Below are 288,358 nucleotides of genomic sequence, written 5' to 3'. Positions count from 1 at the left end.
GCACAGAAACTCAAAGAGCAGTGGCAGCCAGTGGCCGACGTTGCAGAATGCAAGTTATTCCCAGTCAGGGACTGTGTTCTGTAGATCTTTGCATCCCTAGCACCTAGGCTAGAGTAAGTACTTGATCCCTGAATATCAAAACTGATAAAGATCTTAAATTATTCCCATAAAGTGATTCAGGTTCTGAGAAAAATATCATTCGTAATCCATTTAACAGTGATTTAGGGTAGGGTTTCAATTTTTGTGTGTGTGTGTTTTTGGCTAGGCAATGGGGTTAAGTGACTTGCCCAGGGTCACACAGCTAGTAAGTGTTATGTGTCTGAGGCCAGATTTGAACTCAGGTGATTTTTTTTTTCTTTTTACTATATGCTTTTTGAGGGTAGTGGAATACAATAATATATAGTAAGTGGTTATTGGAAACATCTTGTCCTAAGCAAAAGATACATGATCTCAACCATGCTATTATTTGTTTTAGTTTTTAAATAAATGCCTTTTGTTTTTCACATAAGTTATTTCCTAATGTAGCTCTCCATATCCCTCTACCTTGTAATAAATCACCAGTACTATCAGGGGAAAAAAGCTTTTGCAGCTATAGGTAGGAGATGTATTCTTAACCAAAGAAGGGACAGAGGCAATTTCAAAAGATAAAATATGAAATTTTATGACACTAAATTGAAAGGTAACTGTACAAACAAAATGAAGGCATATAGGCTAAGAAGGAAAGTAATTAAATGGGAAGAAATCTTTGTACCAGATTTCTTAGGGAAGGGTTTGATACCCAAGATATACAGACAGCTGAAAGACATATATAATCCTAAAAGCCAATAGGGCCAGGGTGAAGAGAAGGGTAGAAAAAAAAAAAGAAATTATATGATACATTTGTTGTATATTTGGAGGGAATAGCAAGTCATACGTGGTAGATTTGCAGTTTCATGTGCAATCTTCTTTTTCTGATTGTACTGTATTATGGAAATGCTTATTTTGTTCCATGAATTGAAAATTTTTTTAAAAACCCAATCAATCAATAGTACTCACATGATAGGAAAAAAACTCTTAAAAAAATTGTAAACTATCAACCACCACATGAAAGAATGCTCAAATCATTAATATTAAGAGAAATGCAAATCAAAACAACCCTGAGGTTTCACCTTGTACCCTAAAAATTGGCAAAGATAATAAAAGATGGGAATAGTCAATGCTGGAGGGATTGTGGGAAAATAGACATAACAGTACCTAGTTAGCACAGTATACTAGTTTTGGAAGGCAACTTGGAATTATGCAAACAAGGCGACTAAAATGTTTATATCTTTCAACCAAAAGATTGCACTGCTAAGTTTATATGCCAAAGAGGTCATTGATTAAAAAAAAAGTCTCCATATATATATCAATATATTTATAATAGCATTTTTTGTGGTAGTAAAGAACTGGAAACAAAGTAGATCCCCAGTGCTTGGGGAATGGCTAAATAAACTGTAGTATGTAAAGGTAACAGAAGATTATTTTTATGCTATTAAGAAAAGACAAATAAAATGAATAGAGAGAAGCATGCAAAGAATTACATAAACTGGTATAGAGTGAAATAAACAGAAGTAAGAAAACAATATACACAACTTCATCAATGTAAATGGGAAGAACAAAAACTTCTAAACGCTGAAAGTAAATTGTTCAAAATTATAATCATCATCATAATAGCTAGTATTACATATTGCTTTAAAATTTGCAAAGCACTCTATAAAATTTATATCATTTTACCTCACAATAACCTTGGGAGATATCCGTCATTATTATCGCCATTTTGCAGATGAGGAAACTGAGGCAAACAGAGGTTAAGTAACTTGTGAATGGTCATACAGCTAATAAGTATCTGAGACTGGATTTGAATTCAGGTATTCCTGATTCCAGGTCTAGTGCCCTTTCCATTGTACCACCAAGCTGCCTAAAAAAAAAATTACAAAGAACATACATGGCTTCAAAGAAAAGAGATGAGAAAACACCTCCTCTAATTCCTTTGCAGACATGGGAGGTACACAGGTATGGAGCATTGCATATATTTTCAGATTTTTTTTTTGATACAATGATTATTGCTAATTTTTTTCTCTTCTTCCTCTTTTTCTTTTAAAAAAATCTTTTTTTGGGGACAGCTAGGTGGCGCAGTGGATAGAGCACCGGCCTGAAGTCAGGAGGACCTGAGTTCAAATCCAGTCTCAGACAAAACACTTGCCATGTACTAGCTGTGTGACCCTGGGCAAGTCACTTAACTTTAATTGCCTTAAAAAAATTTTTTTTAAAGTTTTTAAAATGGGATGCTTCTCTGAGGAGAAATATGGGGAGAAAAACTGGAGGAAATTTAAGGGATAAAAATAAAAAACCAAAAATATCAATTAAAAATCTTTAAAGATAGAAAGTCAAAAGCTATGATAGGCTTCAATTTTCACAGCTACCTTCTCTCTCAAACCTTCTGATACATTTTCTACCTATAGTTAGTGAAAAAGTTTCATGGGCAATATGAACAGCCTGTCAAGTCACCACCAGCAGCAGAGAGGCAAGACCATTTGCATATCCCAGCAAAAATATAAAGCAATTCTCAAGTCAGTTTATAAGAAAGGACTTGGGAAATAATAAGTCATGAATTTCAGACATTACACAATGGCTCAAAGTGCAAAAAAGTCACAAGGCAATAGAAACTTTCCCCAATTTCATTGTATCTGAGCCATGTAGGGTTGAAAAGGGAAATGAAAATGTAATCTTGTGTTTTATGAATCGTTTAATATAGCCAAATATCTTCAAGTGTTTTGCTCTCCACATTGAAAAATAAATATTTTGGAGATAGCACAAATAAATAGGACACACACAAATGTGCTAATGAAATAAACACTTACGAAAGAGACAATTTGCCACCTGTCTTTTTATGGAGAGGGATTGTTGTTTTGGTGTCAGAGTCCAAGCCTTCAGTTCATAGCATTACTCCATAAATTTGAAGCCTTATCCCATATATACTGCCTACTTTCCGAAAGACCTAAGGTCCTGTTTGAGATTACAGTAGTCACTGTATTGACTGTCTCACTGACAAACTAGGAGTACAAAGGGATTTACCACCCCAAATATATAACTGAGATAACAGTTCCAGATATTGTCAAACAACTTATTTTGTTTTTCCCATAAGCTCACAATACTACCTTAGCCATGTACTGTATCCCATTTGATCCTCACTGCAATTCCATAAGGCAGACAGGCTAATATTATTCTCATTTCACAGGGAAGGAAATGAATTTTATAATGATATTAATAACTAACATTTATATAGCCCTACGGTTTGCTGAGTGTTTTACACATATTATCTCATTTTATTCTCACAACAACCATGGGATGTAGGTATTGCTATTATCCTCATTTTACAGAGGATTTTAGAGGAGTTAAATGACTTGTCAAGGGTCACCTAGCTAGTACTTATCAGAGGCAGGATTTGAACTTAGGTCTTCCTGACTCCAAGTCCAGTGCTCTATCCATTGCATCAACTAGCTGCCTAATTATGATAACCTGTGTTTCTATGACACTTTAAAGATTTAAAGCACTTTATAAACATTGTCTCTCTTGAGTCTCACAACAACCCTGAAAGATAAATAATAAAGGTAATATTATCCTCATCTTATAGATAAAGAAACTGAGGCCCAGAGGCTCATCCAATTCAATAATTCATCTCTAACAGTCATGCCAAGGGGAGTTTTGTAGTGGAGTTGGAACAAGTTAATTACCTTCCATGATGTTGTTCTCTAATGTTGAGAATGTAGACATGTATGTGTGCATGTAAAACTGATATACCTTAAAAGTTTGCAAAGTGATTTATATATGTTTGAGTAAAATAAAATGTTAAAAATCACAATGCATAAAAAGTTAAAAGCACCCTCTAAATGTAGGAGACAATGATTGTCCACATCTTAGAAGGCAGCTACAAGAAGTTTATTCATTCCTTATATGTCTCTTATCTGGATGACTGCAGCAGGCTCCTAATGCTTCCCTGCTTCCAGACTCTTCCTCTTCCTTACCCATACTACACACAGCAGCCAAACTCAAACACAGACTGAATCATGTTAAGCCCTAATCTAACCGATCTAATCAAAAAGCTTCAGTGGCTTCTTACTGCCCCTGGGATAAGCTACAGAATCCTCAGCCTGGCATTTATAGATCTATACAGTGTGACTCACACCTATTTTCCCAGCTTTATTTTATGCTATTCCCCTTCACAGAGTAGGCACTTCAGGTTTGCTGAATTGAATTGAGGAGGACAAACCAAGTCTATTCACAGACAGAAAATGGTCAAGAAACCGCTTAACAGTGGCTACCATGAAAAGCTAGAAGAGCAAGTCAAAAAGGGCACACTGGAGTTTATTTTTTCCAGTTTAGACTTACAGATGACTCCACACCCTGCCACACGTACGATATCATATAGCCCATCAGTTCACCATCCTGGCGCGTAAGTGGAGGTTTTTCCCATCTTACTTCTAAATTATTACTGGATGTATTCAGAAATACTGTAACATTCAGAGGTGATGCTGATGGAGCTGTAAAAGAAACAAAGAAACAAAAACTAAAGCATTAAAAAGAAATTTGGTTACTGATTGCCAATCAATAAGCATTTAAGCACTTATCATGTGCCAAACATTATATTAAATCCTCAAGAGGCCTGAGAGGACAACTAGCATAATTCCCTCATTTAACAGATGAGGAAAAAGAGGCCCAGAGAGGTCAATGCAAATAGTAAGTATCAGAGGCAAAACCTGAATGGAAGTTCTCCGACTCCAAAGTCAATGTGCTTCCACTGCACCATAGAAAGAAAAAAGTGACAGTCTCTGATCTTACATCCTATTAAGGGGAACAACATTTACATGTAAACTACAGCTCTGAGAGTTGCTACTAGAGACTGCATATGATTACTGTACTTTTAGGAGGAAATAGATCTTGGAAGAGAGACAGTTTAACTATCCTGTCTACAGAAAGACTTGTTTGATGACCAAAAGGACTAAGAAAACTTCTTTTCTGAAAAACTAAGTTTATTGTAAACCAAAAAAAAGTTTGAAGAGACATTTTGTGAGAAAAGGAGTTTAACTCATTTCATGAAGAAGGCATCCTGAATAGAATCTTCCAAAGACACTGACTGCTATCCTGAGTGAAGTGAATGGTGGTATTATGTTTCCAGAGTTGAAGAGAAATCAACAGTTGTAATTAGTGATTAGAGGTAACTCTGGATATAATCTTTGTCACCATAATATAATGTTGAAATATTTAACTATTTTCTGTATTACTTGTTACATTGTTAACAAATTGTATAGCCAGCAAGGCTGACTTAGCCTATAAGAAAAGGGAGAGAAAGAGGGGGGATAAGGAGAGAGAAGGAGAGAGGAGGCTCACTGCTGATTAATGAGAGATTTTGCATGTCTGTTAATTTATGAGAAAATATTAGAACATATCCTTTGATTATCTTAGAACTCGGGTAGAAAATTAATAAAGTTATTAACAAGTCAAGTAGCAAGCAAGTTGAAGGAAGGGGAGGATGATGTGGTTGTCAACTTGTACAATACACTGCACAGCTCACTTGGTTGGATATGTAGTCTATAAAAGGGGATCATTGTCTCTTAAAACTTGCTACACGTACTATGGGCAAATCACTTAACACCAACTGCCTCACCAAAAATCAAAAACAAAAACTTGCTACATGCACATGTAGATAGATACTATGTACACACAGACGAGTGTGTATGTGTGGGGGGGTTACAAAAACAATATTAAGTTAATTTTTTTTTTTGGTGGAGAGGAGTGAGGAAGTACCAGTAGTTTAGGGACAGTACTCCAGCCTTGAAGGGGACTAAGGATTCTGAGAAGTTAGGGTAAGAAGAGACTACATTCCAGGTATGGGAGAGAGTCTGTACAAAGGCAAAGTGTTGGAGGATTGAATGTCACACACGAACAACAAGGTGGTCAGTTTGGTGGGGCCGTGACATTTAATAAGATCAGAAAAGTAAATTGGAGCCAGATGTTAAAAGGCTTTAAATGCCAAACAGTTTATATTTGACCCTAGGGACAACAGGATCAAATATTGGAGCCTCTTGACTTGAGAAGTAATATAGTCAGGCCTGTGCTTTAGTATGACCTTGGCAGTCATGTGGAGTATGGACTGGAAGGGGAGAAGAGATTCTGGAATAAGGGAGACCAAGCAGGAAATCAGTATCTCAGTTATCAAGATATATGGACTCAAATGACAAAAAAAAATTAATACCAAATATTTCTTTTTAAATTAACCTTTACTAAATTAGCCCATACAAAGTTTTAAATCCTGCTTTATTTCTAATTAAAAGGTCCTTCACAATGGGAGTTACTGAGAGAACAGAAATGTTGAACATAAGCAAAATGTGGCATATTATCAATGATAACTGGAATGTGAGAACTAGCAGAAAAGAAATAATCAAGAACAGGTTTGACTAGAACAGGAAGTCAATGTTCATGTAATAAGGGTTAGGGGTAGCACAGATGGATGGATGGCTCAAGTGGTAGGTTATGGAAAAGCTTCTTGTTTAGGTACAACTTGTACTTTCCAACTCTGAGATGCCTTGACTGTTAATTAAGTCGCAGGCCTAATGGAATGGAAATCTTGCATTGATATCCCCAAAATATTATTTTAAAAAATCCACAAGAAAGTCTTCAGCATATTGGTTGATCCTAAATAGAAAATTTATAGAAAGACATGGATAGACAAGAATAATAATAAATAACATTTATATAATGCTTTAAGATTTGCAGAGCACTTTATATGTTAAATCATTTTTTTCTTCACAACAACCCTGAGAGTTAGATGCTATTATTATCCCCATTTTACAGAGAAGAAAATGGAGGTTGAGAGAGGTTAAGTGATTTGCCCAGGGTCATACAGCTAGTTAATGACCAAGGCAAGATTTGAACTCAGGTCTTTTGAGCATTCTATCCACTGTCACCTACCTGCCTCTATACAATATGAAAAGTCATGGATAGGTTATGATCTGCAGTAGCAGAAGTACCCATCAATGTGAGATCATATCACATTATCAAAGTGGGGCCGCATAAGGAAATCTACCCATGTGCTATTCAGAAACCTAGATCAACCTAAGATGATTATAAGTCCCTACTCCAGGAAAAAATTCAACCTGGACAAAGAATGAATACTTGTGGATGGATTTCTTATGGGGCTATTAATAATGGTTCCTCAATACACATTCATCCAGAGATGCAGATGATAAAATATCGCATTCCTTGTCAGAGGCCTAACGTCTTTTGATGTATTTTGGTAACTGTGAGGAGTCCTTCTAAGGTACCATATTAGGTGGTGCTGCTAGCTTCAACAATGAATAACAAATGGGACTCCACTAGAAAACAAGACTGAGTCAGTTTTAGGGAAATATATCTCTTAAATGTATCCAACACTCCCCTGTCTTACAAATAAGAAAACTGAGGCCCAGGGAAATTAAGTGACCTGACCAAAGGCACATAGGTAATAAGTAGCAAATCCAGGATCCAAAAACAGAATCTTTTGAGTAAAGAGTCCAACACTCTGTCACACCATGCTCTTTCCTAACACACACACACACACACACACACACACACACACACACACACACAGAGAAAGAGAGAGAGAGAGAAAGAGAGAGAGAGAGAGACTGTAACTAAGGCTAATTATAAAGGAGTTTGAAATTATCTCAAGAAGAAAATAATGCAATTTCAGACATAGCAAACACACCCAAGGGCTAGAAGCTCATGGTAACAGAAAAGAAAAGAGAGGATGTCACCTTAAGTTGAAATGAAAACTAGAGTTAGGGATGTCTCACTGAAACCTCGAAGGGTGAGAAGTGAAATCTTGTCAAAAGTATGACAAGTAAATTTCTAGCTAGAGAGTCAGTGATCAAAGATAACTGCTTGGTGGAGACACAATTTAACAAAACATATCTTTAACTGATTTGAAATAGAAGTGAATCTGGTTACTAGATTAATAGCATCATACAGTTTTAATCTAGTAATTATTTGGGGGTGGGTCTGGACCTATGATTTCATTAGTTTGGGGAACTCCCAGTGTGGACATTTCCTCTACAAATAAAGAAAAATAGCTCATCTGTAACTTATAGTCTTTGAGACTTGCCTAGAGTTCTGAGAGGTTAAATGATTTGTCTGTGATCACACAGCTAGTATGTGTAAGAGTAAGGGTTCTTCACCTTTTTTGTGTCATAAAATGCTTTAGCATTCTAGTGTAGCTAAGGACCCTTCTCAGAATAATATATCTACAGGCATAAAATAAAGTACACAGGATTACAAAAGAAATCAATTATATTGAAATACAGTTAGGGGAAGCTAAAAGGTATAGTGGATAAATCACTGGCCCTGGAGTCAGAAGGACCTGAGTTCAAATCTGGCCTCGGATACTTACTAGCTGTGTGACTAGCAAGTCACTTAACCCCAACTACCTTAAAAAAAAATAGTTGTCAAAAAAAATTTTTTTTTTCCAAAACAACTTCACAGACCCCATGTTAAGACCCTCTTGTAGAAGAGAACTTGAACCTAGGTTTTTTGGATACCAAGGGCAGCATTGTATCACTATTCCATCTTTATCACTTAGTAACTCTCTATTCTCTTCTACTTCAGATCTGTTCTTCTAATTAATCAAGATTCTCCCTGAGTCAAAGGTACATGGTGGGGGTAAGCAAGTTTCATCATGTGGCCAATAAAGAATTATTTGGAGCAGAGATATAAAAGTTATCATTAGAGATTTGTCATTAGAGGGGAAAAAAGATGGCTGGTCATAAAGCAAGAGTGAGTGGAAACCAAAGAATAGCCCATCGGTATCTCACAAGAGATCTAGAGGAAGCTCCTATGACAGCGGACAGGATTCCTCTGGCAGATTTCCACGAGTCTCATAGCATGGTCAGGTATGGGATGGGCACGATCTCCACAAGTGGACCTGATGTTATCACACACATCAAAATCTTACAACATTCTTTTTAGTGTAGCTCACATTTTTTATACTAGTTAGGGCTCTTGGTTTAGAAATAGTTTGACCTTTATTTTAAAATTATAAATATTCTCTTTCTAACATATTGTCTATAAGCCTGGTTCATAAGGATTCTTAAATGTCTAACCAGGGGTGGGGAACCTGCAGCCTCGAGGCCACCTGTGGCCCTCTAGGTCCTCAAGTGTGGCCCTTTGACTGAATCCAAACTTCACAGAACAAATCCCCTTAATAAAAGGATTTGTTCTGTAAAATTTGGACTCGGTCAAAAGGTGGCACCCAAAGACCTAGAAGGCCACATGTAGCCTCAAGGCCACAGGTTCCCCGCTCCCGGTCTAAGCTGTTCCCTCATAGATATACTTAAACACTGGGCACCTGTAAGCACCTCATATCAGCAAAACCCTTAAGCTAAAGGTAAACATTTTCAGTTGAAACCTTTAAAGCACTAATGAAGAATTACCTCAGAACATTAGGAGGAAAAATGATTATCAACCATTACAATGTGTTTTATACTTGAAGAAGATTGTTTTGATGTGTGGAGTGAGGATTCCAATCTAACACATTTCTGTACTGGAAATAACCGATTGTTATGTTCTTATATTCAAAATGTACTAAAAAAAATACCAATGAAAAACTCAAGGTTTTCATAAACTGATTCTGGGAAATTGGTTACAGAACATTATAAGGAGAGAGAGAAAGAGATTGAGTTGGAAGAACTTGCTCGTGCAGGACAGCATGGTATAGTGGAGAGGGACTGGCCTAGGAACCAGGATGACCTGGGCTCAAGCCCTGCCTGTGACATATACTGAGTGACCATGGGCCAGACACTGAACCTTTTGGTTCCTTGGGAACTTTTGGAGATTATAGATTATAGATGAATGGTCACTTGGTGAGGAACTGAGAATTCTCCATAGCAATGAAATAACAACAGATCAGGACCTCTTCCCATCAACAAAATAAACCACTTGCTACGTGATTTTGGTACAAATAACAACTTCAGTTTCCTCAGGTATGAAATTCAGGATTTGGATTAGATATTCTCCAAAGGCTCTTCAAGTCCCAACTCCTACTGTCAATCCTCTACCCTAAAACTTTCAATGGCTCTCTAGAGCATCTGGGATAAAAGGCAAACTCTTTATCCTGGCATTTAATACCCTTCATAATTTGGCTCCTATCTAGCTTTCTGACCGTATTTCATGTCCCATTCCGCACTCAGACACTCTTTGTTCCAGCCAAAGCAATTCCATCCAGCCACCTTCCAACTCTATACATTCATGCCAAGAGTCCACGGCAATCTGCCATGTGGGTAGAGGTGGATCTTAGAGACCAGAGCTAAATAGAACATGGCCCACAGATCAGGAATCAGGATAGGACGTATGGCAACTTCTTGAAAAGAATCTCAAATATATATACTCCATTCTTGAAAAGGAGGCATGGACAACGGCCAGTATCTCCTGGTTGCATTGTGTAACCAGATTCCTGACTTATCCTCATTTGGCTTCCTGTTTAGTTGTTATTATTTTGTGTGTTTGTGGTCACTTTCCTACAGTATTTTCCAAAACATAAATAGTTTTAAAAGTTCATGCTTGGATTTGAGAACAATTCCAGGGATGGTTTGCCCAATAACCTACTGCTGAGTTCAAAACAACATTCTTACAAGATTCTTCCATGATTCAGTCAATTCAACAAACATTTGTAAAGAGCCTATTCGATGTAACAATAATTTTTAAGAGTGTGGTATAAGAGCAGATTCTTTACATTGACCCTTAAGGTACCCTAAATCTTTCTTGGACTAATCTGTAGTTGTGAAGCCCCAACGTGACAGACCAATAACATTTCTTTATGAGCTTCTACCAATTCCACTATCTTATGCAATTTATTGAAAAATAGAAGATGGTTTTCACCACCATATCAACATATTCCATAGGCTACAGCAATTGAGGGAAAGGAGGAAATATTACTCCAAAGTGAACAAATTCCCCATCACCAAAAGATGACATTTCTGGATGACACCAAATCCCAATACTATTTAAACTCTCCCTAATTTGTGAGAATAAATTCTAGAAATATGCAACAATGACAAAAGACCCAAATACTATGAGATTAGAAGCCTCCCGACATGTTCTTTTTCAACAACAATTATATAGCCTTTGCATGCTTTCACAAGTTTAAATCATCATTTAAAAAACCTACCAGATTCACAACTAAAATAAACATCTGATGCCACCTTTTATGAGACACCTTTTCTGATTCCCACCAGTTGTTAGTACTTTAAACTGGGCACCCTGGACCTCTATTCTTACTCTGCACTATTCCCAATCTAATGTTCCCAGAAAAGTTCATAATCACTTCTGCTAGAACTCAAACTCTCTCCCAAAGTTTTGGGTTAACTTAGGGATGGAGGGGATGCACTCCTACTACCCACCATTTTATCTTGCCCTCCTACTAATATGCTTCTCATTTACACAGAATCGATAATGATGACATTATTTCCTCTTAAACATAAAACATTTGTTTAATGACATGATAAAATCAAGAATAATCATAATAACTCTTAAAGCAGAAATAATTTAACATCATAGTTACTAAGTGGGAAATAAAAGAAGTAAAAGTGAAAACATTATTGGGTCATGCTCTCCCACCAACACATGTAGTGTCTATGGGGAAGAATGGGCACAAACTTACAGAGACCTAGCAAAGAGGCCCATGCACGGGGAAACCTATATGCCTAGGGCAAGTCATAAGTCTGGACTTTAGACCTTAATGCCATTGGTCATTTTAAAAATAGTTGGCATGACATGAAGCTGATTCTCTGCTAGCTGGTTCTCTTCTGGTCTCACCACTTCTTGTCTTGTACTAATGAAGCAGTGTCAAGCTCCTTTTACTCAAAGCCACTATAAACAAGGCGCTGAGAAAAAGGGTTATGCTCTTTCAGTGACAAAGCAATTCCCTTATGCTGGAGAAATGCTAAATGCATCAGATCTGCAAATAGCAGGCAACTTTAAGGCATAGATCAGTTGGCGCTGCATAACTGAGGAAAGTTTCTTTCAACATAGGGAGTCTCCCACCCTGATGAAATCACAAGATCAGACCAAGAGAAAAAAAAGGTCCACGGCCACACATTACAAACTCTCTTCCCAGCTAGCTGTTTTAAAAATGCATGCTACTCTTCATGATGGGGTTGAAGTGAGATAATGTGGCAGTCAGCATAAATCCATCCCCATTCACAGAAAATCAAATCAAAAGTGCATGCCTGACCCAGGGTGCATCAATAATGAAATCTTTGTACAAGGATTACAACTTACACACAGAAGATACTATTGTGCAAAAAGCCCCAAACCCTAATGCCCTAGTGAATATAGGAGGTAAGTATCCTCCATCCTGTCTCCACACCTCCAAAAGTAAAGACTAAAGCAAAGGTTTACTTTCAGATTTAATTGCTATCAATGCTGTTCTGTATAACTGTCAGGTAGGCTATTTTCTTTGTGTCTATTGTTAATTACCTCCTTCAGTTGTACTGGCCAGAATCCAAGAGCTCACTTGAGACCAGCCTACTTCATTCATGCAGGAAACACCAATGCTATAATTAGCCAAAGCTTGCAGCTGCTGAATTTGATACAGATGAGGTGACGCAGAGGTGTTAAAGATCATGACTGATGCATTAGTCAATGGACTGACTTCCTTGACCTAAATGGAAAACAAAAATTTGAACTAACATTAGCAAGTTATCTGGAATTTTATCTTTGATGAGCTATGTTAATAGAGTTGGCACATATTTCCCTTCCTCTTTTCTGTAATGAGGGACCTGTTTTCCTTTAGGGCACACAGCTTAACTCTACAAATGTGAGTCACTCATATTGGCTGAATTGACCTGACACATAGAAGGGAAATGCTTTCCATGTGCTCTGACAGTGGTTGATTACAGGGAAAGGAAGGCAGCTTAAATGACAGTTGTGATACATGGAAAAATGAGTAGGTTATTTTCCTCCCCCTTCTAATTCATGCTTTTATTATTTTACTACTCTTCTATGTTGACAGACATGATCCTCACATTCAATAGGGCCTGGTGTCGTTTTTCATTTGTTTGTTTTACACAATACCCCTGTACTGAACTTTTGACAGAATACAAACAAGACCTGCACAGGATGGGCAGGCATTGATGGGTTGAAATTTGCATTGATGGAGGGAATCTATGAGAATACAGATCTATGAGTACTTAAGGGAGTATTTTCTGTAAGTAATACAGTCCCATTATGTGCAAAGATGTTGTTACTTGTTGGCAGACCATGAAGGATAATGAACTGGTAAAAGAATGAATGAGAACAAAAAATGAGAGGGAAAGAAAAATGTTGATGAAGAAGAGGCAATACCACCCATTGCGGATAAAAAGTTAGCTGGCCTTCGAGTAAGGAAGATCTGTGTTCAAGTCCTTCCTTTGACACATATTGGTTATGTGACTGGGCAAGTCACTCTATAAGGATTGTAATTTATACAACAGTTGAAGATCTGTATTGGTAGAGGAGATTCTCTAAGGGAGATAGGAAAGGGATTATTGTCCTTGCTTCACAGGTGAGGAAACTGAAGTTAAGAAAGGTCAAACAATATGCTCAAGGTCACTTGCTTAGAAAATGGCTGAGCCCAAGCATTTTAACTCTCAGGCTGGTGCTCTTTCCAAGTCATACTAATTACCAGTAAAATGAGAGCATGGATTTTTTTTTAGATTGGGGCAGCTATGAGTGTCATAGGACTGAAGTCAAAGAGGTATAGGGAGGTTTTATACATATATGTAAATTAATAAAAATATTAATACATAAATTAGTCCATGTATAATTATTATACATAATATATAATTAATCATATATGTAAATTAATAAGATTATATATATATACATAAGCACATTTGACTCAGCAATATTCCTACTAAAGAGATCAATTAAAGAAGAAAAGGGACTTATATGTAAAATATATTATTGGAGCTCTTTTTGTAATAGCTGAAAGTTGGAAACTAAAGGGCTGTCTTATTGGGGAATGGCTAAAGAAATTATGAAATTATATAAATGTAATAGAATAATATACCATAAGAAATGATGAAATGGACAGTTTCAGAGGAAACTGGGAAGACCCATATAAAGTGAAGCAGAAAGAACTAAACAGAATCAGTAAAATAATTTGTGCATTGTGGTTGTTTGATTATTCAGTCATGTCTGACTCTTCGTGACCCCATGGACCATACTGTCCATGGGGTTTTCTTGGCAAAGATACAAGAGTAGTTTCTTCTTCAGTGCAATAAGGCAAGCAGAGGCTAAGTGATGTGTCCAGGGTCACACAGCTAGTAAGCATCTGAGGCCAGATTTGAACTAAAGTCTTCCTGACTCTAGGCCCAGTGCTCTATCCACCGAGCCACTTAGCTGCCTCTTAATTTGTACATTAACAACATTATAAAGAAAAAAATTCTGAAAAACTTAAAAATTCTTATCATTGCAATATGCAACCAGGATTCCAGAGGACTGATGATGATGCATTCTACCTACCTACTGAGAGAGATGATGGGCCCAAAATGCAGAATAAAAGATACATTTTTGGACACAGCCAATGTAGGAATTAGTTTTCTTGACTATGCATATGTTACAAGGGCTTTGTTTTTATTTTTATTTTCCACTGGGGGTGTAGAGGGATCTTGGAAGATGAGGAAAGTCAAGGATAGGGTAGTAAAAAGAAAGAAAGAAGGAAAGAAAACAGGGTCACTGAAGCACCTTTTATTTTTTTAAATGCACCAAAGAGACCTGAAAGGCCAGAAAAATAAAACAAAACAAAACAACAACAACAAAAACCAAAGAGGACAGTTTTGAATGTTACATGTTCAATTTATTATACAGCTAAAAGAAAAAGCAAGTGGCACATCATATAAATATCCCGTTTCAAGATAATCCTCTTCTTCTGTTATACTATTGAAACATCTATTTTATTTGGTGTTTGTTAAGTTTAGAATAAAGTAAAAATGTTAATTAAAAAGAAAACAATAAAACAGCTATATTCAGATTAACTATAATGTATTAGATGTAGGACTTGGAAGTAGGAATATGTGGGTTCAAATCCTGCCCCAGATATCAGCTGTAGGACCCACAAGTCATCTCTCCTCTCTGCACATCAGTTTCCTTCTCTATAAGATAAGGAGTTTGTGCTTAATTGCCTCTTTGGTCCTTAGAGCTTTAAAGCTATGATCCTATGATCCTATGACCATTACTGGTCCAGGAAAAGAGATGATGAAGCACACTTCCCAGCTCTCAGCAAGGGAGGGAGACAATGTGTGAGAAGTGTTGCTAATGCAGTCAGACACAATAAATGTATTGGTTAGATTTTTGCCTCTTTTTCTTTGTTACAAAGGATGGTTCAGTACAAGTGGGAAAAGCTATACTATAATGCAAAATAATGACAGTGCAAAAAAGTCATCAATAAGACATTAATACTTTTAAAAAAATGAATAGTAAAAAATTTAATCCACTAAAGACTAATTTCAATAATCCCAGAACCAACACCAAAAACGGGGCATGAATACTAACTTTTCCCTCCACCTTTCCAAATGACCCAGTTAGTGACCTAAGGTAAGCTGTTTTGTCTTTGATGAACTTCTCTACAATTTGATATAAATGATATTTAATAAAGAGGAATCAGTGGCTCCCTACTGCCTTCTAAGATAAAATACAAACTCATCTATTCAGCATTCTTCAAAAGACTTTGCCTTCATAATTTGGCTCCTTCATGTACTCTACGTGCCAGCCAAACCATCCTACTTCCTATTAACCTGTCTGTGCATCTCGCCCTCATGCCTAGAATGGACTCCTTCCTCATATTCCCCTCTAGGGATGCTGGAGGAGAAAATGAGGCTGGTAACCTTGCATAGGCCTCCTTCACTCAAATCAAAGTCAACTGCAAGTCATGTCATCATCTCCCTGATGTCATTCATGGTCCTCTTCGAGAAGGAAGGACAAACCACACAACACCCACAACACAACACACAACCTGTGAGTTCTCCTCAAGGCTCAGTTCAAGGACTGTCTCCTACAGTGACCTTTTCTGTTTCCCCCAGTTGTTAGTGCCCCCTCCAATTACTTGGCATTTATTTTGTATATCTTTTTCATTTTCTTTCTTGTGCTTATGTTGTAATCTGTTTCCCATGCCCACCTCACATAAATTCTAAGTTCTTTAAGACCAGGGACTGTCTTGTTCAGGGGCAGGGAACCTGTGGCCTCAAGGCCACATGTGGCCCTCTAGGCCTTCTAGGTCCCTCAGTCCTTTGACTGAATCCAAACTTCACAGAACAAATCCCCTTCATAAAAGGATCTGTTCTGTAAAACTTGGACTCAGTCAAAAGGCCGCATCCAATGACCTTGAATGCCACAGGTTCCACACCCCTGGTATTTTTTTGTCTCCAAATCCTCAGCGCCTGGAACAATGCCTAGTGCACAATAAGAACTTAATAAATGCTACCTAATTATTGAAATAAATTGTTTCTTTTTTGACAGTGAAGCAATGTTAACAGGGAAGCAATGTTACTTACTACTTCCCAAATAACAGTGTTGTCATAAATTCATATTTTCTTCTTAATTTATCTGTGGTTAAAAGAAAATGGTACTGGATTCCTGAAAGACACCACAAATGCCTTGCAGAAATGGAAGAACATTTTGAATAACAGACGAAAGGAAATTTAGATGTCATCTAGTTCAATCCCCTCATTTCAGAGACAAAAACGCTGAGGCTCAGAGAAGTAAGTGCCTTGACCAATGTCACATAAGTAGCAAATAACCACAATTGGGCAGCTAGGTGGTGAAGTGGATAGAGTGCTAGGTCTGGAATCAGGAAGAGCTGAGTTCAAATCCTGCCTCAGATACTAGTTGTGTGACCCTGAGCAAATCACTTAACTCTGGCTCAGTTTCCCCATCTGTAAAATGAGGATATTAATAGGTACTATGAATGATTGTATGAGATAATGACATAATGATTCTAAAGTACTTGACACAGTGCCTGGCACAGAGCAAATGCTACATAAATGTTAGTTATCAATCAGGCCCAGGATCCAGGCCCTTGAATTCAAATCCACTATTCCTTTCTCACACCACAATTCTACTTCCCTGTTCCTTTCCAGAGTGATCCCCCTAAATCACAGCTATAGCTAGGAATTTATATGCCAGGAATAGGTTGCATAAAGTAGGACCTCTTGCGAGTATAAGGGGCCACACCACCCTGGTGCAAGGAGACATGTAGCTAGGAAGGCCATCACATGAAAGGGAGCTGGATAAGGAAGGGGTGACACTCATCCCAGTGTACCATATGATGGCTTCCTATTTTGCTTAATTATTCTGGCCAAGGAGGAGCTACATTCTATTGTTTCTATGATCAAAAGACTACAATTGCTGTCAATGCCCTCTAAACTCTATACCCTGGGGCAAAGCCCTAACATCTTGCCCTATGACTCTTCCCTGAACAAAATATTTCACTGGAGTTCATATCTAAATTTGCTACTGATGGACTCATGTGCTCTCAGATGTCAAAGGTTTTTGATGGTACCTACTCCGCAGTATGTCCAACTGTCACAGCTTCTACGTGGTAACAATATGCCATAACAATCCAGGGGGATTTTAAAGTCACGTAACTTATTCCTCTTAGTCATGTCATTGTAATTCCCATATAGAGTGCAAAATATCATTATTCTTACTGTAGAATATCTAAATCTTATTCTTACTTTAGGATATCTAAATCCAGGCCAAACTACTGTGAATACACATTTTTGGAATTCCAAGTGCCTTCTGTATTAATAAGGGAAAAAAACAATCAGAGCTGGGCCTTTCAGGAGAGGAAAGAGTAAAATTACTTCTCATGGCTGGTAGTGTTTATGAGCTTTGGGTTTCACCCCATGACTCACGCTGACATCAGATTATACAAAGTTTGCCAGAACTTCATCAGTTCATACTGACAAGCCTTTGGAAGGAGGCACAAGAAGTCATGTGTGTTTATCCCATGGGGATTCCTGGTGCTTGCCAGGAATTACATTTTGTTTTGGGGCTTTAAAGGCCGTATCTACTTCCTGGTGACCAAGCATCAAAAACCAAATCAAAGGAAACTTCTTTGTCCCTCCACCTCCCACCCTCATTTCCTGAGCTGCTTTTTCAGACACATATTTTTGGGCAAAGGGAGGGATTCTAGAGAACATAATATGGAATTACAAAGATTCTATAAGTCTCCTCCTGATAACATGCCAGGGAAAGAGAAGATAGGAGATTCCAAAAGCTTTGTGGGGCAATTAAAAAACAGAAATGAAAGATGTGGCCCCAGCATCACTATATTTTTCACATGCCGGGCAAAGGGAAACACAAGGGTGTGACGTGCTAGTGCTTTTATTTGAATCTCATCCAAAACATTCATTTGTTAACCAGTCATAATCTAAAAGTGTAGTGAATTGGTCAAACCCCTCAAAACCATCCGTGGTTTCTACAAGAATAAGAACACACTATTATAATACAGCATGAGAGTACGGTAGGTCCAATGAAGCCAACTCAATTTAACCTTTAAGCAGAAAAGAAGGGATATAGAAGAGGTGGTCAGAGTGGATGGTGAGGGCATCATGAGGCTATGTAAGATCTAATTTAGCACTATATAGCCTTAGATGCTAAGGATAATTTTGAGTGGTGTGGTTGGCATCATCCTCATATTGCAAGCAAAACTACAAGGTAAGTGACATTTGTTTTTGGAGATCTCTCTGCTTCCCCCTCTCAGGGCCAGTGCCCTCTAATTATTAAAATCCTCTTTCCTCTCCTACCAAGTACTATTCTCCCATGATAATAATAAGCACAACCATAACTGACATTTATGTACCACTTCATAATTTGAAAAGTACTTTACAGGGGCAGCTAGGTGGCACAGTGGATAGAGCTCCGGCCTTGGAGTCAGGAAGACCTGAGTTCAAATTTGGCCTCAGACACATAACACTCACTAGCTGTGTGACCTTGGGCAAGTCACTTAACCCCGACTGCCTCACCAAAAAAAAAAAAAGGTACTTTACATACATATCATCTGACCCTCATGTGAGGTAGGTACTATAGGTATGACTATCTTTATTTTACAGATGAGAAAACTGAGATTCAGAGAAGTTAAATGACTTACAACTTGATCACACAAGCTATTGTCAGAGGCAGAATTTGCACCAAGATCTTCCTAATTCCAAATCCAGCCTTCTATTTTTTTTTACGAGGCGATCAGGGTTAAGTGACTTGCCCAAGGTCACACAGCTAGTAAGTGTTACTGAATTTGAACGCAGGTCCTCCTGACTCCAAGGCCAGAGCTCTATCCACTGCACCACCTAGCTGCCCCAAAATCCAGCCTTCTACAACAACACAGCTACACACAAAGTTCCCACTTTGCAAATTACCTCCCTCACAATAGAACTTTAATTCTTTTAGTGCATTCCAATCCTTTCCTTTTATCGCTGTACCCACTTATCCACTCACCTTAGCCAGGTTAGAATAATAGGGATCAGGAACCTAGTCCTTCATTTGTGAAAAATACTCAGTCCTTATTAACAAAGAGACTTAGATTCTTATTATGAGGCATGCTAGCGAATTCCAAATAATTGGTGGAGTTTATTTTTTAAGAAGAAATGTATTCATTTATAAAGTATGGAAGTGAACTTTCCCCCACTTCACTAATATATACGACGATATCACTTTATTAAAGCATAAATATTACTTTCTGATCCTTGGAGAAAGGTCCAACATAGACATAAGGTGAAGTTAGGAAGAAATGTGCAATGTAGGAAGTCTGTGTAATGTAAGTTCCTACCATTTGACAATGTTTAATAAGTTTAAAAATTAAATGTGCCAAGAGTAGTAAAAGTTAAATGGCTCCAGCCTACCTTTCCAGGCTTATTTCATATTACTCCCTTTCATGCAATCTATATTTCGGTCAAAATGTCCTATTTGCTGTTACCAAAACTTTGTACTCCAACTCCCAACTCTTTGTATGCGCTATCTCCCAAGCCTAGAATGCCCTCCCTCTTTACCTTTGAGAATGCTAGCTTTCTTCAAAGCTAAAGTCTTTGCCACGTTTATGGAAACCCCTTCTAGATCCTCTTGTTGTTAGGATCCAAGTGTTCTCCCAAAACTATTGCATAAATATATAGATATACTCAGATTCCCACATTAACATATACATATATGTATATATATTAATATATATTCCTGTCCAGTAGATATATAGGCTTCTCAAGGGCAAGGGGCGTTTTATATTTTGTCTTTGTACTCCTAGCACCTAGACACAATATTTTGCACATAGTGAGTACTTAAATGCTTGTTAGATTGGACTAGATTAGAAGTTGACCTATCTTAACAAATGCTACTATTTTGTCACCCTGCCAAACAAAAACAATTTGAAACAGCTGCTGGAAAAAAATTAGAAGAAATTACGTAGAGAAAAAAATTCCATTTGGCATCAGGAATGCAACACCAGGACATTGACATCCATGGAACTCAAAGGAAACCATGGTACTAATGTCAGCTTACATGATTAGTCTTGTTCAGGAAACTGAAGGAAGAAATTTCAATTTGTTTTCATCAATTTATGGATCATTATGTAAATAAGATCTTTATACCACCTAGTTGAAAATAGAGAAAGACTCCCTTCAAGTGGAAGGCATGTCTATAGGGAGACCACTGAATCAGCTGAATGAGTAATGTCAGTTTATATTAGAAGACAGATGTTTTCTCAGGGTGAAGAGCCAGGAGGTAACGTGGAATAATAGATAAAGTTCTAGAACTGTCATCAGGAAGACCGGGGTTCAAATACTGCTTCATATACTTACTAATAATACTATCCTAGGCAAGTCATTTAACCTCTTTGAGCCTTAATTTCCTCATCTGTAAGATGCAGCTAATAATGGTTGTTGTGAGATCAAATGAGATAATGTATATGAAGTGATCTACAAACTTTAAGGGGAAGATAGACGGCACAGTGGATAAAGTGCTGGGCCTGGAGTCAGGAATACCTAAATCCAAATCCGGCTTCAGATACTTACTAGCTGTGTGACCCTGGGCAAATCACTTAACTCTGTTTACCCTGATTTTCCTCATCTTTCACATGAGCTGGAGAAGAAAATGGCAAACCACTCCACTATCTTTGCCAAGAAGACCCCAAATGGGGGTAACAGAGAGTCGGGAACAACTGTAAAAATGACTGAACAATAAGAATACAAACTTAAGGAGCTGTATTAATTGATACTTAATGAGATACTATTTATAAGAATGGTAATAAATCACAGATGGCCTTTTTTGTTGTTGTTGCTAGGCAATGGGGTTAAGTGACTTGCCCAGGGTCACACAGCTAGTAAGTGTTATGTGTCTGAGGCTGGATTTGAACTCAGGTCCTCCTGAATCCAGGGCTGGTGCTCTATTCACTGTGCCACCTAGCTGCCCCTCAGATGGCCTTTCTAAGAGAAAAAAAAAGTCTAGACTTCCAAAGTATGCATGGTTGATGCTTACATGAATACTGCAGTTGATGAAGGGAGAATAACCATCAAAGCCTGGAACCCATGAGATCAGGAGGGTATGTGCAGTCTTATTCTTGATGCTGATTTCACTTGGTGCAGATGGAATGGCTAAAGGAAAAGATAAAAATCAGAGAAAATACCTCAATAACCACAATTAAATACCAATTCCTTCAAAAGCATGTGAGTCTTCAGAGAGGTAGGGAATTACTACTGTATACACAGTCAGATAAAGATAGCTCTAACATATATTTTTGCACACTTTTCTGTCTTATAAGAGGGTATAATCTGGCTGATCAAAAGGCAAATCACATCAATAAAATGCATTTTTGAGAAATATGTGTCAAACAGTGGTTTGACATGGTCATTGTCAAGTCTCCTGGTGCTTCTTATGGGGAGAAAAATAATAATTCACACTTTGGAAAAGGCATGTTTAATTCAAAATATTCATTAATTACCTACTTTCTATGCGCAGGCACCATATTGGTCACATGAGATGCAAAACTATATCTGATAAGCCTCTCACTCTCCAAAAGTTAACAACCTCATTGATAGACCAAAAAGGGCCAGGGACTCCCATTGCATCCTGGATCATCTCCAGGCATTCTGATGAATATCTGGCCACTGGAGCCAGATGGCTCTGGAGGAGGAAGTAAGGCTGGTGACCTTGCACAGCCCTCCCTCATTCAAATCAAAGCCAATTGCAAGTCATGTCATCATCTCCATGATGTCATGGTCCTCTTCAAGTATGAAGAACAAACACAACTACCATAAACCCAATAAAAATTTCCAGCTACAAAGAAATAGTGCCTAGAGGCAGAGGAATAGGCATGCATAGCATTCTTAATAAAAATTTAAGGTGGATCTGAAAGCTGGTAATTTGCTCTCAGGTAGACCTGAAACACAAATGACAGACTAATGAATCCCAGCCCCTTTCAACAGTATAAGAATTTTACCTGATGTAGAAATAAGTTTAAACATGTAGCTCTATATGTAGATAGGCACATATGAATAGTTGTCAACCTTATCTGAACTGTATGTACTTCTATTCTCTAAATGCAAATAAAGTTTCAAGATCTGGAATTTTTTTTTTCTCAAAGCTGAATGAAGATTCTGGCATCAATGGAAAAAGTGAAAGAGAGAGAGAGAGTCAGAGAGAGAGAGAGAGTCAGAGAGAGAGAGAGAGAGAGAGAGAGAGAGAGAGAGAGAGAGAGAGAGAGAGAGAGAAAGCTAGTCATTATTATGATTAAAGATTTAGAACTCAAAGGGACTTTAGAATTCACCTTCTTCAATTGCATCATTTTGCAGACAAGGAATCTGAGACCCAGAAGTTTGTGTCACAAAAGTAGTAAATGACCAGGATTCAAATGTAGTTCCTCTGACTATATCTACCAATTTTTCCATCACACCACTTAAATAGAGCCAAGGTTCCCTAGAAAAATTTCATCCCTTTTCGGCTCTTCTATAATCATAACTCTTAAAGTCTTCCAGGTATGCCTAGTAAGAAGACAAAACTGTTTTTAGAACTTTTATTGCTGGACTAAGCGAATAATAAAAACTCAAATTTATATAGTGCCTTAATGTTTACAAAGCATTTTCCTCACAAATCTGTGAGGCATATTACACATAAGGAAACAGATCTAAGGAGGCTACAACACTTGCCCATGATTATACAGTTAAGTAAGTGTCAGAGCCGGGCCTCAAACCCACATCTGACTTCAAATTGCAAAGGTTACTCGAAGGGCTCTACTTAGAGCCTTATAAACAACCACCCACAAAAATGAATCAGTCCTTAAGCCCCTGCATTTGAAAAGCACAGAGTTTGGTATATAGGTAAAATCAGCATTACGTTAAACTAACACAACATGAAGTAGAATTCACCCTAAATAACAGATTATTTGCAAAGCTACCCTAAATCATTCAGCTTTGGAGTACTTGAACAGTTATTGGCCTTCATAGCTGAAGATGCACCAAATATATAATACTATATTTGGCTCTGAATGAAGGGGCTACCTGAGGAAAGATTTTAAAAGATATTAATGGAAAAATATTTTTCAAATCATCTAAGTAGGGTAGAATTTATATAAATTCGAAGCTGCAGGGTCTGCCCCAAGCACCAACTAAAGAATGTCCATGATTTCCTTACAAATGCTACTTACTGCAGATTTTTTAAAAATCTAGAACATCTGAATATTGTTTTATATCTTTATATCTTTCCCCTCCCCCACCCCACCCCGCCATGGAGTCACTCTCACTCATGGATTCTTGGAATTCCCAGCATTTCTCATGGAAGTTATAATAATGGGATATGGAATGAAGGAAGGAAGTCATACAGTCCCTCTGCCATGAACTTTCAGTTTGATCCTTTTACATCAAATGAATCTTCCGAAAGAGCCCTTTAGAAACCTACATTTCACTGGTTTGTTGAAACTAAAAGTATTAGAGTATCCTTACCAGGATCTTTAGTTACCAGTAGAATGATAAATTATTCCTGATTTTCCTTAAACATCATCTAAAGATAGATTATATTAACTTAAAGGATAATAAACATTTGTTTTTAATATAGTAAACAAAATAATAAAAGATAATAGTCTAATTAAGTTATAAGGTACCTAGGTATCTTACCTTGGATAAAATGTTTCACTTTTCCAGAACTCCAGTTTTCTTGGGACAATCTATCTTTTCTGGTTTATTTATTATCATAAACTCCCCTTCATGTATTGTAAGATCCTGCCAAATTTTCCTGCTGCATCTCATACCTAATACTCAGTCAGGTGTGCAGTGGATAGAGCTCTGGATCTAGAGTCAGGAAGACCTGAATTCAAATCCAGTCTCAGATACTTACTAGCTATGTGACCCTGGGCAAGTCACTTAACCCTGTTTGCCTTAGTTTCCTCATCTGTAAAAATGAGCTGGAGAAGGAATGGCAAACAAGTCACTCCAATATCTTGGCCAAGAAAACCCCAAATGGGGTCACAAAAAGTTAGATATGATTGAAACAACTGAACAACAACAAATAGCACTCCTAGTATTTTTGAGGATAAATTGTAAGCACTTTGTAAACCTTAAGAAGCTATAGTCATACTAGCTGCTATTATTATCATTACTGTTATACTTCATCTCCTCTGTGACTTTGCACATGTTGTCTAGCATGCCTGGAACGCACTCCTCCTCACTTCTACCTCTTAAAATCCCTAGTTTCCTTCAAAGCTTAGCTTAAGTACCTTCTTCTACATGAATCTTCTTCTGATCCCTCTGCTACTAATGTCTCCCCTTCAAAAAAATTAACTTGCATTTATTTTGCATAACCTTCCTTAGGGTATATGTGAGTAACCACGAACAGAGTAGTGCTTCACATCAGTTTAGACACCTACTTATTCTCTAGGCTCACTTGCCTGTACCAACATATCCTCACCCTGACAAAGCACAAGTGCCCAGAGAAGAACCACAGCCATACGACTACACCCACATTTTCTCAGGGTCCTAAGAAGTGACCTTATTTTGAGGGATACATTCCCCCTCCTCACCTCTATAGTTCTTGAATTCTCACCAGCATGTTTCATTTACACTTACAATGATGACACATTAGATCTTACACCTAACCATTTATTTAAAAATAAGGTAAAAACAACAATAACAACCATAACAGGCACTCAAGGCAAATGCAGTAGTAATAAATATATCACAGTCCACACATGAAGTTGTGTTACACTCTCCCCACCAATTTAGTATCTGTGGAGGAGAATGGATATACACTTACAGAAACCTAGAAAAGGATTACATGAGGAACCTATGTGCTCAAGGTAACTAAAAACAGAACTTCAGGCCTTGATGTCATTGAAACATTCAAGAAAATCTATACCACAGGAAGTTGCTAAATGCTTCCCCCCTTCTATTCCTTACTACTCTCCAACTAGGCAAACTGCTCTAAAACTGAACAAAGCATTTAAAAGCTTTTGCAATTCACAATAACTCTTTAAAGAGAGCTGAGAAAGCTTTTACATTCTTACTTTAGATAGCAATTTCCTTTAAGATAGAAAATAGCAATGTTCATTAGTCTGGCTCTCCCTGAGCAATGAAGATAACCCCAGACAACTATTCACTCATTGATTCTGCATCATCCAATTGGCTAGTAGCAAACACAACTCACAGTAAAGATAAAGGATTGAAGCTCTCAGCAAAACAGAAAAGATCAGCTAATTCTTCATATACCAGAATGCTATTACAACCAATCAGCTTGGAGCAAACAGAACTATCAGCAAAATAGTTACAAAACTCTTACCTATTCTACTTTTCCCTCTCAAACCAAAGGTGGTAGCAGAGAACAAAACAATATGCATTTCTGAGATATTTCACCGCTCACACTTCCATAGGGCTGAGGCTGAAGCTTTTGTCTAATGAGCTGGAAACTATCCCAGCAATATGAAAGCTCATTGCTAACACCTTTCAGCTGACTATTCCACTTTCTTCACATAGCTGCCCTGCCTTTTTTATAACTTCTTGAAGTGTATTCAATATTTACTCATCAGAGTTTTTAATCTTTATCCACTACTTTGAGCAACTTAGATTAGAGCTTCCGGGTACTCATAGATTCACTTTTCACTTATGAGGTAAAAATTCACAAACTCTTCCCTAAGAAATTAATGGTTTATATTTAATTATCTCATTGACTCCAACCAGTTATTTGATTTTTCATTTTGTGAGCTTTACTTTCTTAGTCCTTAAAAACAGTTATATGCAAATGAGCTGAGTGACCACACTATCCTATAGCTCCAACTAAAAAGGTCCAATTTAATAGTCTGTGCCCTTAATTGCATTTCTTTATACTTGAATTTTAGCAATTTTAAATAAAAGTTCTTTCTCTATCCCCTTTTGTTTTGTTTTGTTTTTTTTTGCTAGGCAATGGGGTTAAGTGACTTGCCCAGGGTCACACAGCTAGTAAGTGTTATGTGTCTGAGGCCGGATTTGAACTCAGGTCCTCCTGAATCCAGGGTCGGTGCTCTATCCACTACGCCACCTAGCTGCCCCTCTACTCCCTTTTAAACCATCAAACTGTTCGCCTTCAAAAGAAGCATAACTCTACACCAGTAGTATCAAACTTAAAATCCAAGTGGATCCCCATGGGCTATATATTGACTTAGAAAACCACCATTTAACATTATCTAGGTTTTATTGCTTTTTAATTTATCTTGTTAAATATTTATCAATTACATTTTAATCTGGTTTAGGTTGCACTTTGGAGTGTTGGGGGAAGGGGTGCTACATCTTTGACATCTCTGCTCTACATCTTTTATAAAGTAATTTAAGCCTATATGTTTAGGACATAGTTCATTTTCTGTCCCAAACTACTCACAGCCTACTTGAAACCTATATTTCTTTACACAAAAGTTTTCTATAGCAATTTTATCACACCAAAAATTTTTTTTCCTACTCCTTTTATGCGCCAAACTGTTGACTCCTGAAAGAAGCAAGAGACAACATCTTTTGTGATGAAGCCACCCTGATGCCCTGCAATATGACTTTGGAGGAAGTTCACATAGATTAAGCCACAGTTTGAACCAAATTGAAAACTTGACAGCCTGTTGATGCTACAGAGAAACCTGCTTAAGTTAATGGAGCTTATGAGACTTGGGTTCTGACACACAGCACACTTAGTGACTAGATGGCTCTACTTCTTCCTTCTGTCTCCTAAGTGGAGGCATTCCCCAAGGGGGGATTTCCTTTCCTGTCTTTTCTTTACAGCCTCTCTCATGGCTATCTCATCTACTCCCACAGTCTCAATGATTATCTCTAGAAGGATGATTCCTAAATCTATATTCATCCTTGATCACTCTCCTGAGCTGCAGACCCACATTTCTACCCCCAGATATATCTACCTCAATACACTAACAGCACCTTAAACTCAACATGTCCAAAACTAAACTCTTTATCTTCCTCTAAAATCTTCTCCTCCTAACTTCCCTTTTTTCTGTTAATGCATCACCATTCTCCCAGTCACTCAGACACAAAATCTTAGTCAGCTTCCTCACTGTCATCTACTTCTGTCATCACTCTTTCTATTCTCACTGCGACTAACTTCTTCCTTGCTAAGGCCTGATATCCCTGTCTATAGGAATTCTTCCTACCCACAGGCGCCAAATTAATCTCCCTAATTCATAGCTCTGTTAACCTCACTGCTCTGTTGAAAACTCTCAATAGTTTTCCACTGCCTGCCAAATAAAATCCAAATTTCTTAGCCTGGCATTTAAGGCCCTCAGCCTGATACCAACTTACTTTCCATTCTCATCTCCTACTACTTCCCTGCACCCTCAGCTCTATTCCAAGACTTCCTGCCCTTTTCCCAAGAATAGCCTTCATTTTTATACATTTCCAAACCAAGGAATTTGTATTTGATCCTGGAGATAACAGGGTTCCCACATCTGGAACATCCCTCCCTCCCTCCCTCATTCTCCAGTGAAATCCTATATCTCCTTCAAGTTCAAATACCAATTACTTGATAATTCTTACCCCATCCACCAGTCCAAAATAACCTCTTACCCTTCTTAGCTTTTATAGGATTTAGAACTTCTCCAAATTTGTTTTAGGGTATTTGTGTGCCCTAGATAAGATTTGAAAAATACATCCCCCACGGTTTCCTGTCTGCTGAAATTTTGAGCCTTAACTAATATACGCAACTAATCATCATAAAAAAACCTTTGTGCCAAAGTGAGAGGAATTTAAGGGTACTAAAAATATCTTCACATAAAAAATGCCAGAAAGAATAATTTGTTGTATCCTTCCTCTTTATCCCCTTTTCCCACTATTCTATTTCATGCCACACTCTAGCATGGCTACCTGGCCTACCTGCCTACCCCTAGTACTAACTCTGACTTATGTCAATCTCTTTCTGTCCCTCCTAGACTGTAAGCTGCTTGAGGGCAAGGACCAGGGGTTTCCGTCAGAGACCAGCATAAAATGAAGAATAAGCTCTCAATAAATACTTTCTGAATTATCATGGAATCACAGAACAACAGAACTAGGAAATTATGGGATACTGAGGGCTTAAATGACTTGGTTCAAATATCAATTATTTTATGATTCTCCCTCCATCCTCTAGCCCAAAATGGTCTCTTCCTTCTCTGAGCTTTTATACCATTTTGTATCTCTCCACATTGTGTTAAATTTGTGTTAGTATATTTGTGTGGTTAAATAGTTAGCTAGATAGTTCATTAGTGGTTGTGATTAGAATCTAGGTTTTTTCTATGTTTATTGCAAAAAAAACTCTATAACATTCTGCCTCCAACTGAAAATGCCCAAGTTAAACTGCATCAGTCAAAATTATGAAGTTGTCAAGGGAAAGGTTCAATAGACTACGAATGATTTTTACAAACTTCCTCTTAATCGTACAAAGCACCACAAAGGAAAAAAACTGTTAATGGGTATTACAACTGATATATGTATGACAGTGTGCATTTGTGAGAGTGACAGATGATTTGTAAAGAGATTCACTGAAAAGTAATTACTGACATTTAGATCTTCTTTTCCTTTCAAGTTTAGGGTTTATGCAGCTTTGGTCCAGGGTTATATCCCTGCCCTATCTCCCTACAAATCTATAGATGGACCGGAACCTGAGACTAGTGTTACTGTGCTCAGATCACTTCTAGTCATTTTTAGCTATCATGCAACCCTAGCCCAGGGAAGATGGTTGGGGGGGAGGGGTAGAGAAGGGAAGGAGTTTGGAGGATTAAGAAGGGAGTAACTGACTCATTTTCTCCAACCCCTCCCCCCAACCTCAAGGCAAAACATTGGCTGCTCCCTTACTCAAGGCTTTGGTTTGCCCTGGCAAACAACACAAAGACCACTCTGCAGAGTCCTCAAAGAACCCGTTCTACGAATAAAGGTTGTTTTTTTCCAATGCTGCTAGGGAGGAGAGTGTTCTCCCTATGGAGCAGAAGGCAATATGCAAAGTAAGGAAAACAAATATGTAATAGCATCTCTCCCACTTACCTTTTATATTAACCTGTCCTTCCTTGGACACAGTCAACCCTTTATCATTGTGAGCTTCACAACTAAATGTTGCTGGTTCAGCAAGACCTATGGGAGAAAGAAGGTCAAAGAGAATGAGCATCACAGCATTATCAATGTAGAATGGGAAAAGATCTTGGAGGCTCTCTAGTCCAACTCTCTCAACAACAGCAAAGAAATAAATTATAGTTTATTATCCAGAATCTAAAATTCTGGCTCTTTTTCTATTTCTATTTTTAAGGGGGTTCATTCTCTCAAACCCTAGCTGGTTTTGAAATGCTTCTGGCTTTTAAAAGAAACTAACCTCAAATGAAACATTGCCCTTAAGAAAAGGGGCACTATCGGTCAAGTTCTGTTCTGAAGAACTTCTGCCAAAAATGGGAAGAAAGTCTTGTATGGTCAGACCACTTGTGTTTCCCTGACGCTGGACTTTTGAACAGATACAATGAATAACAAAAATGCTTCATTCTAGTTTCCAAACACAGAACGGAAGGGTGGGAGGTGCAGGCTCCAGTGTCATGAACAACTGTAGCCAGCAAGAGCTCCCAGGCCGAGATAATAGCACCATGAAATAATGTTACATTAGGAAAAACTCACAGAGGACATATTTTCTGTTTTACAGGGGTACGGTGAGTGGAATGAGGTTTAAACAACAACAACAACAACGGCAGAAAATACGTTAGATTCTTAAGCAATGAGACGTTACCGCATAAACTCAAGGCTCGGCTCTGTGAAGAGGGTTTCACAGAAAGAATTCCATACAAGGGGAATTTCCCAGCAGTTCAAAGTGCCACCATTTAAAAATATCTCTCTGTTTGTTTCTTCTATGCACCTGAGTTCAGTGTATTTAGTTAAGAGGAAAATAAAATGGGGACACCAATGATATGTGACCCTCACTTTAGGAAGGACATTGATAAACTGGAACATGTCTCAAGGGTGGTAACCAGAACGGTGAAGAGCCGGGCATGTTATAGTGGGGATTCCTTTATGGGATAGGTTGAAGTAGCTGACCTCCTAAATCCACCTCAACTCTGAGATTTCATGAGTCTTCTTTCTGACTTTAGCTATCTTTAAGGAAGGGCCAGCTTTCAGAACATGAGTAGGAGGCACAAAGTTGCAGTTGGGTTCCAAGAGATCAGTGGGTGGTTTGCTGGACAATAGTGAGACAAAAAGGCTGCAATGGAAAGAAACTTGGCCAAATGAGCATGGAGGAAGGGCTATGCCAGTTTAGGAGATAAGAAAACTGATTGTAGGCACCCAGGTCAGTGTTACTGTGTCACCTGCCCAAAGAGATCAAAATATATTTGAGGCAACTAGCAAGGGGGGGGGGAATAGAGATCTGAAGGATACTGACTTCTCATAGTCCACCCAAGGAGTAGGAAAGGTTGCTACAAAATGTATGTATGTTTATTTTTATGCTTCCTTGTAAGAGCTGGCTTAGGTGTTGTATTAATGGAATTATCTATGAAGGGAAAGCATTGGCAGAAAATTCCATCCTCTTCAGAGAAGTACCTTCCAACAAAAGGTAACTTGGTGGGTATGCTTTGAGGGGATTCTTTTTCACTTATAGATTAAACTAGAATACTAGATGGTCACTGAATCTCTTGCAGCCCTGAAATTCTGTGATTCTATAATATGAAAAAGTAGGGCTGATAAATATGAGAAAATACTTTAGATTTGGCAGAAAATAATTTTGTCTTCCCCTTTATTTTTACAAAATGTGCAGAAGATGAGAGAAATTTAAAGTTAAATAACATTGGCATGGGGCATGGGCAAAAATTCAGAGTTGTCTAGTAACAGGTTTCAGAATTAAAAGGGATCTCAAGGGTTCTCTGGTCCAGAGAGTTCTAAGTGTCTCAAGAACCCAAGAGGAAGCATGCCTATTCCACAGTAATGATCTCTAGAGTTTCACTGAGTATCCTATTCATTCCTGCATTTGATGCCATGATACGGTTAAGAAATGTTTATTTTTTATCTAAAATAAATCTTCTTTTCTTATAACACAAGCCCCTGTCCTCTTGTCTGGCTCCTTTTGGAAAACGCCTTCACAAGCAATAATAACTAGGGCGCTTTATGCAAAGAATACCTCTGAAACAGTTTTAAGGAACATTCAGTAACAGGATGTCCCCTTGACAATGAGAATTGCTGAGGGAAATCAAACAATGTTTTGGGCTTGTTTTTTGTTTTTCTTTTTTAATCAGAGTTAGACCAATGCCATAGGTTATAGATTAAGTAATCTTGTTAATGAATCAGATAAACAATTCTCACTTTTGTGCTAACATTAACTTTCTTATTGAAACAACCAATAATGAAGAATTAATTTCTGTTTGCTGTGACCTAGGACCTAAAAAAGACAAAATATGGAGCTGGAGGTCACAAGAAGCTGAATGCTTACTAAAAATATAGTTTTAGATGTTTAAATGTGGATTATTTTGCTTTATGAGTTTTAAATTACATCATTAGAGGGAGAATCTCACTCTGTATCTGAAGGTCAAAACCAAGGGTCTTTGGGGAGGGGACTAGAACGAGCATTTATTAAGTGCCTCCTCTGTGCCAGGCACTGTGCTAAGAATTTTTTTAAAATATCATTTGATCTTCTATCAGCTCTGTGAGGTAGGTGCTGTTATGATCCCCATTCTCATCCTCAGCTGAGGAGACTGAGACAGACAGAGGTTAAGGTAACTTGCCACAGCTAGGAAGAATTTAAGGGTGGGATCTGAACTGAGGTCTTCTTGACTCCAAATCCAGCCCTCTTTCCATTGCACCCCTAGCTGCCTCCTTTAGTTCATTTGACATTGCAAAGAAGCATGCTGGACTTCAAAATCTTCTCACAATAAAATTAATATGTTTTAGATGTCAAAGAGTTACAAAGCACCTTGGATCACAATCATAATATATGGGGACATTGGTGAATGAGCCATCAAAATTTAAAGGGTATTGAAACACTTGAACCTCCTTCAGAAGTAGATAGAAACAAGGAAGCTCATTTGAGCCTCACAACAACCCTGACAGGAAGGTGCTATTATTACTCTCACTTTACAGAAAAGGAAACTGAGGCTGTGAAAGGGTAAGTAATTTGCCCAGGGTCACACTACTAATAAGTATCTGGGACAGAATTAGAACTCAGCTCTTCCTGATTCCAAGTCCACTGTACCATTGTATATCCAATCCATTGTATCTCCTAGCTGCCTGGGTAAATTATACATGACAATCAGCATCACTGGTAAAAGACATGGTCCAAACGAGACCAAGATCAGATAATAAATTTAGAGCTGGCAGAGGCCTTAGAGATAATGCAGTCTGACATCTCATTTTACAAAAAAACAAAATCAAGCCCAAGAGTGGTAAAGTGATTTGTCCAATGCAAAGCCAACATAGAAAGTCAAATTCTCAGGCTACAGATTCAGGGCTCTCTCCCCTCTAACACACTGCTACACTCATGGCTGTGATCTCCACAAAGATCAGTTAATTTTACTCTGTTCCCTGACCAAAGAATAATACCCTAAATCTAGTAACCTTTATGAAAATACATGTATTAACTCTCTCCATAAGAGGAATAACTCCTCAAAGTCTATGTCCTATTGTGGAGGTCAGAAGCATCATCAACACAAAGGACAATATGTTGAATACTATACAACTGAAGCTCACTAGGCACAGCTTTTTATTTTGGGGCTTGGAGTAGAACAATGACAAAGCAATTATTAGCTATGGTTCCTTAAATATAACTCTGATATCAGAGGAAAAATATTAGTGGGAGGAAAAATTCATTACCTTCCTGTTCATAAATTTGTGTGCTTGTCCAAATCTGTCCAAATGACCAGAGCTACTGAAGGATTTTTGCTTTTCTATTCAGAGTTCTTTATTCTAGCAGATTAGAAAAGCACAATTCTGGGCCAATGAGATGCAAATTACTAGAACTTTAAACTGTCTGATATATAACTGAATTTTTCACAAGTAAAGGTTGATCTAATATCAAAGAGGTTTAGCTCCTCATATGTCAAAAAGACTTTCACCTATAAGGCAGTGCAAGGTACTCATAGTACCAGAGTTGTTCTGATTACTTTCTCAACAAAGTGTGAGTATTGAGGGCTCTAGGGTTTCAATGTAAGATGAAGGGTTTTTTAAAAAAATCCATTGATAGACTAAGAGCCTTTATTTTATATCTAGCCATGGGCTGCCCACAATATTTTATATATTATTCTCTAAGGAAGGAAATATAAGAATCCCTCTTAACACTGATGGAGTCCAAATATCTTGACAGGCTAGAATGCTGGGCTGAATTTAATGGGATGAAATTTAATTGGGATAAAAACTTAGGTTCAAAAAATAAGCTTTACAAGTACAAGATGAGGGAAGTTGCTGCTTGTCTGAAAAATATCAGGGCATTTTGGCAGATTTCAATCTCAGTAAGTCAACAATACAATATAACAGCCAAAAAAAGCTTACGTAATCTTAGACTGCATTAAGGTAGAAATGGCATCAAGGACTTGGAAAGTAATAGTACTGTAATGCAGAACATTATTTTACCATTTAGGTAGTAGAACCCTTTAGGCCATGGAAAACTCCAAATTCCTTAGCAAGACCCTCATCTGGCTGCTCAGGCCACAGCCCTCAGATCATATCTCTGGAAGCCTCCATTGTGAGAAAGTTTGCAGAGCATTATCATATCTAGATAGAGGGAGAGGGGTGTCCTTGAAAAAAAAAAAACTCTTCCTCTTGCCAGACTTCAAAGATCCATCCCCCTCCCTGTCCTGTATACTCCCTATATAAACCCTGGCTCGACCCCTGATGAGAGCTGCTTGATTTGGATGTGAATATCCCTGGCAGCCGCATGCTAATATAATAAAGTCCACAATTTAAAATTAGTCTGGGTGGTCAACTCGCTAATTTCTTGGTATAACATTTTGGAGGCCCCAGCGAGATAGCAGCGTACCGTGTCGCTGCAGAGACCCACCTAGAGAGGACATCGGCCTCGGGAGGGGGGAATTGTTCTGTTCTGACTTCTGGGGGAGCCGGCCCCTGACGATGTTCCAGTGCCCCAGGACTCAGGACTAGGAGAAGCCTCCCTCCCCGACTCCGACTGTACCTCAGTTCGGACTTCGTGGACCTGGTAACCCTCTGGAGGTAAATGTTTGCAAACCTGTTTTCTGGTGGGGAACGAGTGCCAGACGTGGCAGAGCACCTAATTAGTGCCTCAATCCCCCAGGCACCCCGAGACGTCGGGACTATACCTGTATCTGGTTCCTGGTACCCGGTTTCTGGTTCCTGGTTTCTGTCTTAGTTCTGTTGGGCCCGTGTCTCGTTCCTGGTTTCTGTCTCAGTGTTGGTCTTATTAGCTTATATGTGTAGAGATTGTGTTTTTAAGAGATTCTGTTTTGCAATCATCTGCCTGAAGCCACCTCTGTTTCATACTGAAAGACAGGTGTCAGACTGGATTGCAGACAGTTTTCTCCAGGGCAGTTCCTTTGACTTCCATTGGGAGGATGTGTTTGTGTTCAGGCTCTTATTGTTTGTCTGTGTCTGTGTTCTGCAATAATGGGGGGATACGGCCAGTACATCATTTCCCTCCCTTTTGGGTTGTTTGCAGCCAGACAGCCAAAGGCTGCAGCAGGACTCTGAAAAGTTGCCTTCATTCTCCCCCTCTCCCTCCCCGGGTAACAGCAGATTCAAAGCAGTGCGTGGATGGGAGAGGGAAAGAGAGAAGAATACTTCATTATTTAGGTTATACGGTTGGTAGAGGGCAAGTTGGGAAGGATTTTTGAAGTGTCAGGTCGGAATTAGAAAGGAATGAGATATGTACAGGTTTTAAGGGGATTTTAAATCATTAGAAAGAAAGGCAAGGAAGTTTAAGCATGTAGGAGAGAGGAGTGTGTGTAGAAAATTTGAAGGGAATATGATTTAGTTGCATGGTGTGACTGGAGGTTTTGAAAGAGAGAAGGTTTTGGGACTTTTGCATGAGTAGTAGTTTCTCTCTCTCTGCATTCTAACTCTGGCCAAGTTTGAGTGTGGAGACAAAGAGAAAAGTTCTTGTGTACCAGAACACAGACAAATGGTTTATGTTACTTGAGGACATTTTACATCAACTTAGTTTTAATGAATTCCATTTTTAAAGGTTTATTTTTACTTTAAGGTAGAAAGGAAAGATATCTATCACCTTAAAAATTTCTAACAAATGTTCTTCATCAAAGTTAGTGATTATTCCTTCTAACATCAGGATAAACTGTAAGCTTTTTAGAAAGGGAAATACTTTTTACAAAGTAATGTTTTGCAAAATCTTTTTGTATGATTTTTAGAAGGCCTACTAAATTTCCATTTGCAAGCTAATTTGTTGCAATAATTTAATACTGATAACAATTATGTCTTAATCCACTGTGAATTTTCTAAGTTTCATTCCTATGTAAAGTGTGTCCTTGAATTGGCCTTAAATGGGTGCTTTCAGAGAAACAGAGTCAATGGTTCCTGCTTCAGGTAGCATAAGAAAGGGCACTGGTCTCAAGAATGTAGGTTTGAAAGTTCAATGCCCCACTCTAAGTTTTTAAGGGGTGGACGTAGAAGTGAAAAAGATAGGACAGCTAAAACATCTTAGCAGATTCTGGAAGTTTTTGAGATTGATCATTAAGGAGTTTTTAAACACCTCCTTACAATCTTGTCACTCCTTTCCCCCACTTCCTCTGAGGGTATCTCTGTGTGGGGATCCCAAACAGCGCTGGGTTTCTCTATTAACCCCTTTCAGCCCAGATCAGATTAGGAAGAGAGTGTTTTACCCCTCTCTCCCCTGCCCGCAAATTCACCTTCCCCCACCTGGCTATAGGAAGGAAGGGGAGGGGCAGCAGCTACAGCCTGGAAGTATCTTCCAGCACACAGCCATGGGGAGTAAAAGGGGATGGGTCAAGGTAAAGAAGCCAGTCTATAGGGATGGGAGTGGCCCCAGGAGACTGTTGGACCTGGTGAAAGGGTCTAGAAAGAAGAAAGATTTTTTTTATTGGGTCAATTGTATTAGTTATGTTGCTGGAAGGGCAATTTCTTTTATAATCTAGAATGTTAAATTAATTGTGCCTTCAAAAAAAAAAAGGAGTCAATTTGGCTGTTGGGGCATTTTATATGATCCTGTTTTGTAACATTTCCTTTTAAATATTGTAATTCAAGGAAGTTAAGATTTTCAAATTTTGTCTCTATTGAAAGGGAATTTTCAGTTGAAATTGTTTTGTTATAATTTATAAAATTTGTGAGATTGTTAACTAAGTTTTGGGGTTATTGTTTTAATAAAACCTAAGATTGTTAATTGATTACTTGTGTGTGAAAAGGAGGGGCACATGGCAATTCCCCTTATTTTAAACTTGCCAGGATCCCTGGAAACTTGGGGGGGGAAAGGTCATCTGCCCTGAAAAAAAAAAGTGCAGCTTCCATATGTTTGTTTGACATGTGGCATGGGAAGGGAATTTTCTTAATTGAATGGGTTGTAAATTCAATAGAGCGGGAGGGTGTCAAAGTGTCCGTTGAAATTATAGACCAAGATATCTGTGTTTCTTTTACCATTAACATGACATAGCATAGTCTATGCCCATAAGATACCAAGATAAGAAAAGTCCCATTGTTCTGGAGAGTGTTTGGTCCCAGACATCTTGGGCTCCGTAATAACACACAGAAAGAATGTTGGTCAGTTCTATCTGGTCCTGGAAAGGGGTGTTTTTGGTTCACTTGAAAAAAAAGGTTAACTTATAAGCTAAAAAAAAAAACGCCCAAGCCTTGCTTTTAAAAAATACTTTAAAAAATACACTTGTTCAAAATGAGTGTGGAATACTGCAAGATATTGACTAGTCAAATCAATACATCTACTAAGTACTTACTGTATTCTCAGCTGTCCTAGAAGTCATAAGATTTGGGTTATAGTACTTTTTAATTAATTAGAGAAGAAAAAACTTAAGGTGTGCAATTATTTGAAGGCTTACACGTAGAAGATGGAAAAACATTTTTTTCCCATTTGATTCCAAAAGGCAAGACGAGAAATGGAGTGATGGGTGGAAATTATAGAGAGGTCAATTTACATTATATGTAAAGGAAAAACTCCCTAATAATTGTTTTTCTGTCGTGTCTGACTCTGTGACCCCATTTGGAGTTTTCTTGGTAGAAATACTGGAGTGGTTTGCCATTTCCTTCTCCAGCTCATTTTACAGATGAAGAAACTGAGGCAAAAAAGGTTACGTGACTTACCCAGGGTCACAACAGCTAATAAGTATCTGAGGCTAGATTTGAACTCAGGTCTTTTTGACTCCAGACCTAGCACTGTATCTACTGAGCTATCTAGCTATCCTTCAAAACAATTAAAGCTGTCCAAAAGGGCTGCCTTTAGAGGTAATGAATTCTCCATCACTAGAGGTCTTCAGACAAAGCCTGCTTGACCAACTAACTGTCAGATCAACTAATTATACATATTGTAATGACTGCTATATTGACTGCTGGTATTTATATAGTACTTTATTTACATTCTTGCAATTACCCCATAAGGTAGGTACTACAGGTACTATTACCCCATTTTGCAGATGAGGAAACTAAGCCTCAGAAAGGAAACACAGCTAATAAGCATCAATGGCAGCCTTCAAACTCAGGTGTCTCCTGGCTGAGTCCAGCACTCCTTCCTCTGACTCTTAGTAAATGTCTCCGTCTAAGCAAAGAGCTTGCCAAACTATCCTCTAGCAGTAAAATTCCAGACACTAGCCCTTTTCTCACAGTTAACTTATAAGCTAAAAAAAAAAAACGCCCAAGCCTTGCTTTTAAAAAATACTTTAAAAAATACACTTGTTCAAAATGAGTGTGGAATACTGCAAGATACTGACTAGTCAAATCAATACATCTACTAAGTACTTACTGTATTCTCAGCTGTCCTAGAAGTCATAAGATTTGGGTTATAGTACTTTTTAATTAACTATGGTCAGAGAATGAGAATGGCTTACTCTATTCTAGTCTTTGTGGTAAAGTGAAAGACCCAGGATACAACACTAATGTTTATAAAAGGCAAGGTGGAAATTAATTAAAATGCATTGGTCTGTATAATAGGTATAATAATACCTACTTCAGGGTTTCCTTAGGGTTAAGATAAGAGAGCAGAAAAAAAAGAAGCCTCAAGAAGTTAAAAACAACTATATAAATCCAAATGACTACATTTTTCTCATACCTAGTCTGCTCTGGCTAAGATTATAAGCTCCCTAGGGATAGGCACTGGGTCAATCTAACTCACCTGAGCCCCTTCAATAGGTAATTGATCACCACCACAGGTGAGCTGGTAAATGCTTAACAAAGGGGAGGAGAGCAGAATGTACACAAGACATACTTTTAAGTTTAATCCGCATATAACACTTTCTTAGGTCTAGACAATCAACAACAACAACAACAAAAAAAACCCCAACAACAAATCAAGGCCTGAATTTTAGTGTTTGCAAATTTCTGAGGTGTAAATGTAAATTTAACAATCTTGGAACCCACTCTGGTACTTCCCTGGATCACTAAAGTCTTTAGCATCAGCCTGACCTGCCTTTCAAAACCTTAAAAAATGAGAAAATAGCCTGAACTTCTCTGGAATACTTTATAATTGTTTAGAAACCAGGCTTCAATTTAGACCTAGCAGACTAAATTTAAGTCAGAGTTTTTCACTTAAAGCTAAATCAGGAATCATTATATAAATAAGAATAAAGACTGTGAGCCCCACTTTGCCATTCTCAAGTGACTTATAAGGATATTTACTATTTACTTGGCAAATATCAAATAAATAGCTCTCCATTTGATTACTGCAGTCATCCAATGAAGTGATGAACTCATCACTTAAAACCACACATTAAAAACTGTTTAGACTAAAACATGACTAATATCATAATTACACTTTGGCAGAACTCCATCATAACACTGTGGTCAGAGGATGAGAATGGTATCTCTGTTACAGGTTTCTGTAGTAAAATGAAAGAGACACAGAATGCAACAGTGAATATAAAGGACAAGATTTGACCCATAGTTCTATTTCTAGCTTTTCCCAAATTGGCTATATGACCCTGGGCAAGTAACAGTCTCTCTAAACTTCAATCTAATCCTCTGTTGAATGGCATGATCTCTAAGGTCCCCTCCAGCTTTATGAAACTCTGAATTTATGGTGTAAATAATTTGAAAACATTGTTCCTTGTATACTATATTAGTTAGAAATTTAATGTATTTCCCACCCCAAACCAGCATATCTGGAGAGTGTGGTATAGTGGATACAGGCACAGCCTTAGAATCAGGAAAACCTGAGTTCAAGGTCCACCGCTGACACACTTTCAGCATGAAGTGCTACCCATTAGAAAATAAAAGATATAGTAAAATGAGTGGCCCATTGTTTGATATAAAAATGAAATTCTAAGAGAGACCAAGTAATATTTCATAAATGCCTACTGTGTACAAAGCACTCTGCCAGAAGCTGGAGGAGATACAAAATTTTCAAAGATGCCAGCATAAGCTGGTCTCTATGATCTCTCAATAGTTACAACCAATGGCCTTTCCCGAGGTCTCATCATTTTGGACCTCTCTGTAGCCTTTGAGACTGCTATCACCTCCCCATCTTCCTTTATACTGTCTCCTCTAAATGCTAGCTTTAATTATTATTACTGCCTTCTTAATGCAGGGAGGTAACTTTTACCGGTTACATATCACTGAGACAGTAGGATGTGAACCATGCGGGAGTATGACAATGGAGGACTACAGCCTCTTTCAAAACAAGAGAATGTATGGAATGTGCAGCTCATAACATTACAAACCTCAATCCTCTGTTCCTCCCACTACTAGTCTCTTCTGCTGCTACTGAACAGGGATGACTGGATACAAGGCAAAGTTATCAAATAATAACTAAGCCCTTCAAGCAACAAGATCACCTTTTTATTATTCCCTAGCTGATCCTCTACTATACTCTTCAGAACAGTTACTTCAAAGCTTTTCTTCTATCTTCAGGACTCTCACACCAAATCATTATCATAGCTAGCATCTATATAGGATATAAAGGTTTGCAAAGTGCTTTACATTCTCTCATTTTATCCTGGGAGGTTGGTGCTGTAATCATTTCCATTTTATAGATAAGGGAAGGGGAAGGGAATAAGCATTTAGATAGCACCAACTACGGGCCAGGCACTGTGTTAAGAACTTTAAAAATGTTTCGTTTAATCTTCACAACAGCCCTGAGAGGTAAGTGCTGTTATTATTCCCATTTTACAGTTGAGGAAACTGTGGCAGACAGAGGTTAAATGTCTGAGGCTGAATTTAAAAATAAGTGTTCCTGACTCAGGATCCTGTGCTCTATCCACTCGCTTCCCCATCCTCTCAGCAGGGTACTTAAACTCATACTTTACTGAGAAAATAGAGGCTATGTACTATGATGCAGTCACATTTCTTTCTAACTCTACATCTCAAAATTCTTTAATGCTATCTTCAGTTCTCTTATCTTCTACTCCTGTATCTGATGAAGGGACATCCATTTACTAACTAAATGGGCCCACCCTTCTACATGAATCTTTGATCCCATCCCCTCAAGAAGATTCCATACCCAATCATTCTCTCTCTCTCTCTCTCTCTCTCTCTCTCTCCTCTCTCTCTCTCTCTCTCTCTCTCTCTCTCTTTCTTTCTCTCTCTCTCTCCCGCTCCCTATCAAGTGAAGTAGATCATTCCTTGCTGCTTAGAAACATACCCAGGTCTTCTCCTTTTTCTTTCTTTTCTTTCTTTTTTTTCCCTTCTTTTTCTGAAAAAACTCTCACTTGACCCTATGATCCCCTCAACTGATTCATTCTATATCTCTCTTCCCTTTCACAGCCAAACTCCTAGAAAAACAAAAAATAAGCTATCTCCACACATTGTCTCCTCTTCCTCTCCTTTCACTCACTTCCCAACCCCCTTAAAGTCTGGTTTCTGACTCCATTACTGAAATGAAATGATTTTCTCCAAAATTGCCTCCTAATAATATCTTAACTGCCAAATCTGATGGTCTTTCTCAGAGATAAGACAAAGGACAGTTTCCCATCAAAAGCTTTAATTTAAATTCTTGCCACAGATTATAATTCTTACAGAAGAATGCACAATGTGACTTACCAGAGACGGTTAGAACAGAAGGAGATTTTTCTGGCTTGTTGGTAACACTATTGCTATTTCGAACCCAAAAAATTTTGACAGGTTCAGGAGGTCCCACTGCCTGACAGGTGAGATTGAAGGCTGTGTTTCTGCTAACATTCATGCTCTCTGGGTGTTTAGTGAAATAAGGAAGTCCTTAAAAAGAGAATAAAAAATAACATTAAGAAAAAACAGAAAGAAAAAGGTCCTGAGGAAAATATCAATTCTACCAAAAAAGTAGTTTATTTCTTTACAACCTTCTCAAGGCCTGGAAAAAACTCAATGAACCTGATAAAAGCCTATTAAAAAGAATACAATGGCTAATTCCTACCAATCAACCTACACCACAATTTTATTTTCTATACAAGTTCTCCGAAGGTTTCGTAATTGTATTAAAATGTTAAAAAAAAGTAAAAAAGTAGTGTGAAACAGTGATAATAAGAAGCCATTAAAATATTTGTAGCTCACTGCTATAATGCAAACTCATGGGTTTTTGTTTTACTACAATAAACATAAAGTCAAAGAAAAAGTATATTCATTTTTATGTTCAGTTTTAGTCTTTTCACTTTATATATGTGACTTATAATAAGCACCATCATCATCATCAACATTATTGAACTGGAAAGTTTTCAGAGAGGGGTAATCATGATGGTAGAAGCCCTCAAATTCATAATATATGAGAACTGGTAGAAAGAAGTAGGGGTGAGGCAAGGTGGCACATGCCTATAATTCCTGTTCTTTTGGAGGCTGAGGCTGGTAGATCACTTGAGTTTAGGAGTCCTGAGCTACAGAGGACTAAACTGATTAGATGTTCAAGCTAAGTCTGGCACCAGTATGGCGAAATCTCCCAGAAGTGGGGAAAGGAACCACCAGGCTATCTGAAGAGGGACAAATTAGCTCATGTCAGAAACAGAGCAGGTCAAAGTTCTTATGTTGATCAGCAGTGGAATCAAGATAGGGAAGTGAAGAAGAAAGAAGGAAGACAAAAGAGGAAAGAGGAAGAAAGAGAAAGAGGAGGAGAAGGCAAAACTAGGAACAAAAGACAGAAATTCTATAATGTCACCATGAACCGGTATAGCATTTTTACAGTTTTCAAAGCACTTTTACATACATTATCTCATTTGGACAGCTAAAAAGTTTAAATCCTAACTGGCAAGATCTACTAGAAACCCAAATATGGGGCCATTTAAAACAGAAGCTTAGCAGTACCTCCAAGCATTCCAGTAGATATATATTTGGTACATGTGCTAAAAATTGAACAGATCCAACAGCTTCTAAGGTTTTTTTTTTTTATCTTGAGATCAGAATAACTCACTGGTTCTAGTTTGGATATCCTAGGAATGTTGGAAAATTGGTGTTTGGAGACTCAAGAATGTATGCAAAGTTATTTGGATATAATGACTAATTCCTACCCTGGGTATTTTCCTGGCATCCTGACAAATGAAAGCTCCCCTAATTTTTCCAGATGAGTGGCAAACTATGGAGAATCTCTCTTGATGAAGCTATTCCAAACCTTCAAAGGTGATCTGTCCTCTTTTGGGTCAGTCTTGGGCAATACTCTGGGTTATGCATCTTTTCCCCTTTTCCTTTGCTAACCCTTCTTCTATCCAACAACAAAAAAGCATGTTCCATAAAGATATTTAACTCTTTAAGCAATTTCTCAGAAGAATGGGTAGCAAGGAAAAGTTTCCATGGGAAAAATGCTTCTTGCTTTAATCACAAAACAAAATGAATATCTTGGGGGGGGGAGAAGAACATGACTTCAGATCTTAGGGAAAGGGCAGGAGGCAATGGCTAAACATCAATCCGAACCCAAGAAAGATAGTCACCCATTTTGTGTTTCATTTCCTTTAAGAGTAAGTTGAGACTAATAAATGGTAAACCAACAATAGTGGAAGATGCCAAGTAACCAAATATCCATTTGCACCAAAGAGGCAACAAATGTTATCAGCAGACAAGTAAATATGAAAGCGATTTCAGAGAGGCTTCATTTTGCAGTGGAAACAGCACTAAATTTAGACATGGGAGAAATCTTGGTTAAGATCTCAGCTCTGATTAGTTATGTGACCACAGGCAAATCCCTTAACCTATGCCTCAGTTTCCTTATCTGTTCAAACCACGCTGTCTGTTCTCCAGCCATTATCCCCATCTCCCTCCCCAGAAAAAACTTGGATTCTGCCTATGGAACCATCTTGGGCAAGAGATTTCAGTTAATCTTGTCCAAATCCAGTCCTCCACCTCACTTCCCAGCCACTTCCCAGTGTATTCCCTCCCTCTCCATGTCTTTTGTTTATAGAGTTTTTTCAATAGACTGCCTTGCTTACTTGTATCTTTATCCCCAGAGCTAAGAACAGCATCTGACCCATATTAGTCAAGTCAACAAGTTTTTATTAGGTACCTACTATGTGCGAGACACTGTGCTAAGTGCTCAGGATATAAAGAAAAGCAAAAGACAATTCCTACTTTTAAGGTGCTCAAAGTCTAATGGAAGAAAACATTAATAAGTGTTTAATAAATGTTTTCTCTGTCTATCAAAATGGGGGCATTAATACCCACAGTCTTTACTTCAAAGGATCCTAACAAAGCCTTCGGTGAGCAGCCCAATTCTCTCAATCATTTGTCTTTTGACTTACCTTGTACTTCAATGTAGATGGGCTCAGACACAATTTCATCACTGTTTATTCTTAATTTGCAAAAGTAGGACCCATTATCAGAGCGCTGCACATTGTTTATGCTTAAAAGAAAAAAAAAAGATTTTTACTTCCTAGACTAATGACTATCCTGAATAATCCCCACAACAGAAACGAGACATTAATTGAAAGACTTAATTGACAAGGTGGGTATGGCTTTGAAACTTTCAGTTCCTTGTCTCTTCTTCCCTCTTCTAAACCCCACCACAGACCCCACAGAGTTTTCCATGCTGTAAATACCAATGATTTACAAATAGGAAGAAGTACTGTCATGCACACACAATTTATTTCTATTTCTCAAGTTTCCAACCCCTTTAAAGTTGTCTTTGGAAATTATTTCTAAGGAAGAGAAGCAGGGGACCACAAGAGCATGGTGTTGCACCACTTTTAGACTGGTCACTACTTGTTGATTTTTGCTTAACTGTTTTCTTTGTTTCAAGGGCAGGTTCAGTTCAACTTCTTCTTGGCCTTATTGAGGCTAAGATCAAGTGAAAATAACTGTGATGGAAAAACAAAATCCATCAATAAAACTTTTTTTAAGGAAGAAGTGATAAGTGTCAGCATAACCAGACAGATGCAGAGAAATTTACATTCATCAACCATTGTCATCTAGGTGATATAGCTGATACAGTGTAGACCTTGGAGTCAAAAAGAGCTCAGTTCAAATCCTGCTGTAGACACTGACTAGCTTTGTGACTTTGGACCAGTCACTTAACCTCTCTCTGTTTCAATTTCTTCTTCTGTAAAATGGGGATAATAGCAGCACCTACTTCACAGGATTATTGTAAGGATCAAATGAGAAAACATACATACAATTCAAAGCAAAGCTTAAAGTGCTATAGAAATGCCAGCTCTTAGCTATTATTATTTTTATTCCTTTGACTGCCAAAATTGGCCACCCAGCTTCAAAAATTTTGTGGCAACAATTCTCATTTTCTGAACAACACTGGAGATTTGTACATATGGATTCCCTAACCCTAGGGAGCTAAAGGAATGACCATTGAATCCAATTCAATGGGGTTTTTTTTGCGTTTTAAAAAATTCAATGTTTATTAATATTTACTGGGTGCAAGATATTGTGCTAAGCTCTGCAAATACAAATATAAAAATAAAATAGTTCCTGCCCCCAGGGAATTTATATTCAATGAGGGGGAGGGTGGAGAGTAATATAACATACCTTCAGGTAAGTAAATGCAGAATAATATGAAGAGGGAGTGAGCACAGACAACTTGGCATATGAGTTTGGGCCTAAAAGAAAAGTAGTATCTGAGCTGAATCTTGCAGGACACTAGAGATTGATTGTAAGAGGAAAAAAGGAGTAAGGATAGCATCTCAGTGTCCTCCACCTGTGCTTAACTCTATCTTTCTCCAGCTAATAGCTGTTCATGAAATATATACTTGCTCCCCAGATGGTGCCTCACCTACTAACTTCACATAATTCTGTTACGAGCCAGTAACAAGAACTACCTAAGACAGGAGTTTTCACTGTACTATACCAAGTTATTTATTATTTTATTAGTTATTATTGTTGCTAGTGCTCAAAACATTCAGTTGCTTGATCTAATGGATGTGGGCATTCCCTCCATCATTTGAGATCCTAACTCATCCCCCACCTTAGTATCTTGTAGTTCTCATCTTTCTCAGTGGAGTTCAGAAAGAAATGTTCTGAGATAAGTCATTCTCCTGCTATTATTATTTTATACTTAATGTTCTACAGACTATAGCAGAGGTGGATAAAATACTTTTTGTAGCTGAATAAAAATATTAGTATGTTAGCTCATCCACTGCAGGGCCACTGAAAAGATCCTTGGTACAACTCTTGTAGCAGAGAGGGCAATTGGGATGATATGCACTCCATCCTCTTCCCACATGGTTTTGATCCTTGCTTCCACCCCCCATTCCCCCCGCAGGCATACTGCCACTGGTGGTGGAGCTCCACTGCTGCCTCGTTTCCACAGGTGCAAAATTCCTAAATAAGGATCAGCACTTTCTATTCCCTGTGAAGATCGTATACTCCATGAGTCCAGAAATCATTTCATTTTTACGTTTGTGTCCCAATGTGTGTCTAGCAAAGTGCCAAGCAAATAGCAGACACTTTACCATATGTCAAGTTAATGTTTAGGAGTGGCTTTTTCCCTTTCTAAGGAATATAACTTGACTTCCTAAACTGAACATGTCTAATTTCCCTGTTAGCAAATACAAAAGAATGAATTTTCCACCAACTGTCTCAAAATATTACCTTGGTAAGATTCGAACTCACAGAAGTTCAGAATTAGAAACTTGCAAAGTAAGGTAGTCCAATAAGGGATCATTATCAATAGAAATGGAAATTCTTTATTTTGGGAATCAAACTGAATCAGTCCTTCCTATGGAAAGTGCTAAGGCATGAAGATCTCAAAAGCAGCTGCTTTCCTATTTTCTAATTTTTTGTTTCTTTCTTGTGGTTTTTCCCCCCTTTTGTTCTGATTCTTCTTTTACAACATGACTAATGTGGAAATATGTTTAATATGATTGTACATGTATAGCCTATATCAGATTGCATGTCATTTTGGAGAGAGGGGAGGGGAAGGACAGGGGAAAATTTTATAAAACTTTATCAAAATCTTATAAAAGCGAATGTTGAATCATGAAATAAATAAATAGATGATAAAAAAAAACAGATGCTTTTCTTCTTTGAACACTTGGGTCCTTCCTAAATTGCACTTCATTGAAAGCTAATTTGCTGACTTTCCTAACTAGTTACAATATTTAAGAGCTTTTAATCTAGTCTTTATTAATCTATTATTGCCATTGAATTATCTTTCATTTTTTAACTCACAGGCTATGGCTACACAATGCTAAAAGAGATCTGGTCAATGTATTCAATTAAGTAAACCTATTAGTTCAATGAAAAAAAAATTTAGTCAAGACCAATTGTTTGGTTGACATAACCAGTCAAAATGCTCAAAGTGGTGAAACATTACAAAGATGAAGGTAAATCATATGGATTCATTTTCCCATTGGTAAGTTCTTCCCAGAGCCTCTATTCTGGGGAAAGTCCCCCAAAGAGCCATCTCTCATTCTCTGGACTCAGAACTCACACTCCTACTTTATCCTTCCATCTTCCCCTGACTCCTGCTTTTCAGCTCTCCTTTTATGTGTTTTCATCCCCAGTTAAAAAGTAAGCTCCTTCAGGGTAGGGACTGTCTTTCTTTTTGCCTGCATTTGTATCCCCAGCATTTGGCACATTGCCTGGCACATAGTAAACCCTTAATAAACGTTTGTTGACTGACTGAAGGCTGTGTCATTTTCATAGGAGCTAAAAGACCCTACTGCCTATTAAAAAAAAAAAACTCAAGAAACCTATGGAAATGCCAATAGAGTGTATACCACAGGATTGCTAGGATGGTGGTAATTCTGAGTTTACTTCCTGCAAAAGAACCAAAGAACGTTTTTAAAAATCTTTTTATATCTTTCTTCCTTTTCAGTCCTGCTTTTTCTCTGAGAGAGTCATAATACTGTACCAAGGACCAAGTCCAAGAACAACAAGCAGAAAGTTTTGTTTTGTAGAAAATTATATTTTGATTACTTGGTGGAATAATTATGGGGAAACTACTATGGCTTCTACTTTACAGGGCTCTTTCCTCTCTGTAGTTTTTTAGTTAGTAGGTACAAAAGGAAACTAATATCCATCTACCTTAGGAGGTTCTGACCAATAAGTCACGCCAAAAAATTGCTGGCCAAAAAGACCTAAAAGGTAGAGTGAGATGACAGAAAGTGCTGCAATGAAAAAAGTCGTTTTCTTGCAGTCTTTATTTAGTACAGCTTCAAACATGAGGATTTAGTTTAATCTTACTATTTTCCTTCTCTCCCAAACTTGAACTCCAGTCCCACATTACCATTAGTTGCCTCCTCTTCACTTTTATACATCCAAAAACGTAACTCCTTGTTTTCCCCCAAAACTCAACTATGGTGGGAATGATATCCTAAACTCCCCACTCCTTCTTATTCAAGTTAGCCTAGTTTTTTTTTCTTAAAAGGTACTGAAACTGTTTTTTGAAATTTAATTGGCTCAGAGAACTAAAGGTTCAGGCTCTTGACACCACTTTCTGATTGCCAGAGTTAAAAAAAAAAACCACCAGGGGAGCTCCAAAGGTACTTGGCTGGCAGACCATAATGAACAATTCAGAGGCAGGGGAGCTTCAGTTGAATTAACTTGCAGTGGTTCAGGATCAGGATGGTCTGAGTTCAAATCTGGATCAGACACTAGCTGTTGTGATTCTGAGCAAGTCAACCTCTGTCTGCCTCAGTTTCCTCAACAGGAATATATATAATAGGGATCATAATGTAATAGTGATATAATAGGGATCACAACAGCACCTATCTCATTGTGAGGATCAAATGAGATAATTTTGTAGAGTGCTCAGCATATTTATAAAGTTCCTACTATGTGCCTAGCACATAGCAGGTGCTTAATAAATGCTAGGCATATAGCAGGCGCTTAATAAATGCTTCTTCCCTTCCTTGATGTATATCCTTGCTGAACAGCCTTCCCCTACTATGGCTCAGTAAATCTCTTTTTGTTCATTGTTGAATGACCTACAATTTGTTAATTGTTTAATGAAATGGCTTCATTTCATTCTAGTATGGAACCTAAACTAGCAAAGGAGTCAGGCCTAGCCCAGAATACAACAGCTCCTCTGAACATCTCTATTTTAATTGAGGAAATTATCGTCCTCCCAGTTCTCTACATTCACAATCACAGGACCATCCTTGACTCTTCTTTCTCCCTCAGTCCCTATGGTCAATCAGTTGCCAAGCCTCGTCTATTCTTTCACAAGCGCTCTCCAATCTCTCCCTTTTTTTCACTCTCAAAACTTCTGTACTAATTTAGGTCCTCCTTATCTCTCACCTGGACCAGTACCATAATCTCTTATTCAGCTTCCTTGCTTCCTATTTCTCCTCTCACAAATTCATCCTCCAAATGAATATTCTTAACACGGGTCTGGCTAGATTGTTCCTTCATTCACAATCTTAGTGGATCCCCACTGCTTCTAGAATAATTTATTCTAAAACCAGCATATAAAGCAACATGGCTCCCACCCACCTTTCCTGGCTTATGTCTGTATCTTCAAGTACTCTCTCTGTTAGTTAAACTGATCTATCTCCTCACACACCATAGTCAACCTCCTAACTCCATGCCTTTTCACAAGTAGGTCCCCACGCTTTCTCACTGCCACACAGACATCCCTAGCTCAGATGCCACCTCCTACAGGAGGCGATGGCCTTATCCCAGGTATTGGTGCTCTATCATACTTACAATTACCTTGTAAATGCTTTTTGTTTTTACTTCTCTATGTACATGCTACATCCCCTCTCCCAATAGAATTAAGCTCCTTAAAAACAGGGGTAGTTTAGTTTTTTAGTTTGTATCCCCAACACCAATGTGCCTTACACATAGTAGGTGAAATAATCAAAATTGATTCTGTATCATTTTTTATTGATACTATTTACAATTAATTGATTTTGTCCTATAACTGCTTAAGTCATGGTTCTCTGTCTCTGAACTTAGTTTAGAAATCAGCTGGCCTGTAAACGGTTAAGTTTAGAAATCCAGTTCTTTTGCTAATTAACCAATGTTCTATTCTTGCCTGAAAGAATTCTGCTATTGGGGGATGGAGCTGTCCACAAAGGAGTTGGGATCTAGTATCTTTATACCACCAAGCTATCTTTCAAGAATGTTCGGTTTGCTATCCAAAGAAGTCTGGGCCACTGTCTTGCAGGTGGACTCGAACAATGAACACTTCTTAAGTCACAGGAGGAAAAGGGGGATTTATTGCTAGCCCCTCAGTTCTCTACTTCCAACCAATCCTATTGTTCCCAGTACCTCAGCTATGTAACCAGTCATGTTGTCCTCAACACCATGATGTCACCCACCATGCTCTATTCTTTGTTCTGTACTCCCCAAAACATATAAAAGAAAATTGTCCCCCTCATTTGGGATCTTAACTTTCTGGGGAAGTTGAGATCCTATTTATTGGTAAATTCATGCTTTACTAATAAATTGGTTGTGCTCAGAACTTTGTGCCTCAGTTTATCTTATTTTAGCTGTTACACAGGCACCTAACAAATAGTTGCTCAACTGAATGAAACTGATATGGAGAACAAAGAAACATTCCAAATTCATCATGGCCCTTAATATTCAACCTGGATCAACTGGCTTTTTGATATCAAAGTTGAGTAGTACAAAGATAGAAAATCAAATAACTGGGATTTGGAGTCATTTAACATTACCAGTAGAGATCTGAAAACCAAGGTGTTAGATAAATTGATTAAGAGATGGCATTACTTCATACTATCTGTCAGCAATAACCCTAGTGCAGGCTTGTAGCAATTTGTAGTGTATAAAGATTGGTGATTTTACTTTTTATAACCTATAGTGTAGAAGATATGCAGGAACATTAGGCTAATACAAAAGAAAGAAAAAAGTTAGCCATGATTTATTTAAAAGCTGATGCAGTTACTTTTACTAAGCACTATGCCAAGGACTTGTTACAAATATTATCTCATTTGATCCTCACAACAGCTCTGCAAGGTTTTACAGTTGAAGAAACGGAAACATACAGGGCTAAGTGACTTCCCCAGGGTCAAACAGCTTGTAAGTGTCTGAGACCAGATTTGAATTCAGATCTTCCTGACTCCAGGCCCAGAGCTCTTACCCCTGTGCTACCAACTGTCTCTAATTTCTATGTTAATTTGTTAATTTTCTTTCTCTAACAGGAAAATGCTTTTAAATCAGAAATGATTTAACATTTTAAAATGCCATTAAGAGGCAGTGTGACATAACGGAAAGAGGTCTGAATTTGGACATCCTGGCTTGGAATCTCAGCTCTGTGACTGACAACTTGGGTGAGCCTGGACAAGTGCCTTTACTCAACTTCTCATATGTAAAGTAAAGAAGTGGAACTAGATGACATCTAAGGTCATATGTAAAGTAAAGGAGTGGAACTAGACGACATCTAAGGTTACTTTCAGCTAGAAATCTATTACCCTATGATTAATTTTTTAAATGACATTCCTAATACATATTTATGTCCTTTAGCCATTGTTCCATTGAGGAGAGTATACTTTTAGATAATTAAGGAAATACAAACTGTCAATAGCCATATGAAAAGATATTCAAATTTCTTAATAAGCAAATAAATGCTGAAATAAAGACTACCTTAATAAGATATTTCTTTGCACTTATTATAAGAGCAAAAATGCCCCCCCCCAAAAGATAAAAATTCAGTATTGGTGGAGTGATAGGGAAACCAGAATACTAAACACTGTGGCTAGGACTGCAGGTTGGTATAAATGTTTTGGAGATCAATAAGCAAATACTGATCAATCACAAAATCAATCATACTCAGAGTAACCATTGCTAGGACTTTGTCCCAGAAACATCAAAAAAAGGAACAAAGTACTTGTCCATAGACACATAGTTAGAGATGTTCTAGTTCTCAAGAGTGACAAATATATAACTGATGAAACTAACATTTATTTCAAACAACTGGAGAATAAACAAATCTGAGTATATTAACATAATGGAATATTGTTGTTGAGTCATTTCAGTCATATACAACTCTTCATGACCCATTTGGGTTTTCTTGGCAGACATACTGGAGTGGTTTGCTATTTCCTTCTCCAGCTCATTTTACAGATGAGAAACTGAGGCAAACAGGGTTAACTAACTTCTCCAGGGTCACAGAGCTAATAAGTGTCTGAAGCCAGATTTGAAATCAGGAAGATGAGTTTTCCTGACTCCAGGACCAGTTCTCTACCCACTGGAATATTATGGTGCCATAAAAATCATAACTCTCAAGCATACAAGGAAACACCTACACAAAGTAATGCAGAGCAATATCAGCAAAACTTCTTTTGTAGGTACAACTATTAAAAAAAAAGAACACAAAAGCAAGAATGAAAATGGAGCCAAAGATGGCAGAACTTTATGCAGCCCTAGAAGGGGACTCTAAAAAATATTTTTTGTTTATGGAGGGTTATTAAGAAAGAAAGAGGAAGGATGGAGGGAGAGAAGGAAGGAAATGAAAAAGAAGGGAAAAAAGTGGGGCAAGAGAGGAAGGGAAGGAAGGGAGGAAGAAAGAAGCACTTACCTGAAAGTTGCAATAATTGCTGTAAATTCATCATCTGGGTAAAAGTGTGTGATCACATGATGTGCCCCCAGGAGCTCCTTCCCATCTTTCCACCAAGAGATAACTGCATTGTCTAGGTACATATTAGGCACACTGATTGAGCAATTGAATTTGATATCTTTGTGTTCAGAAAGTATTACATGTCCTACTGTGTGCTTAAAGGCAAGAGATAAGAGGCTCTTTGCATTTTCAGGCATTACCCCAGGTGTCTTTGCATGTCTTGTGCTTGGATTCCTCGACAACGCTGGAGTAAACTGCAGGCCAGTAATGTCCATGCTGGTTGGAAGGGCATCAGATGCTTTGTAATTATCTGGCAAAATCCCTGAAGAAGGAGGCCCTGTGGGTGTCAGGTATGGTTTTCTTTCTTGTTCTACTTCTGTGTAATCTGGAAAAAAAATGTATTTTCAGTCTTTCTTAACAACAGTAAAGAAGTTATCTTTCTTGCATGTGGTGGTGCTACCCAGAGGTACTTAACAAATCTGGGTTTTAATTCTGTTCTGTAAAATAAGACCCATATCTGACCTGCCTGAAGCCAGAGGGCTCTCCTGAACCAGATGCTTTCCTTAGATCTCTTTGAGATCTAAGATGTCTGCCTTGATGATTCTAAACAACATAAAATCTAAGGTTCCTTCCAATGATGAAATAAAATTAACCTACAAGAAGGCATCGGAAGACATGACTGCTGTCTTGAAGTATGTGAAAAGCTGTCATGTGGAACAGGAATTTTTAGACCTGTTTTGTGTAGTTCCAATGGATGTCTACAGAGAAACAGATTTCAGTTCAAAATAATAATGACCTAATTAACCACAACTATTGATAAATACACTGAGTGCAACAGACTGATTTGTTAGATACTGAGGCTCTCACCGTTGGACCATCTGTCACAGTATTACAGAAGGTTCCATATTGGGTAAGAGGTTGGATTAGGTGACCACAACTTCCAACTGACACTCTAAGATTCTAATTTCCTAGACACTATTACCAGAAGTTTGATCCTCATATGAGCAAGTGAGCTTCTGAGGGAGAAAATTTTTGTCACATGGGCACAGCTCTAATCATAGATTGAGTAAATGTAGGCCACTGCTTACAAAGGGAAGAGGTTATTTGTCTTGATGGTTCAGCATAATCTATCCCTGCCAAGGGAAAAAAACCTCACGGCTCAATGTCACTGGCAGTGTGGTAAAGCCTATGGATGACCCCTTCTCAGAACAGTGTTTTTAAATTCATAAAATAAAATACATATAATTACAAAGGAGACCAAAAGTTACTGAACATAAGCAAATTTTTCCCATCCAAGTTTAAAGACCTTACTCTGAAATCTATCTATTGAGTCCTTGGGGTCTGTGGACCCCAGGTTAAGAATATACTGTTTACATTCTGGAGAACAATTTGGAACTATGCCCAAAGGGCTATAAAATTGTGCATACCCTTTGATCCAGCAATACAATTTCTAGGTCTTTACCCCAAAGAGATCATAAAAATAGGAAAAGGACCCCCATCTACAAAAATATTAATAGCAGCTCTTTATGTGGTGGCAAAGTATTAGAAACTGAGAGGATGCCCATGCATTGGGGAATGGCTGAACAAGTTGAGGTATAGGAATGTAATGGAATACTATTGTGCTATAAGAAATGATAAGCAGGAAGATTTCAGAAAAACCCAGGAAGACTTATATGAACTGATGCTGAGTGAAGTGAGCAGAACCAGGAGAACATTGTACACAGTAACAGCCACACTGTGCGATGACTGACTTTGATAGACTTAGCTCTTCTCAGCAATGCAATGATCTAAGACAATTCCAAAAGACTCATGATGGAAAATGCTATCCACATCCAGAGAAAGAACTATGGAGTTTGAATGGAGATCGAAGATTTTCTCTCTCTTTTTTCTTTCTCATGGTTTTTTTCCTTTTGTTCTGATTCTTCTTTACAACATGACAAATGTAGAAATATGTTTAATATGATTGTACATGTATAGACTATATCATATTACATGATATCGTGGGGAGAAAAGGGAGGGGGGAAATTTAGAACTCTAAAACTTGTAAAAGTGAATGCTGAAAACACTAAATAAATAACTTTTTTAAAAAAAGAAAAAAGAAAAAATAGGTTACTGCAATGAAAAAAAAAATGAATCCACAGTTTAGAGGAAAAAGAGATAAGAGGAGAGTCAGAGAGGATCACCCTAACCAGGTGGCATGTGATGTAGGACTGGGCATTTATTTAGGCAGGTTAGCCCAGTGTCCCCACCCTCCCTGGTGGAAAATGTGACTGTAACAGAGAAGCAGTTTTACCAAATGACTTCACTTTCCTTCCAGTTGTTTAAGTGCCCTTTCATTGGCACTGATGACCTTGTCTCTTGGCAGCACCACAGCTGGGGGACAGTCATTAAAATTCTTTTGTCCTTTCTCATTCCACAGTAGTCCTCTGTAGGTTACTCACCTTCCTCTTCCTTAACGCCACAGAACCTCTATCCTTTCCCCAGAGACCTGGTGACCCCTGCATAGTTTCACTTTTCACCACCTTATGAACTGTAGTGGGAAAAGTAGCTATGTTATACTACTTGTAGGAAGGCAGTTCTATTCCTTGTGGACTAAGACTGAGTCTGTCTTTTGTTCTCTGAGGGCTCATCACACTGTGGGATATGGAAGGAAGGAGACTTTTACTGGCTATTCCCCATGTCTAGAATTCTCTCCCTTCACATCTTTACCTCCTTGGTTGTCTCAGCCAAAATTCTTCTTTCCACAAGAATCCTTTCCTGGTTCTCCCATATTTTCTCCTAATATCCTTCCCCTCTCCCTTCCCCACAGCCATCCCATATGACAAACAGTATTTTTAAAGAGAAAAAAAAGTGTAAATGATAAATAAAGTCTAAAAGTACATATACCTCCCTCCTCTGTAAAGGAGTGGGTGGAGGTTATCTTTTCACATCTCTTCTTTTCAGCCATGATTGTTCTTCATAATTTCACATTTGCTTTTGCTATTTTTTGTGTTTTTTTCTATTTACATCATTGTAGTCATTGTGTATATTGTTTTCTTGGCTCTGCTTACTTTACTCTATATCACCTCAGATAGATCTTTTCATCTATCAACATACTGGGTGTTTTTAATACCACACTAATTTTTCATTACGTACATGTATCACAACTCGAGTCCTCAACTCGAGGGGCATCTGTTGTTGTTCATCCTTCATTCTCAAAGAGGACCAATGACATCACAAGGGTGATGTCTTGTCTACAAATTGGATTTAAGTGAGGCAGAGCTTCAAAAAGTCATCAGCCTCACTTTCTCCTCCGTAGTCACTGAAGTCCAGCGGCAAGACAAAAGTCAAGACAACTGATGCTGGCTCAAGATGCAATGGATGACACTGGTTAATGGGCATCTACACTGGTTGATGGGCATCTATTTTGTTTCCCAGTTTCCTTGCTTTGTTGCCCTCCAAATCATCCTGAATATATCTCAGTGGTATATAGTTGATTTCATGTTGTTTCCCTCATTACACTAGGAGCTCCTTGAAATAAGGGACTAGGTTTTTTATTTGTTTGTTTTACCCTTCCTTGTATCTCCAGTGTTTGGTTCAGTGCCTGGCACATAGTAGACATCTAATTAACGCTACCTGACTGACCACTTAGTTTTTTAGAGAAACCTTAAAAGTTACCAGTTGCTCCCAGCCAGAAGTGCTATATGGAGATTTTAAGGGTCTGAAATTGCTTTCCTTTCATCCATCAACTCTAGAGTCATAAGTGGTAAGGGCTTCCCCACCCCCACGACATCTCAGAATCCACTGATCAAAGAGCAGTGGTTCTTATTAATGAATTATCTTCTCCATGTCAGATTATTTAGGAATGAAAACAATGCTCCTGGGGAATATGATTGTTTCTGCTTGTTCCAAGCTTAGTCTCACAACAAAATGGGGATGGAAAGGAAAGAGGGACTCAGTACTCATCATATTTGATAGGAGTCCCCAAGAGGGATTATCTGAAATAAATTAAAATGGCATGATTACTTCATCCTCATTCTCAGATCCCCACAAAAGAAAAGCTTGCTAGAGAAATGAACTATAGTATTTATATTCATTTAATTCTGAACTGAGGGATCCTCTCAAGGTTCCCATCTCACCTGGCAGGGCTCACTCCGTGTATGTGTGTTGCTGCTCCCCTCAGGTGGGAGACAGAGTTCCCCTACTGCCCCAAGGACAACAAACACATCCCCACATGTGTCTCTTTTTCTTTAGTTCAAAACTAAAGCCTCCTGTGACTGATACCTTATCTAATAGGGAGGGAGAGAGATGGAGAAAATGGGATGTGGAGAGAGAGAGACTGAGGGGGAGATTATTTTCCAGACTGGTATCTAATCAGTTTCAAGTGTTGTTTTTTTTTTTAATAATTTATTTATTTATTTTTAGTTTTCAGCATTCACTTCCATAAGATTTTGAGTTTTAGATTTTCTTCCCCTCTCTCTTCCACCCTCCCAAAGATGGCATGCAATCGATATAGGTTCTACTTATACATTCATATTAAGTATATTTTCACATTAGTCATGATGTAAAACAGAATTAGAACTAATGGGAAGAACCACAAGAAAGAAGAAACAAAACAAAAGAAAAGGAGAGCAAATAGTATGCTTCTATCTGCATTCAGACTCTATAGTTCTTTCTCTGGATGTGGATAGCATTTTCCATCATGAGTTTTTTGGAGTTGTCTTAGATCCTTGCATTGCTGAGAACAGCCAAGACTATCAAAGTCAGTCATCACACAGTGTGGCTGTTACTATGTACAATGTTCTCCTGATTCTATTAATCTCACTCAGCATCAGTTCATGTAAGTCTTTCCAAGTTTTTCTGAAGTCTACCTCATCATTTCTTATAGCACAATAGTATTCTATTACATTTATATACAACAATTTATTTAGCCATTCCTCAATGGAGGGCATCCCTTTAATTTCCAATTCTTTGCTACCACAAGAAGAGCTGCTGTAAATATTTTTGTACATGTGGATCCTCTCTTTGGGATACAGTCCTAGAAGTGCTATTGCTGGGTCAAAGGGTATGCACAATTTTATAGCCCTTTGGGCATAGTTCCAAATTGCTTTCCAAAATGGTTGGATCATTTCACAACTCCACCAACAATGCATTAGTGTTCCAATTTTCCCACATCTTCTCCAGTCATTTTCCTGATTTGTCATGTTAGCCAATCTGATAGGTGTGATGTGGTACCTCAGAGTCATTTTGATTTGCATTTCTCTAATCAATAGTAATTTAGAACATTTTTTCATATAACTTTAATTTCTTCCTCTGAAAACTGCCTGTTCATATCCTTTGACCATTTATCAACTGGGGGATGACTTGTATTCTTATAAATTCAACTCAGTTCTCTATATATTTCAGAAACGAGGCCTTTATCAGAGACACTGGCTGTAAGTCTCAAGTGCTTAATAGTCAATCATGAAGGTCCATATGATTTCATCTCCAAACTGGTTGCCATTGCCAACATCATTGCCATATTCCTCCCCTTGATCCTAGCTTCACATTCTAAGAAGCACCCCAAGTCATTGTCCTGTGCTAGATGAAATCTAAATGAATCTAGCTTCAACCTAGCAAACAGATTGCTGAAAGCTGCAGGTCATTTTATTGGCAGAGATAGTAAAGGAAGCACCCTTTCCCTTCCCCAGCTAGAAAGCTGCCCTAGGAATCAGAAAATCCTGAGTTCAAGTTCCACCCCTGATACGTATGGGCCATGTGACCCTGGGCAAGTCACTCCCCACAAGGAGTTTCTCATACCTATGAAATCACAGCTCTGCTTCTTTCCCCAGTCACCTCCCAAAGGAAAGGAAAAAACAAAACAAAACATCAAAATGAACACTTAATCATGGAAAAAGTTGAAGACCATTATTCTAAAAAAAAAAGAATCCTTTAGAATATGCTGCTGAATGTTCTATTTAGCAGAGATCCTCCTCCAAAAATCACAACTGCTTAAAGATGGAGACTACTAGATCATCACAAAGCCCACAGTGTTCCCCCCTCCCCCTCACTGGATCAGAAAAGAATAAAACTTCTATTCTTTACTCTTAAATATTTCCTGAGTCTGGACATATGTATCCAATACTATAACTGGCTGAAATGAACTCAATGGTTTTGGTTGATCCACTGATTGGTGGATAAGAGGGACACAGAGATTGCAAGATAAGGCACATGTCCTTAAGAATCTTAGAAGGTAGGTGAGAGGACAAGACTAACACACACAAACTAATTAAAGCCTGCAAGACAGTATACGATCAAGTGCTTAATGGTGGCTTTGGACAAGCATACGTGCTGTTAAAGCTCCAGAAGGCCATTTAGGCCAACCTTGTGGCTAACCAAGAATTCCTTCTGCAAGATATTCAGCAAGCGGTCATGCAGCCCAGGTTTGAAAGCCTAGAGTAAGGGGGCAATCCACGACCTTCAGGGGCAAGCCTATTCCACTTCTAGAAAGCTCCAGTTCCTAGCACAGTTATTTCTTTGTATCAAGGGAAAAATCAGTCTCTTTGTAACTTCTACCACAGATTCTGCCCTCTGGGCCCAAGCAAAACACATCTAATCCCTTTTCCACATGAAAACCCTTTAAGATAGCTATCAAGTCTTTCCCCAAATCCCAACTTCTTTATTCTAGGCTGTTGTTGAGTTGTTTTTCAGTCATGTTCCACTCTTTGTGACCCCATTTGGGGTTTTCTTGGCAAAGATACTGGAGTGGTTTTCCATTTGCCTTCTCCAGCTCATTATACAGATGAGGAACTGAGGCAAACAGGGTGAAGTGACTTGCCCAGGGTCACATAGATAATGTGTCTGAGGCCACATTTGAATTCATGAAAAGGAATCTTCCTGATTCTAGCACTCTGTCCACTGTGCCACCTAACTGCCCCCTATTCTAGACTAGACATCCCTAGTTCTTTTAACTGATTCTTATTTACCAAAGTCCTTCTTAAAATGAAGCTCCCAGAACTAAACACAATGCTAAATATAGAGAAAACATGTAAAGCACTTTTAAATGTTAATTATGATGATGATGATAATATACAGTTTGACCACGACGAAGTCGAGCAGAAGAGGGGGCAGAACCATCCCTTCCCAAATACAGAACCCTATGCTTCTTTTAATACAACCTGAGTACGTTAGTTTTTTTTTTTAATGCAAGATCAGATTGTGTACATATATGTTGAAATTATGATCCACTAAAACCTCTACATCTTTTTCAGAAAAACTATAATATTGGGGGCGGCTGGGTGGTGCAGTGGATGGAGCACTACCTTAAAGTCAGGAGGACCTGAGTTCAAATCCATCCTCAGACACTTGATACTTCCCAGCTGTGTGACCCTGGGCAAGTCACTTAATACTGACTGCCTCACCAAAAGAAAAAAGAAAAGAAAAGAAAAGAAAAGAAAAGAAAGGAAAAGAAAAGAAAGGAAAAGAAAAAAGAAAACCTTTAAGGGCAGCTAGGTGGCTCAGTGGATAGAGCACCTGCCCTGGAGTCAGGAGGACCTGAGTTCAAATTTGACCTTAGACACATAACACTCACTAGCTGTGTGATTCTGGCAAGTCATTTAACCTCAATTGCCTCACAAAAAAAACCCCTAATATGGACACATATGTGCCATCTGTAAAAAAAATTATGAAACAATGCAGAGCCAAAAAGTGATCCTTGAAATGTTCCAATAATAACTCAAAGATAGTGTTATGATAGCAAGGGCCCAGCACTGTGATAACTCTAACAACTTAAAAAATAATTTTTAAGGCAAATGTCTTACACTTACTGTCCATTAAAACGTAAAACAAACAAGAACATTTTCTTTAAAAAAGGTTTACAATTTGGCCCCAGTGGGTTAAATTTACTGGCATTTTATAAAGGCAAAATGGCTTTGAGGAAGGTACCTCTATAAAGTTCCACTTCTGACACAACAGCTACATCTTTCTGCATGAGGTACTGCCATGTAGAGAGAAGGAAGAAGAAAGGTAAAGGTTTCATGTGCATCTTTCTCATATCATATCCAGCTGCAGCTCATATTTCTGTATAGACAGAGTTCTTATAAAGTTCCATATCATGGGGTTTCAATAAATCTTTCCAACTCACCAGACTTTCTTTGAAAGCTAATTCTAATATGATCAACTAGACATACTATTAACTTTCAGTTTTCAATGATAGTACACACTGGGTCAATTTATAAGCCTATTCTGGTCAAAAGATTTAGCCATACTAAAAGGGCCTTCTGTTTTATTTCTTTGCTTAAGGAATTGTCATTTTTCAGAATATTTTCTGACTGAAAAATACAAAGTGTTTCTACTTCTACAGTTTTTTTTAAGGCATTAAGATATATAACTGAGGTACTACGTGGTTCCTTATTGGGGTAAGTGTTCAGAAAAAAAATTGCATTCAGAAAGAGTCCATGCCTATATGAATATAGGTATACTTCGCTTTAATTAAAATTGATATGCAAAAAGCATAGATCATAGACTTAGCACTAGAATGAACCTTAAAAATTATAGACTCTAACCAACTCCTCATTTTACAGATGAGGAAACTGAGACCCAGATAGGTGAGGAGACTTGCCCGAAGTTACATAGGTAGCTTTGTAAAATAAGATTTTAAACCAGATTCTCTGACTTAAAATCCAGTATGCGTGTGTGTGTGTGTGTGTGTGTGTGTGTGTGTGTGTGTGTTCACTATTTCTTTGTTGTCTCCAAAGCAAAGGATCACAGATTTAGGGCTAAAAGGCACTTTATTGACCAACTAGTCCACTCCCATTCCCCATTTTACAAATGAGAAAATCAAGCTCTGGAGAAGTTAAGGGACTTTGCCCATGGTCAGTAAGTGTAAGCAGTAGGAACTGCATCCAAATCTTCTTGTCTACAGGTCTAGCACCCTTTAACCACTACATAATACTGCATCAATTTATATTATTACATTAAAAATGTCACTTCTTGGAGTATAGGTAGACAGAGGGCACAGATGTGAGTTGAATATGAAAGGATGATATAAAAAAATGAAATTAAGGGTGAGAAAGAAATGTATTGGAAGAAAGAGAAAGTGAGAGGTAGAGTGGGGTAAATTATCTCACATAAAAGAAGCAAGAAAAAGCTTTGACAGTGGAGGGAGTGAGTGAACCTTACCCTCATCAGAACTGGCTCAAAGAGGGAACGGCATACACCCTCAATTGGGTATAGAAATTTATCTTACCCTACAGGAAAGTAGGAGGGGAAGGGGATAAGAGAAGGGGGGAGGTGATAGAAGAGAGGGCAGATTGGGGGAGGAGATAGTCACAAGCAAAACCCATTTGAGGAGAGACAGGGTGAAAGGAGAGAGAGAACAGAATAAACAGGGGGGAATAGGATGAAGGGAAATACAGTTAGCAATAGTAACTGTGAAAAAAATTTTGAAGCAAGTTTCTCTGATAAAGGCCTCATTTCTCAAACATATAGAGAACTGAGTCAAATTTATAAAAATGAGAGCTATTCCCCAATTGATAAATGATCAAAAGATCTGATCCGTTTTCTGATGAAGTAATCAAAGCTATCTATAGCCATATTTTAAAAAAAAAAACCTCTAACTCACTATAGATTAGAGAAATGCAAATTAAAACAATTCTGTGGTACTACCTCATACCTATTAGATTGCCTAATAGGACAGCAAAAGTAAATGACAACTTTTGGAGGGGAGGTGGGAAAAATGAGACACTGATGCACTGTTGGTGGAGTTGTGAGCTGAATCAACCATTATGTAGAGCCATTTGGAACTATGCCCAAAAGGCTATAAAACCATGTATACCTTTTGAGCTAGCAATACCATTACCAGGTCTGTATCTCAAAAGAGATAAAAAACTAAAAATAAAAAGGACCTATATATGCAAATGTATTTGTAGCAGCTCTTTTCTGGGGAAAGAATTAGAAATTGAAAGAAATTAGAAATTAGAAATCATCAATTGCAGAATGGCTGAACAAATTGTGGTATGTGATTATGATGGAATACTATTGTACTATAGGAAATGATAAGCAGGATGCTCTCAGAGAAACCTGGAAAGACTTATATGAGATAATGCAAAGTGAAATGTACTGTGTACAAAATAACAGCATTATTATAGGATGATAAGCTGCGAATGACTTAGTTATTCTCAGCAATACAATGACCCAAGACAACTCTGAAAGACTTGTGATGAAAAATGCTATCCCTCCCCAGACAAAGAACTGATGGTGTATGAAAGTAGATTGAAATATTTTTTTACTTTCTTTATTTTCTTGAGATGTTTCTTAGTCTGTTTTCTTTTTACAATGTGACTATTATGGAAGTGTTTTGCTTGACTACACATGTATAACCTATATCCAATCGTTTGCCTTCTCAGTGAGGGAAGGGAGGGAGGAAGGTAGAGAATTTGGAACTCTTAAGTTCTAAAACTGAATGCTAAAAATTGTTTTTACATGTAACTGGGAAAAATAAAATACTAAATAAAATTTTTTAAAAGTCACTTCTCACGATGAAAAATGCTATCCACCACCAGAGAAAGAACTGATGGGAGTCTGAATGCAGAAAGAAGCATACTATTTTTCACTTTCTGTATTTTTGTGTGTTTTTTCCCCCTTTGGGTCTATATCTTCTTTCACACCATGACCATTATGGTAATATGTTCTGAATGATTGAACATATATAACCTATAACAAATTGCTTACTATAACAAATTACTCCCTCAGGGAGGAGGGAGGTAAGGGAGGGAGCGAGAATATTTGGAACTCAAAATTTCAAAAAATGAATGTTAAAAATTGTCTTCACAGGTACCTGTGGAAGAATATAAAATATTATTTTTTTAAAGTGTCACTAAACTGTATATGCTCTTTGACCCAGTGATACCATTACTACGCATGTACCCAAAGGATATCAAGGACAAAGAGAAAGTTTCCAAATATAAAAAAATATTTGTAGCAGCATTTTTTGTAATACCAATGAAATGGAAGGAAAATAGGAAAGGAAAATCAATCAATGAATGGATGAAAAACTTTGGTATATCCATGTAACAGAACATTATAGCATTAGAAGAAATGACAGATAAGATTTCAAAGAAACTTGGGAAAATATCCAAGAACTGATGCAAAGCAAAGGAAGTAGAACCAGGAAAAGAATTTACACAATGACCATAGTAATAAAAAAGAAAACAAATTCAGAGTTCTGACCAATGAAGGGACCTACCACAAATGAACCAAATCTAAATCAGTAGTGATTTTCCTGGGGTTCTAGGATGGGAGGTGAGAGAGGGTAGTAAGATGCTAGAGACAAGAACAAAAAAGATCCTGACCCCTCTGTTGAACCAGGCTCCCTAGAGCTGAATAAGCTCCAGAGATGGGGTCCTTTGGTGGGAAAGAGCATCCCTAATAGTTTGTTGTTATATATGAAAGTGAGAATGATAAAGACCATAAAAGTGGTAGAAACAAAATGTTATGAAGATGCAGAAAAAAAAAGATCACTTCTTCGTGCCATGTTATCTGTACTCCAGCTGCCACCTTCTGCTCAAGTTCACACTTAGGACCCTGGGGGGGTCTGATGGCTGAGCATTCATTTCCTCTTCCTAGCTCTCAGCCCCATACCATGCCACCTAGTATGTGTGGTCTTTCCTCCTTCACCTCCTCCCTACAACTTTTTCCAAATCTAGCTCTGAGAGGAGTAATCAAACCAATGCTAGCAAATCAATGCCTAGAAAGGACACACCAATTATTTGCCCTCTGACTCCAATCATCATTGCACTGCTTCTCTTTTCTCTGTCCAAAACACTCCTTCCTGGCTTACATTCCCCTATATATCTTCTCTTTCTAGAATATAAGCTCCAAGAGGGCAGAGACTATCTTGATTGTTTATATTTGTGTCTCCAGTGCTTAGTACAGTGCCTAGCAGATGGTTGATAATAACTGCTTTTTCATTCATTCACTTTCTCTGGGAGAGAAAAGGAAAAAAGGCATCCAGGAAAAGGGTTATGATTCATCTAGACAAGATGGCGCAGCAGAAAGAGCACTGGATCTGGAGTCAGGAAGGTTCTTGCTCAAATCGAGCCTGAGACATTTATTAGTTCTGTGATCTTGGGCAAGTCACTTAACTGCTTTTTGCCTCAGTTCCTCATTTATAAAAAGGGGATAAAAACACTTACCTGCCAGGGTAGCTGCAAGAAGCAACTGAAATAATATTTCAACAAGTATTTGTTTTACAAATATTTTACAAAGTTTTAAACTTAAGCAGTGTTATATAAATACTAGCTGTTATTTAAGCTCAATGTGGAAGTTGTGCCTTGAAGATGGAAAAGGGTAGAGAGGATGAAGGAACATAAAAACAAGCCTAATGAGCATGAAGAGCTACCCTCGGGGAAACTTTATCTCCTTTCCGTTGACCTTAATTCAATTCAATAAGCATTTATTAGGTGCCTACTATACACAAGGCACCACACTAGGGATTGAAAATACAAAGACCAAAAAAACCCAAACCAAAAGTAATAATTCCTGTTCACCAAGACCTTACAGTCTACATTCACCATAAGGTACACACTTGAGGAAAGAGAATCTTATCACAATCTGACATAAACGTAACAGTCAACTAGAAATTATTCTTATTAATGAGATGGAGAGTACTCAGTTGAATAAACAAAACTTGCAGATGAGAGAGTTCACCCAGTTGGCTCTTAGCCAGCCAAGGCCTTGATTCCTATCACAAGGAAATGTCCACAGAAATGTATTCAGAATCCAGAAATAATACTGGAGGCTCCTGAATAATCTTCAACATGTATTATTCTCCTAGTAATAATTAGGGGATTGATGGCTATGCCTTAAATGCAGGCCAGGACAAAGCAGCTATTCATCAAGACCTAAAGCTTCAGCACTGAAAACAGTCATTTCCTATGGCTGTTATTCTCAGACAACTAGAACCAGATACTCTGTATTAGCTGTTCTATTCCAGCTATTTCTAGGGAAGCGTTAATGCTTATTTAACCCGAGGATTTCCTTCTTTTCTTTTTTACCCCAAAAGCCACAGTTCCTTTGGCATTGATTCTGGTTTCAAGAGCAGCCCTTGAGGTAAGGAGCAACTGCCTCCTGGTATAAAATAAGGCCTTGACAGGTTGAAGGGGCTTTCAGGGAAGACCTGAAATCTCTTCCTCATCCCCAAAGCTTCTGCCAGCAATGATGCCTGTAGTATCACAATTCAAAATCCATCTTTCACAGTAAAACTAATAATTTTCCATAAAAATGCAAATGAAGTAAAACATTTGTATGAATTAATATATTAGGTTCTTTCAAAGAACAAAAATGTCCAGAATGCACAAGGCAAGTTTTGATAATGAGGGTAGGAAACAGATACACTGCCAAGAAAGGCAAATCTGGGTATGACACCATGAAGACACTGGATACTTGAAGTCAAAGAGCATAAGAATGGTAGGAGGAAGTTACCTGCCTTATAATAATGCCTGGGTCAGCTCTATCTAGCATTGTAAGAATCTTCCCAATTTGCTTTGTGATGAAGATAGCCACAGTTCTGTTTCCTGTCTGGTTTAGAATTTGAATAATTTCCATATAGAGAAAAGGAGAGTGGGATGGTCTTTGAACTTGCTCTTACAAAAGCAGCTAAAGTTCTCTCTAAGAATCCTAACTTTGTAAGGCCCCTGAACTTGAATCATCTACTTTGCCCCTTTGACACCAGGAAGAACTACCTGCAGAGGTAAGCCACCTTTGCTCAGAAACTAGCAGGTCACTAGCAGGTCACAATTTGATTCAGGAAAGAATCATTCATTTCTCCCTTTCCAAAATGTAGAAAGACCATTAACATACTCAGTAATCACAGCACACAGGGTACAGTTGGTTGGTATCTACATGTGAAGATAAATTTACTACTGTTTTGTTTCATCATGGACTTGGGCAAATTCCTGAGAACTTGAGAGGAGAGATGAGGGGGGATAAGGAGCAAGGCTCTCAGGGCAGGAAGAATATTGGCAGAACAGGGCTGGTACTAGAAACAGAACCTCTCAGTGAGTACATCCTGATATTTAGGACCAATAACTAGTCTTAGCCCTTTCCTCTAAGTCAATTTATCTAGTCCACACTGAGTCAGGTCCACGTACCTTAAGTCAAACTTGGGCTACAAGATGTTTACTCTGTGCCTGTGATTCACATTTTCAGATAGTTTTGATGTGTTTTGCTTCAGATCAATATGAAAGAATCATAAGATCATGGATCTAGGTCTAGAAAAGGGACTTTGGAGGCCATTTATTCCAACTTTCTCATTTTTCACACATAAGGAAATTGAGCTCCACAGAAGTTAAGTGACTTGACCAAGGTCACACTGGCAGTAGATAGAAAGTAGAGATTTGAATTCAGATTCTATGATTCTAAGTTAGCATACTTTCCACTAAACCATGCTCCCTCTCAAAGAAGCAATAGTTTAGTTTTAGTACAAATGGTATGCTAATCAATAACTAAGAGTAAAAACATTTTCAAATAAAATCAAATAAATTCAAAAATTATTTATATCAAGATGTCAAATGTTTGAAAAACCAAGACCTTTCTGTATATTTGACCTTTTTGTCTATTTTTTCTACTTATTTAAAACCTCCTTTAAATACTTAAATACTAAGGCTTAATGGGGCAAAGGTAATTTGCCAAAGGACACTTGTCAATTTGTTAATGGCAGAGCTGAGATTAGACTTCTGACTTCCAAATTGGTGGGTCTTTCCACTACTACTTTAGCAAAATTAGCTTACCTTTTTGCTGTTCTCTGAATAATTTCAAATGATTTTTTGTCAACAATGTCTCAAATAACTAAATAATGCAAAAGAACAAATTATTACTCTTTACCTTTCCAAGGTAGAGAAGCCTCTATATCATGAACCCTTTCTTAAATAAAAGAATTGGTAAGTGTAGGACATAATTATAGCTCTCCAAAAGCAGAATGAGTTGCCTCAGGTGGTGATGGTTCTCCTTCACCAGAGGTTTCAAAATAATAACTATTTACATAGTACTTTAAAGACTGCAAAACATTTTACATACATTATCTCATTTGAGGAAGATGCTACAGCTATTATTAATCCCAGTGAGCACCCAATAATTCCACAGAGAATGAAATAAGTTATATCTTAATAGGAAAATATATTGTTATAAGAGTTATCCCCACATTAGCTGTCTGGGCACAGTTATCACCTTCTCAGAACTCAAAATTAGTAAATTAGAGATGAAAATTAGTAAAAACAAACAAAAAACCCTCAAAAAATAATAATAATGATAAAAATGTCATGAAATTGAAATGATCATTTTGAATCACTTAAACCAGTTATTAGAAATAAAAAATAAGGGGGCAGCTAGATGGCGCAGTGGATAGACCACCGGCCCTGGATTCAGGAGGACCTGAGTTCAAATCCGGCCTCAGACACATAACACTTACTAGCTGTGTGACCCTGGGCAAGTCACTTAACCCCACTGCCTAGCCAAAACAAACAAACAAACAAACAAAAATAAAGAAATAAAAAATGAGAAATGGACAATGGAAATGACATCAACACTATGATTTCATCCAGATATTTAACCAATGTATATTAAATGCCACAACAAAGAGACCAAAAGAGCCCTGACAGTAACTAAATCAACATCCATTTTATTCACAGGGAGATGGCTGCCAAAGGCAACAGTGGGTTAGAATCATAAACTCACACGTAAAATTGTATAAGGAAGGATCATATGTGATTATTGGCAGCATGGTCTCATAAATCAGAGAAGCAACGGACAGTCAAACCAGTTTTAAGAAAGCTTGGCAAGACAAACCAACTAAGCAAAGTCATTCCAAGGGCCTTTGAGTATGAAAATGGAAGGCTTACAAAGAGAAGACAAATGGAAAAGATTTCCAGAAATCATCCTAAGAAAGTATCTTCTGTATCAAGCACAGTAGATGCATTACACCTGGACCTTAACATTACAGTTTCAGATGTGCTTATTGGAGGTACAAATGGTTCTACAGAACCCCAATACAGGAAAAGCAGTCTACATATACATGTACATGTATAAGTACATATATATATATACATATATATACACACACACACGCATATATGTATAAACAGAACCATACTGGAGACAATAGAATGGTGAAGATACCAAAGGAGGTAATAATATTCAAGATATATGAAGAAGGAAAACATATCAAAGGCATGGGAAAAAAACCTCAAACCCAATTAATAGCAAAAAAAAAGTGACAGAGAATAGCCATAAACTACTGTCTAATATGCCTATTCACACTCATATAAAATCCTGATGACAGTCACTTTTGTACAAATCACAGGCATCTCTTTAAAGTCATTAGCAAATAAACAGGCTCCAACAAATGATATTCATCAATGGACTACCTCTTTGCCATTTCACAGTTGACTGAAAGACATAAAGAATATGATTTCATTGTACTTATTATTTACTGAGTTTAAAAAAAAAGCACCGAAGTAGAAGAAAACACTTTACAGGCTCTTTTAGAAGGAGGAGTATCTCATCTGTACTTCAAGATCATTGAAGATTCTTTGAAAAATGTTGAGAGTTGAAATGACTCTCTTCAATGATCCTCTGATGATAAATATCAAATGGTACATATTTGCTTGCTAAAAGTATTTGCCACCATGACAGAAGAGATCCAGGGCACAGTTCAGGTTGAGGAGAAATTTCCTGTGGATGTCAGCATACTTCAGATGCAAGATGACACTGTGTTGACTACATTCAACCCCAAATCATTGACAAGCCTCTTGAAAGAGATCTCTAAGTTCTCCAAGGAGTTTGGCTTGTCCATATCCACACAGGAAAGACCAAGTGGATAAAACATATCTACTGCCCAGACAACAATATACATTTAGACAGACCTTCTATACAGTCTGTTAAACAGTGTGCATATCTGGAACAGACAGCAAAGACTGACAATGAGTGGGCTGTGACCTTATTAACAATAGGAGAAAGAGTGGATTGCATTTGGGAAATTAAAAAGTTATTTCACTGACCCCAAGTTTCCCATAAAAGCAGAGGCCCATCTTTCAGTATTTAAAATTTTGCCAGTGTTATTATATGGCCCCAGATAGCAAAGTGGCAGAGTGGATAGCGCGCCAGGCCTGGAGTCAGGAAGACCTGAGTTCAAATTTGTCTTCAGACACTTACTAGCTATTTGACCCTGGACAAGTCATTTAACTCTGTTTGCCCCAGTTTCCCCATCTATAAAATGAGCTGGAAAAGGAAATGGCAAACCACTCTAGTATCTTTGTCAAGAAAATCCCAAATGGAGTCACAAAGAATCGGACATGGCTAAAATGACTGAACAACAAAAATTGTATGGCAGTGATACATGGAATAGCATTGCCTCTGAAAAACTAAAAATTAGTTATCACACGGAGACAACAGGAAGGCTCATGGTTGGTGTGAGCAGCCTGCCACATATAACCAAAAAAGAACTGAAGAAAAGCAGGACTAAACAGAAATATTGAGAAACTGCATGATAGCAAGAGAAGATGAAGCGTTCACATAGTAAGAATGAGAGACAACAGAGAGAAGATCACAGTGCTCCACCAGGACCCTCCGGATGTAGGAGAAAGCAAGGAAGGCCTCTAGCACACTGAGTGGACTCCCAGTGGAGAATTTTGGAGAGAGTTACAGTAAGGTCAGTCAGGATGGACCAATATGAATAGGCTATAACCTGCATCACTGGAGTGAAATCCCAAATTGTTGAAAAATCCACCTGAACATTCTTTGTATCCCCAGTGCTTAGCACAGTGCATGGCACATAAGTGCTTAATAATTTTTTGTTGCCTAGAAAATTTTTGAACAAGGCGACCTAAATTTGACTCATTCTTTCTTTCATTTCTTTCCAGTGTTTCTTTAGACAAGTCACTGGGGACCTCAGTTTCTATCAATGAAGGAGTTATAGTAGATGACATCAAAGGTTCCTTCTAGCTCTAAAATCTTGTGATTCTTTGATACTCTGAATTCAGGAACCTCAAAAAAATCTAAAAGTTGGACATCTCTAATCTCAGTTGTGGCAGCAGCCCTGCAACTGTCCTATGGAATGCCTTGGGGACTATGATGAGGACCACAGTAAACACACCAAGATAAACAGCATTCAAAAGGTTTAATTGGTAGTTAATATTTTCGAGTTCTCTGTTAAGACATCCTCTTCTTTGTGAAAATGATCATTCTGGACAGAGCCTTAGAAACTATAATGAGATTAGACTACTATTAGAAGTTTAAGTGGAAGGCCCCCAAGGCTTAATATAGCAAAACAACAACCTCCCTCAAAATAAATATGATTCTCCTTTATATGTTGTAATGGAAGACAGTATCACAGACCTGGAAAACTCTTTATTGAGGCCATATACATTTACATTCTGAAATGCCAGAGTAGCTAACTATAGCTGTCAGTCAGTCAATAAACATTTATTCTTCAAGGAACAGCAAGGAGTTCAATGTCACTGGATTGAAGACTAGGTAGTGGGGAGGGGGTGTAAGGCATAAGAAGACTGGAAAAGGGGAGTCAAGTTATATAGCTTTGAATGCAAAACAGAGGATTTTTATTTGCTCCTAGAGGAGTCATTGGAATTTATTGAGCAGGGGGCGGGTGGAGTGTGGTGACATGGTCAGATCTGCATTTCAGGAAGATCACTTTGATAGCTGAGTGGAAGATGGATTGGAATAGAAAGAGACTTGTGCCAGGGACAGCAACCAGCAGGATACTGTAGTAGTCCAAGTACAAGGTAGCAAGCCCTGTACCATAGTTATGGCATTGTCAGAGGAGAGAAGGAGGCATGTGTGAGAGATATTATAAAGGTAGTAACCCTAGGATTTGGTAACTGACTGGATATGAGAAAGTGAAGAGTCAAAAATGATACCTAGATTATGAGTCTGAGTGGTGGTGCCCTCAACAATAATAGTGATATTGGGAAGAAGGAAGGGCTTGAAGGAAAAATAACGATTTTAGTCTCAGACATGTTGAGTTTAAGATGCCTAGTAGGCAGCTAAAGATGAAAGACTGCAAGTCAGGAGAAAGGTTAGGGCTGGATAAATAAACATGAGAATTATCTGCATAGAGAAGATAATTAAAACCATGGGAGCTGATATGACATCAATAAGCAAACTAGTATAGAGGAAAATGAGAAGAGAATCCAGGAGAGAACCTTGTCAACAGAACTGGATGAAAAGGAAGAAATATTTATACAGTGCTTTATAGTCCACAAAGCACTTTTCATTTGTCTCACAATGATCCTATGAAGTAGATATCACAGGTATAAGTTCAAGTTTTAGAAATGAGGAAATCGAGGCTTTAGAGATTAAAGTACCTTGCCAAAGGCAACACAGATAGTAATTGTCAGAAGTAAAATTCAAATCCAAACTCCAAGTCCAGCACATTGTCCACTACAACAAGGTGTTTTTCAGTCATGTCCCATTCTTCATGACCCCATTTGGGGTTTTCTTGGCAAAGATACTAGAGTGGTTTGCCATTTTCATCTCCAGATGAGGAACTGAGGCAAACAGGGTTAAGTGACTTACCCAGGGCCGCACTGCTAGTAAATGTCTGAGGCTAGATTTGAACTCAAGAAGATGAATCTTCCCAACTGCAGGCCCAGTAAGCCACTGTGCCACCTCTCATAGTAACAGCCAGATTCCAACCAAAGTCTTCTGGCTACAAATTGGGTGTTCTTTCCAATTTACCATGATGCCTCTTGGCCAAGCCCCATGAATGAAATGAATGAAATAATAATGAATGAACGGTTCAGAAAATGAATGAAAGAATAAATATTTATTAAGTGCTTATCATAGACCAGACTCTGTGCTAAGCACTGATGATTCAATAATAAGCCAGTTAAGTCAATCTCCACCTTCAAGAAGCTTACATTCTAATAGAAGATAAAACATAAAGGGATATATGAGAGTTGGAAAGGAATTGAGGGGGAGAATTCATAGGGTGGTATGGTTTATAAATGGCTGAGAAATTTGCAGAGTCCTCCTTCTTGGCAAAACAAGGTAAGGTCTAAGGGGCAGCTTCCACGTGCTAGTGAGAGGAAGAAGACGGCCAAAGTGCAACTGTGATGGTTTGGAAAGACCCAAGAATAGAAAAGCAATCAACCAAAGCACTATCGTCAGTTAGTCACAAGGCATTCGTTTAGGATTTATTATGAGCTGGGGCTAAAAAGTAGATCAGCCAGCGATAACTATGTAACTAATCAGCAAATTATTTTACTCTATTGTTTTCCCTTCATTGTTAATAAAGTCTATTTTAAAAGGCCATCCTCCATTCATATGATGAGGTATGGGGAATAAGGGTTTGTGCCCAAGGCTGGAGGACATCAGAGCAGCCAAGATCAGACGAGAAGGAGCACAATAATGGAAGGTACACAATAAGGGAATAATTAAATAACATGCTACATTAATATAATGGGAGACAGTGATGCAGATAAGACAGATAAGTATGAGGAATACAAAGAAATCTGAAAACACCTTTATGAAATAATGCAAAGGGAAAAAAAAGAATCAGAATGACAGAGCCCACACTGATCGCAACCATACGAAGGAAAATCCATGAAATGAACACGTATTGACCCAGAAATGCCACTACAAGGCATTTCAATGAAATAAAAAGGAAAAGGACCCTATGTATAAAAATATTGTTTTTGTGATAACAAAGGACTGGAAAACAAATGGTGCTCATCACCTGAGGAATGGCTGAACCAGTCATGGTATATGAATGCAATGGAATGCTACTATTCCTTAAAAATGATGAAAGGGACGGATTGGACAAACCTGAGGAGACTTATATGAACTGATAGAAAGTGAAGTGAGAACCAGGAGAAAAATTTATACTATAACAACACTGTAAAGAAAAAAAAACTTTAAAAGACTTAAGAATTCTGACCAATGCAATGACCCATTGCTATTCCAGAGGACTGATGATAACATGTTACCCACCTTCTGAGAGCCGATAGAATAAGACATACTATATTTTCCAACATATTTAATCTGTTTTGCCTCATTATGCATATTTATTAAAAGGGTTTTGTTTCTCTTTTTTTAAGTAGGTGGAAAGCAAGAGGGGATGGGGATAATTTAGTTTCACAACCCCCCCCAAAAGAGGAACTTTGCAGCATTTTTAAATGCACAGAAAGGAAAAACAGCGTGAAAGAATTACAGACAAGCAGAACAGCTTTGGTAGTTATATGCTGAATTTATTATATACTTTTTAAAAAACAAGCTGTTAGAGATTTGTAGTTTCATGTTCAATCCTATTTTTTCTGCTTTATTATGTACATGGAAATGCCCATTTGATTTGGTGTTTGAGCTCAGAATTTAAGAAAATCAAATTATTTTTAAAAAGGACAAAGAATACTGAGTTATGCTACTTAGTGTGCTGAAATTAACTAAATTTATATAGTTACTTAGCAAATATAGTTGGTTGTAATGTTAAATGTTTATTAAGTTTTTAATAAACAATTTGATTTTATTAAAAAAAAAAAGGCAAGCTGCTACCCCAACAGCATTGGGATGCAGTCATATTATGAGAGGCATAAAGAAAATCCAGACAGGCCTGGATCTTAGCTTCAGCTGCCAGGACTTGCCCTCATAACTCCTTGTGTGTTCTTTTATTTGCAGACACAATAAAAGATTTTTTAAAGATAACTTTCCTTACTGCTACACCTACACCTGCAACATTCCAGCCAAGGAGATTTGGCAACAACACTTACCCTCCATGATAATTAAATCACAAAAGTGCCCTGGCCCAAATAATATCACAATGTGAATGTTTTCTTCTTAACAATGCTATGATATAGGTAGTACAGGTATTATCATCCCCACCTTATGGATAAAGCACCTGAAGCTCAGAGAACTTATATGACCTTCCCAGGGTCACATCACTAGTAGGTCTTAGAGAGTAATCTCCAACCTAAACCTTCTGACTTCCCAGTCTAATGGGAAAGCTGTTAGTGAAAAAATGTAAAGATCATTGGGAGGCACCACGTACATGGATTTGAATGCCACCTCTGATACTACCTCTGTGATCCTAGGCAGTTCATTTAAGCAGCCTGGGCTTCAATTTCACCCGTAAAATAAGAGAGTTAGACTAGATGACCTCTGAAGTCCCATCCAGCTCCAGATCTGTGATCCAATGTACTCCAAAAGATACAGAAGACATTACTCAGAAAGTCTCTTTAAATAGCTGAGTGTGAAGGGGAAAATGTGCCTAAGAGGACATAAATATGCCAGTCTATAATTTACTGCAGCAAGATTCCACCTAGTAAGATACAGAATGTTTTTCATTATAGCTCTCCATGCGGTCACAACTTTCTCAAACATTCTTTTCCTTTGGTGTAAAACTTTCCATGGATAATCTTAGTCCAAAGGTAGCTTTTTTTTTTAATACTTACAGAAAATCTATTTTGCCACTGAGTCAAGAAAAGACTGGCAGTAGAAGAAATTGAGGGAGACAATGAAATGGAATGCTTTAGAAGTGGGAAGTCAATGTTTTTTTTTTCCCCAAAGGGAGAAAAAGCATAAATGAGCTTCCTCCCTCTGCTTATCAGTTTAAAATTTGATCTTCAAATCTTAAGAGCTAAGTCTTCCCTCCTACATACGACACTAAAAGAGGGATTTGGAGACCACTAGCTAGATTTTTAAAATCTATACCTTATATAATTTTCTGTACTCTTTATAATACCTACCTAACACAGTGCCTTGCACATAAGATTTAGAACTAGAAGAGACCTTGAGAGATCATTGAGTCTAACACTTTCATTATACAGATGAAGAACTTAACTCTAGAGATGGTTAACTTGCCCAGGGTCATACAAGGAGTAAATAGTAGAATGGGGATTCAAATCCAGTTCTTTAGACTCCAAATCCTGTGTTCTTTCGAATTAAACCTGATGCTGTCATTCCCTAAGGATAAAAGAAAATGGAAAGCAGATACCATATGAATATACCATAGTACAATGGATGAAGGCTTGACTTGGAGGCAGGAAAATATTGGTTCAAATTCTAACTCTGATACTTTGCTATTTAACCATGTGCAAATCATCTAACCTTTCTGAGCTTCGGTTTTCTCATCTGTAAAAATGGCATAGTGATGCATATAGTAACTACCTCACATAGTTGTAAAGATTAAATTAGCTATATGTAAAACACTTTGCAAACCTTTAAAGCACTATATAAATAGCTATTATCATTAATGCAGAAACAAAATTACCTAGAATGTTTTTCACAAACTTTGTCTTAGTGAAAAAATTCAATTCTAATCATATAACCAGAAAAATATCAATTATAATGAGAGAGCAAAAAGCCAAATTAAAATAGGGAAGAAAATGAATGGATTTAAATCGAATGGAAAAAGCTTAAATTATAGCAAAAGAAAGTCTTGTTCAATATTCAAAATTTCTCTAGACTGAATGATTAATTAATTCAACAAATATTTATTGATGGCCTATGTTGAAGACACTAAGCTAGTTGTTCTTTCTCTCTAGTAGAAGGGTCTGCAGGAATATTGTCCTTTCAAGTCGGTACTGTCTCCCTCAAAGTGAGGCACTTATTCCTTTTACTTTGAATTTTATTTTATTTGTTTACTTTTAACTCTCCATCCTTTGATTCAGCAGTCAGCCCACACCTGGGCAAAATATACCTCCAGAAGATTGAAGATACAACCAAAGCTCCTAGCAGACGTTTTCGTAGTAGCAAAGAAGTAGAAACATAGTCAACAGTCATTGACTGGGGAATGGCTTAAAAAGTTATGGTATATGAATATAAGAAATGATTAATATGAAAACTTCAGAGATACATGAGAAAATTTATATGAATGGATACAGAGTGAAATAAGTAGAACCAAGAGGACCATATGCACAATGACTACAACAAGATAAATGAAAAAAAAAATCACCAAAAGGAAGCTGAATTCTGAGTAATGGAAAAACTAATGAAGATACTAAAGAAGAGACAACGTAACATATCTCCATCATTATAGCTGAAAGATGGGAGATTCCTAGACCAGAATATTCTTTAAATATTATTAGAAAAAGCTCTGTATTTTATGTTTTTGCTTAATTGTTTTTTGTTGTCACAACGGTAGTGGTAAAAAAAGGGATAAGAAGTAGGATGGGAAATGACTATGATGTAGAAATAAGACATCAGGGTGGAGCCAAGATGGTGGAGTAAAAGCAGTGACTTGCTTGAGCTCTCCCCCAAACCTCTCCAAATACCTGTAAAAATGACTCTAAACAAATTCTAGAGCAGCAGAATCCACAAAAAGACAAAGTGAAACAAATTTCCAGCCCAAGACAACCTGGATGATTGATGGGAAATGTCTGTTGCACTGGGCTGAGAGAGGAACACAGTTCAGAATGAACCTTGTAGGCAAAGAGGGGACCCCAGTGAACCTGGAGCAGGCATCAGGGGACTAAATCACAGCAGCTGTGGTGGTTCTCGAACTTCTTAACACATAAATGCCAAAGACAATTTAGAAGGTCAGTAGGAAAGGTCAATGGACCTGGGTGAGAGAGGAGGGTGGTCTGGCCCTGGCCCTGGTGCACCCCCGGGGGTGGTGGTGGCAACTGCTGCTTCTTGAGCTCTTGGCCCACAGATGGTGAGGGGAACAAGAGGCTGATGAGAGGGGGATTGCAGGGATCTCTTTGCTGATGCTGAGGCAGGATTCTCTTGCTTTGCCCATGGTTGAATCTGGGTCACAGTCCTGGATGGTGGTCCTGGGGCAAGGAGGAGTGCTGGTGTGGTGGAGCTTGTAGTGGTTGTGGAGAGAAAATCCTCCTCACAGTTCCAAGGCAGAAAAGGGTACTTGTGATCACTCATAGACCAGAGCACAGGCCAGGAAAGGAGTAAACACCTTTCCTTTGATCGTAGTACCTTGGAAGAACTGAAAATTTACAGGTCCCTAGAAGTATCTCTGAAAACAACTGCACAAAACCCCTGAAGCTTGGGACAGTACACCTTCCACACTGGAAGCAGAGCCCTACCTTAACAAAGAGTTAAAAACTCAAGTAATTGGCTGGGACCATGAGCAAACAACACAAAAAAGACTCAGACTATAGAATCTTACTTTGGTGACAAAGAAGATCAAAACATACAACCAGAGGAAGACAACAAAGTCAAAGCTCTTACATCTAAAGCCTCCAAGAAAAATATGAATTGGTCTCTGTCCAGGGAAGAGCTCAAAAAGGATTTTGAAAAACAAGTAAGAGAAGTAGAGGAAAAATTTGGAAGAGAAATGAGAGGGATGCAAGAAAATCATGAAAAACTAGTCAACAGCTTGCTAAAGGAGACCCCAAAAAAATACTAAAGAAAATAACACCCTAAAACTAGACTAACCCAAGTGGCAAAAGAGGTCCAAAAAGGCAATGAGGAGAAGAATGCCTTAAAAAGAAAAATTGGCCAAATGGAAAAGCAAGTCCAAAAGCTCACTAAGTAAATAATTCCTTAAAAATTCGAAAGGAGCAAATGGAAGCTAATGACTATGAGAAATCAAGAAATTATAAAACAAAACCAAAATAATGAAAAAAATAGAAGCTCATTGGAAAAACAACTGACCTGGAAAATAGACACAGGAGAGATAATTTCAAAATTATTGGACTACCTGAAAGCCATGATCACAAAAAGGGCCTAGTCATCATCATTCAAGAAATTATCAAGGAAAACTACCTTGATATTCTAGAACCAGAGGGTAAAATAGAAATGAAAAGAATCCACTGATCACCTCCTGAAAGAGATTCCTCCAAAAAAACTCATAGGAATGTTATAGCCAAATTCCAGAGTTCCCAGGTCAAGGAGAAAATATTGCAAGTAGTCAGAAAGAAACAATTCAAGTATTGTGCAAACACAATAAGGATAACACAAGATTTAGCAACTTCTACATTAAGCGATCAGAGGGCTTGGAATATGATATTCTGGAGCTAGGATTAAAAGCAAGAATCAGTGGGGCAGCTAGGTGGCATAGTGGATAGAGCACCAGTCCTAGAGTCAGGAGGACCTGAGTTCAAATTTGTCCTCAGACACATAACACTTACTAGCTGTGTGACCCTGGGCAAGTCACTTAACCCCATTGCCTAGTCAAAAAAAAAAAAAAAGCAAGAATCACCCACCCAGCAAAACTGAGTATAATGCTTTAGGGGAAAAATGGATATTCAATGAAATAGAGGACTTTCATGCATTCTTAATGAGAAGGCCAGAGCTGAATAGACAATTTGACTTTCAAAAATAAGACTCAAGAGAATCATAAAAAGGTAAACAGGAAAGAAAAATCATAAGGGACTTATTAAAGTTGAACTGTTTACATTCCTACATGGAAAGATGATATTTGTAATTCATGAGACCTTTATCAGTATTAGGGTAGTTGGAGGGAATATATATAGACAGGGAGCACAGGGTGAGTTGAATATGAAGGGATGATGTCTTCCAAAAAAATAAAATTAAGGGTTAGAGAGGATTGTACTGGGAGGAGAAAGGGAGAGGTAAAGTGGGGTAAATTAAGTCACATAAAAGAGGCAGGAAAGAGCTTTTACAGTGGAGGGGAAGAAAGGGGAGGTGAGAGGGAATAAGTGAAATCTTACTCTCACTGGATTCGATTTAAAGAAGGAGTAACATACACAATTAGGCATGGAAATCTATCTTACTGTACAGGAAAATGGGGGAAAGGGATAAGAAAGGGGAAGATGGTAGAAGGGAGGGAAGACTGGGGGAGAGTATAATCGGAAGCAAACACTTTTGAGGAGGGACAGAGTCAAAGGAGAGAATAGATGGAGAGGGTGAGATAGGAAGGAGGGAAATATAGTTAGTCTTTCACAACATGACTATTATGGAAGTGTTTTGCATTACTACACATGTATAACCTACATCGAATTGTTTGCCTTCTCAATGAGGGTGGGTGGGGAGGGAGGAAAGGAGAGAATTTGGAACTCAAAGTTTTAAAAACAAATGTTAAAAATTGTTTTTACATGCAACTGGGAAATAAGACATACAAGCAATGGGGTATAGAAATCTATCCTGCCCTACAGGAAAATACAAGGGGAAGGGGTTACGAGAAGAGGGGGTAATATAAGGGAGGGCAGATTGGAGGAAGGGGTATTCAAAATGCATGCCATCTTGGGTTAGGGGACGGGCAAGATGGGCAGAAAATTTGGAACTCAAAATCTTGTGGAAGTGAATGTTGAAAACTAAAAATAAATTAATTAACAAAAAAAAAAGAAAAAAGACATCAACAAAATATATTTTTAAAAAGAAAAAATTTTTAAATCTAATTTTTAAAAAGGCGCCTGCCTAAAGAGGAACACACTCCATTCTTTCTCCTCCCTTGGGAGATCAAAGATCAGAGAACCTCAAAGTTGGAAGGGACTTTAAAGGCCATCCAGTCTAACCTATACTTAACTAAGAATCCTTCCTACAACATATTAAACAAGTAGTCCATCCGGTCTTGACTTGAAGACCTCTCAGGAAAAAGACTCTATACCTTCCTAAGGAAGCTCATTTATTTTTGTACAACTCTCATCATTTGAAATACTAAAGTAAATGTAAGTATCAAGCAGACACAAATATTTCAAATATGCTAAGAAAAAAATTTTTAAGTGCAAATTAGCTTATAAGATAATAACAAAATCATTTCTTTCAAAATTACCATTAGAACCTTTTTTTAAAAAAAATTAATCTCATTTATGGAATCTTTTCCAGATCATATACTTGATTGTTTACATAATTGTAGCAAGTATGATGATTTGGTTTTACTTTCTTCAATCTGCATAATATAAGCCTACTGTAATAAAATAATAATAACGTTTTAAGGTTTACAATGCTCTTTACATATATTATCTCAGTGGAGCCGCATAACAGTCCTGGGAAGCAGGTTAACTAACCTATCCAGGGTCACACAGCTGATAAATACCTGAAGCAGGATTTTAATTCAGGCCTTCCTGAGTCCAAGTCCACTGCATTCTCCTCTACACCACCTAGTTTCCTGGGTTGTTTTTTTCATGTGTAGCATTTCTTACAACACAATAATATTCCATTACATTCATATACCATAATTAGCCCTGCCATTCCCTGAACACATGAGCTGTTGCCAACTCTTTGCTATTAGAAATGATGTTCCTATGAATACTTTTTTTCAGAGAGGCTCACATAAACCCCATGATGATTTCATAACTGGGACCACTCTCCTTACAAAAGAAATGGGAAGTAGAAAGGGCAAAGGAAAAAGGCATATGAATGCCATTTTGAATCCTCTCAAAACACTCTCTGGAAGCCGATGACCAAGTCTGACAAACATTTTTCCCAGGTGCTGAGAGAGAGAAAAAATTGGGATGGTTTGCTTAGAATAGAAAATAAAGATGACAGAATAAAGCAAGAAAAGGTCACCAAAGTCCCTAAGGAGACCCTTTGTGTAGAAGGACCGAAGGGATTGTGGGATCTGGGTCAAAGAACAGAAAGTCTTAAATGGCCTGGAGGCATTCCAACCACAGGACTGCCAGAAAGAACAAGAAAGTTTCATGCTGGCCCTGGGTAATCCATTCTAAAAGAGCCATAACTCAATTCTGAGGGAGATGTATTCTTCTAGGACTCTTGGTTAACATTACTCATTTGACCTTTGTATACTGCCTTGTTTTGGACTTTTTTTATACACATGACTTGTCTTATCTTATGTAGTTCCTATGCTGGGGCTTTCTTGATGGGACAAAGGTCACACTTTTGTGAGGAATGGGGGTGGGGCTCTTTTTTTCCTGACTCATTTGTCTCCATTCAAGTGAGACTTAGGCATTCTTCAGAAGTCCTATGAATTAACCTGACTTAAATGCTTTCCCTCAGGTGGCATCTAGGAATATAAGTTTATGCAACTTTCCTAGAGGAGAGTCAAAAGTTCCTCTTACAAGTACTTAGGCTTACAAGGCTTCAAACAGAACTTAAATGCAAACTCACAGATAGCCAAAAAAAAATCTTTCCCCTTTACCTTTCCCTGTATTAAAGTAAGGAAGAGAAAGAGGAAGAAAGGAAGGGAGGGAGGAAGGAAGGAAGAAAGGAGCAAGTATCTGTGTCCAGCACTGTGCTAAGCAGGGGGGAAACAATTCACACAGAAACTGCAGAGGCAATTTGGTTTGGAAAGTTAACATTGTGGTGAGTGGCACCCTACATTCCTTGCAAAAACAGCATCAAGAACTGGAATTCAAGAACTGAAGGGGCAGGATGGTAAGACAGCCACAATGGCAAGGCGTCTGGAGAAGCCAGTGAATAGGGCAATTTATACAGCACTTCAAAGTTTACAAAGCTTTTTCCATATATTATCTTACCTAAGTTTCACAATAACACTATGAGGAAGGTAACTACAGTATTATCAATTCCATTTTTGTAGATGAAGAAATAGGCACAGAGAGGTTACATGGCTTGCCAAGTTATGTATCTAATAAATGTTAAAAGTAGGTCTTGAACCCAGGTCTTCTGGACTCTAAATCCACAACATGACATCACAATACCTCCCTAGAGGTTCATGTAAAGCACATGAACATTGGTAGGGATATCCTTGCCTCTTCTCTTTATCTTGATGATACATCTTATTGATTGACTGGCTGTCCTTCTTTCTTGAAGAGGATCAAAATGACAATGCTATTTTGGGGTCAAGGTACAGTGTGTCTGACTGTGGCTGATCAGACCAACACAAGCTCAAATGGCTCTACAACAGGTGAGGCATAAAGAGTTTGTATGAACATTTGGAGTGAAGATGTCTCTAAATGTGTGCATCTCGTGTTTCTTTTGAGTTCCTACAATTCTGCTTTATCATAGAGCACAGTGCCTTCTTTGATGCAGGCACGCCATGCTGGGAGGTCCTGTGCCAGCGTCTGCCATGTCTCACAGTCAATTCCAAAGCTATTCAGAAAGACCTTGAGAGGATCCTTGCATCACCTCCTTGTGAGTGCTTACCTTGTGTGAGTTCTCCATAGAAGGTAAACTATCTAGGTAAACATTTATTTGGCATTTGAACAACATGGCCAGCCCATTGGAGTTGTAGTCTCTGCAGCAGAATCTGAATGCTTGGCAGTCGAGCTCAAGAAAGGATCTTGCCAGGTAATCTTCAGAATCTTCCTGAGATAATTCAAGTGGAAGCAATTCAGTTTTCTGGCATGGTGCTGGTATACTGTCCAGATTTCACAGGCATACAATAGTGAGTTCAACACGATGGCTCTGTAGACTTTCAGCTTAGTAGGCAGCTTAATACCTCTTCTCTCCTACATTTTCCTTTGGAGCCTTCCAAACACTGACCTAGCTCTGGCAATGTGTGCATCAACCTCATCATCTATACGTACATCCAGCCAACAGGTTTAATAAAGGAGGACTCTGGCAAGAATCTTGCCAGCAATGCTTAAGAACGAGAATCCCCTGTGGTTGTCATAGAACAACCTATTTCCTTTTCCTTTATAGAGACGGACAATGGAAGCATCCTTTAACTCCTGGGGGATAATCTCCTCTTGCCATATAACCTAGAAGATTTTACTCAGCTTTTGTACAAACAGTGGACCCCCTGACTTGTAAATCTCAGCTGGAACAGAATCAGAACCAGGCACATTGCCCCATTAGAGGAGCCTATAAGTATTCAAAACCTCTTCTTCAGTTAGAAGTTTGGCTAGAGAGGGATTGACTTCAACTGGAGGTACATAATCAATGGCTTCAGCATTGGTTCCTCATGGTCCATTGAGAACACTACAGAAATGTTCAGTCCATTTTTCCAGGATCGTGTCCTTATCATTAAACAATGTGGCTCCATTAGTATTGAGTAGTTGAGAGGCACCATAGGTCTTTGGCCCATAAATAGCCTTCAAAGCATCATAGAAGTGCTTTGGATTGTTAGTATTAGGGTAAAACTGAATCTCATCTGCCGTCTTACTGTGCCAAGAATCCTGCATCTCTCTATGTGTAGCTTGTACTTTACTTTTGAAGGAGTTAAATACTATCTTCTTAGAGATGGACCAACTATCCTGGTAGTAAACCTGTGGAGTTCTCTTTTTTCATTTAGCAGCTTCTGAATTTCCCCATCATTTTCATCAACCAGTCTGGATGTTTGCAAATATTCTGGCCCAGATGAGTAAATGTGGTGCAGTACAGCAAATCTCTGAAAGCTGCCCACTCCTTTTCTGCTCTACTGTTGTCAATAGTGTGTTGGCTCAGCTTTCCCTCCAAGTCAGCAACAAACTGTTCATGCCTGGAGAAGCACTCTAATTTGTTGACATCAAGTCTTCTAGTAGTCATCCTACCTTAGGGCCACAATTTTTGTTGAAGTTGAATGTTTAGTTTGGAGAGGATGTCTCTAATTTGTCCAGTACTCTGTACCATACATCACTTTCATCACTCTCACATCCCGTCTGTCTCTTCTCCTTAAATGACATAGACTATTAAATGCCAATGTCTGCTGTGAGGGTGCATCTATGAAGTTTTATTGCTTTTAGGTAAACAGAAAACAGTGTCGGTGATGAGAAGGTCATGAGATGCTTAAGTTTTCAGTTTGTAACTCCATTCCTCCCAAGGAAGTTAAACAGCTTGCCCGTATCACATAGCTAATGAATGTGAGAAAAAACAGTTGAACTTAGGTCTTCCTGCCTCTAAAACTACCACATGACATCACAATATTTCTCTCTACCACAATTGTAAAGCATATGAACATTAGTAGGGATACTCTTGCCTCTTCTCTTTATCTTGATGCTATATGTTACTAGATCTTTTTAAACACACATACCCTTATAATATAAAGATTTTGAAGGCAAAGACTCAAAACAGTAAAACTATAATAGACATGACTGAAAAAAATGGAAACCAATTTTGACCCTATCAACCCAGCGCAAAGCTAGACACCAAAATTAGAGGAATGATAGAGTAAAAAGTTCATGTGACAAAATTCAGAACTGATGCTGAAGCTAAGGACATGAGTATTTTAAAAACAAATGTCTCAACCTATTTGCTGAATTCCTAGAGTTGTTCAAATACACATGGACCAAAGAAGCTTAGAACTTAAAGGATCCATGGGTCCATGAAGTAGCTACTTTTTTTTTTAATTTTGATACCTACTTCAACTTGATTGGTTTCCTTTATAATCCAATATGTTATATTTTACATTTTTAAAAATACTATCCTGAGAAGGGACCATAGGCATCACCATACTAAAGGTGGGTCCATGACACCCAAAAGGTTAAGAATCCCTGAATTAATCTGACCCCCTTCCTTTATAGATGCTGAACAATGAAATAACTTTTCTAAAGAGGGAAGGGCAAGACACTATGGAATTTGCTTTTCCTATTACGCATTTTTGGGTTCGGCAAACAGGAGAAATAGTGAAGAAAGAAGGAAGGCTCTAGAGAAAATTGTCATCAATGGTAGGTCTAAACAATGCTGACATTGATTGCTCTAAGACAAAAGTTAAAAGTCTACGCACTGGAGGAGAAGTTTAAGCCAACAGGCAGCATGACACTATCTGTCTATAACCCAAAGTCTTACCATCACCATTATCTCAGCTCCAACCTTCTCCAAATTTAACATGCTGAGATTCTGGTTTTCTATCTTAGCTCATAGCTCATTACTGAATATCCTCCTTTGGAAAATGTAGTTTGGGTTAGGAAAGTGGAGAAGGCCAGTAATTATATGGAGATAATTTAGGGGGGAAATTACTTTGGACCAAAATCAGCTTTACTTTTATAAGTTCATTTAAAAGCACATGAAAAGCCACTAGGGTAGTACTGCATGGTGCTAATTTTGAATAATTCAGTTCAATGCTTTGAGGGCCTTTGATTGAGCTGGAGAATTTCCCAGTTCCATCCTGAATTTTGCTAACAGGCATATGTCAGGCTGAAAATGTTTCAAGAATGTTGGTCTGTAAATTCAAGATAGTTCAAAGAGAGGGTTTCAACAGAACAAGAACAAGTAAAGACTTTTCTAAAATAGTTCTAGAAATGAAGCTTTCACATCATCATTCTCTGATTAATAATCGTCTCAATTTTTTGTTCTTTGCTGTCTCTCTTCTCAGTGGTTAATGCTACCATCATAGCTTAAAACATCCAACAAAGTGGCTAAGAAATTTGAATGTTAAAAAAATACAACAAAACAAAACTGGCGGCAATTCAGACACTGTTACTGCTTTAGGGAACTTTATCACAAATGATTATTTTGAAACTCTCACCCACTGATGTTAACTTGACATTCCTCTGTTATTTGAATTTTGGAATGACCTATTTTTCCTGAAATCATCAAATTCAAAGCTCTAATTTCTAAATCATTTCTTTGTTGACTTGTGACATTATAAGTTAACGAGCAAAATATTTTTCAGAATAAAGAAAATGATTATAGGTTCCACAATCTTAGAGTTAGAAGGCTTCCATTTGAATGATCATCTAAACACTTAATACATAAACATTTATTAAGCACCTATTCTGTTTCAGGAACTGCTTTAGACCCAGGGGACACAAAAATAAAATTGCCAAATAGTCTCTGCTGTCAAAGAGCTTACCTCTTCATTTCACAGATAAAGAAACTAGGGCCCACAGAGGTTAAGTTATTCTTCTAAGGGCACAAAGCTAAAGTCTTGGACCCAGAATTAGTCTTCAAAAAAAAAAGTGACCCAACTGTTTGTAGGCTTAGGTACAAATCTTTTGCATTTTCTGCCAGGTGTTCTCAAACAAACCTGTTCTCAAAAAAAAAAAGGTGAGCTAAGCAAGAAGAGACTTTCCTATTTAAGTTTTGGTCCTTAATTACTGCTTTGTTGTTTATCATATCAAGAATGCCTCCTTATTTCATGTTTAGATACCAACTACATTCTGGTGGATGAAGAAATGGCTTTAACACATTTTGTCTAAGAAAAAGTTTTTCCAGAGAAACATTAGTAGTTAATAAATTCTCTGCAATTTAAAGAAAAGTTCTTTATGATTAATTACAACCCTTTAGTTTTCACAATGAACAGCTACCTTCTGAGTTCTTATGTTCAAAGCTGGAAGCTTTAGAAAGCTTTTGGTCTCTGAGGAAACTGACACTAAGACCAAGAGAGATTAAGGGATTTATCCAAGGTCACACAAGATAGGAACAGGAATTGAATCTAGAGTCTCTGACTAACAAGGTAGCAAGCACTCTTTCCATACTAACAGACTATTCATAATGTATCCTGATACATTCTGCATTTGGGAAAGACTAATTCTCTGACTGTAAGACTTCCAAAACCAGAAGAACTACAGTGTAGACAATGAAAATAAAAGCTAGAGAAAGGGGAAACTCATTTTACCTATGGACTCACCTTTTCTCTTAGCTACTCTACTAGTTGGCACCAATTAGTAAGAACCTTAGAGTCAAACTAGTGGTCACCATCCTTGGTTTTGCAACACTTCAAATTGCTCCTGTTTTCTCAAGTGTAGGGACATGTTCCCAAATCTCAAATCAATAAGTGTATTCTCTGTAGTGCTTTAGGTGGGGATCAAAGTATTCTATGTACCCAGTCTTTGGATACAATCTAGTTTTGGAGAGAAATTCATTCAAGATACTCTAGATTGATTTTAAAGTTAGAGCTTAGTGATACAAACAGATAAGACTCCCACTTTTCAGGAACTATCTAGTTTGTGATTAAGCTTTGTTTCTATCCTGTATCTCTGCCTATTGGCAGTCCCCCTACAAGTCACTGGGAAGGGAAGGGAAGGAAAGGGAAGGAAAGAGAAGGGAAGGGAAGGGAAGGGAAGGGAAAGCAAACCAATGAATCTCTTTTCTGTTTAGAAGATCCCATTAAAAGTCTGGTGGTGGGAGGTGAATCGAACGGTTAAAATAATATTTTTGAATGCTCCATGGATCTCATTCATTCAGTTTTCTCCTGTGGGCTCCACCTTTCCCCCCCTCCTCTTTTTTCACCTCTCTACCAAATAAAATTAGCAATATGTACATCTTAGAACTAGGGAAAGCCTAACTTCAGTATGACCCAATTTCTACCTTTAAATATATTTCCTAATATGATTTTTTTTCCTCTTAGGTTTTGGTAGTGAGAATGCCCTTCTCTTCTTTAGAAATGAAACAATACTTTAGAATTTCAAAAGATCAAAATTGCTGTTGCTTTAACACAGGACTTCTTAACCTTTTTTTGTGTGCCATGGACTCCTGAGGGCAGTGTGGTGAAGCTATGGACCCTTCTCTGATTTAAATGCATAAAACAAAATACATAGGATAACAAAGGAAGTCAATTACATTGAAATACAGTTAAAATATTTTTAAAAAACAAGTTCATGGATCTCAGGTTGAGAATAACTTGCTTTAACAAACTGACAAGTCACAAGAAAAAAACAATTTTAAAAATTCAATTTATAAGAATTTCCCTTCATCTTTTAGATCTAGGCAAAGCCTTTTATGGTTATCAAACCAAAGCCTGTTACCATGTGCAGGAGGTTTTACTGCCGATTAAAAACAAAAAAGAGTCCCCTCCCCCTTTTATAATCATCTTATTGCCCTCCTTAAAACAATGTTCACATAGTTAGGACTAATTTATTTTCAGTTCTTGCATTTTACTCCAAGGTTGTCTGGGACCAATCTCAGTAACAGCCCAATGCAGCTGATGTTTAAGGCAGATTTTATCTGAAAGTTCAGGCTAAAGTTCAGGAGATTTCTTTAAGCTCGCTTTTTTTTTTGTTTGGATTTTTTTTAAAGTCTTTTTTATTGCCTTTATTGCCTAAATTGGCTTTAATTGCCATGGACGGCTAAGTTTCCTGAATTCTTAAACTGCCACATTCCTCAGACTAAAGCATCTAGTCTCAGGTAATCCATATGCAAAAAGGGACACTATTCAGAATTGTTTCAAAATACAGGATTTATATCACAAATTAAGGCTTCCATGGATTCCTAAAAACTTCTTCAACATCATCAGGGAGCATAAAAGCTAATATCTGTAGCTATACCCCGAATCTATCAGCTAACCACATTCATCATGAAAAGAGATGGAAACCACATGTGGCCCAGAAGAGAAACCACTTAGCTAAGGAAAAATGTCTGGTATATGTTTAGTTAGCAAAAAAGCTAAGGGTTTTTTTGTTGATGTTTTGTAGGTTGCAAGTAACTCTTTTCAAAGTCCTAGAGATGGAGAGAGAGGCTATCATATTTAGAAAAGCTGTTGAATTCTGCCCTTGCAACAATAAAGCTCAAGACATAATGGATTCCATTACGTTTCAGTGTTCAATACAGGGAAAAGTCTACCATGAATCTCAATATAGAGTATCATTTAAAAATGAGGAAATTGAGGCCCCAAAGGTGATTTAAGGTTAAATTCAAGGTGATTCAAGGTTAAATATGGGACCCATATCTTCTGACACTAGGGTCCAGACCTCATTCTACTGTAGGTAGGTCTAAACGGTATTAAGCATTTTTCATAGAGAGGCAGCTAAGGCATAGTGGAAAGTACACTCAATTTGAAATCAGAGGACCTGGCTTCAGGTAAAGAAAAAATCTCTAATAATTATAGTTATACCAAAGTGGAAGAAGTTGCCTCTGGTGTGAATGGGTTCTTCTTCACTAGAGGCTTCAAAAATAACTATTTATACAGCATTTTAAAGTTTGCAAAAACACTTTACGTACATTATCTCATTTGAAGTAGATGCTTCAGGTATTATTAATCCAGTTTACAGGTGAGAAAGCTGAGTCTGAGGGAAGTTAAGTGAATTGTTTAGCACTGTGCCTGGCACATAGTAAGTGTTTAATAAATGTTTGACTGAACTAGCAACTGTCAGAGGAATGATCTGAACCAAGGTCTTGTTTAACATTAAATCTAACATATTGAAAAGATCTTTAAAAGCAAAGGCTGGATGGCTACTTAGATATAATGTAGAAGGAATTCATTTAGGTATAGGTTGGACTTCTACTTCTCTGAGTCTGTTATTCTGTAAATATTATGTATGCTTCAGCTCTGCTACTTACCACTATAAGTTTGCTAAAATCATGAAACTTCTTTGGGCCTCAGTGTCTTCATATGAAAACTGAGGGGACTGGACTAAGATGATCTCTAAAGTCCAGATAGGAAGAACTGTTATATCTATCTATATATCTATATATACATGTATGTATATGTATGTGTGTATGTATGTATGTATATATGCACTCCTATGCAGTTGTTACTGTAACAGCTAACGTATAGGTTAACTACATTCTATTATTCCTATCTGAAGCATTACTCAACCTGAAGTAAGTTGTTACTGATCTCCAAACTCCCTTCGACAGCTTGGGGCTTAAAGACAGGTAGTTTTTGTGTCTGCTGGTAGAGTCTAACGGTCATTGCAAAGACTTTGGCTTTTAAGGTGGATTCTACAGATTTGTCTTTCGGAGTTCTTCACCCTCAGTAATAAAAGGGAGGGGACGGAGATTGATAGAAGGAGAGAAAAGGAATATTTCTCACCTTTTCCTTACCTCACAAGAATGCAGCTAATAATACAGCTAGCTCTCTGTGCACTAGTGTGACCTTGAGCAAATGGCTTAACAGTTCTGAACTTCAGTTTCCTTACTGTAGAACGAGAGAGACTACAACTTTGAACATCTCTCCTTACTTTATATCTATGCTCCTAAGGATAATGTTCATCCGTGGGAAATTCTGGGCGCTCCCAGGAAGATGCTATCAGGTAAGACAATTTTCAAAGCAAAGAAGCAACTGAACAGTAAGCGCTCCTCTGCATCTGGCCCTTGGAGCCCCAAGCTCCCACAGTGAGAGTGGGAGCAGGGGCGGGGGACGAGACATGGAGGTATGTGTGTGTGTGTGTGTGTGTGTGTGTGTGTGTGTGTGTGTGTGTGTGTGTGTAAGGGGAGCAATCAATCAACCAATAAGCATTTTATGAAACGTCTACTGTGTTCCAGGCACTCTGTTGGATCACAAGTACCAAAGTAAGAGGAAAGGAAGGAAGGAAGCAAAACTCCAGGAGTAGCCTGGAGTCGTTTGCAAACAAAAGCACGCCTGCGTTCGTGCGCGCGCGCGCGCACACACACACGCACACACACAGAAGCTGGCAAAGCGCGCTCCTTCCCAATCCCTACACCTGGACCTGCAGCCGAAGCTTGACCGCCACTCGGGGCTCCCTGCACTCACCTCCTCCGAAGACTGGTGCGAGGACCAGTTGGATGAGAACAAGCAGTTCCCGGTGCCTCCAGCCCAGCTCCATAGCTGCGCAGCTTCGCTCCAGGCCAACCAAAAAGTGAGATCCGCCTGCCACGAAGGACTGCAGGGACCGTGCTGGGGTTCTCACAGCTGGACAGGCCCCTAGCCGTGCACTGGACGAAGAAACGGGTATCAGAGAAGATCCCGGCCAGTCATCTCCAATAACTATTAAGCCCCTATGTTCACTCCCTCCTGAAGCCACTCAGTCCCACTCTGCTCCACTGGAGTAGGGAACACCGAGCGCCTGCGGCAAGCAGCCCGACTGGAACCACAGGTTTAGGCACCAAAATTTGCCGCTGGCATGCGAAACCTGCCCTGGCTGTCACTGAGCATGCTCAGTTCTGAGGCTGTAACTCCCACTCTGCAGCCACCTAAGAGTTTGAAATTCCGGGGGGGGGGCCTGTGTGGGGTGGAGGGGTGGAGGGGTGGCGGAGCAGAGGAAAGGGGCGGGGAAGAGGGTTGAGCATCAGCTCAGGGGCTGGCACTCAGTTTCAGCTGGGTGGGAGCTGAGGAAGTAGAGGACCAGACATTTCACCCGGGTAAATCTGATTTAGCCCCATCGGGGGTGTGTGTGTGTGTGTGTGTGTGTGTGTGTGTGTGTGTGTGTGTGTGTGTGTGTGTGTGTGTGTGTGTGTTGCCCGAGGATAAAATACTGTAGGCGGACTCTGACCTCCCTTAACCTCTCAGTTGGGACAGTGTCCAGATCTATTTTAAGCGAAGAAAAAGAAAAGCAGTTTTTTTAACCTTCAAAAAAGAATATATATATAAAAAAATCAATCGACAAATACTCATTCACTTCTTATTGATTGCGAATTCTTTGAGAGTAAGAATAATCTGTTGCCTTTTTCTGTATACACTGTGCTTAGCATACTGCCTGGCACATAGTAGGAGATTAATACGTGCTCGTTCGTTTGACAGGGCATACTCTAATAGGTACAGGGGCAAAGAGAATTCAAAGACGCATGATCAAAGAGTTGGGTGTAATGGGAAGAGCATGCCTTGATTTTGGAGTTAGGATTCTTCCTTTGCTACTTGCTCCTTCCCATGTAAAGGCATGGCCCTTATCCTCTGAACCTCAGTTTCCTCCTCAAAAAATGAGAGGTTTGGATTAGCTGGCTCCTTCCACCTCTAAAACCCATCCTCCTACAACCCACATAGTTGGGGAGTTAAGACACATGAAAAGATAACAGTGAATAATCAATAAATACAAAAAGAGCTATACAAACAGTGCTCAAGTAAATAGAAATTACATGTAGTGGTGCCATGGATGAAGTGCTAGATCTGGAGTCAGGAAGACCTGAGTTCAAATTCTGCCTCAGAGACTTGCTAGCTGTGTGACTCTGAGTGAGTCACTTCACCTTTGTCTACTTCAGTTTCCTTCTCAAGCAAATGGAGATAACAATAGTATCTAAGTCACAGGGTCATGGTGAGGATCAAATGATATATTTTAAAATTAAAATTTTTTTAAATGGATAGATATTCACCTCTCCCACACACCTTCCCCTCCCCTTTAAAAAAAGAAAAAAGCAAAACGCATGTTTAAAAAAAAGGAGAAAGCTATAAGAAAGAAAGAGAAAAAGAAATTCCCACATTGGCCATGTAGAGAAAATGTCTCAATCTGTACCGAATCCATCACTTCTCTGCCAGGAGATGGGTAGCATGTTACATCCTGAGTCCTATGGTAGTCATTGTGATGATCAGAGTTCCTAAGTCTTTTAAAGTTGGCTGTCTACAATATTGTCATTGTATAAATCACTCTTCTGGTTCTGTTCTCTTTATTTTGCACCGATTCAAAGAAATTTTCCTGGGTTTCTCTGAAGCCATCCCTTTCATTATTTCTTATGGCATAATACTATTCCATCACATTCATATATGGTATTGTTCAGCCACTCCATAGTTTATTGGCAGCCCTTTAGTTTCCAGTTATTTGATAACACAAAAAGAACTGCTATAACTATTTTTGAATATATGAATCTTTTTCCTCTTTCTCTGATTTCTTTGGGAGTTTAGACCTAGCAATGGCATTGCTGGATCAATGGATAAGAAAAGTTCAATAACCTTTTGCCTGTAGTTTCCAATTGCTTTCCAGAATGGTTGGAACAGTTCATAGCTCCACCAACAGTGCACTAGTGTGGCTGTTTTCCCTACAACCCTTCCAATATTTTTAATTTTCCTCTTGTGTCATCTTTGCCAATCTGATGGGTATGAGATGAAACCTCTGAGTTGCTTTAATTTTCATTCCTCTAATTACTAGTTATTTGGAGCATTTTTTTTCATATGCCTGTTAATATTTTTAATTTCTTTCTTTAAAAACTACCTGTTCACATCCTTTAACTATTTATCAGTTGGGATAACATGACATATATAAGGCTTTCTTTGCAAACCTTAAGGTGATTTATAAATGCTGGCTATTATTATGGATACATATATGAAATGATATTTGCTTGAGTTTATACAGTACCTTACTTAAAGAAAGCATAACCACATAATTTAGCCCATATTTACTTACATAGGAATTTAGTTTTACAAAATGCTTTATATGATCTAATTTGATTGTCATAATGGTTTTGTGAAGTACATAGAATAAAAATCTTTAGTTATACATAAGGAAACTGAATTTCGGGAGGTTGGGTGGTTACCAAGCTCATAGAGTTGGGCAAAGGCTTAGGATCACAGATTTTAGACTGAAAAGAACCTTCCCCATCTTCTTTTACTTCATTCCCCTCCACTCTATAATTTATCTACACTGCCCTACTTACTGTTACTTGAACGCAACATTCCTCAATCTGCATCTTTGCACTGTCTGCCCTATAAGCCTAAAATGTTCTCCCTGACACACCACTCTTTAGTTCTCCTGGATTTCTTCAAAATTCAGATCCAATGCTTCTTCCTGCAGGAGACTTTCAACAGTCTCTCCAGCTACTAGTGCCTTCCCCTCTAAAATTACCTTCCATTTATTCTGCATATATCTAATTATTTATGTGTGGTCTGCCCCATTAAAAAGGGCCCTTCTCAAGGGCAAGAGCTGATTTCCCCTGCTTCCTTTGTATCCCCAGCACTTAGCACAGTACCTCATATAGTAAATATTTAATAAATATTTGTCAAGTGACTGGCCATGGAAGGAAACAAAGACCCAGAAAGCCTAAGTGACTTGGTCAGATCCTCATACTCCAAATCTAGCACAAGGTCCGGAGCTTTACTCCACCATACTACTCTGCTTCCCTATGTACCATGTTTTATTTTCAAAACTATTACTTTAGAGGCAGCTAGGTGGCGCAGTGAATAGAGCTCTGGCCTTGGAGTCAGGAGGAACTGAGTTCAAATGTGATGTCAGACATTTAACACTTACTAGCTGTGTGACCCTGGGCAAGTCACTTAATTAAGCCTCACCAAAAAGCAACAAATAAAACTATTGCTTTAAAAATTTTGTGATAATCAAACAACAAAATTGGGAGATTGTATACTATAAATAAAAGAGCACTTTACTACAGACCTACCGTCAAATTCAGGCTGGACCACTTACTAGCTATGATATGACCTTGGGCAAGGTACTTTACCTCTCTATGCCTCAGTCTCCTTATCTGTAAACTGATTAAAAGAAATGTGGACTAGATGATCTCAAAGTCCCTTCCCCTGCAACTTTCTATGATTCTAAGTACTATTTAAACCTTCCATACTATATGTAGTACTTTCCATTTAGCATGCATTCCTTTCAAAGAATGAATTCAATTCTTTAAAATTCTCACATTTCCAAGAAAAGGAACTTCAATGCATTATAGTAAGACAGAGACAGCCTTTTGCTTAAAAATGCAATTAAGCTTCTTGAGGGCAGGGACTCTTTCACTTTTGGTTCTATATCTATCGTACTAGATAAAAAAAAAAAAGGTCAAGGTCTCCCACTGCATCAGGGCCATCTCTAGTCATTCTGGTCTGTATCTTGACGCTGGACCCAGATGGCTTTGGGGGAAAGAGTGAGGATGGTGACTTTGTGCAGCCCTGCCTCACTTAAATCCAATTCACTTACAAGTTATGACATCACCTTCCTGATGTCATTGGTCCTCTTTGAGAAGAAAGGACAAACAACATCAGTAATACTGGACACATACTAAGTACTTAATGCTTTTTAATTTATTGATAGGAAAGATAAAAGGATATGTAGACGCCAAGTTGGCTTGACCCAAAATCACAGAATACTAATAAGTAAATAAAAAGTAGTTCAAAATTTGAAATTCAAGACAGATCATGTCACTCAGTTGTACAAACCAATACCATAGAATCAAGAATAGTTCTAGAGTCACTGTATAGGAACTGGATCAGGAAAGGAGATAATAGGTTTTTAGAGATGCAAAGGTAAACAAAGTCAATGGAAAAAAATCTCCAATTACAGAAAGCCAAAAGGGAACTTCAAAGTTAATAAAGAAACAGATGACAAGTGAATTTTTAAGTGATAAATGCTTTTTACAACCTTTGTCTTTATGGAAAAATTCAGATGCAGTTATTTGTCAAGGAAAGTGACACTTACAATGAGAAAGTTGCCAAAATAGGGAAAGAAAGAAACAAAATAGATTTAAATTTAAAAAAAAAAAACTCAAATTACAGCAGTTATAATGGGATGGTAAAGACTCTCCTTTCCTGGAGATTAAAAAACAACAACAACCACCACCACAGAATACAGCAATATTCAGAATGTTATAGTGGAAAGAAAAAAATACAAGACTAGGAATTAGACTTGGCTTCTGGTCCTAGTTCTGCCCATAACTATCTGCCTGTATGTTACACAATAGTCAAAGACTATAAATTACAGAATTGTTGCATTGGTGGAGGGAGCTTCCTTACTGGGAACTCCCTACAGCAATGATATCACTGGTCCAGACCCTCCCCCCTAAAAATCTGACCTTGGACACACTTCTTTTTTCCTGTAAAATGAGAGGAATTGGTCTAGATGTCATGGGAGTTCCCTTCCAACTGGAATAGCCTATGGTCCCATAGTTCACCTTATTCTTCTCTAAGCTAAACATTCTTTTAAGTCTTCATCACATGTATTGTTTACAGATGCTCCCCATCTTTATCAAAAAAATGCTTTGACACTGGCCTGTCATAGACAACAGGAGATTTGGGTAGAAATATCTCTGTATAATCATGAAAATGGTTAGCCATTGAAAAACAATTTGAAATGAAAATCCTGCTTGTAGCACTGATCAGATGTTTTTGTTGGGAGGATAGGGAGGTGACAGGAAGCATTGTTTCCATTGTGGATTAGACTCCCTCCTTGTACAAGGCTCCCAAGAACAAGCTTTATTTGCAAATCAACCAACAAATAATCCAGAAATGCTTTCAGGGAGGGCTTATTTTCCAGTCTTGTACAAATGTGCAAAAGACTAGACACATATTTAGTTCTTTAATGTATAAGCAGTCTGAGCTAAGAATCTCCTTCATCCCACTCCTCACTCTCAGGATTTTTTAGGACACTTGTAGTCAGGTCACTAAGACATGCATATTTTAGAAATTTAGAATTACTCCCTTGGAATGGGAATTATCGTGACTGGTACTCATCAGAGTTCAGCAACTAAAGAGCATAAATTTTGGTACTAGAGAAGAGTTGAAGTGCATTACCAGGCCCCTGATAAACAAGGAATAAAACAAGATATATGTATTTTCATATGTAATCCTCTTTTTCTATTTTTTTTGTAAAAATGTTGGTGTTTGTTGGTGTTTCCAAAGTTCAGAGTGTATATATGTGTGTGTGTGTGTGTGTAGAAAGAGTATAAAAGCCAATGTTTTAAGAACATCTCCTCAGATTGATCACAGAAGGCTGTAGATGACTTTGGGAACTATCACAAAATGTGAGAGTTAGAAGGGAACTGATCAACTATCAGTTCCAACCCATAAATGAAGATATCCTCACTATAGGTCTCCAAGTACTCATCTAACCTCTTCTTGAAGACCTTTAAGGAGAGGGAACTCACTGCCTCTCAAGGCAAGCTACCCATTCTCCTTTTAGATAGCTCAAACTAACATGTTAAGAGAAGCTTGTCCTGACATCAAACATCTTTGCACCTTCCACCCATTGCTTCTGGTTCTACTCTATAAGGCCAAATAGAATGGATCTAATTCCTCTTCCACATATTGCTGTTGTTGTTCATGTCCAACTCTTTGTGATCCTTTTTGGAGTTTTCTTGGCAAAGATACTTGAAGATACTTCATCTCATTTTCTAGATGAGGAAACCAAGGCAAATAACATTAAGTGGCTTGCCCAAGGTCAAACAGCTAGTAAGTGTCCGAGGCTGGATTTGAATTCAGGTCTTTTTAACTTCAAGCCTGGTACTCTATCCACTGCACCACCTAGCTGCCCTATGTCTTTCACATGACAGCCTTTCAAATATTTGAACATGGTTATTGTGTCCCCAGTAAGTCTTCTTTTCTCTAGGCTAAGCATGCCTAGTTCCCTCAACTAATCCTCACATGTAATGAACTCAAAGCCTTTCACCATCTTGGTTGTACTATTCTGGCCCTTCTCCAGCTTATAAATTATTCTTAAACTGTGGCAGCCAAACCTGAGCAAAATGTTCCGAATGAGATCTGATGAAGGTAGAGTACAGTGAAACTACTTATTTCTGGAAGCTACATTCCCTTTAATGCAGCCCAAGAATCACACTAGCATTTTTTTTCTCTAACCGCATTACACTGTGATTTAGATTGAATTTGCAGTCCACTAAAACCCCCAGATCCTTTTCAGATTGCCTGTCCATCCCTCCCCCATATACTTGTGAAATGGATTTTTTTTTGTGCCTAATAATAGCTAGCATTTATATATAGCTTTAAAATTTGCAATATAGTTTACAAACATTATCTCATTTCATCCTTATCACAACCCTAGGAGGTAGCTGCTATTATTATTCTTATTTTACAGATGAAAAGTGTTAAATGACTTGCCTAGGGTCACACAGCTAGTAGGGCCAAATTTGAACTCAAGACTTTCTGATTCTAGATCCAAAGCTTTATTCATTGTGCCAACTAGTTGACTCTTTGTCAGACTTCAAATATATGCCTGTTGATTTTCATCTTATTAGATCCAGTGCAATACTCCAAGAAGTAAAGATCCTTTTGGATCTTGACTGTAAGCCAGTGTGCTATCTGTCCTTCCCAGCTTTATGTCATTTGCTAATTTTATCAACAAACCATCTAGGCCTGGCCTAGATAAAGTCTTTATCTTATCTTAGATAAAGTCTGTATCTAAGACATTAACAATAATTTTAAACTGCTCAGGAACAAGCTCAGATCCCTTGGGCACTCCATTGGAGACTTCCAACCACATTGACATTGAACCATTAACAACTACTCTTTGAGTCTGACCATCCAGCCCGTTGTGGATGAATCCATCTGATTGATTTATTATCTAATTCTACTCCTAATCTCCCCATTCTCTCTGCAAGAATAGTATGAGATAATTTATCAAAAGTTTTGCTAAAATCTAGGTAACTATATTCATTGCCTTTCCTTAATCTATTAGTTTGATTATCCTATACAAAAAGGAAATGAGGTTAGTCTGTCATGACTTGTTCTTGATGAAACAATCACACACAACTTCCCTTTTTAAAGATTTGCCAACCCTTCTTGCATGAAGCTTTTTGGGAAGTTTCTCAGGAATCAAAGTCAAGCTTGCTGACCAAAGTCCCTCTATTCTCTTTCCTTTAGTGAAAATCAGAACGGCATTTGTCTTCCAATTTCATGGTACCTTTCTGTTTGCCATGATCTTTCAAATATCAAGGACAGTGACTCAACAATCACATCTACTAGTTATTTCAGGAACTAAGGAATGATGAACCAAGGTTCATCTGGACCGGGTGATGAATTCATTAAGGGCAATTAAGGGATGTCTTTACTTACCTTGATTGTCAACTTCTTGTTAATCATATTTGTTCTATCATTTCCAGGGTAAAGGCCATTCTCCTTTGCAGAGAAAACAAAATGGTATTGAATAGCTTTGCATTCTCTTTGTCAGATATCATCCTTCCATCCACCCCAAGCAAGAATACTACCCATTCTTTGATCCTCTTTCTTCATCAAATGTAACTTAAAAAACCACTTCTTTCCTTACTTTAGCATCCCTTGTCTTCCCTGGCTCATTGGAGACATCGTGGGACTTAAAGTTACTGTGATTTGTCTTGTATAATAATGTCTGTGGCTTTTTCTTTTTATTTTAGTAAAACTTCTCTCTGATACATTGTGGCCTACATACTTCCAAGTTAAGGGCTTGATGCCAGCTTACTGTGCTACTCAGTGCAGAGATTTTCCCACATTTTTTGAGTTGGGCTTCAAGCCAAAAGAGATGTGACGCCTACATAAAGCAGGCCAGAATTTTTGACACAAGATTGACACTTAATTAAAAGAGATAACATTGCACGTAATTTGCGCTGGAGATGACAACGAACATGCCTACTGCGGTTTTCATTTTAACTGCAAAATAAACCATAAATAACATTACCATCACTCTGCCTCAAGTGTGTTTCTCACTTTAACTGCAATACCACGTAACTGTGGTTGTGCCATTGTTATCTCTGTTTTCCCACCAGTAAGTGATTCCCTTTATCACAGCATGTTCTGGTCTGGAATGTCTGCTGCCCCTTCCAAAAAATATCCTCTCTCAATTCTCAGGTGGTTTGTCAATGGTCTTAACAATCAAATCTGTCTCTAATGGCTCAGTGCCTTGAATTCATTTTATAAACTATCCGTATGAATTTGCAACACTCCACAAATCCCTACAATGAGAATTGATCTGTCCTTTGCCCATGCCCCTGTGGAAACGTTAGCGAACAAAGTTGTGAGTCAGCAAACAGGCACCCAACCTTTGATTATCTTTCCCAGACTTCCCAAATTGCCCACTAACCTCTACAGAGGCATAGGCTGAACTCCTTTAGCTATTGTCCTCTTGTTCCCTTCAAGTGTACTTGCCCTAAGCTTCCAAACTCCTAGTTAAAGCTCTGAAGTTAATGTTAACTTTTAGATATGGGAACCTCACCATTCATTTGTTTGCTACGTGTTTGTTCTTCATGATATATTTACCATGTATCATTTTGTATTATAATGATTTCTATATTTGTCATATCTGCTTATTTGACTGTAAGCTATATGAGGGCATGTACTGTGTGTCTCATGTAGGATCTAGCTCAGAGCTCAAAAAAAACATAGCTACTAAATAAATTTGTAGTAAACAAATATTTCTGATTTCTGATATTTATTGTCTCCACATGGAGACCTGATGACAGTCTCCTGTCTAATTCTCTTCTAAATGAAGAAATTTCCTCAAGATAAGGATTCAAGCCATCATATATCTCATTCCCCATCTGATATTAACTTAATTATCAATTACTATTAATTTAATTCAATATATAATTGCAGCATGCATTTAATTAATTTAACATTATTATATAGGTATCATAAATTAGGTATCTATATAGTAGCATAATCTGATACCCAGGATCTCTTAACTAAAAGTGATTCACTGGGTTTTAGATTGAATCTCCACCCAAAAACCTTGGAAAAGTCTCTCCACTGAAAGGACCAGTAAATTGGCATAGAACTTGAAACATTTTGCATATACGAACCTCTCTCTCCTCTTTTTGGGTGCATTTGGGCGATGGGGGAAATTTAGGTTCAGGTTCCACCCCTCTTTTCTACACTTTGGTTTAAATTTCCTTTCTTTATCCTTTCATGTCTGCCCTCTGGTTTCTACATATTAGTTAACCGTGAGCAAGAGGAAGGAAATTGAATAATATATTTCTAGATTTATACCATATGCTAATTGGTGTGACACATTGTTCCTGATTTAACTGAGGGATTTGACAATTTAAAATCACTTTCAAAGACAAATAGATGGTCCTAGACAGGCATGTCCTGGAGTCAGCTCTAGGATTTTGGAGATGACTGTTAAATTTTTGGTGTGAATATTTATACCTCAGAAATTGCTAAAATCAGGGCTTGATTTATTGTTTTACTGAATTCTAGACTTAAGAAAGTGTTAATAATACAGAATAAACTTAAATATACGTGCATACATTTTTCCCCTCCAGAAAGCCTAGGCATTAAATATTTACCAGAATATCTCTGTATTGCTCTTGTTAGAAGCACACCTCTGTACCGCTCTACAAACATTCCTTGAGCTCAGCAGGAGTCTAGTAGATGGCTCAGGGAATGAAATCATCACCAGACGGCAGTCTGATAATGATGATGATAACTGACATTAAGGTTTGAGAAGTGTTTTATATCCATTATCACATTTGAGCCTCACAATACACCTGAGTGTATACTAGGGCTAAAGAAAGTTCTACAGAGCTTATTAAAAGTATTATCAATTCCTTTTTTTTTTTAATAATGGGTTCCTTTCAACATACAGGAGGCATTTCTAGGATCTTAGTATGTACCATGTTAGACTCACTCAAATAAACATAAGAAGCCTTCATACACAGGATAATTAACTCAGTGAATGAGACTCATGATCCAAAAAGATCTTAACAACCACTCCCCTAGTTCAAGTCCTTTCAACCTCTCACCTACTACATTTGTCTTATCACCCATAGTCACTTCCCTCTTCAATCTATCACCCACATAGCTGATATTCCTAAAACGTACACAATACGGGATTGATCAGAACAACCTCTGATTAATATGAATGCCTAACCCAAAAGACTCCACTTGATGAAATTACAGAGTGTGGACCTTTTGCCGCCAGAGGAGGGCACCTCCTATGCAGATAGGTGGCTGACTCCCTTAGAAGTAGAAGTAGGTAAGAAGAGACAGCATGAGAGAAGACTAAAGAGCACCTGTGTGACCAACAACTAAGGGCTTCATGTATTTTGTGTCTTTACTTGCTTTTGTACATCATGTATCCACACACCAGAATGTAAGTTTCTTGAGGGTAGGAACTGTATCATTTTTGTCTTTGCATATTTATCACCTAGTACAATGCAGGATCACTTCAGGCCCTCCTCACTTTATACCTCATCAACATCCGTTGTTCCTGGGCCCCTTCTGAATTGAGGATGGGGAGTGGGGAGCTCCCCAGAATCTCCAATTTAGGAAAGTGCACAAACCAGCCATCTTTTCATTTCTCATCAGCTACATTCTTCTGGACTTCTCCATTGTGCCTCGTTGCTGAGTAACTTCCTTCCTCCCCTCCCCGACCTTTCATTTTCCTTTTCCCCGACCTTTCATTTTCCTTTTGTGTTTTATTCCCTTATTTGATTGTAAGCTTCTTCTTAAGGGCGTGGATTGTCTTTTGCCTTTCTTTGTATCCCCAGGGCTTGGCATATGGAAGGCACTAAATGAGTAATGACTATCTGACATGTGAAGGTCAGTTGAAGAAATTGAAGATGTTTAGTCTGGAGAAAAAACAAAAGATTTAAGATGTCATGGTAGTTTCCATCGAGTGTTTGAAGGCCTATCACCTGGAAAAGAGATTAGACTTGTTCTCCTTGGCCTGGATAACAGAACTAGCTGGGATTAGTGGTTGGAAGTTGCAAAAAAAAAGACAAACTTAGGCTTGACAAAGGAAAAAACTTTACAACAATTAGAAATCACTAAATAGGAAATAAGTTTACTCAGAAGATAGTTGGTTTCTTTTCAATAAAGATCTTTAAGCACAGGCTAGATGGTCATTTGTCTAGTCCACCGTAAAGATTTTTGCTAAACATGAGTTGGACAAGATATCCGTCAAGATCCCTCCTAACAGCTTCTGTTGATTTAGAAATGAATATATAAAGGGTTAATGAAGAGAATTTCTTGATTAACTTGCTTGATTTTATCTTTTAAAGGAGAGTATGGACATACTTCCTTAGTACCTCCTGGAGGATAGTTTTCACTGATCTTGGCTAAATTGGTTGTCTTCCACTTTAGAGGAATAGTCTTTTGTAGGAAGAACCACTCCTTTGTGCTGGGAAGCATTATTCTTTTTAAGGAAAAAAAAAATCTGTGCGGCACAATTTGGAATCTAGTCTATTTCTCCCTCTCCCTACAGGAGATTTAAACTCTCTATGTAGAACACTCCACCCTCCAGTCCCAGCCCAACAAAGCTTTCTCTATTTCTGAGCTAAGAAGAAAGAAATACAACTTCCAGGAAGGCTACACTTAGCATAATAGGATAATAGGATTTTAGAAATGGGAAGGATTCTTAGAGCAGAGGTATGCTGGAGCCAGATCCTACAAAGCCAATTGTTAAAATTCCAGTGTGAGCATTTATACCTCAGAAACAGGCAAACACTACAAATAGGGGCTTGACTTACTGTTTTGTTAATAGCTGGAACCTATGAAAGTGATAGAGAAATGTTAATGCAGATTAAACTTAAAAGTGTATCAGCCCCAATTCTCTCCCCCCCAGTGATCTGATTATTAAATATTTACCTTTATACTCCTGCCTTAGAGGCTATCTAATTTAACCTATCTAAAGCTATGTATTACAAGTGATCTTGATCCAATATGTCACTTGTTTATACATTTCTCCTCAAGTCTGGAATGTTCTTGCCCCATTGGTCTATTGCCATTCAAGCTTGGGTCACTTGTACCACTTGCTCCTACTCATATCAACAAATACCAAAGTTGTCACATGCGTGCTAAATGACTTACGCTATGAACTCATGTTATCCAGTCTTAACAAGGCTTTCACGACCGCGTGGCAATCGATGTATTCTTCCCTGATTGATGCTGTATTACACGCCTGTCTTGATCCATCTCCCATTTATTAATCATGGGTATCCCCCAACACTTTGTTTTGGGACTCCTTTCTTTGCATTTTCTCTCAGTGATCTAATCAGAATGCAAAAGGTTCAGCAGTCATTTCTATGCAGATGAATCCAAAATTCATCCTTAATCTTTCTCCTGAACTCTGGTTCCTAGCTGCCTGGAAGACATTTTCACCTGTATGTTTCACTGGTGTCTCAAACAAAACAGAGTTAAAATAGGACGTATCATCTTTCCCTGAAACCAGGCCTACACAACCTGTATAGGTGCTGCTTCTGGCACTCAGGCTGCTTGCAGCATGCCAAAGGATTTTGTGTGGCCTGAGAAAAATGTAGATGCCTGCCTTAAACCCATATTTCCTCTAAGCTTTCTTATTTATGTTGAAAATTATGCCATGCTCACAAATCACTCAAGTTTCTAACCTCAAAGACGTTCGTGACTCTTTCTTCTCCCTCCTCTCTATCCACATATGCAATCAGTTGTCTACTCTTGTCAAATGTATCTCCATAGCATTTCTCTTTTCTGTGTCCTTATGTCCACTCACATGGACAGCGCCTGGAGTTCAAGCTCTCATTATCTCTCATCTGAGCACTGTAATAGCATCTCAAGTTGTCTCCCTTTTTCCAGTTTCTCCCACATCCACATATCTGCAGAAGTAATCTTTTTGAAGTCATAGGTCAGACCACATCACTCCCTCTACTAAAAACAAACAAACAAAAAACCAAACCAAAACAAAACAAAAAACCTTCAATGCTGGCCTCTAGGACAAAATATATAAACTCCTCATCCTTGTTTTTAAGGTTCTTCATACTTTTATTTCGACCTACTTTTCAGCCATAGTTCATCAGTCCTCTAGACATACTCAATGTTCCTTCCAAGTGGACTAAAGATTGTTCTCAAAACTCAGCATATCTCCTACTTTTTATGCCTTTGTACAAATTATCCTTGCCAAAATGTTCTCCTTCCTTATTTCAGTATCTCAGAATATTTCTCTTCCTCAGTTTAGGAGTATCAAAGAAAACCTATTAATACTGTACTCTGTGTTATAGGGACAGATCTTGCAGAAACAATTATATTGATTTATCATTTTTCTAAATCTAAGCATTTTTAGTTCAGAGAGAGAACTGTCCAAACTGACAGTCACCTCATGCCTTCAGATATATCAGAGATTTTGAAATAACATTTCTAGGGATTTTGAACAATGAAAATCTCACAGTAGTTACACAGTTTATAATCAACATTCTACTTCATCTAAGAGAATTATCCCCCTAAATCCACTCTATCCCTCTTGACCACTCTCCTCAATGGCTTTACTCCTAGCTGGTCAAAGGTGATCAGAAGTGACTGAGACCTCATTCTGATGAATACCCTATTCCTTTCAGGGCTTTTAGGTAGATCATTACTCTAACACCTTAAGGTGATTCAATCAAAGACCTCTGGTTCATATCTTTGTCAGGCCATGACCCTAATTATTTTAAGGGAGGAGTCTTCCGTAACTGATTTGAGCAAGGGGAAAGGACTTTGTTTAGGAATTAAGAGTGAAAGAAAGGCTGATCAGTTTCTCTTTCAGATGAGTCTCAATGCTTCAGACTGGGATAATTTTTAAATGCCTTTTTTAATATTTCTAAAAGACAGAGTAAGGGACGTTGTTTCCCCATCATTTTCCTTAACAGTAGGTACTCTGCCTTTTCCATCCTTCTATCCCTATCCCCGAGCCCAGTGACCTGTTCATTGACCTATTTGTTGACTAGAATTATATCAGCTTCTGCTTGAATATCCCCAAGTAATAATGAATTTATTACCTCCTGAGCCAGCTCATTCCATTTTTAGACTTTCTAACCCTTGTCAGAATTACAACACCAGAAACAAAATGAGCATAATGTGAGTTTTTATTGTCCTGGATTGCCAAAAGACCCAAACAAATTTAAAGGTAGACTGAGCAGATTTTTTGTCATTATTTTCTCTGGGGCATGAATCTTTGTTTAATGTTTCACTTATTTGCCTACAAGGGCAGTTATATAAATCAAGTCATCTGGGTCTAGATCAAGACATGATTTTGAAAAAAGACAGCCAACATATCCAGCTAGTCAAGTACAGAGTAAATGATAAAGCTATTTGCTAGCCTACCTGAGCTCTTCCTGCTGACTTTTGGTAGGTGACCTATTTTTTTTCCAACACAACAGATTTATTGGGAAATATTTAAGATCTTTTTGGCAAGGCTGCAAAATTCCTGGCTAGAATGTGCTAGGCCTGGTTGTTAGAAAGAATCTTTTTAGAGATTAAGAGAAAACCTACATTTATTAGCCTGCTGAAGTTCAAGCATTCCAATTAAAAATGTCTTCTGAAGTAAGCAACATAGTTTAAAGGTCACATAAAGAAAAAATACTGTACCTTGGCATCTCAGAGACAGTGGTCATCATCAAATATATCTGAGTCATTACAGTCATATTACCAAGGGACATGCCAAAGTTAGTTTGAAATAAGAAATGGTTCCTATACCCTAGAAGCTTGTATTCTAAAACCCACATAGGAATCTGTAGATTCCTATCTGTATTACTCTCAAGGGCTATCCTTCAACATCTCTTTGACTGGCTTTTCTATCTCTCTTACCTTTTATATATAGCCTATGGAAAAATTCCTTCTTCCTCATTCCCTTAGTTTTAATTCTAGATTTCACAAGTAACTTTTAAATATGCTAATGTTGTACACCTGGAAAGCTGTATATCTGACATTGAGGGGGGGATGGGAGGGATGAGAAATTTTAAGAAGTTTTGACAGAAACTGAGATATATAGCAAAAAAAAAAATCTGGCCAATTAATCAACAAACATTTATTACGCAGTTTTTGTGAGCTAGCCACTGTGCTAAATGCTGGAGATAAAAATCTAAGGGTCAGTATTGGTTGAGTAAATCAATGAAATTACCCTATCCCACCCAAAGTAAAAGATGAATGTTATGTCCTGGCTCCATACCAGGTAGAAATTCATCCTGATTGAATCAAATCAATCAAAAAGCCAAAGTGTAAAAAGACCTTCATCACTTTAAATGTTCCTGAAAAGCCAGCAATGATGTTGCACCAAAAGAGTATTTGGATTGGCTGAGGAAACTTAGTTATATCCTCGAAATTGCCTATAAATATAGAGTCAATTCAGGATTGAAAGAGATTCTGAGTCAAGCTAGTGGCTGGTAGTGGAGAGGAGAGAGAACCTCCTCTAAGAAGAAATTACTTAGGAAGAGGGGCTAGGGGAAAATATTTCTATTTGGAATGTGTGGAGTTTGAGAATCAAAGTAAACTAAGTAGGACAGGAAAGAATCATTAAATGGGGCAGCAAGGTGGTGCAGTAGATACAGCCCAGCTTGAGGTCAAGAAGACTTCCGCCTCAGACACTTAGTAGCTGTGTAACCTGGGCAAGTTACTTAACCTCTCTGTTCCTCAGTTTCCTCATCTGTAAAATGGGATAATAATAGCTCCTCCACTTACAGCTGTTAAAAGGTGAGAGAGAGCATGGCAGAGGGGATAGAAAGCCTGCCCCAAAGCCATAAAGACCTAACTTGGTTCAAGTTTCACCTCTGACACATACTGGTTATGCCTGATTAAGTCACTTAATATTTCAGTCCTCTAGGCAATTTGTACGGCTATAAATTGTAGCAAAAGTTGGAAGAGGGAGTTTCCTCGCCTAGCCATTCTCTATATTAATGAAATCATGAGTTTAGTCTCAAGCCCTATTTAATCTTTTTCTAATAAAAAAATTAAATGTTGTATGTTTCATTTATATCATTATTAGCATAATATATATATATATATATAATTTATATGTATATTGGGCACATGCTCAACTCTTTTTGATAAGAGCTTGTGATAAAAAAAAAACTGAACAACCACTGGTCTATATACTAGAAAGTACAACACAATGAGAATACAAGTTGAGTCAAATGAGGAGTAGAAAGCTTGAGCATTGTTAATATAATGAATAACTAAACAGTTATGTGAAAGGAGGTGACTGAAATTTGAGCTTCTCTGCAAAGTCGAAAAGTGGTGGGGCCATATGAGGTCTATAATTATTTACTAAAACACTTCATGGTGTGTATGAATTATTAGAAAGACATTTTGCCAGCTTTCTCTCACATGTTAGCCTAATCTCACCTTTCTTAACAGAAAGCATCACATATAAATTGCCCACAGATGAAATTACCTGTGACGTCTCCAAATATAGGTCAGTCTTTTTTTTTTGGTTAGGCAATGGGGTTAAGTGACTTGCCCAGGGTGACACAGCTAGTAAGTGTTATGTGTCTGAGGCCACATTTGAACTCAAGTCCTCCTGAATCCAGGGCCGGTGCTCTATCCACTGTGCCACCTAGCTGCCCCCAATAGTTTATTTTTTTTTTATATGAGACAATTGGGGTTAAGTGACTTGCCCAGAGTCACACAGGTAGTGAATGCTATGTGTCTGAGGGCATATTTGAACTCTGGCCAGAGCTTTATCCATTGCACCACCTAGCCGCCCATTAAATATAGGTCAGTTATGAGGAGAAGGGGGAGGGGAAAGAAGGAGGAGAGAGAAAAGGAGGGGGAGGAGGAGGAAGAGAAGAAGAGAGGGGAAAGAAGAAGAGATGAGGAGGGAGAAGAGATGATGATGACAGACATTATAGAGACCCTTTCAGAGTTGTTCACTCAAACTGCTCCCACATTGATGGGGGCTTGCCTGGTGAGAGGATAGAGTACAGTCTGATAAGTCCAGTGAGAAGTCAGGGCTTGACAACCAAAGGCTGTGTCTGTAGGAAATGGCAGCTTAGAGCTAGCTGACTATCTAGAGAACTGGCTTTGGAGGAGCTGGCACAGGTGAGAGGGCAGTAGATACTATCTTCAAAGGTGAGAGGCAGAGAGAAAATACTATCACCTTAGGATGCCATCCCTATGCTAGTTCCAGCTGTGTCAACTAGAGAGCAACATGTATGGGAAGGGCCTTGAGTTCATACCATATGAGAATTAGTTGGAGGAATTGGGTTGGTTAGACTGGATAAAAGAAGATGTAGGGATCACATGATAGCTATTTTCAAGTATCTGAAGGACAATACTGTAGAAGAAGGATTAGATTTGTTCTTCTAGTCTTCAGAAGACAGAATTAAGAACAATTGGTTTAAGTTGAAAAAAAAACAAAAGGAAATTTAGGCTTAACATAAGGAAGAACTTCATAACAATTAGAGAAATGCAAAACTGGAATTGGCTGCCTCTGGAGGCTGTCAGAATGACTACTTGTTTGGAATATTTAGAGGAGATTCTTGCTTAGGTATGAGTTATACCAGATGGCCTCTAAGGTCAATTTCAATTCTGACATTCTGTGATTCTATGGAACAAACCGATTAGGAAACTGACAAGCAACTATTCCCTACCTCTGTGGCAGTTCAGTATACTACAGTAACAAAAAATGGTACCGGAATAGAGAGACAGTGACACCAAGTGGACACATGTGAGACCGAAAAAGATAAACTTGATTTTTGGAAAAGATAGGAAGAGTTGGTGAAAGATTTAGAAAGAGAGAAACAAAGGAATAAAGGATAAAAGGAAGGAAGAAAGAAGAAGCACAGGATAAGAGAGACAAAGAGAAAAAATCTGGACAGAAGAAAGAGAAGCAGTCATGTAAATCTTCAGGGTTTCAAGACAATCAGCTAGATATGCGAAATGCTGACCACTCCATTCCAAATGTAGGACAATGAATGGAATTAGTTCAGGTATATCAATAGATTAACCACATCCAGGAATACAAGGTGCTACTGACAGGACTACAGATCCTTCCAACAAAGCGATCACTTATTCTGCTACTTTGAAAAAGAGCAGCCTGAAGCAGAAAGGGGCTCAGGGTCACACCATCTAAGAAAATACCAGCTCTGGAAGGGGAAAATAATATTGCTAAAGAATTAAGACAAAATACATTCTACAAATAAGTTGAAAATTTTAATCTTCCTATTGAAAGAACTGAGCATGCTTTTAATCATTCCAGTTTTTCTAAATTCCACTATGATCATGCCTATGGTAAAGGCAAAAGAAAAATGACTGTTGAACTGCTGGGGTTTTAAATTTTTAATTAGCCTGTAATTTGGCAGTATGAAGTTGTGGACAGAATGTGTAGAATCTTGGAGTAAGGAAGAAATGGGTTCAAATCCTGCTCTTGATATATACTTTCTCTGTAACTATATGTCATTGAATTAAAAAGTTGCTTATCTTCATTTGTATCAACAACAACAATTTCTATACTGGTTACAGATCTAAAGTAAAATAAAAAATGGCATCATATTATTAAATTGCCCTCAGTGTAAAGGGTTATAATGCACTGCTTAATTATACAGATGATTACTTTTCAACTTCAATGGATCTGTGATTTCATCTGTGTGGATGCTACCTATAATGGTGCAGATTACGTCTTATCCATGCTCTCTCATCCTGGCTACTTTGGTCCATGTACTCTAATAAATATTCCACAGGAGGTCCATAAAATGTAAGTGATCACTGTAATAAAAAGTAAAACATTCTTCTCTAATAGGGTTAGGCTAAAAGCCTCAGAGGTTTTATCTTAAAAAATGTATTAATAAAGGCTGGAGCCCTATAGCAAGAGAAAGGCCTTAGGTAGAGCCCAATGTAGGAGGTCCTAGAGACCTAGAGCTTCATGGCAAAAACCAAGAGTTAAAAAATCAATACTGTGCTCTGTTTTAAGGCACAAGTCTAGAAATAACTTTATTTAACATTCTATACCCAAGTATTTCTAGTTTAGACAGAGCAATGTCCAAACTGGAATAGTATAATCCCTCTCCATGCTCTTGGAAAGTCTCTGTACTCAAAGATGATTTGAGGTAACATTATTAAGAATCTGGAACAAGGAAAATATCACAATATATTATTAACATTCCATAATGATAGTCACTACTGAGTTACTGCCTTGACCTTTCCCCTTGCAGATTGCAAGATTTTCCTCCCAATGTCCCAATATCTCAAAAAATTTTTCCTGAATGGAGAATGATGGTCAAAGCCCTATCTCTTCAGGGGATGGAAAAGCCATGGATTATGAGATAGAGATGCTGTTGTTCAGTTGTTCAGTCATGTCCAACTATTAGTAACCCCATGGACTATAGCACACTAATCCCTTCCATCCCCCACCATCTCCCAAAGACTGTCCAAGCTCATGTTCATTGTTTCCATACTATCTATCCATCTCATCCTCTGCCATCCCATTTTTCCTTTTGCCTTCAATCTTTTCCAACATTAGGGTCTTTTCCAATGAGTCCTGCCTTCTCATTATGTGGCCAAAGTATTTCAGCTTTAGTATTTGACCTTCAGGTGAACAGTCTGAATTAATTTCTTTTAAGTATTGACTAATTTGATCTCCTTGCTGTCCAAGGGACTCTCAAAAAATCTTCTCCAGGACCACAATTTGAAAGAGTTGATTCTGTGGTGCTCAGTCTTATAGTCTAATTCTCACAGCCATACATTACTACTGGAATGATTTTTGTATCTGCCTCCTTTACAATGCTGCAAACCTCTGTCCATAGTTCTTTCGCCACTCTACCAGATCTAATCCCTTAAATCTATTTATCACTTCCACTTTATATTCATAAAGCCTGTTATTTAGGTCATACCTATAGTCTGATGGTTTTCACTACTTTCTTCAATTTAAATCTGAATTTTGCGATAAGAAGCTCATGATCTGAGCCACAGTCAACTCCAGGTCTTGTTTTAACTGACTGAGAAGAGCTTTTCAACCTTTGGCTGCAAAGTATACATTCAGTCTGATTTCAGCATTGACTATCTAATGATGTCCATGTGTAAAGTTGCCTTTTGGTTTGTTGAAAAAGAATGTTTTTTATGACCAGTGAGTTATCTTGACAAATCTCTATTAGTCTCTATCCTGCTTCATTTTGTACTCCAAGGTCAAACTTGCCTATTGTGTCAATTATCTTTTGATTTCCTACTTCAGCATTCTAATGTGACAAATGTGATGAATGTGACCTTTTTTTGATGTCGTTTCTACAAAATGCTATAGGTTTTCATAGAAGTGATCAACTTTGGTCTCTTTGGCATCAGTGATTGGAGTATGGAATTGCATTACTTTGATGTTGAATAGTTTGTCTTAGACTCAAACAGATATCATTCAGTCATTTTTGAGATTATACCCCAGTACTGCATTTCACACCCTTTTACTGACTATGAGGGCCACATCGTTTCTTCTAAGGGATTCTTGCCCACAGTAGTGTATGTAGTGATCACCTGAATTAAATTAACCGATTGCCATCCATTTAAGTTCACTGATGCCAAGGATGTTAATGTTTAATCTTTCAATCTCCTGTTTGACCACATCAAGCTTCCCTTGGTTCATAGATCTCACATTTCCAGGTTCCTATGCAATATCGATCTTCATGGCATAGGATGGGGTGGGGAATCTGCAGCCTCGAAGCCACATGTGACTCCCTAGGTCCTCAAGTGTGGCCCTTTGACTGAATCCAAATTTAACAGAACAAATCCTCTTAATAAAAGGATTTGTTCTGTAAAACTTGGATTTAGTCCAAAGGCCACACCCAAAACCTACTAGGCCACATGTAGCCTCCAGGCCACAGGTTCTCCACCCCTGGCACAGGACTTTCCTTTCATCCCCAGATGTATCAGCAGCTGAGCTTCCTTTAGATTTTGGCTCATGTGCTTCATTAGTTCTGGAGCTACTTGCGGTTGTTCTCCATTCTTCCCCAATAGTATATTGGACACCTTCTAGCCTGAGGGGCTCACGTTCCAGTGTCATCTCTTTTATCATTTTAATACTTGTCCATGGGGTTTTCTTGACAAAGAAACTGGAGTGGTTTGCCACTTTCTTCTTCAGTCATCATCATTAGTCAGAACTCTCTACTACTGTCTTGAGTGACCCTGCATGGCATAGTTCATAGTTTCATTTAGCTACACAATCCTCTCTTCCACGACGTGGCAGTGATTGAGGAGAAGGAGATAAAGATGAGGTACTCTTTATTATAATTTTAGCTTCCACCCTTAATCTATTAACTTGAGATTCATGGCAAAAATCTTGAAAAAGACAACCTCTCTGAGGAGACAACTCTGGAAATACTTTTAGACCATAGAAATATTTATTTCTTAATATTTCTAGAGAAACAGGAAAGTTGTTAATATGCTTCTATGATTCCCCCTTTTGTCTTGCAACACAATTACTTAAAGCATTATATATTTTTATTAATTCTAGGATCAATTTTATACCTGCTAATTAGCAGCAAGATGCATTATTCCAGTTGGTTCAAAATTTGGATTTCTATGTTTTTTTTCTTTAATACAACAAGTATAGCAAAACAACAAGGTGACAAGAAGTATTCTAGATGTTATATAACAGTATACCAAATATATAACAAGGTTAAAGGCATTGCCTTGAATTGTGATGCAAAAAGTAATGAAATGGGTAGAAATAAAATCTACTGTTCAGACATACTCTAGTCTCCAGCTTTTAAACCTGAATGGTAGCTAGAAGTTTCTGTAGAATAACAAAGCTCTCCAAGATCAAAGTGGCCAAGTTTAAAGGCAATTTAAAGGCAATTAGAACTTTATCCTCCTGGACAACTGGTAAATAGATAGTCTGATCCCTTTAATTATAGTTATTACAGAATAGGTAGTCTGAATCTCTATAGTTATTCTTCCAATATAGTTATAATTCTCATCAAGGGATTATACTTTCCATTCTTTGTTCAGTCCAACAAATCTTGTCAAATCAAATCTTAAAAAGCATTCATTAAGCACCTACTTTGTGCCAGGCACAGTGCTAAATACTGGTCTTGTACTGCAACTACATATTTATCTCAAATTTGGTACACACTGAAATTTGAGGGTTGTATAATGAGACAACATACCAAAATTTATAGGATGCAGCCAAAGTAGTATGTAAGGGAAATTTATCTCTCTAAATGCTTACATCAATAAATAGAGAAAGTGCTCATCAACGAATTGGGCATACAACTGAAAAACCTAGAAAAAGAACAAATTAAAAATCCCCAATTAGACACCAAATTGGAAATCCTGAAAATCAAAGGAGAGGTCTATGAAATTGAAAGTAATAAAACCACTGAACTAGTAAATAAAATTAGGAACTGGTTTCATGGGGAAAAAATAAAATAGATAAACCCTTGGTTAATTTGATTTAAGAAAAAAAAAGAAGAAAATGAAATTACCAGTATAAAAAATGAAAGGGATAAATTCACCACAAATGAAGATGAAATTAAGCAATTATAAGAGCCATTTTGCCCAATTATATTCCAATAAATCCAACAATCTAAGTGAAATGGATGAATATTTGCAAAAATATAAATTGCCCAGCTTAGCAGAGAGGAAATAGAGTGCTTAAATAACCACACCTTAGGAAAAGAAATTGAACAAGCCATCAATGAGTTCCCTAAGAAAAAATCCCATCCCTAGGACCAGATGAATTCACAAGTAAATTCTACCAAATATTTAAAGATAATTAATCCCAATACTAAATAAATCATTTAGAGAAATAGGCAGAGGAGTCCTATCAGATTTCTTTTATGACACAAACACAGTGCTGATACCTAAACCAGAAAGAGCAAAAACAGAGACTGAAAACTATAGACCAATTTCCCTAATGAATACTGATGCAAAAATTTTAAATAAAACACTAGCAAGGAGATTATAGCAATATATCACAAAGATCATATACTATGACCAGGTGGGTTTTATAGCAGAAATGCAGAGCTGATTTAGGAAAACTATTAGCATAGATGACCACATCAATAACAAAAACAATGAAAATCATATGTTTATTTCAATAGATGCAGAAAAAGCTTCTGACAAAATACAACACTCATTCCTATTGAAAATACTAGGAAACATTTGAATAAATGGAGCTTTCCTTAAAATGATAAGTAGCATTTATCTAAGACTATCATAAGCAAGCATTATCTGTAATGGGGATAAGGTAGAAGCTTTCCCAACAAAATCAGGGGTGAAGCAAGGATGTCCATCATTGACACTATCATTCAATATTGTTTTAGAAATGCTAGCTATAGCAATAAAAGAAGAAAAAGAAATTGAAGGAATTAGACTAGGCAATGAGGAAACAAAACTATCACTCTTTGTAGATGATATAATGTTATACTTAGAGAATCCTAGAGAATCAACTAAAAAAACTACTTGAAATTATTAACAACTTTAGCAAAGTTTCAGAATATAAAACAAACCCACATAAATCATCAGCATTTCTTTATAATACCAACAAAGTCCAGGAGGAAGAGATAAATCAATTCTATTGAAATAATTGAAGACAATATAAAATACTTGGGAGTCTATTTGCGAAGACAAACCCAGAAACGATATGAACAGAATAACATAACAATTTTCACACAAATAAAATCAGATCTAAACAATTGGGGAAATATTAATTGCTCATGGGTAGGCTGAGTATATATAATAAAAATGATAATTCTACCTAAGTTAATTTGCTTATTCAGGGCCATGTCAATCAAATCACCAAGAAAAATTTATAGAGCTAGAAAAAATCATAACAAAATTCATCCAGAAGAGCGAAAGGTCAAGAATATCAAGGGAATCAATGAAAAAAAATGTGAAGGAAGATGGCTTAGTAGTACTGGATCTCAAACCATATTACAAAGCAGTGATCATCAAAACAACCTAGTACTGGCTTCAAGGGAAATGAAGGAACTGAGGAGATTAAAACAGCAAATGGTGGCGAGAATTGACTGAACCACGCTGACTCCACTTTGTGACTCAATTTGGAGCTAGCTTACTTCCCTTTCTATTAAATTAAGGGTCTAGTACAATTTCTGTTATGTGAGAAAACTTTATTCAATGGTGGGAACTGTGAGAAAACTGTATTGTTTTGTTTGAACCTAGCCCTGCATGGCTGGAAGGTGGACCACCTCTCCCTGATGCTTAGAGACCCTTAACTAAGGACTTAGGTAATACTAACTAGAAACCTGGTCAGATCTGAAGATTGATGCAAGGAGTTTTCTCACAATTACACATCTCAAGCAACCCATATGTCTTATCTGAAAACTAGTCCCATACTGGTCAAACATTTATTGTTTCCATGTTCCTTTGACTGAATACAGATGCTTGGGGGAAGTGGGACATCTCTTTTTCTGATTTCAGGGAACTTCACCTGTTCACTCTCTTCTTTTCAATTTGGAAAATCCCTAATATTTCCTCCAACTGGAAAACACTTTACCTAATTTTGTATCCTGGTTAATTGTTTTCTTTTAATTAATTGGCTTTACTCAATTAACTGTTTTTAATGTATAAAAATCTATCTTCCCCTGTCTTCAGGATCCAGTGCCAAGGCTGAGGGGCCTGGTCCTGGTTTGTTGAGCAATTGGCATACATTGCTTAATAAATTATATGCTCAGAAGGTCAAACCTTTGTTTCCTCAGTCAGTTCATATTTCACCTGCCATAGCTAAGAAATGAAATCTTGGATAGGTGGAATAAAGTAGGCACACAATACACAGTAGTAAATGATCATAGTAACCTAGTGTTCGGCAAACCCAAAGATCCAACATTTTGGGACAAATATTCATTATTTGACAAAAATTGCTGGAAAAACTGGAAAAACAGCTTGGCAGTAATTAGGTATAGACCAATATCTCATACTGTACACTGCAATAAAGCCAAAATGAGTACATGGTTTAGCAAAAAGGGTGATATCATAAGCAAATTAGGGGAGCATGTAATATTTTACCTGTCAGATTTGTGGATAAGGAAAGAATTTATGACCAAACATGAGACAGAGAACATTACAGGATGTGAAATGGATAATTTTGATTACATCACACTAAAAAGTTTTTGTACAAACAAGACCAATGCAGCCAAGATGAGAAGAGAAACACGAAATTGGAGGAAAATTTTTATAGCAAGTTTGTCTCATTAAGGCTTCATTTCTCAAATATACAGAGAACTGAGTCAGATTTATAAAAAATGTGAATCATTCCCCAATTGATAAATGGTTACAGGTTATGAACAGGCAATTTTCAGAAGAAGAAATCAAAGCTATCTATAGTCATATGAAAAATGCTCTGACTCACTATTGTTTAGAGAAATGCAAATTAAAACAATTCTGAGGTACCACCTCTCACCTATCAGATTGGTTAATATGACACAAAAGGAAAATGACAAATGTAGGAGGGGAAAAATAGGGCCACTGCTGAAGTTGTGAATTAATCCAACCATTCTGGAGAAATTTGGAACTATGCCCAAAGGGGTATAAAACTGTGCATAACCCTTGACTGAGCAATACCATTATTAGGTCTGTATTTCAAAGAGATCAAAGAGAAGGGAAAAGGACCTATATGTACAAAAATATTTACTGTTGTTCAGTCATTTCAGTCATGTCTGACTCTTTGTGACCCTAGAGACCTCTGTATGTGGGGTTTCCTGGACAAACATATGCTCTTTTTATGGTGGTAAAGAACTGGAAATTATCTGGTCTCAGACACTTAACACTTACTAGCTGTGTGATTCTGGGCAAGTCACTTAACCCCGATTGCCTCACTAAAAAAAAAAAAAAGAACTGGAAATTGAGGGGATACCCATCGATTGGGGAATGGCTGAACAAGTTGTGTTATATAATTGTGATGGAATACTATTGTGCTATAAGAAATGACAAGCAGGATGCTTTCAGCTGGGAAGACTTATATGAACTGATACATGCCAAGTGAAATGAGCAGAACCAGGACAACACTGTACACAGTAACAACAATATTGTACAATAATTAACTATGAATAACTTAGCTATTCTCAGCAATAAAATGATCCAAAATAATTCTGAAGGACTGATGATGAAAAATGCTATCTACTCCCAGAGAAAGAAGTGATGATGTCCAATTACAAATTGAAGAATACTTTAAAAATTTTTATTATTCTTGGTTTTTTTGGTCTGTATTTTCTTTTGCAGCATGTCTCAAGGAGGGGGAGGAGAGTGAAGGAGGGAGAGAATTTGGAGCTCAAAATTTAAAAAAGAAAAGTTGAAAATTTTTGTTTACATGTAATTGAGAAAAAATAAAATTAAAAGTAAAAACAATTGAGGATTTTAAAGGTCAGGAAGTCCATTAATTACTTGTTTTATAAGAACTATCTAGTGTTATTACAGTAACACCTATTATGAATTAACTAAGCTCTCATAATGTTTAAACTACCACACATCACAATGCACTGACTATTCAGTCCCAAAGGCAAACTTCCCAGGATCCTTGAGTCAGGGCCTAGATTTCCTTAATGGGACCATAGGCATGGAAGGTACATTACGATTGGTTGTATCTTCAGTCTGAAAACCTCCAAACATAACTTTATGGCTAGGTCAGAAGTGATTCTTGATCCCTTGAGCTGCCTGGCCAGTTCATAAATGAGGTCAAACTCACATCTGTTTATTCAAGAAATTCTGGACCTCACCAAACTGTTCTGTCCCATTGGAGTATCTCAGACTGTGAAATAACCTCACTCATCAATGAGAAGAGGAATTTTTCTGCATTGCCTAGTTGTTATGGTGTGGAATATTCCCAACTGTCTGAGGTTGATTTAGTTATGTTCCTTTCATAAGAATTACAGCTTTTCTAACTGCACCAATTAGTGGAATTTTTCTAGGCCTTTGTATATATTTTGGACTGAAACTAGTGTTAGTTTTATAAAAAAAAAAGTAAGTAAATCTCACTTACCCCTCCTATATAGTAGTCAGGTCTCTAAATTGTATCAATTACACAATGTCTTAAAGCAGTAACAAGAGTATTGGCAAAGTTGCCAAAGAAAGGATCATTTTAACAAATACTAGCATAACATTTACAATAATCTTCTTTCTCAATTTCAGATTATGTAATAAAAAAGCAATATGGTGTCATTTCAGATTGACAGTACCAGGAACCATATCTGGTCTCTTAAAAAATGCAGTGACATGATTATAAAGAACATTAGGTTCATCAATGGTAACAATTTGTAAATCAATCATTACAGAGACTTTTATGCACCAATATGGACACTTAATAAATACCTTTTTAGAGAATATATTTATGGCCACTGACAGAAGAAGTGACAGATATAAGTATATAACAGTCAATACAGATGGCTCATAGTACATTTCATAGTCCTTTCACATTTCATAGATCTTTTGCAGTTCCTTCAAGTAAATTTATGCCAAGCACTAGAGCAAACTGAGGATCACGTTAGGGGGGAAAACCTCTTAGAAAAGCTAGTCTTCTAATGATCTCAAAGCCCATTTTCAAAAGAAAGGCCCCAGGCAGAGCCCAGTGTGGGAGGGGCCCTAGAGATTCAAGGAAAAACCTCAGCACAGGGTCAGCTCCACAGCCTCATGACAAAGGGAAAAAGACCCTGGACAGAGACCAGCATGTCTCTGACATGCTGACCCATGGCCTGGGTTCTCTTTAGCAGCAGAAGGAAAAAAAGTACTACACAGGATCCAGGTCACAGCAGAATTAAGGTGCTAAGCAGCATTCAGGCAGCCCCAGCCTATCCCAGCATCTAGGAAGCATGGGTCTGAACCCACAATAGGCAATAAGGCCAAATCATTCTTGCAGAGCTTAGTCTTAGCCATAACACTCAAGGCCTAAGAAGAGTCTGCCCATACCATCTGTGGATACAGGAGTATAGTTTGACCAAAGCTCAGGTCCCCCAACTCAGAATCTAAGGTTGCAAATATGAGTAAACCAAAGAAAACATTGAATATTATGAATACGTTGGATTGAGAGATGCTCAATGGGTGAACCCTGAGGAAGAATAGTAGTCTCACAAAAGTCCAAGTAGAGCCTCAGAGGAAAAAAAAAAAGACAAAACATCCTGACCTCAAGGATTACAAGAGTTCCTGGAAGAAATGAAACAAGATATGCAAAATGAAATAGCTAGGGAGGAAATAATGGCAAAGACTTGATTGAAAAAAAAAAAGATGGTAGGAAACCTTAAACAAGAACTGAAAGCCCTGCAAATTAGAATGAGCCAAATAGAAAATAAAGACTTAATGAGACATTAAAAAAATTCAAATGAAATGAAAAGATTTAAAAATTTTTTAAAATGAAAAGATTGAAAAAAATTTAAAAAATTTTAAGAAATATAATAAACAAGTGGCTTTGAAAACAGGTCAAGAAGAGATAATCTAAGAATTATCTGACCCTCTGAACATCATGATAAAAAATAAAAGTGTGGATCCCATATTTGAATAAATCATAAGTGAAAATTCTTAGAACCCAGAGAAAAAGTGAGAATAGAAAAAAATCCACTGTATGCTTCCTGAAAGAAACCACCAAATGAACACTCCAAGAAATAACATAACTAAAATCCAGAGATTCTAGGTTTAAAAAAATACTAAAAGCAATGAAAAATTAAAAAAAATCAAATATCAAGGAGCCAGAGTCAAGATTATACAAGACTTAACAGCTGCCATTATAAAGGAGAAGACAAGAATATGATGTCCCAAAAGGCTAGATTTATCATAAAATAGAGGATTTCCATGTATTCTTGATTCAAAGGCCTAAAATGTGTAGAAATTTAAAAAAAATTATTTTTTATTTTTAGGCAATTGGGGTTAAGTGACTTGTCCAGGATCACACAGCTGGTAAGTGTCAAGTGTTTGGTCTGAGGTAGGATTCGAACTCAGGTCCTCCTGAGTCCAGGGCCAGTGCTGTATCCACTGCGCCACCTAGCTGCTCTAAATGAGTAGAAATTTTTGAAATGGAAATGCAAAAGCCAAGAGAAACATAAAAATGTATATGTACTTCTACAATTGGAAAGGACTGTTGGATGAACTGTTAATACTCTAATAAAAGGATAAAAACAACTGTCTCCTCAGAATTCTAATATGTATAATAGTCATAGATAGGAGATAGACATGGGAGGGACTGGCATTTATTCTGTTAAAGAAGAGTATTGCCAAAATATATTATTAATCATAAACACATATGGTTGGTCTAGTTCTGATGTTTCCTGGATTTCCCCCCTCCCCCAATGTTTTTGTTTTGTTTTTTTTTCTCAGCATGAGGATGCTGTGGGAACCACCCAGGAGAGAGGGGTTTTTCCTAGTGCAAGGCTGGGAGCTCAAGCCCACTCCACACCCTGCAACCTGTTGTTTCGGAGTTTTGCTTTCTAACTGGAGGCATAAGCAAAAGACATTTTCTAACTACCTTTTAAGGGCAGAATTACCAACAATGGAGGCTATAGATGTGAGTCAAGATAATCTCTCTCTCTTTCACTCTCTCTCTCTCTCTCTCTCTCTCTCTCTCTCTCTCTCTCTCACACACACATACATACACACACTCTCTCTCTCTCCTGATATTTTCTTTTCTCTCAGAGTGTTTATAAGATTTTAGATTATAATTTATCCTAGACTGAAAAATAAGTGTGGAGGAGGGGAGAGAAGCTGGTTTCCACTCAGAGAACTTCTCACAGACAGTGAGATTTCCCAAGATCCTTTATACTTTTCCTAATAGCAGGTTAACTTAACACACAGTCAGGTATACAAATTTAAACAAAAAAAATCATTAGGGGTTTGGGTGCAATTGCATTTTTAAATTTTAATGCATTTTGCATTTTAAATTTATTTTTTACGAGCAAATATCTCTTCCGCTTCCTCATCCATTGAGCTGTTTTAATAAAACCTTAATATTTTCCAAGTAAACCATCATATTTGTAAAAAGCTATAATTTTACTTCTTCCTCAACTATGCTAATTTCCTTAGTTTATCTTTATCAGCTTATTGTTATAGCAGTTTTTTCTAACACTTTGTTAAATAGTAATGGTGCTATTGAACATCCTTGTTTTACCCCTTATCTTATTAGAAAGTCCTTTAACTTTTCTCCATTATGTATAGTATTTCTCTTGGTTTTAAATAAATGTTATTTACTATATTCAGCATAGATTCATTTATATGCATGCTTTCTAGTGTGTTTCTTTTTTCAAGAATGGGAGTTGGATTTTTTTATAAATCTCATCAGCATCTATTGGTAAAAATTACGTTTTTTCAATTTTTTTGTGATATTAATGATTTATTAATGCTATAGTGTTCCTTATATTGAAAAATCCTGCATTCCTGACATAAGTTGAACTTGGTCATAGTACATAACATTTCTAATGTGTTGTTTTAGTCCGTTTGCTAATATTTTATTTAAAAATTTTGCATCAGTATTCATGTGGGATAGTAGTCAATAGCTTTCTATCACTGATTTGTCCCTCTCTGGTTTAAGAATTGAAATAACATGTTTTTAATCACAGAGAAGGATTAAAAGGATCCCTTCTCTTACTATTTTTGCAAACAATTTATAATATTTTGGATTAATTGGTCTATGAATGTTTAGTAGGATCCCCTTGTATATCCATGTGATCCTGGAGTTTTTTGTCTTTAGGAGTTCATTTGTACCTAAATCAATTCTTTTTTTTCTCATATTGGGTTATTTAGGTAATCTATTCCATTAATCTGTATATTTTATATTTTGATAAATATAAATACATAATTTTAAGAAGAGAGAAAAAGAAAGTTTTTTTGTTTGTTTTGGGGGATTAGGCAATGGGGTTAAGTGACTTGCCCAGGGTCACACAGCTAGTAAGTGTTATGCGTCTGAGGTCAAATTTGACCGCAGGTCCTCCTGAATCCAGGACCGGTCCTCTCTCCACTGTGCCACCTAGCTGCCCCAACAGAATAAATTTTAGAAACATATTGAAGTGGAAGTAAGGCCAGGGTGGGGTAGGCCCCATCCTTTCATTTCTCTTAGCTGGCTTATTTCTCTCAGGGCTCCTGCTACCTGAGCAAGTGCCTGTGATAACACATAGTCACACAACTCTCAGGTTCACTTAGATGTCATCTCTCATATTAGGGTAGCTAAACACCACTCCCCATTCTATAGCCCATTGTTCCATCTAAAGAATGTAACGAATGTCCAGACATCTGCCGATGCAGCTGATCCCATAGTTTGGTTGTTGCCACGGAATGGCTTCTGGCTCTTTTTTCTCCTCATTCTCCTAGTGCTCCTTGCCCCAAAACTCTTGTTGTCAACTTGTGGGAAAACCTTCTTCCCTGCACCAGAGGGCTGATCTCACATAGTTTCCTCTCTTCTTAAATTGGGAAGAACTACACATCCTATAAGTTTTTGTAGCCAGTCAACCCTTTGCTAGGGATTGTTAGCTCTACAGGTATACCTCAGAGACATTGCGGGGTCGGTTCCAGACTCCCACAACTTAAAGCAAATATCACAACAAAGAGAGTCACACAAATTATTTGGTTTTCCAGTGCAGATAAAAGTTATGTTTATACTATACCTTAGTCTATTAAGCATGCAATAATATTATGTCTAAAAAATGTACATGCCTTAATTTTAAAATTACTTTATATTGCTAAGAAATGCTAACCACATCTGAGTCTTCAGTGAGTCTTAATCTTTTTGCTGGTGAAGGGTCTTGCCTTGATGTTGATGGCTCCTGACAGATCAGGTTGGTGGTTGCTGAAGATTGGAGTGGCTGTGGAAATTTCTTAAAATAAAATAATGACTTTTGCCACATTGACTGAACTCTTTCTTTCACAAAAGATTTCTCTACAGCATGTGATGCTGTCTGATAACACTTTTCTCACAGTAGAACTTCTTTCAAAATTGGAGTCAATTCTCTCAACTGCTGCTTTATCAACTAAGTTTATGTAACATTCTTCAACATTGTTGTGTCTTAGGGAATGGGGCAGCCAGATAGGGAGAAGGGAGAAAAATCATTGGAGATGTCAAAGTACACACAACATCCATCAATTAAGTTCAAGACATATATGGATATGGCTTTTGGCTCCCCAGAACAATTACAATGGCAGCACTGAAGATCACTAATCACCTATTACCACAACAGATAAAACAACAGTGAAAAAGTTTGAAATAGTGTGATTATTAATAACACGTGACATAGAGACCCAATGTAAGCAGATGTTGTTGGAAAAATGATACAAATAGACTTGCTGGCTGCACGGTTGCCACAAACCTTCAATTTGTAAAAATAAAACAAACAAAACAACCCAAAACAAAAAAACCCGCAAAATTTATACAACACAGATATAAGTAGTAGGGTTGTACTAGTTCTTTGAAAAAAATACTCATGTAACACTTTAAAATTTACGTTATTAAAATTTTCTATAGTGTAGAGAATAACAAAACAACAAATCAAGCCCTGACTTTCAGTTGGCCGATTTCCACTTCTTTGCTCTCTGGAACTAATTGTATCACACTGCAGCCTTGAGGCAGAAGATAGTCCTAGAACTGGGTCTTGAAAGAAGCCAGGCACTGGTGATACAAAGAAATAAATACAACAGTCCTTATCCTCCAGAACCTTACATTCTACAAGAAGAGAGAATTGGTCCACATAAAAGCATATACAAATTAAGTATATATGGGTAAGTGTAAGGTAATGGGAGGATGGGGGGGAGACATTTCATGGGGGGAAGGGAATCAGGAAAGGAAAGATGCTGTTCTACCTGAACTCTGAGGGGGGAAAAGGGATTTTAAGAGGCAGAGGTGAGGGAGGGAGGGCATTCCCTGAAAGGGGGGCACACAGCTTGTGCCAGGGTGACAGGACATGGGTTATTGGGGTGAGGCCAGCTGGTCGGACCGAAGAGGGCTTGAAAAAGGGTAACATACAGTAAAACCATAAAGGCTAAATTGGAGCCAGTTTATGAAGGATTTAAGACCTTCAAAAGAAGCAAAAAGATCCAAGGGCTTGCTTCCCAGCGTGGGGTGGTGTATCGCTTTCGCAATTTTCTTTTTCTTTCTGAGTGGGGGTGTGAGGACCAGGACTCCAGCAGTCCGCCAGGAGCCTCAGCCTGCGTGGCCCAGGTGTGACAGCTTTGCCCCGCCCTCCTCCTCTCTCATTCGCTCGCTGGCTCCCTCTCTGCTTAGCAGGACCTAGGGGGCTCAAGACTTCAGGCTGAGGGCAAAGAGAGGGGCGGAGCCTCCTCCTCGGGCCCCGCCCCCCCGGGCGCGGGGCATGACGGGACATCCAAGATGGCCGCGCCCATTTGAACCTCTCGCCCGAGCTGCTCGCGCGCCCTCCCGCTCGGTCCTCAGCCCTCTCGGATACGAGAGGCACCGCGTCGCCCTCCCGCCTTCCCCGCCACTGCCGCCGCTTCCTCCGCAGCCCGGGAGGAAGAGGGGGGAGGGCATGAGAAGTTGCAGCGGCCGAGGAGTCACCGCCACGCATCGCTCCGCTTGCCCGATCCCGTCTTCGCCCCGGTCCCCGCGTCTCCGGGGAGCATCAGGGGCAGCGCCCGACGTTTCCTGGGTCACTCAGGTGGGCGCGCCCCCCAGAAGGTGCCGAGGCCACCCCTCCTCCGGGTCCGGCCTGGGTGCTCCCCCGGCGCCTTCCCTTTCCTCCGGGTGCCTCGGGCTCGCCTCGGCGCTCCCGCCAGCCTCCTTTCACCCCGACGGCCGCGGCCCCGCCGTTTTCTTGGCTTCGGGGGTGGGGAGCACCGGGTCTCACGGAGCAGGGGCTGCCCGGACTGCCGGTGGGCGGGCTGGCCCCGCTTCGTCCTTTGAGACAGCGAAGGCGCGTGTCGCCTCGTGGAGGGAGTCCGGGCCTTGCCCTAAATTGTTCTAAGTTTTGTTTGGGGGGAGGTGGTGTGTACAGGCAGGTGCCTCCCCAGTCAGTGCGTGTAGGGGTTCCAGTGGAGAAACTTGCAGCGACTCCGCTTTCATGCTGTCCCTTCTTCAGGAGTGCCCTGCGAAGTACCCTCTCCCCAGCAGTTCCGCCCCCTCTCCCCATAGCTCTTGGCTCAGTCACAGGATCACAGAAATTCCATATATAGATAAAGATATGATATACATACTTACGTGCACATAACCTATTTGGCATGAGTATTTTTTTCAAGCACTATTTAGTCAAACCTAACTGGCCTCAGCCAGGCACCCCTTCTCTTGCCTTCATGGCACAAGTTGGTGTCTTCCCACCTCCTTTCCCTCCATGCAGGGAATGAATTCTCATTCTTTCTCTCTCATTCTCTCTCTCTCTCTCTCTCTCTAGTGAGAGAGGAAAACAATCTGCAGATAGGTGTGTGTAAATGTGTTCAAAGAGATATAAAGACAGAGATGTAACTCTGTATCTCTATTTCTTTATATCCCTTTACAGGTTATCTTTCTCTGTCCTCACAACAACTCTCTGAAATGTTATTATCCCCATTTTAGAGATGGGGAAACTGAGGTGAGACCGTACTCAAACTCAGAGCTTTCTGACTTCCAAGCCCAGCACTCTAACCATTGCTCCACTTAGCTGCCACCCAGCACATTTACTACTGTGCTGTTATCATGGAGCATGTTTCTGCGGTGCCTTTTTTTTTAAACTGAGTTCACTTACATTTGAAGCTAAGTCTTCCAGACTCCAAGTCCAGTACTCTTTTTCCCCTGCTCCATGCTGCTTCATTGGATTGTAGGCTTGATGAAAGGCTATGAGAAAGGTGCTTTAATTTTTCCATTTCACTTATAAATTTTTTTTAAAAAATATTTTTTCATTTTTTTTCTTTGTTTTGCTTTTTTTTTGGTGAGGCAATCAAGGTTAAGTGACTTCCCCAAGGTCAGGCAGCTAGTAAGTGTCAAGTATCTGAGGCTGGATTTGAACTCAGGACCTCTTGACTCCAAGGCCAGAGCTCTATCCACTGTGCCACCTAGTTGCCCCTTCAGTTCTAAATTTTTAAGTCTGAAGTCTAATTTATTCAAGGATATTTGAAAATTGAGGTAGTTTTGAGAACCAGTTCATCAGGTTACATCTTACTTAGATCAAATGTTACCTTGGTAACACACATAAAAAAAAAGTCTTTCCCAGCAATTAATAAAAAAAGTAGGTTCCCTCTGTGATTTGTAATCTGACTTATAATTACTTTGTGATTTTGCCATAGACAGTTCTTGAATTTATGATAATAGCTGACAGCTTTATAGTGCTTTGAGGTCTGCAAAACACTTTAAAATACATCTCATTTTAACACGCAAGTTTTTTTTAACAGAGAAACACTTTTCAGTGGGATTGAAAATGTCCACATCAAAACCTATTATGTTTCTTTGTATTGTGTGGGGTTTTTTTTCTAAATCTCTTTAAATGTTTTACTTAGAGAATGAGGATTGTTTAGTACCCCAGTATCAACATACAGTACCTTATTGATAATGTGATAAGAATGGGTGTTTTAACTTTGGTGCTGAATAGACTAATGGTTTTGTCCACTTTGTACCTTATTCAATGTGATCACAAAACTATAACCTTGACTCATGCCAAATTTCATTTAAATACATTAAAATATAGGAGCTAGGCCCATTTGAAAATGTATCTACCTATCTGCTGCCCTTTTTTTTCCCCATAGGGTCATAAGTTTAGAGCTGGAAGAGATCTAAACCAGGGATTCTTAACCTAGGGTCTGTAAATTTTTTAAAAAAATATTTTGTTAGCTGTATTTCAGTATAACTGGTTTCCATTATAAGCCTATGTGTCATAGTTTGTGCATTTAAAATCTTTCTGAGGAGGGGGTCCATAGATGTCATCAGTCTGCCAAGGGTGTCCATGACGTTAAAAAACAAACAAATCCTGATCTAGTCTAAGCTCCTCAGGGACTAAATCAGAAATAAAATTTAAGAGGTGTTACCAAATTTTGTCAGTTCATTCAACTCCATAACAAGTTATAATAAAATAGATTGAGTTAAAATGTAAAACTCAGGGAATTCCTGGTACAGAAATTCCCTCTACTAGTGCAGAAAGGCAATTTGTAATTCGCTACTTGTAATTTGTCTATGGTCACACATTATGTGATCATTTGAGATCATAAAGTGCTCTGCAAACCTTAAACCTTATAAAAATATGAGATATTTGACATAGCCAAGCTCCACTTTCCAGATTTTGCCACCCTTCTGCAGCTGCATTTTCTCTCTATCCTGCAGCTCCTGTTCTCTCCTGATAGGGAGTTCTTCCTGGAATATGAGGAGGGACCCATGCCAGCCATCTTTCATTTTCTGTAGGCACCACCATGCCTCCCACATGGATACCCTCTTCACCTGCTTGTTAGGTCTTTATTAAGTGTTATTGTCCATTAGAATGTAAACTCCATGAGTACAGGAACTGTCTTTTGTGCTTGTATTTCTATCCCTAGCATTTAATGTAGTGCCTGGCACATACAAAGTGCATAATAAATGTGTTGACTTTTATGTGTCTGAGGCAAGATTTGGATCTAAGGCTACTTTTTTATTTATTATGGCATGCTGCCTCTTAGTTTGAGTATGTGTATAATTTACAGTTACTCTTCCACATCCTGGGGTTGAGGGGCACAGCACCCCCCTGCAATCTGGAAAGTTCATGTAAAACTTTTTGGCTCTCTCTTTGTACCAGAGAAGAAGAATTATTACAGTATTAAAAGACAAAATATGTTGATATTATACAAATACTATACATATGGTTTATGCATTTCTGAGTTTCTAAACTTTTTCTGTGTCACCTGATGGCCTTCTTGTGTCACCTGCAGCTTCTGCAAAACTCCCCCAGAATTCCCATTCAGTTTCTTATGCTGGCCCACAATGTATAAAAACTGCAATGGAGAAAGTTGCAGTGGGGAAGGGATAACTGTACTTTGAGTTGAGAATTTGGTATATTATCTTCACTTAGAGGATTTTATTTGGATCTCTCTGTGTAGTACAATATATTGCCTGAGGGACAAATGGCCTAAACATTTTTGGTGGGATTGTCAAGGAGGCTACTTGATGATTTTCAAAATCTTATTTGTAATTGTGCACAGTAAACTCCAAATTATCTACGTGATACATTTTACATACCACATTTTTTTAGTGGCTCCCTGTCATTTTTTTTCCTACCCTTACTTGGTGTGTGTTCATGGAATGCAATTTAACTTAATATTGAATTCATGTTGCTGGTATTGGACAAGAGTCACCCATCTTATGGATTATGTAATATCAAATTTTACTGAACATACTTGATGTTTTGAGGGACATGAGGCAGAAACTGAATTAAAATATGCTGCAGTTGATTGGTCTAATAAAGAAAAATTAGGAACATAAATTTGTTGCAAACAAAATCACTTTCTAAACCTAGCTTAAGTAATTTTAAGATTAGCACTTGTTTTGAGTTAACTATGCTTTGGTTCCCTACCCTTTTTGCAGGTAGAGAATTGACTGAAGTAGTGTAACTAAGTGAGATTGCTATCTGTATAAAGGTAAATTTTATCAAAAGCTTTTGTGGTCAATTTGATAGCGTTATTTCCTCTATCCTTAGGGAAGGGGTGGAGGAAGGGACAAATCTAGCACAGATGGATTAAATTTGAATATCAATCAGATTACTTGATACTTAAATCATTCTGATTAAACAGTTTAGTCTTCTGGTAGCTATAGTTTTTTGTCCGTCTCATGGCAATTCTCCACAAATCACCAGTCACATTTTTGGTGCAGATAAAGTTAGCCTATGGTCTCATAGCTGTGGTCTTTAAATGTATTCTGCATATCTTGTAAAATTCTAACCCAGAGCAAAGATGAGGCTGTGTATGTGTAGAAGAATACTGTGCTTGAACTTAGATGATTTGGGTTCAAATTTAGGCTTTGCCACTTAATAACTTGTGCCTATGGGGAAATCATTTCCATCTTAGCCTGTTTCCTTACTTGTAACATATATAATGATAGTACCTATAAAATGAGGAAATTATTTCATAGCCCTTAAGAGCCTTATAAATGTGAGCTATTATAGAAGAGCTTTTGTAAAACCTTTTCAATTTAATGGAACCATAAAGCAGATCAAAAAGTCACTTGGCATAGTGAATAGAGGGGCCACCATTTGAGTCTGGAAGACTTGGATTCAAGCCCTGTCTTTGACATCTACTGTGAGACCACGAGTAAGTCACTAAAACTTCAAGTGTCCCAAGTACTCTAAGACTGGAAAATAAAGATGAGTTTCTCATCTCTACCAGTGCAGAGAATTTCCATTTTAGAAGTTCCCACACTAATAAGATCAAGAGAGTCCTTACTACATGTTTGTCTAGGCTAGAACTGTGTACCAATTAATTGCTCTTTCAGTTCAAAGAAAACTCTGGGCTAGGGGTTCTAGTCTTTGCTACTATTGAAAAGTTTGTCTCTGGACCTGGCTTTCTTTAATATGTAAAGAATCAATAAGTTACCTTTTAGAAGATTATGAGAATCAGATGTATCTAAACGTGACACACACACAATTATGATCCATGGACATATAAGTATTCTGCATAATCTTTATAGTATTTTTGTTTAGCTTTGATTCTGAAAATTGGCTGATACATCTTTTAATGCAGAAATAATGTTGATATTTGGAACCCATGTCGAACATCTATGAAGAGAAGGTAACGATGATTGCAGCAGGGGATTTGCAGGAGTTTGTTCCTTTTGGCCGTGATCACTGCAAGCACCACCCTAATGCGCTGAATCTTCAACTTCGGCAGCTGCAGCCTGCATCTGAGCTGTGGTCTTCTGATGGAGCTGCTGGTTTGGTGGGATCCCTTCAGGAGGTTACAATCCATGAAAAACAGAAGGTTCTATTAAATTTCCAGTTATATTTTGGAAAGCTAGAATAATATAATTACCCAAGGTAACCTGCATGCAAACTGAGAAATGACATGCAATTTCTAGGACAGAAGTTATTAGATCTGGTGATAGATATTTTATTAAGAAACAGGAGATTAAAAACCTCCCTTAGATTAGGAGTTCTTAATCTGAGGTTTCAGAACTTGTTTTAAAAAATTGTGACAAATACATTAGTTTCCTTTTGTAACACTATATTTTGCTTTGTTCATTTAAAAACAATTTGAGAAGGGGTCTGCATTTTTCGTGAGACTGCCAGAGGGATCCATGACACAAAACAGGTTAAGAACTCCAGACTTAGATTTAATCTTTTTTTCTATCTGTATCCCAGAGGTCAAACATCTCCATATTTTGGTTGGTTACAATTGTGCTTTTCACCGAGTTATATTCAGTTGATTATCATCTAAGCTCACTGATGCACAGTCATCCAGCAAAATTTGAAATACATTATATAGTACCATACTAATTATTTATGGGGAAATGGAGGAAAAATTGAACGTGATCTTAGCTGTTAAAGATCTTAAACTTTTATTAGAAGAGACAAGAAAAATGTCAACATCAGTGCATATAAATTATTTTTTCTGCATTTTACCTGCTTGTTGTTTCTGGTCTCAGGGATGGGTTGGACAGTATTTTTTGCATATTCATATTTTCTGTCTAGCTTAGTATTAGTGAAATTTTAAGTTCCTGCTCATAAAGTTTCTTGTGTGGTATAACTAAAATATTAGGTTCTATGTCTGCAATTTTTGCCTTTCTTGCTAAGAATTTTGTGGTAGTTTGTAGTAGTTAGTCTTTAAGAATATTTTTAGTCTGTTAATTAGTGAGTCAGATGGAACAGATTTTTAAAGTGGTATTTGAGAAGAATTTATAACCATTTTCTAAATCTCTTTTCAGGAAAGCTGGCATTTAAGGAAAGGTGTAAGTGATGTTGGAGAAGAGGTAGAATATGATGAAGAATTGTATGTGGCTGGTAATGTGGTCATATGGAGCAAAGGAAGTAAAAGTCAGGCTTCTGCTGTTTATAAAGCTTTTACAGTGGATAGTCCTGTTCTTCAGGTTAGAAGTTATTTAAGTTTTATCGCTTGTATGACACAATAGATTGTCATAAACCCTCCCTCAGCAAATTTTAAGTTTTCTTCGTATTCATGAAACAGTAATAATACAAAATGTAAAGAACATTATATTTTATATAGTTTAGGAATTTTAGCAGCTATTAATTTAATATGTGCTAAAGATAAAAGGTTATCTATATTATTTTGTTTTATATTATATCTTGTTTACATTTCTTTTTGTGTGTTTATAGAGGATATAAATTATTTTCAAAGGTTCTGGTCTTTAACTTTTTTTTTCTCTTATTGATAAAATTTTTTAAAAAATTTTTATTTTTAGGCAGTTGAGGTTAAGTGACTTGCCCAGGGTCACACAGCTAGTAAGTGTCAAGTGTTTGGTCTGAGGCTGGATTTGAATTCGGGTCCTCCTGACTTCAGGGCCAGTGCTCTATCCAGTGCGCCACCTAGCTGCCCCCTTTTTGATAAAATTTTAAAGGGACTTCCAGAATTATAAAAGATAAGCATTGATCTTGGGGTTAAAAATATGGCTTAATCTGTGGAGATGCTTTGTCTTTTTATCATACCCCATAATATCTTTTCAGATTGTAATTTGATGATGGGATTCTTGTGATTCTCTTGTTTAGCTCTGCAGATTTCAGGAGACCTGGATTCACCTCTTATTTTTGACCACGACTAGCTTTGAGATCTTAAGCACTTCTGTGGGTATTAGTTCTTAATCTGCAAAATGAAGAGATTGGACTAGATAATTGGGAAGTCTTTTCCCAGCTCTAAAATTTTGTGGGCCTGGGAAGTTTCTTCCTTTGGAATCGAGCTTAACTCAGTAGGTTAGAGGGCATCTAAGTGGTGCCATAGTGCATAGTGCCAGGTCTGAAATCAGGAACACCCATCTTCCTGAGTTCAGATCTGGCCTCAGACACGTACTAGCTGTGTGACCCTGGGCAAGTCACTTAATCCTGTTTGCCTTAGTTTCCTCATCTGTAAAATGAACTAGAGAAGGAAATGGCAGACCATTCCAGTATCTTTGCCAAGAAAAATCCAAATGGGGTTTTGAAAAGTTGGACATGACTACAACAATAGTAGATTAGTGTTGGTCTTAGAATTGAGAAAACCTGGATTTGATTCCCACCTGTAATGTTTATTAGCTCTGTGACCTTGGGCAAGTCATTTGACCAGAGTATGCCTCCATCAACTTTCTAAGATATGTCTTATAAATTATAGATAGGTAGCTATCTGTATTGGTGGAGGGAGTTTATTCCCACACTAGTAGTTTTTTACATTGATAAAATTGGTTTGCCTTAGTTTTTTTGATTGTTAAATGGAGATAATAATAGCCCCTACCTTGCAGGGTTGTTGTGAGGATCAAATGAGCTATTTGTAAAAAGTTTTTAGCACAGTGCTTGGCATAGAGTGGGCACTGTATAAATGCTTATTCCTTTCCTTCTCTCTTTTATTAACACTCTTTTGCAAATATAGTTATATGTTCTTGTAGCAGTCATTTCTATCAAGCCTCACTTTACCTGTTTTTTTCCTTGCTTTCCAGATGTTTTATACTAGTGATGGTCTATTTGATTTTTCTTAGATTTATTTATTTATGTTGAGTGGATGCATGATTGTATGATTTGGAGAGGTCTGGTGAGGTATTTCTTCTCTCTGTGCAGATCAGCATTTTCTACAGTGTAAGCTTGTAGGCTTTAGACAATCTCCTGGGCGCTGGATTGCTGTGACTTATCTTGGCCACTCAGCCAGCAAGTGTCTAGAGGCCAGATGTTCACCTCATCTCTATGACCCCATGGCAAACTGTCGATCCACTGTGCCATATGCTGTATTGCTTTTTTTTTTCTCTTTGCTTTTTAAGAAAGAAGGCCAACTTGCCTATAGCTAGAGAGGTGATGGATTCAAAATGCATTTTTTTGGACATGGTCATTATAGGAAATAGTCTTGTTGGATGATACATATTGGTTATAAGGCTTTTTTGTTTGTTTCCTGGGGCAGGCAGAGGGAGAGGGATAAATTATTTTTTAAAAAGAAAAGGAGGCAGCACTTTAATTATTGCTTTGAGTGCATCTCAAATATTGTCTTTGGGAACTGAAGAGTCACTTAAGAATATTTTTTGTCAGTGTACTTACTGTGATTTCTAGGACCTTAATTAGGGCACAGAATGCATAGACTCTAGGATAAAAATTTGTTTTGGAGGTAAAATAGAGATAATAAAATTTCATTTTAAATGATTGTACAGGAGAGTTTTGTTGTTTTTTTTTTAAATTTACAAATGAAAGTCTTAATGGCTTTTGTTGTTGGGAGGGAAGGAAAAAATTTCCTAAGTATTGGTTTCTTTTTTTTTTTTTAATAAACATGCTTGTTTTGATTTTAGGCACTGTGGTGTGACTTCATTATATCACAGGATAAATCTGAAAAAGATGACAGTAAGTTTTCCTTTTTTCAATATGTCTTGGGCTATATTCTGTCACCTATTTAATTATTTATACAAATTCTTTTCTACCTAATTTGTAATTTTTCACTTATAACACAACTGTTTATAGATTGAAAAGAATCTATTTATGGGGACTAAAGTACAAAAAAAGTTTACAAATAACCTTTATGATTTCTTTAATTTCAGGTAGCAATGAAGTAGAAAAATGCATATGCATATTACAAAGTTCTTGCATAAATGTGCATAGTATGGAAGGGAAGGATTATATAGCTTCCTTACCTTTTCAGGTAAATTTGTTTAAAGCTTTCACCTTTTTGCGTATATTTTCAGTTTGTGATTAGTCTTATGGTAAACTGTTGCATACTAATAAGTCAGCATTATAAATACTGATCTTGTGAGAATAGTGTTATTTTAAAAAAAATTCTAAATGGTGGATTATATTCCATTTACTTCAGGTTTGTTCATCCATTATGAGGAAAAAAGTTAATGTAGTGAATTTAAAAATATTAAATTATAGTTATACTCTAGTCTAAGCCATTTTGGTTAAAGTTAAATGAATTGTTGATTATATTTTTTCATTTCTTATTGAGCAATTACATATTAACAATAGTGGTAGTAATGAGATTAAAATAAACATTCTTGAATGTAAAACTTGTCAGTTTAGAGCAGGTTAATAAATTTTGATTATATTAAGGAATTATACAGCTATAAAGTTACCTCTTTATCCTGTGTCTCCTTTCTGTACTTTGTTAGATGGTATTCTTTTCTGATACCTCATGTTGTTCTGAATATTTGGCATAGTTTCCTATTTTGAGTCTTGATTTTAGTTTTTGAGTTTTTTTTAGATTTGAGATTTTGAGAGTACAAGTACCATCTCATCCTTAGGGTAGCTAAATTAAAAAAATTTATGGAAATGATGTAGTTCCTTTGTTGTGTCCTTAATGAGTAGGAGAAAAAACAACAACTCTAATATATTGTTAGAACCCCAAGATTACTTTGTTAATGTAATGTTCTAGGTCTTTTTTTTCCTCCTTTCCCTCCCAACTGATAGGTGGCAAATGTTTGGCCCACCAAATACGGTTTATTGTTTGAACGAAGCAGTTCTGCACATGAAGTACCTCCAAGTCCACCCAGGTATTCGTTGAAGAATTTCACCTGACTTTTTTTATTGACTATTGTAAAGCAAAATTTCTTAAAAAGCAAGTGTTTGGGGGAGACCATTTACAGATAGTATACATTTGTTGACCATTCCTTTCATTTGACACTTAATCATTTACCATTTTGTGTTATTAAACTGTGTCTGTGGCTTTTCTCCCTGATTGCATTGTAAACTCTTTGAGAGCAAGGGTATGTAACACCTACTAAAATACTATGCTCATAGTAAGTGCTTAGTAAGTTGCTTTCTCCCCCCCCCCCAAGACTAGGTCTCCTTATTTTACCCAGACTGAAAGTATAGTGAGCCCAATACTAAAACTCATTAGCATAGAAACTTCATCCTGCTCTCTTTTACTGACCTTGGACAATTTGCCCCTCCTTAGGCATCCTGGTAGTTCTCTATTCCTGGTACTAACCATATTGGTGCCAGACTTAATGCAGACACCTGATTAGTTTTAGCCTACTGTAGCTCACTGAGCTCAGGTGATCCAATCAGCCTCTCTAGCTTTAGGGATTGCAGGCATGTGCCATCACACTTGGCTCAGCAAAATTTTTTTTAATTAATTAAGGATTTTTGAGCTTTTGCAAAGGAGGAGACAAAAAAAGTGGTTGAAAGTTTAAACTGTAAAACCCTAAAGATTTCTCATTTAGCTAAATGGGGTGTATGTGTGTGTGTGTGTGTGTGTGTGTATACTTCCTTCTGAGAAGATACATTTTAAATGTGTTAATATTTTGATTAGTACAGAGAAGTTGCTCACATAAATTATGTTTTTTAATCTCAGTTTTAGTGGGAGCAATTTCACTGAGGGATTTCAGTAGGCTAAAGGACCTTTATCTCATTTATAATTTCTTTCTGAATTGTGGTGACTAGAGTTCTTACTGGGCCATTTTCAATTCAACTCAACAAACATTAAGTACTGGCTATCTGTAATGCAGAGTCAGTAAGGTGGAGTAGATAGAAGGCTAGCCTAACAGTAAGGAAAGCAGGGGCTCAGTTGCTGCTTTTGCTGTAACTTTGAACAAGTCATGTAACCTTTGATTACCCAGGTACTTCTCTAAGGCTGTAGGTTGTAGGCATTGAGGGACTACCAGGAGTTCCCTTACTGATGAAATCGCAGGCCTGAACGTCGCCCAAAATATGCTTCTGGTACTATGAAGATTGGAAGGGGATGGGGATAGGTGATAGTAAACTAGAAAAAAGTTATAGTAACCAGGGTGGAAGCACTAGAAAAGGCAAAGGAAAATTGACTTTTGGCCAAAAGTTGGTTTTTGTAACCATGTTCTTTTTTAAAAAAATACATTTTTATTGGTCATTTTTATATCACGTGTATTTTCCCTTGCATTCTTTTCCATCACAGTGTCCTCCCTTATAACAGAATTTTTTTTAAAGAAAAAAAAAAGAAAAATCAGTAAAACTGTTCAATACATTAAAAAAAATCTGACTTAGGCAGTATTTCATATCCAAGAACCTTCTCTCTCCCACCCTTCACTTCTGTACAGAGTGGGGGGAAGTTTTTTCTTATATCTCTGTTTGGGGCTAGCCTTATTTTTTATGATTTTGTAGTACTCATTTTCTTATTTTAAAATGTTTTTATTGATATCTTTTGTTTTTTACAATGGTTTTTCTCAGTATTCCTCCCTTTCCCCCTCCTAGAGAGCTGTCCCATATAACAAATAGTATTTATTAAACATAAAAAAAGAAGAGGAAAAGATCAGCACAGTCTGTCAATACATTGAAAAAGTTTGAAAACATGTGCAGTGCGCAGCACCTGTGGACTTCCCAAGTCTGAGAAGGGGTTGATTGGGTCCATCCTTTCATATTTCTTCTTTGGAGCCATGCCTGTTCTTTGTAATTTTGCAACATTCACTTTTTTTTTGTCTGTGTGATTCTTTCTAGTTACATTGTTGTCATTGTGTATATTGTTTTTTTGGCCCTCCTTACTTCAGTCTGCATCAGTCCATGTATATCTTTCCATACTTCTCAGTATTCATCACATTCATCATTACTTACAGCACAGTAATTTTCCATTATGTTCATGTACCACAGTAATTTTCCATTGTGTGCATGTACCACTGCTGTTCCCCAGTTGATGGGTATCTACTTGGTTTTGATTCCTTGCCATCACAAAAGGTACTGCTATAAATATTTTGGTGTATATGGTAATTTTCTTCATATCAGTGGCCACTTTGGGGTATAAGCCCAGTAATGGAATCTTTAGGTCAGAGAGTATGGACATTTGAGTCACTTAATTTACATAATTCCAAATTGCTTTCTAAAATGGTTGAATCATTTCACAGCCCTACCAGCAATAGTGTGCCTGTCTTTCCACATCCCTTCTAACATTATTTCCATCTTTTTTCATCTTTGCACATTTGCTGGGTATGAGGTAAAATCTCAGGGTTGGTTTGACTTGCATTTCTCTTATTGTAAGTAATTTGGAACATTCTCTCATGTGGTAATTAATGTGTATTTATTCTTTTGGAACTGTTTGTTCATATTCTTTGACCACTTATCTATTGGGGAATTTGAGCCTTATAATTCTGATTGATCTTGTAATTTAAAGCTGCCTTTTGCAAGAAAAAGTTAGTGTATATATTATCTGATAATAAAGTTATATTTGTTTTAGTGCTCATTTCATTTTCTTTTTTTTTTTTTTTTGCTAGAGAACCTTTACCAACTATGTTTAGTATGCTGCATCCACTGGATGAAATAACTCCTCTTGTTTGTAAATCTGGAGGTAAGTGGATTTTGTGGCTGTACCTTGAGTTAAGGATGACTCATTAAAATTACAGTAATACACATTAAAACTTGTTTTTTAAAATATATTAAAGCAGTCATGTTTAGGTGATATAGTACTGGACATGTACTTAAGTGCCTCAGAATTTTAGTGTGCTTGCTTACATAGGTGTTGATTACAGTTCCCCAAGACTTTAATAGATCGTTTCTTGAGCTTTTAAAAAGGCCAGAAATATTTTATCACCTTGTGGCCAGCTTTCTGGTGACATATCTGAATGTAGCTAATCTAATTAGACTGTTTTTACTTGCTAAGAACTACAGTTTTTTCAACTTCTGTCTGATCCTTGGAGAGCCTGGAGTTCTCTTCCTCCCCATTAAGGCATCAGAGCATGATTATTGTCAAAGATTAAATACTATTAAAATATTAATTTTTTAATCTATGATTAGGCCCTTCCTCATGAAGAACTCATGAATATTAATGATTTGTTTGGTTACCAAACCTAAGTAGAATCTATCAGTCAATAATAATAGAAGTTAATAATTATTTGAATAGATATTAGCAATGTTTTGAAACTGAAGACAAAAATAGAATATTAAACTTTCAGCCTATACTTTGGAAGCATACTTTTCTCCCTTATTTTTCATTCTCTCATCCCCCCCCCTTGGGCTTAGAATTTTTTTTTCCATGTCTCTCTAGATGCTTATCTCTGAAATTTTAGATGTTCTTACATAGGCTTGAATTGCTATAAAAGATATGAAGGAAGACTTTGTAGTAACAATATTAGTAAGTTACCCAAGGTAGCAGAGATAGATTTAGTTAATTATTTTTAAAGTTAGGATCTTATGGTACTTGATACTCCTTCCGTTCACTTGTATTCTGATTCATATAATATTACTTTTTGTACATGTTATCTCCTCTGATTAGATTATTAGCTCCTTGAGGGAAGTGTCAGTGACTTATTTTTGTACCTTACCCATCACCAACATACTGCTAGTGTATAGCAGGCAGTTAATAAACATCGAATAAATCAGTGAATGTTTCAAGAAATTTTTGACATTTGTGATCTGACAGTAATGTTCCATTAAATTCCTGTCAAATAGTTTGTTCGTATATCAGACATAGGTCAGTACTGCTGGACGGGTCCTGGTAGAGGGCAGGCTTCTGATAGACGGAATGAGTAAATGGAGATGGCCTAATTGACAGAATGTTGGGAGCAACTGGAAATTAGGAAAATTTGTTCAATTAGATTGATAGGCCTTAAGGGAATTTTTTTTTTAGTCAATGATTGTGGGATATGCTAAGTCACCAATGCACATTTTGAAATTTTAATTTGTTATAAATGAGGATAGACTGTCTGAACCATTCTCAACCCAAGTTTAGTTAAGGAGATCATAACCTGTACTATAAAAAATAGTTACAGTATAGTAAGAACAGTAGTAGTGATCCCTGTAAGTTTATAAGAGACAAGATGCAAGAAGGCCAGTAACTAAACCTGTGGTGCACAGATGCATCAAATGTGGGTATTGAGTAAGGTGAACTAGAGATCCTAATGTGATGAGTCAAATTTGACCTGAAAAGTATCACTAGAACTGATGGGATGAGACCCATGATGGGAATATGGCCTTTATTCAGAAGAAACAGGATGGATAAAAGGGGTGAGAGTAGAATAACACATTTGAAGAATATATTTTCATGTAAAGAAATACTGGAACGGAGTGGAGAAGAATAGTGGAATGAATTTGGGTAAAGATCGGTGGAGGCAGAAATAGAAGTGATATAAATCACTAGAGTATTCTATAGATTGCCAAGTAGAAAGATGAAATAAATGAAGATTTTGGAAAATGGATCGTGAGCTTGGCACAGAGACATGATATGGTAATAATGAGGAATTTCCATTATCTGAGCATCTTTTTTTTTTAAAATGCATTTTATTTTCATTTTTTATTTTTAGGCAGTTGGGGTTAAGTGACTTGCCCAGGGTCACACATCTAGTTAAGTGTCAAGTGTTTGGTCTGAGGCCGGATTTGAACTCAGGTACTCCTGACTTTAGGGCCGGTGCTGTATCCATTGTGCCACCTAGCTGTCCCCTGAACATCTTCTTGAACTCTGTCTCTGACAAAAGCAAAGCCATTTTAAAGAGATGCCATAAATATTTTTACACGTGTAGTTCCTTTTCTCCTTTCTTTGAAGTGTAGGCTTAGTATCCTCTGCCCATATCAGAATGTAAAAAGTTTATCATGGTTTAAGTTCCTTAAGACTGCTCATTTATTTTTACATTTTTATGTTTCCCTTGACTCTTCTGTTTGTATTTCAAAGTTTCTGTGTGACTCATCCTTTCATCATGAATACTTGGAAGCCCTCTATTTCATTAAAGGTTTACCCCCTGTAGATTAGCACTCAGTTTAGGTGGGTAAATTATTATTGGTTGTAAGCCTATTTCTTTTGTTTTCTGAAATATTGTATTCTAAAGTTCTTTGCTCTTTTGTAGTGGTGGCTATTAAATTCTGTGTGATCCTGACTGGCTCCTCAGTACTTGAATTCTTTCTTGTTGCTTGCAGTATATTTTTCTTTGAATTAGAAGCTCTGGATTTTGGCTATATTATTGTTCCTGAGAGTTTTCATTTCAGGGTTTCTTTCAGAAGATGACTGGTGAATCCTATTTTCATCTTGTTCTCTGATTTTAAGAGATCTGAGCAATTTTATTTTATGATTTCTTGAAATATGTGTAGTCTCATATTTTGATTATGGCTTCCATGTAGTCCAAGATTTATAAAATATTTTATTAGTTCTTTTTAAAAAAAAATCTAAGAATCCTAGTTGAACTTTGGCTCAAGCTGTGTTTTCCTTCCTGCTTTGTTTTATAAATGAAATGTGAACACTAAAGGAGAAAATTGGAAAAGAAATGAGAGTACTAGGGAAAAAATAGAAAAGAAATGAAAGCTATGGAAGAAAGAAATGGAAAGAGATTTAATGACTTGGAACAATGGGTTCAAAACCTTACCCAGAAGCAACAATGGATTAAAGAAGTTAATCATTAAAGTTGTTAATGATTAAAGATGTTAATGATTCCATGAGAAAAGAAATAAAGTCAAAAGATCTAGAAGACAGATGAAAGAGATAATTTAAGAATCCTTGGATGATATAAAAACCATAATCAAAATATGAGACTACGTATGTTTCAAGAGATCACAAAATAAATTGCCCAGATTTTTCTTGGAGGCTTTGCTTATATAAGGGGGCAGCTAGGTGGTGCAGGCTTTATCTGTTGATAGAGCGATGGGCCTGGAGTCAGGAAGACTCATCTTCACGAATTCAGATCTGGCCTCAGACGCTTAGTAGCTGTGTGACCCTTAACCCTGTTTACCTCAGTTTCCTCATCCGTAGGAACTGGAGAAGGAAATGGCAAACTACTCCAGTATCTTTGCCAAGAAAATCCCAAATGAGGTAAGAGTCAGACATGACTGAAAAACGACTAGACATTGCTTATATGTATTTTGGAATCCTTTTCTTTTTCTGGGTTTGCATCTTGGTGTTCCCTGTCACCATAATAGCTCTTTATGGTGGGATTCTTTTTTGTTTGCTGATTCTTCCAGCCTTACTTATAACTTTGTACTTTGTATTAGGGATAGTTCAGGGTCAGTGTCACATAGCTGTTGCTTCTGGACTTTTTCTTTAGTGATACTAGTCCTGCTGTATTATTCTGCTGTAGAGTCAAGTGAACAAGTATGTATTAAGCACCTGCTGTGTGCCAGGACTATGCTATGTGCTTGATCTACAAAAAAAAGCGCAAAAAAACCAGTTGCTGCTCTTAAGGATTTCACAGTCAAGCAGGAGAGAGAACCTGCAAATAACTATATACATGCAAGATATATACAGGATAAATTGATGGTAATCTTAGAGGGAAGCGCTAGTGCTAAGGAGAATTGGAGAAGCTTCTTGCATTTTGGTATTTTATTTGGGACCAGAAAGAAGCCAGGAGACAGAGATGAGAATGGAGAGAATTCCAGTCATGGAGGATAATTAGTGAAAAACATCTAGTTGAGAGACGGTATGTCATATGTGAGGAACAGCCAGGAGACTTTGTTCTGGTCTGTAGAGTAATCCTACATGGTTTTTTTAAATGCATTTAAAAACATTATTTTGAGAAAGATTCCATAGGCTTCCTGGCACGTAGTAGCCACTTCATAAATGTTTATTGATTGATTCACTAGTCTGTCAAAGGGGATCCATGGCATAAAAATATTTAAGAACTCCTAAGCTGGACTGTAGTATGCATGGAGAGAAGTAATGGTACATAATAAGGTAGGAAAGGTAGTTTGGGACAAGATTTTAACAAACTTTCAATGCTAGAGGAGTTTGTAATTGGCCATTGGAGTTTGATAAGGGAATGCCATGGTCAGACTTTTACTTGGTGGAGATCATTTTGATGGCTGTGGGGACGGACTTGAAGCAGGGAGACCAAATAGGAGGCTATTGAGAAGTGATCCAGGCCTGAACTTAGGTAATGCCTGTGTTAGTAGAGAGAGGGAAATGACTGTGAAAGAGGGTAAGGATAGCAAGGCTTGACAGTTGATTGGAGATTCGGAAAGAGTGAGAATAAGTAGTTGAGGATGACACTGAAATAGAGAGGTTTGGAAGAGGGTGGCTTTGGGTATAGATAATACATTGAGTTTGAGATTTGCTGAGTTTCAGATGTTCCCTGAGGCTTTTTCTAATTCTGAGATTCTGTGAAAGTAAGAGTATTAAAAGCAAAGGATAAAGTATGCATTAAAATTTTTAAGTTTTATATTGCATATTCTTTGCCCAGTTGTCTGTGTATCTTATGCATTTTTAATGGCTTTAAATCTTGATTCTTGAGATAGGGTTCCCATATGTTTTAGTTAAGTATCTATTGGTAACTGATTTTTAGCTGCATCTTTATTTTCGTCGTTACTGTTCGTTTCTTCATAGGTCTTTTTGGAACATCAAGGGTACAGTATGTTGCAGATAGTGCAATGAAAATTGTTTTTCTCAATGCTGACCCTTCCATCATAATGACATATGATGCTGTTCAGGGTTTACATTCTCTCTGGATTCTGCGGAGAGTGAAACCTGAGGTAAGGAAGCAAAAGCAAGTCAATATTTGCCAAATTTGAGGTATTAGTAATCCTTGGCCCCTGCTTATATTACAGGAATGTGAGAAATATTTTTTTCCTTAGGTATGTTGCACAGCTGTGTTAAAATAGTAGCTGATATATAGTACTTTGTTTTGTAAAACTCTTTATACACTATTTCTTTTGATCCTTACAACACTTTGAGGTAGCATTATTATTATCCCCATTTTATAGATGAGAAAGCTAAAGTTGTGGGAAGTTGTGACTTGCCTGTGATCTCACAATTAGTAAGTGTCAGAGGTAGGAATCAAATCTGAGTTTTTTGGTTCCAAGTCTGTCATTGAATCCACTGTGACATGCTGCCTCTCAGTAGAATGAGTGGTCTGGGAGTCAGAAGACCTGGATTCAAGTTTTATTTCTACCACTTTTTAGCCATGTGACCTCTGGCAAGCCAAAAACATGGGGATAGTAATAATTGTACTCCTTACCTGAGAGATTTATTGTGGGGAAAGGAATGTGTAAAATATAAATTGACTCTGAGATTTATTATCAATAAATACTATATATAAGGGAAAAATACTCAAAAAAGCCATCTATTCTCATTATAGAGAAATGGCTGTTTCAGTATAATTTTTTTCATGTTCTTTTTCCTTTTTAAATTAAGGAACAGAATGTAGTTTTAAAGTTCTCAGAACAAGGGGGTACCCTACAACATGTGGCTACCAGCAGCTCCCTTACTGCCCACCTCAGAAGTCTCTCAAAAGGAGATTCACCTGTGGCTTCACCTTTCCAGAATTATTCTTCCATTCACAGTCAGAGTCGGTCAACATCTTCCCCCAGTTTACATTCTCGTTCACCTTCTATTTCTAACATGGCAGCTCTTAGGTAAGTACTAGTGGTGCTTGTGGTAAGTGACTTTCAAATCCCAGAAATTGAAAATTAAAACTTTACTTCATGTTATTGTACAATATCAAAGTCACGCTGCAATGGAATGTTTGGAGTTAGTAAGTAGATAGCTAATCTTTTATTTTAATATACTTCCAAATCTACTCTGTCACTTTATTTATTAAATCCTTTCTAGAAACTTTTTTTCCTCCCCAGTAGTCTTACTTGTACCACTAGGGGCAGTATGCTGGTGACTGTGACTTAGTGAAAATTTAGCTACTGTTTTAATAATTCTTCACTGTTTGACATATTTTGAAATTTTTTTGGTTTTGTTCCATTTTTATTGGCAAATGTACGATTTAAAAATATGGTAGGCTGCATCATCATAGTTCAGACCAGAGTAAGTTATTTTGATTATAGAATTAGCTAGCCAACTAAATAAAAGCAGAAAATAAAACAACTCTCCCCTTCCTCCCCAAGCAATAGATAAATGCTTTGTTGTATATTTAACTTGGTTCAGGAGAGCACTAGCATGGTATTTCTAACACATTATTCCAGGAATACTCTAGTACTAGAAGATGTTACTGTATGTGTTTTTTAACTCTGTGTTGATAATCCATTATTGCTGCTGATATTCTGTATTTGGTTTTGCAGTCGTTCTCATTCTCCTGCCTTAGGAGTACACTCATTCTCAGGGGTGCAGAGATTCAACTTTTCAAGCCATAATCAGTCTCCAAAGAGGCAGAGTGTTTCTCATTCTCCAAACAGCACTTCTAATGACTCCTTTATTGCACCAGAAATGGAGCCAATTGTTCCAGAACTTTGTATTGACCACTTATGGACAGAAGCAATTACCAATACCAGGTTTGTAGTTTACATTTTCAACCATTTCAGGAGAAGCAGTGATGGTTGAAACACTGTTTTATTTCCTTGAGAGTAATTTGTTGTTTAACGTTAATGACACACATACATACATACATACATACATAAATACATACGTGAATAGGCTAGGTAGAGGGAGAAGCCAACTAATTTCTCCTCAGTCACATTGTTATAGAAAAACCACAATGAGATCATGATTCTTCTTATTGGATTTGTGTTCAGGAGCATAACATGGCAGAGAGGAGTGGCTAGATGGGATATTTTTTTCCTTTGGGGGAAAATAGGTTGACTGTATCTCATGGGGTCATAGTATTTGGAGCTTGAAGAAAGAGGATTGGAAAATTGTCTTTTATTTGGCACATCTCATAAGTTTTACTTTTGTGGTGTTTAAGTCTTAATTTAAATGAAACTTAATTTCAGTTATAGTATTCCTGAAGTGTTGTTGCATAAGAATAGTGTATGACACAGGAGGTACTCTGCATTCCTACTTGATATTTGCCTTTGTTTTATGTCCACATATACTTGACACCAGTAAAAACCCTCTTTGGTTTTTAATGAACCCTGTCTAGTGTTATCACTTATTACCAGTCAGTGCTGAGTCTAAGTTTTTAACATCCTGGCATGCTGATTAGGGATTAGATGAGTGAGAGGGATGTAGCATCCTCTGGTTGGCAAAGAACAGCAACAGAGCATCCTACTGAAAACTGTTTCTTTCCTACATCCCCCAAATTGGAGATTGATGTAGGTTAACTAGATTTTCTTTGGATGGGAAATAACCCTTGAGAGGACAGCACCTTAGTTATTGACACATACATTAATGTTATTTTAGTTAGAAAAGTGGCATCTAGTTGATGATGTCCTTTAGCTTCCTTAATTGTGGAATTAGGGAAATGGAGGAAGGTAATTTTAAATTCTGGGACAGAGCAAAGGTAGTCCAGGGTAGATTATACAATTTTGGACCTTGGAGTTTCGCATGAGAGTGCTGGTAGCCTATGATTTGGGGGTGGAAAGGGATGAGTAACCTGAGAGGAAAAGGAGATAGAGGGGGGAAACTTCTTCTTTAGCAGTTTGGGATAAGGATAGTGGCAGCTGGTGTGTCACTGGAATCACATTTGCTGCCAGTCATTTGCTGGTGCCTGACTTGATTGTGAGGACTTGTTTAAAATGTTGTTACCCCCAGCCCAGTCTCCATACCTAAGTTGTTTTACTTTTGGTGCTTTTTGTCTGCTTGATTATGTAACTTGTATTTTCTTAGAACTTTAAAGCTTATAAAGCATTTATCTCAAAACAACCCTATGACCAAGATAGATGTGCTAGTTTTACTATCCTCATTTTACAGATAAAAGAATAGAGAGAGGGTAAGTCAGCTACAGTCATGTAACCAGAAAGCATAGTATAGATGTGTATATGAACTCAATGCTTCATGGGCTTGTTTCTTTAAATAGTTTTTTTCAGGAAGGAAAGGTTTTTGTGCTATCCATAGTTAAGATATAGATTTTAAGTAGTTTTAATTTTTAATCTGTACCATATGTTATTAATTTCTTGTGACTTATTCCATGTACATTAGAAGCAGCTTTGATGTAAGTGAAGACCAATGTTCAAATCCTGACTCTGACATTTAGTAGTTGTATGTGGGCAAGTCACTTTGCCTCAATAAGTGTCAGTTAACTGAACTGTAAGGCTGAGAGTTAAATCTTCACATTGACCTTATGTGTTTTATTGTAAGTGTTTTTACTTGTACTCTCAACCCTTAGCATTGCTGTAAGGCAAGGGCTTTGTAAACCTTAAAGCAGTAAAGATTTGACAGTCATTATGTTTTCTGTGAATTTAAGTTGTAACACTATTTTATTTAGAATTAAATTTTACATGTTGGTGCCAGTATATTAACAAAATGTAGTATGCTGTTCTATAGTAAAATCTCATCTACTCTATGGCTGAGAGCCAACTCGTTTTTCAGATGGATATTTGATCCAAAGGAAAATGTCATCAGTAACAATGGTGCCAATATTAAATCAGTGATTCTTAAGTTTTACCCTACTGAAACATCCTTGAGGAGCTCTATAACTTCTTCTTCATACTCTGACTTTTTTTTCTCTTTCCTTTACTCCCCCTAACAAAACAAAGCAGACAGCAGCAGACCTATGTGTCATGCTGGGAGCGAGGAAGTTGGGCTAGAGGAATGTGATTGAAAGCAGTCTTACACTATTAATATATGGGGAGTGGAGTGTGGCCAGGAGGAAGGAGATGAAACAGCAGCCTGTTGGTGTAGGACAGGAGTTCTTAACTTTTTTTACATCATGATCTTCTTTTGGCAGTCTAGTGAAGACTGGACCCTTTCTCAGAATGATATTTTTAAATAATTGAAGGAAATGCTAAATTTTAGTTAGAGATCAGTGAAAATTAAGATACTGTTTTTTCCCCATCCAAGTTCACTTCTTAAATTTAGATGCCACAGACCCCAGATTAAAAACCTATGGTCTAAGAGGAAATATTTGTAGCTGTTGAACAAGGTAGATGTGGTCAAATTCAAGGGACCTGTTAGGAAAGAGTAGGGAGGGAGAAAGGGAGCTAGACGAGAGGCTGGATATAAGAGACAGGATTTAGTTTCGAGACTAGTATTAAGTAGCTATCTTCTGTCTCCCATAAACTCCTTAAGATAATTTGAAGAATGTGAATTCCAGTTTGGGAAATTATACCTAAGGCACTATGTGTTGTATAAAAGAACCCATCTTTGCCTGTTTGAAAATTTAAAATTTGTTTAAAGAAAATGTGAGTAGAAATGCTGTTTTGCCTTATCAGGGTTCTTTGATCCAAATTTGATCTTCTTGTTGAATATCTTTCTTGGGCATTTAAAGCTGACAATTGTTCTTTTTTTTTCTTTTCAATATTTTTAGAGAGAAAAATTCTCCAGCCTCAAAAGTATTTATTACATCTGACCTCTGTGGCCAGAAGTTTTTGTGTTTTTTAGTAGAATCCCAACTCCAGCTTCGGTAAGTGTATGTATTTGTGTGTGTATATATATATTTTAAGTTTTTATAGAAATGATTTTGTTATTTCTGCACAGATATTGACATCAAATCGATATTCTGTTGATTGAAAGGAGTTGGATAAAATCTATAAATTCACAAATCTTGGAAATCATTGCACTGGCGTAGTCTGTAGATTCCCGGACCAGGTGTCCTGAGGTTTAAACCTGGCTCTGACTCTGAATGAGTAGATTTTGTCACCTTGGCCAAATCACTTGACTTACTTTTCTGCATCTATTTCCTCATCTGGAAATCTGGGGTTGGTGTTAAGAATATTTCCAAGGTCCCTTTTAGTTTTGAAAGTCTATAAATCCAGAAGAAACATTCATGGATGTGAACTTTAAGAGGAATATAGAACATATGACCATAAAAATGTCAGAAATTTTCCCACCCAGTTATTTAAAAATCCAGTTTTTATAAAAACTTGTACTGTTAATATTGTTGATTGAAATGCTTAGAGGCTGCAGTGGAGTGAGCATTGTACCAGGACACAGCTTTGGGTTCTAGTTCAGAATCTTCTGCTGCATACACATAGACACTTATATACCTATCATTTGTGTGGTGCTTTCAAGTTTTCAAAGAACTTTCCAACACATTATTTCATTTGTTTCTCATGACAGACCTGTGAAGTGGGTTTAGACAACAGATGTTATCTCTTGTTTCCTCAGAACTATTTAGTGTTCTACCTCTGAAACCTTTCACCCTCCTTGGTGTCCTCTGTGTATATAACAGTGTTTTATTGACTTTTTTTTTTTGCTATCACTATCATCGCTAACCTCAACCCTTCCCACCCCCTCATATGAAAGCCAATATATGTATATATGTGTCTGTGTGTATACATAGATGTTCTAACCACATTGATTTTGTTTGAATGAAGGCATTTCAGTTTTATTCACAAAATTGTGCTTCTTATCCATTGTGGTTTTCTCTGTCCCTTGTTTTGTCATGAACTATTCCCCTCTTGTAAGAGGTATCTCATTCCATTTTCCTCTCATTTGTTGATGATAGGACCTTTTACATCGGGGTCATGGATCTATTTGGAGCTTTTTGTGATATGAGATTTGATGTAAGCCCCAGTTCTTTCAGACTGCTTTCTGATTTTCCTAGCAGTTTTTGTTAACTAGTATGTCCTTATCCCAGTGTTTTGTTTCATTAGGTTTATCAAACACTACTGTGTGCCAGTGCTTCTGGATCTTCTGTACCTAGTCTGTTCCATGGATCAGTTCTTTTTTTAAATCAGTATCAAATCCATATGATCATTATTGCTTTGTAACACTTGAGATCTGATAATTCTGGGTCCCCTTCCTTCCTGCTTTGTTTCATTATTTCCCTTGAGATTTCTGACTTTGTAATTCTGTCTAGGTCTAACCATGATAATAGCTAACATTTATGTAGTGCTTTAAATTTTGAAGACCACTGTACATATATGATCTCATTTGATCCTAACAGTGACCTTGTGAGGTAGATGCTATTATTATCATTTTACAGATGAGGAAACTAAAGCTGGCAGAGGTTAAGTGATGTGCCCAGGATTGCAGAGCTACTAAGTATTTGTGGAAGGGTTTGAACTGAGTTCTTTGATTCTATGTTCTGTAGTATTTTTGAAGGGATCTTGGCTTATTTTAAACTGTTGTGTCACCTAACAGCTTCAGTAAGAATGGCCTTTTAGGAAATCAGTATAGCTTTTGTGAGCTATTTAACTCACCTTTGACTAATATCCTTTAGAGTAGTGCTCTGAGTCTGTGTTTTCATTGGTGTAACTCGTGCTGATATAAATCACAACTCCTCTACACTGTCTAATGCTGCATGATTCTTGTTCATGTTTTCATGAAAGCCGTGCTAGAGATTTAAAGCAGCTAGTTTCATGAAGTGTCATGGCAGCTTCCGTTGCAATAAGAATCTGGAGGTGTTGCACCTACCCAGCAAAACTGGGTATAATCCTTCAGGGGAAAAAAATGGTCATTCAGTGAAATAGAGGATTTTCAAGCATTTTTGATGAAAACACCAGAGCTGAATAGAAAATTTCACTTTCAAATACAAGACTCAAATGGAACATGAAGAGGTAAACAGGAAAGAAAAATCATAAGAGACTTATTAAGGTTGAACTGTTTACATTCCTTCATGAAAAGATGATATTTATAACTCATGAGACCTTTGTTAGTATTAGGGTAGTTGGAGGGAAAAAATGATATGTATGTATGTATGTATAGATAGATAGGTAGAGGGCGCAGGGTGAGTTGAAGATGAAGGGGTCATATCTGGAGAATAAAATTAACATGAGAGAGGATTATACTAGGAGTAGGAGAAAGGGAGAGGTAGAACGGAGTAAATTATCTCACAAAAAACAGAAAAGAAAAGGCTGTTATGGTGGAGGGGAAACAGAAGGAAGTGAGAGGGAATCAGTGAGTCTTATTCTCATAGGATTTGGCTTAAGTAAAGAATAACATACATACTCAGTGGGGTATGGAAATCTGTCTTACCCTACCGAAAAATGGGGGTGGGGGGACAAGAGAGCAGGGGGATGATAGAGAGGAGGGCAGATTGGGAAAGGGGGTAATCAGAAGCAAATAATTCTGAGGAGGGACAGGGTCAAAAGAAAGAATAGAGTAAATTGGGGGGCAGGATAGGATTAAGGGAAATAGAGTTAGTTTTTCACAACATGTCTACTATGGAAGTGTTTTGCATAACTGCACATGTTTAACCTATATTGAGTTGCTTGCCTTTTCAATGAGGGTGGATGAGGAGGGAGGAAGGGAAAAAATTTGGAACCCAAAGTTTTAAAAACACATGTTAAAAATTGTTTTCACATGCAACTGGGAAATAAGAAATACAGGAAATGAGGTACAGAAATCTTTCCTGCCCCACAGGAAAATAGAAGGGGAAGGGGATAAGAGAAGGGGGGGAGAGATAGAAGAGAGGGCAGACTAGGGGAAGGGATATTCAGAATGCATGCCATCTTGGGGTACAGGGAGAGGCGAGATGGGATGAAAATTTGGAACTGAAAATCTTGTGAAAGTACATGTTGAAAACTAAAATTAAATTTATAAAAAAAAGAATCTGGAGGTGTTGGACAGAAAAGATGAAATTTACTGTATTTTAAGTCAGGAAATGGCTTTTACTGATGTGGAAGTCATTTCCAAATTAGCTTTCCATATAGTTAGACCACCTTGTTAGAGCAAAATAGAAATTAATATAAAAGTGAGAAGAATAAAAATGAGAAGAAATACATCATGTAATTAAGACCACTTTAACTGACCTACTTAAATTATTGATTCTGAAAAAATGGAAAATAGATGGGAGAACAAACACTGACACAGATTATAACAGTTTCCTAAAGAAATTTAACTGATGTAAATTACTTATTCTAGTGAGGAGACTTTTAAAAACCCAGAAAACACTTCAGGCAACAGATACTACTTTATTTATTTATTTATTTTTGGCAAAGTTTCAAGATATATCAACTCGTGAAACAAATAAAAAATGGACTTCAGTTTTACATGGCTTCATTCTTCATCTACATAATTATTACAGACAAGGAGGCACAGGATGCTAAGAATTATATAAATTTTAGAGCTTATAAACATAAATTTAACTGTTGTCACTTTATATGGGAAATTATTGAGCAAGAGACAAGAACTTGGTATTATTGTAGTAACTGAACCACATTAATACTGATATTCTTGCTACAAATGAAGCCAGAAGACAAAAGGAAGTTTGCAGGTAAATAGGTTAGCTCATAGGCCCTCCTTAATTAGGTAGACTTGGTTTCATCTGTACATGTATACACCTATAGCTAATCTGTAACTGCATTGCAAAGGTAGGCAATAGGAGATTGTACAAAGTATAATTGGAAAATATTGTTCAGAATTAAGAAAGAATGAAACAAGCCTAAGGCTTATAGATTGTTTAGAAGCTTTGTGATTTTATGTTAGAATAGTTTCTTTAAGAAGGCCATTGGAAGACCTGGACATGGTAAACACCAAGAAGCATCAAAAAACCATATTGACTAGAGAGAAAATTAGTTTTCTACAGATGTATCTGTTTCTCAATCAGTTATTTGTGTACAGCTACTTATGTGTTTGGTTAGAGCAGTGCTAAGAGTTAGAAAGAAATTAGAAGAATTAGAAGAAAATGAAGATTGGAAGGTGTTGTGAACAAGTTACTTGCTGCAAGTACAACAGATCCAGCCTAACGTGTTTGAGCAAGTTATTGATGCTGAAAAATGAGAAAGTTATGAAGGAAAATACTTCAATACAGCTGATCATAATTTTCTATCTTAAACGTCTGTAGGAAGGTCACAAAAAAGTAGAATTGTTTCATGAAAGAATAAGGAAAGCCAAACTAAACCTCATTTCCTTCTTTGGTAAGATTACTAGACTGGTTGATTCATTATTGCCTTAAAAATAGGCAATTTAGGTGTGGTTCAGAACTGGTTAAATGATCAGACCCAAAGAGTAATCATTACCAGTTCAGGGTCAGTTTTGAAGGAGTTCTTCAGCAGAATGCCCTCAGAATCTTTCACTTTTTGGCCTGATGCTGTTTAACATTTTTATCTCTGACTTAGATGAAGTATAGATATCTTGCTTTAGAAATTCGCAAGTGACACAAAACAGGAAGAATAAGTTGGATAATATTTGAGGTCTTGAAAGATCTTGAAAAGCCAGAATATTGGGTCAAATCAAATAAAATGAAATTTAGTGAGGATAGATATAAAGTCTTCCACTCAGATTCAAACAGTCAACTCCACAAGTATAAGGTAGGGGAGATGTGCCAAAAAAAGCAGTTCATCTGATAAGAGATTTGAAGTTTTTAGTGAACTTTCAGGTCAATATGAGTATGATATGGAAGCCATAAAAACTAATTTGTCCACAATCTACAGGACATGGAACTTAGCCTTTCTCTTTTATTTTCTAATCCCTACAAAATAATCTCCTGACTCTTTTATGGATAATTGACAATCCTTGAATTAAATTTAAGTATTGAATTTAATTTTCTTCTACAAATTAAATGATACTTTGTTAAGTAGCCATATATTCAAACAAATAGCAAAATGTCTTGTATTGAAAAAAAAATAATGAAATTTTCTCTTAGAATGAATGTAACAAGATTGTAGGATAAGAGAGCAGGTGTGATTTTTAGATGCCGTCTAATTTAACTCTATTTTATAGATGGGAGAAACTTAATGACATGTCTGAGGTCTCAGATCGTGCCAGAAATGGGATTTGAATCCAGGTCTTCTGATTTGAGTCAATTTCTTTTCTACTCTATTACTCTGATATCAGGGCCAACATCTTTGAAAATGCAGATTCCCTTCTTCATACTACAAACCTTTAGTTTAAGTCAATAATTTTATACCAATACCACTATACTTGCTACTTAGGAGAATAATTAAAATATCTTAAACTGGATTTTTCCGTGTGCTCCACCAGTTTGTCTGACTCTTCTCTCCTAAGATTTCTACATGAAATGAAACAAGCATATTATAGTCTAGTATGCTTTTGCAAGAGAAATCCACAAGATACAGTTTCCAAAATTCAGGCAGATTCTTAGTAAAATAAGAGTATTTTAATATTTCTGTAGCTCTACGTTTTGTTTTATGTGTATTATCTCATTAAATCCTCGTGATAAACCCTATGATAGGTGCTACTATTCCCATCTTACAGACGGTGAAAATGAGACTGGCAGAGGTTGAATAACTTATCCAGAGTTACCCAGCTAGTGTCTGAGGCAAGATTAATTCGGATCTTCTGAGCTCCTAAGTCTAGCACTATTCCTAATTCCATGCTTCTTGATTTAGGGGGAAAAAAACACACACAAAATAGGTTTTAAAAGTGAGGTTTTAAAAAGACCTGAATTCAAAACACTGTTTCAGACACAAAACTTGTTTACAAGGCTTAACAGTATTATCAGTTTTAGATTGACCAGCTAGTAATAGTAAGCTGGTTAATACTTTGATCTCCTAACTTTTTGGTGGTGACAGGGAAAAGAAAAGGGATTAGCTGTGCGACTGACAAAAAGAGACAGAACAGCAGAGAGAAATGAGAAGAATGCTCATCAATGCAAATAAGATGACAATATATACATATTTTGGAAATCATGGAATATGCCTTACTTCAGCATATTTAATGACATCTGGACTTTTCCTTTTCTTGTTGTCACTGTGATTTTAAGGAAGAAATGCATTTGTGTTGTCATTGAACTTTCTGTAAAGCTTTCTTTTTTAAAAAAATTCCATTATTTAGTTGTGTGAAGTTTCAAGAGAGTAATGATAAAACTCAGCTGATCTTTGGTGCTGTCACCAACCTACAGGCAAAGGATGCGGCACCAGTGGAGGCAAGTAAAACAGTTTTGAATGTTATGAAGCTTTCTTAAACTTCCATAGTTAAAAAAAAGTCATCTTTACTCATATCAGCAAACTTAATTAGTTTATTATATCTAATTTTAGAAAATTGATACCATGTTGGTCTTAGAAGGCAATGGAAACCTGGTACTATACACTGGATTGGTTCGGGTATGTACTTTGTTGCAATTTTATTAACGCTTTTTGTTAGAGTACTACCTTAGTATTTATTGCTAAACTGTCTTGTTCATCCGTTTTACGTGTGGCAGCCCCTTCAGTTATTTGAATACAACTATGATGTTCTCTTTATATCTTCTTTCTTCCAGGCTGAACATCCTGAAAATCTCGAAACTTTTTCACCATTCTCATTACCCTCTGTTGATGGCTCTTCCTAAAATGTGCTTGCCCAGACTAAAAATAATATTCCAGAGGTGGTCAGACCAGTGTAGAATATGGCAGTACTACTATTACTTGCTGAAGAGACTATCTTTCTTAATGTAGACTAATAGTTTGTTAGCTTATATAGCTTCCATATCATTTTCTTGACTTATGTTGACAGAGAAGTCTACTAAAGCTCCCAGATCTTTTTTTTAAATTAATTTATTTTTAGTTTTCAACATCACAACAGATCTTTTTCTTTAAAATTTTTAAAAAATAGCTTTTATTTTTGCATCACCTTCATCATCCAATGTGTTCCTCTCCTCTCCCCTTCCCAGAGAGAAATCCTTTATTTGAAAAATTAAAAAAGAAGCATAAAAAGAGGAGGAAGTTGAGCAAAGTTAGCCATCATCACACCTGAAAAATCTGATGTTATCTGTAGTGTTTCACACAGTATTCCTATTCTTATAGACTTTTTGCATTGCTCTCCTTTTTACAACTTTCCATCCCAGCCAAAATGGTCTGCTTGCTTTGGCCTGAACTCAGCATTCTGTTTTTTGAATCCATATCCTTACAAAGGTTGTTCCATGTGCCTGGAATGCACTCCATCTTTGCTTCTGGTATTAAAATTCTTAGCTTTCTTCAAGGTGCCACCTCTTTTGGAAGAGTTTTTTTAAAAATCTCCCTAATTAGTAATGGAATCTCTGGATCAAAGAGTAATAGACATTTTAGTCATTTTCTTATCATAATTCCAAATTACTTACCAGGATGGTTGGACAAATTCTCCTCTAATAGTGCATTAGTGTGCTTGTTTTTCCACAACCTCTCAAATCTTAACCTATGTTTTTTCATTTTTGTTAATTTTGTAGGTGTAAGGTGAGAATTCACATTGGTTTTGTTTTTTATTTCTCTTACTATTAATTATTTGGAGTATTCTTTCAAATAATAATTAATAGTTTTAAATTCTTATTTTGAGAACTGTTTATTCATGTCCTTTGACTATTTATTCAGTCAGTAAATGTTAAGCACCTACTGTGTGCCAGGGGCTGTACAAAGTGCTGGGAGTACAAAAAGAAGAATAAGACCTTTGCTGCCCTCAAGGAACTCACAATCTAGTGGGGGAGACAACATGCAAAAAAAAAAATCTACAAAGCAAGCTCTGTACTGGATAAATAAGAAAGGATTATCAGAGGAAAGTTACTGGAATAATAAGGGTTGGGAAAGGCTTCCTGAAAAAAAAAATGAAATTTTAGTTGGGATTAAAGGAAGCCAAGTAAAGTTAGTAGGTAGAATTGAGGAGGAAGATGTTCCAGGTATGGAGGACAAAAGGAGAAAATGCCGGGAGGCTGAGATGAAGTGTCTTGTCTGTAGACCAGCCAGGAGGCCAGTGTTACTAGATTGAAGAGTATGTGTCACAGAATAAGATTTAAGAGGACTGGAAAGATAAGAAGGGGCTGAATTGTGAAGGGCTCTGAATGCCAAACAGCATTTTGCATTTGATCGTGGAGGTAATAGGGAACAACTGACGTTACCGAGTAGGGGAGTGACATGGTTGGACTTGTTCTTCAGGAAATTACTTGGGTGGCTGAATGGATGGTGGACTGGAGTGGAGACAGACTTGAGGCAAGCACTCAGCATCAAACTGTTGCAAAAATCTCTGTCACGAGATGATGAGGGCCTGCACTAGAGTAGTGTCAGTGTCAGGAGAGAAGGAGGTGTATTTGAGGGACATTACAAAGGTGGAATTGACTGGCCTTAAACCCCTGGTTTAAGATGTTGACTGGACATCCAGTTTAGATGTCCGAAAAGCAGTTGGAGATGGGAGGCTGGAGGTCAGAAGAGAGTTTGGGGCAGGATAGGTTGATTGGAGAATCATCAATCTTGAGATTGTAATGAAATCCATGGGAACTGATGAGGTCACCAGGTGAAGTAGTATAGACAGAGAAAAGAAGAGGGAACACACAAACCCTTGTGGGACTCCTGTGCTTAGAAGGCATGATCTCAAACAGGATGGAAGGAAGAGAACCAGGAGAGAGTGATGTCCCAAAAACCTAGACGGAAGAGAGGATCAAGGAAGAGAGATTGTTCAGCAGTGTCACAGACTGCAGAGAGGTCAAGGGGAATGAAAATTGAGAATTGGCCTTTGGATATGGCAATTAAGAGAACAATGGTAACTTTGCATATTGGTAATATTAATATTATTTTTTGTAACAATGCATATATATCTCTATCATCTAACTGGCTAGGTAACTATATTTCACACTCATGGACCTCAGCATTGGCAAAGGAGTAGGGAGGAGGTGTCTTCTCATATCTTCTTTTTGGGGCCAAGATTATTCTTTATAATTTTACAATATTCAAATTTGTTGCTGTTCATTTTAAATTGTTGTATTCGTTGTTTTTCTGTTTAGAGTACCTCAGTTTGTGTCAGTTCATGTAATCTTTGAGGTATATGTTCAGCAGTGGAATATTTGAGTCAAAAGATATAGACATTTTATTCACTTTATTTGAATGATTCCAAATTGTTTTTCAGAATGGTGGTACCAATTCACAGCTCTGTAAACAATGCATTAGGGTTTCATGTGCCCTCCGCATTGATTCTTCCCATCTTTTCTCATCACTGACTTGTTAGGTAGGAAGTAAAATCCCAGGGTTGTTTTGATTTGCATTTCTCTTGTTATTAATGAATTGTGGCATTTTTTCATGTTGTTATTTGTAGTTGGCAGTTCTTTTGAGAATTGTTTATATCCTTTGATATAAATGATCTTTGGTCTTAGATATTTCTGTTGTCTGTTTATCTTGGATATCAAACTTTTATCAAAGACATTGATACAAATGTTTTCACATTTGAACACTTCCCTTCTTTTCCTAGATGTATTAATTTTGTTTGTGCAAAAGCATTTCAATTTCACCTAACCAAAGTTATCCATTTTATCTTTTGTAATTGCCTCTACCCTCTGTTTTAATACCATTTGGCCACAGCAACTTGTGAAACTATCTTCTGTGGAGGAATTTTGATCTGTATCAGTGAAAAGAGTATGCTTATACTAATGGAATAGTAGCTCTTTTGAAGAACTGATAGACCAAGAAATTTCTTGATCAGTATCATATTAAGAAGAGTTAACATTTTTATATCCTTACCCTCTTTTGACTTCTAAGTATTGAGCATTAACAATTTAACATGGTAGACTCAGATTAGCATTCTCGTTTTAAGTGATTCATTTATCTTCAATGACTATTCTGCAGTTTAGGATGATAAGAAAGTTATATATCTTAACATATTCATGTATAATCATGATTATATGACATTATCATATTTCATCAAAGTCAACCTTTTTTTCCCTTCTCTTATTTATTTACAAAAGGTAGGGAAAATTTTCATTCCTGGACTGCCGGTTCCTTCCTTGACCATGTCAAACACAATGCCAAGACCTAGCACTCCCCTGGACAGTGTTAGTACTCCTAAGCCTCTAAGCAAACCACTTGGTTCCTTGGATGAGGTAAGAAATATGTTCTGAAATGTTCAAAATTACTTTTTTATTTAGAGCTTCTGTTAGTCATCTGATTCTTTGAATTGTTGCATTTTTCTAATAGTGAAAAAAATCTAGAATGAGAATGCAGGAGTTCAGCTAACATCCCTTCTGGAATTAAGACAAAGATTATATTTGGATAATCAATCTCAACTTGTAAAGCATTGAGTTAGGGGATTTGTTCTGTTTCTCCTTTAAAAGCTAGTCCTTGGATAGATTCATAGTTGGAGATTTTAATAGTGCTTTCTCTAATCTCCTATAAAAATATAATTTCCCACTGCATTGAAAAAAAAATAAAAGTCCTTGACCTTAAACATTCCATACATAGAAATGGCCAACTGTACATTCAGACGAGCAACAAACAACTCATGACTGGGGACCAGGTATTTCCTTGCCATTTGGGTAGTGCCTCTTTCTCAGGTGGCATTGAATGTGCTACATTGAACTTGTGACAGGGTCTTGGAATCCATCCACCATTTATAACATTATATGGTAAGATGTGATACAAGTTCCAAACAACTAATTTAAAATCATCTCTTGGAATTTCACCTATTTGTAAGTTGCAGTCTTCTTTTGTGCCTATGTTTTCTGATTCTAGATTTAAGCCTTACTTGGACTTACAAAAGTTTAGTGTGCATAGGGTAAGCTTTTTATGCTGATTTTATTCCAAGGAACTTATTTTTTTCTTTTATTTTCCTACAGGTAGGCCTGCTGTCACCAGTTCCAGAGCTGAGGGATTCTTCAAAACTTCATGATTCACCTTATATTGATGACTGTACTTTTCAGCAACTTGGAAGTTACATTCACTCTGTTAGAGATCCTGTCCACAACAGAGTAACACTTGTAAGTATGTATTCTGTGAATAGAGATCTTGAAACAGAAATATAGCATAATTTCAAATTTGATAGGATAAACTTTCAGTTTGAAGAAGAAATTTTTCTTTATTGTTACACCTTCTTCACCTGTTTAAATACCTTATATCACTCAGCATTGTTTTATTGTAAATTTCTACAAAGATATTTCAGCTTAGATTTTGAAGGGGTTCTCATATTGCTAAGAGTTTATTAAGAAATATTTTTGAAATTAGGTTATAATTATGCCTTGCAAATTTTTCCCCCTTTTTATTAGAAGATTGAGCATTCAACACAGTTAAGAATTTAGGAGTATAGTGATTAGTATTTTAAGGATCATTACTAATCTTGTATACTTTGATCCCAGAATCTTGTAAGTATTTGTGCAAGTGGGCTTAATAATTATGTAGAAAATGAGCATATTTAGAGACCTTTAAAACTAAAATATTGGTTTTTGGAATGTTTAGAATAACATTCTAATAGTTTTTCATTGTTTTGACAGATTTATAAAAGCTCTTACATAAACAATGCCTTGCAATAGTTTAGGCAGTTGATATTTATTAATTTGTATTGTATTGATTTGAAAATGTTTATCAATAGAAATATGTATTTATAGAATTGTATGTTTTTAGATGAGAGTGTGTAAATAAAAATGTATCATACATAGGAATATTTGCTTCCTAATAATTTTTTCCATTCCCTTTACTAGGAGCTCAGTAATGGTGCAATGGTTAGGATCACCATTCCTGAAATTGCCACCTCAGAATTAGGTATGATTGGACATTAGGATAAGATCCATGCATCTCTTTGATTTGGTTTGTTGTATTTATAATTTAGAGTAATTGCTAAAGTATTAATACTCCTGTTATTTACATCAGTGTTTGGAAGTTTGAAGATCTGTTCACAAAACTATTTTGAGCAAGTTCTTTTTGCAGTGTTAGAGTAGGTTTTAAATGTTAGTCTGAGCTTTGAAGAACCTTTGAAGTGTAACAGGCCCAGGGATCATATTTCAATGTTGCTTTTAAATTATGTCAGTTTCTTTTTAGCTATTAAAAAATTTTTTTTATCCATATCTTTATTTTTATGTTACCTACATGCCCCAATTTCTTTTCTTCCCAAGTTCTATCCTTATAACAAAGAATAAAAAAGAAGGGGGAAAATCAGAAAAATTAAACAGTGTATCGGAAAAGACTAACATTATATGCAGTGTTCTACACTCAGTCTCCCAACACAGTAAAGAAGCAGAAAGAAATGTCTTCTTTTAGTTCTTTTTTGGGGCCAGTCTGGATCATTACAATTTTCCAGCATCCAGTTCTATTTGTTTGTTGTTCTTTCCCATTTACATTGTTGTAATCATTGTCTATACTTTTCCTCTAGTTCTGCTTGCTTTATTTTGCAATAGTTCATATGCCTTCCCATGCTTCTTTGTGTTCATATTATTCATCATTTCTTACACCACAATAATATTCCTTCACATTTATGTATCACAACATGTTTGACCATTTGTAACGTTCCATGGTAAGATGTGATCTAAGTTCCAAACAGTTAATTAAAATCATTTGGAATTCATCCTATTTAGCTGTTTTCCAGTTGATGTACATTTATTTTGCTTGTAGTTCCTTGTTATTCAAGAAATGCTGCTATAAATATTTTGCTCTATATGAGACCTTGCTTTTCGTTATTGACTTGTATTTATGCATGGTAGTGAAATCACCGGGTCATAGGGTCTGGGCAGTTTAGTCACACTCTTAGCATAATTCCAGATAGCTTTCCAGGATGATTGGGCAGATTCTCAGTTCCATTAACAGTGCATTGGTGTGTCTGTTTTTCTATAATGCTTCCAACATGAATTCTTTCCATCTTTTGTCATTTTTGCTAATTTTGTAGGCATGAGATGATACCTTAAAGTTGTTTTGATTTGTATTTCTCTTATTGCTGATGATTTGGAACATTCTTATGGTTGTTAGTAATTTTTCGTTCTTCTTTTGAAAACTCTTTGTTCATATATTTGACCATTTATTTAATCATGTTAATTTCATGTGTGTAACAAAAATAATTTTTCTGTAGGGGAGGCAATTGAAGTAAGAACCAATTTAAAGTTGTCCAGACTCTGTACATATTATCTTTTGCAAAGGAATGCCCTATTAACAATAAAAAAAAAATCTAAATGAAGAAGTAGCTCTTTCAACATAATTAAATGTATTTGGTTACAAATCATGATAAACAATAATAGCTGACATTTATATAGTACTTTAAGATATGTATGTAGAGCAATTTATACAATCCAAAGGAATCACACAGCAACCCTATTAGGCGCTACAGACATTATTAGCCCTTTTATATAAATGAGGGAACTAAGAGTTAGAGAAATTGGAAGGTGTAAATGACATGTTTGTGGCTGTCATGGCTAGCAGGTGTCAGAGATAATATTCAAAGTCTTCCTGATGCTAAGTCCTGCACTATCTCCAATATGCTGTTGTTAAGTTGTGAAAACTACCAGATGTCAGGGTTTTTTTTAAACCTGTAATTTTTCAACATCTGTGATCATCTACCTGTGGAGGAGTTACAGTCTGTGACAAGTGCAGGGAGTACTTGATAAAATAATTGATCTTTTGGAACATTGAAAGGATTTATTGATTAAAAAAATTTATCTTTTAAAACATTAAATGGATTCAGTTGTCATAGGACTCTTTAAAAACGTGACAAGCTTAACTGACTAAAACAAAATATTACAGCCAAAATTAGCCAGAGGAATTTTAAGTGAGTCATCTGATTCTGTTAATATTGTTATTTAGTTGTAGTTTTGAAAATACTAACTGGAGAATATTTTTAAAACCTAGGGGACAATCTGGTAATATAAGTAAAATTCTCAGTGGAAAAAGTTTATGTAAAAGTGTAAATTAAGAGAAAACTGCATGTCTAGTATGATTAAAAAAAATAATGAAAATTAGTAAAGTTATTTTGTAATCCATAGCATTTCTTATGTTGAGGGATTAGTAAATCATGTGAATTCCTTGAATTTGCTATAGAGAATAGAATAAAATATTTCTTCATTGAAAAACTTTCCCTCTACTGATGTAGTATATGCTAGTCAGTCTTGATACATTAATATTTCTTTTATCTGACAGTCGTTTATTGAGAATAGGTCAGGGAAATAAGGACCTCTGTGCAGACATAGCTATCATATAGGTATGCACTAAAGCTCAAGTGGTCAGCTAATAGCTTGTCAGGTCCTTGTTTCACAGAATAGCAGCACCTTAGAGGCCATCTAACCCAGACTAGCTGTATTCTGCTTATCCTTATTTCATACCTGTTTCTAATAAGCTTTGTTATCAGGTTTCTCAACCTGATTAGATTAGAAATTAAATTAGAAGGTAGGCTTTGTGGATACTGATTCCAGGAAGTGACATTGAAGGAGAATCTGCAAAATTAAAACAACTTAGCAGTGTAATGCCATTTGCTTTAGGGTGAGAAAGTCCTGCATGCTTCAGAAACCTCTGAAGATATAAGCCACTAGGTGGCATAAGTGCTTGGATACCTGGAGTTAGAGAAATTGTAGTTAAAATCCTGCTGCATAGATGCTTACTTTTTATAGTGTTTTAAGAGTTGCAAAGCACTTTACCAGTGTTATTTCATTTGTTCCTCACAACAATTTTTGGGGGTAAGTACTATCCCCATTTTACACATGAAGAAACTGAGGCAAGAGAGAGGTTCAGTGACTTACTCAGTATCCCACATCTATTAAATACCTGATTAGGTTTTTGTGACTTGTATGTCTAGTGATCTCTACTTTACCACCAAGATGCCTCTTAATACAAGGATGAGAATAGCACCTCCCTCACCAGGTTATTGATGCTAAATGAGATAATATGCTTTTCAAACCTGAAACATTGTATGAATGCCAGCTATTATCATAACTACTTTATGGCATCTTGCAGTATTTAATGACAGGTTTCAAGCAGAAGTTTGTTAATCATTTGTCACTTAACATAAAGAGAATTCCTGAATATGTATATATGTGTGTGTGTGTGTGTGTGTGTGTGTGTGTGTGTGAGAGAGAGAGAGAGAGAGAGAGAGAGAGTGTGATTATGCTGAATCATCAACAAAAGTTTGTTATATTTAATATTAATTATTTCAAAGTTAATGAGTACAACAGCCTTTAGTATTGTTAAAAAATAAAGGTGAGAGAATACCTTGCTTTTGAATCATTTTTTTCCATCCAGTAGGTGACTTTGAGATCAAGTTGGTGATTTTTCATTTTGTTGTCTTTTTCAAACTAGTTTTTGAAATCTTATACACTTTGTAACAATGAACCTTTTTGAGGAGGAAAAAATGTGTTTAGAAAATATACTAAAACTAACCTTTATTTCTAATAGTGGAAAAGTGTTTACAAGCTGTCAAGTCTATACTGCCCAAAGAGATAGCTGTGCAGATGCTTGTCAAGTGGTACAATGTTCACAATGCTCCAGGAGGACCCAGTTATCATTCAGAGTGGAATTTATTCATAACTTGTCTAATGAATATGATGGGCTATAACACAGACCGCTTGGCATGGATCCGTAATGTAAGTGTCAGATTCTTTTTTCTCCTATGTTCTTATGTTTGTGTCAGCATATTTGCATAATTAGTAGTACCACAGTATTCAGAGTATGGTCAGGTAAATTAAATAGTAAGTCTACCTTATCCAAAATAACCAAATGCATGATTACAGTTTACTGTTGCTTGTGTTTATATTATTTTGTACCTAAATTATTTAGGACAAAGTTAAATTAAAAATCTAAAACCATACCTTATAACCCTTTCTAAGCACCTTTACATATGATGTTATTTAATTCTTATGACATTCCTTACAAGATGAGCCAGTTTTCAGTCTCATTAACATAAGAGAAAACCAAGGCATCAAGAGATTTATTTATTTGTCCTGGATCAAACAACTAGTTTGTATCACAGTTGAGCCTAGAACCCTTTTCTTCTAATTCCTATCCCATTGACCTTTTTCATTAGACCAGCATTCCTAATTTGTCTTTGTACACTTAGATGCACCTAGGAGGCCTCTGGTTTGTGAGAGCCACCTCACTCCCTCCCATTCCCACCAAAAAAAAAAAAAAAGGAAAAAAGAAACTTTTATTGATATAAAATAAATAAATGCCTCTTGACACTCTGCATTTTAGGCAATCCTAAACTCATTTACATATGTTGGAAAGAAAAGAAGGAGGCCATCTGCAAGGGATATTTATTTTTTATAGGCAGTTCTTTTTTTTAAACATTTTAATTTATTTATTTTTAGTTTTCAACATTCACTTCCACAAGATTTTGAGTTCCAGATTTTCTCCCCATCTCATCCCTTCCTCCACCCCAAGATGGCATGCATTCTGAAAAACCCTTCTCCTAATCTGCCCTCTCTTCTTTCTCTCTTCCCCTTTTCTTATCTCCTTCCCCTTAATTTTTGCTGTAGGGCAGGATAGATTTCTGGACCCGATTTCCTGTATGTTTTATTTTCAAGTTTCATGTGAAAACAATTTTTTTAACTTTTATTTTTAAAACTTTGGGTTCCAGATTTTCTCCCTTCCTCCCTCCCTTCCCACCCACCTCATTGAGAAGGCAAACAACTCGATACAGGTTAGTGTAGTCATGTACAACACTTCCATAGTACTCATATTGTGGAAAAACTAAGTATATTTTCCTTAATCCTGTCCCGCCCCCATTTATTCTATTCTCTCTTTTGACCCTGTCCTTTCTTAGAAGTGTTGCTTCTAATTACCCCCTTTGCTAATTGCCCTCCCCTTTATCATCCTCCTGCTCTCTTGTCCCCTTTCCCCCCCTATTTTTCTCTAGGGTAAGATGGCTTTCTATACCCAATTGAGTGTGTATGTTATTCTCTCCTTAAGCCAAGTCTGATAAGAGTAAGATTCACTCATTCCCTCTTAACTTCCCCCATTTCTGCTCCATTGTAAAACCTTTTTTTGGTCTGTTTTATGTGGTATAATTTACCCCATTCTGCCTCTCCCTTTCTTCTTGTCTCTGTATAATCCTCTCTCATCCCTTCATTTTATTCTCCAGATATCACCACTTCATCTTCAGCTTATCCTGTGCCCTCTGTCTGTCTGTCTGTCTGTCTATACACATACATATAATTTTTCCCTTGCACTACTCTAATACTGACAAAGGACTCATGAGTTACAAATATCATCTTTCCATACAAAATGTAAACAGTTCAACCTCAATAAGTATCTTATGATTTTTCTTTCCTGTTTACCTCTTCATGTTTCTCTTGAGTCTTGTATCTGAAAGTCACATTTTCTATTCAGCTCTGGCCTTTTCATCAAGAATGCTTGAAAGTCCTCTATTGCACTGAATGTCCATTTTTTCGCCTGAAGGGTTTTGCTCAGTTTTGCTAGGTGGGTGATTCTTGGTTGTAATCCTATCTCCTTTGCCTTCTAGAATACTATATTCCAAGCCCAGTGGTCCCTTAATGTAGAAGCTGCTAAGTCCTGTGTTATCCTGATTGTGTTTCCACAATACTTGAATTGCTTCTTTCTGGCTGCTTGCAATATTTTCTCCTTGACCTGGTAACCCTGGAGTTTGGGTATAATATTTCTAGGAGTTTTCCTTTGGGGATCTCTTTCAGGAGGTGATCTGTGGATTCTTTCCATTTCTATTTTGCCCTCTGGTTCTAAAATATCAGGACAGTTTTCCTTGATATTCCCTTGAAAGGTGATGTCTAGGCTCTTTTTTTGATCATGGCTTTCAGATAGTCCAATAATTTTTAAATTCTCTCTCCTACATCTACTTTCCAGGTCAGTTGTTTTTTCAGCGAGATATTTCATATTGTTTTCTAATTTTTCATTCTTTTGGATTTGTTTTACAGTGTCTTGATTTCTCATAAAGTCACTAGCTTCCAATTGCTCCATTCTAATTTTTAAGGAAGTATTTTCTTCAGTAAGCTTTTGGACTTCCTTTTCCATTTGTCCAATTTTGCTTTTTAAGGCATTCTTCTCCTCATCGGCTTTTTGGACCACTTTTGCCATTTGGATTAGGCTATTTTTTAAGGTGTTATTTTCTTCAGTATTTTTTTGGGTCTCCTTTAGCAATCTGTTGACTTGTTTTTTATGATTTTCTTGCATCACTTTCAGTTTTTCCTCTACTTCTCTTACTTGCTTCTCAAAATCCTTTTTGAGCTCTTCCATGGCCTGGGACCAATTCATATTTTTCTTGGAGGCTTTGGATGGAGGACTTTGTGCTCTTTTTCTGGTTGTATGTTTTGATCTTCTTTGTCACCAAAGTAAGATTCTATGGTCTGACACTTTTTGCCCTGCTTGCTCATGATCTCAGCCAATTACTTGAGTTATAAACTCTTTGTTAAGGTAGGGGTCTGCTTCCAGTGTGGAGAATGTACTGTCCCAAGCTTCAGGGATTTTGTACAGCTGTTTTCAGAGATAACTTTTAGGTACCTGTAAATTTTCAGTTCTTCCAAGGTGCTATGATCAAGGGTGAGGTGTTTACTCCTTTCCTGGCCTGTGCTCTGGTCTTTGAGTGATCACAAGCACTCTTTTCTGTCTTGGAACTGTGAGGAGGATTTTCTCTGCACCACCACTACAAGCTCCACAATTCCAGTGCTCCTCCTTCCCCCAGGACTGCCACCTAGAACTGTGACCCAGATCCAAGCATGGGTAAAGCAAGAGAATCCTGCACTAGCAAAGAGATCCCTGTAATCCTCCTCTGATCAGCCACTTGATTCCCTCTCAGTCTGTGGGCCAGAAGCTCTGGAGGCAGCCGCTGTCCCAGGTCCATGCACCGCACTTCCTTCCGCAGACAGACTTTTCCTACTGACCTTCTAATTGTCTTTGGCATTCCTTGGTTGAAGTCTCTGAGGCCTGCTTCAGGTTCGCTGGGGGCTGCATGCCCATGCTGAACTGTGTTCTCTCCCAGCCAGGTGCGATAAACCTTTCTGATCAACCATCCAAGTTGTCTTGGGCTGGAAATTTCTTTCCCTCTTTTGTGGTTTCTGCTGCTTTAGAATTTGTTTAGAGCCATTTTTTACAGGTATTTGGAGGGATTTGGGGAGAGCTCAAGCAAGTCACTGCTTTTACTCTGCCATCTTGGCTCCCTCTAGGCCAGTCACAGACAGTTCTTTAAATGGCAAATCCCATTTGTCATCTGGAAGACACAGCTTTACTTGCCAGTAAGCCTAGCCTTTAGCAATGCTGAAAGCCAAAGTTCACCCCTACTTTCATCTTTTTGAGATCTTTTTTTCCTTTTTCTCCTTATCTTTCTCTATTCTGTCCTTTTTACTGTCCCTTTTTCTTTCTCCCTTAACTAAGAATATGCTTTAAAAATACTCTTCCCTGCAATTTTTCCCACGCGCATACACAATCCAATTTTTGGTTTTGGAATTCTGTTTATAATATGACACACGAAGAAAAGGTTAAAGAAAGAGTACATTCAATTATGTAGCCTTGAGTTATTTAAAGTATAACACAATCAATCATTAAACATCTACTAAGCATCTTTTGTATGTCAGGCTCTGTGCTAAGGCTTAATAAATGTTTGTTGACTGACTAATAGTTATGAGAATAAATTAAAAATGAATATGTTTCTGCATTACCTTTCTGAGCTATATTTTTAAAAGTTTTTATTATTTGAGAAGAAATCTTATTGGGAAAAAAATAGTTTTACCTAGTAACTTACTCAAAACAATTATGTATTTCTTCTTCTACATAAATATTCTTTTGAATAGTCTTTTGAAATACGAAAACAAGCTGCCTTAGGGAACTCCCTTTCAGCTTTTAAAATTTTTGTATGCTTTTCAGTTATGATACTTGCTGATAAATATACGTCTCACTGTATTCCAACTTATGACAGAGAACCAAAATTTGTTAGAGAATAATATCATTCCCCCTGTCCCTTTTCTTATTGTCAGGAGTTGAGGATCTACTCCATTACCTGCTTTTCCTTCCATCATTCCTCAGTGAGAAGGAAAGTTTTCTGACATGTCTATTATGTAAGAGGCCCAAGGAAAGAGGAATTTAGTTTTTTTGGGTAGAATTACTTTAACTTGCATAGCTAATTAAGCAGCATTGTTATTATGTTTTATCTTAATCGAGAGAGAGCTTGGGAATATAATTAATTGTCCTTGTCCATTGATAGATGCTTTGCTTATGATACATCTGAGAGAGATTCACTAGGTTGGAATTCTTCATGTTTGCTCTGTTCAAATGTGCTTAGTTTGGGTTCTTGTTATATTGTGTATGTGTTGTATTGTGTTACCTTTGAGGTTGATATCTATAAGGGCAAAGTCTGTGAGACTAAGTAGATATGTAGCTATGGGGAGTTCACTTAGCTTCTCATTTCTAAAATGAAGGGAATTATAGTAATTCTTTCTAGATTTCTTTTTGGCTACATAATTAACCAGAGGATGGTTGAAGAGGATTAGGTAGTTAAGGAGAAATTCCAGTACTGTGTCAGTATGAGCATAGCAGAACAGATGCCAAATAAATATTTATTTGACTCTAATTTTGCACCCTGGCTTCCTTTAAGAGTCACTTCAAGTATTACCAAGTGCAAGAGGCCTTTCCTTGCCCCTTTAGCTGCTGATTCCTTCCCTGTGTCTTGTATATACTTTAATTGCATATTATAAAGTGGAGTGAAGAGACTTGGGTTCCCTTGGTATCCTCAGGCCCTAGTGTAGTGCCCAGCCCAGAGTAAGTGCTCAATAAATGTTTGTTGACTGGGTGGTTTTAGATTAATTTTCTGTTTCTCTCCACTTAGGCCATAGGTTCTTGTCTCATCCAGATACAAAGGTATTTTCTGGAGAACATTTCCACCGTTTTTCCCTATGCTATTTAGTTATTCTAAGTAATGTACTCTTAGTAGAAACGTAGTAGCCAGAATTGAGATTCACTGTTTTTTGTCCTTTTTCCAGCGCAGGAACACTCATAATAAAATTATACTTTACAGAGAGCATTCTTCATAGAAATATTTGAGATAAGTTTTACAGATTAGGAAACTGAGGCTCAGAGAGGTTCAGTGACTTCCTCACTGTCCCATGGTTTTTAAATATCAGAGCCAGAACTTGACCTGAGGTCGTCTGACTCAAAGACCAGTGATCATTCTGTTGCTATGCCATCTTCCTGTCTTACTGTTCTGCCTCTGTCACTGGTATCTGTGGTGCCCTCACCCAGTGGACAGCCCTTCTGAGAATACTGAGCCTTGAGCTGTGCATCCTCATTTTGTCATTCTCTTGTCATGGATGTACATTTTGCTAAAGTGCCAGCTGTAAAGTTGAAATAGTTTTAATTCCCAGTATAAGTTTGTTGTCTGGTGGTCTCAGATGCAGTTACAGCAGGCATTTTTAAAAGTTATGGTTCATAACATTAATTTTTTTTGCCTGTTACTTGATCTTCCTTAGTTCTTTTTTTTTTTGATATCCCATCATAGTGTGTAGCTTGATGAGTGCTCATTAATTTGCTTTTTTGCAAAATCAATTTTATTATTTATTTATTTGGCTTTTTTTTCTTTTTAAATTTCAAGTTTAAAATTCACTTCTTCCCACTGAGAAGAAAGCAATATCAATTATACGTGTGAGATATTGCAAAACATATTCCCATATTAGCTATATCACCAAAAAAATTACTTCAATTTGTACCCAGAATTCAACAGTTCTTTCTCTGGAGGTGGATAGCATTTTTTCTTCTTGAATTCTTTGGAATTGCTTTGGATCATTGGATTGATCAGAGTAGCAAAGTCTTTCACAGTTCATCTTCATTATAACATTGCTGTTACTGTGCATAATGATCTCCCTATTCTTCTTGCTTTACTTTGCATCAGTTCATTTGGTCTTGCCATGTTTTTTCAGAATCCACTTGCTTGTCATTTCTTATAGCACAATACTACTCCATCAAAATCATATGCTAGAACTTGTTCAGCCATGCCCCAACTGAAGAGCATCCCCTCAATTTCCAGTTCTTTGCCACCACAAAAAGAACTGCTATAAATATTTTTGCATATATAAGTCCTTTTCCTTTTTCTTTGATCTCTTTGGGAGTACAGACCTTCCAGCAGTATTCCTGGGTCAAAGAATATGCACAGTTTTGTAGCCCTTAGGGTGTAGTTATAAATTGTTCTTCAGAATGTTTGGCTAATTCACAACCCTACCAGCAGTTTATTAGTATACCTATTTTCCCTCATCTCCTCCATCATTTGTCATTTCTGATAAGTCTGAGGTAGTACCTCAAAGTTTTAATTTGCATTTCTCTAATCATTAATGATTTAGAGTGTCTTTTCATGTGACTAAAGAAAGCTTTGATTTTTTCCTTCTGAATGCTGACTGTTCATATCCTTTAATTATTTTTTAATTGGGAAATGGCTCTTATTTTTCTAAATTTGACACAGTTCTCTCTATATCTGAGAAATAAAGCTTTTATCAGAGAGACTTGAAATGTTTTCTATTGCTTCATTGTCTGTGGTACCTTTTAGCAAAATGTCATTTACCTGATTATCTCTTTTAATTAGGTCTCTTTTTGCATTGTTTGAGAGCAAGATTGCCACCCTTGACTTTTAACTCTGCTTGTGTCTTTTTGTTTCAAGTGTGTGTCTTGTAAACAACATATTGTTGGATTCTGGTTTCTAATCCATTCTGTCTGCTTCCATTTTATGGGTGAGCTCATCTCATTCACATTACTGTTAGTTTATTAACTATTTCCCTCCATTGTAATTTCTTCTGTTTATCCTTCTCTCTTTTTTTCATTCTGTCTCTCCTCAAAAGTCTGTTTTGCTTCTGACTCCTGCCTCCTTTAATCTGTCTTCACTGTTTAGCATCTTTCTTCTTTTCCCCTGCCACTCTGCCCAATGTCTCTTAGCCCTTTCCCCTCCTATTTTCCTATTAGATAAATGAGATTTCTGTATCCAGCTGATTGTGTATGTATTTTCTTCCCTCTTTGAACCGGTTGCAATGAGATTGAGGCTCAAGCATTGACTGCCACCCTCCCTCTTGCCCCATTTTTTCCCTCACTATTAAAAACTGTTCCTTGTGTGCCTCTTTTATGTGAGAAATTTCCCCCCATTCTGTCTCTCTGTTTTCCCTTCTCCCACTGCATCTTTCTCACCCCACCGTTTATTTATTTGTTTATTTATTTATTTATTGGCGATCACCCCAACTTAATTGACTCACATTCATGCCTTCTTTCTAGGTAGACTTCTTCTAACTGGCTTAATAATGGTAAAGTTCTTAGAAGTTACATGTATCATCTTCCCATATAGGAATGTAAGCAGTTTAACTTTAGTGAGTCCCTTATGATTACTCTTTTTATGTTTATCTTTTTATGCTTTTCTCGAGTTTTATGTTTGAATGTCAGATTTTCTGTTCAGTTCTGATCTTTTCATCAAGAGTGCTTGAAAGTCCTTTCTTTTATTAAATGTCCATTTTTTCCCCTGAAGGATTAATGCTCATTAAATATTGGTCAATGAATTGGTTCTACATCTTTACCTGTAAATTGAAACTGAATAGTTTACCTGTTAGTGGTGGTACATAAGAGTTCTTAAAATGCTGTCTGTATATGTTGATCATGATATATCATGTGGTAATGGATGATGTGGTAATACTTGTTTGTGGTGAGATTAACTTTCTACACAAGGCATTATGAATGTCCACATCAAACTGATATTAAGTTGATAAGGTGCAGAAAAGGATTACTGAGTATCTTCTAGTGAAATCATATATTAAACTTGAATTTTTGTTTCTTTTTGGGGTGGTAATTTGCAGCTTGACTTTGAAGGATCTCTTTCCCCAGTGATTGCACCCAAAAAAGCAAGGCCTTCTGACACTGGATCAGATGAGGTAAATATTGTGGTTCACTGCTAATGAGTTAATTAATTTGTCACACTGATATTTTTGTTATCAATTTTTATTGTTTTGTTGTTTCCATTGTCTGCCTACAGGTACCTAATTAAAATCACGATGTTTACCATAAGGTCAAGTTTATATGGATAGCACCCACGTGTCATTGAGCATAAAATAAAAATTTAAACCAGTGTATTCTGGCTCTGAGGCTGTATCTATCTGGTATCAAAGCAATTGATCAATTCAGGGGAAAAATATGAAAGAGTACTCCAAATAACTGGTTGATAAAATGTTTTACATTTGAGGCCATTATTATGGCATATTCCTAACTTTAAGTTACAAACTGGTTTAGATCTAGCTTCAACAGAAAGAATTATGACAATGATGAAATCACAGCTCTTTATTATAGTGTAGAATTCCAGCATCATAATAACTTAGAACCAATCTGAGATTAATCTCTTCATTTCCTTTGTTTCAGCTACTATTGTGTAGCAGCTTTTTTTTTTTGGTTGAAGGATACACTCCAGCCCCTCTACCTTATCACTCTATCCATACATGGATTTTTTTCCCCCAAAAAGGCTTTCTGAAGATGACCTATCATAATATTTGTGACCCATGGCAACTATTTGGCTGTTTATGTTTGATATCTCTACATTTGACATTATGCCTTTTTTTATTTTAATACTTTAAGGTACATTTAATCTCAGACCACTAGTACTGGAATTATCACAGACAAATTAGATTTTTTTTTGACATTAGTACTTAGTTTTTCATTAATGACAATAAAATAATTACTGGGGATAAGAGATATTATTAGATATAATTATTATTAATGCATCTGTCTTTTTGTTCCTCTGATTAGGACTGGGAATATTTACTAAATTCAGACTACCACCAGAATGTTGAGTCTCATCTTTTGACTAGAGCTTTGCATTTGAATCCTTTGGAAGTTTCACTGATGAAGGAGGATGTTTTACATAACCTTACTTTGGATTCTTCTACACTTCTCTTCACTCATATACCTGCTATTTTTTTTGTGCTTCATCTTGTTTATGAGGAATTAAAATTGAATAGTTTAATGGGAGAAGGAACACGTTCACTTGTTGTTCTCCTAGTTCAGTTGGCAAGGTATGTGCCATTTACAAGTTAGAAGTATCCTGAAGGTCCTTCAATGAATTTATATTGACCCTAAGAATTCTATGAATGGTATATAGTAACTTAAGCAAATAAGAACAAAGCATTTTTCCCCTTCATTTTGTATACCCTCTGTAAATTAGAGTATTTGTACAATATCTTCAGCTTTTAGATTAATCAATTGTAAGAAGTATTTGTACTATTGTCTAATTAAGCTTAGCATTGTTTGTTATGCTCTTAAAGTACATTCTTAATTCCAGCGAGAACCTGTTATGGGACTAGTGTAGTGGGCTATTTTGCACTACTAAAGGAAAAGCATTTGTTTAAGGTAAGGCCATATGAGACAAAACTCTCTTCAGTGATTTAAGTGTTTGGGTGAGGGCTATTAAATGCTTTTGTTCTGAGCATTTATCAAGTTGTTGTTGTTCAGTCATTCATTTGTGCCTGACTCTTCATGATTCCATGGGCCATAGTACACCAGGCCCTTCTAATCTCTGCTATCATCCAAAGTCTGTGTAAACTTATGTTCCTTGCTTCCATGACACTATCTGTCCATCTTATCTTCTGCTGTCCTCTTTTCCTTTAGTCTTCAATCTTTCCCGACATCAGGATCTTTTCTAATAACTTCTGTCTTCTCATTATGTGGCCAGAGTATTTCAGCTTCAGTATTTGACCTTTCTTTCAGTGAATAGTCTGAATTAATTTCTTAAAGTACTGACTGACTTTATCTCCTTGCTGTCCAAGGGACTCTCAAAACTCTTCAAAAGTGTTGATTCTGACGATTTCATCATAGTTCAACTCTCACAGGCATACATTGGACCTTTGTTGGCAAAGTAATATCTCTGCTTTTTAGTATGCTGTCCAGATTTGCCATAGCTTTCCTTCCAAGGAGCAAGCATCTTTTAATGTCATGGCTACAGGCAGCATCCACATTGATCTTTGAGCTCAAGAATTAAAAAATCTGACATTGCTTCCGTTTCTTTCCCCTCTATTTGCCAGGAAGTGATGAGACCACTTGCCAAGATCTTCAGGGTTGACTTTTAGTTTTTTTTTTTATGTTAAGCTTCAAACCACTTTTTACACTCTCCTCTTTCACCCTCATTAAGAGGGTTCTTAATTCTTCACCTTCTGCTGTCAGAGTGGTATCATCTGCAAATCTGAAATTGTTATTTCTCCTGGCAGTCTTAATTCTGGCTTTTGATTCATCCAGCCTGGCATTTCACATGATGTACTCTGCATAAAAGTTAAAAAAGTAGGTGACAATATATAGCCTTGTTGTATTCTTTTTCCAATTTTAAACCAATCAGTTGTTCCATGTTTGGTTCTAACTGTTGCTTCTTGGTTTGCATACAGGTTCCTCAGCAGACAAATAAGATGATCTGGTATTCCTATATCTTTGAGAACTTGCCATGTTTTGTTGTGATCCATATAATCAAAGGCTTTAGTGTAGTCAGTGAAGCAGATGTAGATGTTTTCCTGGAACTCCCTTGATTTCTCCAGTGAATGTTGGCAATTTGGCCTCTAGTTCCTCTGCCTCTTTGAAAACCAGCCTGCTTTTCTGGTGATTCTCAGTTCACATATTGCTGAAGCCTAGCTTTCAGAATCTTAAGCATAACATTGCTGAAATGTGAAATGAGCGCAATTATTAAATAATTTTAATTCTTTAGCATTACCCTTCTTTAGGATTGGGACATAAACTGATCTTTTGCAGTGACCACTGTTGAGTTTTCCAGATTTTCTGTCATATTGAGTACAGCATCATCTATTAAGATTTTAAATAGCTCTGCTGGAATTTTGTCACCTACACTAACCATATTGTTAGCAGTGTTTCCCAAGGCCAACTTAGCTTCGTTCTTCAGGATATCTGACTCTAGATCAGTAATCATACCATTGTGATTATCGGTGATGTTAAGATCTTTCTTGTGTAGTTTTTCTGTATATCCTTGCCACCTCTTAATCTCTTTTATTTCCGTTCCTACAATTTTGTCTTTTATCGTGCCCATTGTTACATGAAATGTTCTCTTCATATCTAATTTTCTTAAAGAGATCTTTTGTCTCTCATTCTGTTGTTTTCTTCTATTTCTTTGCATTGCTCATTTAAGAAAACCTTATTTCTCCTTACTGTTCTCTGGAATTCTACATTAAGTTCAATACATCTTTACCTTTCCCTTTTCCTTCTTTCCTCTACTATTTGTAAAGCCTCATCAGACAGCCATTTTGCTTTCTTGCTCTTCTTTTTCTTTGGAAGTTTTTAAAGCTGCTTCCTTTACGATATTGCCAACTTCTATCCATAATTTTTCAGGCACTCTCATCTGTCAGTTCAGATCCCTTAAATCTATTTATCACTTCCAGTTCATATTCATAAGAAATGTTATTTAGGTCAAACTTACATGGTCTGATGGTTTTCCCTCCTTTCTTCAATTTAAGTCTGAAATTTATAGTAAGAAGCTCATGATCTGAGCCATCGTCAGCTCCAGGCCTTGTTTTAATTGACTATATAGAGCTTTTCCACCTTTGCAAAGTATATAATCAATCTGATTTTTGTATTGACTATCTGGTGATGTCCATATGTAGAGTTGCTTAGTGAGTTGTTGAAAAAGAGTGTTTGGGTTATCTTAACAAAACTTTATTAGTCTCTGCGCTACTTCACTTTGCTTCGTTATAAAAAGAAAGACTTGGTTGCCTTTCTTATCTTGTTCCTTTAAAAATTCAGGCAAGAATTATTTGACAAGCTGAGTAGCACAGTGGATAGGGTGCTGGGCCTGGAGTCTGGAAGACTTATGTTTGTGAGTTCAAATTGGCCTCAGACACTCACTAGCTGTGTGACCCTGGGCAAATCACTTAACTTTGTTTGCCTCTATTTCCTCATCTGTAAAATGAGCTGGAGAAGGAAATGGCAAACCACTCCAGTATCTTTGTCAAGAAAACCCCAAATGGGGTCACAAAGAGTCAGATGAAACTGAAAAATGACTGAACAACAGCAAACTAGCATAGTGCCTTTAAACCATACAGGACTCAGGAGTCTTGTATGTTTTTGAGTGTAACAGCTTTCTCTTTTCCCTTTCTTATATTCTTTATTGTTTTAAGGATTTACAGTTGGAGCCATATTTAGATTATTACTATAGAGACTATCCAACACTTGTGAAAACTTCCCGACAAACATGCATAATTGATCAAGGTAAGCTGGTGTGGCATTTAATGATTTTCTAGGCAGTGTTGTGTCATTTATTAGAATCTTCTCAGTAAGCTTTCCTGTAACCCTGGGGTAGCAATTACATGAGATTTAGGCTTGGCAACATTGTTAGAAGCTCAGATTCAGAAACTCTTGACGCCATTGTAAATGTGCTTCTAATCCATTCTGCCTATGAACATTTTGCCCAGATGATTTAATGATGGATAAACATCAAAGTTACTTATATTTAAACATAGTCTTTCGATTCATAAGACTCATGTTTTCAGTGCATTCATTTCCATTCATTTTTCTTAATAATTATTATCCTTAATGAATTAAGACATGAAAGGAAAGAAGAAATTATTTAAACTTATTCGGATGCCTGTGGTTTCTGAAATAATTGTTATAATTCCTACATTTTTGACCTATCTTGTTGCCCTTAAACAGAGTAGTGTAATTTGAACCTTCCCTCTACGTCTAGTTTCTGTGTAGGGCAAATTTTCCCCACCAAGCAAATCTGATACTAGGCTTGAAACTTGAACTTTGGTGAAGCCAAAGCTTTCATAGATCATTTGAAAAATGATCCTTTGAAAAAGCGCCCTTTTTGGCAGAGAGTAAAAGTGGTATTGCTGTGTATTTTATTACAATAATAATAGCAGCTAGCATCTATGTAGTGTTCTGAGATTTTCAAGTTGCTTCATGAATGGTATCTCATTTGCAACAATCCTGAGAGATTAGTGCTGTTATGCTCATTTTATAGATAAGGGAACTGAAGCCTAGAGCAATTAAGTGATTTATCCCTCAGGGTCACACAGCTAGTAAGTGTTTGAGGCTGGTCTTCCTGACTTCAAGTCTACTGCACCACCTAGTCACTCGTTTATATGGTAGCATTTAAGGTTGGCAAAATAGTTTTTGTGTGATTTTACTTGGCATTCACAGTTTACCCCAGAAATAGGTGCTGCTGTTGTCCCCTTTAACAGATGACAAAACTGAGGCTGAGAGAGGTTGAGTGATTTGCTCAGGGCCACACAGCTAGTATCAGAGGCAGGATTTAAATTTAGGTCTTCCTGATTCCAAGTCCAGCAGTATCTGCTGCACCACCCAGCAGTAGCTAATATTTATGTAGTGCTTGAAGATTCATAAAGTGCTTCGCCATATATCATCTCATTTAATTTGAAGTCATAAGGACCTTTAATATTAAGAATTACAAATTGATTCAAGAGTTAAATTTTCTTTTAATTAATCAATTAATTAATTAATTTTTTAGGCAGTTGGGGTTAAGTGACTTGCCCAGGGTCACACAGCTAGTGTCAAGTGTTTGGTCTGAGGCCGGATTTGAACTCAGGTCCTCCTGACTTTAGGCACGGTGCTCTATCCACTGTGCCACCTAGCTGCCCCTTAAATTTTCTTTAAATGTCATTAATATGATAGGCTGTATCAATTCATCTCTTTTAACAGTATTCCCTGCACTTCTAAAGTTAAGCATAAATAAATGTGGACAAATCTCATTGTCAGTGTTGCCATGACCACATTGTATTTGGGCTTTAACTGGAGATTCTGAGGGAAAAAATGGCCAAAGGGACCTCAGAAATGTGATATGCAGTAGAGTATGTATGTGGTGTAAGGTTCAGCATAAATGAACGCCATCTATCAGCTTTGCCTCTTTCTCTTCAGTGACAGGCTTAATAGGGACTTAAAAGAGTTCTCTAGTTATAGCAGAGCCAGCCCTTGAAAAACTGTTTCCAGGAAAATTTTGCTGCACAATAGTCATAGATAATTCTTTTATATTTGAACCAACCATCTAGATTTTACTGAGTGTCCAAACTTGTACGTAAAAAAAGATTTTAATGTGATGTATGTTTTGAAAGGTGTAGTATTTTTTTGTAAGTGGAAGTATCACCCTTTCTAGAGTGGAACTTTTTTTTATTTAGCAAACAACATGAAGCACTGGTGAGCATATTTTTGTCTGTAAAGTTACATCTGGTCTAAATGTTTTGAATACTGAGTATTATTTAATATACCTTCATTTTAGTTTTACTTTTTATTATCAAAATTGCAGGTCTTAGGAACCCCCCCACAGCTGTGAGATACAGTACTCCTGCTTTTATGTGTACTGCCTATGTTTCTATTCTATGATACTCAGCTTAACAGTTGCCACTATTTGTGGTTGAGTCATTTTCAGTCGTGTCCAACTCTTTGTGACCGTATATGAGGTTTTCTTGGCAGAGATAGTAGAGTAGTTTGACATTTTCTTCTCCAGCTCATTTTACAGATGAGCAAACTGAGGCAAACAGGATTAAATGCCTTGGTCAGGGTCATACAGCTAGTAAGTGTCTGAGGCCAGAGTTGAACTCAGGGAAATGAGTCTTCCTGAGGCCAGACCTAGTACTCTGTCAGCTGTACCACCTAGCTGCCCCTATACCTTTTGCCACTCTTGTCACCACTGTACCTTTGAGCAATAGGTTAGATGTTATCTATTTACAAATTGGAAGTGGAACTTCAGGTCAAAGTACAGATTTTTTGGGGAGAATGACTCCCAGTAATCTCTTCCCTCCATTATGATTGGTACTTTTCAACTCTTGCCTACATGGTAGGGAAAGGTAATTGATAGACAATTTTGGTTCTGCTTAGGGAGACCAGGGAAGTCTAAGTTATGTCTGGTACAAAGGGCCACACTTAGGTTTTATACAAGCCAAATTTAAGGGGAAATAGAGGACCATGTTTTTACCATTATAGTAAATAATGCATATCTTTTGTTTTAGAATAGAGTAAAAACATTGTCTGCCTGTGCTTTTATGTGTTTTAAAAATTTCATCCACTTTAAAGCCCAAATAGGACTTATGCATCATCCTTCATTTTTTACACCTGAGCCTCCAAGTATATATCAGTGGCTGAGTTCTTGCTTAAAGGGTGAAGGAGCATCACCTTATCCTTACCTATCTGGAGTCTGTGAAAGAAGCAAACTCATAGTGTTGGTATGTACTATCACAATTTTCACTTTTATGTTAGTTTTAAATAATTATCTCAGTGTTTCAAAGCCCCAGTCAGATGCCAAGTTAGATATGTTATGTTTAATCAGTATTATAAATAAGTAACCTGGAATCAGAATATTAAAGAGAGAGCAAAATCCTTTAAAAAAATTTTTTTTCCCAAGGTGCCATTTAGTAAAAACTGCTTTTTCTCAAAAGGGAAATAAGAAATTCTGGACACATATATAGTTCTTTTTTTTAACCAACAATGTAGAGTACAATGAGATTTTAAAAAGTTGAAGAACTAAAGTAGGATTATTATAGGCTAATCCTTTTTGTAGGATATAGAATATGGCCTAATGGTGAGGAAGTCTGTTTTGGTAGCATGATAAAACTGAAAATTAAATTGCTATTAGTGATTTATGTGCTACTCTGAAGTGTTCCATCCAGTTATGAATCTTATCCAGCCCCTGATGTGGAGCCATCTTAAGGGAAAACCTTATGAACAGGAATTGGCCAGAAGAGCATTGTGTTTTGTTCCTTAAAAAAGTTATATTAAAAGTAAGAGCTGGGAAAAACTTTTAGATCAGTTTTAATAGTGGACAATTGAAGAATGATAGCTGATTTAAACATAGGGGTTTGTATGTTAAACATGTTAAGTGTTTCAGGTACCATTAGAATTGCATGGCTTTTCATCCTCTGACATAACTATTTTCCTCATTATTTTGAGGAAAAAATACCATGATACCCTTTAGTGGTAACTTAGTGAAGTAGATACTTTAGCTTATTAGCTAACCTTTTAAATATATTTTTGATTGCACATTTTGGATACTGGAATATTAAAGTGAAAACTATAATTTTTGAGTTTTTTTCCCATGTTTCTTTTGATATTATATTATTGTAATGGATTTTATATGATGGGAATAAATTTATGTGTAATATTTTTTTTCCTTGCAGAGTGTTGCACTCTACATACTTGGTGATGAGAGAGCTGTTTCTAATGAAGCATCACAATATTTATCCAAAGTAAATTCAGGTAGTATGATATGCTTACTATTTTGCCCCCTGTTTCCTTTAGGATAAAATACAAATTACTCAGCTTGATAATTAAGGTTCCTTTCTGTCAGGTTCCACCTTACCTTTCAGACTTATTTTACGTTGCTCTCCCTTTCAGACAATATCTGTTTCCCAAACTTGGCATTCTGTTTTCTTTTTCTGTTTATAAGTATTTCTCCCTGCCAAGAATGTATTCTTTCCTCACCTCCATCTATCAAAATCCCTTTCTTCAAGACTCAACTCAGGTGCCAGCCTCCTTCATGAAACCTTCCCCAGTTCACTCCTTCAACCCCAAGCTGAAAGTCTTCTCCCCTCTCCATAAATATTCCTCTTTCTTCTCTTCTTTTGCATAATCATTCAGCCCTGTTGTGTTTATCTGTAGAAAGTAAACTCTTTGAGGTCAGGGACTGTGTGTCTTTTTGTTATAAGGATCAAATGAGATAATATATTGCCCTATCCCAAACTTTAAAGTGCTACATATGTGTCCATTGTTAACTATAATTAATAATCATCATCATCACCATAATAATATCTAACTGCTGACTATAATAGAAAGCTTGAATGACATTTCTCTTAAATTCAATAGAGACATAAAAAAATAGTCTAAAAAACAGAAGTATATCAGAAACAGGAGTCAAAGCAGTGCAAAGAAAAAAAAACTTTACATCAGTCAAAAACTTTACCACCGAATACTTAGAAGCAGAGAAATTCAAGGAGATACAGTACCTAAAGGAGGAGAATGGTCAGCCACCAGAAATGTGAAAGTTCAATCAAGTGAGAAGCAGAAAGCTTGTACATTATTAATATAAAGAATGACAGAAGACTTTCTGAAGCCCAGTTTCTTTGCAAACTTGAAGACAGAGGAACGACCCAACTGAAGGGCCCAAGTGCTTCACTGTGGTGCATGAATCATGAGCAAAGCATTTGATCATTTTCCTTCAAACAATAGGCTGATCCTATCTTTTTTTTAACAGAAGGCATCATGTATCCATTACCAAAAGATGAGAATATGGACCCTCTCTAAACACAGTCCAGTTATATCTTTATGTCCTTTATACACAGCATTCACAAAAAATATTTAAATGTACTTAGAAGAAAATAATACATTGACTGAGAAACAAGAATAGTATTCCAAAAACATCTCACGGGTCTAAAGAGCAGATTCTAACAATTCAATAATTATTGAGCAAGCTACCTGAAATATTTGCAACATTTATTGCAGTATTACATTTGTTATGTTGATTATCGAAAGTTTATGGCTCAGTTCTATACTTAAAATTTATTTATATATTGTCAACATATAAGACCCAAGTGTAGTGAGAACTCTAAGAGTATTTGCTAACCACATGTAAAACTATTCTCTTTTTTAAAACATACCAACACGGTAATGTTAAGAACAATTTTAGAGGTAGTGTGAAGTAATGATTAGAGTGCTGACTTTGGAGCTTGAACCAGTAGATAAAAGTGATACTTAACAATACTTTGGTCTCCGGGCAAAATATGAGCATAAAGCTATAAAGAAGAAAGCCATGGTACAATTTTTCAGACTGTCTGGCACCTTGAAATCAAAGCTCTGTGGTAAGAGTACATTTCAAGCAATTAAGAGCTACAAAATGTTTAATTTATACTTTACAGATACTTAATTCATACTTTCACACAATCTTAATTTCTACTTTTGGAATTGTAAAAGAACGTAATAGATTTAGAAAGTATCTTATCAAGAACTAATACAATATTAACAAAACAAAGGGTCCATCAGCTGAAGGAAGTTATAGAAAGAGTTTCCAAGAAAGGAGGATGAGGATTGATAGACATTTTCTGAAAACACAATGAGCACCTAAAAAAACCCTGCAGAAATACTTTTGCAACAAGCAGACATCACTTCACCAAATAATAGTAAAGGCTGACAACAGATAATATGCACCATTGGATTTGTTGAATGTCAATGAGAACAGTCTAACTCTGGGTGAAGCTTGTGAAATCACCAAGGTCCAAGGATGGAAACTAAAGCCCCCCCACCCCGTGGGTAACTTCTGTATGAACTTTGCAAGCAAATGTTGACAAAGAAGCATCACAGAAATGATCAAGTCATGTAGCTTTGTTTGTTTACAGTGATGATGCAGAACTAGGTCATTACCATTAGAAATTACATGAGTTATTCTCCAGGAGACCTGATTTTGTGATCATTGCAGATTATTCGTGGAAATTGTAGAACATGTACGAAGCTGTTTTTTTTTTTGTTCAGTTACTAGGTTTTTGCTATTCCATCCTTTCCCAATTGCTATTCCAACCAACAACTTCTTCAGGGATTTGAACTTAATTCAGCCAACATTTATTAATCATTTACTATTTAAAGAGCGCTCTGTTTAAGTCCTGAGGGCAAGTAGAAGAATTTAGATGAGATCTAGCTCCTGTTCCTGCCTAGCTTTCATTGTAGGAGGATCAAGGCACATGGACATAGAAATACTAATAATATGCAGAAACTGTTTAGAAAGGTTTAAAATGAAATGTGAGGTATGCCAGAAATGCTGCTGTTGAAAGGAAGATCAGGAAAATCTACAGGGAGGAGGTGATTTTGTCTTTGTGGAGTAAGAATTCAGTTGTAGAAGAGGAAAGGGAGAACATTCTACACCTAGGGAGGAGTTCAAAGTAAGGGAGAGGGAGACCAGCATGTTTGAGATGAGGCAGCTTTTTGTGTTCAGGGATACAAGCTTGTAAGGTGGCAGTAAAATGAAAATCCATTCAGACTAAGGGATGGTTTTGTGTTTTATCCTTTCATAATGTGTTGGTTATTTTCATGTGTAGTTAATATCTTTTTCTTTGGTTTATATCAATTTTTCCTACCCACTTAAAAGCAAACACCTTGAAAGGCCATTCTTTGCAATTCAGTAAAGTGAATTAGCAGGATTCTCACTTGCAACCCATTATACATCGCTCTCTGTTCACTCATCTAGTGATCATGGCACTGCCAACTATTTTTTAAAAAAGCCTCTGGTGAAAGAACGTTAATTTCAAGTGGTCTGCATAGGAATTGAGTAGAATATGTTTCTTTACCAACTTGATTAAAATACTGTAACTTAATTTTATTTCTTTTCAGCACCAAAAAAGAATCAAATGGATCAAAATGACAACAGGTAATTTTGAACTGAGTTGTTTCTGTTCTTACTCTTTAATTGATATATTTAATGATGTGGGTTTTTTTTTTGTAGATTTAGTTTCAGACATGGTACACCTGTTAATAGCCTAGCTGAAAAATTAGTACTCTGGATGACCAATATAGGTAAGGCCATTTTTTGTTACTTTGTATCAACCTTACAATTAACAAGTAGAAAGACACACTTTTCTGCCCTAGAATCTACTTTAATTAGTACCTGCTGTTTCTTTGCCAGAAGTGAGGAGCGTAGGAAAGGGAAGGGCTTTTAGTTAGTCCTTTCTGGGAGTGTTCCATAGAATTGAGATAATTATAGAATATAAAGCATAATATAAAGATCTACTTACTTAGCAGAAGGACACTGCTATTTTTCCTTGATGTTCTCATAGTCTTCTATAATCCCTGGGAGGCATAACAACTTTGAAGGCCACTCTTTGTGGTCAAGGAACCTTCCTGTGATTATGATACCAATTAACTTTTGCACTGTTGTAATGGTTATGGTAAAAGCTGTGCTTAGAAAGGAGACCAGTAAGTGTTTTGTATTCACATTTGAAGTGATTGACCCTAGGGATCAGAATATTTCTAGTATCTCTGTTATTCCTGAGCCTTCTTGTTGGAGGATACTGTTGTAATTTCTAAAGTTAACATTCACCTGGATGTTAGGGAAGGTAGAGAAGGGTGATCCAGTAAGGGAAAGGGGGAGTGAAGTGAGATGAGTACTGAACCTTGTGGTTTATAGGAGATAACCTTCATTTTTCTAGTTAGAGAGCTTTTCAGTTGGACACAAACTTTAATCCCCCTTGGAACTGTATAAGTGACAGTTTTGCACAATTTTTAATGGAAAGTAAATTCAAGACATTTTAGAAGGTTTTAAGATTCTCTTTTTAAAATGTGAGAAAACCAAGTAGGAAAGTAAAAACTATACTAACTGGCATTAATATAATATAAAAAGTGTTTAAATTTAAAAACAGTAGCAAATACCCATTTTGCCTTTTTTTAATTGAAGTTAATTTGCTTGTATGGAAAGTCCCCTGAAACTCACTCCAATATTTATAGTTCTCTATCCCCCTCCTACTCCTCCCTTCCCCCCAAAAGCACAGTAGTCATATAAGACGTCCACTCCAGGGGAGAAACGACCATGTAAAGAACTGCTGATGTCTTATCTCTCTGTGAGAGATCTTCTGCAGTATAGTTTGAGAGATCTTCTTGATTATAGATAAGAGGCTGAGATAAGCATTAGGTTTTATATTTTACTGAAGTTATTTATTTCCTTTTTCATCTTCGTAAGGGTTCACCTTAAGGGATTTGGAGTCTCTTCCTTTTGGAGTTGCTCTTCCTATCAGAGATGCTATTTATCACTGCCGAGAACAGCCTGCTTCAGATTGGCCAGAAGCTGTCTGTCTCTTGATTGGGCGTCAGGATCTTTCCAAACAGGCCTGTGAAGGGAACTTACCAAAAGGAAAATCTGTGAGTACAGTCACATTGCTTTTTATTGAACATAATTGCTGGTTGGTATATAAGAGTGTCATTCAGTTATAATTTTAAAATAACATACATTTTTAAATAGCCATTTAGGATTATTGTCTATATTACAGATACGACAAATTTTCTATTTTAGTGAAAATGAGTACTTCTTGAGTTTGAACAGGGAATTATATGCCCAATAAGGAAAATTCTAAGAACTCTGTACTGCTGTCATTAGCCTTTTCTTTGTTCCTGAGTCAACAGGACAGTGGGGTCCGCAAAGCATTTGCACAGTGTGGTGCAGAGTCATGGGGTTTTAAGACTTGAAGGAATCTGAGAGATCTTCTGGTCTGACTCTTTCATTTTGGGGAAAAAATGGCTCAGAGAGATTAGGTCTAGTGACTTGCTCAAGGTCGAGTAGGTTCTTAGGGTATAGGAGGACAGCTGGAAGAATCCTCCCAGGGTTTGGTCCAACACCTTCATTTTACACAGGAGGACTTTGGCCCCAGAGGCTGAGGGACTCTCAGTTTCACCCATGGCATAAGTGTCATATAGCTTAGGACCAGTGGTCTTGCCACAGGCTGTGAACCTCTTGTGACCAGGGACTGAATTTACCTTTCTTTATATCTGTAGTGCTTTAACTTTGTACTTGGTGCTTAGTGGCGACTTAATGAATATTTATGGATTGATAGTGCCTCCTTTTCTAACTTTATCTCACCTTATTCCTCTTTCCCTACCTTAGACTCTAAATACTTGCCATTACTCAAACACAACTTGTAATTTTTCCTCCTCCATGGCTTTGCTCACTAGCCATCAACACAATAGCTCTGCCTTTTGAAATTCTCTAATCATCTTAGTTAGAAGTGATTTCTAACTTGTTTGAACCTCCATTGCACTTTATTCCTCTCTTACACATTTTCATATTCTGCTTTATATTATACCTGTTTATGAACATATCTCCTATGTGCCCTTGCTTCCCTTTCTTCCTCCCCCCAAACCCCCAACTGTGTAAGTCTTGAGGACAGAAATATCTGTCTTTTATATTTTCATCCCCACAGGACCTAGCTTAAGTATTTTGTTTATAGGAGTACCCAGCTATTTGGTAGGCCTGGAACTAAATTCCAGGACATTTGACTCCATTCTCCTATTATTTTGCTACTAGTTGAGTATCACAAGGCATTAGCTTGAGCCTGTATATGAAGTATAAAGTTAGTATTCAGTCATTTATCTTTCATACTTTCCTTTGTAGATAACTTGTTTTAAATTTTAAATAAAAAAAATCAACTTAGATTTACAAAAATTTTACCCTTTAAAAAGTGAACTTCAGCTGTAGATAGTCCTCACTTAAGTGGATTGTAAAGCGATTTTTACGAAATGTAAATTTGCCAGTGGAGGTGGGGAAAAAAGGTTGGAAGGGGTTGCATAGACATGTAGGGGCTGGACGTAAACACAAACAGGAGAAGATGGGCAACACAAAGGGTCCAGACCCTTGGACAGGTGGAGCCAGGCAAAGATCTCCTCTCTCTCGGCACCATGCCCCTGATCATTGGTTTTCTCTCCATGCCTCAGTTCTACTTTTACTTGGAGGCATTATTTTTGTTTGTGGAGTGAGATGCAGAGCACTGAACCTAGGGACAGGAGCAGAAAGAGAAAGAACAGTACTCTATTTCCCCCTCTTATTACCTTATTTTTTCCTTTTATAAATTTATAACCTCCACTAATAGATGTTTTATTGTAGCATGGAGGTGACTATAAATTTTCAAAGGTATAATGGCAGAGTACCAGGTCTGGCAGCTTTTATCTTTGTATCCTTGGTGCTTAGCACATTGCCTGGCACACAGAAAGTGCTTCATAGCTTTTTGATTGATTAGAATCCACACTTTCTCTTGAAACTCATCTCAACTTAATCACCACTTCCTGTTACTGACAGAATGAATAGATGGATGGGTGGATGAATAAAAAGCATTTATTAAGAACTTCCTATATGCCTAATGTCTTGCCAGGATTTAATATAATTACTAGTGAAAATCAATAATAATGTAGTAATAGAATATTATAGGTCATTTTATAAATAAGGAAAGAGTTCCAGAGATGTGAAATAGTTTGCTTAATTATAAAAATAAAATTAATTTTGTAAGTATAGATTAATTTTACTTGGAGCATTTCCTCATGAGCTAACTTAAGAAATTATCTGTTTCATATAATACTTTGACTTTTTTTTTCTTTTTGGCAGATTAAACTTAGAATTACAAAATCTTAATGTGACCTTTATCATGCTCCATTTTTATAGTATTTAAAGGATACCCTGTTTAATGATAGTTTTTTTTTTTAAAGAATATGCTTTTTAAAATTCGCTTCTTTAAATTATACTAGTAAGTTACATTAAGGCACTTTCAGCATCTTACATAGTGTAGAGAGAGGATACAAAAAGAAATAAGAGGTGGCAGTTCATTTAATAAGCTTTCCATTAGAGGATCTGTCCTAGGCCAGTTTCTGAACCTCTGAGATTAATTATGTAGATTTATGTTGCCTATATCATCAATGGAAATTGCTCGTAAATAAGTTCTGTTTCCTTTGTGTTTAGCTCAATGGTCATTTGAGGATAATGCACACTTAACTTCTTAACTGCAGTTTCAACAGTTAATCCAAACATAGATATTTCCTACTATGACCAAAGCAAAGTTATAAATTCTTTGATATTTCTGTGCTGTGATACATTTGCTGTTAAGAAGAATGATACCAACTTTGGGCAAAACTCTAAGGCAATGTGTTAAATTGGAAAGCTACTGCTTGCTATACTGCTTTTGGGGGAGAAAGAGAAGGCATCTTTAAAATTATTTTGAATAGCCTTTTAAAGTAATTTGGACACACCATACCAAAAAGACTTTCTAAATTAATTAAAAGGATAAATTTATTAGATGCTTACGAAAACAGGTAAAGATAGAGAGTAATCAGTCATACCTTAAATGATCCTTTAGTAGTTAAACACTCAGAATAAAGTGAATTAACAAATAAGCAAAAATGCTTTTGTTCTTTGTGTATTTTTCAAGTCTTTATGGAGTTCTGCTGCATATGACTTTTTCTTTCTTTGCCTCAGGGGTAGTCAATCTTGTTCTAGTCAGATTGATTTCACTTTATATTACTTCAAAGAGGTCTTTTCCATATTTCTTTATATGCTTCTTATTTATAATTTTTAAAAGTACCATAGGATTGTTGGTGATAGTTTTCCGCTTCCAGGAGCCAAGATGGTGGAGTAAAAAAAGATAGTCGCTCTCACCCTCCCCTGTCAGCCTCTGAAAACCCAGAAAATATCACCCCAGAAAAAAAACAAACAAACCCAGGAACAGCTGAACTAGAAGAGAGATGGGGAGGAGCAGTGCAACACCCCAGCAAACAGGTCTCCCAGTGCCTCAGTGGAAATAAGGGAAGCAGCACTACAAAGGGCCCCAGGCAGATAAGCACCCTGCAGCATTCATCTGAAAGGAGCTGAAGAAAGCAACCTAGAGTCTTCCTAAAGTCCAGGCCTTGCTGATTCCAGCCCAACACCAGGTAAGCTGTCAGAACCCTACAGCCTCCAACTGTTAACCAGGAAGAGATCCTGGTTGAGCAGGCAAACACCAAAACCTGAACCTCCAAGTGCCTCAGTGAGGGTGGGGGAACCACTGGAAATCAGCTCAGAAAACCACCAGGTGCCTTGGCACTCTACCACAAAGGAATCTCCCAGTGCATTAGCAAAAATGAGGGAGGCAGCATTGCAAGGGGCCCCAGGCAGATAAACACCCTGTAGCACCCATCTAAAAGGAGCTGAAGAAAGCTAAAGGAAAGGAAAAGCAGGCAACCTAGCATTGCCTGAAAGTTCCAGCCTTGCTGATTCCAGCCCAACATGAGGTAAGCTGCCAAAACCCTACAGCCTCCAATTGCCAACATAAGAGGCCCCAGCACACAAAGCCAGTGACCAAGACCTAGGCTCCCAACACAAGAAGCTTGGGTCAGTGCCCTCTGTTCCCCAGCAGAAGAGCTCAATCCCTTTAAAGGCCAGGGAATAAAGAAACACAATGAGTAAAAAGAAACATACCATAGATTCATATTATGAGAAGAGTGAAGATCAAGACAGAAATTCTGAAGAGGACAACATTGTCAACAAACCCACATCTGCAACATCAAAAGGGAATATGAACTGGTCTGAAGCCCAAAAAACCTTAGAAGAGCTCAAGAAGGATTTTAAAAGTCAAATGAGAGAGGTAGAAGAATCCTTAAAAAATACCATTGGCCAATTGGAAAAAAAGTACCCTCAAGAAAACAAGTCCCTAAAAAACACAGTTGGCAAACTGGAAAAAAAAAGTACAACAAAGAAAATAAATCCCTTAAAAATGCAATTGGCCGATTGAAGAAGGAAGTACAAAAATTAACAGAAGAAAACAATCTGTTAAAAACTAGAATTGGACAAATGGAAATTGATGACTCTATGAGAGAGCAAGAATCAGTCAAACAGAAACAAAAAAATGAAAAAATAGATGAAAACGTAAAATACCTCATTGGTAAAACAACCGATGGAAAATCGATCCAGGAGAGACAATTTAAAAATTATTGGACTACCTGAAAATCATGATGAAAAAAAGAGCCTGGACAGTACCTTTCAGGAAATCATAAAGGAAAATTGCCCTGAAGTCCTAGAACCAGAAGTGAAAATAACCATAGAAAGAATACACCCATCACCACCTGAAAGAGATCCCAAATTGACAACACCAAGGAATATAATAGCAAAATTCCAAAATTACCAGATGAAAGAGAAGGTGCTGCAAGTAGTCAGAAAGAAAGAATTTAAATACCATGGAACCACAGTCAGGATTACACAGGATCTTGCAGCTTCTACATTAAAAGGCTGCAGGGTGTGGAACATGATATTCCATAAGGCAAATGAGCTTGGAATGCAGCCAAGGATCAACTACCCAGCAAAAATGAGCATGATTTTTCAAGGGAGGAAATGGATATTCAACGAAATAGAGGACTTCCAAACTTTCCTGATAAAAAGACCAGAGCTCAGCAAAAAATTTGATCTTCAAGTACAAGATTCAAGAAAGACATGAAAAGGTAAATGGGACAGAAAGATACAAATGTTTTTAATAAGGGCGGACTGTTTACTTCCCTACAAGGGAAGATGACATTTGCAACTCTTGAGAACTGTATTGTTATTACACCATGTTAAAGGAATACACATAAAGGGGGTTGATATTAGTTGACTTTGATGTAATGATAAAAAAAAATCTAATCAAGTGGGTTAAATGGATCCAAGTAAGTGAATTAGTCTGATCTTAGAAAATGTACTGAGAAAGGAGGAGGCAGACAAGTGTAAATTACATTACAGGAAAAGACAGAAAATCCTATTGCAGCAGAGGGAAAGAAGGGAGGGGGGTGAGCATTGTTTGAACCTTACTCTCATCAGAGTTGGCTCAAGAAGGGAATAACACAGTCAGTTGGGTATAGAAATCTAACTTGCCTTATAGGCAGTAGTAGGGAAAAGCTGAAAGAAAAGGGAGGGGGGAGAGAAGGGAGGGAAGAGTAAGGGTAAATGGGAAGAAAAGGGAAAGGGATAATAGAAGGGAGGAGAGACTGAAGAAGGGGGTGGTCAAGAGCAAAACACTAGTGAGGAGGGAAAAGGAGAAAGGAGAAAGAAAAGCATAAATGGGGGATGAAGGATGGAGAAAAACACATAGATAGTAACCATAACTGAAAGTTGAATCGCTTTTTTTTTCTCTTTTGTTGAGTTTTGTTTCCTCTTTCTGATGGTTCCCCCTATTGGTTTTGATTTTTACTTACAACTTCACTAATGTGAAAATATGTTTAATAGGAATGTAAATGTATAGTCTATATCAGATTGTGCGCCCTCTTGGGGAGGGTGGTGGGAAGGAAGGGGGAGAAGAATTTTAAACTCAAAAGCATATGGAAGTGATTGTTGATAATCAAAATAAATTGAAAAAATTTTAAAAAAAAGAAAAATATTTTTGGTGATAAACCATTATATTCCATTGCATTGATAATAATGTGATTTCTTTAGCTGCTCTCTGATTTTGGACTTTTTTTTTCAATACAGTAGTGCTCAAGATTTTCATATGGAGAAATTCTTTTTTTTTTAAATTTCATTTCAGTATCATTTGAATTATTTGACTGAAAAATATGCCTAGTTTTTGATTTAGATTATATTCAGACATAGAGCTGTCCAAAATAATTGTACTGTTCTGCAGTCCTGCCTGCATTGTATTAGTGTGCTTGTGGGCAGGGCCCCACAGTCATGCCACTGCTGGATTTTATAATCTTACGCAAGATGATGTCTAAAGATTGTCTTGATTTATATGTCTGTAATTAGAGAATTTGAGCGTCTTTTAGTGTGTTTACTAACAGTTTTTATTTCTTCCTTCATAAATTGTCTTTGGGAAATTCCCAGTATGGAATCTCCCTCCACTAAGATAACTGTGCAAATCACCTGCAACTTTTAGTTTTAAAGAGTTGCCTATGGGCACTGAGAAGTTAAGGATTCTGATTATGGTAATATAACTTAGCATGTGTTAGAGACAGGACTGGAAACTAGATCACTGATTTAAAATGAATCTACTATCCACTAATCTTCATTGCCTGTTAATTTCTTACAGTTTTTTTTTAAGTAGAGTTTTATTGAAACCTTTGGTTTTATATTGCCTAGATTTCAACCTGTATCTTTTTTCCCTAATTCCTCCCAGAGGGCCATCCCTAATAACAAAGAGTAACCTTTAAAATTGTTAAGACTCTTTAAAATGGTTAAAAGTCTTGAGTCTTTTTTTTAAATCAGCTTATGGATTTATTTCTTTTACTTCATTTCAGTTGAATTGACGTTTGCTCTGATCTTGTATACATGTCTTTCTCTATTTTGTTTTTTTTTCTGCATTCTTAGGGTAAAAAATTTGTTTATTAATTTTCTCAATGATATAAGTATTCAGTGTTATGAATTTATTTCTCAGTATTTCTTTGATAGATTTTGATGCTGATATGGGATCTGTTATTATCCCAGATGTAATCTGCTATAAATTTTTTATTGTCCTCTTTAACTACGTCTTATTTAATTTCATTTTTGCCTAGACCTTTTATTCATCATGTTATTTACCAGTTGTTTTATTACCATATATTGCATACATATAACATATAAGATTTGTTTTTCTGTCTTTGTGACTTAACATATGATCAGTGTTTATGTGTCCTAAGTGCCGGGGAAAAAAAGTACAGTGTTTATTCTCATTTTACTCCATAGATCTATTAGATCTCATTTCTTTCCTTTAAAAAAAATTCTTGCTTAGCTATATTGTTTTTCTTTTCTTTCTTTTTTTTTATTGGATATATCATTTCCAGATAATGAGGTATTAAAAATCTGTTAAACAGACCATAATTTGCTCAGTCCTGTTGATGGACAGATAACTCTTTTGTTTCCAGTTCTTAGAAAGTTAATTTAGAAAAGGATTTTATAGCGATTTGGCTTCTTTTATGATCTATTTTGACACAGGCCAAAATTTTTATCCAAATCTGACTTTTATTAAACTTCAATAAGTTCTGTAATTGTGTTCTTACCTTCTACTATTTTTCCCTAGAGGTGCCACTCTGTATAAGTTCGGGCAAGTTAAAATCTCTCACCATTAGTTTCTTCCTCTCTAAAATGGGGTTAATGATAGCATCCGCCTCCCGGGGTTGTTGTGAGGATCAAATGTGATACCATTTGTAAAGTATTCTGCAAACCTTGAAGTGCTAGCTATTGTTATTATTATTGTTATTTAAACTCATTGCTGATAGCAATAATCATTGAATGAGATTTAATTTTAGAGAAGAAAGTTTTATTAAGGGTTATAAAGGTTTCACAAGAGTGTTTAATATCTTTTCATATGCTTATTTTAAAGGCCCCACTACAAGGAGGCTCCGACCTAGCTCTTCAGTCTTAGTTCAGGATACCCTCTTTTACATGCTGTCTCTTCCAGGTTGGCCTGTTGCACAGCTTGAGCTCCAGGTTTGGATTGGGCTGTACCTTTTGCTTGTCCAGCCTTTTAGAATTCTGAATTGCCTTGAAAGCATAGTCTGATTCTGGGACTTATTACTGCAGATATAAAGAAGAGCAAGAATAGGGTCCTGGCCCTCAAGTAGCTCACCTTCTAAAGGGATGGACAATGTTCAAGAAATTGTGCATTTGAGATTTGTACAAAGATAGATGTTCACATTATTTTCATATACACATATATGCCTTTTTCTTATGTGGTTATGTAAGATATAAACGGATAGTAATCTCAAGGGGAAAGATGATGATTGAAATAATAATAGTAGTAGAAAACTTTTATCTAATGCCTACTGAGCACTTTATAAATATTGTCTAATTTGATCTTCATATTAATTAACCCTGGAAGATAGGAGTTATTATCTTCATTTTACAGATGAGGAAACTGATTGAAACAGGTTAAGTGATTTGCCTAAGGTCACACAGCTAGTAACAATATGATGTAATATGATAAGCTTTTATTTAGTACCTAGCTAGGTGGCGCAGTGGATAAAGCACTGGGACTGGAATCAGGAAGACTCGTCTTCCAGACTTCAAATCCAGCCTCAGACAATCACTAACTGCGTGACCCTCAACAAATTACTTAACCTTGTTTACCTCAGTTTCCTCATCAGTAAAAGGAGCTGAAGAGTATCTTTGTGAAGAAAACCCCAATTGGGGTCACAGTCAGACAGGATTGAAAAACAATTTAACAACAACATGAGCCACTGTGCTACATGCTGGGTATACGAATAAGAGAGTCCTTGCCTTTAAGGAGCTTACAATTTAATAATGGAAGACACTACACAAAAGAAAGCTAAAAAGAAGCAGAGGCTGTGACAGAGGATGCCTAGAGCTGTGATGTGTTGTTCTTGTGGAGTCAAAACCAAGCAGTTCAGCTGGTGGAAAATGAAAAGAAAAAAATTCTGAGCCCTCTTTAAAGGGAGGTTGTGGGAAGAGGTCTGGGCTTTGCCTTCCAGCTTCTAATCAGAGGGGAGAGACAACTGAGGGTATTGAGGAGGTGTTGAGCACCAAGGCTGAAACAGTCTCTATGATGATGAGACTTCTGGTGATGAGCTTATCCTGGAGGGAGCATGATATTCCTGGGGTGGAAACCAAGCAGAGCCAGGAGATGGAGTGTAGGGTGTGAGGAATAATAAGAAGACTAGTATCATTGGATTATAGAGTAAGTGTCAAGGAAGAGTAGGGTGCAATGAATATTGGAAAAGTAGGAAGGGGCCAGTTTGTGACGGGCCTTAAAAGCCAAAAAGAGGACTTTATATTAAATCCTGGAGCTAACGGGAAACCACTAGAATTTTTTGATGGTGGTAGGGATGACATAGTCAGACCTCTGATTGGGGAAAATTACTTTGGCTGATGAGTGGAGGATGGATTGGAATGAGGGGAGAATAGAGACGGAATCTAGATGAGAGAGGTTGGAAGCCTTAACTAGGGTTGTCCCCTGTGTGGCTAGAAAAAAACTACTTCTAAAAGCATTTTTTTTCTCTTTTGTTGTTGAAATCTGTATAGTGCTCATGTGTCCTGAATGCTCAGTAAATGCTTATGGACTGACTCTCACATTGTGCTGTTCCCATTGAGTCTGTTGCTCAGGTGCTCTCATCAGATGTGCCTTCTGGAACTGAAGCAGAGGAGGAAGATGATGGGATGAATGATATGAATCAGGAAGTCATGTCGCTAATATGGAGTGAAGATTTAAGGGTCCAGGAGGTCCGAAGACTTCTCCAAAGTGCTCATCCTGTCCGAGTCAATGTAGTGCAGATGCCAGAAGTTAATGACCATGAATACATTGAAGAAAAAGAAAACAGGCAAGTGAACTTAACAGTATTCTGTCAGCCATTGCTTACACCCAGTCTTTCAAATTTGAGTTTTAACTGTAGTTCTTTAGCTTAAAGTATACAAATTTTTTAGTATCTCTTCATTAATGAAACGTTTTAAGGAAATATCATGTCTTTTAGAAGTTCATGCTAGTCATAGCACACTGTTAATCTACGCAAAATATCCTTTGGTATTCATCGAAATATTTCTAGGAAGCCAGATCATGCCCCTTTTGAGGTATAGTGGAGTTTACTTTTTTTTTTCTTTTTAGGCAGTTGGGGTTAAGTGACTTACTCAGGGTCACACAGCTAGTGCTAGTAAGTGTCAAGTGTTTGGTCTGAGGCCAGATTTTGAACTCAGGTCCTACTGACTTCAGGGCCAGTACTGTATTCACTGCGCCACCTAGTTATCCCTGGAATTTACTTTTTTTTTAAAAAAAATTTTATTAATTTATTTTGATTTATCAACAATTACTTTTGAGTTGAAAATTTTTCTCCCCCTTCCTCCCCATCACCCTCCCCAAGATGGCGCACAATCTAATATAGGCTATACATTTGCATTCCTATTAAACATATTTTCACATTAGTGAAGTTGTAAGTAAAAATTAAAACCAATAGGAGGAGCCATGAGAGGGAGGAACCATCAGAGACAGGAAACAGAACTCAACAGAAGAGAAAAAAAAAATGATAGCCATTCAACTTCCATAGTTCTTCCTTTGGATGTGGATAGAAGCCATTGATGAACTCCCTAGGAAAAAATCTCCAGGACCAGATGGATTTACATGCAAATTCTATCAAACATTTCAAGAACAATTAATTCCAATACTATGTAGCCTATTTGGGAAAATCAGTGAAGAAGGAGTCTTATCAAATTCTTTTTATGATACAAATATGGTGTTGATGCCTAAACCAGGAAGAGTCAAAATAGAGAAAGAAAATTATAGACCAATTTCTCTAATGAATGTAGATGCAAAAATTTTAAACAAAGTACTAGCAAGTGGATTGCAGCAACTTATCACAAGAATAATACACTATGACCAGGTAGGATTTATACCAGGAATGCAGGGTTGGCTCAATATTAGGAAAACTATCAGCGTCATTGAGCATATCAACACCAAAATCAACAGAAACCACATGATCATCTCAACAGATGCAGAAAAGGCTTTTGATAAAATACAACACCCATTCCTATTAAAAACGCTAGAAAGCACAGGTATAATTGGAGTCTTCCTTTCTTTTTTTAATTTTATTAATTTATTTTGGTTTATCAACAATCATTTCCATAGGCTTTTGAGCTGAAAATTTTTCTCCCATTTCCTCCCCCCCATCCTCCCCAAGAGGGCGCATAATCTGATATAGGCTTCATATTTACATACCCATTAAACATGTTTTCACATTTCTGAAGTTGTAAGTAAAAATTAAAACCAATACAAGGAACCATCAGAAAGATGAAACAAAACTCAACAGAAAGTAAAAATAAGTGATAGCGATTCGACTTCCATACTTCTTTCTTTGGATGTGGACAGCATTTTCCATCACAAGGCCTCTGGAGATGTCTTAGATCCTTGTAATACTGAGAAGGGTTCAGTTTAACAATCTTAGTCATTGCATAACGTCGCTGTTACTGTGTACAAAGTCCTCTTGGTTTTGCTCACTTCACTCAGCATCAGACCATATACATCTTTTCAGGTTTTTCTACAGTCAACCTGTTCATCATTTCTTATAGCACAATAGTATTCCATTAGATTCATATACCACAACTTGCTCAGCCATTCCCCAGTTGATGGGCATCCTCTCAATTTCCAAGTCTTTGCCACTACAAAAAGAGCTGCTATGAATATTTTTGTACATGTGGGTCCTTTTCCCATTTGTATGATCTCTTTAAGATATAGCCCTAGAAGTGGGTATGCGCATTTTTATAGCCCTTTGGGAATAGTTCCACGTTGTTCCCCAAAATGGTTGGATCGTTTCACAACTCCAACAACAATGTATTAGTGTTCCAATTTTCCCACATCTTCTCCAACATTTATCATTTTCCTGTTTTGTCATGTTGGCCAATCTGACAGGTGTGATGTGGTACCTCAGAGTTGTTTTGATTTGCATTTCTCTAATCAATAACGATTTAGAGCATTTTTTCATATGACTATAGATGGCTTTAATTTCTTTATCTGAGAACTGTCTGTTCATATCCTTTGACCATTTATCAATTGGGAAATGGCTTGTGTTCTCATAAATGTCTTAATTCTCTATGTATTTTAGAAATGAGGTCCTTATCAGTGAGACTGGTTGTAAAAATTCTTTCCCAATTTTCTACCTTCCTTCTAATCTTAGTTGCATTGGTTTTCTTTGTGCAAAAACTTTTCAGTTTAATGTAATCAAAATTATCCATTTTGCTTTTCATAATGTTCTCTATCTCCTGTTTGGTCATGAATTCTTCTGTTCTCCATAGATCTCATAGGTAAACTATTCCTTGTTCTCCCAGTTTGCTTATAGTATCAGCCTTTATATCTAAGTCATGAACCCATTTTGACTTTATTTTGGTATATGGTGTGAGATTTGGGTCTATGCCTAGTTTCTGCCATACTCTTTTCCAGTTTTCAGAGCAGTTTTTTTCAAAGAGTGGGTTCTTATCCCAGAAGCTGGGGTCTTTGGGTTTATCAAATCATAGATTACTGTAGTCATCAACTACTGTGTCTTGCATCTTTAACCTATTCCACCACTCTTATTTTTTAGCCAGTACCAGGCAGTTTTGATGATTGCTGCTTTATAATACAATTTAAGATCTGGAATTGCTAGGCCACCTTCCCCTGCATTTCTTTTCATTAGTTCCTTTGATATTCTGGACCTTTTGTTTTTCCAAATGAATCTTACTATTTTTTCTAACTCTATAAAATAATTTCTTGGTAGTTTGATTGGTATGGCACTGAATAAGTAAATTAATTTAGGTAGGATTGTCATTTTTATTATATTAGCTCGGCCTGCCCATGAGCAGCTGATGTTTTTCCAGTTATTTAGATCTGATTTTATTTGTGTGAAAAGTGTTTTGTAATTCTGTTCATAGAGTTCCTGGGTTTGTTTCGGGAGGTAGACTCCTAAATATTTTAAAATGTCTACAGTAAGTTTAAATGGGATTTCTCTTTCTATCTCTTGCTGTTGGGCTTTGTTGGTAATATATAGAAATGCTGATGATTTATGTGGGTTTATTTTATAGCCTGCGACTTTGCTAAAGTTGTTTATTATTTCAGGTGGTTTTTTACTTGATTCTCTAGGATTCTCTAAGCATATCATCATGTCATCTACAAAGAGTGATAGCTTTGTTTCTTCTTTGCCTATTCTAATACCTTCAATTTCTTTTTCTTCTTTTATTGCTAAAGCTAAGGTTTCCAGTACAATATTGAATAACAGTGGTGATAATGGACATCCTTGTTTCACCCCTAATGTTATTGGAAATGCTTCTAGCTTGTCCCCATTACATATAATGCTTATTGAAGGTTTTAGATAGATGCTATTTATTATTTTAAGGAAGACTCCAGAGTTCTGCTTCTGGGAGCCAAGATGGCGGAGTGAAAAGGTAGTTGCTCTCATTCTCCCCTATCAACCTCTGAAAACCCAGAAAAAAAAAAACCTGGAATGCCTGAACTAGAAGAAAGACGGGGAACAGCAGTGCAGCAGCCCAGCAAATGGGTCTCCCAGTGCCTCAGCCAAAATAAGGGAGACAGAACTACAAGGGGCCCCAGGTGGATAAGTACCCTGCTGCATTCATCTGAAAGGAGGTGAAGAAAACAACCTGAAGGCTTCCTAAAGCCCTGGCCTTGCTGATTCCAGCCCAACACCAGGTGAGCTGTCTGGAGCCCTTCAGCCTCCAATTGTGAAGAAATCCTGAAGCCCAGGTGGTAGAGCAGGTAAACACCAACACCTGGACCTCCGAGTGCCTCAGTGAGGGTGGGGGAGGAGGGGGGAGAGGTGGAACCAGTGGAAACCAGCTCAGAAGACCACCAGGTGCCTTGGCACTCCACCGCAAAGGAATCTCCCGGTGCATTAGCAGAAATGAGGAAGGCAACACTGCAGGGGGCCCCAGGCAGATAAACACCCTGTAGCACCCATCTAAAAGGAGCTGAAGAAAGCTAAAGGAAAGGAAAAGCAGGCAACCTAGAATTGCCTGAAAGTTCCAGCCTTGCTGATTCCAGCCCAACATGAGGTAAGCTTCCAGAAACCTACAGCCTCCAATTCCAGCATAAGAGGCCCAGCACAAAGCCAGTGACCAAGACCTAGGCTCCCAACACAAGAAGCTTGGGTCAGTACCCTCTGTTCCCCAGCAGGAGAACTCAATCTCTTTAAAGGCCAGGGAATAAAGAAACACCATGAGTAAAAACAAACATACCATAGATTCATATTATGAGAAGAGTGAAGATCAAGACAGAAATTCTGAAGAGGACAACATTGTCAACAACCCACATCTGCAACAAAAAAGGGAATATGAACTGGTCTGAAGCCCAAAAAGCCTTCTTAGAAGAGCTCAAGAAGGATTTTAATAGTCAAATGAGAGAGGTAAGAGTCCTTCAAAAATACAATTGGCCAATTGGAAAAAAAACACTGAAGAAAACAAGTCCCTAAAAAACACAATTGGCCAATTGAAGAAGGAAGGGCAAAAACTAACAGAAGAGTACACTGAAGAAAACAAGTCCCTAAAAAACACAATTGGCCAGTTGAACAAGGAAGTACAAAAACTAACTAGAATTGGACAAATGGAAACTAATGTCTCTATGAGAGAGCAAGAATCAGTCAAACAGAAACAAAAAAATGAAAAAATAGATGAAAATGTAAAATACCTCATCAGTAAAACAACCAACCTGGAAAATCGACTCAGGAGAGACAATTTAAAAATTATTGGACTACCTGAAAATCATGATGAAAAAAAGAGCCTGGACAGTATCTTTCAGGAAATCATAAAGGAAAACTGCCCGAAGTCCTAGAACCAGAAGGGAAAATAACCATAGAAAGAATACACCCATCACCACCTGAAAGAGATCCCAAATTGACAACACCAAGGAATATAATAGCAAAATTCCAAAATTACCAGATGAAAGAGAAGGTGCCGCAAGCAGCCAGAAAGAAAGAATTTAAATATCATGGAACCACAGTCAGGATTACACAGGACCTTGCAGCTTCTACATTAAAAGACCAGGGCATGGAACATGATATTCCTAAGGCAAAGGAGCTTGGAATGCAGCCAAGGATCAATTACCCAGCAAAAATGAGCATCATTTTTCAAGGGAGGAGGTGGATATTCAACGAAATAGGAGACTTCCAAACTTTCCTGATAAAAAGACCAGAGCTCAACAAAAATTTGATCTTCAAGTACAGGACTCAAGAAGGACTTAAAAAGGTAAATGGGACAGAAGGATACAATATGTGTTAATGGGGGGGGGCTGTTTAAACACCTACAAGGGAATATGAGACTTGCAACCCTTGAGACCTGTATTGTTATTACACCTTGTTGAAGGAGTATACATAAAGAGGGTGGATATTACTTGACTTTGATGTAATGATTAAAAAAAAATCTGATCAGGTGGGTTAAATGGATCCAAATAAGTGGATCTATCTGATCTTAGAAAATGTACTGAGAAAGGAGGAAGCAGACAAGGGTTAATTACATTACAGGAAAAGACACAAAATCCTGTTACAGCAGAGGGAAAGAAGGGGGGAGGGGAGCATTGTTTGAACCTTACTCTCATCAGAGTTGGCTCAACAAGGGCATAATATAATCAGATACAGAAATCTACCTTGCCCTATACGTAGTAGGAGGGAAAAGGGGAAAGAAAAGGGAGAGTGGATAGAAGGGAAGAAGCAGTAAGGGTAAATGGGAAGAAAAGGGAAAGGGATAATAGAAGGGAGGAGAGACTGAAGAAGGGGGTGGTCAAGAGCAAAACACTAGTGAGGAGGGAAAAGGAGAAAGGAGAAAGAAAAGCATAAATGGGGGGTGAAGGATGGAGAAAAAGGCATAGATAGTAATCATAACTGTGAAAGTTCAATGGGATGAACTCTGCCATAAAACGGAAACGGATTGCAGAATGGATTAAAAAACATAATCCTACAATATGTTGTTTCCAGGAAACACATTTGAAAAAGAGTGACACACACAGGGTAAAGGTAAAAGGCTAGAGCAGAATATATTATGTGTCAGCTGAAGTGAAAAAAGCAGGGGTAGCAATCCTGATCTCAGACAAAGCAAAAGCAAAAATAGATCTAATCAAAAGAGATAAGGAAGGAAACTACATCCTGCTAAAAGGCACCATAGACAATGAAGTAATATCATTACTAAACATATATGCACCAAATGGTGTAGCATCCAAATTCTTACAGGAGGAGTTCAGGGAGTTAACAGGAAGAAATAGACAGCAAAACTATACTAGTGGGGGACCTGAACCTCCCCCTCTTGGCACTAGATAAGTCTAACCACAAAATAAACAAGAAAGAAGTTAAGGAGGTGAATAGAACATTAGAAAAGTCAGGTATGATAGACCTCTGTAGAAAACTGAATGGGATAGAAGGGAATATACTTTTTTCTCAGCAGTACATGGCACATACACAAAAATTGACCACGTACTAGGGCACAAAAACCTCACAATTCAATGCAGAAAAGCAGAAATATTAAATGCATCCTTTCCAGATCATGACGCAATAAAAAATTATATGTAATAAAGGGCCATGGAAAGATAGACTAAAAAATAATTGGAAACTAAATCATTTAATCCTAAAAAATGATTGGGTCAAACAACAAATCATAGAAACAATCAATACTTTCATTCAAGAGAATGACCATAATGAGACAACATACCAAAACCTACGGGATGCAGCGAAAGCAGTTCTTAGGGGAAATTTTATATCTCTGAATGCTTACATAAATAAAATAGAAAAAGAGGAAATTAATGAATTGGGCATACAACTAAAACACCAGAAAAAGAACAAATTAAAAATCCTCAACTAAACACCAAATTAGAAATATTGAAAACCAAGGGAAAAATTAATAAAATTGAAATTAAGAAAACTATTGAACTAATAAAACTAAGAGCTGGTTTTATGAAAAAACCAATAAAATAGATAAGCCTTTGGTTAATTTAATTAAAAAAAAGAAAGAAGAAAACCAAATTACTCGTATCAAGAATGAAAAGGGCAAAGCTACCACCAAGGAAGAGGAAATTAAAACAATAATTAGGAATTATTTTGCCCAACTATATGCCAACAAATTTGACAATCTTAGTGAAATGGATGCATATTTACAAAAATATAAGTTGCCCAGATTAACCGAAGAGGAAGTAAAATACTTAAATAACCCCATCTCAGAAAAAGAAATTGAAGAAGCCATTGATGAACTCCCTAGGAAAAAATCTCCAGGACCAGATGGATTTACATGCAAATTCTATCAAACATTTCAAGAACAATTAATTCCAATACTATGTAGCCTATTTGGGAAAATCAGTGAAGAAGGAGTCTTATCAAATTCTTTTTATGATACAAATATGGTGTTGATGCCTAAACCAGGAAGAGTCAAAATAGAGAAAGAAAATTATAGACCAATTTCTCTAATGAATGTAGATGCAAAAATTTTAAACAAAGTACTAGCAAGTAGATTGCAGCAACTTATCACAAGAATAATACACTATGACCAGGTAGGATTTATACCAGGAATGCAGGGTTGGCTCAATATTAGGAAAACTATCAGCGTCATTGAGCATATCAACACCAAAATCAACAGAAACCACATGATCATCTCAACAGATGCAGAAAAGCTTTTGATAAAATACAACACCCATTCCTATTAAAAACGCTAGAAAGCATAGGTATAAATGGAGTCTTCCTTAAAATAATAAATAGCATTTATTTAAACCTTCAGCCAGCATTATATGTAATGGGGACAGGCTAAAAGCATTTCCAGTAAGATCGGGGGTGAAACAAGGATGTTCATTATCACCATTGTTATTCAATATTGTACTGGAAACCTTAGCTTTAGCAATAAGAGAAGAAAGAGAAATTGAAAGCATTAGAATAGGTAAAGAAGAAACAAAGCTATCTCTCTTTGTAGATGACATGATGATATGCTTAGAGAATCCTAGAGAATCAAGTAAAAAACTACCTGAAATAATAAACAACTTTAGCAAAGTCGCAGGCTATAAAATAAACCCACATAAATCATCAGTATTTCTATATATTACCAACAAAGCCCAACAGCAAGAGATAGAAAGAGAAATCCCATTTAAACTTACTGTAGACATTTTAAAATATTTAGGAGTCTACCTCCTGAAACAAACCCAGGAACTCTATGAACACAATTACAAAACACTTTTCACACAAATAAAATCAGATCTAAATAATTGGAAAAACATCAGTTGCTCATGGTAGGCCGAGCTAATATAATAAAAATGACAATCCTACCTAAGCTAATTTACTTATTCAGTGCCATACCAATCAAACTACCAAGAAATTATTTTATAGAGTTAGAAAAAATAATAAGATTCATTTGGAAAAACAAAAGGTCCAGAATATCAAAGGAACTAATGAAAAGAAATGCAGGGGAAGGTGGCCTAGCAATTCCAGATCTTAAATTGTATTATAAAGCAGCAATCATCAAAACTGCTTGGTACTGGCTAAAAAATAGAGGTGGATAGTAAATATGCAAGACACAGTAGTCAATGACTATAGTAATCTATTATTTGATAAACCCAAAGACCCCAGCTTCTGGGATAAGAACCCACTCTTTGAAAAAAACTGCTGGGAAAACTGGAAAAGAGTATGGCAGAAACTAGGCATAGACCCAAATCTCACACCATATACCAAAATAAAGTCAAAATGGGTTCATGACTTAGATATAAAGGCTGATACATAAGTAAACTGGGAGAACAAGGAATAGTTTACCTATCAGATCTATGGAGAACAGAAGAATTCATGACCAAACAGGAGATAGAGAACATTATGAAAAGCAAAATGGATAATTTTGATTACATTAAACTGAAAAGTTTTTGCACAAAGAAAACCAATGCAACTAAGATTAGAAGGAAGGTAGAATTGGGAAAGAATTTTTACAACCAGTCTCACTGATAAGGACCTCATTTCTAAAATACATAGAGAATTAAGACATTTATGAGAACACAAGCCATTTCCCAATTGATAAATGGTCAAAGGATATGAACAGACAGTTCTCAGACGAAGAAATTAAAGCCATCTATAGTCATATGAAAAAATGCTCTAAATCGTTATTGATTAGAGAAATGCAAATCAAAACAACTCTGAGGTACCACATCACACCTGTCAGATTGGCCAACATGACAAAACAGGAAAATGATAAATGTTGGAGAAGATGTGGGAAAATTGGAACACTAATACATTGTTGTTGGAGTTGTGAAACGATCCAACATTTTGGGGAACAACGTGGAACTATTCCCAAAGGGCTATAAAAATGCACATACCCACTTCTAGGGCTATATCTTAAAGAGATCATACAAATGGGAAAAGGACCACATGTACAAAAATATTCATAGCAGCTCTTTTGTAGTGGCAAAGACTTGGAAATTGAGAGGACCCATCAACTGGGGAATGGCTGAGCAAGTTGTGGTATATGAATCTAATGGAATACTATTGTGCTATAAGAAATGATGAACAGGTTGACTGTAGAAAAACCTGAAAAGATGTATATGGTCTGATGCTGAGTGAAGTGAGCAAAACCAAGAGGACTTTGTACACAGTAACAGCGACGTTATGCAATGACTAAGATTGTTAAACTGAACCCTTCTCAGTATTACAAGGATCTAAGACATCTCCAGAGGCCTTGTGATGGAAAATGCTGTCCACATCCAAGAAAGAAGTATGGAAGTCGAATCGCTATCACTTATTTTTACTTTCTGTTGAGTTTTGTTTCATCTTTCTGATGGTTCCTTGTATTGGTTTTAATTTTTACTTACAACTTCAGAAATGTGAAAACATGTTTAATGGGTATGTAAATATGAAGCCTATATCAGATTATGCGCCCTCTTGGGGAGGATGGGGGGGAGGAAATGGGAGAAAAATTTTCAGCTCAAAAGCCTATGGAAATGATTGTTGATAAACCAAAATAAATTAATAAAATTAAAAAAAGAAAGGAAGACTCCAATTATACCTGTGCTTTCTAGCGTTTTTAATAGGAATGGGTGTTGAATTTTATCAAAAGCCTTTTCTGCATCTGTTGAGATGATCATGTGGTTTCTGTTGATTTTGGTGTTGATATGCTCAATGACGCTGATAGTTTTCCTAATATTGAGCCAACCCTGCATTCCTGGTATAAATCCTACCTGGTCATAGTGTATTATTCTTGTGATAAGTTGCTGCAATCCACTTGCTAGTACTTTGTTTAAAATTTTTGCATCTACATTCATTAGAGAAATTGGTCTATAATTTTCTTTCTCTATTTTGACTCTTCCTGGTTTAGGCATCAACACCATATTTGTATCATAAAAAGAATTTGATAAGACTCCTTCTTCACTGATTTTCCCAAATAGGCTACATAGTATTGGAATTAATTGTTCTTGAAATGTTTGATAGAATTTGCATGTAAATCCATCTGGTCCTGGAGATTTTTTCCTAGGGAGTTCATCAATGGCTTCTTCAATTTCTTTTTCTGAGATGGGGTTATTTAAGTATTTTACTTCCTCTTCGGTTAATCTGGGCAACTTATATTTTTGTAAATATGCATCCATTTCACTAAGATTGTCAAATTTGTTGGCATATAGTTGGGCAAAATAATTCCTAATTATTGTTTTAATTTCCTCTTCCTTGGTGGTAGCTTTGCCCTTTTCATTCTTGATACGAGTAATTTGGTTTTCTTCTTTCTTTTTTTTAATTAAATTAACCAAAGGCTTATCTATTTTATTGGTTTTTTCATAAAACCAGCTCTTAGTTTTATTAGTTCAATAGTTTTCTTAATTTCAATTTTATTAATTTTTCCCTTGGTTTTCAATATTTCTAATTTGGTGTTTAGTTGAGGATTTTTAATTTGTTCTTTTTCTGGTGTTTTAGTTGTATGCCCAATTCATTAATTTCCTCTTTTTCTATTTTATTTATGTAAGCATTCAGAGATATAAAATTTCCCCTAAGAACTGCTTTCGCTGCATCCCGTAGGTTTTGGTATGTTGTCTCATTATGGTCATTCTCTTGAATGAAAGTATTGATTGTTTCTATGATTTGTTGTTTGACCCAATCATTTTTTAGGATTAAATGATTTAGTTTCCAATTATTTTTTAGTCTATCTTTCCATGGCCCTTTATTACATATAATTTTTTATTGCGTCATGATCTGGAAAGGATGCATTTAATATTTCTGCTTTTCTGCATTGAATTGTGAGGTTTTTGTGCCCTAGTACGTGGTCAATTTTTGTGTATGTGCCATGTACTGCTGAGAAAAAAGTATATTCCCTTCTGTCCCCATTCAGCTTTCTACAGAGGTCTATCATACTTAAGTTTTCTAATGTTTTATTCACCTCCTTAACTCCTTTCTTGTTTATTTTGTGGTTAGACTTATCTAGTGCCAAGAGGGGGAGGTTCAGGTCCCCCACTAGTATAGTTTTGCTGTCTATTTCTTCCTGTTAACTCCCTGAACTTCTCCTTTAAGAATCTGGATGCTATACTTTTTGGTGCATATATGTTTAGTAAAGATACTACTTCATTGTCTATGGTGCCTTATTAGCAGGATGTAGTTTCCTTCCTTATCTCTCTTGATGAGATCTATTTTTGCATTTGCTTTGTCTGAGATCAGGATTGCTACCCCTGCTTTTTTTTCTTCAGCTGAAGCATAATATGTTCTGCTCTAGCCTTTTACCTTTACCCTGTGTGTGTCACTCTTTTTCAAATGTGTTTCCTGGAAACAACATATTGTAGGATTATGTTTTTTAATCCATTCTGCATCCGTTTCTGTTTTATGGCAGAGTTCATCCCATTCACATTCACAGTTATGATTACTATCTGTGTCTTTTTCTCCATCCTTTTCCCCCTGTTTATGCTTTTCTTTCTCTTTTCTCCTTTCCCTCCCCCCACTAGTGTTTTGCTTTTGACCACTGCCTCCTTCAGCCCCTCCTCCCTTCTATTATCCCTTTCCCTTTTCTTCCCATTTACCCTTACTGCTTCTTCCCTCCCTTCTCTCCCCCCTTCCTTTTCTTTCAGCTTTTCCCTACTACTGCCTATAGGGCAAGTTAGATTTCTGTAGCCAACTGATTATGTTATTCCTTTCTTGAGCCAAATCTGATGAGAGTAAGGTTCAAACAGTGTTCACCTCCCTCCCTTCTTTCCCTCTGCTGTAATAGAATTTTGTATCTTTTCCTGAAATGTAATTTATCCTTATCTGCCTGTTCCTTTCACAGTACATTTTCTAACATCATATTAATCCACTTATTTGGATCCATTTAACCCACTTGATCAGATTTTTTTTATCATTACATCAAAGTCAACTAATATCCACTCTCTTTATGTATACTCCTTTAACATGGTGTAATAACAATACAGTTCTCAAGAGTTGCAAGTGTCATCTTCCCTTGTAGGGATGTAAACAGTCCGCCCTCATTAACAACATATTGTATCTTTCTGTCACCTTTACCTTTTTATGTGTTTCTTGAATCTTGTACTTGAAGATGAAATCTTTTATTGAGCACTGGTCTTTTTATGAGGAAGGTTTGGAAGTCCTCTATTTCGTTGAATATCCATCTCCTCCCTTGAAAAATCATGCTCATTTTTGCAGGGTAGTTGATCCTTGGCTGCAATCCAAGCTCCTTTGCCTCATGGAATATCATTTTCTATGCCCTGCGGTCTTTTAATGTAGAAGCTGGAAGGTCCTGTGTAATCCTGACTGTGGTTCCATGGTATTTAAATTCTTTCTTTCTGACTACTTGCAGCACCTTCTCTTTCATCTGGTAATTTTGGAATTTTGCTACTGTATTCCTTGGTAGTTGTCAATTTGGGATCTCTTTCAGGTGGTGATGGGTGTATTCTTTCTATGGTTATTTTCCCTTCTGGTTCTAGGACTTCAGGGCAGTTTTTCTTTATGATTTCCTGAAAGGTACTGTCCAGACTATTGTTTCATCATGACTTTCAGGTAGGCCAGTGATTTTTAAATTATCTCTCCTGGATCGATTTTCCAGATCGGTGTTTTACCGATGAGGTATTTTACGTTTTCATCTATGTTTTCATTTTTTTGTTTCTGTTTGACTGATTCTTGCTCTCTCATAGAGTCATCAATTTCCATTTGTCCAATTCTAGTTTTTAACAGATTGTTTTCTTCTGTTAATTTTTGTACTTCCTTCTTCAATCGGCCAATTGTATTTTTAAGGGATTTATTTTCTTTGTTGTACTTTTTTTTCCAGTTTGCCAACTGTGTTTTTTAGGGACTTGTTTTCTTGAGGGTACTTTTTTTCCAATTGGCCAATGGTATTTTTTAAGGATTCTTCTACCTCTCTCATTTGACTTTTAAAATCCTTCTTGAGCTCTTCTAAGAAGGTTTTTTGGGCTTCAGACCAGTTCATATTCCCTTTTGATGTTGCAGATGTGGGTTTGTTGACAATGTTGTCCTCTTCAGAATTTCTGTCTTGATCTTCACTCTTCTCATAATATGAATCTATGGTATGTTTCTTTTTACTCATTGTGTTTCTTTATTCCCTGGCCTTTAAAGGGATTGAGCTCTCCTGCTGGGAAACAGAGGGTACTGACCCAAGCTTCTTGTGTTGGGAGGCTAGGTCTTGCTTGGACACTGGCTTTGTGTGCTAGGGTCTCTTATGTTGGCAGTTGGAGGCTGTAGGGTTCTGGAAGCTTACCTCATGTTGGGCTGGAATCAGCAAGGCTGGAACTTTCAGGCAATGCTAGGTTGCCTGCTTTTCCTTTCCTTTAGCTTTCTTCAGCTCCTTTTAGGATGGGTGCTACAGGGTGTTTATCTGCCTGGGGCCCTTTGCAGTGCTGCCTCCCTCGTTTCTGCCAATGCACTGGGAGATTCCTTTGTGGTAGAGTGCCAGGTCACCTGGTGGTTTTCTGAGCTGGTTTCCAGTGGTTCCCCCACCCTCACTGAGGCACTTGGAGGTCCAGGTGTTGGTGTTTACCTGCTCTACCATCTGGGCTTCAGGATCTCCAGGGCTGTAGGGTTCTGACAGCTTACCTGGTGTTAGGTTGGAATCAGCAAGGCTGGAACTTCAGGAAGACTGTAGGTTGCTTTCTTCAGCTCCTTTCAGATGAATGCTGCAGGGTGCTTATCTGCCTGGGGCCCTTTGTAGTGCTGCTTCCCTTATTTCCACTGAGGCACTGGGAGACCTGTTTGCTGGGCTGCTGTACTGCTCCTCCCCATGGTTCTTCTAGTTCAGTTGTTCCAGGGTTTTTTTCTGGGGTGATATTTTGTGGGTTTTCAGAGGTTGATAGGGGAGAGTGAGAGCGACTACATTTTTATTCCTCCATCTTGGCTCCCGGAAGCGGAAGTTTTGGAGTTCCCTTTTGAAAAGCTGAATTCCGTATTTCCCTGTTGATTACTTAGAAGTAAATACAAACACATATACACATAGTGTGGTCTTTGTAATCTATTTATGCTGTAAAATATGTTGGTCAGTTCTCACTTGTGTGTAGATTTGAGTACTTGCTATACCAGATGGTCTAATGTTAACCCAAGCAAAATTATTTTTTTCCCCAATATACTGACATAGAATTACAAGATCACATCATCAGCAAGATGGCAAAGTGGTTGTTTTCTACAAACCTCTCCGTCCTAAAAATCTCAACAAAGTACATATGTGCAGCTATAGAGTAACTAAAGGAAATACCACACAAAGAAAAGCCTCACAAAAACTTAGACAATGAAAGATACTTAAAACTTCTGTCAGCATCTCCATCCCTAGGCAACTCCCTAGGCAAATCCTACATTGAATTTGGTGCAGGTGCTGTAAATGCTATAAAATCAGGCTGTGGGAATTCCTGCCGTTCTTTGTAGTTATCATCTAGTGTGAACCCCACTGGACATATCACAAGGACAGAAGACAATGATCCTGTTCAGCCACATGAAAAAAATATTTTAGAACTGGAGGAAAAAGGAAGCAAGAGTGCATTGTCACTTGAGGTCAAGCAGTTAGGGCTTCTGTGCCTGAAGAAAGAGAACTAGAAATCCAGCTGTGGTCAATCTTCTCCCCACACTGTTTATTCTGGACAAGGAACCAGCCAGGCTGCTACACTCTACAACATAAGGAGGTTGATATTCTAAGGCCAAGTTGTAGGGGTCTCTGCAGCTGTTTAAGGGGTATGTGCCAAGAATGAGTAGTAAAGCTATTACAAATAGAAGAAAGAGTCAGGAAGACTCTTTGATGAGATGCCCAGTATAAATATAGCTCCTAAGAAGATAAACTAACAAGGAAATGTGTAAAAACTGAAAGTAAAATGAGTAAAGATATAATAAAGACCATAACAATCTCAGCAAGTTTAGCATAAAGGAAAATGAAGCAACAATGTCTAATCAAAGAGTTCTTTGGACCCTGTAGAGATCATAGAGCTATAGGGAAAAAAAACCCAAAAAACCTCTAGAATTGTTCAAAACTGACATAAAACTTTTAAAAGAAGAAACAAAGCCTTTAAAAGTCTCCCTTAGACTTTTGCAGATCCCATGAATTTAAATACCATCTTTATGCAAATGATTCACTGCTCTGCCTAACTAGGTCTAATACCTTCTCCTGAGCCTCAGCACCACATTAACAGTTTCCTGTGGGACATTTTAGCTAGATGTTCTGGAGATATCTGAAGCTTATCACCTCCAAAATGGAACTTACTGGTTCTTCCCTGCCAAATCTTCCCATTGTCTAAACTTCCTTGTTTCTATCCAAGACACCACCAGTCTTCAAGTCTTCCAGGTTTATCATGATGGCATTATCTAGGACGCGTTACTCTTTCATTCCATATATCCCTTCATTTCCCAAATCTTGCCATTTCTACCTCCATAACTTCTCTTTGCATCTAGCCTCTTCTCTGTACTCTCGTAGCCACCACCATATTTCAGGTCCTTATTGCCTCTCTCCTAGATTGTTGTAACAAACTTCTAATTGGTTTCCTTGCTTTAAGTTTCTCCACATTGCAGTCCATCTTACACATTGCTACCAAAATGATTTTCCGTAAGTGCAGATTTGACTCCCATACTTAACTGCAGTGGTTCCCTCTTGCCTTGAGGCTAAAATATAAATTCCTCTGTTTGTCTTTTAAAGACCTTCATATTCTCTTCCAGCCTTGCTGTACAGCCTTATTGGGCATTACTGTCCTTCCCACACTCTGCAGTCTAGCCAGACTGGACTTCCCTGTATTCTTTATCTATCCTTCATTTTGCTTCTCCATGCCTTTGCACTGTTCACTCCCTCTTTTCCTCTGTCTTACATAATCCTTCTCTTCAAGATGTAACTCAGACTTCACCATCTCTATGAAACCTTGTGCTCTCTTTCTCAAATTACCTTGTATTTATCTCTTTTGTATGTATCCTCTATATTTATCCCATATGTGCTTATCAATATATATGCTTGCTGTTTTCCTTATTTGAATAAGGTCTTTGAGAGTAAGAATCATTTCTTTTTTTTTTCTTTTTTGTTGTATTTGTAGCAGAAATGGCTAGCACAATGTCTGACATGTAGCAGATTCTTTATAATGCTTGTTGATTGAAAATTAGGTCAGAATTCAGAGTTCTTACTGCAGAACTAAAGACAGGCTGCAAATAGGAAATTTCCAGCACACAGAGAATCTCTCCAAAGTATAGCTCTTAAAGTGTGTGTGACAGATTTAGAACATAGAAATACAGAAGTGGTAGAAAATTTGTCAGAAAAAAGAGTCAGAGACAGTAATTAAAAAAAAAAAGAATTATGTGTAAGCCAGAAGCATTGACCTTTACAAAATAAATGTGAAGATTAGAGGTCTCCCAAAAGATTCTGAAGGCACTGAGAGTGGTAAATAAAAAACCATGAACATCTTCCTTTAGGAAATAATATAAGAAAACTTTCCATAATGTTTGAACAGGAGAACAAAATGCTAATTGGTGTCAATCTATGGTTTCAGAAGAAAAGCCCACATTTGAAACTCTTATTGAATTTCACAATTTCTTTACTAAACAACACATTTGCACATAACCAGGAGGAGGGGTATAGTCTTTCAGACATGGTTGATATGTTAGTTTTGTGGAATTTTTTTTTAAGTATTTGTTGCAAGGTATGGTTAATAAAGTATAAGTGGATAAATGAAGAAATTAATGCAATATAAAATAAAAAGCCATCTATAACAAAAAGCAGTTCTCAGATATTTTTACTGTATTCCATCTTAACATTCCTAGGGTGCCTTTCTTTGTATACCCTGTACTTAGCATAGTGCCTGGCACATAGTTGATATTTAATAAATATTGATTGACTAACTGGCCCAGTTCAAACACACTGGCTTTCCCAAAGCTTGTCTGCATAGCTTTTACCCATTCCATGATAATCTTTTTTTTCCAACATAACAAGTTTTCTAAAAGGAAAGGATATTTTTCAAGACAGAACTCTCAGTATTTGTGAAGAGGAGAAGTTAAGAAAGAGTGGCAACTTGAGGGGGACGAATAAGTACAAGAAGTGAGGGATGCTCTATTGACAAATGCTCCGACACTCCAGTATGAACTCTTACAGCAGATGTCCTTTAACATAGGAAATGCTGAGCTGCATCTAATGTGACTGTAAAGAATTTTTCACAATTTCAGGGTGTTTTAACTTTCATAAAATTACATCTAATTCTTGTACAGCTACAGTATGTGCTATATAGTAGGTATTCAGTAACTGTTTGTTAGTTGATCTTTTCTCCTTTTCCAATTTTGTTCTAATTATTTCTCCCCTCTTAATATACTTCTGCCATCATTCCAACTAGGCTGTTTCTGATACACAATGTTAGTGAAAAAGCTATCCTAGGCCGTGTTCCAGCCTGTGAGGGACCTTTCTGAGTCTTTTTTTTCATACAATGAAAATCTTAGATTTACATGATTTCTGAGGCTTATTGAATCTCTAAAAATTTAAAAACTTGTAAGGTTTCTGACCCTGTCCCCAGTATATATCACCTGACCTTAATGGCACATTCAGATTGGGCAGTATTTTGATGCCATCCCATGACAGTTTCAGTATACAATCCCTCTGAATGGATTGAAAGAACAGATGTAGCATAAAGAGATATATGATTTTAAAGATATTTTATTTTTGGAAAAACAGAATCTCATTTTTATTTGAAGAACAGGTTTCAGGATCCTGAGATACTTATTTAAGCAGTGTGTCTAATTTATAAACAAGTTTTATTTTAAAAGATTATTTCTAAATCAGTTACTTGTAATACATCTTGCCATAGAAACAATGATTAAAATGGTAAAGTCCTAGGATAGCTCATGAAAGCTCATTTTATCTGTTATGTAGCTGAACAATGCTAAGGGCACATAACTATCCTTCATAACTCAGTTGCTGTGTGAGAACTCACAGAATATGTTTTCCTCTAATATAGTGGTAGCAATAAAGGTGGCCATTCTCTTTCCTTCTCTCCTGTGCCAAATCAGAGCAGTGTTTTTTCCTGAGTTCCAGTCCAGAAGAGAAGGCAAGCGGGCCTAGGAGTCCTCAGCAGCAGGGACAGAATTTCTGGGTGTCCTTAACAGTAGTATAAAAGGAGGATTTTCAGGAGGAGGAGGAGGAGGAGTAAGTTTATTGATAAGATGGCCCTTTGTAAGTAAGGAATATTCATAAACTGAGAACTACCAAAGCACTTTTCCTTTACTTTAGTAGCTGAAATAAAACTTCATCAAAAGCTCAAAATGAGGAAATAAAACTTTCCAGTATTTAGGGTGCTCAATGTGTGCGCCTAGAAACTCATACCACCATTCTTGAGATTTTTCATTACATTTTACCTTTACTCTTCCTTAGTCTTGAAGTTGTTTATGTGTATGTTATTCCCCCTGATTACATTGCCAGCTACTTGTGTGCTATATATTTGTATTCTCAGTACCCTTTGTGTAATTTGTTGAATTTAACTGGGTCTATTTGTTTGAACCCTTATAGTATGTGAGAATTAAGGAAAAACAATATATCTTTAAGACTCTTAGAATATATCTCTCTGTGAATACTGGAGGTTAATTTGGCTTATAGGCTAGATGCTTTTCACTCAGTAGATGTGGGCAGAAGAAAAATGGGTTATTCTCTACTACAGAGTATATGAATGGCAGTAAGGATATTTTGGTAGGACGTCTGATTGTCTTATAAACTCAGGAAAATATTCCTTTCACGTTGTGAGCTAACATCTGGTTGAGTTACATAAAATAGCCCATTCATGTGGGATTTATAGTATTGTTTTTTGCTTTTTAACTTTTCATACCTACCATTACTTTTTATTTTCATCATAGGTTGCTCCAGTTGTGTCAGCGAACTATGGCACTTCCCTTGGGGCGAGGAATGTTTACTTTGTTTTCATACCATCCAGTTCCAACAGAACCGTTGCCTGTTCCTAAACTGAATCTAACTGGTATGTTGTTGGTGCAGAAGGCAGAAATAGGAGCAGTGGGTGGAAGTTGCAAAGACATAAAAATAATCTTAATGTAAGGGAAAACTTATTAATGATTAGAGCTATTTCAAAGTCAAAATGGGAAGTAATTCTTTCCCTTGAACTAGAGTTCACCAAACAAGGGGAGATGACCATTTATGTGTTGTAGTGTGTGAAAAATGCTTATTCAGGTATAGTTTGACTAGTCAAAATTGCTATTGAAGTCCCTTGCAACTCTGATATTCTGTAATTGTCATTTAAGTTGTAGGCCTCATAGAAGTGATAAAAAATTATAAACAAACATGTCCCAAAGAGTTCTTTTGGAATAAATTGGATTGAAAACAAAAGAAACACATTTTCATTTTTTTCCTTTATGACACACATTATGTTTTGTGTGAAACAACTTTAGCATTTATTAAATAAAGTGATGAAAAAACATCAGGTAGAGAATACAAGTCCATCTCTCATTTGTGTATTATTTAATATTGTTAATTTAAATACAAAAGACCCATTACAAAACAAAGAATTTCTGAAATGGCTCACATTTCAAAAGCATCCTTTTTACTTTATGATAGTATTATATTGTTTCATGGTAATGACGAGTAATGATGAATGACTTGTCTACAGAGTTCAGACAGTAGGGTAAAAACATTTTTTAGGAACAATTTAAAACCCAGTACCAAAATGGTTATATTTTAAGAAAAATGCTTTCATTATTATCTTCAATAAAATATTTATATTATTTATTTCTAGAGGCTTAACTTGTGTAATTGTACAGTAGTATACTTTCTCAGCCTTAATTAGGAAAATTGAGACCCAGCACTGTACTTTATTGTTTGATTAGATCGATATAATATTTGATAAGTAGTTATTAAATACCAGTTTAACTCATTTTACTGCCTTTTTACTGCCCATACAGTGACAGTTTTCTTAAATGTTATTTTTGAACTTAATTATAAAATTTGCTTTCAAGCCTACTTCAGACTTTATCACTTTTATGTGGTGCTTTACACAGTGTGATGTTAATTTTCTTTACTTTAGCCTGAATACTTATTCATGCTCTTAAAGGATATTAGACTGTTAGTAGTAGAAGCATGGAATAGAGCCTAAAAGGAAAAAAAAAGGGAAATTCAACATTGGTCCTCTGATGACAGACAAACAGATCACCACTAGTCCCATTTTTGAAAACCTCTTTAGCTTAAAAGGTTGAGTAGAGTTTGTGCTTCACTATCATAGCATTTGAGAGCCTGTGATTACAGCTTACCATGGTGAGGCATCAGTGAAGGACTGTACAGCATTAAGCATAATAATGACTCTTAAGATTCAATGAATGACCTAATCTCAAAAAACCTAATGCACACTCTTTTCTGCTAGTGTCTAAAGGTAATTTAAAGTACTTAGAGTAATCCAGACATAGACACAGATACACCACTGTGCTATAATTAAGCTAAAAAGTTTTTCCATACGTAGTTGTTTTGCAGAGATCTTTTCCTCATTCAAAATGCTGTTTCTCCTTTAATACCTATACCTGATATTGTATTTCCTGTCTGCAGTGAAGATTCATGATAACACGTGTGGAATTTCACTGATTTCATTAATCACGTATAATATTGTAAACTATCTTCTTGGCTCTGACATAGATCTTAACTCTACTGGTGAAATGTCTTGATGTTTGGTAGGCTATTTTAAAGGTCAAATTTCTGAATGATAGAGTATTCATGACAAGATTCACATGTAAGAACTTGTCACCAATCATAGAATATTCCATGTGTTTCAACAAAAGGGAGCCTTTTTAGTTTAACTCTCTCTTTGCCCCTGATTTTAAAGACAAGTTAATTAATTTTTATTGATTTTTATTTTTGAAGGCTTACAGAACCTTAACATGAATTTAAGTATTAAAGAGTCAGTAATATAGGACATTAAGAAGTCTGTGCATTATGGAGCTAAATTTAGCTATATAGCTTCTGTTGAGTATTTTTTATTTTCCATTTTTAATGTTAAATTTTATTTTGCTGGATAGGACGGGCTCCTCCTAGGAACACAACTGTGGACCTTAACAGTGGAAATATTGATGTGCCTCCCAACATGGCATGTTGGGCTAGCTTTCACAATGGTGTTGCTGCTGGGTTAAAAATAGCACCTGCTTCCCAGATTGACTCAGCTTGGATTGTCTACAACAAGCCAAAGAATGCAGAATTGGCCAATGAGTATGCAGGCTTTCTTATGGCCTTAGGCTTAAACGGGCATCTTACAAAGCTAGCTACGCTTAATATACATGACTATTTGACCAAGGTGAGTATCTGAATTTGAAAGAGAGAAGCTTTAGCATCCACTTGTATTTTCTGGCATAGAGTGTGCAAAACTGGATTATCTTTAAGACTGCTGTATTGTTTGACTCCTAGAGTTTATTGTGAATGCAGTATTTAAGAATTAAAGATGTATTTTCTCTCTCATAAGTTCTTTTTTTATTCTTAATCAATTCACTGTTTTAGGGCCATGAGATGACAAGCATTGGACTGCTACTTGGTGTGTCAGCTGCTAAACTAGGCACAATGGATATGTCAATTACTCGGCTTCTCAGTATCCACATCCCTGCTCTCTTACCTCCAACTTCAACTGAACTCGATGTCCCTCACAATGTTCAAGTGGCTGCAGTAATAGGCATAGGCCTTGTCTATCAAGGGACAGCTCACAGGCATACTGCAGAAGTTCTGCTGGCTGAAATTGGTAAGATCTTATCTGGTCTTTATTAGCATATTTCTTCAAAATCAAAATTAAAATAATGGTAAGATTAGAAAAATTAAGATAAGTAAGAGGTTTAGTTGAGAATGAAACAGTTCTAGAACTTTTTTCTTACACCAAAAGTAGTCAACAAACATTTAGTAAGCACTTAGTATATACCAGTCACTGTCTTAAGTGCTGAGGATGCAAAAAAAGGTAAAAGACAGCCCCTGCTCTCAAAGTGTATTACTGTTGCTAAAGTAGCAGAGTCTTGTGACTATAACATATATATATATACATATATATATATAAAACTATATATAATATGACTCTGTGTGTGTGTGTGTGTGTGTGTGTGTGTATAAACTATAACTATAATCTTGTACTATAACACAGAAGGAAAGTGATGTACCGGACAGAAACTTGTTCTTGGAGTCAGGAAGATTTGGGTTCAACTCCTGTCTCTGACAAATAACTGAATATGTGACTTATAGCAAGTCGATTAACCCCTCAGTTCCCTAGTCAACTCTCTAAGATTCTAAATTATAGAGCAGTTGCTTACCTATATTGAAAAAATGAATTTCCTCACCAGGAGAGCACAATACTAATGAAATCATAGTTCCTTTCTCCTTTCTCCCGTGTATAAGAATATACAACCTAATTTGTTTACAAGTGTTAACCTGTGGTATCCATCTTAAGATGGATATTATAAGGAGGTAAATGTGGTATCATCCAAGCAATCCATTGTTGTACTTTTCAAAATCACTTTGAAATAATGGCAGCTAAAATGTATAATTTTATTAAAAGTACATAGTAGCTTTCTAGTCTTCTTATACTTTACACCTTGGCCCTTCTTTCTTTCCCTTTTCCCCCACTGTATTCTTTTTGATCCACTGACTCTGGCCTCCTTGCTATTTCTTGAGCAAGATAATCCATCTTCTTACTCCAGGAGTTTTTACTGGCTGCCCTGCATGCAAAGAATATTCTCCTTCCTCATCTCTGCTTCCTAGATTCACTGACTTTAAGTCCTAACTGAAATACCACCTTCTCGAGGAAGTCCTACTGGATTCCTCTTAAGTCTAGTGCCTTCCAATCTCTGTTGATTATTTCCAATTTGTTGTATTTTGTACATGATTGTTTGCATGTTGTCTCCCCTATTATTTGAGGGCTGGGACTATCATTTGCCTTTCTTTGTATCCCCAGTGTTTAGCCCAGTGCCTGGCACATAATAGGTGCTTGGTAAATGTTTCTTGATTAACTGATGGCTTATTCTTTTTACCAGAATATATCTGACCAAAAGGCAATAATAACTAAAAACGTGACTTCAGATTTGCTTTAAGCTTTATATTCTTAAGTTCTGATTTTATCATTTTTTACTAGGAATTATTTTAGCTGAAGTTTGTGACATACTAAATTATGAACACTGAATAATGGCCCTTTTTTTCTTTAAAAAATATTTTATCTCTGCTTTTAAAGAAAATTTCCTGTCACTTCCCAGTGGACCTTTTTTTAAATAACAATTTTCAGTGAATAAAATAGCTATATAGAGTTATGAAGGAAATCAACTATATTGAAAAATAGCCAAATTTTTTTTTTTAATTCAAGGACACAAGTTTTAGGAATCCCTGCTCTATACTTTCTCATTGGATGCCATGGTTTTAACTATCATTTCCATGCAGATGACTGATGGATCTATATATCCAGCCTCAGTCTCTTCCCTAAATCAGTTTTGGACCACCAGCTTCCAGTTGGACATTTCAAACTAGATATCTTAGAAGCATTTTAAACTGAATATATCTAAAACTGAACTCATTAGCTTTTGCTCCAGACCCCTCCCCTCCTTTGAATTTTCCCATTGCTATGGACAGTACCAACATCCTTCTAGTCACTCAGGCTCACAACCTTGGTCTCATCCCTTTTTCTCATCCTGCATATCTAAATCAGTAGCCAAATTTTGCCCTTTATCCGTTCACAACATTTCTCTTATCCTACTTCTCTCCATACATATAGCTGCCGCCTTAGTTTAGACCCTGATCACTTCTTGCCTAAATTATTGCAGCAGCACTGCCTCCTTCCCTTTACCTGATAGAGGCCCTCTCATCCTTTAAGATACTACGTAGGGGAGCAGCTAAGTGGCACGGTGGATAGAGCACCGGCCCTGAAGTCAGGAGGACCTGAGTTCAAATCTGGCCTCAGACCAAACACTTACACTTACTAGCTGTGTGACCCTGGGTAAGTCATTTAACCCCAATTGCCTTTAAAAAAAAGAAAAAGATGAAACATAGGTACCATCTTTCTTCATGAAGCCTTTCCTGATTCCCCATTCTATTAACTGCTAATGCCTCCCTTCCAAACTACCTTCTGTTTAACTAGTTTGTAAACATTTGTATTTATTGACCTCATATTTATGTTGTATATTTTTATATTCACTTGCATGTAAGCTCATTACAAGTAGGAGTTATTTCATACTTTATGCTTGTATCCACAGTGCCTACGTGTGGTGGGCGCTTAATATTTGCTAATATTGATTGATGCTTTTGAAATTCTATGTTCATCAGTTTACTTTGGTTTGTGTTTTCTTGATTTTAAAATTTAAAAGAATTTGTGTGGCATTTCTACTGGACAGAGAAATCTAGGTAACAGCATTTTTTCTTGAGAAATTGAAAATGCTTCTTTTTTTTCATAATCAACATTTTCACCAAAATAGATTGGTATGTTATTTTTCCTTCAGCTGTAAATAATCTTTTCCTTCAAGTAGTATCTCTGTTCTATGTTACCAGGTACAATGCTTGAGATATATTGCTCTGTGATAGTAAAAATAGCTTTAAATATATATTATTTTAAATCTTAGTTTAAACAAACAAAATATAGGGAAGACAAAAACACTGAAGATAACTTTAAAACTAATGTATCTTTCATAACTGAATTTTTTTATTAACTTTTCTACCCCCTCAAACTCCACAGTTCCATGGGGAAGAGTTTGTAAGTGGCCAAAATTTGTAAATTATGATCATTTACAGTTTTCATACACTAATAATTTGGCCATGGTGAGCATCATTTTTCACTTATTGTGAAGTAATTTTGACTAGTCATACATTAATCATCAGCAATATTAACTCTTCTGTTAATTATTAGAAATTTAATGCCTTAAAATTATTTTACAATGTTAAGATGTTAGAAGAGATGTTTAAAATTTGTTTTTTTTTTAAAGGGCGTCCCCCAGGTCCAGAAATGGAATATTGCACTGACAGGGAATCTTATTCTTTAGCAGCTGGTTTGGCACTGGGCATGGTTTGTTTGGGGGTAAGCGCTTTATTCTTTCTCACTTTTTAACATGTAGCCCTTAAATTTGTGTGAAAACTTTGGTCTTATTGAATCTTTCTTTGAAGCTTACTCTGTCTTACTCTAGCAGCTTAATTCTTAATTCTCGCTTCATTTGTGGATTTTAAAGAAGTACCAGGTCTTAGTGGGAAGGTATCTTGGAGTATGTATCTGACTTAAAGATTCTTTTCTTTATTGAAATTTAGTGTTTATATGTAGAACAAGAAAACAGTAAAAGGCATCTAAGGCAGAATACCCAAACTAGGTATTAAAATGTATGAATAGTTAGACTTCAAAGTTGGTGTTTTCACTTATCACAGTGGTGGCAGAGAACCTGAAATAGCTAAAATATCTGGTGTTTATTGCTATAGTTACACAGTAGCCTTCTCTTTGCCTGTCAGATTTATAAGTACATACATATATATTTTTACATGTGTATATATGTAAATATATATGTAGAGGCAGCTAGGTGGCCCAGTGCATAGACTGCTGGGCTTGGAGTCAGGAAGTCCTGAGTTCAAATACAGCTTCAGACATAGCTGTATGACTCTAGGCAAGTCACTTAACCTCTGTTTGCCATAATTTTTTTTTTTTTAATGAGGCAATCAGGGTTAAGTGACTTGCCCAAAGTCACACAGCTAGTACATGTCAAGTGTTTGGTCTGAGGCCGGATTTGAACTCAGGTCCTCCTGACTTCAGGGCTGGTGCTCTATCCACTGCTCCACCTACCTGCCCCTGTTTGCCATAATTCACTGGAGAAGGAAATGGCAAACCATTCCAGTATCTTTGCCAAGAAAACCCTGTAGCATGGACAGTATTGGTGTGCTGTGGTCCACAGGGTCACAGAGAGTCAGACATAACTGAACAACAAATGTTTACGTATGTATATATGTACACATTTGTGTGTGTATACACATATGTATTTATACTTACATACATAAGCCTATAAAATACACATATATATACATTTTAAAATATAAATATATGTGTGTGTATATATACGTATATATACACACATATTTAAAATAATGGGATAAATTCTTTCATGGTATGGAAGTGGACTCATTTCTAGTCGGAGATTGTATCTGACTAGATTTTTTATGTTTAAAAACTTTTCTAAATCATTAGCTTGAGTATATTTTAAGTTATTAAACAAATTGACTATGCTGATAGAGGACTGTAGCTCAGAAGAGAGACTAGAGCTGGATATATAAATCTGGGCATCATCTTTGTAGAGAGATAGATGAGGCCATGGGAACTGATAAAATCACCAAATACGGTGGTGTACTGCAAAAACCAGAAGAGGGCCAAGGACAGAGGCTTGGGGGATACTCATAGTAGCAGGTATAACATGAAGAACCAGTAAAGGAGACTAATCAGACCAAAAATGTAATGAGCTACAGTGAATCCTTCCCCTAACTGGAGTTGTTCAAGAAAAGATTAGAGTATCACTTAATGGAAACGCCATAAGCAAGATTCTTAACCTGGGGTCTGTGGACTTGGTTTTTAAGAATAATTTGTGAAGTTCTTTGCAAACCTCAAAGTATTACATATTTTATGCATTTAAAAGCATAATTCTGAGAAGGGATCCTTAAGCTTTACTAGGCTGCCTGCAGAGTCCATGATTCAAAAAAGATGAATAACCCACCACTAAAGAGGGTATTTCTGTACTAGGGAAGCATTTGGACTAGAAGATGGCTAAGGTTCTTTCCTTTTCAGTGTAGAGAGAAGATCTGAAGTTTTGTTTGTTTTTGAAGTGTTTGAGCGTAGATAGTATCCAATTCATATAGTGTTGTGGCTTATATTTAGTTCATTTCTTTAATTGGTAGAGATATGTTTTATAATCGCATAAGATTTGTTTTAAAATACTTCTTTTTTTCTTTATTTCAAGCATGGTAGCAGTCTTATAGGCATGTCTGATCTCAATGTACCTGAGCAGCTTTATCAGTATATGGTTGGAGGTCACAGGCGCTTTCAAGCAGGAATGCATAGAGAAAAACATAAATCTCCAAGTTATCAAATTAAGGTAAGTGTATAAAGTGAAGCAGATTGAAATGCGGATAAGCACTAGTTCTTAAGTTTTCATATTATCATTGGGGAAACCATTGAAAATAGGTATTTTTTGAATGAGTGATGCACGAATAAATTGGGGAATATATTAACTAAATAATTCCAATCAGAATCCAGAATAATTTTTTTAACCGAAAATAAATTCAGAAGTCATGTATGTGAATTGGAATTGACTTCAAAAATTATCTTTTGATAGGAAGGTGATACAATCAACGTAGATGTGACTTGTCCTGGTGCAACTCTAGCTTTGGCGATGATCTACCTGAAAACTAATAACAGGTATTGATTATTTACAAATTTGCCTTTTCTTAAGTAAAACATACCTATAATCATAAAGCAGAAAGAAAGCTCTCTAAATTCTTGTTCCATGGATGAATCTCTAATTATCAACCCCCAAATGCAATATCATTTATAAAGATTTTAGCTTTGGGTCATAAATTTTAGATGATAATAAAAAAAATCTGACAGTGTCCAGTTCTTACAAATTTCCAGATTCTAAAATTTTTGAAATTTCAGTACTTATATGGTTTATGTTACTAGCAAAACAGCCTGTTAGGTCATTTATTTTAAAGTGAGTCCAAATTCTGGTTCATCTTCCTATATACAAATACATAAATTCTGTTTTAACTTAGCCCTTGCCACCCCCCCCAAAAAAAAACCTTGAACAAACAAAACCTGTCTTCAGTAACTTTGCTTATACTGTTCCTCTGTCTGGAGGACTTTCTTTCCTGTCTCTGAACCCGTCCTCCAGTGCCTAGTTCAAATGTTATCTTCCCCATAAAACTTGTGCTGATCCCCTCATGAATGAAAAAGCCTCTTCCTTCTATTGGCCTCTTGATTTTTATCATATCTGAAGTGCAAATGTTATCTATCCTACTGTATCATAAGCTCCTTAAAAGCAGGACCTATATCTTCAATTTTATATTGCTGTCTGTGGCTAGTACTCTGCATTGCAATAGGTGGCCAGAAAACCTTCATTGTTAAGTTTTTTTGTTCATCAGATGCATTGCAGATACTTTCAATACTGCAAGAATTTTCTTTATAGTGGGAAATTTCAACTTAGCTGGGCACATTATCTAAAGTATCTCTACTGTGAGTTTAATCAATTTTATTAGATCATTGTAAGTTTAAACGGAAACAATGAGAGGATGTATTTCAAGAGATTTTTTTCAATGTTCTGAGACTTTTCCCTTCAATAATAATAAATCAGTCAGCAGGCTTTAATAAAAAACTGCACGCTAGGCACTATGCTAGGCACTGGGGATGCAAAACAAAAATGAAACATTAACTTCAAGGGCCTCTCATTCAGTTGCAGAATAGAATAAAAAATTAATGTATGACATAATTAACAAAATAGTTGAACATAATGATATTTTGTGATTTAATATTCTTGATTATGTTGCTTCTTTTAGAGACTTATAATTTGATTCTGTCATTTATCCTAATGGTGTTATTCTGCTTAAACAGGTCTATTGCTGACTGGCTCCGAGCTCCTGATACAATGTATCTGTTGGATTTTGTGAAACCAGAATTTCTTTTGCTTAGGGTATGGACAGTGTCCCTCTAAATCTTAGCATGATGGAGGCAGTGACCATTATTTTCAATATTCAACTTGTGTGTTTTTCCTAAAGACATTTCTAATGGGCATTGTAAAACTGCTTCATTAGTGAAAAGAGACTTAACTATTTTTGCCAGTAATTTCATTACCTGATACTTGGGATAGCTGTTAGACTTCCCAAGTTATAAATAGCAACCTGTATTGCATACTTTGTTTCTTGTTTTTATTCCATTATATTACTAGGAAATATTGTTTTAAAATATTGCCATTCTACTTAAACAAGTTATTTTTGTTTAAAAATATTGTTTAAAAATTTTTTCCTGAAGAAATTTAAGAATTAATTGCTAGCCACTTTTAATGAAGCCTGCCATTTTAGAAGAGTTTCTGTGCTTAATTGGGAAAAGAGTTGTGGGGAGGGAGAGATTAGGTGAGTGTAATTAAAATTTTCCTAAAATTATTTTGAAGGATGCCTGAAAAGACAGCTGGTATATGAGATTTTCCCTAGTCCTGGGAAAATCTAGTTCTCATACATCTGTTTTGGGTCTTCTTTTGTTATAATCAAGACTTAAGGTGCTGGATATCCTCTCTGTGAATCTAAAACCACATCCCCACCTTTTCCTAAGGGAGCAGTGTGGTGTAGTGAAAAGAGTAATAGACTGTGTCAGAAGAGTCTTAAGAAAAATTTGCTAATTTACTCACTGTGAGCCTGAGCAAATCACTTCATCTCTGAAACTTTCCTTATCTGTAGAATTGAGGAGATTACATTGCTAAAGTTCTATAAGTTCCCAATTTCTCTCACCACTTGAAGGGAGGGATTATAATGGCAGTGTGCTTCCTGGCACTTGGCTCTCTGGATGGCACTAAATATATCCCTGTATTCCTAAGATGCATACAACTAACATGTTGCTAATCTGTTAAGTGCTTTTACTGTGTAATTACAAAACTATTTCTTTATTACCAAATAGCTAAGAGGCAACCAAGGGTTTTTTGTGCATTTTATACAGAAACTGACTGTCTGGAGTTTATCATAGGATTGGTTATTAGAGAATGCCAGAATGTCCTTTTAATCATTATAATGTGATTATAATACAGAACTTTGCATATTTTATTAACCTTGAGCTTTTTCTGATCTTTTTCTTTTTTTAAGACTCTTGCTCGATGCCTGATTTTATGGGATGACATTTTGCCAAATTCCAAGTGGGTCGACAGCAATGTTCCACAAGTGAGTACATTTGCTGGATTTTGTCAAATTTTTGTCAGTAACAACTATTGCTTACAATTATATAAAACATTATAGCTTACATAACTTTCTACACAGCAACCCTGTGAGATAGTATAGGCATTGCTATTTCCATTTGAGAAAAGACTAAGCAATGAAATCAGTTCTCTCTTTATAGGTTATTGTTTTAAAAAACACACATTGATCTGTGGGGTAAAAGAAAGAAGGGATCATTGAGGTACAAAAAGGGTATAAGGAGTACAGATTAACTTGGAAACTTAAAGAATTAGGATAAACAAAAGGTCTAGGAGTTGAATTATTATTCCGTGAGCTAAGCTTTTGACCTCCTAGAAGAGAATGACTATCTTTTGTGGGAGAGAATAGGGTGATGATGATGATGATGATGATGATAGTGTTTACATAAGTGTATACTATGTGCCAGGCATTTTGTTAAACATTTTGAAGATATATGATTTGATCGTCACTACAATCCTGGAAGGTAGGTACTATTATTATCTCCATTTTGCAGTTGGGGAAACTGAGGCAGAGGTTAAGTGATTGACTCAGGGTCATACAGCTAGTAAGTGTCTGAAGCTGGATTTGAACTCAGGACTTCTTAACTTTAGTTCCAGAGCTCTATCAGCTCCACCACCAGTGGCCTCAAGAACTTGAACTTTGAATGGTAAAGGGGAAGGATAAAGGGCCAAGAATGGGTGATGAATCTCAATCAAATCCATAAATAAATAGTGAAGGAGTAGTGAGAGATGGGAAGGTGAAGCTGAGACAAAATTTATTATGGAAAAAATGGTTCCAAAAAAGCAAGAGTTGTAATCATGCTAACAGATGAGGCAGAGGTCAAAGGCACAAGACAGAGAAGCAGGAATACTACATTGTACTTAAAGGAACCATGGACATCAAACTAATATCAGTGCTAACCACATGTTAATGGACTTGGAAAATTCTTTTGTCTGATCATACTCTTGTCAGTGACAATGCATCCTAAATTGTTGTGCAGATTTAGTGCTGTATCAATCCACTACCAAGGGGATACCTTATATAGATAAACAAAGTAACAACAGAATTCATTCCAAGTAACAAAAGGTCTAAAATCTTAAGGGAAACGATGAAAAAAGTAAGAATGAAGGGAGACTACCACGTCCAGATTTCCAGTTAAGTTATAGAGCAGTAGTCATCAAAACTGGTTAAAAAAAATACAAAGTAGACCAATGGAATAGAGTAGATATGGAACAGTAATAGTAGTAGCCAGCATACAGAGAGCACTTGAGGATTTTCAAAGTGCTTTTTGTACGTAATCTCATTTGATCCTCAGAGCCGCTTTGTGAAGTGTAATTATCCCTGTTTTATAGATGAGAATACTGAAATTGAGAGTGGCTGAAATCAACTTATCCTGAGTCACACAGTTAGTAATTATTTGAGGGAAGATTTTAACTTAGATCTTGATTCCATGGCCAACAGTCCATCTACTGTACCACCTAATTGCCCTTAAGATAAGGAAAAATTGGAAGTGATAGAACTCAGTGTAATAGAATTCAGTAACGCAGTGTTTGATAAATTCAAGAACAAATTACCTGGGGAAGAGATGGAAATTAGACCAGTGAAAAGCAACTTTCCAGTGAGGAGACTGGGCTTTGAATCACATTGTTTGTTCTTTTTCAGTGAGAATTAGCTTGCCACCTTTTCTCTCTTCTTCACCTCTAATTCCAACCACAACCATGTTCTTGTTTCCTTTAAAAAAAAAAAAAGATCACTTCCAGCTCTAAATTCAGTAAATATTTGGTAAGCTCCCTTTTGTGAATTTAGGTTTGGTTTTAACAGTCACATGTCCTTGGATTAGTTGAAAATATAAAGGATCAAATGGATGAGATTAAAATATGGGTACTATTATAACATGATGTGAGAAAACTACTAATATATGTAAATATATACATGACATATCATGTCATGTATCTTAGTCTTTAAATCACTTAAACATGTAAGTTGAAAACCAGTTATGGATATCTAAGAATGATTGATTTATACTTTACAGATCATAAGAGAAAATAGTATTTCTCTTAATGAAACTGAAATACCATCCTCAGAGGACCTGAACTTGGAAACCCTAGCGTAAGTACTATAATATGAAAAAGAATTGAAAAGCTTAATTCCTGTCGGATACATACTCTTTATTTTATATATTATTTTAAAATTATTATTATCATCAAATTAGTATAACACATGATTAAATAATATTTACATTTTTAATTAATAAAGATGTACTTTCTCTTCCTTCCACTTTGTTCCCCTCATTGGAAAAAGAATTAACAAAACCCTTATAACAAATATACATGGTGAAGTAAAGAGAACCCCCACATGGGCCATGTCTGAAAAATAAATGATATGTGCTCTTTAAAATGTAGTACATACAAATGAGAGGCAATTCAGTTCAGTTACTTTTTGTCAAGCATTTAGTAAGTACATTCATGACTGAAGATAGTGTCATGCCTACTAAGCGTAAGTGTGTTCCCCAAGGCTTTGTTCTTGGCTCTCTTTTCTTCTGCCTTTATGTTCTCTCACTTGAGGATCTCATTAGCTCCTATAGGTTCAGTTATCTCTCCAGTAATGATTTCCAGGTGTGTATATCCAACCTTAGTCTCTCTTTTGTGCTCCACTCCTTCTCATCACTAACTACCTTTTGTATATCTCGAACATTGTAGGTATGTCAAATTCGCCATGTCCAAAACAGAACTCATTATTTTTCCCCCAAGCCCTCTTTTCTTTCCATCTTTCCTATTACAGTTGAGGGTACCACCATCCTCCTAATTCCCCTGATTCACAGCCTTGATGCCATCCTTACTCACACTCACCTTACTAATTTCATCCCTTTGTCAGTTCAGTCTGTTGTTAAATCTTGTTGTTTCTATCTTTGCAACATCTCTTTCTGTATGTCTCTTTTTTCCATTGACACAATCATCACCTTAGAACAGTCTATTGTTACCTCTCTCCTAGATTGTTTCAGTTCCTTCTAACTGGTTTCTCCATTCCAAGTCTCTACCTGCTCCAATCCAACCTCCACACAGCTGCCAAAGTGATTTTCCTGATGTATGAACAATATACCCATCGTACTCCATTGGCTTCCCATTACCTGCACAATAAGATATAAAGTTGTCTGGCATTTAAACCCCTTCACAGTCTGGTACCCTCTTACTATTCTAGGCTTCTTATACTTTATTCCAGGGATGGGAAACCTGCAGCCTTAAGGGTATTTGTTCTGTGAAGTTTGGATTACTCAGAGGGTCACATTTGAGGACCTAGAAGGGCCACATGTGGCCTCAAGGCTGCAGGTTCCCCACCACTGCTTCCCTTTTGCATACTTTGCAATTCAGTGTCACTGGCTTTCTTGCATATCATATTCCACTTCCTAACTTCTGAAATGAAACACAGCTTATTCAGCAGCAACAAGCAGAAGCTGAAATGTTGTGTCCAATGAGCACCTGCTTGTCAGCTTGGAATGGGTAGCATGTGAAGGAGAATATTATGAAATAAGATTGAAGACCTAGGTTGGAACCAGATTGTGTTAGGCTTTAAAGACAGCCTCCTTACCCACTTTTTACTTGACTGTCAGACTCATCCAGAATATAGTCTGTGTTTGTTCTCCTTCACTTTTTTACCACTAACTCACTATTCCATAATAATCTAGTTTTTACCTCCATCCATACTGAAATTCTGTCACAGGTTACCAGTAACCAGATAGCCTTTACTGAATCCTCATCCCTTTTGAATTTTCCATAGCCCTTGATAGTTTTTCTTTTTCTTTCTCTTTTCCTGGCTTTGGAACACTATTTTCCTGACTTTCCTACCTTTCTCTTACCTCCTAAATGTGGAATTTTTCATGTTTCTGTTCTTTAACTTCTTATCAAATTCACCATTGGTGATCTCCATTTGTATAGCTACAGTTATAACCTCTCTACAGATCTATATGTCTGGTCCTAACCTTTCTGCTGAACTTCCAGATAAGCATTTCCGCAAGTTGGCTAGACATTTCTATTTTAATGTTCTGCCAGGCCCTTTAACTCCACAGTGTTAGTAAAAATTGAGCCTACCTCTTACCCAGATAATGCCTTTCTTCCTGATTTCCCTATTTCTGTTTTTTGCCACCGTGTTTTTATCTTGTTACTCATGCTTGAAATCTTGAGGTCATGTTTGGAGAAAAGGATAAGTCTCAATCAGTTAAAAAGTTATTTTGGGTCAACTTAAAAAGTTCTTTTGGATGAACCCCAATGCCACATGGGTCTTCCATGTTTTGTAGTGGAAAGGGATCTGGCACTTAACAAATGACTTTTGATTTATTGATTCAGCAGTCACCTGTTAAATACCTACTATGTGCAAGGCTTTACTAGGTGTGGGGAATACAGTGATCAACAAAATTATAGTCCTTGCCTTGAGGGATCTTGAAGTCTGATGGCCGGGGACTGAGGCGAAATGCACAAAAACACATTTCATATAAGATTTGATGTGGTCAGGGCAAAGGATCTTGATGGAATGCTATAGAAATTGCTTTTTCGGGGGTGGGGGAGAGGGTAGGAAGTCACAAAGTGTGTCATGGAGAAGGTGCTGCTCAAACTAAAATGAGACCAAGATGTGTGTTGAGTTAGTGGAGATATGGAAAGAATCCATTCTAAGCACAGGAAATGGTGTATATAGATATAGAGGGTAAAGAGCAGGATAAGATTGGGAAACAGCAGTAAGCAGTTGAGTTTGTCTGGACTATTGAATGAGTAAAAGGGAGTGATATGAACAAGGCTTGAAACATAATTCAAAGCCAGATATTTTTATTTAATCGAACAGAAAATAGGGAATCACTGGCAGTTTTTGAGCAGGGAGTCACATTAGATCTGTGCATTAGAAAAATTTATTTTAGCATGTTTGTGAAAAATGGAATGGACGGGAAGGTAGTGGGATCAATTAGAATTCTCTTAAAACAGTCCAGTTAAGAGGACATGAGCTGTAATGATACAAACGTGAATAGAGTAAGGGAAAAGGTATGATGGTTGTAGTAGTGAATAAGATTAAGTTGACAGGACTTGACTGCTAAACTGGACTACTTCTTGTTCCTCAGACACACCCCTAGTTTTCTCATTTTTCGTATTTATCCCATTTCTGTACCTTTGCTTATGTTATTCTTTCTTTCTGGAATGTTGTTCTGCTTTAGTTCTACCTGTTTCATTCTGACTGATCCTTCAAGATCCAGCTCAGAAGTATTCTCATCAATGAAGCCTTCCCAGATTCTTCCTGGTAGATAAAGTCTTGGAATTGCAGTCAGGAAAACCTAAGTTCACATCTTGTCTCTGATATTTATTTAACTATGTACCCACAGGAAATTCACTTAATCCTACTAAGCCTCAATTGCCTCCTCTGTAAAATGGGAATAATGGTAACCGTAGTATCTAACTTAAAAAATGGTTGTGAGACTCAGAGAAAATGTGTGGTAAATACTTCACAAATCTTAAAGAGTGATATAAATGTCAGATACATGAAGACAATCATCATCTCATCTTTTTCAGATAGAAATGATCGTAAGATAAATTGCTGTACTACTTACTCTTTTATACTTAATAGTCATGAATGTTCTTTCTCAGGTGCTTAATTAAAATAACTATTTTTCTTAGTTGAATGAAAGTATTAGTTGAAAGCTCATCTTTAGCACAATTCCACAGGACAGCAGGAATGATATACATGTCTTCCTGTTAATGATAACAGCTGACATTTATATAGCATTTATTATTTTCCAGGCATTGTGCTAAATGCTTTACAGATATTATCTCATTTGATCCTCACAACAACCCTGGGAGGTAGGTGTTACTACCCCTAATTTACTGATGAGGAAACTGAGGCAAACAGAGGTTAAGTGACTTGCCTAAGGTCACACACCCAGGATGCTCTAAGGCCAGATTTGAAGTCAGGTCTTTCTGACTCTAGGCCTAGCATTCTATCCACTGTGGCTGTTCTTACACAATTTTGATCCCTTCTAATTATGAATATTTTGAAAACTTTTTGTTCCAGGTAACTTGGTGATTATGAATGTTAGAAAGGTGGCATCAATTAAAAATAGTGTTCTTAAGGTTTTATTTCTCAGTGTTATGGTTTAGGTAATCATGGTTTGGTCTGTGTTAATGCTCTGTTTCCAGCACAATTTATTGGATAAGTTGTCCAGAGTGTTTTGAAGTCTTTTTTTGTAACATGGGGATTTCCTGTCAATTCACAAAAGATAATGAGCTTCTGTTGTGCAGTTTTAGTCATGAAGTCAGTCTTGTATGTTTCTTAGGTTCAAAATTTTTGCATCCCACAGTGATGTTGTACAATTTTTGCTATTTCTGTAAACAATTTACCATGATCTTGGTTTGGCTTCTTTAAAATGAAAGACTTAGTTTCATTTAGGAGAAGCTATAATTGAGTTAGTTCAGGCAGAACTATAATAGGCTTGCCGTGTTTTATATCAATTGTTCTTGACATTATTGTATTAGTGTAGTGTTTTAAACAGAGCAATTAATTTTCCCCATGGACATCAAATACTCCATCACTCTATAATTGGGTCTATTTTGTGCAGTCTCAGTACATGAATAAGCCTTGTAGATGGTGTTGAGTCAAAGACTTCCTGGTAATCAACAAAGATAACGTAAATGTTATGGCATTTAGGAGTGTTGTTCAGTAGTTACCTTAATCATTAATAAATTCCTCTTCACACCTTGGGATGTCCTTTTTGGAATACCCTTTTTGTTCTGTGATCATTGTGTGAGTTTGTATTAAAATTCCAGAGTTTGTATTAAAGGAAAGGTCTTCAGTTTTTCCCTCTTCAGACGTTAGTAGATTCTTGATTTTATCTGTTATTTTTTTCTAATTTAGTCTCAGTTTTGTGATTTCCTTGTAGTTACCACAATATATTATTGTATGGCTTGGAGCTAAAAGTACTGCTAACAAAAATTAGCATGAATTCCTTGCCTTTCTTACCTTATGGTGCATAATGAAAGCATTCCTATCTTTATGTTATGCATACTTGTGGTGTGTTCACTTCAGTGGTCAAAAGCTATCAGCACTGAAGCGTTTTAAGCCGGTGGGATATTGGTTTTTCTGATATGCTGTGTTGTAGCTTGCCTTCTTGTGATATCATAATGTGAAGAAGAGTTACTCCTGTCTTCCATGTTAGGTTAATCATCACTATGGTTTTGATTCAGGTTAGCCTACAAGTCTATGTTATTCTGTCTTTTTCTTAGATTCTTAGGAGTTTTTTCTTCCCACTAGCAAATGCTAACTCAGTCCCTAGTACTGCCAGAACCCAGCTGACTAACGTTTCAGGGTTCCTGCCAAGCCTTCATAGATAGTGTAACAATCTCAAAGCATATAGAATCTTGTCTGTACTTCATTCTGGCCAGCATTTCCTTAATTTGATATTTCCCCCTGTTAGCCTCACAGTATAGAGGAAGGGTTTGACTTTAAGGAGATGGTTATTATTATTGTTGTTGTTGTCCTCTTCCTGTCATCTTCTTTTATGGGTTCATATAGATATGGTCTTGAGACAAGTCCCTGTCCTGCTGTAAATCCTTTATATTTGGTGTTCTTTCTACTATTTCACAGGTAAATACTATAACTGCTCTTTTGTAGCTGAATAAAAGGATTAGGACATAAGTTCACCTTTTGTAGGCTCCCTAAAAGCATACTTAGTACAACTCCAGTAACTGACAAAACAACCTGAAGAATATATACTTTATCTGATCCCTCTCTGACCAATGTGTTTTTCTGTTTATAAACTTTTTGTATCTCTTTTGCCCAACTTTTACATTATAGCTTTTATTATACATTTTTGTGTATATATCTAATCTACCCTACCAGACAGTAAGTTCTCTGTGGCCAGGCATAGTGCCAGTTCTTCCTATTACTCAGTCTTAAGCAGTGATTTATCACATAATTGGTATGTAGTCTGTATTGTCGAGTGGATAGAACAACAGAATATAATAGCAGAAGCACTTATTACTACTTTAACAAAGAAGATATTAAGTCCAAATAAACTTTTAATGTATAATGTAATTACAAAATTGTTGAGGTTTTTTTCTTCCTCTGTTTTTAGGCAAGCACATGTCTATATAATTGCTGGAGCTTGTTTGTCTCTGGGTTTTCGATTTGCTGGTTCAGAAAACTTAGCAGCATTTAACTGTTTGGTAAGAAGTTTCTCTTTTTTACTCTGTTCCTAAATAATCTTTAAAATGTCATTTTTAACTGAAATTTGCTCTTCACCTTTTTTATAGTATAAGTTTGCAAAAGATTTTATGAAGTGTTTGTCTGCACCCACAGCTTCAGTGGTAAGTTTGTTTCTTATTCCTTTAAAATATAGAGGTGTTCATCTTAGTGTTTGTTAAGGCCAGAATGAAAATAAAAGAAAAAAAGTTAAAAAAAAAAGAAATATAATGGAACTCTTATTTTAATAATTTATATTCATCGAGATAAAGGAAAAATTCAGTGATGCTTTATTGCCACATCATTGAGTATAACTGCAGTATTGCAGTTTAGAATGGATTTGCTTAAGTTGTGGCTAAATTTTTCTTTTTTTGTTGTTCAGAAATTAACTGCTTCTGTCATTTTAAGTGGGGTAGGTAGCAGATTCTTATGCAAAGAGAATAAATAAGGAAATGCCGAATGTCTAATGTGCTCTACAGAAACTCATGCAACACTAATTTATATTAATTCCTATATTTTTAATTCCTTTAGTTAACTAGACTCTTTCCATAGAATTCAATTAAATGTGCATTTGTTAAGCTTCTGCCATGTGCCAGGCAGTATTAGGCACTGAATTCATTCAAGATACGGTTCTTGTCCTTGAGGATTTTCTAATCTGTTGATCCAGTACTACGCTTGTTATAAAAATTACATAAATTTGTAATTTTCTAATGTTGGCCAATTTAGATGTGATTACAAAGAAATATAGCAATAATAATTTTAATATTATGATTTCATTTATTTCCCCTCAAGACTGGCCATTATAACCTAGAAACTTGCCTAAGTGTCGTGCTCCTCTCACTTGCCATGGTCATGGCTGGCTCCGGAAACCTAAAGGTTCTCCAGCTTTGTCGCTTCTTGCACAAGAAGACTGGTGGAGAAATGAACTATGGTTTCCATTTGGCTCATCATATGGCTCTTGGACTTCTCTTTTTAGGAGGAGGCAGGTAATAAATGTAGTGTTTTAAAATACTTATTCCTGAAATTTTTTTTTAATCTTTTGTGTTCATGGAAGGTATTGGTAAGCATGTTACTTCTTAGTTTTGGCAGTGAACTGTGAATAATTTCCATAATTCAGATTAGTGGTTTTTTTTTTTAAGCCTGTGTTGTAGTTTCTTGAAAGCAGTCTTCTTAATATGTTCAGCATCATATACATATAGTTAGATCTACATCTATATCTGTCTACACACATACTCTGAAGGCTGCTTATCTGTATTACTTATAATTTTGAAAGATCTTAGTTCTTGAAAGGAAATTACAGTGGATTATTGAATATTTAGCTATAAACTACATTTAGCTGTTATTTAAACCAAGAATTGTAGTTTGAAGTCCTTAACTTTGTCACAATGAAAAGTGAAAACTGGCTTTTGTGGTCATTCCCAAAAAAACAAAAAAAGTAACTAAAGAATAGCCCTACTTTTGAACATATGCTTCCTTTTATTTTTATGTCTGTTTTGTTATCCTTAGATAAAACCTGCTGAATTTCTTAAGGAAGATAAACAAGTTGCACAATATATTTATTTATTTGGAGATTGTAAATAAAGAGAAAGAATTATTTAGCTACAACTAGTTGACCTATCTGCTTACTTTCTAATATATAGATGTTGCCATATTTATCAGAATATAGTTCACATTTTTTAACCTATATATGGCTTACATAAAATCTGAAGGAGGATATGTTATTGTCAAGTTTTTTGTTATTGTTTTGCATGTGCCTACATATTTTTTCCTTTCAGAGGGATTTCATTTTAAGCATGTGTCCTAAATTTGAGGGTACAAGGCTGGCCAAGGGGCTGATGTACAACATCTCAGGCCAATTCATTATTGTTCCCCTATAATTACAAATCTACTAAAATCAAAAGTGTATGTGAGCTTAGATGATTGGCATTATTATTTACAGAATTTTAATTCCAACTAACTTGAAACTGGAATAAAAAGTAATAAAGAAAAGTCAAATGATTCTTTTATTTTTATTAACAATTTCCATTTTTATACACACACACATACACACATGTGTGTGTGCATGTATGTGTGTATATATCCATATATACATATATATATGTGTGTGTGTGTGTGTGTGTGTGTGTGTGTGTGTGTGTGAGACAGTCTTGGTCTTAAATATGTGCGTGGAATCAAAGTAGTCCACAACTGATATAGTCCTGCTTGAATGATCTTAGAATAAATGCATGGCAATGTGACAAATTATGAACCCCATTTTACAGATTAAAAAAACAAAGTCTTACAAGTTATAGGTAGGAGATTTGAATCCAGGCTCTCAGATAATCCAACATTTTTTGCACTAAACCAGACAATAATGCTGTCTTTCATTGAATGTTACTAATTGGATAGAAGAATTATATACAGGATTCAAAGATCTAAGCATAGAAAATATTAATTGCATTTTGTGACATACACAGAGTGAAATAAAGTGTGCAATCTGTGCTCCTCAGTATCTTACTAATTGAACAGCTTACTTATAGAGCAGCTAAGTGGATAGAGTTCAGAACTGGGTTCAAATCTGGCTTCAGACCCTTCTTAGCTGTGTGACCCCAGGCAAGTCACTTAACCTCTCTGAACCTCACTTTCTTCATTGTATAATAGTACTTACCACCCAAGGTTGTTGTGAGGATGCAATAAAATATTTGTAAAGCTCTTTGAAAACCTTAAAGTGCTAAAAATAATAATAGCTGTTATAGTGAAGCCACTGAAATTTTAGACAAAAAGATACCAAAAGCAAGATAATTGCTCAGCTAATTAAAGAAATAGTTTATGTTCTGTGATCAGCAGTGTAGTGGAATAGACATTTTCTCCAATCCCCATGACCTCTGAAACCCCTCCAAAACATAAATTATGCACCAGAAATAAAACAATTTCAGCTGTTTCCATGGGACACCCAGAAAAAAAAAAAGCAAACCGAAAACTCGAAGACTGAGGATCACTGACCCTAAGTTCATTCACCTGTGCTCCCTCACGTCCCACAGTACTGGTGGTTAGACCACACTAGCAGATCCAAAAACACGGTGAAGCCTCACATCAGAAGACACATCTTACTCTTTTTCCCCTTTGGTCTTTCCAGTTCCATGAAGACCTGGGCTCCCGGTTACAGAGGTTTGCTTGAGCCTTGACAGCCAAATTCCTTATCATATGATTTCATAGATATAGCTTTATCTGAGTTTCAAGAAGACATAGACAGTAACACAGTAGTGACTGGAGACTTCAATATCCCTTTGTCAGTTCTGGATGTCTAAAAGATAGATAAAGGGAAAATATGGAACTGAACAGATTTTTAGAGAAACTCGAGTTAAAAGGCTTATGGTGTCTTCTAAATAGGACAGTAAAAACAATACATATTACTCTGTACCAAGTGGAACTTTTTTTTTTTTACAAAAATTGACCCCATACTTGGGCATAGAAATATTGCAAGCAGTATTTTATATTTATATCATAAAAGCAAAAAAACAATTGCAAGCAAAAGGCAAAAATAACCAATACATCCTTTATAGACCATAATGGAATAAAAATAGGAATTGGTACAGGGACCACAAACAAAATATACAGACCCAAATGGAGAGTTAACATTGAGATTTTAAATAATGAATGGATCAGAGAACAACATAGTTATTCAGTGAATAACTGTGTAAAAAAAATGACTAAATAACATACTAAAATTTCTAAGATGTAACTAAAGTGGTTCCTTGGGGGGAAAATCATAGCCTTACAATTATAGCTTAATGCATAATAGAAAAAAAAGAAGATTAATGAACAGAATAAACATTTAAAAATTGGAAAATCATCAAATAAACTTAAAATAAGAACAAAAGAGGAAATATTAAAAATTGGAGGGTAAATAGATAAATGAGAAACAGCTGCATAGAAATGGTAAGGCTAAAAGCTAGTTCTTTGAAAGAATTAAAATTGATAAACCCTTAGCCAATCTGATTAGAAAGAAACAAAATCAAATCACCAAAATAGCAAATGAGCAAAGTGAAATCACAGCAAAACCAGAAGAAACTAAAATAATCGGAACATATTATGCACAGTTACATGCTAACAAAACAAAAGAAATAGAGAATACCTTCAAAAATATAAAATATCCAGACTCTTGGAAGACCAGATAGAGATCTTAAATAACACCATCTCAGAAAGGGAAATAAATCCAGCTGCAAAGGAACTACAAAAAAAGTCTCTTAGACCTGAAGGATTCATAGGAGAATTCTATAAAAGGTTTAAAGAACAGTTTGTACCTATATATTAAATTATTTTTTAAAAATTAAGAAATCACCCTATCAGAGTCCTTTTATGACACAAATGCAGTCCTAATACCTAAGCCTGGGAAAGATAAATCACAGAAATAAAATTATAAGCCAGTGTCATTAATGAACATTGATTGAAAATTTTAAAATTAAATCCTGTCACACAGTAATTTATACAAGAAATCATTCATTATTGCTCAATTGGAATTTATTGCAGGGATGCAAGGATGGTTCAACATTAGGAAAACAATATAATTAAATCATATTAAAAACTGAAACAATCAAAACCACTTGATCATCTCACTAAATACAGAAAAAGCCTTTGACAAAGTACATCCCTCTTTTATGCTAGAAACCCTTCTAAGTATAGGCATGGAGGGGCCTTTTTTTTATATCATAAAAGCAAAAAAACAAGCATCACAATGCAGTGAGGCTACACTGGAATCTTTTTCAGTAAATATGAGAATGAAGAAGGGATACTCATTCTCTCCACCATTATTCAATATAGTTTTAGAATAGCTATAAGAGAAGAGAAAAGAATTAAATAATGATAGGTGAAGAGCAAATAAAACTATCCATTTGCTAATGACATGATGGTTTCCTTGGAAAACCCTAGGGAATCAATAAAGATACTAATTGAGATAATCAATAGAGTAGCTTCAGGAAAGTTGCAGGCTACAAAATCCTCAAAAAATCAACAGTGTTTCTACATAATAACAAAATATAAGAAGCATAATAAAAAGGGAAATCTGCTTCCAAATAACTATAAAATGCATAAAATGTCTGGTGATCAACCTCTTAAAACACACAAAAGATATGTGTGGATTGAATTACAAAGTGCTCCTTTAAAGAAATAAATAATGACCTAAATAACTGTAGGAATATTTAGTGCTTATGGCTGGATGGTGCCAATATGGTAATGACAGTGCTACCAAAATTAGTTTATTTTTAATGCTATGCAGAATCAAGTTATCAAGGGCATACTTTATAGAATTTGATAAAATAATAATAAAATTTATTTGGAAAAACAAAAGATATAGAACATTAAGGGAAAATAAATAAGGACTAGCACTTCCAGACCTCAAACTACATTCAGCAGTCATCAGAACAATCTGGTATTGTTTAAAGAAAAGAGAGATAGAGCATTGGTACAGAATAGACAAAGAAAATTCAGAAACAATAGCACTCAATAACCCAGTGTTTAATAAAATGGAAAACATAAGCTGTGTATAGGAAAACTCCATATTTGATTAAAAACTTTTGGGAAAACTTGAAAGCAGTCTGGCAGAAATTAGGCTTAGACCAGCACCTTGGACCCCATACCACACCATATTCTAAATGTATATGTGATCTTAATATTAATGATCAAAAAGAAAAAATTAAAAGAGAAATCATATTCCTCTAACATATAAATATAGAATTTGTAAAAGTGTTATTATTACTTGGTTTTGTGTTTAGATGAATAGCTATGCAAAATTTTTGATAATGTGACTTCATTTTTCTTCATGTATTTATCACTGTGTTATGCTGAAGAAAAAAAATAGGCTATCTCAAGTTTAAGAAAGAGTTTTATTCCTGTCTGTAGCATATTAGAATATGGGAGTAAGATAAAATTGCTACACCTCTTTTAATACTTATAATGTTCTATGGGTTCATGTTTGGAGAACCTTCATTTATAAACTATTTCTTTTTTAAAACAAAAGTGAAAAATATTTGAAAAATAAAAAAGTGGAAACTATAATATCTCTGGAATCTTGCTTCTTTAGGGAATCATTAGTTGACTTTGTTTTAACTAATTCTAAAGTGCCTCTTTCTTAAAGAAAGCTTTTGTTGACTTGAAAGATATTTGTATACCTGATCATGTTCCAAATTGCCATGATATCTAAACTTTCAGATTTTTGGCAGTGGCTTGCAAACTATGTCTAGCTGCAATATCTGTAGTAAGGCCTTGAATCTCTTTTTTTGCAGGTATTCTTTGAGTACTTCAAATTCTTCAATTGCTGCTCTTCTTTGTGCACTTTATCCTCACTTTCCAGTTCATAGCACTGACAATAGGTGAGTTTGATAATTTTATTCAGTATCCTATTTTCACAAATTCTTTAAAAAGAAATTTTCTCACTGTTTTTAGTTTCGTGGGAATATATGTTTAAATTTTCAAATATGGAAACAATGGTCTTATCATTTGAGAAGGCTTTTCTTTCACTTTTTACAAGTTTGCTTTCCTATATCTGAATCTGCCTTGGGGTTTATGGATAGATTTCAGGGGGTCAGCAAACTTGTATAGAAAAAAAATCATATTATTTCAACATAATCAGTTTTCTTTGTAATCCTATGGATTTTTTTTCCTTTCAAAACTTTATTTTGAACTAAACAAGTCTATCCATATGGTTCAGGTTGCCAAAGGGGTCTGAAACTCCTGCCTTAATTGCTATTACAGCATAATGTTATCAAACTCAAAACCATAGATTCATTTCCTAATTGCCCTTCTGTTCAGTGGGTTACTACTGGAATACCAGCTTAAAATGCGTAATGTACTAATACTGGGTTAATAGATTCCATCCTTGTGTTTTAAAAATCTCACATAACTTTGTAATAGCTGTAAGTTTATTAAGACTTCAAATGTTAAATATCTTAAAGGAAGTTTTTGGAATTAATTTTCTATTGTGGTTTTATTAGCCACATATGGTCAAATAATTATCTTTTATCAATTTCAAAGTCATTGTTTTAAAGTTAATATTTAAGGCTGTTGGATGGATAACATTAAATTCTGCTTTCTATATTTATATTACATCTTATATACTGTAATGATCGCATCTATATCTATGCACATATTATATATATTTTTCATATATATGTCATATATTAAAATATATTGTCTTTATTCCTGTATATCCAAAATAATGCCAGGTATAAGGTCATAAATAATAAATGATGGGTCATTCCCATATCCTTTTGTTTGGTATTTCAGGGTAATTATATGGGTACTTTGCCTTCTGAGCTCAGCCCTTACTCCCACTTAACTCTCCTCTATTGCTGGAAGTTTTGGATTCTACTGGAGGTCCCTATTTGCCATTAATAGTCTTCAAATAATCTACTTATGGATAACAAGAGTTGATTATGATGTGAAATGTTTATCAGCATCTTACGCTCAAGTAGCCAGATTTTCTATATCACCTACTTAGTATAACCAGATTTGATGTATAAGTTTCAACAGGTTTTGAAATTACCTCTTCAAAAATGACGTGACTGATGTGAGATTTATAGGAAAATCATGTTCTTGTTACTCTATGGAAATATGGTGTAAAAGAAATGGGTTTTTTTTTCTAGTGCAAAAGTAATCTAAACTTGTTTACTCCTTTTAAGGTAACTAGGCAAATTCAAGCTCACTGTTATATTAAAGCTAACCTACTTTGGGGTCACCACCTCATAAATAAGGTGTTTTAAAGTGATAACAAGTTCATTTACTATGTGACATGAATAGTAGTACCCTGAGCATAAACATAGTTTTCTTTCATCAAAGGAAACTTTTTACAAGTTCATTGATTCATTGGGCAGGTATAATATAACACGGTGTTAGCTCCTTGAGAGAAGGAATTATTTCATTTTTGTCTTTTTATACCTTACACCAAGGACAGTGCTGGGAGGAACGTTCCCTTAGAGGCCATAGAGTTCAGCCCTCTCATTTTACAGAGGAGCAAATTGAGGCTGAGAAAAGTTAAGTGACTTGCCCAGTATCACAGAACTAGTGAGTATCTGAGGCAAGAGCTAAACTGAGGTTTTCCTGACTCCAAAAACAGCACTTAGGGTACTACCTAGCTGGAAAAGACCTTGGAGGTATCCAATTTAATGGCTTCATTTTACAGATGAGGAAACTGAGGCCCAGATTTATTAATTGACTTGCCCAAGGACACATAGGGAATAAGTAACCTCACATGGATTTATCCCTGGTCTTTTGCCTGAATCCAGCCTTGTACCACTCTGACTCAGATATTGATGTGCCTCATAGTGATCATATAGCAAGTGGCTGGTATTGAAAATTAATCCATATAAATTTTTCTAATCAGTATACTTTTACACATCTCTCTGAGATTAGATGGTTCTCTTCATTTTTTTTCTCCAGCTTTTAGAAGTAGTGTCAGTGTTCTAGTTTAAATTTTACTACTCATGTACATAGTGATCCACTCATCAAAAAAGAGGAGCTTTAAGCTTACCTTTCCCAAAATCAAGGTTCATTTTACAATACTATAGCCCAGTGCTGAGAAAGGTTCCTTCAAATTTACCTGTCATCCCTCCACCTCAATAGTCCTTGTTTCTACCTGTATAATATGTCTTGTAACAGCCACTTCTCTACTCCCATAGTCATGACATCTTTCCTGGACTCTATACCACTATCTTATAATTGGACTCCCAACTTCCAGTCTCACTCTTTCTGCAATCTTGCCTTTAAACAGCTGTTAAAATCTTTTTAAAGCACAAGCCTGACTGTCTCTCTTTTACTCAGATTCCATATTGCTTCTAGGACAAAATAAAAATTTTTCATGTTGGCATTTAAAGCCCTTCTCAGTTTGGCTCTAGCTTTATTTACTATTACTCCCCTTCACTCACACTCTTTTGCTGCCAAACGTATCTGTCACCTTTTTGCCAAATATCTGCCTCCCTGCCTTAGCACAGGCTGGTCTTCATGTCTGAGATGTATTCTTTTCTCACCTCTGCATCTTAGCACTCTTAGCTTTCTTCAAAACTCAACTTAGGTACCTCTTCCTACTGGAAGTTTTTCCTGATTCTCCTAGTTGTTAGTGTTCTCTTCCTCCTCAGATTGTGTTGTATTTCTCTGTTTTAATGTTGTATTCTTTCAGAGAACAGTAAGGTTCTGGAAGGCAGGAACTGTTTTTAACTTTTTTTCTATCTCTAGTGCCTGGAACAGTACCCATAGTAAGTCCCTAATAAATACTTCAATTCAATTTCATCTATTTGGTTTTAGTTTTGATAATTACTGTTTTGTAGTGTATTTTGAAATTAGGTAGCACCAAACCGCTCTTGTTCTTGTTATAAGATATATCAGTTGTGGGCGGAGCCAGGATGGCAGAGTAAAAGCGATGACATGCTTAAGCTTTCTGCCATACCCCTCCAAATACCTGTAAAAAAATGGCTCTAAACAAATTCTAAAGCAGCAGAACCCACAAAAAGACTGAGTGAAACAAATTTCCAGCCCAAGACAACCTGGATGGTTGATCAGAAAGGTATATCGTGCCCAGCTAGGAGACAAATGTAGTTTGGTGTGGGCACGAAGGCCTTAGTGAACCTGGAGCAGGTCTCAGAGGACTGAATCACGGGCAGCTTTAGCGGTTTCCAGACTTCTCAACCCGTGAACACCAAAGACAACTTAGAAGGTCAGTAGGAAAAGTCTGTGCCTGCGGTGAGAAGAGAAGCATGGTCCCAGCCCCAGTCCCCACACAGAGCCCTGGGGTGGTGGCTGCCTCTGGAGCTTGGCCCACAGATTGAGAGGGAATTGAGTGGCTAATCAGAGGGGGATTGCAGAGATCTCTTTGCTGGTGCAGGATTCTCTTGCTTTGCCTGTGCTTGGATCTGGGTCACAGTTCTGGGTGGCAGTCTTGGGGCAAGGAGGAGCGCTGGCATGTAGGAACTTGTAGTGGTGGTGCAGAGAAAATCCTCCTCACAGTTCCAAGACAGAAAAGAGTGCTTGTGATCACTCAAAGACCAGAGCACAGGCCAGGAAAGGAGTAAACACCGCACCCTTGATCATAGCACCTTGGAAGAACTGAAAATTTACAGGTACCTACAAGTTATCTCTGAAAACAGCTGCACAAAATCCCTGAAGCTTGGGACAGTACATTCTCCACACTGGAAGCAGACCTCTACCTTAACAAAGAGTTTATAACTCAAGTAATTGGCTGAGATCATGAGCAAGCAGGGCAAAAAGTGTCAGACCATAGAATCTTACTTTGGTGACAAAGAAGATCAAAACATACAACCAGAAAAAGAGCACAAAGTCAAAGCTCCTATATCCAAAGTCTCCAAGAAAAATATGAATTGGTCCCAGGCCATGGAAGAGCTCAAAAAGGATTTTGAGAAGCAAGAAAGAGAAGTAGAGGAAAAACTGAGAGTGATGCAAGAAAATCGTGAAAAACAAGTCAACAGATTGCTAAAGGAGACCCCAAAAAATACTGAAGAAAATAAAAACTTAAAAAATAACCTAACCCAAATGGCAAAAGAAGTCCAAAAAGCCAATGAGGAGAAGAATGCCTTAAAAAGCAAAATTGGACAAATGGAAAAGGAAATCCAAAAGCTTACTGAAGAAAATACTTCCTTAAAAATTAGAATGGAGCAATTGGAAGCTAGTGACTTTATGAGAAATCAAGACACTATAAAACAAATCCAAAAGAATGAAAAAATAGAAAACAATGTGAAATATCTCATTGGAAAAACAACTGACCTGGAAAATAGATCCAGGAGAGAGAATTTAAAAATTCTCTGAAAGCCATGATCAAAAAAAAAGAGTCTAGACATCATCTTTCAAGGGAATATCAAGGAAAACTGCCCTGATATTTTAGAACCAGAGGGCAAAATAGAAATTGAAAGAATCCACTGAAAGAGATCCCCAAAGGAAAACTCCTAGAAGTATTATACCCAAATTCTAGAGTTCCCAGGTCAAGGAGAAAATATTACAAGCAGCCAGAAAGAAACAATTCAAGTATTGTGGAAACACAATCAGGATAACACAAGATTTAGCAGCTTCTACATTAAAGGACTGCAGGGCTTGGAATATAATATTCCAGAGGGCAAAGGAGATAGGATTACAACCAAGAATCACCTACTCAGCAAAACTGAGTATAATCCTTCAGGGGGAAAAATGGACATTCATGAAATAGAGGACTTTCAAGCATTCTTGATGAAAAGAGCAGAGCTGAATAGAAAATTTGACTTTCAGATACAAGATTCAAGTGAAACATGAAGAGGTAAACAGGAAACAAATCATAAGAGACTTATTAAGGTTGAACTGTTTACATTCTGCATGGAAAGATATTTGTAACTCATGAGTCCTTTGTTAGTATTAGAATAGTTGGAGAGAAAAAATTATGGATAGATAGATAGATAGATAGCACAAGGTGAGTTGAAGATGAAGGGGTGATACCTGGAGAATAACATTAAGGAGTGAGAGGATTATACTGGGAGAAGGAGAAAGGGAGAGGTAGAATGGGGTAAATTATCTTACATAAAACAGACAAGAAAAGGCATTTACAGTGGAGGGGAAATGGGGGAAGGTGAGAGGGAATGAGTGAATTCTCATTGGATTTGGCTTAAGAAGAGAATAACATACGCACTCAATTGGGTATGGAAATCTATCTTACCCTACAGAAAAATGGGGGGGGGGAAGGAAACAAGAGAGCAGGAGGATGATAGAGGGGAAGGCAGATTTGGGGGGGAGTAATCAGAAGCAAACACTTCTAAGGAGGTACAGTGTCCAAAGAGAGAATAGAATAAATGGGGTGTGGGATAGGATTAAAGGAAATACACTTATTTCTTCACAACATGAATACTCTGGAGGTGTTTTGCATGACTATACATGTATAGCTTGCATTGAGTTGCTTGCCTTCTCAATGAGGGTAGATGGGGAGGGAGGAGGGGAGAAAAAATTTGGAACCCAAAGTCTTAAAAACAAAAGTTTAAAAAAAATTGTTTTCACATGCAACTGGGAAATAAGATATACAGGAAATGGGGTATAGAAATCTATCCTGCCCTGCAGAAATATTGAAGGGGAAGGGGATAAGAGAAGGGGGAAAGAGATAAAAGGAAGGGCAGATTAGAAGAAGGGGTATTTAGAATGCATGCCATCTTGGGGGTAAGGGAGGGACAAAATGAGGAGAAAATTTGGATCTCAAAATCTTGTGGAAGTGAATGTTGAAAACTAAAAATAAATAAATAAACTTTAAAAAAGATACATCAGTTGCTCATGGGTAGGCCAAGCTAATGCAATAAAAATGACAATTCTACCTAAATTAATTTATTCAGTGCATACCAATCAAACTACCAAAAGATTTTTTTATAGAGCTGGAAAAAATAATATTAAGGGAATTAATGAATAAACAAGGGTAGGTGGCCTAGCTGTATCAGATCTAAAACTGTATTATGAAATAGCAATCATTGGAACTACTGGCTAAGAAATGGAGTGTGGATCAGTGGAATAGGTTAGGTACACAAGACACAGTAGTCAATGACTATAGTAATCTACTGTTTGATAAACCCAAAGATTTGAACTTCTGGGATAAGAACTCACTATTTGACTGCTTGGAAAACTGGAAGATGATATGGCAGAAACTAGGCATAGACCAACATTGTACATCATATACCAAGATAAGGTCAAAACGGGTACATAATTTAGACATAAAGGGTGATAACTGTGAGCAAATTAGGAGAGCAAGGAAGAGTTTACCTGTCAGATCTATGGAGAGCAGAAAAATTTATGACCAGACAAGAGATAGAGACCATTATGAAATGCAAAATGGATAATTTTGATTACATTAAATGAAAAAGTTTTTGCACAAACAAAGCCACTGCAACCAAGGTTAGAAAGAAAGCAGAAAGCTGGGAAACAATTTTTACAGCCAAGATTTCTAATAAAGGCCTCACTTCTAAAATATATAGAGAAGTGAGTCAAATTTATAAGAATACAAGTCATTCTCCAATTGATAAATGGTCAAAGGATATGAATAGGCAGTTTTCAGATGAGGAAATTAAAACTATCTATAGTCATATGAAAAAAATGCTCTAAATCAGTGTAGAGTGAGGTACCACATCACACCTATCAGATTGGCTAAATGACAAAACAGGAGAATGATTAATGTTGGAGAAGATGTGGGAAAATTGGCACATTAATGCATTGTTGTTGAAGTTGTGAACTGATCCAACCATTCTGGAGAGTAATTTGGAACTGTGCACAAAGGGCTAAAATGCATACCTGTTGATCCAGCAGTACTAACATCTATGTCTGTGTACTAAAGAGATCATAAAAAATGGGAAAAGGACCTACATGTACAAAAATATTTATAGCAGCTCTTTTTGTAGTGGCCAAGAATCGGAAATTGAGGGGATGCCAATCAGTTGGGGAATGGCTGAACAAGTTGTGGTATATGAATGTAATGGACTACCATTATTCCATAAGAAATGATGAGCAGGTGAATTTCAGAAAAACCTGGAAAGACTTACATGAACTGATGCTAAGTGAAGTGAGCAGAACCAGGAGAACTTTATACACAACAACAGCAACGTTGTGCGATGACTAACTTTGATAGACTTAGCTTTTCTCAGCAGTGCAATGATCTAAGACAGTTCCAAAAGACTAAAGATGCAAAATGGTGTTCACATCCAGAGAAAGAACTATGGAGTTTGAATGCAGATTGAAGCATGCTATTTTCTCTTTTTTGTTTGTTTTTTTTTGTTTTGTTTGTTTTTTCTCTCTTGTGGCTTTTCCCTTTTGTTCTGATTCTTTTTTATAACATGACTAATGTGAAAATATGTTTAATAGGAATGTATATGTAGAGCTTATATCAGATTGCACACCATCTTGGGGAGGGAGGCAGGAAGGAAGGGGGTAAAGTTTAGAACTCAAAATCTTATAAAGGTGAGTGTTGAAAACTAAAAATTATTAAAAAAATTTTTTAAATACATTTAAAAAGTGAGAGGGAGTAGGGAAGATCTCTGAACATTAGTTCAAGATTAATGATAAACAAGAGACTTTCAACACATTTAATAAAATGAGAGTACAAAGAAATATACTATGTTTACTACTACTACTAAGGAGTATACAAGAAGCTTAACATAAAATGGTGAAAGAATTCTGTCTTTAGTGATTGGTAGTAAATCATGTGTCTAGGCAAGAGGAACTTCTGACTTTAGTTTTAGATTAAGCTGATTTAACAGAAAATGAAAGAAACTATCAGAAAGCATAAGGAAGCACAGAAATTTTTATGTTCTTTCTAATGGTGGTGGTGGAGTTTGTCAAGGTTGGCCATTTAGTCTTATATTACTTTACATAGTGGAAGAAGATAGGAAGGAAGGAAGTTCCTTTGTTGATTTATAAAATTTAAAAATAAAGTAAAGATGATAAATATATAAATCCTATTTTGCTAACAAGGGTCTCTGTTTGATCCTTAAGGAAATAAAGCAATCTTTGCCTCCCCTTAAATGGGTCTTAGAGTGAAGAAAAGGCAACTGAAAGCCTCTCCATCAAATGGTTATTTTGGATGAGAAAGATAACTCAAAACTCCCTCCCTTCAGTTATGACCTTGCAGGGAAAATACTAGAATTTTAATTTACAAATCTTTCTTAATCACTATGCATATAATTTTTGGAATGATATTAATATGATATAACATAACAGTGGAGATATTGTCAATCTTTGCTTTACCTTAGTATTATTAGGAAAACTTTCAATGTTTCTTATTTACAAATAATGTTAATTATCATAAAAGTAATTTGGTACTAGTTTTGAAATTAGAAAATTAGGTTATTGAAATAAATTGGATAAAGAAGAATCAACAACAATTGAACTTAACAGTATTAGGTAAATCAAAGAACATAAAACATTTGGAAAAGAATTCTCTGTTTGACAAGAACCATGTGGAAAACTAGAAAGCAATTTGGCAGAAATTAAGTTTAGACCAGCAGCTTGTACCACATACCACAGTAAGATGAAAATCGATATGATGCCTAGAATATTAATGATTATACTACTAAAAAATTAGTAGAGAATCAAATCAGGTACCTTTTAAATTATAGAAATCATATCATTTTTAAAAAATACTTTTATTTAGCAAAGTTCTCATGACAGCCCTTTAAAGTAGATAGTACAAGTATTATTATCCCCACTCTACAATAGAGGAAACCAGGGCTCTTAGAGGTGAATGATTGTCAAGATCATAGAGCTTTTAAGTGGCAAAGCTAAAATGCAAACCCAGGTCTTTGGTTTCCTTTTTTATTGTGAACTTAATTATCATCAACAAACTTTTCAATGTGTAAAGAAATTTTTGCTTCAAAAATTTCTTGAGAGTCTGATGTCCAGGATATGTTGGGAGCTAACACAAATATAGAAGACTAAAAACCGTTACCTAGTGAATATGATCAAAGGGTATGAATAAACAATTTTCAAAAGAATAATTGTTAACTGTTAAAAAAACACATAGACAGTTTTTCCAAAGAACTAATAAGAGAAGTGCAAATCAAAACAGTTTTTAAGTTTCATCTCACTCCCAGGAAAATGGTTAAGATAAACAAAGATAAGAACAGTTAGTTTTAGAAGGGGTGGTGAGTGGAAAGAGACACACAAACAAAATGTTGGTCTAGTCATCCTGGAAAGTAGTTTATAAGTATGTCAAGAAATAGCTAAGTGCCCATACCCTGTGATCCATTTATCCCACTACTAGGCATATATTCCTTGAGTTCAGAGGAGCTCATATGACTGTGAATATCTGTGTACAGCCTGGTGTTTTTCTATGTATGTGTATCTATATAGATATACATGGATACATTTATATACATATATACACACATATATACACATACATATGTGTGCTGTATATGGTATCTTTAAAGATATGTGGACCCGCATATATACACAAGCATATGTGTATATACATACACATACATATATTGATACATATGAACACACAGTAAATTTCACATTACTTTTGAAGCTGAACCACTTGTTGATCTTTCCCTCTGAACTTCCCTCTGTTTTCTTCTATGCATTTAAAAAATGCTTCAATGACCCTCTTTTCTTTAATTTCTTTTTTTTATAACTCTGTTGCTAGTACCTCTCTTCTCCCCATAACTCTAGTTTCTCAGTGCCCCCCCTCCCTGCAATAAAAAAAAGAAAAATGCAGTGTTTATAGCACGTAAGTAAAAGCAGTCAAAAGACATTCACATATTTATCATGTCCAGAAAGGTATATCTCATTCTTCACCTTGGATCCTTTATTCTCTTCCTTAGGAAGTAGTTAGCTTCATTGGTCCTCTACAATCATAGTTGATCATTGCATTGATCAGAGTTGTTGAGTTGTTTTGCTTTGTCATTTTGTTGTTCACTTGTTGAACACTGACTCTTCATGACCCCATGGATTAACTGTCCATGAGGTTTTCTTGGCAAAATTATTGGACTGATTTGCCGTTTCCTTCTCCAACTTTGTGCAGGCAGAGGTTAAGTGACTTGCTCAGGGTCACACAATTTCTAGGTATCTGAAGTCATATTTGAACTCTGGTCTTTCTGACTCCAGGCCCAGTGCTTTATCAACTGTGTCGCCTAGCTGTCCAAGTCATTAATGTATAATATTTTTCCCGGTTCTGCTCATTTTACTTTGCATCAGTTCATACAGTTCTTCCTAGGTTTCTTTGAATCCATCCCTTTCATCATTTCTCATGGCAAAATCCCATTATATTCATATATTGCAATTTTTCCACAATTGATGAACACCCCTTTTGTTTTTAGTTCTTTGCTGCAGCAAAAATTGCTCTATTAGTAGTTTTGTGCTTATGGATCTTTTCCCTCTTTCTTTAATATCTTTGGGTTATAGAACTAGTAATGGTTTTGCTAGGTCAAAGGGTATACACAAGTTAGTGACTTCTTAAAAGCATGGATCCATAGTGTTTTCCAAAGTAACTGAACCAGTTTAGTTACACCAACAGTTTACCCTGTGTGCCTATTTTCTCACAACTCCTTCAGTGATTCTTGTTTTCTTTTTTATTATCTTTCCTAACCTGGTAGGTGGGAGGTGGAATCTCAGAGTTGATTTATTTAGCATTTCTTTGAACAAGGAATTCGATTTTTTTCGTATGATTGTTGAGAGCTTGGTTTTCTTCCTTTGGGAATGAGCTATTCATATCCTTAGTTGATTTATATGTTGGGGAACAGCTATCGTTCTTATATATTTGCATCAGTTGCTTATACAGCTTGGATTTAAGGCCTGTATCAGAGGAACTTCCTGCAAAGATTTTTTCCAAGTTAACTGTTTCCCTTCTAATATTAACTGCATTGATTTGTTTGTGCAAAAAATTTTCAGTTTTTATATTAGCAAAATTGTTTATCTTTTGTGATCCTTTTTATCCCTCGACTGATATGAACTCTTCTCCTATCCATAGTTCAGAAAGGTATTTTTATTTTCATCTTTGCTCCTCTAATTTATTTGTAATGTGACCTTTTATATCCAGGTCATGTATCCATTTGGAGCTTATTGTGGTATGTGGTGTGAGATGTTGTTCTAAACCTAATTTCTGCCAGACTGCTTTCCAGTTTTCCCAGCAGTTTTTGTTAAATGGTGAGTTTGTACCTCAGTAGTTGCAGTCCTTGGATTTATCAAACACTGTGTTGCTATGTTCTTTTTCTTCTGTGATAGATGCTTAATCATTCCTTTTGATTAACTTTTCTGTTTTATAGCCTATACTTAATAGTTTTGATGATTACTTCTTTATAGTATGGTTTTCAGATCTGGTACTGCTAGCTCCTTTTCTTTTCTACCTTTTTTTTTCCCCATTATTTCTCTTGAGAATCTTGAATTTTTGTTCCTCCAAATGAATTTTTACAGTATTTTTTCTAATTCTTTAAAATAATCCTTTGTTAGTTTCATTGGTTTATCACTGAATAAGTAAATTTATTTAGGTAGCATTATTATATTGATATGGCCCAATCATAAACAGTCAGTATCTCTCTACTTGTTTTGATCTATCTTTTAGTAAAGAGGGCTTTTAGTTGTATTTATGCTTCCTGCGTAGCACTTTGTGTAGTAGCAAAGAATTGGGGACAAAATAGATGTACATCGATTGGGGAATGGTTGAACAAATTTTAGTATATCACAAATGTAGTAAAATATTACTGAGTCATAAGAAACAATTAATATGAAGACTGCAGAGAAGCTTGAGAAAAATTATGTGAACTGCTGCAAAGTGACATAGAATAAAGAAAAGCATATATACATTGACTGTCGGTCAGTCGTTTTCAGCCACGTCCAACTCTTTGTGACCCCATTCGGGGTTTTCTTGCTTGACACTGATACTGGAGTGGTTTGCTATTTCCATCTCCATCTCATTTGACAGTTGAGGAAAATAAGACAGACAGGGTTGAGTGACTTGCCCAGGGTCACACCACTAGTATGTGGCTGAGATCAGATTTGAACACAGGAGGATGAGACTTTCTGATATCAGGCTCGGTGCTCTATCTATTTTGCCACCTGACTGCCATTATACATTGACTATAGCAATGTTATGTATGTGTTCAGAGATAAAAATATTCCCCTTAAGACTGTTTTAGTTGCATCCCAAAACTTTGGGTATAATTGTTAAATTGTTGTAGTTCTTTTTTGTTTCTATAATTTGTTCTTTTTAAAAAATTTTTTGTTGCTAAGATTCATTTTTACATCAGTTTTTTTCAACATTTCCTTCCTACATTATCCTCCTAGAGATCCATCTTTTGTAATAAAGAATTAAAAAAAAAGTGGAAAAACCCAATGCATCAACCAAGTCTGACATTATAGTGTTACACTTTTATAGTTTCCTCCCCCTCTGCAGAGTAGGAAGGAGGTACTTTTTCATGTCTCTTTTTTTTTTTTGAGTAAAGCTTCTTGATAATTATTTCACAATATCAACTTTGAATTTTTTGTTCGTCTCATTTACATCACTGTGATTACTGTTGTTTTTTTTCCTGGTTCTGATTGTTTCATTTTACATCAGTTCATATGATTCTTGCCTTGTATCTCTGTGTTCTTCATTTCTTATGGCATAGTAATATATTTTTACATTTATGTGCCATAGCTTGTTTAGCCATTCCTTAGTCAATGGGCATCTTCCTTGTTTCCAGTCTTTGCTGCTATAAAAAGTACTGCTATAAATATTTTGATGAATGTGGAATTTTTTTTTCTGACCAACTTGAGATCCCTGGCAGTGGAGTCTCTGTGTCAAAAAGCATGGACATTTAGTAATTTTCTTACCGTGATTGGAAATTGCTTTCCAGAATGATTGAACCAGTTCACACCTTCAGCAACAGTGTATTCATTTGCTCTCTCTCCACTCTTTCAACCTATATTTGTTCTTTAACCCTCTCATTATCTAGGGTTAATATTATTAAACTTTAAGCCATTGTTACTATCTTCCTTGGTGTTTAGTTTCAATAGTGTGAATTTATTCTATATTCTCTACCACATGATCAGTTCATCTAAAAGTGACTCAAAGTATTGTAAATTATTTTCCTTAGCATTCCAGTTCATTGATTTCCAAAGATGTGTATCATATCTAGTTTTGCTAGCATTCTGTTCAGAGCATAAATTTCTTTCTTATTTATCTGTTACATCCATCTGTCTAAGTCTAAGAGATCTGTTTAAGTCACTTGCAGTTGTCTTATTACCTAAAGTCTTTGTGGAAATAAGTTAATCTTTCCATTAATTACTTTTATGCTGTGCCAATCAGTCAGCACACACACTTGTAGACAAACATATGTATATAATATTAATACTCTTATTATCTATGGTGCCTTAAAGCCTATGGTATTATGGTATTTCCCAGCTTGCTTATCACTTTTGACTAATGTCTGTTTTTTACAGTTGCTGGGACTGAGATTATGATTGCCATTTGTACTTTTTCTGATTCAGCTGAGGAGTACATTCTATTACAACCCTTCATTTTAACTCTGGGTATCTTTAGGTTGTATGTTTCATGAATATAGCAAATTTTGGTATTTTACTTTGCAATGTATTTTGCTACACTTCTACATGTTATATATGAGTTCATACTATTCACATTCATGGCTATGACTATTGAGTTAATAATCTTTCTTGCCATTAAATTTTGTTAGAATTTTTTTTACCTTTTTTTTTATTTTTGAGAGAGAAAAAAAATCAGTACTTGGAACCTGATTTTTGTATTTCTTGGAACAGTCTGATTATAGGCCTAGCTGTTTTCCCTGTTGAGAAAAAAAAATCACTTGACCTTCTCCTCACCTTCCTTTTTAATAGTTTGTTTTATTTAAGGCATTTCTCACCCTACACCACCAGGCCGCATTTCCTTCATCTTTTTTCAACTTTTCTTTGTTGCATCCAGATAAGGATATGATTCATGAGACTCTCATCCCTGCTCTTCTTCTCCTTATATGTTTAAATGACTGTCACTTGTGGTGCCTGGGCTTCAGGAAATACTAAGTGCCTCCCTTCACCTCTTGCTTTTCCTTTTACTTACCCACACCTCCTAGACTGTTAGGCATGGTGGGACTCCCCAGAGATAATAGTCTTTTTTCTTTTTTCTTCTGGGTAAGCATTGGAGCATCCCTTTTGAGATAATCAAACTTGTTTACCTTTCTTAAATTTCTTTGGCTTCGTGCATTCCAAAGACTGCTCAACTCCAGTTTTCTCACACATGACGCTTAGAAATCATCAATTCTGTTAAAAAGCCTTTTTTTCCTTGTTCTGTAGGAGCATGAATTTTTTAGGATAAAAAATTCTTGGGTAGAAACCATTTTCCACATTTATTTCAGCCTTCAATTTTTTATTGTTGTTGAATAGTCCTGGGTGATTTTGATTAGAATTCCTTGAAATTTGTTTTCTCTCTTATTGGTGCTTGAAATATTTTCTTTCTGTCCTAGAACCTTTGGAGCTTCAAAATAATGATTCTTGGTGAGTTAACCTTAGTGTTCCTTTGTAGGGGAGGTACTTGTAGATTTTTATTGATTTAACTTTTGCTCCTTATTTCTAATATGTGTGGGTGTTTTGGGGTCTTATAATTTCCTAAAATTTTGAGATGTTTTATTTTATTGTACTTTCTTAGGAGGCTAGTGATTTTTATGTTTTTCTTTTCAAGCCCTATTTCCCAGATCAATTTTTTAAAAATTTAAATATCTAACCAGATCTTCCAATTTTGCTTTCTTTTAATAATTGTCATCTCATTGAATCTTTGAATTCTTTCAGCATTCCTTTTTCAGAGTTTTTACTGCCTTAGTTTTTTAGTTTCTGGTTTAAATCATTTTGAATTTTTCATTAAGAGCTCTCATTTTACTTTTTATCTCTTTTAACTTCTGTAGTAGGCTTTCCAACCACTAAAGAGATCTAGGTTCTTGTGGTTATTCTATTTTCTGAGGTTTCTGGTTGCATAATTGTATAATTATCCTTTTTTAGTGGCAATTTCTCTTGGCATTCTTACTCCATGGTGTTTTCTTCTTCATATTATGAAGTAGTTTTTTTTCTTTTTCTTTTCTCTTTCTCTTTTCCTTTGGAAGTTTTCTTCATGAGAGCAGGGAGAGACATTTTTTTCTTTTCCCTTCTTTTAGTAATTATTCTTTTAGTTTAATGCATTTCTAGTTGTTTTGAGATGACGAGGTCAGTCAAGGTTTAGACACAAATTTTCGTTATGGCTATAAGTCACATAAATTATTTATTTATGCCTTTTCACTCTATATCTACTCAGATGATTTTTTAAACATGATAAGTGTAAGACTTTATATGCATCCTCATTAAGCTTCATTTTCCTCCATACATGTCTAATTTCAGTGTCTTCTTGTGTGCAGATGACAGTGATGACCCTGGGCTCTTGAAGTCTGTATAGTGGCATATTCTGTTTTGGGAATTGTATGAATCTGGAAAGATTTTGATTGTGTTTGACAACAGGCTTTGCTTTCTAAAGAAATGTAGCTAAATATGGAGAGACTCATTACCATGAGATTATCTAGTTACCAGATGATAAAAGTGTTGGTTGTGATGTCCCATGAAACCACAGTCCCTGTATAGTCTCCTTGCATTCCAGCATTTTGGGCAGAGCAGCAGAAAAAGATGAATGTTAAAGTTTTCACAGTTTTTAGACTGTCTGTATTTGTTATCACATGTATTAAGTACACATGTATTTAACTGTTAGTGCTCTTAATATGTGATCTTTGTCTAATGACCTAATTGTATTATTGGAGAAATTGAACCACATCCATATTGCCATTCCCAGTATAAATGAAAATAGAAAACAGAGATGTTACTGTTAAATGGGAGAATGGATAGCAGCTGAGATAAATAGCAAAGTTAATTTTACAGTATGACCACAGTCAACAATAAACCCTTTAAAAAAATTTATTGTTTTTCCTCTTCCTCCCACTTCCCCCTACAATTGAAATAGAAAAAATTAAGATAAAAACCTTTATAACAAATATACATAGTCAAGCAGAACAAATTTCTTGCATTTGCCATGTTCAGAAATATATGCCTCATTCTGTATTTTGAGTCCATCACCTTTCTTTCAGGAAGGGGGTAGCATGTTGTTTCATCAGTCCTCTGAAATTATGAGTGGTCATTTTATTGATCACAGTTCTTAAGTCTTTTAGAGTTTCAAACAATAAACTTCTCATAGGATACTTATTCATTTAACTTTGCAGGACTTATAATGCGTAGAAACAAATAATAATTTCAGTTAGAGAAATTCTACTTTATTTAATTTTAATTTACTCATTTAGAAATTTTCATTTAATTTAGTTTTCTCATTTTTATCCTTTTTTCTAATTTATTGTTACCTTTGACCTTTCCTCTAACTAGCTAATGGTCTGATTGTGTAAGCATTGGAACATCAAAAATAGAAAACAATCAATAGGCATTTAGACACTTTCATTTTGCCAAATACTGCATTAGAAGCTGGGAATACAAAGACAAGAGTGAAAATAATGTTTACTGTTAAAGCTTGCATTCTGTCGGAGAGACAAAAGCGTATGTATAAGTACATATAAGATATAGAAAAAATAGATTAAAGGCAGTTTTGGAGGGAAGAAAGGAAGGCACTAGCAGCAGGGGGCAATTAGGAAAGGCCTCATGTAGAAGATACTGACACTGACTTTTGAAAGAAACTAGCAATTCTGAGAAACAAACAGTGCAAATGTACAGATTAGGAGATGGAATACTGTGTAAGAGGAATAGGAAGAAAGCCAGTTTGGCTGGATAGTAGAGTACATGAGGGGAATATCCTATAGTAAGACTAGGAAAAAAAGGGAAAGACTAGGTTATAAAGAGCTTCAGGTATTAAGTTTATTGAAAGTGTGACATGTGCCTTAGGATTTATGTTATAGGAAAGTCACTTTGGTATCTTTGTGGAGGGTGAATTGGAAGGAGGAGAGACTTGAGTCAGAGAGACCAGTTAGGAAACTATTTCAGTAGTCTAGCAGAGTGGTAGTGCTGTATAGAACTACTATGGTATCTGTGTGGATGGAGAGAGAGGCACGTCTTTGTGTTGTTGTGAAGGCTAAAATGTCAGGATTTGGCTACTGATTGAAAGTAAGTTGTTGAGTGATGATGGAGTCGAGGATGCATCGGAGTGACTTGGAGGATGGTGGTTTCCTCAGTGGTAACAGGAAAGTGTAGAAGACAGTTGTGTTTGAGGGGGGAAATGAGTTCTGTTTTAGATGCGTTGAGTTTCAGATATCTGTGGGACATCTAGTTTGGAATGTCTAATAATCAGTGATATAGGACTAGAGCTGAGGAGAGAGTCTAGGACAGAGAATCATCTGCAAGGACATAAATTTAACCTATGAGAGTGGTGAGTTCATGAAGTAACAGTGTAGAGAGAGAAGAGGGCATAGTACAGAACCTTGGAACACCAGCCCCATAATGACTGGATGGGTATGGATTTAGATCTAGCAAAGGAGGAGTGATGATCAGACAAGTAAGAGGTGAACCAGAGGAGCCTCAGTGCCACAAGAACCCAGGCAACTGAGAGTTAACAATATCATAGTGCTTCAGAGACATGGAGAAAGATGAGGATTGAGAAAAGGCCATCAGATCTGGCAGTTAAGAGATTATTGGCAACTTTGGAGAGAGCAGTTTCATTTGAATAAGTAGAGGTAAAGCCAAATTGCAAAAAGAGTGATAGAAGAGACTGCAGCAGTTACCAGTTTATGTTTAGGGCCTTGGCTGTGAAAGAGAGGAGAGCTATTGAGTTATAAACTGACTCTTTCAAGAAGCCAGGTATTATGCTTAGAAGACAGAGGGCTAGTAAAAAGGTACAGAGGTAGGAGATGAAAAAGCATATAAGAAAGCCAATTTGGCTGCACAGTAAAGTGCATGTAGGGGAGTGGACATGAATAATATGATCAAAGGGTACGGTAGTACCATATTGTTATCAGAGGACCTCGAATTCTAGGTAGAGGAGTTTGAACTTAATAAGTGATAAGGATCCAGACATGTAACTTTCCGTTAAAGCAAGGATGTGGAAAGCCTGTTTATCTACTCTTTGATTACATCATGTGCTTTTAGACTAGGAAATGAAGTTAGTAAGTGTTGGTAGACTAAAGGTTTGCATAGGATCTCTCCTTGGTGTTCTTCTGTTCCCTCCAAAAGTGTTAAGATGAAGCACTAGTTACAGAAACAGATTACAGATGGCTGAATGAAGGTTTGTTATTATTTCTTTTATTTTGGGCTTGCAGGTAAATGAAAATTTTAGAGACTATGCAGTTGTTCTAACCACACATCTGTATTTTCTGTCAATAGGTATCATCTCCAGGCTCTTCGACATTTGTATGTACTAGCGGCAGAACCAAGACTTCTGGTGCCTGTTGACGTAGATACAAATACTCCTTGCTATGCATTGTTAGAGGTTACCTATAAGGTAATTTTTTCCTCCGAATACTCCCATTCCTTCTCCATCCCATACATTACTCAATTCATGCCTTAGGTTTTATCTCACTCATTTTCCCACTGTCATTCTTTGCTATGAAGCGTCTGGGTTAATCTCTTTAAAAAATTAAGTAGCTAGAATTATTCAAACAGCATGATATAGTAGAAAGAGTGACTCCAAGCAGAGGACTTGGGTTAGAATCACAGCTGTGGTCCCTTACTTCCCTGGGCCTCAGTCTGTTCTTCTGTAAATTGAGGGGGTTGGACTAGATAAGGTAAGATTGGAGACCTAAGGTCTCTTTGGCCTCTGAATGCTAGAATTCAAGGTAGATAGTTCCCATAAATCCTATAATCTCTTGCACAGTAAAGATACTAGTTATGAATATGACCCTGGTACCTTATCTTACTCAGGGAATCTGATCAAGCTGCATTTGTTGCTTTTTTGTATTTGTGTAAGAAAGTGTCATCTGAGGACCAGATGTTCTCTCACACTGTTTTTCATGTACACTTTCTTGATTGAAAATGTATTGTTTTACATGGCTAAAAGAACTGTAATATAAGAGCTACTAGACTTTGTATCCTTCCTAGATTAGAAATCTTATTCAGGAATTAATGATTTAATACGCACAAGTGGATTACAAATCAGCATATCCTTTGTTCATAACATATACAACATAGTCTGTTTTGGCCACTTTTTTAAAAAATGGGACATTTGGTAACAGAATCAATGGGAAATTTAGCCTTTTTTGCATCCTGACTTCCACCAAGCACATTGTCTTGAGCTGTTGTTCTTTTGATAATATAAAGGGCACTCAGTGGTATGAAGAAACTACAGAAGAGTTAATGGCACCTACCCTTCTTCCTGAGCTTCATCTTTTAAAACAGGTAATTTGGGACAAGATTTGAGTACTTTCATTTGTGAATACGTGCATACCTTTAATCAGAATAACACTGAACATGTGAAAATTAGTGAAATCATTCCTTTCCCCTCCTTCCTGCATTGTGGAAGATAATAAGCCTAGTGATGATAATAGAAATAAGAAATTTCAAGATCCACAAGTTTTTAGATGCCATGAAGAAGTGAGGTTATTATATTTCCTTTCCCAGAGATTTTGAATTATAATCAATCAGTGCACATTAATAAGCACCTGTTATGTGGTTGCCCCTGTGCTAAGCATTTGGGGTTACAAAAGAGGCAAAAGCCCTAAGGAGCTTACAGTGTAATAGGGGAAATAGCATGCAAACAAAACAAATATATACAAAGTGAGCTGTACACAGGGTTAATTGGGAATAAGTAAAGGAGGCAAAGCCCTGGAATGAAGAGGGACTGGGGAAGGCTTCCTGTAGAGGATGCATTTTAGTTGGTACTTAAAGGAAGCCAAGGAAGTCAGTAGTTGGAGTGGAGGAGGGAGAGTGTTCCCATGCCAGGGGGAAAGCCACAGAAAATGCCCAGAGCAGAGAGATGGAGTGTCTTGTTTGCATAACAGCTAGGAGGCTATTGTCACTGGATTGAAGAATGTGTGTTGGACAGGAAGGTATAAGAGGACTGAAAAGGTGGGAGGAGGCTAGGTTATGAAGGGCTTTGAATGTCAAATGGAGCATTTTGTGTTTGCTCCTGCGAGCAGTAGAAAGCCACTAGGATTTATTGAATAGGGAGAATGATATGATCTGACCTGCATTTTAGGAAAATCACTTTAGTAGCTGAATGGAGAGTGGAGAGAGACTTGAGGCAGGCAGCCCCAATGGCAAGCAAAAGGAATTCATCTGGTTACATTCCATAGCACTTAGAAATAAATCCACTTAGCTAACCAACAGGTACATTCTAGTTTTTATTAGTCTTATTTCCTCCAAATAATTTGATACTTTCTTACTATATTTATATTTATCTTGACAGATTAAAGTGAAAGGCCCACGATATTGGGAATTGCTTATAGACTTAAGTAAAGGAATGCACCACTTGAAGTAAGTATATTGAAATCTGTGTTGTACCCTTTTGTGGAGTATAGGAGATGTTCAGATAGAAAAAAGGTGTTTATTTAAACAAATTAACAATTAGAATGTTATTTGTTATGTCATAATCTTAAGAGTGAAATATTTTGCAAGCCTGTCCCATTTTATAAGTACTACAAAAAGAATTTTTTTTAATTTAAGGCTCTACATGCTTATATATCTATTTTAGATTTATTTAGGAACTTGAATTTCCTTTCATTAGGACAGTAGTAGAATTGTCTGTTGATGGCTAATCTGAAATTTGGAGAAAGAGATTAAATGTGTTCTGGATAGTTCAGGGAGAACTATGGTTGAGGCAATAGGAAGAAGATTTCAGTTCAATATTAGAAGAACATCCTAATGGTTTGACTTGTTCAGTATTGAAATAGGATACATTGTAAGAATACTTACATCAAGTGTGATGTAATTAAAGCACAAGTCAGGGACGTAGAGGACCTAGGTTGGTTTGTTTTTTAAAGGCTTTCCCTGTAATTGGATAATAGGTTGGACTAAATGACCCAAAAGGTTTCTTTCAGCACTGATTCTATAATTATATGGTAATTCAGTTCAATAAACAGTGAGTACATACTACATTCATAGCTGTGTACTAGGCTCTGGATGTCAAAAAGGAAATAGTCACTGTCTTCAAGGATCTTATATTCTGCTATTTATATAGTATTTTACTGTCTGCAATTATACATACATGCATATACATATGCAAATATTTATACAGTGCTTTACAAATGAGTTTTATTCTCACAAAAATCTGTGAGAATAGGTATAACAGGTATTATTGTCCCCGTTTCTTAAAGGTGCCAAAACTGAGCAGTTAAATGACTTTCCCAATGTTATGTAGTCAGTAGCAGAATCAAGATAAGTCGGGTTAAATCATCAAACATTTATTAATCACCTGCTGTATGCCAGGCACTGTGCTAAGCACTGAAGATACAAAGGAAGGCAGCAAACAGTCTCTGCTGTCAAAGATCTCAGTCTAGTGGAGGAGATGGTATGCGAATAACTGTGTACAAACAAGGTAGATAACAGGATGAATCAGAGATCATCAGAAGAAGGAAGGTATTAAGATTAAGGAGGAATAGTCACAATGCTCTGTCCTCCCCCAAAATCCAGAAATGAGAAGTAGCATCTTATTCTAATCCAACAGCCTTGTTTCTTCCAGGAACTACCTTAGGCTTTGGGAACATGTGAGCATTCATTATACTGAAAAACACCACACTTTTTAACTACCAAGAACTACCAGTAACAGTGTATGCTGAATTCCGTCTTGTTTTCTTCCAGATCAATCCTTTCCAAGGATGGAGTTTTATATGTGAAACTCAGGGCAGGGCAACTCTCCTATAAGGAAGATCCCATGGGCTGGCAAAGTCTGTTAGCTCAAACAGTCACCCACAGGAATTCTGAAGCCAGGGCTTTCAAGGTAATGTTGAGAGGCAAAAAAGGAGAGAAAGAAGAGAAGAGAAAGACCAGTCACAGCCTGAGTGTCTGTTGGCCTTCAGACTTTTTTTTTCTTGGTGACTCTTGCTTGGATCTGCTGCCAAGCCTCGCTATAACTTGGGAGTGAAAGACTAATTTATTAAATAGGGCTTGGTGTTTATGGGACACTCTGTGCAAACCTGCCCGCCTTGTTGTTAATATTTACCTTCTAGCAACAGGTAGAGTAACACATTGTATGTTAATAACGTTACAAAAACAAGTCACGGCCTTTTAGGAATTTAGGTTATCCCATTAGCTAATTCCAGTACTGGTCGAGGTTTGTCTTTTGACAGGTATTGCGTGCCACTTCCTGCATTTGTCCTTTCACTTGTTCAGATTCCATTGCTTTGGGTGTTAAGGTCACGAAAAGATCAGACTTTTCCTTTTTCTAATACATTTGTACACTTGATATTAATACAAAAATTTTAGAAGGTTTAAAAAATGAGTAGTCCTGCCATAAAGCAACCACATTCAAGTCTTTAACTTTTACATTCCTATGTGTCTAAAGCAAACACAACTTTCAAGATGTAATCACAAAAACTTCAAAAATCAGTCACCATAAGCAAGTGAGTATTGAGAAGACTAAGATTGGTGCTTTGTCCCTCATAGTAGGGGGCATTAAATTTTTTAAAAAATGAACTGAAATTTTTTAGTGCTTTCTAAACCACATTAGCAGTAGTGATGATAGCCATAATAATAAAAACTAGTACTTGTAGAGTGCTTTAAGAGTATGCAAAGCACTACAAATATTATCTCATTTGATCCTCAAAATACTTTGAAGTCAGTGCTATTACTGTCTTCCTTTTACAGATGAAGAAACTGAGGCGAAAGTAAGTTAAGCAGCTTGCCCAGGGCTCACTCTGAGGTAGAACTCAGGTTTTTCTGACTCCAGTACAACCCTCTAGTCACTGTGCAAAGATCACCTAGTACTGATGTCTTAGGCCTTACTGTCCTTGATGCTTAATAAATTTGATTGAATAGTTTACCTTATTAGATTTTGTTTAGCAGAATAAAGTTGAGGAAATTGTTCATTAGTTCATGTGAGAGGCACTGACAAAGGATTTGTTGGGAGAAGTTTAATGTGTATTACTCTTATGTAATGCAGGCACAGACTCAAGGACAAATTTACTAATGCCTAACCCTCTCTGAAAATAAAAATCACAAATAATTATGTTCAAGTCCAAAGTGAAGGGAGAAGTACGTAAAGTTTAAAAGGTATTTCTGGATGTCTCTGCTCCACGCGTCTTGATAAATTGTTGTTGTTTGTCCTTCTTTCTCAAAGAGGACCAGGACATCAGGAAAAACTTGTAAGTGAATTGAAGTGTGGAAGGGCTGTGCAAAGTCACTGGCCTCCCTCTCTCCCCCTGAGCCACCTTGGTCCAGTGGCACGATATAGATCAGGATGACTGGAAATGTCTCTGGATGCAGTGGGAGGCCTAGGCCCTTCTAAACTAAGGGTTTTCCTAGGTCTCAGGTTGTTTGAGGCAACACCCATTCAGTGATTAAGGGTAGGTAAGAATAAGGCTAAGAATAACCTCTTTTGCCTAGTCAAAAAAATAAAATCAATCTGGGAGGGAAAAGCCCTCAGGGTTTCTGGCCAAAACAGAAACAATTACTATTTGCACTTACTCTGAGCCATCTGAATCCAAATAGTGACCAAGTGAGGCTTGAGCTGGGACCTATTGTTGGCCAGTCAGTGAGAGCCAGAGTTTTCTTTGGGGTGGGGGGTGGGGGGCGCATGTCCACAGAAAAGAAATCTAGCCCATAAACCAAGATATCTTGCTAGGTCTAAATGATCAAAATTTATATTCCTTTGAGCAGAGCATCTGCAGGTAATGGTGTGATTCTCTTTGTGGACCGAGGGAGAGGACCATAACATCAGGAAGGAGAGAGTGTGGTATAATGGAAAAGAGCACTCATTCTAAGTTCCTAGGACTTAGATTCAAACCCTACCTCCAACTCTTGCTGCCTGTGTGACCTTGGATAAGTAACTTAACTTCCCAGGGTCTCATTTTCCTCACCTTTAAAATGGGGTGTGGTGGTGGTGGGGAAGGTATTCTAGGCCAGAGGTGTTAAACTTGAGACCTGAAGGCCATGAATTCCAAGTGCAGCCTGAACTAAATTAAAATGTAATTGAAAACTCTTTAACCAAATAAATAAAAATATAGTACAACATAGATAATGTTAATTTGTGGTTTTCTGAGTCAATAGGCCATCTGTTTCTATTTGAGTTTGATATTACTGTTCTGGATGGTCTCTAAAGTCCTTTCTAGCTCTGTATCTGGTGTTTTGAGAAAAGCATAGATAGGGCAGCTAGTTGACACAGTGGATACAAGCACCAGCCCTGGAGTCAGGAGGACCTGAGTTGAAATTTGGCCTCATACCAAACACTTGACACTTACTAGCTTCATGACCCTGGGCAAGTCACTTAATCCCAATTGCCTAAAAAATTTTTTAAAAATTTAAAAAAAAAAGAAAAAAGAAAGAAAACAAAAGAACATAGGCATATACTGAAGGCCCCTGTTTTCTGACTTATTTTTAATTACTCTTTCCTACTTTCAGTGTGATTTAAAAAAAAATTAAATCTTTTCCTTAGCCTTGTATTTATTTTAGTCAGGCATTGAGAATGCACGGAAGTAGTGCTGTATTGTCCCCTTGAGAGAATTAGGAGGGTTCTTTTTTTTATGGTTAGTGTTTAGTAAGTCTGCAGCCTAATTTCATACTTCTCCAGATGTTTTATATATTCTTTCAGCAGGAATTTAATTAAACTCCATTAAGTTTTCTATTTGGGCCTAGTTTTTAGAGAAATATAGTTTTAGAGTTTTAGAGAAATATAGTTCAGGGGAAGAAAAGGTCTGTTATTATTGTATGTACTTAAGTTTGAACAGTGAGTAAACTCCTGGGGCTTATTTACATTTATTTTCTTTTAGCCAGAAGCTATTTCAGCTTTCACCTCTGATCCGGCACTTTTGTCGTTTGCTGAATACTTCTGCAAACCAACTGTGAACTTGGGCCAGGTATTTTATTAAAGCACCATTGCTAATATTTTTCATTGTTTCTCCTTTTGGTTTTTGGACAATAAAAAGCAATGTTTTAACCTTTTAGAGATTGATAGCAGAAACATTTTTGTAGGAAACAGAGAAAGAATTGCCCATAGACTTAAAGCCTTAGTACTTGAAATTAAGAATATGAGAAATGCATTGGGAATTAAACTAGAAGTCCATTTATAGCCTCATCTTCTGGCAGTGACATTACAGAATAATTAGAAAAGGATCTTTTATAATCCCTGATAACAAATTTAAGAAGTTAGGGATATACTCTCAAAAACCTCATTTCTTTTAATAATCTATTGTGGATTTCTTCTTGAATATATCTAAGACTTTTTTGTACTTAGATTTCTGTTTTTATCCATAAGTATCTCTTGAGATAATATATTCTATTAATATATCGTCCATCCTACATTAATCTTCTTGTTTTACTGGTCATAATACTGCTACTTAAATAATACATAATACTACCACTGGCGTAAAGTTCATTTCATTGTGACCTTGAGTTTTCAAAAACTATGCCAGTGGGCATATAATCCTGGCAGGTGGTACTATGTTGAAAAAAGCCTCCACCAGAACCTCTGCAACCGTCTGCTTTCAAAGAACAAATTTAATTATGCATGGAAAAGCCCATCACCAGTAGGCTGGCCACTTAATGATGAGTTGTTTGATCGTAGCAGTTCAGGAAGCAAAAAAGAATGTTAAAAAGCCCTCTGTCCTGTGTGGCCTTCTTCTTCTGTGGTGATGACATAGAAGAATAGTGGACAAGATTGCGTAGTGCTGCCGTTCCCTTACATGTTGGTGTCTAAATGTTAAATCCTAAAGATTGTTTATACTTCTGGAGGAGCTGACCTATGTGAACTTCACCATACTCATTATAAACCAAACTAGGAAGCAGAAGTTACTCACAGTTTTACTTGGAAAGGCAAATAAAGCAGTTGGTGGAGTTGGTTTCATCATCCATCCAAAGGCAACAAGAAGTATTTTTCTGTGAGACATTGGTCTTTTCATATTGCAGTGTGCATGATAAGTATGTTCCAAAGAGATATTTGCAGCTTATATACCAGTATACCAATAGCTGTTGCAAAGGGAAAAGAGCTAGAGAAATTTTAATGATAAGATCCTCAAAATTCAGGACCTATGTACTTCGATATTCACAACTTCAATTCAAAGTTAGGCATAAGTGAGGACAGCAAAAACTACACTGGAAAATAAAGTTTAAGAGTGGCCACGACTTATATAATATTCTCACACCTACATTTCACGAATGCTGTCTCCAAGAAAAGAATCAGAAGAAAGTGGAAATATTGAGAACCAAATAGCACCACAAAAATTAAATTGATCATTTAGTTTATTCTTTTTATAATCCATCCTCTACATATTGTTTGATCTTAGTAAAATACCACTTTCATCCTGTTTCTCACTCTAATATTTCTTATTACTTCAAGAATAAATTCCATATTCCTTAGCTTAACATAGTACACACTAATTTTTCAACTTGTATCTCCCGCTGCTCAATATAAACCCTCCAGTCTTACCGGCATACTCTCCTCACATCCCTCTCCCCTTCACCCATGCTGTATTCTCCTATCCCCACCTTTTCTTCCATTCTTTCAGTGACTTCCCTCCTCTGTTATGTTTGATTCTCTTCTTACTAATCCTTTCAGATTTCGTCTCCTTTATGATATCTTGCCTAGTCATTCCATCCTTTGTTGATATTTCTCATTTCTGAATTCCTGTAACACTTTTTTTTGTGCCATTCACTTTTATAGCTTAATCCAGTTAACTGATGCGTCATTATGGTTTAGAGTGAGCCTAGATCCTTAAGTGTTGTGCCAGCAGAATAGACACTGTGGCAGATGTTTGGGAAAGCTTAATGTCTGTTGTTTGAGGTCCAGCCTAAATTTGGAGGGCCTTATCACCAAATTAGCCACAAGTTGATGGTATGTTTGTTGTTTTTTGACCACAACAGCTCTCAAGGAGAGTTCGTAGATTAGATTGTTTTGGAGACAAAATACATCTCTGAAATCACAGATCTTTGAACAAATTATCCTTTGTTGTCATTTATGTTTCAGTCTCCTCAAATAGACTATAAGACACTTATTTAAGAAAGGAGACTGTCATGCATTTGTATCCCTTATGGTATCTAGCATAATACTATGCATGGGAGATACTTAATAAATATTTGTTCAGTTAAGAATGTATCTGTATTATGTACATACTGTGTGCAATTTGTATCTTTCAGAAACAGGAAATTCTTGATCTCTTTTCTTCAATACTTTATGAATGTGTCACTCAGGAGAATCCAGAGATGCTGCCTGCATACATAGCAATAGATCAGGTACTTGATGAGTGAGAGTGGGGACGGAGAAAGAATGTTTTGGTTTCTTGCCAGTGATGTTTGTTATCCTTGCCTTATTGGTTTCCACAGTCTTTCAGAAATAAGCATTTTTTAAATATGTGCAAGATCATCAGATGTTCATACAGCATTTAAAAGAAAAAGAATTAGACCTATACATTAAGAATAGTGATGATAATATTGTTAAGGGCTTGCTCTACATAATTTTGTGAAGTAGGCAAAGTGTGCCTTCAGTATTTCTAGTCTCCCCTTTTTATTTCCCTTCTGTTCTTCCTTTGGGGAAACCTTTTTTCTTCCCGTTTCCCTCAGATATCTGATTACTTCATATATTCCTCTATGAAAACCTCCTAGAGACTAATCAGATAAACTCAGTCATGCAAAGGTAAAAATGATTGATAAAACTTAAATTGTTTTCATATCCATATTGTTTGCATTTTTACAGGGAATAAAACAAACCAGTATATTAATCTTTAATGATAAAATTTCTGCCATCAAAAAGGTACATATTGAAGGTATTTGTAAACAAAGCAGCCTTCTTGATAAGACCTATCTTTTTTCAAAAATAAATTTTTATTCATATCTTTTATTGTTGTGTTACATATATATTTACTGCTATACTGTCTATTCTCTCCCAGAAAACCATCTTTTATAATAAAGAATAAAAAGAATGGGAATAATAATAATAATAATAATAATAATAATAATAACTAGCATTTATATGGCACTTTAAGGTTTGCAAAGCGCTTTACGTATATTAACTCATTTGGTCTTCACAATAACCCTGTAAGGTAGAAACTTATCATCCTCACTTTATAGATGAGGAAACCGAGGGAGACTATGGTTAAGTGACCTCAGGATTTGAGGTTGGGTTTTCTATCAGATCTTTTAGACTCCAAGTCCAGTACATGCCTCTAAGTAACATTTCAAAAAAGTCTAATGTTATATGCAGTGTTTCACACTGATCCCCTTACCCCCTTCCCTTTTTCAAAGAAATGGAGGGAGGTGTAAGATCCCCATTTTAACAATAATAATGATAGTCACTAACATTGACATATGTTATATATCAATATATGCTATATATATCATATATATACTATATATATATACTATATGCCAGATGCTGTGCTAAGCGCTTTACAAATATCTGATTCCATTCTCATAATGACTTTGGGATATAGGTGCTGTTATTATCTCTGTTTTACAGATGAAGAAACTGAGGTAGACAGAGGTTAAATAACTTGCCCGGGATCACACAGCTAGTAAGTGTCTAAGGCAAGATTTGAATCAGGTTTTCTGACTCCGGGTGTGGCCCTCTCCACTACACAACCTCTCTGCCTCCGGGTATCCATGGTCCAGCTTCACACTGGTTTCTCTTCCCTGCTTTCTGACCACATAGTGACTATTGAGCAGATTATTGAAAACAAGAAGACCCCAGAGGTGGTTCATCTGTGCTGCTTTTTCTTCCCCGCTCTTCAGCCTAACATTAAGGCTTCTACAACCTGTATCCAACCTATTTTTCCCAATATCTCATATTGTTTCCCTTTCCTGTTATTTTCCCCACCAAACTGAAATACTAGTTATTCATAGAACTCAGCATTCCATTTCTTGTCTCCCCTATGTTTTTACATAAACCATCCTGGATACCTAGAATACACTTCCTCCCCAGCTCTGCCTCTTTAGAAGCCTTAGTTTTCTGTAATTAAAGGTTTCGCTCAGAAGCTACCACCTTTTGGAAATCTCTTCCCTACCCTCTCATTACTGTTCTCTTCCTCCTCAAATTACTCTATTTACTTATCAATGTAAGTACAGTAGAATGCACTTTTTAAGAGTAGGGACTTTTCCCCTACCTTGCATATAGTGAATGTTTGAGAAATATCAGAATATTGGAATTGAATTGCTCATGTTTTGTTCACCTTTTCCCTCTCAGATTTTGCCCATTTCTCTTACCTCCAAGTTTGATTGTGTCTATTTGTTTTGAGAGATTGAAATTCAGCAAATATTTAAAAGAGCCATATTATATATTACAGCATGTGCTAGGCACTGGGGATACAAAGCCAAGAAAAGAAACTTCCTCAAGGAATGTACGTTCTGACCTACTTGTAGACTCAACAGTTATAGGGTACTTAAGTTAAGAATTAGGTATATTTTATACACAGGTTTTACCAACTTTTGTTGTTTTTCAAAGGTGATTGATTTCAATTTGATGGCGGTTCTTCTTGGCACCCAAATTAAAGACATGGTCATCCACCAAGACAGACAGATGGACAGAGTGATAGTAATAGCACAGTGTAGCCTACATATAGTTGGCATTTAATAACTGTTTATTGACTGACTAATAGGCACATCTGTAGGGTAAAAGCCACCCAAAAAGGGGAGAAAAATTACCTTCTCACTTGGAAATATATGGAAATGGAGTATTTCTTAACGCACTTGAGTTATTAAATTCTGGCTCAGGAACCTTATACAGTGACTTCAGTTATTTGTAAAAATTGGGTGGATAAAACATCACTGTTTGCATTTTGTCTTTTCTCTTCAAGGCTGTCAGAAGACTAGAAAGGAGGGAAATGTCTGAGACTTTTGAACTTTGGCAAATAAAATTGGTATTAGAATTCTTCAGCTCCAGAAGCCACCAGGAGAGAATGCAGAAGATCCCTAGTCGAGGGCTTTTTATGAACTCTGAATTTCTTCCTGTGATGAAGTGCACTATTGATAATGCTTTGGATCAATGGTTACAAGGTAAATGAAACATGAGGCAACACTGATTTTTAGTCTACAATGGGCCTGTGTTTTTAAAATCGTATTTCCTTGGATGAGGGGAGAATTATCTGAATAGAAGCCAGATGATCTATCTAGGAATTAACATTTCCGTTTTAGTGACCTGAAATCTGAATACCTGTTTTAACCATGCCTTCTGAAAAATGTACTCAAGGAAGTGTGAGACAGTGTCTTTTGTATTTGAAGCTTTAAATAAAACTGTACTTATTCTAAACAGGCAATTGTCATACTTCTAAGCTTTGTTTTCTTTTTCTGGCATTTGTGCATAAAATAATAGTTTGTGTAAGCTTCTGGTTTTAAAATGTGGCCAACTAGTAACTTGAATTAGAAAAGAAAGCTTTAATCTCCCTTATTAGCATTTTCCTCACTTTCATATAATTCAATATGATTTTATTTTTTTCTTTTTTACATGTGTTCATGACTTTTCTCCCCAGCTAAATTTTAAATTACTTAAATAGAGGAAGCACTTATACTCCTATATTCCCATTATACATGATATAATGCTGAACAAATCCTAGGTATTAGGTAAATGTTTGATTGATTAATTTACTAATAGAACTAAGAAGTAATAAAATTGTCTTCTCAGAGATAAGGGTCATAAACTTTAAAAAAAATTGTTGCAGTGATTTGCATATAGTAGATAGTAAGTAGTCATTGAACTGAATTGAAAACTTGTACGAAGCCTCCTGTTTCTTACTGCTAGTTGCTTGTGAACAGATACACAAAGCTACCTAAAGTCCTCCTCCATACCTGAGAATACATAATAATAATATAATAATGAAAAATGCTTTAAGATTTGCAAAGCACTTTTCCTTAAAAAAAAAATCTCTGTGAGATAGGTAGAACAAGTATTATCCCCATGTTAGAGAAAACAAACAGGCTAATAACATAGCTTATGTCTTAAGGTGGAATTCAAACCCAAGTCTCCCAGACTCAAGATCTAGGATTCTTTCATCTATGCCATGGAATCAAACATGGAGGATTATTGTGTAAAATACATTTACTTTATGTTTTAGCTTTTTAAAATTTATATATAGCCTTTAAAATTCTGAACTTAGACATCAAATAAAATGAGCATTTCTATATACAAAGTAGAAGAGAAAAAAATATTGTGATGGGAAACTGCAAATCTCTGGTATGTACAACTTTCCATTGTAAATGGAAATCCATTGACTTTAGAAGGAAGTCAAATGAGGCACAAGTAGAATATTTGATAGGTCTTCTGAAAAGATATCAAAAGTAGGGAAAATATATACAGTATCCCTGGATATCAGTAAGACCTTTGACAAAGTCTTATAACATTCTTCAATTATATAAACTGTTCAGTTCTTTATAAAGTAGCTTGGATTTTTAAAGCCTTCTTCTCTTGAGAATTTTTGCCATTGAGTTAAATGCATTTTATTAAGTTTGTAGATAACAATTGTTAATTTGTTAACTGTCAGAATAAGAATCTAAAAAGGTATCTTCCAATTCCAAAATTGTTTTGATTTAGTGATTACAAGTATAATCATATGCATATTTGTATGTAAAACTAGTGTCTTTGAATGTGTGAATGGTTATCAAGATCTTCACTCGGGAGGTTGGTCATGGGATATTAGCATTGAAAGGCACCTCAGAAGCCATTTAAGTCTAACCTGTGTACAAACAAAAAATGTCATACTTAGCAAGCAAGGGGTTAGCTAACCTTTCCTTAAAGATTTCCAGGGAGAGGAAAATCCTGTTTACTGAGGCAGTCAATTCCACTTTGGGATACCTCCAAATGTTAGACAGTTTTCCTGACATCAAACTTAAGTGTGCTTCTTTGTGACTTATACTTTTTCCTAGTTCTACATTCTTGTGACAAGCAGAGAACAGAAGTATAATCCCTTTTCCACATAATAGCCCTTGAATTACTTGACACCATCTTCATGTACCCTTTTCTTATCCAGGTTAAAGATCCTATTTCTTTAACTGACCCTCTTATGATATATTCTTGAGGTCCCTCACCATCCTAATTTCCCTCCTGTAGACATCCTAACTTAATATTCTTCTTAAAACATGACATTCTGAACTGAATGCAATACTTCAGATGCCTGACAAGAGCAGAATATCTGACAAGAACAAGGCTATCACAACATTGTTTCTGGATCCTCTGCCTCTCTTACTGCAGTCTAAAATCGCTTCGGCTTTTTTGGCTGTCATATCACACTATTGACTTAATCTCCATTTCATACTGCTTGCTTTTTTTTTTTAAATGTATGATAAATCCTACATATTACTTTCAAAACTATCCCACTTGTCAGAACTTCCTTCTGTTCCCTTCTGTGCATTTAAGAGATTTTTTTCCCCCCCAGTGGCCCTTTTTCCAGGGGCATGCTAATATTAGCCTCTTTACCTCATCACCAATTAAAAATTGAATGAAAGAAAGGGCAAAAAAGACCCTCATAATAAATGAGCGTAGTCAAGCAGAGTGAATCCTTACAGTGGTCATATCCAAAAATGTATGTGTCTCTTTTTACACATTGAGTCCATTGCCATTATCAGGAGTTGGCAATCCTCTGTGTACGTTACTGGTCAGTGCATTGATTAGAGTTCTTAAGTCTTTCAACACTGTTTTTCTTTATAGTGTTGCTGTCCTAGTATAAATTGTTCTAGTTCTGCTCACTTCACTTTGCATCAATTAATGCTACCAATAATTTTCTGAAATAGTATCTTCCAGTATTTCTTAGGGTATAATACTAGTCCATTACATTTATATACCAATTTGTTAAGCCATTCCAAAATTTTCTAAGAGGCAGTCTAAGGCATCCCCTTAGATTCTTTCTTTTTTTTTTTCCTCTGAATTCTCCCTTCAGGAGTCAGAAACTTTGTTTTATTTGTAAAACTTCTTTCCCTGACATTATCATTTTTCTTAATCTCCTCCCTCCCCCATCCCCATTTATTTCCCTGTATTGAGTTTGGTGTATTTTCACACCAAATCATTTTGCACGTTCAGCCCTTCTTTGTCTTTTTCACGTAAGAGTAAGGTTCTTCTGATGCTCACTCTTCCCGCCTCCTCCATTTAGTATGTCCTTCTTCTCCCACATGCTAATTATGAAAAATATCAAGTTTCTTCCTCCTTTCTACACTTTTAACCATTAACCATCTCTTTTCCCTCTTCAGACTTTCAGAACAGAAACAATCTATTCCAGGGTCCTCTGTTTAGCTCCCTCAGTACCCTTCGAAGATAGCATTCTGAAGTGATGCTTGATTATTCTATAAATGTTGACCCTATGTCATCTTACGCCTATTTCTAATTGCTCAAATAAATTTACCTTTATAGATTTCTCTTGACTTTTGTGTTTGCATTTCAAAGTCCCTGCTTATTTCTGGTCTTTTCATGAGAAATGCTTTGAAAGCCCTCTGATGTATTGAAGGTCCATTTTTCCTGCTGTGGGATTATACTCAGCTTTGCAGAATAATTTATTCCTGGTTGTAAGCATATTATTTTTTACCTTTGAAGATATTGTATGCCAAAATCTTATCTCATTTAGTAAAAGCTAATTGTCTTGTGTGAGCCTGACTGTACTTCATTCATACATGAACTCTTTCTTTCTGGATGCTTGCAATATTTTTTCCTTGACATAGAAACTCTGGATGTTGGCCATGACATCCCTTAGAGATTGTTTCAAGAGGTAATTTATAGATTCTTTATTTTTTGAAATACAATATCCACTATTTTTAAGTCATGATTTTCAGAGAATACGATGATTTTTAAATTATTTCTCCTTAAACTATTTTCCATGTTGTTTTTATATTACCTAACTTATATTTTCTTCTGTTTTGTTTTTATTTATTTATTTAATTAATTGGTTTCCAGCAATCACTTCCACAGGATCCCTCCTCCCATCCCATGATGACATGCATTCTGATTACCTCTATCCCCAATCACATTGGCTCCTCCTTTTATCACACTCCTGCCCCCCCCATCCCCTTCCCCTACTATTTTCCTGTAGGGTAAGATAGATTTCTATACCCCATTGCCTGTGTACCTTATTTCCCAGTTGCATGTAAAAAAATAATTTTTAACATTCGTTTTTAAAACTTGGAGTTCTAAATTCTCTCCCTCCTTCTCCATCCACCCTTATTTAGAAGGCAAGCAATTTGATATAGGTTATACATGTGTAGTCATGAAAATAGTCATGTTATCAGATGCGTGTTATGTATTTCCCTCTATCCTGTCCTGCCCCCGCCTTTTTCTATTCTCTCCTTTGACCCTGTTCCTCTTCAAGAGTGTTTGCTTCTGATTACTCCCTCCCCCAATCTGCCCTCCTTTCTATCATCCCTCCCTTTCTTATCGCCTTACCCCTTATTTTCCTGTAGGGTAAGATACCCAGTTGAGTGTGTACATTGTTTCCTCTTCAAGCCAAATTAGGTGAGAGTAAGATTCACTCATTCCCTCTCACCTCTCCCCTCTTCCCCTCCACTGTAAAAGCTTTTACTTGCCTCTTTTATGTGAGATAATTTACCCCATTCTACCTCTCCTTTCTCCTTCTCCCAGTACATTCCTCCCTCACCCCTTAATTTTGTTTTTTAGATATCATCCCTTCATATTCAACGCATCCTGTGCCCTCTCTCTCTTTCCTGTTTACTTTTTTATACTTCTCTTGAATCTTGTATTTGAAAGTTAGTTTTTCTGTTTAGCTCTAGCTTCTCAGGAATGCGTTAAATTCTTCTGTGTCATTGAATGTCAATCCTCCCCCCCCCATTGATTTCACTCAGTTTTGCTGGGTAGATGATTCTTGGTTTATTATAATAATAATAATAATAATAATAATAATATATAATCAAATATTTAATTTAACTTAATAATTAAATGATCCTTTGACCTTCAGAATATTATATTCCAACCCTCCAGTCTCTTAATGTAGAAGCTGCTAAATTTTGTGCTATCCTGATTGTGTTTCCACGGTACATGAATTGTGTCTTTCTGGCTGCTTGCAATATTTTCTCCTTGACCTGGGAACTCTGGAATTTGGCTATAGTATTCCTGGGCATTTTTCTTTTTGGGATCTCTTTCAAGAAGTGATTTGTGATTCTTCCAGTTTCTAATTTACCCTCTGGTTTGAGAATATCAGGGCAGTTTTCCTTGATAACTTTTTGAAAGATGATGTCTAGGCTACTTTTTTGATCATGGCATTCAGATATTCCAATAATTTTTTAAATTATCTCTTCTGGATCTATTTTCTAGGTCAGTTGTTTTTCCATTGAGATATTTCACATTGTCTTCTATTTTTTCATTCTTTTGGTTTTGTTTTGTAATTTCCTGATTTCTCATAAAGTCATTAGCTTCCATTTGCTCCATTCTAATTTTTAAGGAATTATTTTCTTCAGTGAGCTTTTGGCCCCCTTTTTTCCATTCGGTCAATTCTGCTTTTTAAGGTGGTCTTCTCCTCATCGGCTTTTTAGACTTCTTTTACTGTTTGATCTAGTCTATTTTTTAAGGTGTTATTTTCTTTACTATTTTTTTGGGTCTCCTTTAGCAAGCTGTTGACTTGTTTTTCATGGTTTTCTTTCATCACTGTCATTTATCTTCCCAGTTTTCCTCTGCTTCTCTTACTTGATTTTCAGAATCTTTTTTGAGCTCTTCCATGACCTGAGACCAATTCATACTTTTCTTGGAGGCTTTAGATGTAGGAGGTTTGAAGTTGTTGTCTTCTTCTGAGAGTATGTTTTGACCTTTCTTGTCACCAAAGTGAGATTCTGTAGTCTGAGTTTTTCCCCCCACTGTTTGCTCATTTTCCCAGCCAATTACTTGACTTTTTAACTCTTTGTTAACATAGTGCTACTGTCTCAAGCTTCAGAGGTTTTGTGCAGCTATTTTCAGAGATACTTCTGGAGACCTGTAAGTTTTCAGTTCTTCCAAGGTGGTATGATCTGAAGAGAAGTGTTTACTCTTCTCGTGGCCTGTGCTGTGGTCTGTGAGTGACCATAAGCACTCTTTTCTGCCCTGGTACTGTGAGAAGGGTTCCTTTTCCAGTGCTGCCACAAGCTCTGGTATGCCAGTACTCCTCCTCATTCCAGGACTGCAACCCAGATCCAAGTATAGGCAAAGCAACAGAATCCTGCTTCAGTGCCAGCAAAGAGTTCCCTGTAATCTCCTTCTGATCAGTTGTTTGATCCCCTTACTGTCTGTTTGCTGAGAGCTCCAGAAGCAGCCACCACTGCTGGTGGGCTGGGGCTGGGGCCGGATCACGTTCCTCTCTCACCCAGGTCCAACAGACATTTCCTACTGACTTTCTAGATTGTCTTTGGTGTTTGTGGGTTGAGAAATCTGGAAACCACCACAGCTGCCAGTGATTTTAGTCCCCTGAGGCCTGCCAGGGCCCAGACTGTGCACCTGTCCCAGCCCTGCACAACAGACCTTTCCTGTTGACCATCCAGGTTATCTTGAGCTGGAAATTTATTTCACTCTATCTTTTTGTGGGTTCTGCTGCTCTAGAATTTTTTAGAGTCATTCTCACATGTATTTGGAGGGTTTTAGGGGAGAGCTCAAGCAAGTTCCTGCTTTTACTCTGCCAGCTTGACTCTGCCCCCTTTTTTCTATTTTCAGTCTCCATTTTGTTCTGTTATTTCTTGCTGTCTCATAGACTCATTAATTTCCATTTGATCTGTTCTAGTAGTCATAGAGTCCCTTTCTTATGTGAAGTTGACTGCTTTCTCTTCTAAGCTATTTATTCTCTTTCCAGTTTTTTTGACCAGCATGTTTATTCCTTTTTAAAAAAAAAAATTTTATTATAGGTGTAGAAATGTAATCTTTTTGGAAAATTAATGTGTTTCCTTTTGAGTTTCTACTTGTATTTGTTATGGAGTTAACTCTTCTTCTTTTGGAGCATCTTTAGATTTGCAGCAGTTTTTGGCATGATATTTTCTTTGATCTCTCTAGCTTTAATTCCTGAATTAGGGCTGTATGTGAGAGCCAGGTTCTGTCCCTTTCTATACTTTTGGGTGGTATCATTGCCCCTGTTTAGTCTTATCCTGGCTTCCCTGGGTTCCTGTGCTGACCTCTCCTTCCCAGGGTTAGCCCACTTTCTGTTATGGTCTTTAAGGTTTAAAGCACTGAGTCTTCCAGACAGTCTGTGGTATCTCAGAAGCCTCCAGGTTTAGGCTGTCCAGTTTGAGCATTGTGGCACCATGCTGATTGTTGCAGTTCCAAGGAGCTGCAGCAATCCCCACTTTCAGGTTTTCTGACCTCAGTATCTATGGCTATTTCTAGTCAAGCTGGGAAGTTGCCTTTTTCTTGTGCTGGCAGCCCCCTTTCCTATTGCTGTTGCCCTCAGGCTTCTGGACCTCTAATATGGTTCTGGGGTGGGGTAGAAGTCACTTAGTATCATTTCCTCTTGGATTTCTTTTTCATTATTCAGTTTATTGTGAACTTCAGGGATTTGGGTGGTAAAGGTTTATGGGAGTTAGGACTGCATTCAGGGAGTCACCATGGCTAGAAGTTCCCACCTTGTATTTGTACATTTTAATTTTTTTTAACCCAAGACTAATACTTTATTTACTTTCCCTTAATAAGTTACTTATTGACAAGTAGCTTAATATAGTATTTAAGTGAACTGAAATGAAGTATCAGTACTTTGTGTTTAAAACTCAGTTCATAAGTCAAATTTATAAGAATACAAGTCATTCCTCAGTTGATAAATGGTCAAAGGATATGAACAGGCACTTTTCAAATAAAGAAACTAAAGCTATCTATAGTCATGTGAAAAAATGCTCTAAATCACTATTGGTTAGAGAAATGCAAATCAAAACAACTCTGAGGTACCATATCACACCTATCAGATTGGCCAACATGACAAAACAGGAAAATGATAAATGTTGGAGAAGATGTGGAAAAATTGAAACACTAATGCATTGTTGGTGGAGTTGTGAACTGATCCAACCATTCTGGAGAGCAATTTGGAACTATGCCCAAAGGGCTATAAAAATGTGCATACCCTTTGACCCAGTAGTACCACTTCTAGGGCTATATCTCAAAGAGATCATAAAAATGGGAAAAGGACTCATTTGTACAAAAATATTTGTAGCACCTCTTTCTGTGGTGGCAAAAAATTGGAAATTGAGGGGATGTCCATTGATTGGGGAATGGCTGAACAAGTTGTGGTATATGAATGTAATGGAATACTATCGTGCTATAAGAAATAATGAGCAAGTGGACTTCAGAAAAACCTGGAAAGATTTGCATGGACTGATGCTGAGTAAAGTGAGCAGAACCAGGAGAATGTTGTATACAGTAATAGCCATGTTGTGCAATGACTAACGTTGACAGACTTAGCTCTTCTCAGCAATGCAAGGAGCTAATACAGCTCCAAAAGTCTCATGATGGAAAATGCTGTCCACATCCAGAGAAAGAACAATGGAGTTTGAATGCAGATTGAAGCATAGTGTTTGCTCTTTTTTTTTCTGCTGTTTTGTTTTGTTTCTTCTTTCTTATGGTTCCCCCTATTGGTTGTAATTCTTCTTTACAATATGACTAATGTGAAAATATGTTTAATATGAATGTATATGTAGAGCCTGTATCAGATTGTATGCCATCTTGGGGAGGGAGGCGAGGAGGAGGAGAAGAAAATTTAAAACTCAAAAGCTTGTAAAAGTGAATATTGAAAACTAAAAATAAATTAATTTTTCAAAAAAGGAGGGAAAAAAAGCTCAGTTCAAATACCAATTCACATATAGACTTTCCTGATGTCCCTAGCTGCTTTTGCCTCCTCATGCCCTCCTCTGTCCCCCAGCTCCAAGTCATCTTATATTTTCATGTGCATTTTATATATATCTGCTGTGTATACCTGACTCCAGGCCCAGTGCTGTATCCACTGTACCACCTAGCTTCCCCACTCTAGAGTCAATATATCCCATTGTGTATCTTAATTAGCTAATTTACTTTGTTTTATTTTTTCTTTTACAGCTGGAGGTGATGTGTGCCTGCATTCCTATCTAAGTGGCCAGCCCACAGAAGAATCTCACCTAAGCATGTTGGCATGCTTCTTGATTTATCATTCTGTTCCTACCCCAGGGCAGCTGTCTGCTGGAGGATTAGAAGGTAATTGTGCGTCTACTTTCTGTGTACAATTGTTGAGTCATAGATCGAGTGTTGGAAGGTACCTTAGAGGCACAGCCCCTCCTCATTTTGTGAATGAGAATGCTGAGTTCCACGGAGATTAAATGCCTTACCCAAGATCACACAGGCAATCAGCAACAGAGGTAGAATTTGAACCAAAGTGCTTCAACTTCAGAGGGGCTTTTTTCCAATTCATTTTTCTCTTTGCCTCACTCTGTCACTGTTTTTTGAGGAGGGAAACCCAAATTTTTCACTCAGCCAAAGAATGGTCTTCATTTTCCTCGTTTGAGATTTTTTGGATTATTTCTGGGTCATTCCATGTTTGACAGTCTCATTTTGAAATGGATGATAATAGTATTTTAGTTTTAGTTTACCTGCTTATTATGTATATTCCTTATAAAAAGGCAGAACTCTGTGTGTGTGTGTGTGTGTGTGTTTGGTGTGTGGGTGTAAAAATGTAATATCATTCAATTCTGAAACACAAATTAATTACCTCACATAAATATATTTTATTTATTTCGTTAAATATTTCTCAATTACATGTAAAAAAATTTAACAATTTTTTTTAAATTTGGAGTTCCAAATTCTCTTCCTTCCTCCCATCCTGCCCCACCTTGAGAAGGCAAGCGATTTTAGATCAGTTATACATGTGAATTCATGCAAAACTTATTTCTATATTAGTTACATTGCAAAAGAAAACTGATCAAAAAATAACATAAGAAAAATAAAGTTTTAAAAAAGTATGCTTCAGTATGCATTCAGAGTTCATCAGTTCTCTTTCTGGAGGTGGATAGCATTTTTCATCCTGGGTCCTTTGGAATTTTCTTGGATCACTGTATTGATTAGAGTAGCTGAGTCTTTCATAGTTGATCATCTTCACAATATTGTTACTGTATACAGTGTTCTCCTGGTTCTGCTCACTTCACTCAGTATTTGTTCATGTAAATCTTTCCAGGTTTTTCTGAAATCTGCCTGTTCATCATTTCTTGTAGAACAATAGTATTCCATTACATTAATATATCCACAACTTGTTCAGCCATTCCTCAGTTGATGGGCATCTCCTCAATTTCCACTTCTTTGCCACCATTGAAAGAGCTACTATAAATATTGTGCAGATAGGTCCTCTACCCTTTTCTTTGATCTCTTTGGGATACAGATCTAATAAGGGTGATGCTAGGTCAAAGGGTAGGAACAGTTTGTAGCTCTTTGAACATGGTTTCAGATTGTTCTTCAGAATGGTTGGACTAGTTTACAACTCTACTAATGGTGCATTGAGTGTCGCAGTTTTTTCATGTTTACTCCAGCATTTGTTATTTTCCTGTTCAGTCATGTTAGCACATCTGATAGGTATGCGGTGGTGTCTGAGAGCTTCATTCATTTATTTATTTATTTTTAGTTTTCAACGTTCACTTTTATAAGATTTTGAGTTCCAAATTTTTCTCCCCTCCCCCTTCCCCAAGATGGCATACAATCAGATATAGGCTATATATGTACAATCATATTAAACATATTTCCACTTTAGTCATGTTGTGAAAGAAGAATCTGAACAAAAGGGAAAAACCACAAGACAGAAAAGAACAAAAAAAGAGAGAAAATAGTACGATTCGATCTGGATTCATACTCCTATGGAGTTCTTTTCTTTCTTCTGAAAACTGCTTATATACTTTGACCATTTAAAGGGGGGGAGTGGCTTTTATTTTTATAAATCTTACTCAGTTCCCTATATATTTGAGAAATGAGGTCTTTATCAGTGAAACTTGCTATAAACAATTTTTCCCCCAATTTCCTGTTTTTCTTCTAATTTTGGCTACCTTAGTTTTGTTTGTGCAAAAGCTTTTTAATTTCATGTAATCAGAACTGTCCAATATACTTCCCATGATCCTCTCTATCTCTTGTTTGGTCATAAATTCTTCCCTCATCCATAGATCTGACAGATACACATTTCCTTGCTTCCCGGGTTTACTTACATCAGCCTTTATGTCTTAAATAACTTATTCATTTTAACAAACTGCTTTCCAGTTTTCCCAGCAATTTTTGCCAGATTTTGAGTTCTTACCCCAATCATTTGGTTCTTTGGGTTTATCAAACATTAGATTGCTATGATCATTTACTACTGTGTGTTACGTACGTAATCTGTGCCACTGATCCACCACTCTGTTTCTTAGCCAGTACCAGATTGTTTTGATGATTACTGCTTTGTAATAGGCTACCTTCCTTCACAATTTTTTGGATTGCCTTTATATTCTTGACCTTTTGTTCTTCGAGATGAATTTCATTCTTATTTTTTCTAGATATACAAAATAATTCTTTGGTAGTTGGATTGGCATGACACTGAATAAGTGAATTAATTTAGGTAGACTTCTCATTTTTATTATATTGGTTTGGTATACCTATGAGCAATTAATGTTTTTACAGTTGTTTAGATCTCTTTGTTTGTGTGAAAAGTGTTTTGTAATTGTGTTCATATAATCCCTGGGTTTATTTTGGCAGATAGACTCCCAAGTATTTTATGTTGTTTGCAGTTATTTTAAATGGAATTTCTCCTTCTGTCTCTTGCTATTGGGTTTTGTTGGTAGTTTATAGAAATGTTAATGATTTATGTGGATTTATTTTCTATCCTGCAATTTTGCTGGAGTTGTTAATTGTTTCAACTATTTTTTTAGTTTATCTTCTAGGGTTCTTTAAGTATACCATTATATCATCTACAGAGTGATAGTTTTGTTTCCTCATTGCCTATTTTTATTCCTTCAATTTCTTTTTTCTTGTCTTATTGCTGTAGCTAGCATTGCTAGTACCACAATTCCATATCCAACCAAGTCTTGTTAATTCTACTTCCACAACATATGTCTCATGCATCTGCTGTTATCTAATTGCGTAGTCATTACTTCTTGCCTGGATATTGCAACAGCTCTTAACTGGACTCCCAGACTCTAGTCTCTCCTTTCTCCAATCTCAAATCAAGTGGGAGGTGAGATACTCTGGGGGTAGGAGATGAGAATGTGACAGTGACAAAGATCAGGAGAAAGTAGTGTAATTATATGACATGAACTTAAAGGAGAGGGACTGAATGATGGAGGTATATATTTGGAAATGGTTCCATTAGTGTCTGTGTGTGGAATCTGATGTTCTGATGTGGTGGGCACTTTTACTAATTCTTAAATAGTGTGAACTGCAAGTTCTGAGGTATTCCTAGTTGTAAATAAGTCCTATACTGATTTTAAGACCTCTGCTTTGACCTAGATATTAATACAAGTTTTTTCTTTCTCTGAAATTTTCATTTTTCTTGGAAGAATCACATGTAACTGAAAATTCTGAGAACTAGGCTGTTGTGAGTAATATGCTAAATTTTCACAAGAAAATTATGGTAATTCAGTTTCACTATTCAGAACAACAATTGGGTCAAATACAAGAAAATTTATTACTGTTATTCCATTCAAAATGATTAATTTCAAAATAAAAGAAACACCTACTCAGTACAGGGTGATATGGAGAGCACTTATGAAATATAGTAGCGTTTTCTCTTCAGTAGGACAGTGGTTGGAAAACGTACAGAGTAGCCAAAGTGGAATATAAAATGTGGAATTAAACTGGAAAAATGCTTTTTGCTATTTGACTAGAAACTTTCTGGATGTACCAGAGTTCATTCAGTCAGCAAACATTTAATAAATGCCTACAGTATCCAATATACACAGAATGGAAAGAATTTTTATTCTTTTATTTCATTCTGGTGGGTATTTATCATCTTTTCTGTGCTAAGATTCTATACACGACAGGCATATTTGTTCTGTCAGGAAGGGCTGGAAAAAATAATGCAAGGAACCAGAAAGAAAGAATTCATGTGCCAAGGAGCCACAGTCAGGATGCGTTAGCAGCCACCGCTCTAAAAGATCAGACAACTTGAAATACCATATTCTAGAAGGCAAAGATATAGGCTTACTAAATATATACTCTAGGGAAGGATGGATCTTTCATGCAAAAGAAGACTTATAAGCATTCCTGATGAAAAGACTAGAATTTGTAAAAACTTTGAAGTTCAAACACAGTAGTTAAGAGAAATATAAAAAAGTAAACATGACTGGACATTAATAAGATACTAAACAAAGATAAACTGCTTACATTCAAATATGGCAAGATAATAGATTTGTTCCATCTCAACTCTCAAGGCCTGGGAGTAGTTCTCTTAGGTGTTGATGATCTGGAGAAAAGAATGGAAAAAGAGGGGGAAGAGAAATAGTAACTGAGGAGCATGGGGGGTATATGAAGGGAAAGGAAGGTTAAGGAAAATTATCTCACTTAATTGGAGTGTGAAAGTGGACAGCTACACAAACAAGGAGAGAGAGGGTAGGGGAGTAGCTGGCACTTCATCCTCAATCTCATCTTAATTGGTCAAAGGAAAGAAAAATACACAGTTGTGTACAGAATAGTTTCACTAAACAAGGAAGTAGGAGGGAAATGAGATGAGGAGGAAATAAAGGGAGAGCACATTAACGGAGGGATCTGTACTAAACAAAATTAAAAATGTACAAAAATATTTAATGTTCTTTTTGAGGCATCAAAGAATGGGAATCTGAAAGGGTACTCATAAATTGGAGAATAGGTCAACGAATTAGAGTATATAAACATGATGAAACACTGTTGTACTGTAAGAAATGATGAAGGAAATCGTTTCAGAGAAACCTGCGGAAGACATGTAGAACTGGTGTGAAGTGAAGTGAACAGAGTTAGTGAAACAATTTGTACAACAGAGTTTTTTACCAGGTTGGTTACAGGATGAATGAATGAATGATAATAGGTTTTTTTTGCAGCTCATAAAGATTGACTACAAAGTTACAGAGCTGTTTTGATCTGTATTAGTAGGGGGAGTATTCATGCTGTGAACTCATGAGTCCTTGAAGTACTGAAGTAATTTAAGCATCAAAGAAAGAATATGTAGCAGTCTTTTATCTACTGCCTCATTTAAATGGGGAAGTTGACAGGTAAAGGTTTTGCTAAATGTATTAGGCACACTTCCCTTTTGCATAAATAGCTTGCAGAATGAAAATATTTATGTACATTTTCTGCACTTGATGATACCACGTAGTATTGTTTCACTTTATAAACATTTTCTTGAAAAGTAGTACATGTAAATAAAATTGTTATCTATGAACATATTAAAATGTTATGTGAGCTTTCTCTTTAAAGAAATTTCAGCATAAATTATTTTACAGAATGAGAATTTTTTTTATTATCACTTCCTAAGCTAACTTCCATGAAGTGTGAGTTGTTTCAGCATTGTGGAAAAACACCTGAATGATGAGTCAGATGACATGGGTTCTAATCCAGTCTCTACCACTTAAATAACTGCATGACTCTTGAAGTTGCTTTAGCCCTTTGGCCTCTGTTTTTCTCCTCTGTAAAAATAAGTGTTGGCTTAGGTGATCTCTAAGGTTCCTTCCAGCTCTAGCATTCTGTAATATGATATTGGTATATTGAGTTTTGTTATAAATCAAGGGGTGTGTGTGTGTGTATACATATTCATATTTTTTAACCTGTTTCCCTTTCTGTTTCATTAGGAAGCATGAGTTTTTCTGAGCTGCTTCTAAAATTCAAGCAACTGAAGATGCCAGTCCGAGCATTGCTGAGATTGGCTCCTTTGCTTCTTGGAAGTCCACAGTCAATGGTACTGTGATCACTGTAGTTAGCAGACATATCCTGGATATGAATTCTGCACAAAAGTGACCAAACATCAAAGCCTAAAGTATTGTTTGTAAGTTATGTAATAGAACTATGAAGGAAAATGAACTACACAGACATCAAATTGTATTTTAAAACAAATGTTTTCAATGTTACAGAGAGCTCTCAGTTGCTGTTAGAATATGTGAAAGTTAAATTAAAAATAACTTTACTTTTGTAAATAAAGTTTTTTGTTTTCAAAACTACCTCGTTAAGTATTTTAGTTTAGAAGTGGCTGTATGCTGACTAGACTGTATTTTTTAACTCTGGGGCAACCTCAAGTTCAGGAACTTAAGAAATATACCTCTGTCCCTCTCTCTGTAGCAGAAAAAAAATTGAGAATAGAGTTTAGCACTCTATGTAATTTTACATTAATCCAACCTTGTGCCAAGGTTCAAAAATCATTTTTGCTTAGCACCTAATCAAGTGAGGGAACAATTAGTCATAGAGTATTTAAAGGCATGCTTCAATGGAAGAAGGTCATTGATGATTCAAAACTGGCCAGCAGCAAGATTTAGGCTAGTTCTATGGTAAATTAGAATTGGAAAAATTCTGTCATGGGGATTCCAATGTCCTGGGTTTTCCTCTTTTTGTTTATTCTTCAGGCCCTCTGAGATACCAGTTTAATTTACATGTTTAATGTTCCCTTAGGAAAGTTAATCTCTAAAGTGCCATTCATCTTCTTGTGTCCATAGAAGCAACTAGCTCAAAGACCAAGGTAGTGAAGATGTTCCTATACCACTGACCAGTGTGACAAGTGCCTTAGTAACTGAGGCTTTCCCCTCTAGGTTGTGCTTGAGTTATAGGCCTTATACAGGAGCTGTCCTTCGTTTTCAGAGGATCCAGACATTTAGCTGCTGTATGAGATAAAAACAAGAAATCAAAACTTGGGCCCATCTTTCAGAGGAGTGTTTAAAATAAAAGTAGGCATTTAAGTTAGGGACACATACTGTAGCTGTTTTAATAAGGGCTATTTCATTAAATTACAGGAGTTTTAAAATGAAGAGATTGAAAGTTTCTCCTGCCCATTTCAATTTCTGTATTTGGTGGCAAAGGTATTTTCAAATGAGGGATAATGTGGAATAAATCAGCATCCACCCCTTAGGGGAGAAAAGAAGAAAACCAATGAACAAGACTTCTCAGTCTACTTTGCTGGATCCTTATCCAGGTTTCCCTTGTAACCAGGGATGTCCCCCAAGGCTCTGTCCTGGGTCTTCTTCACTCTATCCTCTTTCACTTGATGATTTTATCAGCTCCCATGGATTCAATTTCAGTGCAGATGATTCTCAGATCTATTTGTCCAGCCCTAACCTCTTTCCTGATTTCAGATCTCTAGCTGCCTATTCACAATCTTTATTTTACTCAACATGAACAAAACAACTCATTATCTTCATTTTATTGCATTGACTCAGCACAGTGAATAGAATGCTGGGCCTGGACTTAGGGAGACCCGAGTTCAAATCCAGTCTCAGGCATTTACTAGTTAGGTAACCCTGTATAACCAGGATGTTAATAGCACCTTTCTCAGAGGACTGTTGCAAGGATAAAATGAGTTAACTTGTAAAGTGCTTTGCAAACCACAGAGTACTATGTAAATGCTAGCTGTTAATTCCTTCATGAATCTTCCCTCTTTTACCACCTTTGGCTGTGGACCCCTGGGAAACTCACAAAGTGGATGCGTTGACCACCGGCTGTGATACTTGCAATTTCACTTCTGCCCCTTGGAGTCCTGAGACTCCCCAAGGACCCACAGCCTAGCTAACCAACATATACCAATGCAATGACATTGACCCAGCACCCTGCCTAAGCCGCCATCAACTCTGACATCCCTTCATCCCTGGGAGCCCTGCCCACCTGGCAACAGGGGCCCTAGGATCTCATCTCAGCCACCCCACATTCACTGCTCCCACAGACCCAGGAGCCACTTGGAGCCAAGCCAACCCAGCTGAGATGCGCTAGGGGCTTCCTAGCAGCTGCTCCAAGCTTCACCCACTGACAGCCTCTAGTCAGCAGTCCCAAGCTCTGCCTGCCTGTTGACAGCAACTCTGGGATCTTAAACTAGCAGCCGGACTGCAGGACCCCTGTCCTCACACTGGTCCCTCTGATGCAGCCAGCTTCCTTCACAGAGCCCTGAGCACTGGCCACCTGCCTTCACAGCTCCAGCACTCCTCTGCACCTGGATGCCCTCTCAACCTCATGATATAGACCCCAAGATCTTTTCATAGCAGGTCATACATCCACCCTAGAATAAACTCATCTCAGGATCCTTCCTCAAAGGCTTGCAGCGCCACCCATCCCTCTGAGACCCAGGCCCAAAATGTAGCTGGTACAAAGCACCCCTACTCACTGTCTGACTCATACCCAGGACACTGCCCTGACCCCACTGACCTCAGGAATACTTAGCAACTCAGGCCAGCCCAGATAACATGGGACCAGAGACTTCTCAGAAGACTTTGCCACCCTGCCGAGAACCACTTCCTCTTCTCTCCCCTTGCAGCACTGCTCACTCTCTGCCTCAGTCCTGTCCACTTTATGATAGATGGCATTCCATCTCCTGACTCTGTTTTCACTGGCTGACCCCACGCGTGAAACTCTCTCCCCATTCACCTCTGCCTCCTGGCTTCCCTGGCTTCCTTCAAGTTCCTGCTAAAGTTCCATCTTCTATAGGAACCCTTCCAGATGCTCCATAATCTTAGTTTCTAACCTTTGAGATTATCTCCAGTTTTATTCTTTATATATCTTGTTTCTACACAGTTGTTTGCAGGTCGTCTTCCTCCTTAGACCGTGAGTTCCTTGAGATGAAGAACTGTTTTTGTTTGTTTGTTTAGCCTTTCTTTGTATCCTGAGTGCTTACTTAGCACAATGTCAAACATAGTAAGCACTCAGTAAATGCTTGTTGACATGCCTTGACTTGATTCCCTTGAAAATGACTTCCCAACTTACCCCTTTTACTGGTGGTACAGAAAGTGCACTATCTCTGGTGAACTAGATACTAATGGGGTGTCCTACAGCTGAAGAATGATTGAACAAATTATGTTATATGAATATAATGCAATATTATTATGCTGTAAGAAATGACAAAAGAGTTTTAAAAAAGTAGGAACAATTTTATGAACTGATGCTGAGGAAAATGAGCAAAACCAGAAGAATGATTCACGTGGGATAACAACATTGTAAAGAAAATTGACTTTGAAGGACTTAAACAAATCTGATCGGGAAAATACAAATCATGACTCCAAATGACCAGTGATAATGAAGCATGCTATCTTCCTCCTGGACTCATGTAGAATAAGACATACATTTCCAAATATGGACAGTGTAGAATTTTGTTTTGCATGAGGTGCAAGGTTGTTGGTTTGTGTTTTTTTCTATTAGTGGGAGAGTAATAGGAAGAAGAAGCTAGGGAGAGGAGAGAAAGACAGAGAGAGAGAGAGAGAAGCCTTTTTTAAGTGCACAGAAGAGAGCAGAGGGAGGCCAGGATTAGACAAAGATAGCTTTAAAAGTTACACATGAAATATATTATTTTTAAAAAACAATATACATAATGGAGAATTACGGTTTCATGTACAATCCTCTTTAAATGGAAATGTCTGTTTTACTTGGTGTTTATTAAGTTCAGAATAAAAATTAATTTTAAAAATTTATAAAGTTGTAGTTAGTGTACAAATTATTGCTGTGGTTCTTCTAACTTCTTTCTTCATTGATTCAGATACGGCTTCTTTCTCCAAATCCATTCCTTTCATCATCGGTAACGTTCATCTGTGGTAACTCTCTCTCTATTTTCCATTGGTGGCTCTGTTTGGTTTCAACTCCGTGAAACATCAGTGTCTCCCCCAGGATACGCCGATCCCCTGAAATCTCATCACCATGCAGACTGGCACAGTTTTTGATACTCACCACTTTCTCAATTCGCTTAGCCTCCTCTCCTCTCAGACTGAAGGTCTAGAAGGTGGAACAATAAACTTGTCCCAGAGCATTCCCTTATAGAGGGCTCAGATCAGACTTTTTCAGGTAACTGTCCATGTTTCAGCAGCAGTTCTTCTTGGTTTCGACTCATTGAAGCCTTATGCCTCCTTGTTGTGTACCCCTGGTGGCTCCTCCCTTTTCAGGTCCTTTTTGTGTGTTGTCTTCCTCCCCATTAGATTGTAAATTACTTGAAGACAGGAACTGTCATTATCTTATTTGTACCTACAGGGCTCAGTACAGTGCTCGGCACATTAGTCGTTCAATTGTTTTCAGTTGTGTCT

The 288,358-nt window shown here is 36.8% G+C and overlaps 2 protein-coding genes across 3 annotated transcripts in view; one reads left to right on the top strand and one right to left on the bottom strand.

Annotated features, from left to right (window-relative positions):
- The window catches only part of MERTK (MER proto-oncogene, tyrosine kinase), a 136,259-nt gene extending 45,182 nt beyond the window's left edge, over window positions 1–91,077 (bottom strand). For both annotated transcript variants that reach the window (XM_020987554.2, XM_020987562.1), the window contains exons 1-8: window positions 90,632–91,077; window positions 52,498–52,921; window positions 44,306–44,406; window positions 41,655–41,828; window positions 29,541–29,627; window positions 21,550–21,665; window positions 12,526–12,709; window positions 4,408–4,559 (exon numbers count right to left, since the gene is read on the bottom strand). In XM_020987554.2, the coding sequence (XP_020843213.1) occupies window positions 4,408–4,559; window positions 12,526–12,709; window positions 21,550–21,665; window positions 29,541–29,627; window positions 41,655–41,828; window positions 44,306–44,406; window positions 52,498–52,921; window positions 90,632–90,704 (1,311 nt within the window). In that variant the 5' untranslated portion in view covers window positions 90,705–91,077. The remainder of the gene's footprint in view (window positions 1–4,407; window positions 4,560–12,525; window positions 12,710–21,549; window positions 21,666–29,540; window positions 29,628–41,654; window positions 41,829–44,305; window positions 44,407–52,497; window positions 52,922–90,631) is intronic.
- Window positions 91,078–124,457: 33,380 nt separating this feature from the next.
- On the top strand, window positions 124,458–284,314 carry ANAPC1 (anaphase promoting complex subunit 1). Its single transcript, XM_078149679.1, has 48 exons — window positions 124,458–124,746; window positions 129,752–129,988; window positions 130,932–131,093; window positions 133,479–133,530; window positions 133,725–133,825; window positions 134,590–134,672; window positions 137,358–137,431; window positions 142,382–142,527; window positions 143,189–143,409; window positions 144,064–144,273; window positions 147,186–147,281; window positions 153,560–153,650; window positions 153,763–153,828; window positions 157,401–157,535; window positions 158,268–158,408; window positions 159,126–159,186; window positions 162,793–162,980; window positions 171,177–171,251; window positions 172,117–172,386; window positions 175,476–175,566; window positions 178,387–178,535; window positions 179,487–179,565; window positions 182,683–182,719; window positions 182,795–182,865; window positions 184,025–184,203; window positions 193,856–194,070; window positions 213,490–213,608; window positions 215,647–215,918; window positions 216,119–216,353; window positions 219,559–219,650; window positions 221,560–221,694; window positions 221,935–222,017; window positions 223,206–223,284; window positions 224,444–224,518; window positions 226,563–226,639; window positions 232,635–232,725; window positions 232,813–232,866; window positions 233,534–233,727; window positions 239,002–239,088; window positions 257,534–257,651; window positions 258,467–258,544; window positions 259,554–259,621; window positions 260,945–261,083; window positions 264,070–264,156; window positions 266,432–266,527; window positions 269,083–269,281; window positions 278,247–278,381; window positions 283,952–284,314. The coding sequence occupies exons 2-48, from the start codon at window positions 129,776–129,778 to the stop codon at window positions 284,065–284,067; spliced, it is 5,835 nt and encodes a 1,944-aa protein (XP_078005805.1). The 5' UTR covers window positions 124,458–124,746; window positions 129,752–129,775; the 3' UTR covers window positions 284,068–284,314.
- Window positions 284,315–288,358: the final 4,044 nt, after the last annotated feature.

This window comes from Phascolarctos cinereus, unplaced genomic scaffold (assembly GCF_003287225.1).
Source record: "Phascolarctos cinereus isolate Bilbo 61053 unplaced genomic scaffold, phaCin_HiC Scaffold_2;HRSCAF=192, whole genome shotgun sequence".
Taxonomy (NCBI): domain Eukaryota; kingdom Metazoa; phylum Chordata; class Mammalia; order Diprotodontia; family Phascolarctidae; genus Phascolarctos; species Phascolarctos cinereus.
Note: the sequence above shows the minus strand (reverse complement) of the source record. Positions and strands in the feature narration are given on the sequence as shown.

What these genes read in the sequence shown, in the direction of transcription:
- ANAPC1 (XM_078149679.1), top strand. Translation starts at nt 129,776, where the DNA reads ATGTCGAACATCTATGAAGAGAAGGTAACGATGATTGCAGCAGGGGAT. An exon ending in TAGCAGCATTTAACTGTTTG is followed by an intron (nt 232,726 to 232,812) that starts GTAAGAAGTTTC and finishes CCTTTTTTATAG; the next exon opens with TATAAGTTTGCAAAAGATTT. An exon ending in CTGAAGCCAGGGCTTTCAAG is followed by an intron (nt 261,084 to 264,069) that starts GTAATGTTGAGA and finishes ATTTTCTTTTAG; the next exon opens with CCAGAAGCTATTTCAGCTTT.